The sequence below is a fragment of the Mercurialis annua genome, linkage group LG6 (genome assembly GCF_937616625.2).
Source record: "Mercurialis annua linkage group LG6, ddMerAnnu1.2, whole genome shotgun sequence".
In the NCBI taxonomy this organism is placed as follows: domain Eukaryota; kingdom Viridiplantae; phylum Streptophyta; class Magnoliopsida; order Malpighiales; family Euphorbiaceae; genus Mercurialis; species Mercurialis annua.
In genome coordinates this window covers 41,527,519-41,785,329 of record NC_065575.1, presented here as the reverse complement: position 1 = coordinate 41,785,329, position 257,811 = coordinate 41,527,519, and the positions used below count along the sequence as shown (strand labels likewise).

Genomic DNA, 257,811 nt, shown 5'->3' with positions numbered 1-257,811 from the left:
AAGATACTGAGGGGGAGGGACCCTCTATGAAAAGGCCCAAGAGGGATGTGATGGTGACTCAGGTCGACCTGCTCCTTCAAAAGTATGGGGCCGATGCTACTGTGCGTTGTCCGGCCGTTGCCCATGACATCTTCCGGGGTTCCTGCTGCCCTTCGGACGTTGACTACTATTTGAAGAGGCCGGACAACGTACTGATGGACGATTGTTTTTCCAACCTGGCAAAGGTGATTATTTTCTAACTTTATCATTTTGCCTTTTTCTTCCTGTTATGGTTATTTTCTAACTCAGTTTTATTTTATGTTTAGGTTGCCTATGCCATCCGTCAATACCGCTCCAACCGTCTTAACGACGATGAGATGCAGGTGAAGTTGAAGACGGAGTACAAGCTGCTGAAGGGAAAGTATGACTCCCTTCGCAGCGAACATGGCGGGTGCACTCAGAAGCTGGACTCTCTTCGTGCTGATGTGGATAGGTTATCCAGAGAGAGGGAGAGTGCTGTGAAGCAGCAGCGCGTGCTATCTGAGGAGGTCGCCCGCCTTAAGAAGGAAAATAAAAATCTGGCGGCAGAGGTGGTGTTGAAAAGTACTGATTATGACGATCTCAAGAAGGAGTTCGACACCACCGTCACGGCCCTTAACGATAAAGTCTCTATTGCTGAGAAGAGGCTTTATTTGAAGCGGGGCAGGCTGATTCGTGAGAAGGAGAGGCGTCGCCGTAACACCGCCCAGCTAGCCAATGATCTGACTGACTTCACTGAAGCCATCGTGGGTACCTACTTGGAGCGTCATCCTGATGGGGACGTTGAATTCTTGTATGGCTTTCCCGAGGGGGTTAACAGTGAGAGTGAGCCAGATTCTCCCCACGACTTGTTTGTCTCCATCAAGTCTGAAAATGGTGGAGGTGCTGCTGAGGTTGCCGAACAGCCTGTCCAAGGGGTCCAGGAACCTGCCAAGGCTGGCGAGAAGCCTCTTGTTCCCGGTTTGGGAGGTAGTCCTGAGGAGAAGGACTTCGGCTTGCTTATATCTTCGGAGCGACCTTTTGCTGCTCTGGACTTATTGGATCGGCCTTCTGATCTGGAGTCCATCCTTCCAGGATCCGATCCTCTTAGTCTCGCCGATGTCCCTTCTCCCACCCGTTCTGGCAACATTCATGTCGATGCTTCTTCTTCAGTCAGGCGGGGTTCGCAGGAGGGGCTATCTGCCCCAAATATTTTGGAGGGGAACAAAGAGGCTGCCCCGGAGAAGGTTGAGCCAGAGATCATCAAGCTTTAGATTCCTCTTTCTTCTTTTAGTTTTTGTATAGGAAGAATTTTCCTTTCTCTTATTTTTTTGTTATGTACTTTGTACATTTGTATATTTTCTTTTGTTAGGAATTTTACTTTCCTTTGTAAATTTTTTTTTTGTGGGGCCTTTGCCCTCTTCTTAATATATATCTTTTTTGCCTTCTTTATTTTTGAGATAGCTAGTTTCTATGTTCTCTTTATTTTAGGCGATATATATATTTTGACTGTGTATTTTCCTTTTTTGGGAATGAACTCGTCAGTTCTCCTCTTTGGAAATATTTTAAGTAATCAGTAATTATGGTAAAGAGACGATATCTGTGGAAATTCCTTGTCCGAGCAAGGGTAAATTAAAATACTTGCATAAATTCAAATACAGTAGCGTGATGAAATATCACTTGTAGAAATTGAAACACAATGCTGTGATTAAACATCACTTGGAGGAATTGAAATACAATATTGAAACTAAACATCGTTTGACTAGTTATGTTAATTCTTAAGGAATAACCAATCATGTCGGATGGTGATCCATTGTCACTAAATTTTCCTCAGGTTGTTGGCGTTCCATGTCCTTGGTATGATTCTTCCCATGGAGTTAGTGAGTTTAAATGTTCCTTCTTTAATGACCTCGCTGATGGTGTAAGGTCCTTCCCAGTTTGGCTGCAGTTTCCCGCTTCCTGCTTCTCCTTTTTTGACTTCGGTTTTTCGCATGACGAGGTCGCCTAATTTGAATTTTCTTTTCTTTACATGGCTGTTGAAATGTTTGGCCATCTTTTGTCTGTAGGCTTCCATCCTGATGTCTGATCTGTTGATTTTTTCAACCAGGAGATCCAGATTGTTCCTGAGCTCTTCTTCGTTTTCTTCTAGGTTTAGCTGGTTGTCTTCTGTCCTTGGTGTGGGTGCGCCGATCTCTACAGGAATTACAGCCTCCGTTCCATAGGCTAGGGCGAATGGAGTTTCGCCCGTTGATTCTCTAGGGGTGGTACGGTAGTTCCATAGGACGCTGTAGAGTTCTTCTACCCATCTTCCTTTGCACTCGTCTAGTCTTCTTTTTAGTCCGGCCAGTAGGATTCTGTTGGCCACTTTGGTTTGCCCATTTGATTGTGGATGGTAAACCGAAGTGAACCTTAGGTCGATCTGATACTCGGCACAAAACTTTCTAAACTTTGCTGAGTCGAACTGCTTTCCGTTGTCTGTGATCAGCACCTTCGGTATTCCAAACCTGCACAAGATAGATCTAAAGAAAAAGTTAGTTATGCGTTGTTGGGTGATTTTTGCCAGTGGTTCTGCCTCTATCCACTTGGTGAAGTGGTCGATTGCCACTACCAGGAACTTCCGTTGTCCTGTGGCCAAAGGGAGAGGTCCCAGGATGTCCATACCCCACTGGGCGAACGGCCATGCACTGCCGATGGGTTTCATTTCTGAAGCTTGCTTTCTCGGTACCAAGGCATGTTGCTGGCAAGGCCAGCATCCCCTTACTAGCGTTGTAGCTTGTTCCTTCATCGTGGGCCAATAATAGCCTTGTAGCAGTGCTTTCCTGACCAGTGTTGATGCTCCGTCATGTGCTCCGCAGGTCCCCTCATGTAATTCTTTCATGATGTACTCTCCTTCTTCTTTGTTCACACATCTTAGCCAGGGATGGGTGAATGACCGTTTGTACAGCTGGCCGTTGTATATTCCGAACTTTGATGATAGTACCACTATTCTTTTGGCTTCCTTCTTATCCTCGGGGAGTATTCCATTAGCCAGGTATGCTGTGAGGGGGGTCATCCAGGTTTCTTCCTCTTCTACCATCAGTACTTCGCCTTCTTCAATTTCTTCTCGAAAGCTAGGCTGTCGTTTGATTTCATGAGGGATGTTTCTCATTGAGTCGTAATTCTTTGTTGCTGCCCACTTTGCCAATTTGTCTGATCTTCCATTCATTGCTCTGGGTATTTGCTGTAACGACCAGGATCGCCCATTATCGGCAAAGAAGGTTTTGGCTTGCTTGGCGTATTTCTTCAATGTAACTTCCTTCACTTCGAAGTTCCCTGAGACTTGGTTCACGACCAGTTGCGAATCACTATAGATCTGGACTTCGGAGATATTGAGCTCTTCGCATAATTGCAACCCTGTTATCAGCGCCTCATATTCCGCAACATTGTTGGAAGCTGGAAATTCGAGTCTTGCTGAGTATTCCATTTGGATCCTTCCTGGTCCTTTGAGCACGACTCCGATCCCCGCTCCTTCTCCGCAAACTGCCCCATCGACGTGTATCTCCCAAGGAGTCGTTTTGTCCTCCATGGGTTCTTTGAATGTTAACTCTGCGAAGAAGTCGGCTAGTGCTTGAGCTTTCAGTGCTTTTCGAGCTTCATAGATAACGCCCAGGCTTCCTATTTTGACGGCCCATTCTGCTATGCGTCCACTTGTCTCTGCCTTCTGGAGGATTTTTCGTAATGGTTGGTCGGTTCGTACAATGACTTGGTGCCCTTCGAAGTAATGTCGGAGCTTGATGGTGGCGGTGTATACGCACAGTGCCAGCTTTTCCAACTTCGGGTATCTCAGCTCCGCATCTCTGAGTACTTTGCTGATGTAGTAGATCGGGTATTGTTCTCCTCCTTTTTCCGATACCAATACTCCTGCTATTGTTTCGTCAGAGCAAGAGATGTATAAATATAACACGTCGCCCGGATCTGGTCTCGCCAAAAGTGTGGGCGAGGATAGGAAGCTTTTCAATTCCTCAAACGCCTGCTGGCATTCCGCTGTCCATGTGAAGTTCTTGATCTGTTTCAGGGTTTTGAAGAAAGGTAGACATCGTTTTGCCGAGCAGGACATGAACCGACCTAGAGCCGTGATCCGGCCGTTGAGCTTCTGGACTTCATGTATGCTCCGTGGCGGCATCATTTTTAAGACCGCTTCGATTTTATCTGGGTTAGCCTCAATACCCCGCTGAGAGACCATGTATCCCAAGAACTTGCCCGCCGGTACTCCGAATACGCACTTTTCCGGATTGAGTTTTAGCTGGTACCTCTTTAGCGTCTCTAGGACTATTTTCACATCTGTTGGGTGGTCTTCAGCTCGGATGCTTTTGATGATCATGTCGTCCACATAAACTTCCATGTGTTTTCCGATCTGATCTCTGAATATTGAGTTCACCAGTCGCTGATATGTGGCTCCTGCGTTCTTCAGACCGAAGGGCATCATCTTGTAACAAAATAATCCCTGGTCCGTTATGAAGGCCGTCTTCTCCTGGTCTTCAGGTGCCATGGGTATCTGATGATATCCCGCCTTGGCATCTAGGAATGTATAGAGGGCGTGACCTGCTGTGGAGTCTACTAACTGATCAATGTGTGGGAGCGGGAAACTATCTTTGGGACATGCTTTATTTAGATCTGTGAAGTCCACACACATTCGGTAAGTGCCATTGGACTTTTTTACCATCACCACATTTGCTACCCACTTGGGGTAATAGGCGTCTTTGATCACGTTTGCTGCTTTTAACCGGGCGACCTCTTCTGCAATGGCGAGTTGTTTTTCGGGCGAGTGCCTTCTTTTCTTCTGTATCACTGCCTTCGCGTCGGTCGCTATGTTTAACCGATGACATATGACGTCCGGGTCTACTCCGATCAGTTCGTCTGTTGTCCAGGCAAAGGAGTCTCCAAGCGATCTGAGATTTTCTGTCAGAGATCGTTTGATTTCTTCTTCTAGCTCATCTCCCACTTCTATCTCCTTTCCTGGGGATAATTCGATTTTCGCGGTTCGCCTATAATGCTCCGCCCTTTCTTTCTTCTCTGGAGGTTCCATTGTTAGTACTGGCAAGGTTATATGTACTTTCCTGAGAGCTGTAAAGTATGCTTCTCTGGCTGACTTTTGGCATCCTCTGACTTCGGCGTCGCCTTCTCTGGTTGGGATTTTCATCAGTAGGTACCTCATGCAAATGGATGCGCACGTATCGTGCAAAAGTGGCCTTCCGAGAATTGCGTTGTATGCGAAGTCCATATTGACCACCATGAATTCTGCTCGGATCTCTTTGTAGATCTCTCCATCTCCCAGTTGGATGTTTATCTCCAGTGATCCTTCCACCTGTACAGATTTGCCTCCTAGTCCCACCAGTGGAGTAGAGACATGTGTCAAATTTTCTTTCTTGAGTCCAATTCTGCCGAACACCTCCATTGTGATCATGTTTACCGAACTTCCCGTGTCTACAAGCATCCGAGATACCTCGAAATTGTTGAGTCGCCCCTTGACAACTAGGGCGTCCTCATGGGGAACTGACAAGCCATGACTATCGCCCTCCGAAAAAGATACGCTTCTGAATTTCTTAGCATTTGGTGCACCTGGGCTAACTGAGTAGACTGTTCTTGCAGCTTTCTTTCTTGTAGTATTGCTGTCTCCTCCGGTCGATCCACCCATTATTACGTTAACCACGCCTGCTGGCTCTGGTCTGGGTCTTCTGGCGGTTTCTTCTTTCCGCTCTTTCTTTCTTTCCGACTCTGTCTCTCTGGCTTCGGTATCCCTTTTTATGAACTGGGAAAGGGATCCCCTTTCTATCAGCTTCTCTATCTCTTCCTTCAGGTGCCAGCATTCATCTGTGGTGTGGCCGTTGTCTCTGTGAAATTCACAGTATTTGCTGTTGTCTCTTTTGCTGGCTGATGCAGCGTTCATCTTCCTTGGCCATCTGACCTTTTCTCGGCTGTCTTTTACCCAAAACAGTAAGTTGGTTCTGGTTGTGTTCAGGGGTGTATATCGCCTATCTTCGTCTTTTTTCCTTTTGTTTCTGAAATGGTCGTTGCCTTTTTCTCCGAACCTCCTTCCTGTGGGCGATCTGTCCCCATTTCTTCTTTCTGCAAATGTTCGTTCTTCTACCCGTCCGAGGCGATTCTCTATCTCTCTCTGCCATCATCTACTCTGATCTGTGTATGTGCGATGGTCATCAGTGTGGTAAATGATTTTGGTGATTTAGCCAACAATTCCTTTCGTAGGTCGGAGTTGGTAGTTCCATTGAGTAATGCTGTGTAGGCGATCTCCTGGCTGAGGTCTTCTATCTGCATCGCCTCCTTATTGAATCTTTCTACATACTTCCTGAGTGTCTCTCCTTCCCATTGCATGATGGCCAGCAGGTCTGTGGACAGCTTCTTTTGAGGGATGCATGCTACGAATCTAGCCTGGAAAAGTCCTGAGAATTGTTTGAACGTCAGCACTGATCCTGGCTTTAAACTCTGGTACCATTCTTGCGCCAGACCTTTTAAGGTAGTAGGAAAAAGTTTGCATAGTACGTGATCTAAGTTTGTCTGAACATTGATCACTGCTTGGAATTTGTGAATATGGCTCTTGGGACAACCTGTTCCATCGTATGATTCCAAATTTGGAGGGTATCTGAACTTTGTAGGGAACTCGTGAGAGATGATGAAATCTGCAAGTGGTGAGTCACTTCGCAGAGAGATGTCTACGTCTTCACATCTTATTCCAAGCCTGCTCATGACTTGGCGGACTTTTTCCTCCAGATGCTCTTCTCCGCCTTTGAGGGTGTGTTGTTCATCCATCCAACGTTCTTCGTCTGGAATTACTATGGGGGCGTTTTGTTTCTTTGCGGAGTTTTCCGGGGCACCTTCCTCTCGCATCGGTTCTTTTCCTTTGTCCATAGTTGACGTTGACTTCTGTACTGGTGAATTTGCTGATCCCTGCTCCGGCGGCTTTAACGAGATACTCTGTTTGATGTCTTTGAGTAGACTGATGATTTCTAGGAAAGCCTTGAACATTGCTTGGTTGTTGATTGGCTCTTCCTCAGGTGCTATGGCTATCGGAGGTATCGTCTGTCTTATCGCCAGGGGGTCGCTGGTTTCTCCTTCTTCGCTGGTTGGGGGGAACAGATTTAGGGCCGGTGGTTCTGTTTCCCTGTCTTCTCTGTTGGTAGCTGGTAGAGTGTTATCTTGTAGGGGATCCATTCTTGAAAAAGCAAATTCTGAAAAAGTATCTAAAAGGAACGACGAAACTGATAAGTTCCACGTTCACCGCACCAAATGATACAGGTCGATCTTAGAGGGTCGCCCGTACTGTTTTTCCTGCACAAGTAACAAATATAAGCTCAAAGGACCTCAGGCTTGCTCAGCCTGAAAGCCACTCCGATGCTTAAGTCAGAGAGGGTTTTTTGGTAGGGAAATGAGTGTAAGAGTATTTAAGTCTGATTTGTGCTTACCCTTCTCAGCATTCGGTGGCTTCCTTTTATAATGAGTTTAAGGCGGTTGTTATCTGGTAAATCGTGGGTTTGTCCCACGATTACTGATAATGGTGAAGGCACGTTCCCGATTATCCCGGGTAGTGGGTCTCAGGGAACAGAGTGGATGAGGTCGCCTAGATGGCAGACCTGGATGAGTCCGCCCAAGACAGACATGGGCGATACTCGTACTGTCGCTGGGCGATGGGAGGTTTGGAGAGCCGTTGGGCGAGCATAGCATTCGTTAGGCGATGCTTGGAGTTCTGATATTATTAGGGCGGTATCACTTGTTTACCAATAGAATTAACAAAACAAACTCAAAATAAAATGAACTGCCCAGAAAACTAAAACAAAAAATGTTGTATTCATTTGAGTAAAAGAGCAGCTACTTACGAATATTAAATTAAGTAACAGCTGATTATTTCACATCACTCTCTAGAAAGTAAAATCGTAGCATTATCCTTAAGCTCACTGTTTGTGTGAATTTGTAGGTTTTGGATCCCTCAAGAAAACAGTGAGCTTAAAGGGAAAAATTACTTGCAAAAAGCATTACGGGTAGGCTACTGAAAATGCTGATCTAACTACCAACATAAGTCACAGAATTAAATAGTCAATATGCAGACAGAAATGGGGGATTTACCTTAAATTGAAACTTCAGGTCTCATCGTCTATCCTATCTCCGCAAATGCAATACCGATACATAGAGACTCTCATTTGAACTTCTGGGCTTGATCTTACTATAAACAGATTACTCATGCAGGTATGTAGGACTGTTAGGCCCAGTAGGACGACAAACTAAAGCCCACAAGCCCTTACAGCCAAAATTGCCTTCCATACTTTGCATTCAAACTATTGAAGATGCTATAACATTACCACTGCAACTGAATTAAATTTATTACTAGGATGATGATTTAAATTTAACTTAAAATATTAAATAATTGTACATTATTTTATGATCGTTAAATATATTTTTAAATTTTCAAAGTAGATTTTAATAATTTAACTCATTTTAAGTTAGTTAAATTTTTTAACTCAAGTTTTTCTATTAAGACATTTTTTAGAAGAAAAAAAAAGATACAATATGTTAGCCATTTTTATATTTTATTTTATTTAGTATTGCCAACCTTATATTTTATTTTACTTAGTAGTGGATATTAAGGGAAGTATAAGGATAATTTTAGGATCCCAACAAGTTTTATGAAAATTCGAGGACGAATTTTTATAAGAGGGGAAGAACGTAATACCCCAAAATGTTTAATTATCTAATTGGGCCACGTGTCCAGTTTGGATTCGCCCGAGTGGCGTTATCCGAAAGTTTTCTGATAAGATTAAGATAAATAAGTTTTAGCAGGTCGGTTTTGGAAAAGATTATTGCAGAGAATTTAATATTATATTTTCAATTCTAAAAATAGAATTGGAATTAAAAGGAAAAATGTCAAGAAAAGCCCAAAATAAAGTACAGGGACCAAAGTGGTAATTTAGCCACTATGTGTCGAAAATGGAAATTGTATTTGACGGGAAAGTATTAATATCGAGCTTCGTATTATTTATTAGTTATAAATAATACATATAAGTTATAATTTAAGAATTTATTGAGTTAGTTATGGACTAAATTGTACGACAGAAAAGTTCGAAAGATAAATTGTAATAAAGAAAGAAAAGAGGGACCAAAACGGACTTTTAGCCATTCAATATATGAAACTAAATTTGAAAGAAGAAGAATCAGAAGGAAAAAGAAGAAGCCAGAAGCTTCAGCCGATTACGATCGTTTCGCCGCCGTTTCTCCGTTCGACGTCCGATTCGAGCGATTTTCGCGGCGATCTCTTTAGAATCTCGTCCTCTATCGATCCTAAGCTTCGTTTTGAGGTAAAATTATTGCGATTTGGTGCTAAATTCGAAATAATGGGCTGTTTTGAGTTAGGATTGAGTTTGGATTGAAATTTGATGTTTTTGAAGTTATTTTAGCGTTTTAAGAAAAACCGAGACATGGGTTTTGAAGGTGAGAGCGTTCAGAGCACGTCGGGGTGGTTGGAGACCCCGGAAATCGAATTTCCGGGGCCGTGCACCCTGCTAGGTGCACCAACGTGCACTAGAGGTGCACGAACGTGCACTTGGTTGCACGATCGTGCACCCACCGAAGGGCACGCCCGTACACCCCGACTCGTACCTACGTGTATATGATGCATATTTGATTTAGAAATTCGGCGTTTTCAAGTAATTTGACTCTAAAGGATGAATTGTGGACTTTAAGAATTATAGTCTCGAGCTAAACTCGACGTTTTCGATAGTCAACAATAATGAAAAACGCTAAGTATGTTATACGATTCTCGAGAATGAGAAGCGGTATTCGCTAAGTCGTCGATACGACTAAAGTTATCAAATATGTAAATAAGAATAAAAACAAAACTAAACCCTAAAACTTAGAAGTATAATACGTGTAAAGGTACGAGTTTCACGTCTAACTATTAAACGATTTGTCAGACGTGTCAGCGAGTAGTGGGGTCAGTAGACGTGGACTAGCGAGGGCATACTATCAGATCGACCACATCATTACTTGGATAGCGGTCACAGTGAGTTGCACTTTACTTTCGTGTATTATATATTAAAGTTATTTTATATAGATTGTTATACTGTTTATACGCGTCGCATGTTATATGATTTGATTTATGTTATATATTTCTATCAAGTACATATACGAGAACTAGTATGCGATCCGAAGGAACTAGCTACCTATTGGGTGTCAATAGGCTGTGTGATCACCAGTATCGAGTCAGTCTAGTGTGTTGCATATGAGAAATGATTTGATATACACACGTATGATATGATACGACATGATATAAGCATGAATTTCGAAGTCGGATAATGAATTCGATACGAGCGAAAACTCGGTTACGGTGTAACCTGAGTCCCGTATCTAGTGAGTTGGACTCACACTTTGGGATTAAGAGATAGGTCGCGATCGACGAGGTAGAGTGTGAGCACTCCCGAGTCGGACTATCTGGATCAGCATGATTTGATTATTCGAAAGTTGTGTCGCATGCTAGGATATTAGTTTCGTACGGATCAAATACCTGTTTATATATTTTACTTTTATATTATTGTTTTCTTGAAATGCGATGCTGTGTTTTTATAATAATACCGTTAGTAAATGCAAACTCACTCAGTATTTTCCCAAATACTGACCCCTCACCTTGATGTCTTCAGGTACTTAGCATGTGGACTTAGCTAGAAGCCAATTTTGAAGTCCAGAAGTCAGTTGTGTATGTATAGTTTCTGACTTCTGTGAATGTTGCAGTAGTGGTCCCGCGTTGATAGAGTCGTAGCCTGGACAGCAGTACATTTTGATTGTACATATTACTTGCTGTTTTGTTTATACGTTTTGATAGGCTATGTGTTTTATGTTTTATTCACTGCCCCAGATGCCGGTGATATGTTGTGTTTCACTAACTGATGTATATAGTACCGCGAGGCCAGTTTGTACAGGGTACGGTAACTAGAGCCCGCGAGGTTTTTGAACAGTTAATGTGAATATTTGTTTATGTGTAATATATGTATATTTGCTTCCGTTGTGTTATGTTATTTGTTTATTATTTTAAAAAAAATTAAATAGTGATTTAAGGCTTCCTACGGGTTCCGGAGCTACCACTCCCGTTCCCTAGCGCCGGTTGCGACTCAATATTTTGGGTCGTGACAACAAGGCAACACCTCTAACCTTTCCAAACATGGTAGTCAGAGAATACTCCATTCCCTCCAATTTTACACTTGGATCAAACACATAAGCAAAAAAGATAAACTTGTTCATTTTGTCAGGGTCTCCCCAGTATTTATCAAACTTAACTTTCATTCTATCACCCAAATTTTTTATCTCTAAGTCATCACTTTCAATCATGTCACCCAAGACGACATTAAGATCACAGATTTCTTGAAAGTGCATATCAGAGGTAACATACAATGAACCAGAAATACGCAAAGTGACTGTGTAGAAGTGAGCAAGTGTCACGACCCAAAATTATTGAGCCGCAACCGGCGCTAGGGAACGGGAGTGGTAGCTCCGGAACCCGTAGCAAGCCTAAACTCACAATTTATTTTTCGCAAATATAATATAAACAAATAACAACAAACAACGGAAGCAAATATACATATATATAACATATAACCGAATATGTACACTAACTGTTTCAAAACCTCGCGGGCTCTAGTTACCGTACCCTGTACGAACTGGCCTCGCGGTACTATATACATCAGTTAGTGTTTCAAACATCTCACTGGCATCTGGGGCCGTGGATCATATACAACGTACGTAGCCTATCAAAAAGCATATAGACAAATACAGCAGTCGATATATACAATCAAAATAAACTGCTGACTAGGCTACTATTCTGTTGACACAGGACCACTACTGCAGCACTCACAGAAGTCATAAACTAACATATACAGCTGACTTCTGCACTCCAAAATTGGCCTCTAGCTAGGTCCACAAGCTAAGCACCTGGAAGACATCAAAGGTGAGGGGTCAGTATTTGGGGAAATACTGAGTGAGTTGACATTTACTAACAGTATTAATATAGAAACATAGCATCGCATCTCAAGAAAATGTTAATATAAAACATATAACCATGTATTTGATCCGTACGAAACTAATATCCTAGCATGCGACACATCTCTCGAATAATCATATATCATTCAACCCAATCGTAAATATCAATTGCGAGTCCAACTCGCTGGTGGCCCAGCCACTAGATACGGGGACTTCCAGGCTACACCGTAGCCGAGTTCACTCTGCGTATCTAAATCATAACCCAATCGTAAATTTCATATTCATCATTAGCTTCCAGCTGTGTCAAGTCGTTTCTCAATGCAAACATACTAGACTGACTCGATACTGGTGATCACACAGCCTATTGACACCCAATAGGTAGCTAGTTTCTTCGGATCGCATACTAGTTCTTATATACAGAAATTAAATAAACGTATAACATTCAATCAATTATATATAATGCGATGCGTGTAAACAGTATATATATATAAAATAGTTTTAATACATGAAAGTAAAAGTACAACTCACAGTGACCGCAATCCAAGAAATGATATGATCGATCTGATAATACGCTCTCGCTAGTCCGCCTCTATTGACTCCACTACTTGCTGACACGTCTGATAAATCGTTAATAGTTAGACGTGATTCTTGCATTCTTATACGTATAATACTTTTAGATTTTATGATTCAGTTTCATTTTATACTTGTTTACGTATTCAATATCTCTAGTCGTATAAACGACTTAGCGAATACTATTTCTTATAATTGAAAATCGCTTAACGTCCTTGACGTTTTCTATTATTATAATTTATCTAAAACGTCGAGCTAATCTCGAGATTAATGACTCTCAAAGTCTGAAACCCGTCCTTTAGAGTCAAATTACTCAAAACGTCGAATGCCTAGGTCAATTACAGTTTGCATACGTGTGGAGGCGAGTTGGGGTGCACGGGTGTGCGTTTTGGTGGGTGCACGATCGTGCAACTGACTACACGTTCGTGCACCTCAGGGGTACACGTTTGTGTACTCATTGTACACGTTCGTGTACCATGAGAAGTACACGTTCGTGTACTTCAGTACACGATCGTGTACCTCGCTAGGTGCACGTTCGTGTACATCAGTACACGTTCGTGCACCCGTGGTACACGGTCGTGTACCACGTGCACAGCCCCGGAAATCAGATTTTCCGGGGTTTCGCCACAATCCCAACGTGCTAAACATACCCACGCTCAATACCCATATCTCGGTTTCTTCAAAAACGTCATAATAAACTCAAAAACGTCAAATTCAAACCAAAATCATAATCTCATGAAAACAGCCCACAAAACCATCTTTTTCATGCCAAAACCCGACCTCTTACCTTAATTTGATGGTCGGAGGTGATAGAGCTTTCCGTTCTGTAGAAATCGCCGCTTGAATCGCTCGAATCGGACGTCGAACGGAGAAACGGCGGCGAAACGAAATCGATCGGAAGTTTTTCTCTCTTTCTGGAGCCTTCTTTTCCTTTCTTTCTGATTTCTTAATTCAAATGGTTTCCCCTTATATTGAGTGGTTAAGAGCTCACTTTGATCCTTGTTCTTTTTGTTTCCTATCATTTATCCTTTAAACTTTTAATCGTACGATTTAGTCCATAGCTAAATCGTTAACTTCTTTTATTATGACTTATACGTATTATTTATATCCTATAAATAATACAAAGCCCGATATTAACACTTTCCCGTCAAAATCCAATATTTCTATTTTCGACGTAAAGTGGCTAAATTACCACTTTGGTCCCTATACCTATTTTTGAACTTTTCTCGCCATTTTTCCATTTAATTCCAATTCTAACTTTAGAATTGAAATATAATATAAGTTTTCTCCATAATAACCTTTTCTAAAACTGACCTGCTAAAACTTATTTATCGGAAAACTTTCCAATTTCACCACTTCTGCGACTCAAAACTGGACACGTGGTCCAATTAGCTAATTAACTATTTTGGGGTATTACATTCTTCCCCCCTTATAAAAATTCGTCCTCGAATTTTCATAAAACTTGTTGGGACCTTACAATTATTCTTATACCTTCCTTGATATTCATTACTATACGTCAGTCATGTCCTTTCTCTTACTTAGCTCTTAGCTCTCCACTTATAGCTGTGACTTCGTACTCATCATTAATCGATTATCTATCTTGCTCATAGTAATCTCCTGTTGTAGCATAACTGAAAATATTCTTACTGTTACCTTTGTCTTATTGGTCATCTTTCTAAAATAGTGTGGCTCAAGGCGTATCACCGATATCGTAATCCTGACGTCTTGTACAACTGGTTGTGATCTTTCTTTTGTCCTTATTAGCGTCGATTAACCCTCACTCGGTATTCTTCATGTCTACTGTTTCATTTTCAGTCGTCCTCGGGTCGCTACTTGTCTCTCTTACACGTTAATAGTGACAACGTGCCGGCTATATCCTTAATGATGTATTTACCTCTTTCTACTAGTATCCGACACTTCGTTCTTTACCAATCAATCTTTTCTCAACTTGTATCTTGTCTATCATATTTATTATTTCTCAACGTAGTTGAGATTGATACTTCCTTTGCTTCCTTTAACTTTTCCTTGCTTTGCTTAAGCTATTGTGAATTTTATGTTGTTCTATTGATCGTGATCCTTCGTACATTCCCCATTGCTAAATGTACTTCTCTTTGTGTTGACTTTAACCGTGTAGCTTATACGATCGTCTTCGTTGACTGATACTATTCGTATCCTCACTCTCTTATCCCTTTCACCTTCTCTTTGGTTACTCTTATTGATTTATCAATCAGAACTGTCTCTTCTTTACTTCATGATTTCTTATTTATAATAACCCCATAAGAATTTCACCTGTTTCTTTTAAGTCTATCTGTTTCGAGAATCCTTCTCGTTGGCTAACCTTCATCTAACTTCTTTCTTATTCTATCTCTTGTCTTCTTTGAAGGGTTTTACGATTGATTCTAGTATTTGTACTCCATTTACTTTACAATTCCCAAAGTCAAGGAATAATTCCAACTCACCGTCGTCTTATACATTTTATGCTTCCTTAGCACTTATACCTTTATTTTAATTGTCTTCAAATATCTTGGTCTCTTTGTACTAGTATCAACTCTTGTCTTGTCTTTTACTTGTTATATTCGTTACGTCTTTCCTTCGTTTATAGCAGTTCTATTGCTGCTGCTCTATTCTGACAATCCTTTCGACGTATTTCTAGAACTTTCACTTCTCTAATCACCTTACTAAATTTTGAGGTATTTGCATTTTACCTTTACATTTTTCTTCATATCATCCACCATTCTTATAATTACTGACACGTACGTCTATACGTGTGTCTTTCTCCTTTCTGTTAACGCAACTTATAATTCTTGATACTGATATTAGTTACTTTACTTAATATCAGTCATATAGTACTACTATCTCTCTTGATCTATCTAATTTAAACTTTCATATCTTGTAAAATCGTATGTTTCGTCATTTCGTATCCTTTCTCTTTCTATTTCTGTATCCTTAAACACTGATATTGATAACGTTATATCTCCTTTAAATATCACTTGATATTCATCATTCGTATTACCATCTCTTTTGCCCTTCATACTTTTAATTTCTCCTTTTCAATTACAACTTACAATCGCTACTTCGTTTATCTCAATCATAAGAGTAATTATACATCATCCTTATGTATATATTACGTTTCTTTCGCTTTGCACGACTCCCTGTCATTTTATCCTTTGTTCAATCATAAGGATAAATATTGTATCCTTAAGTATTGCCAGTGCAGTGCAGCTTATCTGCGCATTTCCGGCGGTAATTTCTTATTCACATTCTTCTTTAGTTCTATTAGCCTTAGGGCAATGGTTATTAACATGGCTCTATTCTTTTATTGGAGTTTCTTTCACAATTTTTATTCTTATCTGTTAAGAATCTTTGATTATTTGTCGCAGGGCTTTACATCCGAGTTTACTTACTAAACAATACGATTTTAAAACTTCTTTTGGCTGCGCAGCTCTTTCTAAACCACTTTTCATAAATCATTTTAAATCGTTAGTACAATTGTTGCTCAGAGTGATGACATCTCTCATCACCAAGGAGTTGCTCAAAATTGCAGTTTCTTTTTCCATTACAAAGATATGATGCATGATCTAAAATTTTGAAAATCATTCTTTTATGCGTTTCTATCATGGTTATGCAATGTCACATGCGATGCCTGAGCACAATTGTACCTTGAAAATCATAAAAACTTTCAAAATCTTCATCAAATCGTAAGTCTTACTCTGGATTATACGCTCTGCGACTATTAACGGCTTTCTTTATACTTATTGAGTATAATTCAAATTTTTGTACTGCTGTCAAATTTTCGTATTGCTATTATTTTCTGTCATTTACAGACTGTTCGTCTGTCACATCACTTCTTTCTCCATATCTCCAATAACTCAATTAAATTCAAAATTTTCTATTGCTGTAATCATCATATCCATTTCTGCAACATTCTATTCTACGTCATATACAGACGCAGATACCGATGTTTCACATCGACTCCCGGTACACAATCTATTTCTTTCTTCAAATACTAAAACGTAATATAGGAATTACGTTTGCGATAATTATGTTGTGATGTTTATTGTATTATTGTTTTTGTGTGGTATGTTTATATGATCTCTTATTAAGCGCGTGTTTAACTACAACGCTCCCTATAGGTTCTCGCTTTCCGGGGTATTATCCTAAAGGCAAAACCTATTACTGACATTCTACTATGCAATGCAGCAAATATATAAACACAATAATGCAAACACATAAACACAATTACTCAAAGCATATAAATTACTAATACCTGGAGGTGCCTGACGCGGAACGTTAGGTTCCCTAATAACTATGCCTGTATGTCGGCCCCTAACTGTTCTACCTGAGTTTCGTCCACCTCTTTGCACGAAATAGGGGTTGGTTGTAGTTCTGGAGGACGTACTGACATAATCTGGGTGGTACTCACGTCTAAAGTAATAAGGTCGTATCGGATCACCCGACCATTCATGCTCTGTTTCAATCCTACGGGCCATTGTAGTAAGCGTGCTGAAATGTTCGTCCACGTGCTCATACAGCTCATCAAACTGAGGTCCTAAACCCCTGACATATCTACGATTAATGGTCCTATTGTCTTCGTTCAGATTAGGGACTCCCTCTGCCATCCGCAGAAAATCAGTAGAGTACGCTCCTACAGTTAACATCCCTCTAGAAAAAGAACGCATTTGCCTCCTAACCTGATTTAGGGCTATCTGCGCCTGACCATTAGCTATGTCCGCATCTTCCCTCAAATTGCGGTATCTCCGCACACTTGACCAGAAATAGTCACCTCTGTATTCCTCAACGTCTAACTCATCTAACTCTTCTTCTTCATACTCTTCATCCTGAGGATTTTCCTCTTCTGCTTCTTCTTCTAATTCTTCTTCTGGATCCTCTTCAGGATCCTCCTCAGGGTCTTCCTCAGGATCTTCTTCCGGATCTTCCTCCGGTTCCTCTTCCTCTTCTTCACTGTACTCTATCTCCGGTGAATGCACTCTAACTCGGTTTCTAGAAGAACTACCTATCTCCGATACAGACATATAGCCATTTTGATATATTTCTGGCGATGCTCCATGATTTGCGTGGAATCCATTCTGATGGACCCCAGATGGTTCGCCCACTTCATTATGAAACCCGTTTTGAAATATAGGAGGCGCTTCCTCCCGTTCTTCATCAGCATGCGACTGAGCTCCGTTTTGCCCAGACATGCTGAAAAGAAACAATTTCGAACATAAGCGACCATCTGAGCCCATTTCACACGCAATTCCAAAATCAGCTTATATAATGCTGTAAACATTTAGCATTTAATCCAGCTGCACGTAATTCGCAAGCAGATAATCACTTAACAATCGCAGCGCGAGTAGCAAATACTTAACCCTCTCAATTGCTCATAATTTGCAAACATGTAACTACCTTCTATATCTTAGCATAAGCAACACATACTTAATTGCCTTAGTCGTCCGTATAAACAGATACTATTCACTTACTAATGCACACATAACACAATTACAGACAACCACGGTCTGACTCTTGCTGCAGTAGTTCCTAGGTATACTTACTGACAAATACTCCCGGTCAAACAAGCAATCAGACAACTCTAGCAGTGGTAACTGGACCAAACTGCTCTCAAACAAGCATTGAAACAAACTTGCAGTGGTAACTGGACCAAACTGCTCTGATACCAACATTGTCACGACCCAAAATTATTGAGCCGCAACCGGCGCTAGGGAACGGGAGTGGTAGCTCCGGAACCCGTAGCAAGCCTAAACTCACAATTTATTTTTCGCAAATATAATATAAACAAATAACAACAAACAACGGAAGCAAATATACATATATATAACATATAACCGAATATGTACACTAACTGTTTCAAAACCTCGCGGGCTCTAGTTACCGTACCCTGTACGAACTGGCCTCGCGGTACTATATACATCAGTTAGTGTTTCAAACATCTCACTGGCATCTGGGGCCGTGGATCATATACAACGTACGTAGCCTATCAAAAAGCATATAGACAAATACAGCAGTCGATATATACAATCAAAATAAACTGCTGACTAGGCTACTATTCTGTTGACACAGGACCACTACTGCAGCACTCACAGAAGTCATAAACTAACATATACAGCTGACTTCTGCACTCTAAAATTGGCCTCTAGCTAGGTCCACAAGCTAAGCACCTGGAAGACATCAAAGGTGAGGGGTCAGTATTTGGGGAAATACTGAGTGAGTTGACATTTACTAACAGTATTAATATAGAAACATAGCATCGCATCTCAAGAAAATGTTAATATAAAATATATAACCATGTATTTGATCCGTACGAAACTAATATCCTAGCATGCGACACATCTCTCGAATAATCATATATCATTCAACCCAATCGTAAATATCAATTGCGAGTCCAACTCGCTGGTGGCCCAGCCACTAGATACGGGGACTTCCAGGCTACACCGTAGCCGAGTTCACTCTGCGTATCTAAATCATAACCCAATCGTAAATTTCATATTCATCATTAGCTTCCAGCTGTGTCAAGTCGTTTCTCAATGCAAACATACTAGACTGACTCGATACTGGTGATCACACAGCCTATTGACACCCAATAGGTAGCTAGTTTCTTCGGATCGCATACTAGTTCTTATATACAGAAATTAAATAAACGTATAACATTCAATCAATTATATATAATGCGATGCGTGTAAACAGTATATATATATATAAAATAGTTTTAATACATGAAAGTAAAAGTACAACTCACAGTGACCGCAATCCAAGAAATGATATGATCGATCTGATAATACGCTCTCGCTAGTCCGCCTCTATTGACTCCACTACTTGCTGACACGTCTGATAAATCGTTAATAGTTAGACGTGATTCTTGCATTCTTATACGTATAATACTTTTAGATTTTATGATTCAGTTTCATTTTATACTTGTTTACGTATTCAATATCTCTAGTCGTATAAACGACTTAGCGAATACTATTTCTTATAATTGAAAATCGCTTAACGTCCTTGACGTTTTCCATTATTATAATTTATCTAAAACGTCGAGCTAATCTCGAGATTAATGACTCTCAAAGTCCGAAACCCGTCCTTTAGAGTCAAATTACTCAAAACGTCGAATGCCTAGGTCAATTACAGTTTGCATACGTGTGGAGGCGAGTTGGGGTGTACGGGTGTGCGTTTTGGTGGGTGCACGATCGTGCAACTGAGTACACGTTCGTGCACCTCAGGGGTACACGTTCGTGTACTCATTGTACACGTTCGTGTACCATGAGAAGTACACGTTCGTGTACTTCAGTACACGATCGTGTACCTCGCTAGGTGCACGTTCGTGTACATCAGTACACGTTCGTGCACCCGTGGTACACGGTCGTGTACCACGTGCACAGCCCCGGAAATCAGATTTTCCGGGGTTTCGCCACAATCCCGACGTGCTAAACATACCCACGCTCAATACCCATATCTCGGTTTCTTCAAAAACGTCATAATAAACTCAAAAACGTCAAATTCATACCAAAATCATAATCTCATGAAAACAGCCCACAAAACCATCTTTTTCATGCCAAAACCCGACCTCTTACCTTAATTTGATGGTCGGAGGTGATAGAGCTTTCCGTTCTGTAGAAATCGCCGCTTGAATCGCTCGAATCGGACGTCGAACGGAGAAACGGCGGCGAAACGAAATCGATCGGAAGTTTTTCTCTCTTTCTGGAGCCTTCTTTTCCTTTCTTTCTGATTTCTTAATTCAAATGGTTTCCCCTTATATTGAGTGGTTAAGAGCTCACTTTGATCCTTGTTCTTTTTGTTTCCTATCATTTATCCTTTAAACTTTTAATCGTACGATTTAGTCCATAGCTAAATCGTTAACTTCTTTTATTATGACTTATACGTATTATTTATATCCTATAAATAATACAAAGCCCGATATTAACACTTTCCCGTCAAAATCCAATATTTCTATTTTCGACGTAAAGTGGCTAAATTACCACTTTGGTCCCTATACCTATTTTTGAACTTTTCTCGCCATTTTTCCATTTAATTCCAATTCTAACTTTAGAATTGAAATATAATATAAGTTTTCTCCATAATAACCTTTTCTAAAACCGACCTGCTAAAACTTATTTATCGGAAAACTTTCCAATTTCACCACTTCTGCGACTCAAAACTGGACACGTGGTCCAATTAACTAATTAACTATTTTGGGGTATGACAGCAAGACAATCAAAAAAATTTCTAACTACCTCCCAGTCATGCGAATCAGGTATATTACCATTCAAATCTGTCCTAAATGATGACTCATCCTCATCATATTTCTCAAATACTTTTTCATACAAAGCAGCAGTGTGAAGCATCAAGTAAGTAGAATTCCAGCGTGTTGGCACATCCAAACAAAGACATTTCTTAGACTCAACACCAACAAAATCAGCAGATTCTTTAAAAATTTTAACCTAGCTGGACTGTTTCTAATGTACCTGACTACATCCCTTACTTTTTTCACAGAGACATTAACATCTTTAAGACCATCACTGACTACCAAATTAATAATGTGAGCAATACAACGCATGTGCAAATATTTCCCTTTTGCAACCCCAGTTCCCCAAGAAATCAATTTCTTTCTAAGAACACCTACAGCTACATCATTGATACTGGCATTGTCTATGGTAATTGAAAACACATTTTTTACACCCCAATCAAGCACACAATTCTCCAAAGACTTGGCTATGTACTCACCCCTATGACCACTGACTGGAATAAAAGAAATAATAACTTTATGCAGCTTCCACAAATCATCAATCCAATGGCAAGTGACACACATATAATTAATCCTTTGAATGCTAGTCCATGTATCAGTAGTTATGCTAACCCTCTGACTATGGTCTTTTAAAAAGGATTTCAATTTCAATTTTTCACTTGCAAACAGATTGAAAATATCCCTATCTATGGTCCATCTAGAGGGAATTTTGAACCTAGGACATGCAGTGTTCATCAGTTTCCTAAACCCCATACCATCTACAAACCTCAATGGCAACTCATCAACAACAATCATGAAAGCTAAAGACTCTCTAACAGCTTCTTGACTAAACTTCCAGACCCCAACATTAACCATGTTCCCATCATTAACATGTTGAACATTAGGCATAGTTAATAAGGCCTGTCTAGTGTGTTTACTATTGGGATTTTTCAAACAAGCAAGCATATGTGCTCTAAGAGTTGATGTGCCATTATGTTTACTGTGACATTCATACACTCTAGCACAGTATAAACATTTAGCACTTACCACTCTGCCCATGTCATCATTCACACTTTCATAATGTTCCCAGACCACAAACCTTTTATGCATTGGCTTCCTCTTTCTGGCATTAGCTGCCTCAAGTTGAGGTTGAGGGCCTTGCACTTACTGCTGTGTTGGCCCATCAACAACCACATCTGGGTTAACAGGAGCATCAGGACATGGAGCAATATTGCCCGCAGTCCCAACTGCATCATCTGTTGGCAGCTTTAAATTGAACCAAGAAAAATGTCAGTTTACATTTGCATAGGAAAAACAGAAAGGATAAAACAAATAAACAAACAATGAAACAATAACAGAATGAACAGCAATAACGAACACTTACCCTTGCATCTGGTTCCATCTGATCTGATAATGAATGAATAGGGACTTTTAAGCTTCCACCAAATCACAGAATCACAGCACACAGAGAGTAGTGAACAGAGTCACAAACTCAGAGAGAGACCGACTAGCTTCCACCACTTCAAGCTCCTCACAAAACAAGCAAAGGGTTCGTCAAACTCAGTACTAAATCACAGAACATAATTTTAAAACTAAATCATAAAAAATGAAAAGGACTACAAATTTACCTTTTTTATTGTGATTCACAGTGAAGTCTTTGTCCAATGAACAGATCCATTCATTTTGAAGGACATATACAAGTGAAAAGAATAAAAATCAGTAAAAAGAATCAAGATTAAAAGACCACCGAAGAATCGGAAAGGCAAAGGGTTCCAAATAAATAAAATCAAAGTAAAAAGCCACATTTTAAGAACTCACCAATCACCGATTCACCATCATCAGTTCTCTTTGCTTGCCTCTAATCATTATTAACGAGTGGTTAACAAGATTTGCGTATATTAGAGACAGAGAGACTGAAAGGAAGAAAGAACAGAACCAGAACAAAACCAAACAACAACCGTATAGCTTAAATGAAGCATAAAATCAGAGCAACTATTGCATTAGAGAAGAGGAACAACCATTAATTTAGGGTTTATGCGAAGAAGAAAGGTGGTCTGAGAGTATAAGATGAGAGACTGAGAGAGGCGAGAGTTTGAGAGAATAGATTAGGGTTTCAGTTTGAGAGTAGAGAGTTGAGAGAATTTTAAGGTTTCAGTTTTAGAGAGAGGCGAGAGTTTGAGAGAATAGATTAGGATTTCTGAAAATTAGTTTATAAACCAACACAAAACGCTGCGTTTTGTGTATCTGAACTCACACATGCCCCAGCCTCTAGAAGCTTCCCACACGTGCGAATCTTGAGTAAAACGACGTCGTTTTACTTCATCGGTTATTTCGGTTAAATCGGTCAACCGAACCCAGAAACCGAACCATTTATCAAATATTAAATAATCCCCTAACCTAAACCCAAACTACACCGTTTTGCCGAATTGACCAAATCAAACCTTCAATTTCGGTTCGGTTCGGTCAATTCGGACAATTTGGTTTCTGCTCTCCCCTAGTTAAAAGAATGGTGATTGGTGGAATGTGCCTTCTAACACTAAATGTTTAGAAGGGTTTGACAGCCCACAGTTACCTTTTACTTCTTCATTTTTCATATACATCCCACCTCATTGGCGCCTATTTTAGTATGCTACTGTCTTTTCTTTCAAAAAAGTGATTTCATATTGTCCCCCAACAAATTACATTTCACTTTTCATGTGGTTTTAGTGAATAATTATACAACACCACGTCATATGTGCAACAAACTAATGAAGTGTTAGCTATGTGTTAATATTTAATAATAAAAAATAAATAATAATTAAAGATTCTCTATCGCAAACTGTTGTATAGGATAAACACTCGGTTTTAATATATTACATTTAATACGCTCACTATTTTAATATGTTTATTAATAGAGTTATATTAGTATTGATTTTTATAATTTAAGACAAAACATCCACTATTTTAATATGTACAATTTTGATTAAATGAACAATTAAAAGAACGGAGGGAGTAATATAATATTTTGTAAATTGAGTTATACAGTCATTTATTAAGAAGAGATAAATTTAGAAAATAACAGTTAAAGTTATTTTTAAATTCTAAATAGATAGATAATGTTTTTTTTCTACAATTAGATAATTATATACAAAATTCAATTGCATGTTTTAATTAGGTGTGGTTTACAAATGCGTCTACTATACATGACTTTTATCTCTTTTCTTAGCAATTACATTGTAAATGTGGCACTATGAGTTCTTTTGATTTCAAATTTTTCTCTTGATTCCCAATTTCTTGCTCTAGAAATTGTGTTTTAAGGCATAATGGGCGAGCAAAGCATAATATAGGGGTTATTGTTATTTCCATTATGTTTCAGTGATTGTTAAAGCAAGCAGTGGACCTCGGTATGTGCTTGTTGAGCAAAAAGCACAACTTGTAATAATCCGGAAGTCGGAATCAATCCCACGAGGAGTGAATCTAGAGCGATTGATGAAAATGAATTTTAGTTGCGATTCAATTCGTTTAGCGAAACTCGAATGGTGAAGTTCAAGTAAGATTAACACTAAATAGGCACTAAACAATTAAACTAACAATTCAAGTAACTAAAATAAGAACAAGTTTAATCAATAAGTAAAAGATGTCTAGGGGTTGAAATCATTCCTAGGTCATGCATACATGGTAATGGATAAATTGGTATATAGCAAGGGCCGAGTTGTTCCTAGCGCACCGTTCCCGCTCTCTCGAGCCTCTAAGAACGACAAAATCAATCATCAAGTAATCAATTAATGCCTAACTCACTCTCGTGATACTAAACAAAACCAATTACCCAACATCAATTAATCAACAAACTCAAGGTCACCTAAATCCTAATCCACTCTCGTGGTATTACAATCTAGGCTTATAATTCCAAAGTCTATTCACCTAACCATTTCTCAATGAGTCAAGCAAACACTAAATCATGCATTAGATAGCTAGGCTAACACAAGCATTAGGAACTAGAATTAGAACAAGCATTTAACCAATCACCATACCATTTATCATAACAAGAAGGAAATCATCTCAACCCCCAAACATGGGGGATTAGTTACACATTTCAAGAGCTAAATCAACAAAATGATAAATGGAAGACATGGGTAAAGAGTACTTACAATAAGATGAAAAACCCACAAATAATAATTGTAATAGAAAATAAAACTTGTTCATTCAATGAAGCTTCAAAGATCTCAACAATGGAGGAAATAAAAATCTGGAAATTCTATTGAAGAAGAAGACTAAAATTAGGAGAAGATTCAAAAGTACAATAATAGAATAAAGTCTAGCAAAATCTTCTATACCTAAAATAGAGATAAGGCCCCTTATATAGTACCAACAAAAGAAGGAAAAAGACAAACATTCATTTACACATGTGTTGGGCCCAAAATAGCAAATAAATAAAGCCTTGTTGCATCTTGAACTAAGATTTCCCCATTCCAGCAAGCCCAAGCTCGAATAGAACTCCTTGGGCTAAATGAGAAGCCCGATTCGAGCTGCCATTTTCTGCTCCAAATTTCGATCTTCAAACCTTCGTAACTCGGTGTAGAAATGTCCGATTAAGTCGATTCTTGAACCGTTGGAAAGCTTAGGACGTCTACTTTAACTTTCATGAAGATCACGAGTTCATTTGAGGCTTCTAGCTAGTCCGAATTGGTCAATTAGTGCCCAGGGGTCAGCTTTTCAGATTTGCAAACGAGCTTCCGCATCGCTTTTGTCGTCTTTTCCAACTTTTGCACCAAAATGCTTCCGCAATGCTCCAAAGTACCTGAAATACTAAAACACGCAATAAGGCATACAAAATACCATAAAACCGTGATAAAACGTTAATAAAGCATGCGGAAACGACGCTAAAGATAGGAGTAAAAATACTCCTATCAAACCTCCTCACACTAAATCTTTGCTTGTCCCCAAGCAAGAAATGAACTTAGGCAAATCAAACGGAAAATAACCATGGCGATCTTGAACAAGCATCAACAAATGAACTCCTATTCAACAATGGCTCAAATGATCTCGCCTAAAGTCAACAACCGCTAATGATGCACACAAGAGATGAATGCACTTTTAATGACAAAATGAGATGACAATTAGACTACACTTGCATTGGCTTAAGGTTTTTGTTGAACAATTCAAGTCATTAAGGTCATCTAAGGGACATGCATTACTTGGTCAAGTGATAAGAAGGCAATCAAGGCATAGCAAACATAGGCATCAATTTAAAAGCATATTAATTCTCACAAGATTCACTCTAACACACAAGTGTTTGGGGTGCACACAATTAAACTCAAGAAAAATGCTAATTCACCATAGGCTTGCTTTTAGTCCGATTCTCCCCTACTTAGTTCGGTAATCAATTGCTATCATATGGTCTTTTGAATGGGTTGTAACTTGACTAGGGGTTAGGGGGTAGGTAAAGAAGGATAATTTTGGCTACAAAAAATTTGACTTGACAACTAGATATTTATTCACGATTATTTGTCTAACTTGGAATTTTCTTGCACATTTGAACTTCAATTTGATTTTCATGCCTTTTACTCAACTTTTCTTCTTACTCTCTTTTTTTTTTTTTTTTTTTTTTTTATTTTATTTATTTTTCTTGATCTTTCTTTATTCTTTCTTTTCTTTAGGCACATAATTACTTCTTTGCTCATGCCTTTCCTATTCTTCAAGTTAGACAAACTTCTTAATAGTTAAAAGTCATTCAAGTCAATTTTTAGGGTATTTTCAAAGGGTAATTTGTTGAAGGGATGGTGTGTTAACATGTGTTGCAATTTGAAAGAAATGGCTTAAGGCTCAAAGGGGTGACCTAGTGGTAAGGGTAGGCTTTTTAAGTGGTCTTAAACAAAATGGTGATCCTAATGCCATAATCATTTAGCAATTAACACTCAACTATATAGTCTTAAATGGACACTAAGCAAGTTCTAGGAATATAGCTACACAACACACAAGAATTATAATCAAGGCTCAACATTTTTAGAAAAGAATGTGGTGTTATGCACTAATTTAATTCCTATGTTCTCATGCCAATCATGCCCAATTTTATTCACAAATGACCCAAAATTTTCAAAAATTTGCACATCATGCATCCATATCCCAAAACAACTATCATGCTCACAATTGTTTTCACCAAAGAACATTTTCACCCAATTTCCATCACAATTTTGTCACATAAAAGCATTTTCATCAATCAATCATCCTTGGAAGTTGCTCAAATTAGACAAAAACACATTCATGCCATTAAAGATCGGGAGATGTCATAAGTTGATAAATTTCCAAATTCCGCCACAATCACAACATACAAAACATTCAATATCATGCTTAGAGCAAAGATTTAGTGGAGGTGACTCAATAACTAGACTACTAACACAAACTAAAACAACAAAGTAAAATAAAACACAATAAAGCATAACACAAGATAAATTTCAACTAACGACATACAATTGACTAACCCTCCTCACACTATTTCGAACTTAGTCCCTAAGTAAGAAATATAAAGCAAAATTGTATGAGTTGAGTTAGAGAAATGCAAATCTCGTTTTAGTCGAATTCCGGTGGTTCGGGCGATGGAGTTGGAGATGGATAGGCCGGCCCTCCTTGGGCATTGAAATAGTCACGTAATTTCTCTTCGTGACGCCTTTGTCGATCATGAAGCCTCTTTTGGCGATATTCCATACGTGCCCACATCTTGCGTTGATCTTCCATGAATTGAATTTGGGTGGCTTCAAAAGCACTCCTTGCCGCTTCTCCTTCGGCGCTTGTTCCGGCCGTATGTTTGTCTTTCCTTCGCATCGGGTCTACTTCTTGTCTTGGCGAGGCGCACAATCTAGGCGGAATTGGCTCTCCGGGATGTGTATCCACCCAATTATCATACCTATATTTGCCCGCAACCTTTCCTTTGCGCACATATGCTCCAATATTCAAGTGATCCTCATTGATCATGCGTGGAGGTAGGATCTCGTACATGTCTTCATTGAAGTCCAGGTCTTGTCTTGCTAAGAACAATACCAACCATCCATACCCCACCTTCTTGTGAGCCTTAGGATGGTCTTGTAATAACTTCATCAAAAGATACCCCAAATGTATTTGCATTGCCTCCTCCGTTGGGCGTGACAAAGCTCTTAAAAGAAACAAATCCGTCCTCGCCACCTTATTATATTCATGACGTCCATAGAAGGTGTGGCCGTACCAGTTAAGCACGATGATCGTGGAAATATCCCTTACTTCTTTCAACTTGGCATAGTGTGAGTTATAAGACGGCTTGCCCGACGCTTCATTCCATACTAAATGCTCATCCAATTCGTCATCCGGCAACTCTCGCACTCCTAGATCCCTCAATTGCAAGTCTTCAATCAAATTCGTCACCGAGTACTCCCGCTCTTTGCCATCCAACCGAAATGTAATCGCATATTCGTTGTTTGGCGATTTAGCGATAGTGGTGAAGAATTCATAAGTGAGCGCCTCGCAATGCTCGTGTGACACCCTTGTCAAAGTGTCAAGTGCCAATTGGTGAAGATTTTCTTCCAACATCTCAATGACACCCAACTCTTGCATAGCCTCCCAACAAATTGCATAAGGAACGGAAAGACCACGTTTTTTAAGCTTCTCATAGCACTCACCCTCACTAACCGAGCGGATTTCAAAGGGTGCCTTGTATTTCCGTGAGAGAGGCCCGAAGGTGGTTGTCTTCGTTGAAGAACGGATAGGTTGTGGTGGTAGCTCCTCTTGAAATTCTTGCTCACTAGGAGGTATGGATTTTTTCTTGGAGGCTCGGCTTGCTCTTGTATTTCGAGACATTGAAGAATAGGGAAAAGGGTATGTGAAAGTGTGTTTAGTTTTGAATTTGGCTCTAGTATGGTGGAGATAGAGCTTGGAGAATATTTGCTAAAGGAAAGAGTATGGAGGTCTTGGCTATGGAGTTTTTGATAAATGTGGAAAAGAATGTGGAGAAGAAGAAGTGTTGGAGTTCTATTAATGGCTAAATTTGAAATAGATAAGAGGAAGGGTGGAGATCTTGCCATGGCATTAATCCTTGTAGAGTGTGTTTTTAGTTGAAGGGCCAAGATTGAAGCCACCTCATCAATCCAAGAGCTTGAAACCACAAAAAAAAAAATTTCCCCCCTTTCTTACATGGGTTCGATTCGAGACACCCTAGCCAAATGGGTGTCTCGAATCGAACCAGCAAATCTGGTTACCCAGATTTGCTGTCTCGAACCGAGACAGCTGTGTCTCGGTTCGAGACACCTCTTAAGGTGGGGGAGACAAATTTTTTTACTTTTTTTTTTTTTTTGGTTCCGGGGATCGAAAATTCGAACATCCTTCCGTAAGACCTATACAATCAAAAATCAAACACACCGGCGTTATCTCGAACAAAAAAAACAACAAAACAAATGAAAAAAATAAACAACCATTAACACACTAAATAATCTACCAACTAAAAACAAACAATAACAATAAAAACATGAATTCGAACCTCTTGGGAATGCCTCCCTAGTGCGCTTGTTTAGAGTCGAAAGCTCGACCGTCTCACGATGGACTCATGTAGGAGTTGTGAAAGATATCTCATCTTCCACCCGATTCGTCAAGGGTCCAAGATATGGTTTGCACCGGTGGCCATTAACCTTGAAAGTTTCACCCTTGGAATTCTCCAATTCCACCGCACCGTGATTCGCCACATTCCGGATTTTGAATGGGCCACTCCAACGAGATTTCAATTTTCCCGGAAACAACCGCAAGCGTGAATTGTAAAGAAGTACAAACGAACCAACCTCTAAGACCTTTGGGGAGATGTGAGCATCATGCCATTGCTTCGTTTTCTCTTTATAGAGCTTGACATTCTCATATGCCATGAATCGGAATTCATCTAACTCATTCAATTGAAGCAATCTCTTTTCCCCCGCCTTCTTGAAGTCAAAGTTCAACTTCTTAATAGCCCAATACGCTCTATGCTCAAGCTCTAGAGGAAGATGACACGCCTTCCCATAAACAATACGGAATGGTGACATACCAAGTGGAGTTTTGTAGGCCGTCCTATACGCCCACAATGCATCATCCAATTTCAAAGACCAATCTTTCCGGGATCCATTCACCGTCTTCTCGAGAATTCTTTTCAATTCACGGTTCGAAACCTCAACTTGGCCACTCGTTTGGGGGTGATAAGGTGTGGCGACCCGGTGATGCACATTATACTTCCTCATAAGAGCTTGAAATTGCCGATTGCAAAAATGCGAACCACCATCACTAATAACCACTCTAGGAGTCCCAAACCGATTCACTAGCCGCTTAAGAAAACTCAACACCACTTTAGCATCATTAGTGGGCAAAGCCTCCGCTTCTACCCATTTCGAAACATAATCCACACATACCAAAATGTATTGGTTTTTGAATGAAACCGGGAAAGGCCCCATGAAATCTATACCCCATACATCAAATATTTCCACTTCTTGAACCGAAGTCAAAGGCATCTCATCTCTTTTTGAGATGTTGCCTACACGTTGGCACCGATCACAATGGTCAACAAACTCTTTGGCATCACGAAACAAAGTTGGCCAAAAGAACCCGCTCTCAAGCACTCTAGCGGCGGTTCTAGCCGAACCATAATGTCCGGTCTCATGACATGAACTCAAAATGGGCATCATTTCTCCCAAGGACACACATCGTCTCAACATTCCATCACCACATATTTTAAACAAGAAAGGTTCGTCCCACAAGTACCTTTTAACATCGGATAAGAACTTCTTCCTTTTGTGGGATGTCAAGTCCGGAGGCATGACTCCCGATGAGAGGTAATTTGCAAAATCGGCATACCATGGTGTCTCCACTTCCCGAATCATCATAAGCGTTTCGTCCGGAAACCGCTCATTAATCTCCTCACCAATAGGAATTGGTTCCGGATTCTCAAATCTCGAAAGATGATCCGCCACCACATTCTCCGTACCCTTCTTATCTCGGATTTCTACATCGAACTCTTGCATGAGAAGAATCCACCGAATAAGCCTAGGCTTTGCATCTTGCTTAGTGAATAGATACCGTAAAGCGGCATGATCGGTGTATATGATGCATTTCGACCCAAGCAAGTATTGTCTAAACTTATCGAGAGCAAAGACAACCGCCAACATCTCCTTTTCGGTAGTGGTATAGTTGAGTTGTGCTCCCGCCATAGTTCTACTAGCGTAATAGATCACATGCACCCGCTTGTCCTTTCTTTGCCCCAACACGCAACCCAATGCTTGGTCACTAGCATCACACATTAGCTCAAAAGGCAAACTCCAATCCGGAGATGAAATAATGGGAGCGGTCACAAGTGCCGACTTTAGCTTCTCAAAAGCATCTTGACAATCCCTTGTGAAGTCAAACGACGCATCTTTTACTAGCAAACTTGTCAAAGGTCGAGCAATCGACGAAAAATCTTTAATAAAGCGCCGGTAAAAACCCGCGTGGCCCAAAAATGCCCGAACTCCTTTGACCGTAGTCGGAGCGACTAATTTTTCAATAACCGCCGTTTTTGCCCTATCCACTTCAATTCCCGCCTCCGATATCCTATGCCCGAGTACAATGCCTTCATCCACCATGAAGTGGCACTTTTCCCAATTTAGCACTAAATTTGTCTCCACACATCGTGCTAAAACCCGCCTTAGATTCGCTAAACAACCATCGAACGAATCGCCAAACACGGAGAAGTCATCCATGAACACCTCCATAATATCTTCAATCATATCGTTGAAGATTGAGGTCATACACCTTTGAAATGTGGCGGGTGCGTTGCATAGTCCGAAGGGCATTCGCCGGTATGCAAAGGTACCGTAGGGGCATGTGAAGGTCGTCTTCTCTTGATCTTCCGGGAGGATTAAGATTTGATTGTAACCCGAGTACCCATCAAGGAAACAATAAAACTTGTGTCCCGCTACCCTTTCTAACATTTGATCGATAAATGGTAGCGGAAAGTGATCTTTTCGGGTTACCTCATTGAGCTTCCGATAATCGATGCATACACGCCAACCGGTTACCGTCCTCGTGGAGATTTGCTCTCCTTTTTCACTCTCCACCATCGTCATACCGCCCTTTTTAGGAACACATTGAATGGGACTAACCCACTCACTATCCGAAATCGGGTAGATTATTCCGGCGTCGAGGAGCTTGACGATCTCTTTGTGCACTACCTCCTTCATATTCGGATTCAATCTTCGTTGCCTTTGAGCCGACTTCTTTGACTCGTCTTCGAGATTAATCTTATGCATCACAATTTGAGGACTTATTCCTCGAATGTCGGAGATTTGCCAACCCATTGCTAACATGTGCTCTTTCACCACTTGCACAACCTTCCTTTCTTGATCCTTAGAGAGCTTGTTCGAGATGATTATCGGCAAGGTTTCATTCTCCCCAACAAAAGTATACCGAAGGTGTGGCGGAAGCGGCTTCATTTCAACTTTCGGGGGCAACTCCGAAGATGGTGGAGTCACACCATTGCTCTTGTCTAAACTTTCCGGCTTCGGTTCATCCTCTCTAGTATATTCATCATCCCCCGACTCGGAATGAAACGAAACTTGAGAGATTTGTTGAGGACAAGTTTCTACCCTCTTTGCTTCGTTCAATAATTGCTCATTCTCCCGGAGTTGCTCTTCCACAATCTCATCAATCACATCAATTCTCATGCAATCCTCCTCCTCGATGGCATTCCGCATCACTCTCTTCATATCAAATTCCACACTTTCCTCGTCAATTCTCAAAGTGAGCTTACCGGCATGAACATCAATGAGAGCACGCCCGGTGTTCATAAAAGGGCGACCAAGAATCATAGGACATTCTTTATCTACCGCATAGTCTAGGATCACAAAATCCACCGGAAAGATGAATTTATCCACTTTAACGAGCACGTCTTCCACTATCCCATACGGCTTTTTGAGAGAGTGATCGGCAAGTTGCAATACCATCGAGGTGCGCTTTACCGGTTGATCACCAAACAAAGACCTAAAAAGAAACAATGGCATCAAGTTAATACTTGCCCCAAGATCACACAAGCAATTTATAGCATTCATATTTCCTATAGTGCAAGGTATAGAAAAACTCCCTGGATCCTTAAGCTTTATTGGTAAGTTGCTTTGGATTATGGAACTACAATGCTCCGTGAGCGGTATTGTCCCATCTTGCTCCCAACTACGCTTGTTCATAATTATGTCTTTCAAGAACTTTGCATATTGGGGCATCTCCCGAAGTGCATCCGCCAAGCTTAGATTGATTTGCAATTTCTTGAAAATCTCAAGGAACTTGTGAAATTTTTCGTTCCCTTGAGCTTTCCTTAACCGGCTTGGGAATGGAACCGGTGGCACAAACGGTGGCGGCGGCGGTGGCCTCACATAGGGCTCTTCAACCTCGATAACCGCTTCCTCACATTCCTTTGGTAGTTCTTGGCTTGAGCTTGCTACATCAACAACCACTTGAGGCTCATCCTCCTCAACAACATGCTTCTTCCCATTGGCTTTCTCAAGGTTTCTCCCGCTTCGGAGCTCTACCGCCTTAACTTGCTCTCTAGGGTTGTTTTCCGTAGTGGATGGCAACCCTCCTTGAGGTCTTCCTTGAAGCGAAATTGCCATTTGAGAAATTTGAGTTTCCAAATGATGGATAGTAGAAGCTTGATTCTTCTCCCTTTGCTCCATTTTTTCTAACTTCTCTAGCACTTTGGAAAGCACATTTCCCTCATCCGTATTCTTTTGTGGTTGGAATCCCGGAGGGTGTTGAGGTCTACCACCATAGTTGTTTCCTTGCCCTTGATGGTTATGATAAGGGCCTTGATAAGGACCTTGTTGTTGGGGCCTATTTCCTCCTTGGAAACTAGGACCCGCTTGTTGATTTGCTTGCACATTGCCTTGGCCCTCTTGATTCCTCCATCCAAAGTTAGGATGGTTTCTCCACCCCGGATTATAGGTATTCGAGTAAGGATCATTCCCTTGACGTTGACCTCCCACATAATTCACTTGTTCGCTCCAAGTTTGACCCATGGCATAGCACTCATTACTTCCATGATTGAAATCTCCACAATGCTCACAACCCACTTGGACATATGCAACCGGAGCATTCCGTGGACCCACTTGCTTCTTCAAGGCATCAACTTGACTTTGTAAAGAGGCATTCATGGCTTTCATCGCTTCAAACTCCTTGGATTGGTCAAGTGTCATTAATGCCTTTTGAGCCGGTGGTCTTCTCCTTTCCGAGGACCAAGTGCTACTTACCATAGCTAATTTTTCAATCAGCTCATTAGCCTCATCAAGCGTCTTTTGCATCAAAGAACCTCCCGCGGCCGAATCAATGGTAGATCTTGTGATCTCACCCAAACCATTATAGAATATTTGAAGCACATGTTCCCTTACAAGCCGATGATGAGGTACGTGCCTTTGGAGATCCTTGAACCTCTCCCAAGTTTCATAGAGAGATTCCCCCTCATATTGGTAATAATCAATGATGTCCTTTGTCAACTTTGCGGTTCTCCCCATTGGAAAGTACTTGTGAAGGAAAGCTTGAGCAAGATCCCGCCAATTGTGGATTGATGCATTAGGTAGTGATCGAAGCCACAAGCTAGCCTTGTCTCTTAGTGAGAACGGAAACATCCGAAGCTTGATTTGATCGGAGGTGACATTATGGAGCTTGAATGTGTCCAACACTCCCAAGAACTTGGCTATGTGTTCATTTGGATCCTCACTTGGTAACCCAAAGAATTGGCACCGATTTTCTAGGAGTTGAATCGTGCTAGGCTTGATCTCAAAAGTAGCCGCGGTGACCGGTCTTGCAAAGCACCCATAGGTAGCATTATCCACATCCGGGAGGAAGAAATCCCCCAAAGTTTGTCTTTGTGCTTGATGGCCTTGAACTTGAGGGTGATTGTCCCCTTGTTGCTCTTGCCGATTCCTCTCATCGAGTGGAGGAGGCGGATGTTGTCTCACTCCATCGTCTTGAGGGTGATAATGCTCCTCCTCATAGTTATCATCCCCACGTTCCATGATAACGGGTATACGATTCTCCCTTCTCACACTTCTTTCAAATCTCCCGAGGTTGTCTTGAAACGGTTCTAGTGGAAGATTGGCCCTTCGTGTATTGTGCATACACTATAGTTGATCTCCTACACAAACAACAACAAGCAAACCACGCGTAAATCCGGAAAGAAGCAAAAACAACAAAAGTGATAAAAACCGAAAATAAAGCTAACTCGACCGAACAATAACTAATTTCAATCAATCAATAAACACTCGTCACTCCCCGGCAACGGCGCCAAAAACTTGTTGAGCAAAAAGCACAACTTGTAATAATCCGGAAGTCGGAATCGATCCCACGAGGAGTGAATCTAGAGCGATTGATGAGAATGAATTTTAGTTGCGATTCAATTCGTTTAGCGAAACTCGAATGGTGAAGTTCAAGTAAGATTAACACTAAATAGGCACTAAACAATTAAACTAACAATTCAAGTAACTAAAATAAGAACAAGTTTAATCAATAAGTAAAAGATGTCTAGGGGTTGAAATCATTCCTAGGTCATGCATACATGGTAATGGATAAATTGGTATATAGCAAGGGCCGAGTTGTTCCTAGCGCACCGTTCCCGCTCTCTCGAGCCTCTAAGAACGACAAAATCAATCATCAAGTAATCAATTAATGCCTAACTCACTCTCGTGATACTAAACAAAATCAATTACCCAACATCAATTAATCAACAAACTCAAGGTCACCTAAATCCTAATCCACTCTCGTGGTATTACAATCTAGGCTTATAATTCCAAAGTCTATTCACCTAACCATTTCTCAATGAGTCAAGCAAACACTAAATCATGCATTAGATAGCTAGGCTAACACAAGCATTAGGAACTAGAATTAGAACAAGCATTTAACCAATCACCATACCATTTATCATAACAAGAAGGAAATCATCTCAACCCCCAAACATGGGGGATTAGTTACACATTTCAAGAGCTAAATCAACAAAATGATAAATGGAAGACATGGGTAAAGAGTACTTACAATAAGATGAAAAACCCACAAATAATAATTGTAATAGAAAATAAAACTTGTTCATTCAATGAAGCTTCAAAGATCTCAACAATGGAAGAAATAAAAATCTGGAAATTCTATTGAAGAAGAAGACTAAAATTAGGAGAAGATTCAAAAGTACAATAATAGAATAAAGTCTAGCAAAATCTTCTATACCTAAAATAGAGATAAGGCCCCTTATATAGTACCAACAAAAGAAGGAAAAAGACAAACATTCATTTACACATGTGTTGGGCCCAAAATAGCAAATAAATAAAGCCTTGTTGCATCTTGAACTAAGATTTCCCCATTCCAGCAAGCCCAAGCTCGAATAGAACTCCTTGGGCTAAATGAGAAGCCCGATTCGAGCTGCCATTTTCTGCTCCAAATTTCGATCTTCAAACCTTCGTAACTCGGTGTAGAAATGTCCGATTAAGTCGATTCTTGAACCGTTGGAAAGCTTAGGACGTCTACTTTAACTTTCATGAAGATCACGAGTTCATTTGAGGCTTCTAGCTAGTCCGAATTGGTCAATTAGTGCCCAGGGGTCAGCTTTTCAGATTTGCAAACGAGCTTCCGCATCGCTTTTGTCGTCTTTTCCAACTTTTGCACCAAAATGCTTCCGCAATGCTCCAAAGTACCTGAAATACTAAAACACGCAATAAGGCATACAAAATACCATAAAACCGTGATAAAACGTTAATAAAGCATGCGGAAACGACGCTAAAGATAGGAGTAAAAATACTCCTATCAGTTGTCGCAGCAAGGTGGATAAGGAAAAACTAGTTCAAGGAACTAGAGTCGTTCTTGATATGACAACACTTACAATTATGCGTGCTCTTCCACGCGAGGCGAGTTATTTGTTTTCAGGCTGCTGTCACTTATTTACAATTTTCTTTTTCTGTTTGAGCTTCATGCTGGTTATATAACTCACGACGTCTTATCTTTTTGTGCCATGGGCTTACAGGTAGATCCAGTTGTTTATAATATGCTGCATGAAGATCCTGGTAATGTCAGCTATTCAGCCGTGGGTGGTCTATCTGATCAAATTAGAGAATTGAGGGAATCTATTGAGCTACCTCTTATGAACCCTGAGCTTTTCATAAGAGTGGGGATTAAACCTCCCAAGGTGATTATTTGGTCATTCCATTTATTTTGTATTTCTTGTTCTCTTCTCCCTTGTCCAAAGTCAATGAAGTTACTTAATGTGCTCCTCACAACTGCATATGCTCTGTGTTTCAGGGTGTCCTTTTATATGGACCTCATGGTACTGGAAAGACATTATTGGCTAGGGCTAATGCGAGTAATATAGACGCTAACTTTTTGAAGGTAAATTATTATCTTACCAACTTATCCTTTATGTCTCCTGAATTCTGTTGACTGCAAGTGGTTCTCTAGTTTAACACATGCTTTTATTTTTGTGAAGGTTGTTTCAAGTGCCATTATTGATAAGTATATTGGAGAAAGTGCTAGGTTGATAAGGGAAATGTTTGGATATGCACGTGATCATCAGGTAAGAGTAATGGAACTTGGATTTGATTTTCTGTGGCATTCATACCTGATTCCACCAATAATGCTACTGATTGCTTCTGTTTGCCCAGCCCTGCATCATTTTCATGGATGAAATTGATGCCATTGGTGGACGCCGATTTAGTGAAGGAACAAGTGCTGATCGTGAAATTCAGAGAACACTAATGGAGTTACTTAACCAGCTCAATGGGGTTGATCAGCTTGGGAAGGTACTTTAGTCTATAAATTTAACCTTATCTAACATTGTTTACACTTGAAACATTTTCATTTGTGTAGTCTACTCTTTTAAAGTAGGTGCGTGTTTGTCTACTTTCCATCATATTGCTTATACTTGATGCAGCACATGGTATGTTTTTTCTGTTAAACTGAAGCCCAGTTATTTAGTAAAAGGCAAAAAAAAAAAACAAAGATTACCTTAATGAATTTTCTTCATTGGTAATTCATATTCCACAATACAATTCATTGTTCAGTATTTTGATGGGCAAGTTCAGAATGGTCTGGTTCTGAATACATTTGGCTATATATGCGATTAAATTTGCTTGTTTTTCATTTTCTAGTAATTGGAGTTCTGTAGCTTCAATAAACTGCATTCTCTTGGGCCTCCAGAAAAAGCATTTCTTCCTGCTAATAATTGTTTATTCATGACTATTGGTTAAGCTTTGCAGCTTCATAAAGTAGACTATTTAAGTACAATGAAGTGTTATTTTCTGCATGTCATGTGACCACTCTTCATGTAAACCCTCTTTTCCCCCCCTTTTGGCAACTTCCATATGGTAATCTTTATGATAAAATTTTATGTTTGTTTATGAATAATAGGTTAAAATGATAATGGCAACAAACCGACCTGACGTTCTTGATCCTGCACTTCTCCGTGATTATGTCATTCATGAAGACTTTATGAAGGTAATTCTATGATTTCTATTACCAAAATGGATCTCATCTCTCTCTATATGCTAATTTTTAAATGTGGTAATAAGAAATTAAGTTTAGTTTATGTGCTTTCTAAAGTTTAATAATTGCATCGTGTGACATTGAGATTGGTACAAACAAGAAACTAAGTTCAGATTACATGCTTTCTGCAATAAAGTTGCTGGATGTGCTTAAATACACATTTTCTTTTCAATTTTGCAGGATGTGAGGAAGCTGAATGAGGCAAAGAAACTTGAATCTAGCGCGCACTATAATTCTGCTAGATCCCTTCTTAGGCTCTCGTAAGCCTTTCTCGTTATTAGGTTTATTACGCTCCCTTCATCAATTAAGATCCTTTCAACATTCTAGTGTTCGATGATCATAGCCACTACCAGGGCCTCGTTGTGGGCTTCCGCTATTCTCCCGAAATCCTTCCCGTCGAAAGTCACCGGCGGTGGAATTGAGGATTCTACTGATTTCCTTTTTCTCCCTTGCGATATGTTCCTTGCTTTGTCTTTCAGGTTCATTTCTTCAGAAGTCATCTTCCTCAATGAAACTTTTTTTGAGTTCAGAAAAGCTCCTTCGAATTTGAAGTTAAGTTAAGCTTTTCCCACAGACGGCGCCAATTGATGGAGTCTGCTTTCTGAACCGGTGAATGAGACCTGCAAAATAGGGTAGAAGCTAACCGGACGGTGGTTGTCCGATTAATTCTCCGATGCCAAAGTCAGTTTAGAGCTTTGAGCAGCGTTTTGAGCATGTGAACGTAATTGTGTTTCTAGGCATACCTCATGCTCCTTTTATAGTAGATGAATGCATACCTTGTAGAGTTATAGTAGGTAAGTGAATCCTACTTTGTAGGGATTGAGCCTACTTTGTAGGGATTCACCCTGATTTGGCGTGATCTACCTTATTCAGACATGAGTCCTATTTAGGAACGTTTTCGTAAATAGTCTCGTCTTCTTAAGATAGAGCCGATCTTTCCAAGTTGGAGATTGTGTCCAAATGGGAAGATACTTCGAGACATCATAGTAGATTCGGCGATTTGTCTGAATCCTGGATTAACGCGCTTTGGGCGGATCTTAAGGGATTCGGTCTTCGTCTTATTGAATGATTCATCGGCGGATCCTATGGATTCAGTCGTCTTCCTTATATAATCAGGTCTTCCATTATGAGTCCGGTATCACCTGAGAATGGATCTCCTGTGACTCGGCTCCATTGTATTTAGTGTAGGATTCGGTATCCATCAATAATCTAAATGCAAAACAATCAATTGCACTTAATAATTTTTTTTTTGACGCTACTTAATAAAAATTAAAAAATTAATTTTTTAAAATTTGGACAGAAAAAATTAAAGTATTGATATATTCTTGAATTCTATATAATGTATAAAAAAGTTAGTGCAAACCCAGGTTTTTAAACTAATTCTACTGATATTTTTGTTAGAATAAGGGCTTAGTTGTACATATTTTAAAATTGTTAGGGTTAAATGGCATATAATTTAAGTACATAGACTTAAAAATATTTGAACTGAAATATAAGGGCATATCATATCTTGTATCAATATAAAAAGATCCCTGCCTTGCCCAACTTTAAAGCGTGTTTTTCTGTGAATCGTTAAGGCAATAAGAAAAAATCAAAAGTTCAAATTTATTTTAAAGCATGAGCAGCGAAGGAGATCGCCGGCGTATTTCCGTGACTGAACACCGGAAAAAATTGCTCCAACACAAGGAGATGGAGTCTAGAGTGCGAACCTGTTAGTCATTCGATCTATTAATTTTTTTTATCGTTTTGTAGTAGTCGTTGCATCTCTAATTTAACCCAATAGGTTAGATTTTATTAGTTATGATTTGCCATAAACTAGATTGAATTGCTTGATGCAGTTAATTTGACGAAATTTTGTAGAAAGGGTTTAATTTTTTGCGTGTTAATATTATACATTTGTTTTTAAATTTAAATAAAAACATTAACTGCTGTAGACTTGTAGCTAAAAGACTTCTTCTGCTTGGGTGTGTTAATATGCTTTCAATATCTGTTGTATAGTATGTGGTTATTGCATTGACGTTTGCTCATTATGCTAATAAATGTGGGTTTTTTGGTAGTGAGGGAGAACTTGAGGAATGCAAAGAAGGAGTTCAATAAGACAGAGGATGATTTGAAGTCTCTTCAAAGTGTTGGTCAGATTATAGGAGAAGTTCTCCGACCTCTCGACAATGAACGCTGTAAGTTCTCCCAATTTCCCTACATTTTTGCGCGTTGTTGATTCTGTGTACGTGCAATCTTTGCACTTTTGGTTGCTTCAAAATGTTGCAACTTGAGAATGGTTTAGTGACTGGAAATTTTCATGATTCTTGTGACCTAGGTTATGCTTACATTCATATGCCCTTTTTTCTTACAGTTTATCCATTTCATAGAGTACAATTAGCATAAATGTTGCCTCTTGCAGTCTTTGGTTCTGCATCTCATTTAATTATTTTCTCCTTTGTTTGGTTTCTATGCCTGTAGGACTTAGTTTATGGACACAGAGTAATGGTTTTTTTTTTTTTTATGTTTCAGTGATTGTTAAAGCAAGTAGTGGACCCCGTTATGTGGTTGGGTGCCGCAGCAAAGTGGACAAGGAAAAACTAATTGCAGGAACTAGGGTTGTTCTTGACATGACAACACTCACAATCATGCGAGCTCTTCCACGTGAAGTAAGTTATTTGGAAGAGTGACAGAGAGCTGGAAAACTGTTCTGGTTAATGGAATTTATTTCCCCCTAAGCAGCACAGTTGTATTTGAATTACTTATTTCTTATTATAGGATGCGTGATATCTAGCAATTTGTGGCTTTTGCTTACAGGTTGATCCAGTTGTTTATAATATGTTGCATGAAGATCCTGGCAACGTCAGCTACTCGGCTGTGGGTGGTTTATCTGACCAAATCAGAGATTTGAGGGAGTCCATTGAGCTACCTCTGATGAACCCTGAGCTTTTCCTCAGAGTTGGAATTAAACCTCCCAAGGTGATAATTGGTTCTTTGTGTTTTTTGCATTAGATAACTTTTTGGCATTCATGTCCATGAGGATAAAGTAGTTGATATTTCTCTGAAGCTCTTGTCCTCTCTGCTTTAGGGTGTTCTTCTTTATGGCCCTCCTGGTACAGGAAAGACGCTATTGGCCAGGGCTATCGCAAGTAACATAGATGCCAACTTCTTAAAGGTCAATGTTTTTTCCTTTAACAAGCATCCTTCCCTTATTTTTGGCTCCTGTTAACATGTACTTTACATCTGAATGAAGGTTGTTTCAAGTGCCATTATTGACAAATACATTGGCGAAAGTGCTAGGTTGATTCGAGAAATGTTTGGATATGCACGTGATCACCAAGTAAGTATCCTGGTTTTTTCTAATCTTGCTATTCCTGTGTGGTTCATGGCTCCACTGGATTTTTAAATTTATTTTCTTTTTCTTTTGTAGCCCTGCATCATTTTTATGGATGAGATTGATGCCATTGGTGGACGCCGTTTTAGTGAGGGTACAAGCGCAGATCGTGAAATTCAAAGAACTCTAATGGAGTTACTTAATCAACTTGACGGGTTTGATCAGCTTGGGAAGGTATTTTTTAGTTTACACATTATAACCCAGCCTGACATTTTTATTTCCTTCATAGTTTCACACATAAGCAATGGAGATTTTTCATTTTGGTTGGCTGTTCTTTCGGAAGTATATCCCTGTTTGTCTTCTTGTAATCATTTTGCATATACATCTGTTGTCCCTGTTAAAGCGAAATCCATTAGCAAAAGCAGAAAAGTTGAGCCAAATAATACCTGCATGAATTCACTTATATGGCTAATTTATATGCATTTGCAAATGAAACTTTTATTGCTGCAACAGTTTGATGGGGGTATTAAGAATGGTCTATCTGTGAATGTGAGTACATCTGGACATTTATGTCGATATAGAAGGCATGCTTCTGGACAATCCCTGATAATTCGAGTTCTTTAACGCCACTGAAATGTGTTCTGCTGGGCTCTATAAAATGGGGTCTCTTCTCATAAAATGTGTATCCATAGCTCGTTTTTAAGCTTTGGAGCTTCAAAAATTATAGGATTTGATTGTTTTAAGTGTAAACTTGTGTCTGTCATGTTCCGGTCAGCATGTACTACCTTTGGCAACTTCTATATAGTAATTTCTTAAGATAAAATAAATTTATGCTCGTCTATCTATAATAGGTTAAAATGATAATGGCAACAAACCGACCTGATGTGCTCGATCCTGCACTTCTTCGCCCGGGAAGATTAGACAGAAAAATAGAGATTCCGTTGCCAAATGAACAATCGAGAATGGAAATCCTGAAAATTCATGCTGCTAGCATTGCCAAGCATGGGGAGATTGACTATGAGGCTGTTGTGAAACTTGCGGAGGTAAGTAAAATGGCTTTGCATGTTGGATACGTTTACTGAGGCCTTATTGTTAATGTTTTTCTTATAACTATAACAGGGCTTTAATGGAGCTGATCTCCGCAATGTTTGCACAGAAGCTGGAATGTCAGCAATTCGTGCGGAACGTGATTATGTTATCCATGAAGATTTTATGAAGGTAATAAACTTTTTTACAACACAATGAATTTACCTCCATTTGGTGCCTATATTACATGGAAATGGAAACGCTGAAACAAGAAACTGGCAAACTGATGATTTTGTATAAGAATAGCTTGTCAACAAGTTCTGGCGTTTTTGGAAGTGGAAAAAAAAAAGCCAAAACGGAGGATTCAATACTTTCCGTACACCATAGTTTGGTACTCTATGACGAGATTGTTAACCACTTATTTATTTACTCAGATAATAATTTTGTGTTGTGGTGTTTTGGCGTTGTTACAGGCCGTAAGGAAGCTTAACGAGGCAAAAAAGCTTGAATCAAGTGCACATTATAATGCCGATTTTGGGAAGGAATAGAAGGCCATATTTAAGAGCCATGAGGGTGGTGCATTTGTTTTAATATATCTGTATCATTTCTTTATGTTTTTTAATTTTAGGCATGTATGAATATTTCAGAAACATGAATTCCACTCTTAAAATGTGTGTTGCACACCTTATAAGAAGATAGCCATTGGAAATTCTTTCTTAAGCATGCTAGTTATCACTAGCCATTGGAAATTCTTTCTTAAGCATGTCAGCTATCACAAGTTAGTTATAAATAAATATGTAAGATCAAAGAAGTAACATATAAATTCAAATTGAATATAGTTGTCCCATAGTTTTATCATTATTCACCAAGTGTATTAGTTATAACTAGGGCATTGTAATCTATTGGAAGTGAATTGAATTGAAGTTTTTTCATCGTGTTGAACTAAATTTAAGAGGAAATATAATATCCAAATTGAATTGAACTGAGTCAACAAGTTCAATATAATGCTCAAGTTAAACTGAATTTAAAAACTAATTTTGTTCATTTATTAATTAAGATTAAATTTTCAGTTCGATTTAATTTTTGTAAATCCTAATTATATAACCATAATATACTTGATTGGCAAAAAAAAATTCTTCTACTCATGTTTCTTCAAGTAATTACCCTAAAAGTTTTTAATGTGTATTCCCAATTTAATTCTGATACATAAGCAATTCACCTTTTTTTTATCACTTACTATGTTTTTTTTCCCTTTATTTTTTGGCTTAACCATCCAAAAGCATTCTATTTTTTTTTGTGTTTATGGTCTTCTTTTTTAAAATCTTCAACTTTAACCATTTTTTAATTTTCAGTTCTAATTGTAGTAATTTGTTTAAATTGGAGTAAATAAAAGTTTAAATATACTTATATTGTTTCACATTGTTTAAATTGGAGTAGAATAAAAGTTTATATATTTAATTATGATTATGATCGATAATCACAATACTGCGCGCTTTTTGTACCCTTTTTATGTTTATACTCAAATGGCTGGTTTTTGTAACTTGTTTTGCTCATCGGCTAAAACTGTGAGCTTTCAGACTCTTGAATTGTATGTAATTTTTTTTGTTCTGTTGTTTTGAAAAATTGGACATTTTTGTAGAAATTGGAGCTTTAATTTTGAGGTTATGTTGTTGCAGTGAGGGAAAATTTGAGATCTACAAAGAAAGAGTTTAACAAGACCGAGGATGATTTGAAATCTCTTCAAAGTGTTGGTCAGATCATTGGAGAAGTACTCCGATCTCTTGACAATGAACACTGTAAGTTTATCAGAATTCTTCTTTTGTTATTTCTTAGGGTTAATTTCTAAAAAAATCACGAACTTTACACGAAGTTTCATTTTAATCATGAACTTTAAAAGTTGTCATTTAAAGGCACGAACTTTCATTTTGTTTCAAATCTATCGCCAAAGTAAAATCCGGTATATTTTATCGAACCAAAAATTCCTAATTCTATATACTCTGACTAAAAGATAATAAGATTTAATGTCGATTTATAATTTGGGTCTTTCATTAATGGTTTATTGAAGAATTTAGTCAATAAAAATACACTGAAATGATAGATTTGAAACAAAATGAAAGTTCATGCCTTTAAATGGCAACTTTTAAAGTTCATGATTAAAATGAAACTTCGTGTAAAGTTCGTGATTTTTTTAGAAATTAATCCTATTTCTTATGAATTTTTACATGTATGTTTCAATTGCATGTTTTAATTAGGTGTGGTTTATAAATACGTCTACTATATATAACTTTTATCTCTTTTTTAGCAATTACATTGTAAATGTGGCACTAGGAGTTCTTTTGATTTCAAATTTTTCTCATGATTCTCAATTTCTTGCTCTAGAAATTGTGTTTTAAGGCATAATGGGCGAGCAAAGCATAATATAGGGGTTATTGTTATTTCCATTATGTTTCAGTGATTGTTAAAGGAAGCAGTGGACCTCGGTATGTGGTTGGTTGCCGCATCAAGGTGGATAAGGAAAAACTAGTTCAAGGAACTAGAGTCGTTCTTGATATGACAACACTTACAAATATGCGTGCTCTTCCACGCGAGACGAGTTATTTGTTTTCAGGCTGCTGTCACTTATTTACAATTTTCTTTTTCTGTTTGAGCTTCATGCTGGTTGTATAACTCACAACGTCTTATCTTTTTGTGCCATGGGCTTACAGGTAGATCCAATTGTTTATAATATGCTGCATGAAGATCCTGGTAATGTCAGCTATTCAGCCGTGTGTGGTCTATCTGATCAAATTAGAGAATTGAGGGAATCTATTGAGCTACCTCTTATGAACCCTGAGCTTTTTATAAGAGTGGGAATTAAACCTCCCAAGGTGATTATTTGGTCATTCCATTTATTTTGTATTTCTTGTTCTCTTCTCCCTTGTCCAAAGTCAATGAAGTTACTTAATGTGCTCCTCACGACTGCATATGCTCTGTGTTTCAGGGTGTCCTTTTATATGGACCTCCTGGTACTAGAAAGACATTATTGGCTAGGGCTATTGCGAGTAATATAGACGCTAACTTTTTGAAGATAAATTATTATCTTACCAACTTATCCTTTATGTATCCTGAATTCTGTTGACTGCAAGTGGTTCTCTAATTTAACACATGCTTTTATTTTTGTGATGGTTGTTTCAAGTGCCATTATTGATAAGTATATTGGAGAAAGTGCTAGGTTTATAAGGGAAATGTTTGGATATGCACGTGATCGTCAGGTAAGAGTAATGGAACATGGATTTGATTTTCTGTGGCATTCATACCTGATTCCACCAATAATGCTACTGATTGCTTCTGTTTGCCCAGCCCTGCATCATTTTCATGGATGAAATTGATGCCATTGGTGGACACCGATTTAGTGAAGGAACAAGTGCTGATCGTGAAATTCAGAGAACACTAATGGAGTTACTTAACCAGCTCGATGGGTTTGATCAGCTTGGGAAGGTATTTTAGTCTATAAATTTAACCTTATCTAACATTGTTTACACTTGAAACATTTTCATTCGTGTAGTCTACTCTTTCAAAGTTGGTGCATGTTTGTCTACTTTCCATCATATTTCTTATACTTGATGCAGCACATGGTCTGTTTTTTCTGTTAAACTGAAGCCCAGTTATTTAGTAAAAGGCAAAAAAAAAGATTACCTTAATGAATTTTTTTTATTGGTAATTCATATTCCACAATACAATTCATTGTTCAGTATTTTGATGGGCAAGTTAAGAATGGTCTGGTTCTGAATACATTCGGCTATATATCCGATTAAATTTGCTTGTTTTTCATTTTCTGATACTTGGAGTTCTGTAGCTTCAATAAACTGCATTCTCTTGGGCCTCCAGAAAAAGCATTTCTTTCTGTTTATTCATGACTATTGGTTAAGCTTTGCAGCTTCATAAAGTAGACTATTTAAGTACATTGAAGTGTTATTTTCTGCATGTCATGTGACCACTCTTCATGTAAACCCTCTTTTTTCCCCCTTTTGGCAACTTCCATATGGTAATCTTTATGATAAAATTTTATGTTTGTTTATGAATAATAGGTTAAAATGATAATGACAACAAACCGACCTAACGTTCTCGATCCTGCACTTCTCCGTCCTGGGAGATTAGACAGAAAAATAGAGATTCCATTACCAAATGAACAGTCGAGAATGGAAATTCTTAAGATTCATGATGCTGGAATCGCAAAGCATGGGGAGATCGACTATGAAGCTGTTGTGAAACTTGCAGAGGTAAGCCAAATAATTGTTTTGCATGTTTTATACATTTACTAATCCGTATTAGTTATTACTTATAATATTCTTACAACTATCACAGGGTTTTAATGGAGCCGATCTTCGCAATGTTTGCACGGAAGCTGGAATGTCAGCAATTCGAGCAAAACGTGATTATGTCATTCATGAAGACTTTATGAAGGTAATTCTATGATTTCTATTACCAAAATCGATCTCATCTCTCTCTATATGCTAATTATTAAATGTGGTAATAAGGAACTAAGTTTAGTTTATGTGCTTTCTAAAGTTTAATAATTGCATCGTGTGACATTGAGATTGGTACAAACAAGGAACTAAGTTCAGATTACATGCTTTCTGCAATAAAGTTGCTGGATGTGCTTAAATACACATTTTCTTTTCAATTTTGCAGGCTGTGAGGAAGCTGAATGAGGCAAAGAAAACTTGAATCTAGCGCGCACTATAATGCAGATTTTGGGAAGGAGTAGAAATGCTTTCTTTTGTTACCATGGAATGTGGGACAATGCGTTATATTTCTTTCAAATATTTATGATGCATTGTTTTCATTTTAATCATGTAGAACATATATCACAGTTTACAAACTTTTAAGCCATAGATTTTAACTCTTAAATTTTTAAAAATATTGTACCTCTCGAGTCTTTGAACATGAAGAAAATGAGTTCCATTTGTTTCTGAATAGCATGCCTAATTATCCACATTAATCTACCTGGAAATCTTGTCAATCTCCAGTTCCTCTAATTGTGATTTTGAAGTATGGCATATGAAATTTCCACTACGAGGTCATTGGGTCAACTCCGAGCTTGCTTTTGTAACTCAAAACTATTTTTATGATGAGACATATGTTGATCATGAAGAGAGATGAAACATTTCAGTTAGTGGGGATTTTTTTTTGCTATGTCCATAAAATGGTTTCACTTGAAATTATTTTAGGATTCTAGCTGGCTGTTGCGTCTTTAAATTTTGATAAAAATAAAGTTGAAAGTAACATTAAGAACAATACTGATATAAAATACTCCTATCCCATTTAGAAATTTTTATATTAATTTACATATGGTTTAAGATATAATTCATATTCTTTGTTCATGTTGCATTTCCACTAATTATGTACTTTTAATAATTAATTTTGATAGAGTATTTGGGTATTGAAAGATTTTACTATTATTTTTTGTTGATAAAGAATAATGGAGAATGCTAGAAAAATATGGTCATGGTCATCTATTAATAATTATTAAAACAAAATAAAGGGTTTAAATATAAATTTAAGCTTAAAAAATAAACTTTTTTCAGTTGAATATTATAAAATGACAATGGAAAATTCTAAATGGAATAATTAAAAAATTAAGTGGCAAATTTATAATTGGAGAAATGAAAGTGGAGAGATTGCTTATAAAATTTACTCTAATTTTCTCTCTAAGAAATGGAAAAGGATGGTCAAATCTGTACAATAAATTTCTTGCAGATCAATCGCAATGAACAATGTTCTAGCACACTTTCCACCTGAAATTTATCATCGGCTTAATTCAACTTTTGAGTAAGCAGAACTTTTTTGGATGCGGTTTTACTACTGACTAGCTTGTAATTCACGATCCTTATAATCTTGTAGAACCAGAAAGCACTCACCATTTGTAATCCAAATGACATTACCTAGTAAAAGGTGTCATTTTGGTGCATTAGTAAGGCCGCAAAATCACACTTCATTAATCACGCTATAAAAGTGATGTTTATGAATGAAGTACCTGAATAATTAGTGGATTATCAGCGGTCAGTGTGGCATAGGTGAGATAAGGACCAAATATCATTCGTCCAAATGTGAAAATCACGGCAAATGATATCTGTACAACATTGGAAGTTCAATTACTAAATCTGAATTAATTTAACATATTGTAATTAAGAGTAGATTAATTTAACTTACATCGGCTGCCAAATTAAGGTCAGTATTCCTGTAACCAAGTTCCTTGAGAAGCTCCCTTAGGTGCAGGAAAGGGCTTGAAATTTCTGTCAGCCACAGAACTGAAACTAGTTCTGTCCCACTCTAAATTGAACACAAATTTATAAATTCATTATCTTAATAAGGAGAGGTAAATTAGTCATATCTATGTATCTATTTCATTAGTTGTTTAAGTTATTCTAGTAAACAATAATACAATATAAAAGAGTCATTTTGGTCCCTTGACTTATGCATGTGAGTCTGTTAACTCACGCTTAACCATTTTAATCAATCAAAGATGATACTCTCTATTTTTAGATTTAATCAACTCATAAATTGTACAAAATGAACGAGTTCAAGAACCACAATAACCAATTTTGGGTGTTACTTGACATAAATTATAGATTATTATCCCTAATTGATCTAAAATAAAAAAATATTACTACATTTAATTGATTAAAATAGCTAAGTGCGAGTTAATTAACCTTGATACACAAGTTTGGAAACAACAATAACCCTTTGTTCAAAAATAAAAGGAATTTAAATTTCATAATTATAATATACAATAGAGCTAATTGTAAAATAAATCATAAATTTTAGCATTCATTAAAATTTTGATACGATTTTTCAATTATGACGATTTAAAATACAAATTATCGATTTTTATTAAAAGAATATTGTTCTGCCTGCAATTAATACAATATAGAATGTAATTTTAAGATTCATTGCCAGCAAATGCTTACGGCCATTCATAAATTATACAAATAGAACATATTGAGTTTTTTTTTGGAATGATTCAAAGGGTCAAATAATTGTATTCGACTCCATAAAAGTAATACTCCTACTTCTTTTCTTTTAGTAGTTCTTACTTCTTATAAAAAAGTGAATTTTTTTAATTTTGATAGATAGAGAACTTTGAATTTGAAATATTTGGCGTTCTCTATGTTTCATTCACTGAACATAATTCAACCATACTGCAACTTATTATTGGGGACAATAATTTAGTCTGATTTAAAAAAGAAAAATTAAAAGTTCATCCAAATTTCCATTAAAAAAAATACGAAAACAAGAGTGTTTATTCCACGTAATAGTTGTGCCACGTCACTTTACAACAAGTAATAAGCATTTGTGATATTAAAATAATTAATTATTGGAGTATCATTTTATCATTAAATATCCTAACATTACTATATCTCATTAGTCTGTTGCACAACTTGTATTGAATAATTGTTTCGAAAACAAACATCAATTGGCATTCAAGTTTGACCTACCAAAAGTAGAAAATTAGTTCATCTAACGTGTGCTGTACATATTTATTTCTCCATAAATCAGAGGCTCTTTTTATATTAGTTTTTTAGTATTAGGCTGTACTTATAAACAAACATCAATTACCTGACTGGGTGAACATTCTGAAGCCAAGGGAGTAATCGGACGCCTCCAATTATGAACAGAAAGAGAAGCTAACGTGACAGCGGATATAGCATGGATCGTAGAAACGAGACGATTTGCAGAAATCAAAAGAACGATTTGGTAAAATCTTTCGCATGAAGAGAAATAGCGTAGTCCATGAAATCACTCCTAAAATTAATATTTACCATACGTAGCTTTCCATGATTAAATAAAAAATAAGAGATATGGAAGAGAAGAAGAATTGGGTGAAAGTTTGTTGATAAAGTTTAGTGAAATGGAAAATTAAGGGTTTTTTGTTTGGCAGTGAAGTGTGCATTGGGATTTGATCGTTATCAGTTCATTTCCGATTATTCGCTGTTTATTGCGTGACCATACTTTTTTTAATTACATTTAAGTAGTAATCAATTTACTCATCATATCTTAATGGTTTGGTATAGCAGCTCATATCTATTTCGAAAAAGTAGTATTTTACATAATATGATAATACTATATGATAATGCTTATATGATAGTATTTTACCAAGATAAATACTATTCAACACGTATTTATTGTACACGAAATACACTATAAATAATTCACCCTTAATTTTCAAGCTTCTCAATCCTGATCTTGAGGAGTAGGAATCATTTTATAAATCCACTCTCTATTACTTCATTCACTGCACAATTTTTGTTAAGCAATATTTGCCTTTTCAAATTGTATCATTCTTTTTTTAGTTGATAGGCATGTTCAATAAGCAAAATCATTTTTGCCAAAATGATCGCAAATAGTAGTATGTGATTTGACGCTGACAAGTTGGAGATTACACGCCATTTCATTTTGGTTTACTGGCATAAGCCACGTCTTCCTGGATTACCCTATAAAAAAGGATCAGCCCAAATCCAATTGTTTAAATAAGCCCGGCCCATCTGTACCACGATATCGTCAACGTTAAATCTCCCGTTCGAGACACCGTCGACGTTAATTCAGATCAAACTTTTTCCGTTCAAACCAGCGATCGAGTCGATACTTCATCTGCAAGCGGCAAGCCTACTGTTTTGTGATGGAGATCTACCATCAATTACCGAAGACCTTTCCTGTTCGGGTAATACATCCTTCGCCGAGAAAGTCGTCGTCATTTTCCTTTACAGTTACCAATTCAAGATATAAAACTGAATCGGAGGATGGGAATCGAATGTTTATTCTGGGGACGGGGTATGTCGGTCAATTTTTTGCAAGAAACCTCAGAAACGAAGGCTGGTAACTATTTAACTCTTTCACTCGCGAAAACAAGATAAAATGTAACGCTGAAACAATGAGTAATGCGACGTTGTTTTATTGTTCTGTTGATCAACCATCAGGACTGATGTTGGAACGAGCACAAGCACAGCCAAAAAGGAGGCGCTTGAGGAGAGAGGATTTGATATTAGCCTTTTCCATACCAATGAGCCTCAGTGAGCGAGTCAGTTTCTGCTATTTCTACAATTATTCCAATGTCATATCAGAATGTATAATTTTATAAAATGCCCACCAGATTGAGCACATTGAAGAGCTATACACACTTGCTAGTGTCTATCCCTTCTGTGGTAGGCGTTGGCGATCCGGTGTGTTTTCCATTTATTTATCATCATTGTCAAATGCCTGGTAGTGTAATAGTTTAATTATTGTTGTCATTTTTTAGTTGCTTCAGCATGAAGAACTACTGAGAAGTACTAGAATGAATGGAAATCTTTAATGGCTCTACTATCTGTCGTCTACTACTATGTCTTTTGCTGTTCCTTTTACTGCACATATTTCTTTTTGTTATAAATGATGCTATTCATACTGGAATCGCATATGTAACAAATAAGGTTTTTGGTTCAGTATCAATAAGGACATGTTATGAAATAAACAGTGCATACGATTACTTTGAGCTGAATTTTGGCAGTTTTGATCGTGCAATACTGTGATTGTAACTCCGCTAGCCTGCATATTGTATTCCATTTTCGGTTCTCCAATATCTTCTTACCCTGTGATAGGGAAGTATCAAGTGCTAGTACACTGATTTCACATAAATCTAAACACTCTGCCACTCGTATGTTTGAAAACAATTGATTTCAGCTATGTGATTCTACTTCTTGTTGGTAGGTGTATATGGTGACTGTGGTGGTGCTTGGGTGGATGAAGAGTAAGCAACCATTTTGGATGTGAATTGCCGTTCGACTTTTGCAAATGCTACTAACTAGATGTGTTATGGCATGGTAGTTATCCAACAAGCCCTACAAGTGAGTCGGCTAAATCAAGGTTAGCTGCTGAGGCAGGATGGTTAAATCTGGGCGCTAGTCTTGGGATTTCAACGCAAGTATTTCGACTTGGTGGTATCTATGGTCCTGGTAGGAGGTTGTGGTTGTGCTCTCTGTTTTCTCGTATGCATGTCTTAATAGCAATGCCCTTTCTTGATTGACCGTTTATTTTATGATTTGTAAAAGTCTCCGAGTCTTGATGCATTGTGCTTTGGCTGTTAATCTTTTGCTTCTGGCTAATCAATATGATGTAACAAAGTTCGAGTTTGTGATAATTTATTGCAGTGCTGTTGACACAACAATTAAGCAGGAACCCTTTTCGAGAAGCCAGAAGATGAGGATATCCAAAAAGTACACATCCAGAGTTCATGTTGACGATATTTTTCAAGCACTGAAGGCTAGCATCCACAGACAACCCTTCTGGTAGGCTATCTCCCTGCCGTCTCTCGATATTACACATTTTATGTATATTTTCAAGTCGTGAGACAAAGACGACAGAATAATAATAGTTAGGGTTAATTACTATAACCCCCCGACCTAGGTCTTACATATTGAAAATCAATGTTATCCCCTAACATTTTAGTTTTGTTCAAATGAAATTCCGATTTTGCAAAACTAATGAACTCTAATGATAGTAAAACAAGGCAATGCTTGGTGGGAAGAAAAGGAAGCTCTACCATAACCATCAATAAATAGAATGGTCTTATGCATGTAAATATGGAGAATGGCCTTTTGGTGAATGTTTGATGATGTCGAGCATAGCTGTGGCTACATGTTTACAATTACTCATTCTCTTAATTTCGTTTCTGCAAAATGTTTCTTGTTTGTTGTGCTATGAATGATTATAAAATCCTAAAGTCTCCTCAATTATGCCAATGCAGGAGAATTTACAATATTGTGGACGACGACCCAGCTCCTCGTGACGAGGTGTTTGCCTATGCTAGAGAATTGGCTGAGAAGAAGTGGCCAAATTGGGTCAAGCATAATACATCTACTAAGAAAGCTATATCATAACCGAAGAGGCGAGAAGCGTGTTTCTAATGAACGAATTAAAAAAGAACTAGGAGTGAGGCTTCTCCATCCAAGTTACAGATCAGGCTTGCTAAATATTATAGATCAGATGGAATATACATCATCATCAGAGAAGTAGACTGTTTATATTGTAGATAAATTGGAAGTATACTGGTTTCTGCAACCAAAGAGTTGCCTTCATCTTTAGGAATGCATATTATTGATAAGTTGGAAATTTAAAATTTCATTCATGGTCATGGTCTATGCTCTAACATACATCAAGTTTATCTTGAAACTGAAACCCCCTCAAGTCTATACAAATTAACAGTCATAAAACTACAAGAATGGATTATTTTCAACATAAAGCCAGTTTTTTTTAATCTAAAAGTGGCTTAATGCCATTAATTTTTGATAAAAAGAAGTTGCTGATACAAAATACAAATTGAAAAGACAACACTAATCTCAATCTTTGCACTATTTGCATATTAATCATAAGGGATTTGGATGTAGGCTGCATCACAGGCAAAAGGTACATCAGCATACATACCAGCAAGAGCACATCTTATGCTTTCCAAGACGGTGAAGAGATAAGCAAACGCAATGGCTGTCCAAAAATGCATCCCTACTTTACCCCAGTAGATGGCAAGCGGCATCCACCGACTCACAGTTCCAATCACTTGAAGAGAAATCTCCAACAACATCCCCATCACCACATGAAACCTAAAGAAATGAGGCCATTCCTTTCTTCTTACAACTCCAAGATATGCAACAAAAAAATATGCCATCAAGAACCAGCTCGGCAACCTCCCGATGGCACCGAGAAATGGGTATGTAAGAAATTCAAAGTCTTCGAGGAATGGATGTAGATGATACGTTGTCTCGGCATACATCCAAGTCTCGTGAAGCGGCATCAAATATGGGAGACAAGCTAATGTCCTCCACCACCATTTTGGCTTCTCGGTCATTGGGGGGAAGCGATAACTGTATGGGACATCTTTTGATGCTCGAGGGCAAATATAAGATTTGCTTTGCCTGGGTAATAATGGAACAGTATGCCAAATTCTACCGCGATCCCCGCTTAAGAGCGTGGTTGATGCAGCAGAAAGATTTGGAAACAGCAACCCTATTGTATCGAAAATAAATTCAAGATTAGGATCATCACTGACATATATCATACAATGAATAACTATTGATTTATTGTACAAATAACATGACACAACAAATGCTTGAATAATGACTTTTCCACTATATATCAAAAGAACAGTAATGTTGATAGCTAATACCTCTAGATAGGCATGATTTGGACTCCGGAGTCCATGAATTCATGATATTTAAGAGGGCAGGCTTAGCACTAACGAGAGGAACATTTGCAGAAAGCAGACCGTTTGGCCTAGGCTTAGCCGCTATGGTGCGTCCATTAAGAATCATACTGAAATACTTGTTTACCAATAGAATTAACAAAACAAACTCAAAATAAAATGAACTGCCCTGAAAACTAAAACAAAAAATGTTGTATTCATTTGAGTAAAAGAGCAGCTACTTACGAATATCAAATTAAGTAACAGCTGATTATTTCACATCACTCTCTAGAAAGTAAAATCGTAGCATTATCCTTAAGCTCACTGTTTGTGTGAATTTGTAGGTTTTGGATCCCTCAAGAAAACAGTGAGCTTAAAGGGAAAAATTACTTGCAAAAAGCATTACGGGTAGGCTACTGAAAATGCTGATCTAACTACCAACATAAGTCACAGAATTAAATAGTCAATATGCAGACAGAAATGGGGGATTTACCTTAAATTGAAACTTCAGGTCTCATCGTCTATCCTATCTCCGCAAATGCAATACCGATACATAGAGACTCTCATTTGAACTTCTGGGCTTGATCTTACTATAAACCGATTACTCATGCAGGTATGTAGGACTGTTAAGCCCAGTAGGACGACAAACTAAAGCCCACAAGCCCTTACAGCCAAAATTGCCTTCCATACTTTGCATTCAAACTATTGAAGATGCTATAACATTACCACTGCAACTGAATTAAATTTATTACTAGGATGATGATTTAAATTTAACTTAAAATATTAAATAATTGTACATTATTTTATGATAGTTAAATATATTTTTAAATTTTCAAAGTAGATTTTAATAATTTAACTCATTTTAAGTTAGTTAAATTTTTTAACTCAAGTTTTTCTATTAAGACATTTTTTAGAAGAAAAAAAAAGGTACAATATGTTAGCCATTTTTATATTTTATTTTATTTAGTATTGCCAACCTTATATTTTATTTTACTTAGTAGTGGATATCAAGGGAAGTATAAGGATAATTTTAGGATCCCAACAAGTTTTATAAAAATTCGAGGACGAATTTTTATAAGAGGGGAAGAACGTAATACCCCAAAATGTTTAATTATCTAATTGGGCCACGTGTCCAGTTTGGATTCGCCCGAGTGGCGTTATCCGAAAGTTTTTCGATAAGATTAAGATAAATAAGTTTTACCAGGTCGGTTTTGGAAAAGATTATTGCGGAGAATTTAATATTATATTTTCAATTCTAAAAATAGAATTGGAATTAAAAGGAAAAATGTCAAGAAAAGCCCAAAATAAAGTACAGGGACCAAAGTGGTAATTTAGCCACTATGTGTCGAAAATAGAAATTGTATTTGACGGGAAAGTATTAATATCGAGCTTCGTATTATTTATTAGTTATAAATAATACATATAAGTTATAATTTAAGAATTTATTGATTTAGTTATGGACTAAATTGTACGAAAGAAAAGTTCGAAAGATAAATTGTAATAAAGAAAGAAAAGAGGGACCAAAACGAACTTTTAGCCATTCAATATATGAAACTAAATTTGAAAGAAGAATAATCAGAAGGAAAAAGAAGAAGCCAGAAGCTTCAACCGATTACGATCGTTTCGCCGCCGTTTCTCCGTTCGACGTCCGATTCGAGCGATTTTCGCGGCGATCTCTTCATAATCTCGTCCTCTATCGATCCTAAGCTTCCTTTTGAGGTACAATTATTGAGATTTGGTGCTAAATTCGAAATAATGGGCTGTTTTGAGTTAGGATTGAGTTTGGATTGAAATTTGATGTTTTTGAAGTTATTTTAGCGTTTTAAGAAAAACCGAGACATGGGTTTTGAAGGTGAGAGCGTTCGGAGCACGTCGGGGTGGTTGGAGACCCCGGAAATCGAATTTCCGGGGCCGTGCACCCTGCTAGGTGCACCAACGTGCACCACCATGGTGCACGAACGTGCACTTGGTTGCATGATCGTGCACCCACCGAAGGGCACGCCCGTACACCCCAACTCGTACCTACGTGTATATGACACATATTTGATTTAGAAATTCGGCGTAATCAAGTAATTTGACTCTAAAGGACGGATTTTGGACTTTAAGAATTATAGTCTCGAGCTAAACTCGACGTTTTCGATAGTCAACAATAATGAAAAACGCTAAGTATGTTATACGATTCTCGAGAATGAGAAGCGGTATTCGCTAAGTCGTCGATACGACTAAAGTTATCAAATATGTAAATAAGAATAAAAACGAAACTAAACCCTAAAACTTAGAAGTATAATACGTGTAAAGGTACGAGTTTCACGTCTAACTATTAAACGATTTGTCAGACGTGTCAGCGAGTAGTGGGGTCAATAGACGTGGACTAGCGAGGGCATACTATCAGATCGACCACATCATTACTTGGATAGCGGTCACAGTGAGTTGCACTTTACTTTCGTGTATTATATATTAAAGTTATTTTATATAGATAGTTATACTGTTTATACGCGTCGCATGTTATATGATTTGATTTATGTTATATATTTCTATCAAGTACATGTACGAGAACTAGTATGCGATCCGAAGAAACTAGCTACCTATTGGGTGTCAATAGGCTGTGTGATCACCAGTATCGAGTCAGTCTAGTGTGTTGCATATGAGAAATGATTTGATATACACACGTATGATATGATACGACATGATATAAGCATGAATTTCGAAGTCAGATAATGAATTTGATACGAGCGAGAACTCGGTTACGGTGTAACCTGAGTCCCGTATCTAGTGAGTTGGACTCACACTTTGGGATTAAGAGATAGGTCGCGATCGACGAGGTAGAGTGTGAGCACTCCCGAGTCGGACTATCTGGATCAGTATGATTTGATTATTCGAAAGTTGTGTCGCATGCTAGGATATTAGTTTCGTACGGATCAAATACCTGTTTATATATTTTACTTTTATATTATTGTTTCCTTGAAATGTGATGCTGTGTTTTTATAATAATACTGTTAGTAAATGCAAACTCACTCAGTATTTTCCCAAATACTGACCACTCACCTTGATGTCTTCAGGTACTTAGCATGTGGACTTAGCTAGAGGCCAATTTTCAAGTCCAGAAGTCAGTTGTGTATGTATAGTTTCTGACTTCTGTGAATGCTGCAGTAGTGGTCCCGCGTTGACAGAGTCGTAGCCTGGACAGCAGTACATTTTGATTGTACATATTACTTGCTGTCTTGTTTATACGTTTTGATAGGCTATGTGTTTTATGTTTTATTCACGGTCCCAGATGCCGGTGATATGTTGTGTTTCACTAACTGATGTATATAGTACCGCGAGGCCAGTTTGTACAGGGTACGGTAACTAGAGCCCGCGAGGTTTTTAAACAATTAATGTGAATATTTGTTTATGTGTTATATATGTATATTTGCTTCCGTTGTGTTATGTTATTTGTTTATTTTTTAAAAAAATTAATAGTGATTTAAGGCTTGCTACGGGTTCCGGAGCTACCACTCCCGTTCCCTAGTGCCGGTTGCGGCTCAATATTTTGGGTCGTGACAATATCCCTCATTTTCTTTCTTAATTTCTGCTGCTACAGGTGGATCTAAATTCACAGTTTGTTATATTATTAGTGGTGTGATGGAGTCATCGGAATCGGAATTGGAAATTGCAGCGGTTGTTGTAGATGATGCGGCGGGTGTTGTTGATGATTACAAAATAAAGAGAGCAAAAATTATCCGCCGCTGTTAGAGGCTGGTTGCATCGGCGGCGCATTAGCTTCACAGTCAGTCTTGATAGCAGTTTGGTTGAGTAACAGTGTTGTTAAAGAGTATAAAGTTTTAAATTTAATTTACTCACACCTGATCCTTTCTCTATTTGAATCCAATCAAGAGTTGGATTGATATTTCATGATGTAGGATTTCTATCCAACGGTTTCTTAGATAGAGGTAATAATTTTCTAAAAAAAAAACAATAGAGGTAATCAATTATTTTTAAAAATAGAGATAAACTTTAAACATAGAAATAAGTTGATAGTAATTTTAAAGTTAGAAGAAGGTTAAACTCAGTTATTGAAAAATCATGTATAAATTAGAAAGGGTTAATGTTATCATATAGCACAATCTTTCACTCTTGTTTTGATTTAAGCACATAATAGTATAAAACGTCTCAACTAATAGCACACCATTTCATTAAAATGACATATATAGTATAAATGTATACAACGAAACACAACAACGTCGTTCTCAACAAATCAAAATTATTGTTTGAAACCTATCATGAAACAAAATAAATTTGGAGAGGTATTGTTTTTGGAATTTTTGATGCGTTGATTTTTTTGAAAACAATAACTTTTATATAATTTCATAACTCCTCTTTCATTACTCTTATCGAAGGAGACATATTGTTACAACCTATTAAATCATATGGTATAAAATTTGAAAAGTTAATAAAAATTGCAAAATAAGACTTATGCGATGCTAATTATTTTATCTCTACATTCACGTGCGCACGTCGAGTGCACATCTATTGTCTTTGAAGTCGGTTGATTGATTTGTGAGCTTTTATACTCGCTAGCTTATAAATAAACAAATGAGCAATTCACTAAAGCAACTCAATAATATAAATATAATCAAGTTTTATTTTGTATTATTTGTGTAAATAATATTTTTTTAAGGGCTTTTTAGATAATATCAAAAAAGATAAAATATTTTTAAAAATACTACTTTAAAGTTTTTTTTGATAAATACAACATATATTTTTTTTTACAAAAATGGTTTTTGTTATTTTCAAAAATATTTTTTTTAATCTCAAAAATACGATTTTGGTTACTCAGCAGTATACTAACACCGTTGGTTAATCAACAAATAAAATTATTACAAATTCAAACCTTCATTTTTATTAAACTAGTTGAAAATTCTATTACAAATCCCTCCGCCTTCATCACCGTAAAAACAACCGTCAAATAAAACCTAAATCGTCTTTTTTAAAATCTAAAATTATTAATTAACCATTTGTTAACCAAACAAGGTACTAAAAACAAGGTCATTGGTGTACAATTAGTACACCATTGATTAACTAGCAACAAACATAATGTTCACAAACTGTTTACTAATAATTTTATTAATAATATATTCAAAATAAAAATTACAGGTTAGCTAATGGTTATCCAATGTTAATCATTGGTTATCCAACATCCAAAAATATTACAATTCTCACAAGTATTTCTTCAAACACCTAAAGTGCAACATGTTGTGCAACATAAAAAAATCGAACCACGAACATAAAATTCAGCAACTGTTCACTAATGATTTTATTAATGATATATTCAAAATAAAAATTACAGGTTACCTAACGGTTTAACCAATGTTAACTATTGATTGCACCCAAAAAATATTACAATTTTCACAAATATTTCTTCAAACACCTAGAGTGCAACATGCTGTGCAACACAAAAAAATCGAACCACCATTACATCAACACCATCGTTCACTAAAGAAAAATAAGAAATGGATTAAACAACACACAAAATATTAATTCGATTTTAGATCTGAAAAGGACTTGAAGTAGTCTATCTAATCTAAAAAGATGATTTGTCTTTAATTATTTCTTACAGCGGTTGTCGGCTAGTTAACACGTATACTTCACCCAATCAACGTTTTTTCTGTTTCGAAAACGTGTCAGACACTTGGCATTACGTATACAAAATTTTAATTTTTATAACATAGAAAATATTAAAATACTGTTTTACTACCGTGTTCAAGTATTCCATTTTTTCATATTTGTGTATGTGGTACCGTGGTAATTGGTGGCGATGGTGGTTAAGAATGTACATTAAAAATGGAAAAGTTTTTTTTAACTAGTTTATTTTTATTTTTAATTTATTTTCCTTTGTCACATATGTATTTTAATATACAACTGTACATTCAATTCAGCATCAATAATATTTTTCTTTTTCTTTTTAGTAAGATAGATCTATTATATGTTAGGGGGTGTTTGATAATCCAATTTATTACTTAAATTAATGTATTAAGCACTTAATTGTTTTAAGTTGGTTTGATAACTGAATAATGTTCGACTTAACTTATTCAGTTAAGTCAAAAACCACTTAAAATAATAAGTCAAAAATTTTGACTTATTTTTTTTACTGAACACATTAAATTATAAAGTATCAATTTTATTATTGAATAAACTTTATATTTTTATTATTCTCAATTATTATCCACCAATAAAAATATTTTATCTCACATATATTAATTTTTTTATTTTTTTAAATATCATAATGAGCTTATATACTTAGATCAACACTTAAAATTATAAAATATTATATTTTTAATTATAAATATTATATTTTTTATCTTTATTTTCCTTTTTAAAATCTATATGACATTTATTTAATATTTTTGTTCTTATAGTTGGACTTCCGTTTGTAACACACAACATTTATTATAAGTTTTAAATGACTTTTTGAAATTGCAAAAATTAATATTTTCATTCTAAGGACTAATTTTTAAGATGAAGGGGGATATTATTATAATCTTTAAGGACTAATTATCAACATATGCAAATAAAGTTTATGATTTATTTTTATGATATATGTAATATCCATAAATTTTTTTAATATTATTTATTTTTAAGAATTTAAATAACATATAATCTATACTTAATAATTTATTTTTAAAATAATAAATATTCAGAGATTTAATATGTAAATATAATAATTTTCAGTAATTACAGTTATCAAACAGACTTATTTAATTCAGCACTTAAAAAAATCAGTAATTATCATTTTCAGCATTTATAATTCAGCACTTAATTTTCAGCACTTAATTTTCAGTTTTATCAAACGCCACCTTAATCATTAACGAGGTTAGCGGGGTTTAATTATGTTTAAATGTCTGTTAATTTGGTGTTATGATCCTGAGTTACAAAAAAGTAAGGGTTGTTACTGAGTTTCTAAAAACATTAAGGTCATACCTGCACCTTTTCCCTGAATAATTCTCAATACGGTTTACCCTAACAGTCACAACTCACAAGCGCTGCCCCGCCCAAGTATTTACCCTTCTGAGCAAAACCAATTCTGTTCCGAACAGAAGCTACCAAAATCCAAAGCCCGAACCTCAAAATGTTGCGCCGCTCTGTTTTATCAAACCTTGCCACGGCGGCGGCACGCCGTTTCTCAACCATAGCTGCAGCGGAGAACGCCGCCGCAAGTGGCGGAGGTGGAGGAGATACGCTAGGAAGAAGACTGTTCAGCTTAGTGTACAAAAAACGCAGTGCTGTAATTGCAATACATCAGTGGAAAGAAGAGGGGCGTAAGGTGCAAAAATATCAGCTTAATCGAATCGTTCGAGAGCTTCGAAAATTAAAGCGTCACAAACACGCACTCGAGGTCAAAATTTTAATTTTTTAGAAAATTTAACTTCAATTTTTATTATTTCTCATAAATTGTTCATGTTTAGGTTTGTGAATGGATGAGACAAGAGCATGATTTAAAGCTATTACCAGGTGATTATGCTGTGCATTTAGATTTAATCGCTAAAGTTCGCGGTTTAATTAGTGCAGAGAAATTTTTTGAGGATCTGCCTGATGAAATGAGAAGCTGGCAAACTTGTTCAGCACTTTTACACTCTTATAGTAAGTCTCAAGATATTGATAAAGCCGAAGCTTTAATGGATAAAATGCGCGAATGTAGTTTCTTAAAGAACGCGTTGCCTTATAATCATATGATCACTCTTTATATTTCTAATGGAGATTTTGATAAGGTTAAAGTGGTAATTAAGGAGTTAATGAAAAATACGAAGCCGGATATTGTAACTTTTAACTTGTGGTTGCGTGCTTGTGCTTCGCTGAATGATGTGGAGGCTGCGAAGAAAGTGTTTTTGGAGTTGAAGAAGTCGGAAGTAGAGCCGGATTGGATAACTTTTAGTACGTTATGTAATTTATATGTGAAAAACAAACTGCTTGATGATGCAGGTTCTGCTTTAAAAGAAATGGAGAAACGGGCTTGGAGGAAAAATCGACTTGCTTATTCTTCGCTGATTAGTTTGTATACGAATATGGGGGATAAGGATGGGGTGAATAGAATTTGGAGTAAGATGAAGTCTTTGTTTCGTAAAATGAGTGATGCGGAATATACTTGTATGCTGGCTTCACTTGTGAAACTTGAAGAGATTGAGAAGGCTGAGAGTCTTTATACTGAGTGGGAGTCGGTTTCTGGAACTGGCGATCCTCAGGTTGCTAATATACTGCTTGCAGCTTATATTAACCGAGACCAGATAGAAGAAGCTGTAAAATTTCACAATCGCATGGTGGAAAAAGGTGTCCGTACGTGTTATACTACTTGGGAGCTTCTTACGTGGGGAAATTTGAAAACAAAGCAGAGCGAAAAAGTGTTAGATTACTTTAAAAAGGCGATTAGTTGTGTTAAAACATGGAATCCGGATAAAAAGTTGGTTAGAGAAGTGTTTAAGATTTTGGAAGAGGAAGGGAATGCAGAAGGAGCAGAAGAATTTCTGGACGTGCTTAGGAATGGCGGCTATGTGAGTACGGAAGTTTATAATTCGGTTGTAAGGACATATGCGAAAGCAGGTAAAATGCCCTTGATTGTTGCGGAACGAATGGAGAAAGATAATGTAGAGCTAGATGAAGAAACACATAGGCTAATTAAAACAACGAGCAACATGTGTGTGAGTGAAGTCTCTAAGTTTGTGGCTTGACCAAGCTGAAAAAGTTTACTGTCGGTGGATTGGAATACGAGGAATTGGAGATTGAGTTCCGACATTACTTTTATTCAGTTGGCTATTTCCGGTATGAGTAGAAAGTGATGAATGAAGTTAATATAAGACTTCAATTGAAGAGTTTTGTTGAATTCCATGCTCATTTGTGTGCCTGTCTTTCTGCGCAAAATAAGATAAAACTTCAATTGGAGATACAGTTCTGACTTTACACTTATTCAGTTGGCTATTCTGAAGCTATTGCTAATCGAGAGTGACCAAGTTTTTGTTGGTTGAATTCTGGCATAGTTGCAGCTCAGAAAGAATTCTGGCATGGTAATTTCAACATTCAACTAGATTATGCGCAGATTTGATAATTTTCGGACTGAATTCATATCAGATGTCAGCTTGAAATTTGATAAATTTATGATTTAGGTAACCATATCAACTAAAATTTGAAGTGTAGTGATCTTAAATAACAACATAATGATCATTCAATGATTTTAAGCACTCCTTTTGTTACATTAAAGGGGAGGAGTAATACTGACGATCCGCTTGATCTGCTGAAGCCTAATTATTGGATCAGCATCTTCGATGAGATTTTAAAAAATTAGATCTATAAACTTTCAAATTTCTTAGATTTACATGAACTTGAATATAAAGTCCCAATGAACATTAAAAATTCTTGAATGATATAAAAAAAGCTTAAGGTCTGGAAAACTACCGACCTTTCAATTTTTTTTCAATTGCATCATCACCTTGTAATTTCTTCAATAGCACCCTATTTCGTATTTTTTGCTTTCAATCATAAATCATCAAATTAAACTCATTTATCGAGGACTTATTTGAATTTTTTTTAAGTTAAAGGACTTGTTTAAAAGTGTACAAGTAGAAAAAAGTATGATTTCACTTTTAAATTTAGTTTTTTTTGAAAATTTTCATCCTTATAGTAATCAAATAATCTAATTTTTTTAATTTAGAGTGCTATTGAAAGCCAAAAATACTAAATAGGGTGCTATTGAAAAAATTAAAAGGTGAGGGTGCTATTGAAATTTTTTTGAAAGATCGATAGTTTTTCAGACCTTAAGCCTATAAAAAATTAAACTACAAAAGAAAAATAAGACCATACAAGTTTATTCATACATGATAAAAATTCAAATCGATAGATAAACTTTTTAACAAAGAGAGTTATAGAACTAAAGAATAAAAATTGACGGAGGGAAGATGGTTTTTCGATTAAAACCACAAAAAACTATCTTTTCCACTTTTTAAAATTTGAAGATGAAAGAGATTTTGTTTTTTCTATAAAGAAAGGAGTAAAAATTTTAGAGAGAAAAAGTGCAAGTAGTTAACCAATATCAGCACATATTTTAGTGCTAGATAAGATAAACTAGCTAATGACACATGTATGCTTCAATATCTATGTTACCTACCTTTCTAAACCAAAACAAAAAATTCTAAACAAATTTGATTATTGATGGAGTGGTTAAGAAGAACAAGTACAAGCTGCTTTAAGGTCATACCTATTTATATCCATTTTAGAGTAATCAAAGTAATTAAATACTAATAATCACTAATTATTCACCACCTATGACCGGTTCAACTGACTAAACTAACTAGGGAAAACATAGAAAAATTACACTTTTGTACTTACTAATTAAGAACAAGTTTTTATTTAATTTGTGATTATGGAGTAGAAGGCATTTCTTGAACAAGTGACTGCAACAACCCTAATACAGAAAGGGGTTTACCCAACCCAACCCACCTCTCCACCTATAATTTGTTTCAAATAATTTCATTAAAAAATAATTATCATACTCATTTTTTTATTGACTAAAATGTCCTTTACCCATATCTTGTGTATATTATTTTTTTATGATGCCCCATTTTTTAATTTTTATCATATTTCATTTATTCTAAAGAATGAATTATCTGAACTATTATTTTTGATGTTTACTGCATCTAAATTGCTAGAATGTATAATTTTTTTAAAGGCAATCACTAAAAAATATTTATTTTTTTAACTTTTTTCATCTATAGTTGAGCCTTTGAAAATGTTAATTTGGTCTTTTTTTAATAATTAAGCACATGTCTATTGTATCTAACTAGATGTGCTTATATAAAAAAGAGAGATTTTTAGGTAGATTAAGTCCACCACGTCATTTGTAGACTAACCTATCACATTATGACACGCCATTAAAATAGTGGCACTATCGTAAATTTGTTTATTACCTTTTTACACTTTTAAATAGTAATATTACGATAGTACCATTATTTTAATGACGTGTCGTAATGTGATAGGTTTAGTCTACAGATGACGTGGTAGACTGAGTCTATCTAAAAATTTCTCTATAAAAAAAATTTCTTTCTTGAATAAATACTTTTAATTGTGGTCAACCATACAAATATTTTTAAGAAAGAATTTTTTTTTATAGAGAAATTTTTCATAAATGGATGTTTCTAAAAAGTTAAATATAAAGAAAAAAAAATCATTTTTCATAAAATTAAACTGATTTTAGGATTGAAATTGGTTGACCAAACAATTTTTCATGCACTAAAGTTTGAAACTTAGCAAATCCTCTAGTAATTACTAATTAGACATGATTTTGACTTTTGAATTTGAACAAAATCTAAAAAAGTAATTGGCCAAAAATTGCTTCAAGGAAAATTCTTACGTAAGAACTTCCCTTGCTTCAAATAAAAAAAAATCTAACCAGATTTTAAGAACCTTTCTTTTTATGAAAAAGAAAATCACATTGTTTACACTCAAAAATCAAAATATCTCTCACATTTGACATATCCAATCCAATTAGATTTTGGAAGAAAAAAGTAATAGTACTGATTAATGGACCCATATTGCTTAGAATGGAAATTAAGAAAAAAAATTAAGTCAAATATCTGAGATTTTGAACTAAATATTAACAGAGAATTCAAAGTCATATACGTTCCCACCTGTTGAATTTTTTTTTCTTAATTTTAGGCAAAAATTTAGCAACACTAATTAGAGTGATGAATTTGGTAAACTACTAAATTAAGAAGTACTAATAAAGAAAACAAAATAAAAAAAAAGTAGCAGAAGAAAACGTTTCTCTGTGTAATTCCACGATAATTAAGGTTAATTAACATTAATTAAAAATTCGTCAATCACACTCTCAAACACGCCGCGTCACCAAACAAGGCATGTTAAACGACGTAGTTTTATGAGAAATAAAGGGAAGTGATGAACAAGCGCTGAAGAAGAAAGTAGAGTAAGAGAAGTGGGGGCCACAAGATATCATTAATCTCTCTGTGTAAAAATCCACGTAAGTAAATTAGTTAAGTTGCAGGTTAGAAGTTGGAGCTTAAAAAGCCTCTCTAATCCTAATCTTCTCTGTGTATTTCTTCAAAACAAATTAAGAAATTTAAAACAAAATAACTTTCTCTCTCTAGCTCTAACTTTCTCTCTCTAGCTCTTCAATGGCGGGCCGTGTTAATGAAGAAGACGGAGGAGAAGTTGAAGTTGGGTTTGAAGAAGGAATTTCATGGCTGCCTTCACATGTTCTTGATGATGAAGTTATATGGCAAACTAATCATAAGGTCTTTATATTAATAATTTTTATTACCATTTTACATGTTGATTTTGTGTTTTGTTTCGTTAACTTTAATTATGTTTGTTAATTAATCATAGAAATGTTATGATGTTAATAAGAAGAACCAACAACTTCATCGCCAACAGTTTATTAATCATCCTAAATTGCCTCTACAGCCTCAACAACAACAACTGGTATGTATTTCTCTACTTTTTTTTTTTATTTTAAATAAATGCTATTGTAATTTTTTTAATAATTATATTGCACGGAAAGAAAAATTAAAAAGTGCAAATTATATTTTTTACGAGAATAAATTATAAAGCGAGTGAGAAATCATAGTAAAATGGTAACTTCGCTCTTAACATGCACAGTTTGATTTTTGCCATGATGAATTTAAAAATTTGAGAGACTGTACATTATATTAACAACTAGGTCATATGGCCTAGTAAAAAAAAATGTATGTAAAATTTAAAATCTCATTAAGTGTTTTTAGAAAAATATATGGTGAATATAATACTCGATAAGCTTTCCAAGTAGTATTGACTCCTTTTAGCTTTGCAATAGTGATCCATGCCCATGCAATTGCTGACAAGCTGGCTGTATTGTAAGCCATACTTTTAAAGAAAAAAGATATCTATCTATACAGCCACTTTGCAAATAGTAAAATCAGTGAACTTGCTAACAGTTAATGTGGGGTTGGTAATTTTACTTGGATTAAATTCAAATTAAATCATTGAGCTTTAACACAATAATTATAACACAATTTGCATCTTGACAATTTCTAACATGAATTATATTAGTTTTTTTTATAATTCGAAACACCCTGCAATTTTCGATGAGAAAAACGATGTCATGAACACCAAAATATCCAACTACCACATCAAAAAAAATTATTGAAAATTTACTAGAAATTTTGAATTAGAAAAAAATAATACACTACCAAATTTTAAAATTTAATGTTGTAGTTACAAAGCACACTAATGTTTTTTTTTTAATTAACCCATTTTATTTTCATTGATACATAATAATTGCTTGTCTTTTAAGATTTACAGCGTTTTCAGAATGTTGAAATGTTGCTATTAGATATTTAAAATAATTTTTCTTCTGATGGCAAGGAAACATTAATGTAACAGTTTGTTTCTTAGACCATTTTTCACCTATATTTTTTTGTATGTTCTGTCATCAGCCGTCAAAATATAACCAAAAACCTCAATCAAGAAGACGAAACCCTAATAATTGGGTATCAGGAGGATCAGGAATGCAAGCTATTTTCCTCGACTCTGGTAAACAATCATGCGGTACCGGAGTTTTTCTTCCGAGAAGAGCCGGCACAAATTTGCCACCTGCCAAAAAGCCAGGTACAACTATATGTTTCTCTATGAAACGACAAATGAAATGAATTAATCATAAATCTACAGTACAAAAGAGGCGTAACAATTCAAGTTAATTGAATTTTATGTCTGCTGTAATTCTGCAGCTTGCTCTCCCGTTCTTCTACCAGCACGCGTTGTTCAAGCTCTTAACCTCAATGTTCACGAAATAGGCCTCCAAGTATCACGTCGACAAGGTTTCCTTTACGAATTCTTACATGAACTTCACTTTTAAAGTATCGTATTGCTTGGATTTATTTGTAACCAGCAATTGTTATTTTCAAATGCAGATTCTAAGAATAACTCAAAAACTGGAGACTGCAATTTAGGCAGAAACAAAAATGGCAGAGATGCATCAACACATTGTTGTGTTGTGGTTTCGCAGAATGAAATTTTTTCACCTGAGTTACTTCTCCCGAAAGAATGGACATACTAGCTTCCGACGTTGTTACCATAAAAAAGCTGATAAAAGCAAAAAGATCATGTCAAGTTGTGCTGTTATACACCAATTAGTCTATTTGTACATGTAATATAAAATAATGACAGCACAAGATCTTCTCACCATTCATTTTATTTGTATTATCTTTATATTCATAATATCTGCATAAAAATATAATTGGAGGTAGAGCATTGAGTTATGTAGTTAATTTTATTTAATTGTCAAGAATCTAATAAATTGAGAAAAATTTGTCTTGAGTATATTTAATCCAGAATCTAATAAGTTGCATGATAACTGTGGAGCAGTATCTAATCTTTAGTTAATGATTTGAGAATTTACTAGCTAAATCAGTAAAATACCAGTAAGTGCTTTAAACCTATCAAAACTGGAACAGACCAAAAAATGCAGCATCAGCAAAGGTGAGCAGGTAAACAGCTGTATACAATGGCAAGGACTTCTTTTTTACTCTTCTGTTTGAGTTGCGCATGCTATTCCCTTAACAACATGCCGACATTGAAACCTGCAATTGATCAGAAAGATTATTTCAAGCCACAAGCATCTGAGAGCCTATGATATAAGCAACAAATATTAATGGATTCGGACCATCTCAGCCATAGTTGTTAAAGGCGATAGGTGCCCCTAAAGAGCAAAGACCTCATATAGCCCGAGGCGCTAGGTGCAAAAGAAGTTTCACGTCCAAGTGAATCTAGCCGCATAAATATAAAATGTTAATTTACCTATAACAAATATTATTATTATTTGCTATTTATTGCGCTGAGGTGGTCTCCTGAGGTTTTTCTCAAGCACAACACCTTCGCCTGATCTAGGGAGGCATACTTTTAACAACTATGATCAACATCCCTCAAAAATTAAAGATAAACACGTTTTATGTATAATATGTAAAAAAATTGTAGTGCTACCAATAAGACCAACATTTACATTTCAATTATTGTTTAAGCTCTCGGATTCTGAAAATGCACCACCCAATTCACAAATAAACAGATAGGACGTCCTTTGGAAATAAAACCTAACACTTGCGTAAAGATAAGCCTGATATCTACTATATAAGCATGTGGCAAAGCATTTGCTATGTTTTTCTTTGGAAAATATAGAGCTGTAAAGAACATTTTGAAGGACTGCAACTTTCATTTGATTCTTACAAATAACTCAGCAATCAGTCTATATGTGCATCAAATAATACAAGGGATTTCCCCTGAATTAGCAATGCAAAACAGCCGCTTCTATGTCTCATCAGATCTATATAAATAGCAAAGAATTCTAGCTCAGATGGCTTGCCAGTCCTAAGAGTAAAAGATCCAAGATGCAATTCTAAATTAGCATTTTATAACGCAAGTAACACGGCAATATTAGGGGAAGACTGATAAGACAAGCAACCTTGGCATTAGATATACCGGTTTAATTTAATGAATTATTTTTTATATTTATTGCGGATTGTACTTTCCCATCAAATCTCATTATTCTCATCACCGAAGCCATTAAATCTAGTCTATCCATTGTATAATTTTGGTTTGCAAATCTTAGTACAGTTTTAGAGAATAGAGGATTGTAAATGAATGATGAATTGAAGAAATAATAATCACATACCAGATTAACTCTTCTGATAGAGAATCCCTAAGGCTGATGGAACTGCTGTTTTGACGAGCACAATCAGGAGCATCCATTTGCAAACCTCGACTTTTGCACTTAACTCGCAATCTAACAGGCACAATCTGTCTCAAGAAGAAGAGTACTTCTATTATTTACAATTTACAAATTATAGAAATATGTGCATTCCTAGACAAATCCATCAAGCTTCTAATGTAAGGAAAATAAAACAAAAGTTTCCTAGTTATCGAGCTCCCATTTTCATTTTAAGTGCTGCATTTCGAGTATATCAGAAATTGCAAGGTAGAGTTTTAATTGGAAAATCTAGATATGACAATGAATGCAAAAAGTTAAAATATGCTTGCATTAAACAAATCATAAAGAGAGCTTAGTGAATTGATAAATAGAACACTATTTGATGACATATAAATTTCTCTAAATTTAAAGTGCTTAAGTTATTTATTCTTGTAAGGTACCTCCAATATCAAATATACAATCTAATCAATTGTTAACGCAAATTAGATAATATAACAGAAATTGTACTTGATATTAAAGAAGGAACCATTTTTTACGTGGATATAAAGTCGAAGTTCATTACAACAGCCTATAAAATCTAAGGATGCAAATATAATTACATATGCAATTAAAGAAATTACCTTTTTGCTATATTTGAAGTCACGCTTTGGGAGAAAATGCAGGGGCAGATTAAAAGAGGATGGGGCTTTAACCAACAGAAACAGCTTACTAGGACCTAGATAAGGAAACAGAAACACCAAACCGAAGTAAGAAAAAATACGAAAAAGGAAATCTAATACGAATTCAATTGAACGCTTCTATTACAAATTCGTCCTGAAAATAATTAAAAATAAACAGAATGTACATGTATTTTAAATACCTGGGTAGGAACCCGAGCCAGCACCATTCGTAATCAGCGCTCGAACTGCCTAATAAACCCCAATTCCAAATCTTTTCAGTTGTTTTTAACTAATTAAACTTAATGTAAAAATTAACAAAAAAGATTAAAAAGAAACCTTTCTTGCAAGAGCTTCTGCTGCTTTATTTGTAGTGAAATCAGTTGAAGCAGATAAAACAGAGTTACTTCCATGTAAAAAGCTCAACTCATAAACATGTAACGGCCGTAACGGAGTAGCCCCAAGAATTAAAATAAAACTCTCAATCTTAGGATTTTCACTAATTATAAGCTTTAAAGCAGTTTCAATTCCGCTAATTGCATTCATCAATTTCTCAAATCGCTGAATCCCAAGTCTAACCTCTCTCCTTCTGCTAATCTGTTGTCTCCTAATCGACGCCTTAGCTTCAGTTTGTTCAGCAGCAGCCGTCGTCATCTCGTTATATTCCTGCTTTAAACTGTCGAATTCGAGGGTTAAATCCTGCAAAACGCTGCCGTATAAGAGGAATAAATAGTAGTTAGAAATGAATTGAAAACCTAATAAGTATTTTGATTGAAATTTGAAGAAGAATTTACGCAGGGATTTGCTGGTGCATGTAGAGGATGAAGCCGAGAATGTTTTTGATGACGTGAAAGATAATTGAATTGTCGAGAGAGTCTGTTGTGTTAGTCTCGATTGCTGTGTAGCATTCAGTCTCTGAGCTTCCTTCTCCTTCCATGGTCGTCGCTTTTTGCTTCTTTTGAAAAATACAGAGCGAGAGATTTTGATTTTTCTAATTAATTTGAATTGCAATTGGGCAGTCTGGCCGCCAAAAATAAACTCAGTTTGAAATAATTTTATTTTCTCCATATTTTATTTTATTAAAATTATATAAATAGTGTAATAAAATTAGAAGCTCAACAAATTCTTGAAATAGCAGAAAAGCTGAAGGTAGGAGATAAACAATTGAAGCAAATCTAGCTTGAATTCGAGTTGGAGTTTGAGTCTAAAAAATTATCACAGCTTGAATTTGAACTCTTAAATAAAATCCGAGTATTGTATTTTAGAGTGTTTTGACTCGACGCGAATCAATCACATCCCTAATAATTGTTTCGTGTTTGTGTGTTAGGGTGATCGTGTTTCATTGATATTGAGTCGAGCTTGACTTCGAGCTATTTGAATTAATTATCGAGTTGAATTCAAACATCAAAATAAGCTTGCAAACCTAATCGAACTTTAATTAATCGACTTTTTTTACTCTTTATAACTATATAAATTTACAATAATATTTTTGTTTTTATATTAAAATTCATTTTCTAAATATTCAAGTCAAATTGAACATGAGTTATAATTATTCTATCTGAGTTCAAACTTCTAAAATAAAATTTATTGAATTTGAATCGAATTTTGAATTTTAAATTTTAAAATCATGTGTAACCTGAACCAAAGAATATCTCGACCCAATTACCCTTAGAGATACCACCATCGAGGGATTTCATTAAAGCCCTCACACAACTATTTTTAATTTTTTTGATACATTTCAAAATTATTCAAAATCTATTTTTAAAATCACACTTCCAAAAATACCAATTTCTCAAAAAAATTATTGAAAAAAAACAAGTCATAATACGTATTAGAATTAACTGTACACTGAATGAAGAGTAGTTCTTGCCTAGTATAAATTGCAAACCAAGTAAATTTGTTCAAAAGAAAGGCGGCAGAGTTTAATGTACTGCAAAAGCAAAATGCTAGGGCTAATTTTAATTCCCACCAGCTATCTAGCCATCCAAAATTTTTACATCGCACAATTTCATCTTTACATCACTACGCAGTCAACTTAAATGAGTTCTGTATTTCCTGCCCTATTCCTTGCTAGACTATGCCCTTGAGCTGTTACCGGTTCATGACACGACAACGCCTGAAACATGACTACCCTTTCCTTTGTAAGACCTACAAGGCTACAAGCTTTAAGCTTTACACGAGGCTTCAGAATCTGCTCTGTTGCATCATTGGTCAACTGAATGCTAAGAAAACATCTAATTGTCAGCAACTGTTCCCACAAACAATACTACCGGCGTGTATAGCTAGAGAAGTTGCATCGACAGTCAATTAAATGAACATTAATTTTTCAATGAAAAGACAAATTCTTACATGGGAAGGAGGAATACGGCCTCATCAGATCTAATGTTATACACCGTATCGCTTTAGAGCTTTGCTTAAACTTGGCATGACATTATAAGCTTGATAAGATCTTCTTAGGTCAATAATGGAACCCACCTGGACGAATAAATGTAGAAGATTAGTAAAATGATACTGCAAGATAGTAAAACTGGCAGTTCTTCTGTGTCGTGAGCTTTGATTATAAAATAATTTAGACAAATTACTGAAGTTATGCATGTCTGTTACCATGTATACTTTCTAATGATATAACTATGTTTGCAATGACAGCAGCAACTATTTAGCACACTGCATTCCCAAGGAAAACACGTATGCATTGCATTCTGTTTCCTGTGATCCCACTTCTATGCAACTCTTACTCAATTGAGGTAAGTCGTTACTAAAAACTATCCTAAATTATGATGAAATAGAAGAGTAATGATACTTACAATAATCAAAACTGATGTAAACCCAATTGAAAATCCTTCATTGATTTGACGCAAGTTGTGGTCGAGTATGGTTGATGTAGTTGCCAAAATACTCAGCAATAAACCTCCTGCAAGATTACGCACATCCCCAAAAAAAGTTAGCTTAAAGCTGCAAATTGTATTTGGGCAAGTACATTCAGATGCATAACATACCCCAAAAACGTGTTGATGCCTGGATCTTCGTTAGGTACTCAATGGTAGCTTTCCCAGGTTTTACATTTGGTATCCTGGCACCCATCTTGTTCAAATAGTCTGCAATCTCCTTTGGCAAGTTGGCCTGGCCAGAAGCAGCAATTACACACACTTAGAGAGAAGAAGCAATTCAAACTACAACTGGAACTTATAAATAGTTCAGTCAAATTTCAGAGACTAGTACCATGACAATAACAGGTTTATATAATTACGTGAATAGTTTTCCCACATAGATGAACAGGTAACATTGAACTGCCAAGATCACTAATTACTAAAAGATTAGACAACAGTGTCAGAAACTAATGGATCAAAAATAGTCTGCTAATCCATTTTTCCTAAGAAAAGCTTCAGATCTATTATGGTGCATATACCCTACTATATATGAATGTGGTTCACACAGACATGGCTGAGGTACTAGGTCGGAAAGAGATTAAAGTTACTACAAGTGTTATTCAGAAGAAAAATTCCCTAAAAAGAGCCTAAAATACATGGTTCATATGGCTTCACATATATCTACTTTAAATTCCGTGACAGAAAATTTCTACAAAGTTTCTATCACATAATTTCAATTCAAAAAGAATCCAAACAAGGTTGATAAGGTACTTACTATGTCGAATATGTTGAACAAAAAGACAAAAAATCCATAGATTGAATAGTAGACCCACGGTGCCGCACCAAGAGATGTTTCAGGGTTCAATGCCTCTTTGACATGCTCCCAGAAAGGTGAACCAAGAATGCTGCCATCCATGATATGTCGTGTTAGAAAATTTCAAGAAGACTACTCATAACTCATAATTTGGGAGAGAACAGCTAGTAATTGATATTTATGTTGTAGTTGGCACTTGGCACCAAAATAGCATACAAATTTGAAGACCTTAAAAGCATTACAAGCTCTCAAAAACACAGAATTATACCAAGTGTATAGGAAAATATATTATATTGAAATTAGTGAATTACCCTGCAAGAATACTGGGAATTGCTAAGAGATAAGTCGTAGTGAGAACTGGCTGCATTCCTGATGGATTAATGTTGAAAGGGATATAGGGCTCCACTTCAGTCATAGGAGTATCATCCCTGATCAAAACAAAAAAAATAACTGGATGTGTTATTTACCCATATCATCAATTAAAGCATCAGTATAAGAGATTAAAATGTGAAGTAAAACAAAGTTTCATCCAGTGGTATCGGATTAGCACTTTGTCAAATTACTAGTCATGGTAAAGTTGCTAAAGCTAAAGCAAATATCATAAGATTATCCAGTTCCAGTATTCAAGGGGAAAAGAATAAATCGATCACAACAGTCTGGAAAAGAATTAATTTGCAGAGTGAGGATGACATTACCTTGCAGCTGAAGCAAGCTTAAAACCATAATACTGCAGCTTTATCTTCCTGCAACCTTCAGTCACAACAACTGCCCACATAGTGACCATAGTAAAAACACCCAAAACAGCCATGACATATGGTAACCAACTAACAGCACCTCCTACAAATATCAGAAAATCAAGTCACAAACATTTTGCCTAATACTTTCATTGACAAGATAATATCAAATTTCTCTCTCCAACACGAAAAAAAGGACAGCTTTTAGGAGTAGTAAGCAGTAATCACAATCAGCTGGCTGGAACAAAGACGCAATAGCGCTGCAAATTCTGCTCCATGTATGTGAGCTTAAGTGTGTTCTCCAAACTTAATAATATTATGCATAGTATACTTACTCTTGCCATGTAGTTGAGTTGAATTTCATAATGGGCTTAATAATCAAAGAATAAAAACTGAATGCTGCCTACTATCTCCGCAAAGAAGAATAATCAACAACCAATTTATGATTTGGACAATCTGTTTTCACATACCTGAGAGTTGGCACAACATCTTGTATAATGTATCTGTGTAGCCCGTCAGAATTCCCACACATATGATTAGAGATGAGCCTTGACCTAAGACATGCAAAAAGGAAGTTACAGTCATAAGTGAAAGAAGTGCCAATTCTTTTGGTATAAATTAAAATCACTGAAAATTTTGTTTTAAGTTTTAAGGTTCTCCTTGTCCTAAATAAGCGAACAAGTCAGACAACCAACAATTATACACCAGCAAGCCAAAAATAAGACGCAAATATGTCAACAGAAGGAAGAAAGGAATTACCAAATCCAGATTCTGATATTGTATCACAAATCCAAGTCACTGTCATAGCACCAGATACCAATAAGAGAGCTGTCACCATCACATGCTTGACCCTGCAAAAGGGTGACATATTGTATAAAGGAAACACACATCTTTTAAGCATTACCTTAATCCATTTTGAAGGTGCAGAATATAAGCAAACGGGATCAGAGCAGCAATACAAATTAAGCATAACATTAGTAAAACTAGCAGACACGACAAGAATCAAATGGAAAGATACAATTATGATACAGACATATAGAATGACAATTTCCAAACATGATCTATGAAAGAAAGAACAATAATTAGAAGAATGAGATTTATATAGACTGTGCATAGAGACTCTAATAATTCCTATTAAAGTTTATTTTATAGGAGGCACTGATGAAGAAAATAAGAGGAAAAAAAGATTCATGCTCAGACTCTTCTTTTACTACCTGTGAGTGGCTGCATAAATTGAATACGGAAGTGAATAACACGCAATTACCACAGCTTCTAACATTGCAAAGCCAAGAGAGAGCCACCATCTGCAATGAATTGAAACACAGTTTATATGTAAGCTTCAATATAGTTGGTTGATTGCAAATAATGATCAATGCAACAATCAGTAGCACAAGACTTGTCTCACTGCTTGAGATGAATAACAAGACACACATATAACTCTTAATCTTCTCATTGCCATCTAAGCCTTCTTTTCGCAGCTTTACCAGGGATGGAAGAACATGGCACAGCACCTGTGAATCCAGTTGAAAATCAGCCAAAATGTAAGAGAGAAAAAGAAAGGAAACATGAAAAAGAGAAATCAGTAGCCATATGAAATCTGCAAATAATATAGAGAAACTGAAGAAGGAAAAGCCTCAAACAGTTTTTAGCTGTATTTCAACAAAAAACACGAGCATTTAAGCAAGAATATAAAAGGTGAAAGAAAAAGCATCTCAAAAATTAAAAGTTCACATGGATAATCCAATAAAATCTTATAGACAAGCAAAGCTTCATCATGAAGCGGGTATTACCCTTATACCAAAATGTCTCAGTATATTTTCCATTATACACAAATTGGTCATATTTCATATACAAATATACAAATGACCAAATGAATAAAATATCAAGGCATACCAAATGAATAAAATATTAAGGCACATCATTTCGCAACTAAAGCCTATGTTACTTGGCTGAAGAGAGCAACAAACCTGCATAACTATAGATGCTAATATCTGAGGGCTAATTCCAAGCTGAAATAAGGACAGTTTAAGCTCTGCAGTTAAATCACCAAGTTCATCTGCCAGAACAGGGAGCATGGTTAGTCACAAGAACAGATAAAAAAAATCATTTACATTAGAAAAACAAAAAAACAGCAAAGTATTGTATAGTCACAGTTTTTTCCATCAAGCATAACTCACCAACAGAACCCGAGATAAAGCTAAGGTAATCCTGAGGTATCAATCTTCTATCAAATCCAGGCAAAGGAATATAATAACCAACACGACTGATTACAATCAGTACTGCCGTCACAAACAACCTCCGTCTAATCTCGCTCTTGAAAAACGATTCAGCAGCATTATTAAGAACCGAGCTTATCCGCACAAAATCCAGAAACCTATTTCGAAACATTTTAGGTCTCGACAGCAAATCACTACTCGTACTGTCACTATTTACACTAGCACCATTCAAACTGCGAAAATCACGAGCATTATTATTAGCACGAAGCGCTATAGCTTCTTCTGCAGACACCGGCTCCGCACTCGTACAATCACTCTGACGCTGATGATCAGGTGAAGAAGAACTGATGGAGAATTTCTTAATTGTTCTTAAAATAAAAGGTCGTCTTCCTCTTGTTGATTCTGTGTAGAAATTGATGTTCAGAGGCATACAAGCTTTCTTATACAGAGGACGGCACAGTTGCAAATTACGTTCATAGTAACAACTACCTGTAAAAAATTCAATTCTAATTAAAATCAAGAACATACACACACAAAAACCTAATTTGTTTTACCTCTAATTTTAGCCGGTCTGACCCCAAACAGTTGAGGATTGAACCGGAGCGTGGCTTCCATCGTCGGCGGCGAGTTCGGCGCTAAATCTTTTCACTTCAAATATCTCATATTATATCCAAATGCGCGCATTTTTATTGTATTTTCTGTTTCCTATAAATAAAAGGTACTCTCTCGATGCTGACGTGTCATACTTCAAAACCAGTAAAAGAACAGTAAAATTATAAAACCCTAATTTTACCATTTCTCAGCTCCGATCACCGTCGAGTGATCAACAATGAAGTTCCAAATCGAAGACGTGACGGTGTATTTCCCGTACGATAATATCTATCCGGAGCAATATTCTTACATGTTAGAGCTCAAGCGTGCCCTAGACGCTAAAGGTCACTGTCTTCTAGAAATGCCTACCGGAACCGGGAAAACTATAGCGTTACTCTCGTTAATCACTAGTTACTCCCTTTCCAAGCCGCAAACTGCAATGAAGTTAATTTACTGCACGCGTACTGTTCATGAGATGGAGAAAACCCTAGCTGAATTGAAATTGTTGCATAATTACCAGGTCAAGCATTTAGGACCTGCTGCGAGGATTTTAGCCATTGGATTGTCTTCGAGGAAGAATTTATGTGTGAATTCCAAGGTTTTGGCTGCGGAGAATCGAGATTCAGTTGATGCTGCTTGTAGAAAGCTGACAGCTAGCTGGATTAGATCCATGGCTGCTGAGAATCCTAATGTGCCGACCTGCGAGTTTTTTGAGAGCTATGAGCGGGCTGCGAATGCTGCTGTTTTGCCGCCCGGAGTTTACACGCTTCAGGTAATGAAATTTGATTTATATGTTATCAAATGTGGAATAGAGATGGTTTAGTTTTTATTAACTGTGTTGTTGTGTATGGTTGGGTGGTTTTTGTTAGGATTTGAGGGCGTATGGGAAGGATAAAGGGTGGTGTCCGTACTTTTTGGCGAGGCATATGGTGCAGTTTGCAAATGTTGTTGTTTATAGTTATCAGTATTTGCTTGATCCTAAAGTTGCAGGGATTATATCAAAGGAAATGCAGAAAGAATCTGTTGTTGTGTTTGATGAGGCGCATAATATTGATAATGTGTGTATTGAAGCACTTAGTGTTAGTGTGAGGAAGCAGACTCTTGATGGGGCTTCGAGAAATCTCTCGAAGATGAGTCATGAGATTGAAAGGTAAGTCTACCTCTAATATCGAAGGCCATATACAATCCCTTTTGATGATTTTGTTCAAGCATTCAAAATTTGAATTTGCTTGATTGGATTCCATAAAAACTAACTGAGATGAGCATAACTTGGTCAAAATCTGAGAAGCTGAATGATCAGTGTGAAGTGCATCACTTTTTGTGTTTCTCTTGAGATGTATGCCATGACTGTTGTGATAAAATATCTCAACTCCTTCTTGAGCGAGTTTTCTGGCTTCTATATTATTTTAAGTTAGATACTTATGCTAAACTTACTTTACATTTTTCTTTAATTTGTTTGACATGGTAGGAAGGTTCAAGGCCACTGATGCAGGTAGGCTGCGAGCTGAATACAACCGGCTTGTTGAGGGTCTAGCACAGCGAGGAAATCTTTCTGGTATGTGGAAGCTTGTAATCCTATAATTAGGGCTAATAATCACCCACGGCCCCTGACTTTAGGGGTACCTTACGACAAACCCCCTGATAAAAAAAAACGATCAGTAAACCCCCTAATCTTTGTGGCGGCGCTCGCTAAACCCCTTTTGGACGAAAATACCCCTGGCGCCGTCTTTTTTGGTCAACTGACTTTCAAAAAAAAAAAAAAATCTGACAGCGCCACGTCAGCTGACACGTCATCAAAAATTCATAAAAAATTAAAACACCTAAAATACCCCCATATTTAATTAAAAATTAAATAAAATAACTCAACTCAACTTTATCTAACCCAAACAATTCAATCAACCCAAACACAAACGACCCAACCACCGCCACCCGACCAACCCGCCACCCGACCACCGCCGGAAAATTTTCCGGTCATCTTCTCCGAGATGACCGGAAAATTTTCCGGTCATACTCAGATCTGTTCTTGGAACAGATCCACCATGGATCTGTTCCAAGAACAGATCCGGTGGATCTGTTCAAGAACAGATCCACCGTGGATCTGTTCTTGACAGATCCACACCATATGTCAATAACCAAAAGTCAGGAATACATCAACTCCCAAGTATTCAGCAGTTGAGGAAACTTGAAAGTTAGCAGTTGAGGAAACTTGAAAGTTAACATTTGTAATCCAATATACTTACAGCTTCCTTTGTCCAAGTCTTGCAAATGTTTCCTAAGAAAAGTGTATCACTGTCTTGACTTGGAGTTACACCACATTGTTTCCCATTAATCTGGATTTCAGTCATGAAAGAAGATATTTAATATGTAATGTAACTATACTTGATACCCCAAAAATGACATGGATTGGATAGAATATTACCACTGGGTTTTTTAACTCTGTAACAGCTTTTCTTGCTTGTTCAACAGTTGCAAATCGCAAAAAAGCAAATCCTTTATTTTTCTTGGTCTGAGGATTCATCATTAGCCTAACTTCAGTAACCTCACCAACTCGGCTGAACACCTTCCTAAGATCATCCTCCATAGCATCCTTGTCTAAACCTCCAACAAATACTTCAAACTCCTTACGCCTGCGAGGGATCTGTTCTTGAACAGATCCGTCGTGGATCTGTTCAAGAACAGATCCACGCCATGGATCTGTTCTTGAACAGATCCACCGGATCTGTTCTTGGAACAGATCCATGGTGGATCTGTTCCAAGAACAGATCTGAGTATGACCGGAAAATTTTCCGGTCATCTCGGAGAAGATGACCGGAAAATTTTCCGGCGGTGGTCGGGCGGTGGGTTGGTCGGGTGGCGGTGGTTGGGTCGGTTAATTAAATGGTTTAGATTGAGTTGATTTATTTTATTTTTGTCTTTTTCTAAATTAAATTAGGGGTATTTTGGGTGTTTAAAATTTTTATGGTATTTTGCTGACGTGGCAGCTGACGTGGCGCCGTCAGATTTTTTTTTTTTTTTTCAAAAAAATGACAGTTGACTGAAAAAAACAGCGCCAGGGGTATTTTCGTCATATTTGGGGTTTAGGGGGTTTAGCGAGCGCCGCCACAAAGATTAGGGGGTTTACTGATCGTTTTTTTTTATCAGGGGGTTTGTCGTAAGGTACCCCTAAAGTCAGGGGCCGTGGGTGATTATTAGCCTATAATTAGCCATGTCTTTGTTCTACATCATTCTCTGTATCCTTATGTCTTGCAACCCTTTTACTTTATGTGCAGCCTCGGATACCTGGCTTTCAAATCCTGCCTTGCCTGATGATATTCTGAAAGAGGCAGTTCCAGGTAACATTCGCCGAGCAGAGCATTTTCTTCATGTCTTGCGTAGGTTGGTTCAATACCTTGAAGGAAGGCTGGATACTGAGAATGTTGAGAAGGAAAGTCCTATTAGCTTTGTAGCCCATCTAAATACACATGCTGGAATTGATCAGAAAACACTGAAGTTTTGTTATGATCGCCTACACTCACTTATGTTGACACTAGAAATTACAGACACAGATGAGTTTTTACACGTCCAAACAATTTGCGACTTTGCCACGCTTTTGGGGACATATTCTCGTGGATTTTCCATCATTATTGAACCTTTTGATGAAAGAATGCCGCATATTCCTGACCCTGTATTGCAGGTTACTTTTTCTTCTATTTTGCTTTCATTTTTCTGTTGGTGTTGTTTTTCTTTATCTTCTGGAAAAATAATCAGCTGACAGAAATTTTGTTGTTCTGTGGGTGGTAGTGTTTGTAAAAATTAACAGAGGAAAGAGGGAAAAGAAAAGCCTAACTAATAAATGAATTTCAACATTGAAGTTCTTGCTTTTCTGTCTCTTTCTGCTAACATAAATATTCTATGGAATTCCTTCTACTGGTCTTCATCTTGTTTTACAAATTTTGCAATATATGCTTGCAGTAGTCACTCTGCTTATTCAGAATGCTCTTCGACTGTTATTATTTTATTTATATTTAGTATTTATTGGATTTGTTCATTCCAGCTAAGCTGTCATGATGCTTCCCTTGCCATAAAGCCAGTATTTGACCGGTTCCAGTCTGTTGTCATTACTTCTGGAACTCTAAGCCCTATTGATCTTTACCCGCGTCTTCTTAATTTCCATCCTGTTGTCAGTCGGAGCTTTACAATATCCTTGACAAGAGATTGCATTTGCCCAATGGTTCTTACTCGTGGAAGGTAAATAGTGAACTTTAATTTATTCATAGTCTCATTAGGTGAACAGTTTATTGATATTTAGAACTTTCAAGTAATTGAATTGGGGTAAATCTCATATCCAACAGTGACCAACTTCCAGTGAGTACCAAATTTGATATGAGGAGCGACCCAGGTGTTGCAAGAAACTATGGGAAGCTCTTGGTGGAGATGGTCTCTGTTGTTCCAGATGGAATTGTATGCTTTTTTGTCAGTTACTCATACATGGATGGGATTATCAACAGCTGGAATGAAACTGGAATCTTGAAGGTAACTATACTATTCATCTATTGACAGCTGTTCAAACTTTTGTTATTTTGATCTACTATGCTTTTATTGATTCATATCTTAGGGTCCCTATCTCATGGTATTGTTGTTGTAGGAAATAATGCAACATAAGCTTGTTTTTATCGAAACCCAAGATGTAGTAGAAACTACATTAGCGCTTGACAACTACCGTAAGGCTTGCGATTGTGGGAGAGGTGCAGTCTTTTTTTCTGTGGCTAGGTATAGACATGTATTAATAGCCTATCTTCTTTGTTACAATATTAATTTTTATGTAGATGTTCTGATTGGACAGAAAAAAGATGATGGTGCAACTGATACAGTTATATGCTTAATTTGATTACAAGATATTGATCTGCACATTGCAGGGGAAAGGTTGCTGAAGGAATAGATTTTGACCGTCACTATGGTAGACTAGTGATCATGTTCGGCATTCCTTTCCAGTACACCTTAAGCAAGTAAGCATCCTCATACTCATTTACTTACATATTGTGTATTAGGTATTTATATTGGAATTTATTCTGGCAATGGTCTTTTGCAGAATATTACTCGCACGGCTGGAGTATTTGCGGGACACATTTCAAATTAAAGAAGGCGATTTCCTAACATTTGATGCTTTGGTATGACTTTACAGCCATCTCTACATAGTATATAGGTCAATATCTGTGTTTGACTATGATTAATCTTTTTATCTGTTTTGAAATTATGACCTTATGAATGGGATTTTATTGAAACAGAGACAAGCTGCTCAATGCGTTGGCCGAGTTATCAGGTCAAAGGCTGATTATGGGATGATGATTTTTGCTGACAAAAGGTATAGATTAATTTTGACATACAAAAGATTGGACCTAACTCATTAGTTGCTGCCTGACTTTCCAAAGGTCAACTCAATCTCCTGACATTTGGTTCCGCTTACTGATTCTCCTTCCGTTTGTTTTTTCGTCCTTTAATGAAATTATAAAAATTGATATTTAAGTTGACCCTTAAATATATTTTTTCTTTCAAATAAGTCCATAATGAATTTTAATCCCTTAAAACTGATTAAATCAAATGAATTGATATTTGATTATATGTATTATTAAAATTTCACAAAGGATTCAGGTTAACATGTAAAGGGTAAAGAAATTATTAGCTCATTTGGGGGTATCATGCTGTGATATATTACACATCGTGCATAGTAAAATCTTTATAGTTTCTTCAAATCTCATTTGCTTGGCTTAATTATTATCTCTTGATTCTCTTCTTTACCTGTAATTCCATTATCATTAAACATTTGCAGATATAGCCGTCATGACAAGCGTTCAAAGTTGCCTGGTTGGATCCTGTCACATTTGCGTGATGCAAACCTGAATTTGAGCACTGACATGGCTCTGCATATAGCGCGTGAGGTTTGTCCTTGCAACACATTTCATTTTTGTTACTCTTACTTTCGGGGTACATACAAAAATGTGCATTAGACGCACATAATAATTTGTGTCTACAGGAGGGGGTATTACAGTTCTTTTTGAACTGGTCACGGATGTTTTTCACATAAATATGAAACTAGTGAGGCAGCTTCATATTCATAACAGTCAGGCTAGAGCTTGACTCTGATCCCTGAAATTGAAAGTTCGAAACTTAATTGAGCTTCATTTCTGGATCTTGAACTTGACAATAGAATAGCCGGGCTTTATTGAGCTCGACTCTGTCAATTGTGTGAAACTTTTTATGATTGCAAACCCAAAGTCGTCAGATCAAGATTAAAATTGACGAGACATGTTACCGATAAATACAAAGTGTAGCATAGTAATATAGTAAAAACTTCAGTTGTAATATAATTTCTTATAATTGCAGTTTCTTCGAAAAATGGCTCAACCTTACGACAAGACTGGTGCTGCGGGTAGGAAAACACTGTTGTCGCAGGAAGATTTGGAAAAAATGGCCGAAAGTGGAGTGCAGGGTATGTTGTGATAACAATAAACTTTTTGTCTCAACCCGATTTTTCTATAGTTATGCTGGCTACTACATAAACATTGCAAGTTTTGATGCAATGTGCGTAGTTAAGAGCTAACTTTACTAATTTAAAGGGTAGTTAATTGATTATTAGACATATTGCTCTTTTTACCTCCACAATGCTTACCCTCCTCCCAGTAACATTGTCTTTCACCTACAAATCAAAATCAACACGAGTCAACACCAAGTACCAATACTCTACTTAATTTCAATTAAACGACAATGATTATAATTACCTTTGCTCTTAGTTCAGCCATAAACATGTCATCAATGAACGATGATTGAATCGTTGTTGTTTCAATCCTCAAATCTCTCAGTGTCTGCATTATATCAAACAATAACCCTTCTCTGTATCTACATTGCAACTCTAACAAAGCATCACTCTCTATTATCGATACCTCAACGCTTATTTCTACATCAACTGGCTCTGCCTCTGCTACCGGTGATGATGATGTCTCCACTGTTTTTGGGTTTGCACAACCACTACTCCCTTCTACAATCCTCAACTTCTTCTTTTCACTTACCAAACTACAACTCCTAGTCACACTGGTCGCTCCACTCCTCTGGTCTATTGGCTCTGATGATGCTCTTAATCGTTGTTTCTCAATCTCCATTTGCCTATTACGCGCTTCCAAATCTTGATTTTTTTTACGTAGCTGTTTCACATACTCTATAGTGTCGCCTAATATCGATGCCTTATCCATTTTCGTCACGAATGGTACTAACGACCTTAATATTATAAATCTTTCATTGAGTTTCTCTCTACGACGTCGTTCTGCCAGCACATGATTAGCGCTGAGCTCATCTTGTGCTGCTACACCTTTGCTACGGATGTCTGCATCACGTGATTTGGGGAAATTCTCCTCACTGTATCTCTGGTGGAGATATGGCACGCTGAAGAGTACGTACTTAAGGAACCACTGTGACGTGCCTTCCATCGGTAAGTGGGGAACGTGATCGGACCACTTGGTGAATGTTGATTGGGTGGAGTAGGCTGCTGTTGAGGAGGAGGATTCAGTCCATCTTATTGGCTGGGATTGGAGGATTGTGGAGACTGTTTGTGAGTAATGCGTGCCTTCCTGTGGTGGCATCATGTCTTGGAGTGGAGGTGGTGGCCCTACAAGTTACAAGTACTATTAAGTTCTACGTTATTTGTTATTTATGCAAATTAAGTTTGCCCTAAAATAATAAGATTTAATATCTGAATTTTAATTATTCTTGAGTGGTATTTAGCATTTTAATTAACTAACTTGAGCGTAAGTTATTTGGTAATATTTAATTTAGAATCTAACTTTTAACAAAATCTTCAATTAACACCTAAGTTGAATTAATGAAAAAAACGTACCTGGAAGTGGTGGTTGAAAACTCATCAATGGACCATGTGATAAATTCCATCCTCTTGCATATTCTGCTCTAGTTTGATAATCTGGGTTGATTGACCCGATCAAATGGAAATCCGAGTCGAAGTTGTTAGACCCATCATCAGGTGAGCCAAGTCGAATATCCTCCGACATTCCTAGTTGCATAAGTTCATTTGGCTCTGTTGCACCTGCCATCGTTTCTGTCACTGGTGCTTGAATGTTTTGAGTTTCGTCACTACTTAGTCGTACAAAGAGATTATAATTTCGATCTGTTTCTGCTTCCGAGTCGGACCCTTCTTCGTCCTCGTCTTCCTCATCTTCCTCCTCTTGGTTCGGGTTAGTAGGTGGATGTTCTTTACCGCCGTACTCAGCAAGGATGGGAGAAGAGTGAAAAAGGAGATGGTCTGATGATGTTGCAGGGTTTGAAGTTGAGTGTTCAGAGAGAGCTGGTTTTGGCGGCGCAGGTGGGAGGCGGTGATGGTCAACGAAGAAATCCTTCATCCGTTGCACAAATCCAGGATCCTCTTGAACCTATATTATTTTCATACCCATAACTTTAAAATTAACTACTAAATCCCCACATATACATTCCACATTATACTGTTCTGAATATATTTAGCTATGTTCAAAAAGATGGACCAAACTGATTTTTTTTTAAGTATAATGTACTATAGTGAATATAATATAATTGTGGATAGTTAAATGTATTTTATTATAAAAAAAGTTGAGCAATAATTAAAGAGAGGGGAATAGGTAGCATTACCTTATCAGTTGTACCAAATTCAACAACACCGTCAAGAAGAGGAATGCATACTACAGTCTGCGATGATAGAATCAAATTAGAAGAAATAACAATCCAACACAAGTAAGAATATAAGAATTGAATCCACAGGTTAAATTTAAATTACCTGTATATAATTATCAAAAAAAAAAAGTTTACCTGTATATGAGCGCTCTGTTAATGTTGCATTAAAATGGCAGAGAGAAATTAAAACAGTTAGTAGCATTATGAATCATCAAATAATTAAATAAACTAATTAATAGAACATGTTTTGGTATAGGACATGCAAATTTACCTTGGCAAGGATAGCCCTACAAAAGGTTTTGCTGTCAACTTCATTAGCACCTATAAGCCATACATGATGCCCTTCAGCATAAGCCTTCCCCGGCAACCTACATTTCATAACAATATTTTGACTTCATCCAAATTTCGTCCTTTTTCTCGACAGATCCTATAACGCCGTTAGTGATTAACCGTCGATTAAAAAAAGACAGTATTAACGAGGGAGAATGAGGGAGTGAGAAAAACGATGACACTGGATAGATATGCTTGAATTAGCATGCGGAATTTAACAAATTTCCGGTGTAATGCAACTTCGAGTGGAAATCGATCACGCATAACTATATTATGATTAAAAATAATATATTTTCAAAGCAAGACTGATAGAGACAGAGCCGAATTTTTCATTTTGACCATTATCCTTTATTTTTTTAATGAAGAAAGGAAAAATAGACTAGATGAGATGAAAGATAATTTTGTCAAATTGAATTTTTTTTCTTTGTTCCTATCAATCATGCTCTGAAAATAGCAGCACGCTCTAAGTTGTAGAATCTGAAGAGATTTGGCATTGAGACTCTATTTCTATTTAGATAAAAGTTTATTATTTTTATAGTGAATTTAAAAAAATGAATTATTTTCTATTATTTAAGACATTCAATTAATAGAAACAAAAAAATTCTCATTACTGTCAATTATGTATCTTAAGTATTAATTCTAGGACATCACCAAAAATATTTATTACAGGTGATATTATAATATCACTATCATTTTAATGATGTGTTATAATGTGATAGACTTAGTTTACAGATGATGTAATAGACTGAGTCTACCTACGAAATTTTTCAAAGTGTATGCAAATCGTGCTCTAAAATCAGAAACAATATTCTGGCATGGCATTGGCAAGCACCAAGTTTTGGAAACATACTAAACACACCAAAATAAAAAGGAATTAACCTAGCTGGCTCTTATATCTAAAGTGTAAAGAATATTCATGGTGGTGCTCCATTGCTAAATAAGCAGTAAAAAACTTTCATACGAGATAAATTATTAAAATGGCAATAGACCCTAAAATTTGGTACTGAAACTAATGGAGAGGGAAAAAGAGTGAGAAATGAAAAATTGCCCTAATAATTGGTGTAGCACTACTTAGATTGTGTGTCTGATTTTAGCAGTAAATATGTGAATGGGGTCATTTGATATTTGGAATGTAACTTTTTCAGAAGGAAAAAGAATAAATAGCAACAAAACAGAAACTTATTTACTTAATTGGTAATCTCCAAATCCTTTTGAAATTTATGATTTTCAGATTATATTCTCTATTCTCAGTAAGTGGTTTTCATTTCTTGATTTTTTTTATATGAATATCAAAAAAATATAGATGCCCAATTCAGAGAGATTACATGACAAAACTCTCACCCATGGTGCTGTGAAATGGTAACAATATCAACATTCACCACTACATAACATTATTCATGGGTTAATTTTTTTTTTCGATTGTGAAATTTATGCCTTTTCTACAAAAACGGTTATGAGTTTTATTTATTATATTTATTGAATTCGAACTTTTTCAAAATATAAGGTTACTCAATCAATTTCGGTCGATAATTGTCTGCGGCCGACAAACTGTTGGATATCCAACTTTTCCCCAGAGGCAATTCGTCGCCACATAGGCAATGAGTCGGCCACAAATAAAAACCGAAATTAATTGTGTAACCTTCTATTGTTAGGAAAATAAAAACTCGGTTATCGAAATATAATAAATAAAACGTCATTAGCCATTATGTAAAAAATGTATAGTTAAATAACTTCAAAACATACATAACCTCATTACTCATCTTTCTTTGCAACAACAAATATCAAAAGCAATTCAGTAACCTTTTTTTAGTAGATGCACAAATTACAATACAAATGAGTAACATAAGTAAATCGATTCATTTAAAAAAGAGAGTAAATCGTTACTGAATGTTTAATGTATATTGTTGTTTAATTTTGATCTATTACAATAATTATAAATCTCCTACATTTGTTTCACTACCATTAAATTTTACTACTAGCGCATTAATTTTATAACATTTACAATGATTTAACTATATTTAATTAGTATTTATCATTTCTTTTACATGCTATTGTAATAATTTTGAATCTTTTACTAAAAATAAAATAAAAATTGAAACTGTTGTCATTATCAGATTTCATAGAAAATAGACTTAATGGCAAACAAACCAAAACTTTTACGTCTTGTTGCAATTTTATCCAATTTTTTTAATTTTTGCAATAATATCCAAATTACATTATTTTGTTGTAATAATAGCCAAATTACACTTTTTATGTGAATTTTTTTGAATTTTTTTTCCATTTCTTAAGACTTTTACTATATTATTATCCATCAAAAAATAATAATAGCCTAATATCTTAATTGAAAACAACAAGTTTAGCCATCAATCTGGCTATTATTGCTATAAAAAAATGCAATTTGAATATTACTGCAAAACTTAAAAGGTTTGGATAAAATTGCAAAAAGCCGTAAAGGTTTGGATTTTTTTTACCATTAGGCCTAAAAAATACTAAACTGTACTAGCAATTCTTATTTTATACTGTATAACTAAGTCGTGACTGTTTAAGTGATAAAAGATATCAAATTTACTCTTATATTTTTCCATTTTCATTCTCAGTTTTAGCAACTGAGCTTCACCAGAATAAGAAATTTACATTTAAGTAAATAAAAACAAATTGGCGAATAGAATCATACAAAATAAACTGGAAATAATAATAATGAAACCTTATAATTAATTAATCAAGAAAAATTATGAAAATTAATGAATTAATTAACTTACCCTACACCAGGAGGAAAAGAGAAGGAGACACACATCAAATAGAACCATTCCGACTCCGTTAAATCTTCCGGCGATAAGGCGGCACAAGGCCTTCTTGCCGGCTGCTGATTAGTTTCTCCGGCCGATAATAACGAGTCGTAAAGTTCTCGAAGCTGTTGGCTTCTTTGTAGAGACGCATCTTCATCACTAACCTCCATTGGTTGCACCATTTTTCGAGTCTTGATAGCTCCATTGTAATAACCATCACCCCATACTAAAATTCTGATAAATTTATCATCAACAAATCCAATATTAAAATTCATTTTCATTCATTATACATATATATAAATAATAATTAAAAAAGTACCCTTGCTGTGGACAAATTTTCCAGAACAAACTGTAAGTCCATTGAACCGATTGCACTGCAGCCTGCAACATATTTTGCAAGGGACGACTGGTACGGACAGACATTCTTGATGATGAATTTGAGGAGAGAATTTTTGTAAGAGTTTATTTATATTTTAGGTTATTTAAGAAATATGCAAAGCTATATGTAATTAATGATGATATTTTTATAAATTAATTTTAGCCTATAGTTGATGATTTTGTGGATAATACAGATTTTTGGAGTGAATGAAATAAGTTGAAGTAGTGAATTAGGGTTTGTTTGAGTTGGAAGAGAGAAGAAGAGGATGGAGTTTCAATTAGAAAATGAGGTTTTGACTGGTTGGTCTACCTGACATTTCAATTACACCAATTTGTCCTTTTCATTTTCCTATGTTAATTCTTTTTATTTTTAAGTCAAAATGGTTTTATACATTCATATTTTCTTATGAGAAAAAAATTTATAACAATTTCATCCACTAATTTTAAAATTACTATATATGGTCTTTCGTTTTAGTACTTTCGTTCAGTTTTGTTATTAGACAACTAGGTCAAGAAAATTAAAATTCAACTTAGTCTTTAAACTTATATTTTTAATACGAATAAAATGAGAAAATCACAAAAATACAACAAAAATAGTTGAACATTTCACACAATGTCACCTAACTCCCTTATTTATCATTCCTACAACAAAAGAAAAAAAGTTTACATCAAACACCATTCCATTAAACAGGTGACACATGGCAAGCATAACACCATCTTAATAAAAAAGAATAACAACAACTAGCACATGTGATTTTCGTGTCAGAACGCGTCAGCGCGCGTCATAACGCGTCAGCACGTCAGAGCGCGTCAGCGCATCAGCACTTATAGCAAGCAAGTATCAACAAATTATAGACACAGTTTTGTAATATCATATGATACATCTCCAATACATCTCTGAGACATCTTTGATACATTTTTCAAAAAAAATAAAATTGATAGTAATTTATTTATTTTTTAAAAATATATATTGATTATTTATAGTATTTTATTATTTCTGTATATTTACAAATATAAAAAAATCCACAAATTATTCAAAGTAATATTTAGAAAAATTAAAAAGCTAGTTTAATTAACTAGAATAAATAATTGTGTATCAATGATGTATCAAACAAATATATTATTGATACATATCGAACACGGGTCTGATGCATGAATAATATAATTTTTATGTATAAATTATTTATCGGAGATTTATCAAATATGTATTAAAAATAATTTTATTAATTATTTATCGAATATTGTTCATACATACCGAATACAGGTCTAATGCATGAATAATATACTTCTCATGTATAAGTTATGTATCGAATATGTATCAAATATATATTATCATATATATGTAATACATGTAATAAAAAATTTGATACGTCGCAAAATGTATCAAATATGTATAAAAAATAAATATAATAAAACTGTATCTATCATGTATCTATTTAAATATATATCGTGTATAAATTTAGTAAAAATATATCTATTATGTATATTTAAATATATTTAATAATATATCTATTGTGTATAAATTATGTATCAGCGATGTATCTATTAAGTACATTTAAAAAATTATCTATCATGTTTAATATTTTTTTTAATAAATATCACGTATAAATTATGTATCGAAAATGTATCACATATATATCCAAAATGCATCAAATATATATCGAATATGTATCAAATATTTATCGAATATTTTGCACTTATACTCGTTTTTTTCCTTTCTTCCACCTTGGTTTTCCAGTCAAATCATGAAAACAAACCGATTAAATAATATAAAAGAATAAATATAATAATGCTAATTATAAGCTTTTTTAAATTTAAAAACAAACCAATCGAATTAGTTAGTTCATTCAATTAATGTATCAAATATGTATCAATCGTGTATAAATTGTGTATCGAAGATGTATTAAAAATATATTCGAATTACAATTAACTATAGTCGATTAGAATTCAATAAAAAATATATCGGAGATGTATACATTTTTAAAAATATAATAACAAATCGATTAAATTAGTCAATTGATTTAATTAAATCGATAAAAAAAATAAAAAAATTGTCTGAACGATCTAAATTATATATCAGAGATGTATCAAATATGTATCGGTGATGTATGAAATATGTATCTAAATATGTATCGAAAATTTCACTACAGTTGTAAAAAAGTAAGAATAAAAAAAGTAACATCGCCATTCTCATATTCACTAGCAAATTAAAGGTTGTTTTCAACAAAAATATTGAATTTTAACTAAAATTGACTTAATAACTAAACACAAGAAAAAGTGTTTGAACGATCGAATATATATCAAACATGTGTCGAAGATGAATAAAATATGTATCGAAAATGAATCAAAGATGTATCAGATATGTATCGAAAATGTGTAAATATGTATCGGAGATGTATCGATTATATAAATAAAAAGAATTAGATTAAAATTAAAGTCCAAAAATAAAAAACATGGGCATTACTTGGCTGCTGAGATAATTATGGAAATATGGAGAAAAGTTTAAATTTTGGTATCATGGGTGTTTTTATTTTTAACTTCAAATATTTGAAGATGGACCAATTTATGATGTATCGGATATGTATCGTATATGTATCGGAGATGTATCGTATATGATCGGTGCTGCATTTGTATAAATTATATGTTGACTTTCTAACTATTTCCTCTTTCGTTCTTTTTTCTTTCTTTCTAATTTTGTTGTATTAGAGAAATCAAAACAAACAATTAAGAAAATAACTAAACACTCATCTTTTTCAATTTCTCTTGACTGGCTTTCAGTATCAGTTTCAGTTTTATATTTATTATAGAAGAATCAAAACTATGGTGGCCACATTTTTCGTTGCTTCTGTTCCTAATCAGTTGAAACTCTCTGCTTCCATCAATCATAAATTGTAAATATTAAATTCCTTTGTTTTTTCTTTTTTCTCATTTTGATTATTCGATCAAACAATGATCTTTCTTCTTATATGATCTTGCTAAAACATATACTCTTATTTTTATCGCGCATCATTCTCTTCCAAAATGCAATAACCACCTCTGATCTCCAGCGCTCTCATACCCAGATCTGTAATCGTCGATTACGAGCAACCGTCGTCGCCTCCTCTAAATCTGCCATTTTTTCTTCAACAACTGTTGTCGTTGTCTCCTCTTATAGTCTACCATTGAATCTGCTGTATGGTGGTGGTGCGATTTGTTGCTCCCGGTGATATTTGTTGTCTATGAGAACATTATTAAGGATTAGGCACAGGGTGGAGATGGTGCTTGGTTAATTAGGTAAAAGAAGGAAGCCACGTGTGGAGCTGAGGGTAGAGATGGTAAAAGAGGAATGAGGTAATATGTTAGTGCAGTTAAATAAATAAGGTGGAACACGTGTAAGATTAAGAGTAAGATGGTATGGGTGAAAACACATAGAGAATCTTGGTATTGATGTTAAAATAATTATACAAATGTAAAGTTTATAAGTTATTTTGTATTTGATGAAAAAGACGTGTGTTTTGTTGGTTTTTTTGTTATTTTCTCTAAAATAAAATTATATTATAATGAGGTTTGAAGATTTGATAACTTTAATTTAATTTTAAAAGACGTGTGTTTTGTTGGTTTTTTTGTTATTTTCTCTAAAATAAAATTATATTATAATGAGGTTTGAAGATTTGATAACTTTAATTTAATTTTAAATATTAATTTAAAAAATATTTTTTTAGTCTTAAAAAGTATATGAAATAATAAAAAAATGTAAGAAAGGTAAAACAAATTAAATTGATTTTATTAAACTATTAAATCTCATAAAAATGTTATTTTTATTTTTATTTGTGTCAAAAATAAATTTAAGGACTAAAATTTAATTTTTTTAATTAAGTTTTGTTTTGGCTTAGATGACTAAAATCAAAAATAAATATAGGGAATAAATGTTTACAAAAAATAAAATTGAGAGTTCATATGATCTGATTTTTAAAGAAGAGGGATAGAAGTATGAAATATAAATATGGGGAGGGCTTTAGAATAATCTATTATATGATATTCTAAATTGTAAATTTGACGAATCAATTTGCCATAATTCTTTTTAAGAATATTTAGATTATAAATAGAGAATGTACTTGTAATTTCTTGAGATTTCTGCAATTATTTTCAAGAAGAATTTTACATAGCCTTTTAGGCACAAATAATTAAAATTGCCTTTAGCAATTGTAAATTGTTGAATCTAAATGTAACTACAATTACTAATATATCGTTTATACTAAAAATAAACTCAAGTTACATGTTCAAAACAATTCTTACTTTGTTATGGGTGAGACTTTTATTATATGCGGGAATTCTTTAATTTAATGGTAGCGAATATGATAAATTAAGAATAAAATATTTTCAGATTCCATGTAATTTACACTGTTGTCATTTTTATCTCAAGATCAAATAAAATAATCTTTTATTTTTGTCCATTTATATTTTATTTTATCCCGCTCATTTTGGTGTTAGTCAATTAAATCAAATGACTTAACTAATATAATTATATTTAAAAATTTATTTTAACACAAATATAATTTAAAATTATATTTTTATGAGATTCAATGCCTTCGTAAATGTATTTTAATTCTTATATTACAATTTTTTATTTAATTTTTTTATTTTTGTATTTCATTTACTTTTTAAAATTAAAAAGTTAAAAAATATTCACAAAATTGAAATGTTATTTAATATTTAAAATTAAATTTAAGTCATTAAAATTAAATTTTATAATAATATAAATTTTATTTTTATACTAAAAATATAAGGTTGAGGATGAAATTGATTTTTTAATTAAGTCTTCTGACTTAGTAGATTAATACTGAGGCTAAAATATTAATAGAAATAAAAATAAAAGACCATATTATTTATTTTTAAATAAAAAAACAAAAATATAAATTATGGTACATATGGAAAATCTAAAGTAATAAATTCATAAGTTAATAGATGGTTTGATTTTCTCTGAAAAAAATAAATAGATGACCAAATCTAATTTAGAAGTGTTTGAATATACCAATGAGTTATAGTTCAAATAGTATAAACGTTACGCATAAATTCCACTAGGTCCTGGATCAAATGATTTCACGAATATTCTTCCTGCTTCAATTATCAGAAAAAAAAGTGTTTGAATATGAAAATACAATGAAGATTTTTCACAATTGTTCATGGAATTGACAAATAATGATTGATTTGCATTTGATTTGAGCACTTCATACTTTTTAAGCTGGGTGTGAATTCGAATTTATATCAAAGAAAATAAATTTAAATTGTTCTGGCATTTCTCACATATTATATAATTTATTTTTATATATATATCTTCTTTTTTTAAATCAAACAATATCATTTTTATTTTTATTTTTATTAATATTTAATTTTTCCATTCATTTTTGTTGTTATTTAAGTGAATTAGACTTAATTAATAAAACGAAGGCTTAATCACTCAAATATATCTCATCTTTTCGATTTTTATTTGTTTATGACCACATCTTTCAAAATTATCAATTTTAATCTATTTTTCAATTTTCACTTTGAATTGTAGCCAATTGTTCAAATTGAAGTGGAACAAAACTCAAATATATTGTTACTATTCATATTATTTCAATTTGTATTTCTATCATAATAAATTTTAAAAATAAAAGAATGTGAGAGGTTTATTTGAATTTTTTTCTGCTCCAATTTGGACAATTGACTACAATTGAAAGTGAATATTGAAAAATAGGTTAAAATTGAAGATTTTGAAAGATGTGGTCTTAAACGAAAAAATGGGGTATTTTTGAGTAATTAAGTCTAAAATTAAAATCTCAATTTAGTTATTAAATTTATTTTAAATATAAACATATAAAAATATTTTTTTAAGATTTAATCATTTAAATTTATTTATTATTATATTTTACATTTTTATACTTTTTAAAAAAAATTATTTTAAGTATTAAAAAATAATAAAATCAATAAAGAAGAAAAATAAAATTTAAAATTAATAAAAATAAGATTTCACTAATCATTAAATTTCATAAAAATATATAATTTTTATCAATACTTATTTTGAAAATAGATTAAAGGATTAAACTAAAATTTACTTTTATTTACTATGTCTTTTGACTTATTTGACTAGCATAAAAAATAAACGTAGAAATTTAAATATTAACAAATATATAATTTAACAATGATATTGTTCAATTATAAAATAAGAGAGATATAAATGTGAATTATAATATATTTCACGAATATCAAAAGGAGTTTGCTCAAAATATATAATGCAATATACTTTTTCTTTAAAAGAATTCATAATTGGGATTTGAACTCAAAGTTTTATTGTTCTCATAATTAAAATAGAGTTAATAATCAGGAATTGAATTACACTCAATTTACTCAATTGTTACCTATGATAATTTTAACATTGACTCTAACAATATTGGATTTTAATTATTTAATTTATGTTTGATATTTGGGTTTAGTTTGAAGAGTGAGCCTTTGGTACGGTTGAGCAAAATGTCTGTTTGACAGAATAGCCAATTAAATCGATTACTTTCGGTTGGTAATAAATTTAGATTCAGTTGGTTGTTTTAAAATTTTAATTTTTGATTATCAATTTGGTTTGAAATTTATTCAAATTAACTGAACCAACCGAATATCTATTATTTTTAATTTACTTAATCTTTTTTATATTTTTATCAATTTTAATAGAACCGGCTGATTTAATAATATTTTTGGTTCAGCTCGGTTTAAATTTTTTATTTTATCTTTTGCAGTTGGTTCAATTTTGGTTAATGTCCATTCAGTTTAGTGTTGAGCATTTTATCTCACCTGCTCATTAAATGATTCCCACCATAAAAGTAAGTTTACATATATGGACGTTCCGGCTTATAAGCGTGTATAAATAAGATATTTACTTGAAAAAATGCATAATTCTAGTAAAACTCATCTCCGCGATTAAATACTCATTTTACGGTATGTTATTTTACCTCTATATAAAGGACTTTAAATATGCATATTAATCAAGCCTATCTAAAAGATTAATTTAAATATCGGAATGCTCATCGGATGATGTGTTCATTGGACCATCATTTTCCGACGAGCAGTCTGATCGTTCTCTATCTTGCAAGTCTCTACCGGAAGTCATGTTCCATAAATTATCTTTACTCAAATCAATTAAGCATTGACTTAAGAACATCAAACTAACTTCAAGTGATCAGCACATTTCAAATGAATAAAACAAAGCGATATCAATTTTGATGATAAATTATGCTGTTTTAGATATATGTTTGCTTATCTGTTTAGAGATTTAGATGGGCTCCAACGATTAGCACCCTATCCTCTCCTAATGCAATGAAGAGGAGAGTCACTAAATTTTAATGGAGTTTTAGTCAGATCTGATAACATTTTGTATAATATATGATTCCTTAAATACTACTTTCTCTCAATTGAAAACGAGAACATTTATGATAAAAGTAATTAAAATATCTTAATTATATATAGTGTTTCTTTATTAAACTTCTTTTTAATGAATCAAACCTTTATTTACAGCCAAAAAATGGCAAAAACAACAAATAAGAAAAAACGCCACGAAGGATGCAAATTATAAAAGAAAAAACTAATAAAGAAAAATAATATCGGAATTTCTAAACAAGTGTACATCTGAATAAACAAAAGAAGGATGGTCACACTTATGATAAAAGCCTGCATTGATGAAGCAACAGAAGATAACGTCATTGGGAGATGAATTTTATTGTCAAATTTTTTTCTATTGTGACAATATTAATCTATTGATAGAAAAAATCGTCAAAAGTTGACGGTAAAACCCAAACCAAAACCTAACTTTTATAAATATATACACCAAATTTTTCTTGCAAAAACGCAATGCAAAAAAATGTGATCTAAAATTTCAACTTCTCCACAAAAGATATAACCAACATTGTCCTCCGTAATAATACCATAAAAAGTAAGGAAAGAACGAGACAAAATACTCTTATGTAAAGCCGTTCATAAGAAAAATTTGACCCTTGGTGGAGCGTCTGATTTCAAGCAAACGCTGAAAACTGCTGTCTTATTCACTATGGTAGAAGTTGCCCTCAGAATACCTGACATTGAAGCTGATGTGAAGCCCTTGTTTCCATATTTCCAGATGGTTTCATCCTCCTCCTCCGCCATGGAAAAGCTGTCAATCCCGCCTTGAAGCTCGCCAAGAAGAAGCTTCTATTCAAAGAGAGCTCGTCAAAGAGCAAATTCTCAGCAGTTCTAAGACGTCTTCACCAACACCAACCAGCTGTAAATACTGACTTCACCATAGCTTACTTCATGTTTGATAAATGGTATAAGCGAGGAAAGAGAGTAGTAGTTGTTCCATTACCCGACCAATTATCATGTCAAAAAGGTATGAATTTAAGATATTGATAGGAGTATTTTTACTCCTATCTTTAGCGTCGTTTCCGCATGCTTTATTAACGTTTTATCACGGTTTTATGGTATTTCGTATGCCTTATTACGTGTTTTAGTATTTCAGGTACTTAGGAGCATTGCGGAAGCATTTTGGTGCAAAAGTTGGAAAAGACGACAAAAGCGATGCGGAAGCTCATTTGCAAATCTGAAAAGCTGACCCCGGGGCACTAATTGACCAATTTGGACTAGCTAGAAGCCTCAAATGAACTCGTGATCTTCATGAAAGTTAAAGTAGACGTCCTGAGCTTTCCAACGGTTCAAGAATCGACTTAATCGGACAGTTCTACACCGAGTTACGAAGGTTTGAAGATCGAGATTTGGAGCAGAAAATGGCAGCTCGAATTGGGCTTCTCATTTAGCCCAAGGAGCTCTATTCAAGCTTGGGCTTGCTGGAATGGGGAAATCTTAAGTCAAGATGCATTAAGGCTTTATTAATTTGTTATTTTGGGCCCAACACATGTGTAATTGAATGTTTGTCTTTTTCCTTCTTTTGTAAGTACTATATATATGGGGTCTTATCTTTATTTTAGGTATAGAAGATTTTGCTAGACATTATTCTATTTTGTACTTTTGAATCTTCTCCTAATTTTAGAAATCCCCAAGTGTAGTCCTTACCTTCTTCAATAGAATTTCCAGATTTTCATATTTTCCTCCATTGTTGAATACTTAAGCTTTTTCTATTGAAGATTTATTCTCATTTTATTATTGAAGTATTATCTTATTGAATGTTATTGGCTTGGGTTTCTACAAAGGTAATTAGATCTATCTCTCAATGATTTATTATTCTATTTGCTTGATGTTTGTTGTTTTAGCCATGGTTGGCTAAACCCCATGTTTGGGGGTTAATTTGAATCTTAGTTGTGTATGATTGGGTTAGGGTTTTGGGGTTGTGTTGATTGTTCTAATTAAGGAACCTAAAGCTTGCTTAGATTAGCTACCTAAGTATTGTTCTTAAATTAATTCTCACCTTGAGAGAGGGTTTATTAGTTGGATTTGATTAATTAGAGACTTAATTAGTAACACCATGAGAGTGGGTTAGTAATTAGGTGGCCTATGAGTTGTGATTTATTTGTTAATTGCCTCTATTTGCGTTTGGTGCTACGAGAGTAGGTTAAGCTCGATTAGTTGCGGTTTTGTAGCTCCTTGAGGCTCGAGAGAGCGGGAGTTGCGGTCTAGAACACTCGGTCCTCGTTTAGAACCCTAAACCCGATACCCTTGATTGCATGACCTAGGAGGATTATTAGCTCCCAAACCTCTTTATCACTTGAATTTCGTTAATTATTATAGTGTTTACTCGTTTCTTTAAATTAGTAATTTGTTAATTCCTAGATAGCATAAGTTTTTAGTAGTTGGTTGATTGGTTCATTAAGAAAAACACTTATTCTCTTGCTAAACGAATTGAATCGCAACTAAGTTCATTCTCATCGATAATCACTCTTGAATTCACTCCTTGTGGGATCGATAACTCGGACTTAGGTCCACTCTATTACAAGTTGGGGTTTATTCTCAACAAGTTTTTGGCGCCGTTGCCGGGGAGTGACGAGTGTTTATTGATTGATTGAAATTAGTTATTGTTCGGTCGAGTTAGCTTTATTTTCTGTTTTTTTATCACTTTTGTTGTTTTTGCTTCTTTCCGGAGTTACGCGTGGTTTGCTTGTTGTTGTTTGTGTAGGGGATCAACTATAGTGTATGCACAATACACGAAGGGTCAATCTTCCGCTAGAACCGTTTCAAGACAACCTCGGGAGATTTGAAAGAAGTGTGAGAAGGGAGAATCGTAGACCCGTTATCATGGAACGAGGGGATGATAACTATGAGGAGGAGCATTATCACCCTCAAGTCGATGGAGTGAGGCAACATCCGCCTCCTCCACTCGATGAGAGGAATCGGCAAGAGCAACAAGGGGACAATCACCCTCAAGTTCAAGGCCATCAAGCACAAAGACAAACTTTGGGGGATTTCTTCCTCCCGGATGTGGATAATGCTACCTATGGGTGCTTTGCAAGACCGGTCACCGCGGCTACTTTTGAGATCAAGCCTATCACGATTCAACTCCTAGAGAATCGGTGCCAATTCTTTGGGTTACCAAGTGAGGATCCGAATGAACACATAGCCAAGTTCTTGGGAGTGTTGGACACATTCAAGCTCCATAATGTCACCTCCGATCAAATCAAGCTTCGAATGTTTCCGTTCTCACTAAGAGACAAGGCTAGCTTGTGGCTTCGATCACTTCCTAATGCATCTATCCACAATTGGCGGGATCTTGCTCAAGCTTTCCTTCACAAGTACTTTCCAATGGGGAGAACCGCGAAGTTGACAAAGGACATCATTGATTATTACCAATATGAGGGAGAATCTCTCTATGAAACTTGGGAGAGGTTCAAGGATCTCCAAAGGCACGTACCTCATCATCGGCTTGTAAGGGAACATGTGCTTCAAATATTTTATAATGGTTTGGGTGAAATCACAAGATCTACCATTGATTCGGCCGCGGGAGGTTCTTTGATGCAAAAGACGCTTGATGAGGCTAATGAGTTGATTGAAAAATTGGCTATGGTAAGTAGCACTTGGTCCTCGGAGAGGAGAAGACCACCGGCTCAAAAGGCATTGATGACACTTGACCAATCCAAGGGTTTGAAGCGATGAAAGCCATGAATGCCTCTTTACAAAGTCAAGTTGATGCCTTGAAGAAACAAGTGGGTCCACGGAATGCTCCGGTTGCATATGTCCAAGTAGGTTGTGAGCATTGCGAAGATTTCAATCATGGAAGTAATGAGTGCTATGCCATGGGTCAAACTTGGAACGAACAAGTGAATTATGTGGGAGGTCAACGCCAAGGGAATGATCCTTACTCGAATACCTATAATCCGGGGTGGAGAAACCACCCTAACTTCGGATGGAGGAATCAAGAGGGTCAAGGCAATGTGCAAGCAAATCAACAAGCGGGTCCTAGTTTCCAAGGAGGAAATAGGCCCCAACAACAAGGTCCTTATCAAGGCCCTTATCATAACCATCAAGGGCAAGGAAACAACTATGGTGGTAGACCTCAACACCCTCCGGGATTCCAACCACAAAAGAATACGGATGAGGGAAATGTGCTTTCCAAAGTGCTAGAGAAGTTAGAAAAAATGGAGCAAAGGGAGAAGAATCAAGCTTCTACTATCCATCATTTGGAAACTCAAATTTCTCAAATGGCAATTTCGCTTCAAGGAAGACCTCAAGGAGGGTTGCCATCCACTACGGAAAACAACCCTAGAGAGCAAGTTAAGGCGGTAGAGCTCCGAAGCGGGAGAAACCTTGAGAAAGCCAATGGGAAGAAGCATGTTGTTGAGGAGGATGAGCCTCAAGTGGTTGTTGATGTAGCAAGCTCAAGCCAAGAACTACCAAAGGAATGTGAGGAAGTGGTTATCGAGGTTGAAGAGCCCTATGTGAGGCCACCACCGCCGCCACCGTTTGTGCCACCGGTTCCATTCCCAAGCCGGTTAAGGAAAGCTCAAGGGAACGAAAAATTTCACAAGTTCCTTGAGATTTTCAAGAAATTGCAAATCAATCTAAGCTTGGCGGATGCACTTCGGGAGATGCCCCAATATGCAAAGTTCTTGAAAGACATAATTATGAACAAGCGTAGTTGGGAGCAAGATGGGACAATACCGCTCACGGAGCATTGTAGTTCCATAATCCAAAGCAACCTACCAATAAAGCTTAAGGATCCAGGGAGTTTTTCTATACCTTGCACTATAGGAAATATGAATGCTATAAATTGCTTGTGCGATCTTGGGGCAAGTATTAACTTGATGCCATTGTTTCTTTTTAGGTCTTTGTTTGGCGATCAACCGGTAAAGCGCACCTCGATGGTATTGCAACTTGCCGATCACTCTCTCAAAAAGCCATATGGGATAGTGGAAGACGTGCTCGTTAAAGTGGATAAATTCATCTTTCCGGTGGATTTTGTGATCCTAGACTATGCGGTAGATAAAGAATGTCCTATGATTCTTGGTCGCCCTTTTATGAACACCGGGCGTGCTCTCATTGATGTTCATGCCGGCAAGCTCACCTTGAGAATTGATGAGGAAAGTGTGGAATTTGATATGAAGAGAGTGATGCGGAATGCCATCGAGGAGGAGGATTGCATGAGAATTGATGTGATTGATGAGATTGTGGAAGAGCAACTCCGGGAGAATGTGCAATTGTTGAATGAAGCAAAGAGGGTAGAAATTTGTCCTCAACAAATCTCTCAAGTTTCGTTTCATTCCGAGTCGGGGGATGATGAGTATACTAGAGAGGATGAACCGAAGCCGGAAAGTTTAGATAAGAGCAATGGTGTGACTCCACCATCTTCGGAGTTGCCCCCGAAAGTTGAAATGAAGCCGCTTCCGCCACACCTTCGGTATACTTTTGTTGGGGAGAATGAAACCTTGCCGATAATCATCTCGAACAAGCTCTCTAAGGATCAAGAAAGGAAGGTTGTGCAAGTGGTGAAAGAGCACATGTTAGCAATGGGTTGGCAAATCTCAGACATTCGAGGAATAAGTCCTCAAATTGTGATGCATAAGATTAATCTCGAAGACGAGTCAAAGAAGTCGGCTCAAAGGCAACGAAGATTGAATCCAAATATGAAGGAGGTAGTGCACAAAGAGATCGTCAAGCTCCTCGACGCCGGAATAATCTACCCGATTTCGGATAGTGAGTGGGTTAGTCCCATTCAATGTGTTCCTAAAAAGGGCGGTATGACGATGGTGGAGAGTGAAAAAGGAGAGCAAATCTCCACGAGGACGGTAACCGGTTGGCGTGTATGCATCGATTATCGGAAGCTCAATGAGGTAACCCGAAAAGATCACTTTCCGCTACCATTTATCGATCAAATGTTAGAAAGGGTAGCGGGACACAAGTTTTATTGTTTCCTTGATGGGTACTCGGGTTACAATCAAATCTTAATCCTCCCGGAAGATCAAGAGAAGACGACCTTCACATGCCCCTACGGTACCTTTGCATACCGGCGAATGCCCTTCGGACTATGCAACGCACCCGCCACATTTCAAAGGTGTATGACCTCAATCTTCAACGATATGATTGAAGATATTATGGAGGTGTTCATGGATGACTTCTCCGTGTTTGGCGATTCGTTCGATGGTTGTTTAGCGAATCTAAGGCGGGTTTTAGCACGATGTGTGGAGACAAATTTAGTGCTAAATTGGGAAAAGTGCCACTTCATGGTGGATGAAGGCATTGTACTCGGGCATAGGATATCGGAGGCGGGAATTGAAGTGGATAGGGCAAAAACGGCGGTTATTGAAAAATTAGTCGCTCCAACTACGGTCAAAGGAGTTCGGGCATTTTTGGGCCACGCGGGTTTTTACCGGCGCTTCATTAAAGATTTTTCGTCGATTGCTCGACCTTTGACAAGTTTGCTAGTAAAAGATGCGTCGTTTGACTTCACAAGGGATTGTCAAGATGCTTTTGAGAAGCTAAAATCGGCACTTGTGACCGCTCCCATTATTTCATCTCCGGATTGGAGTTTGCCTTTTGAGCTAATGTGTGATGCTAGTGACCAAGCATTGGGTTGCGTGTTGGGGCAAAGAAAGGACAAGCGGGTGCATGTGATCTATTACGCTAGTAGAACTATGGCGGGAGCACAACTCAACTATACCACTACCGAAAAGGAGATGTTGGCGGTTGTCTTTGCTCTCGATAAGTTTAGACAATACTTGCTTGGGTCGAAATGCATCATATACACCGATCATGCCGCTTTACGGTATCTATTCACTAAGCAAGATGCAAAGCCTAGGCTTATTCGGTGGATTCTTCTCATGCAAGAGTTCGATGTAGAAATCCGAGATAAGAAGGGTACGGAGAATGTGGTGGCGGATCACCTTTCGAGATTCGAGAATCCGGAACCAATTCCTATTGGTGTGGAGATTAATGAGCGGTTTCCGGACGAAACGCTTATGATGATTCGGGAAGTGGAGACACCATGGTATGCCGATTTTGCAAATTACCTCTCATCGGGAGTCATGCCTCCGGACTTGACATCCCACAAAAGGAAGAAGTTCTTATCCGATGTTAAAAGGTACTTGTGGGACGAACCTTTCTTGTTTAAAATATGTGGTGATGGAATTTTGAGACGATGTGTGTCCTTGGGAGAAATGATGCCCATTTTGAGTTCATGTCATGAGACCGGACATTATGGTTCGGCTAGAACCGCCGCTAGAGTGCTTGAGAGCGGGTTCTTTTGGCCAACTTTGTTTCGTGATGCCAAAGAGTTTGTTGGCCATTGTGATCGGTGCCAACGTGTAGGCAACATCTCGAAAAGAGATGAGATGCCTTTGACTTCGGTTCAAGAAGTGGAAATATTTGATGTATGGGGTATAGATTTCATGGGGCCTTTCCCGGTTTCATTCGAAAACCAATACATTTTGGTATGTGTGGATTATGTTTCGAAATGGGTAGAAGCGGAGGCTTCGCCCACTAATGATGCTAAAGTGGTGTTGAGTTTTCTTAAGCGGCTAGTGAATCGGTTTGGGACTCCTAGAGTGGTCATTAGTGATGGTGGTTCGCATTTTTGCAATCGGCAATTTCAAGCTCTTATGAGGAAGTATAATGTGCATCACCGGGTCGCCACACCTTATCACCCCCAAACGAGTGGCCAAGTTGAGGTTTCGAACCGTGAATTGAAAAGAATTCTCGAGAAGACGGTGAATGGATCCCGGAAAGATTGGTCTTTGAAATTGGATGATGCATTGTGGGCGTATAGGACGGCCTACAAAACTCCACTTGGTATGTCACCATTCCGTATTGTTTATGGGAAGGCGTGTCATCTTCCTCTAGAGCTTGAGCATAGAGCGTATTGGGCTATTAAGAAGTTGAACTTTGACTTCAAGAAGGCGGGGGAAAAGAGATTGCTTCAATTGAATGAGTTAGATGAATTCCGATTCATGGCATATGAGAATGCCAAGCTCTATAAAGAGAAAACGAAGCAATGGCATGATGCTCACATCTCCCCAAAGGTCTTAGAGGTTGGTTCGTTTGTACTTCTTTACAATTCACGCTTGCGGTTGTTTCCCGGAAAATTGAAATCTCGTTGGAGTGGCCCATTCAAAATCCGGAATGTGGCGAATCACGGTGCGGTGGAATTGGAGAATTCCAAGGGTGAAACTTTCAAGGTTAATGGCCACCGGTGCAAACCATATCTTGGACCCTTGACGAATCGGGTAGAGGATGAGATATCCTTCACAAATCCTACATGAGTCCACCATGAGACGGTCGAGCTTTCGACTTTAAACAAGCGCACTTGGGAGGCATTCCCAAGAGGTTCGATTTAATGTTTTTGTTGTTGTTTTACCTTCTTTAGATTGTTTAGATATTGTTTTTTGTTAGTTTTATGTCTTTTTGTTCAAGATAACGCCGGTGTGTTTGGTTTTGGTGCGTAAGTGTGGCGAAAAATGAAAAAAAAAGAAGAAGAAGAGACCAAGAAACGAATCAAGTCTCCCCTTCTTAATAGGGAGCTCGAATCGAGCTCCCCATGAAAAAGGAGAGCTCGAATCGAGCTTCCCCTTGTAAAAGGGAAGCTCGATTCGAGCTAGGCAATCTGGGCAACCAGATTGCCAAGCTCGAATCGAGCTTGGCCTTTTAAAGGGGAAGCTCGAATCGAGCTTGGCTTTCAAAGAGGTGAGCTCGATACGAGCTCACCTCATTTAAGGGGGGGGGGTGATTTTTTTTTTTAAAATTGCTCCTATTGGTTGAATTTTTAGAATGTTCCTATTGGTTGGTGTTGAGGGGAGTTGGATTGATGAGGTGTTTTAATCTTGGCCTTCAAATTAGAAAAGCATTTCACAAAGATTCATGACATGGCAAGATCTCCACCCCTCTTCTCCTATTTTTCAAATCTTACCCCAAAAAGAACTCCAACACTTCTTCTTCTCCAAATTCTTTTCCCCATTTATCAAAAACTCCATAGCCAAGACCTCCATTCTCTTTCTTCTAGCAAAATTCTCCAAGCTCTATCTCCACCATTTTTAAGCCAAACTCAAAACTAAATACACTTTCAAACACCCTTTTCCTTCCTCTACAATGTCTCGGAATACAAGAGCAAGCCGAGCCTCCAAGAAAAAATCCATACCTCCTAATGAGCAAGAATTTCAAGAGGAGCTACCACCACAACCTATCCGTTCTTCAAGAAAGACAACCAATTTCGGGGCTCTTTCACAGAAATACAAGGCACCCTTCGAAATCCGCTCGGATAGTGAGGGTGAACGCTACGAGAAGCTTAAGAAATGGGGTATCACCGATGCTTATGCCATATGTTGGGAAACCATGAAGAAGTTGAAAGTTGATGACGCGCTAGAAGAAAGTCTTCACTTCCTCTACCTTGATAAAGTAACTAAGATACCACATGATCAATGTGAGGAACTCACATTTGAATTCTTCACCACTCTTGCGTCATCCGACAACACTTCTATTACATTTCGGTTAGATGGCAAAGAGCGGGAATACTCCATGGAAAGTTTGATCCAAGGCCTTGAATTGAATGAGTTCGGATTTAAAGAGTTGCCGGGTTTAGACGATATGGAGGCAAACGTGATTTGGAATAAAGCATCGGGGAAGCCGAGTTACAACTCACACATCGCCAAATTGAAAGAGGTTTGGGATTTTGTCACCATAATCTTGCTTAAGTGGTATGGTCACACTTTCCATGGTCGCCATGAGCATAACAAAGTATCAAAGTCGGATTTGTTCCTTTTGCGAGCTTTAGACCATCCAACGGAAAAAGAATTGCAATTAAGTATGGGGTATCGTTTGATGGCATTGCTCCGGGAGATTCCAAAAGTTCCAAAGAAGCTAGGATTCGGATGGTTAGTGTTGTTCTTGGCAAGACAAGACCCGGATTTTGATGAAAGCAAATATCGGATTCAATCACCACGAATGATTGATATGGATCATTTGGGTATAGGAGGATATGTGAGGAAAGAGAAAATAGTGGGGAAATACTTACACGATAATTGGGTGGAAACACATCCCGGCATGCCAATTCCGCGTGGTTTGCGCGCATCACCAAGACAAGAAGTAGAGCCGGTGCGACGGAAAGACAAATATGCGGCCGGAACAAGCGCCGAAGGAGGAGCAATACCGGAGGGCGTGCAATGGGAGCCTCCCGCTCCTAATGTGGATACAAGGAATGTGTTGGCTAAAGGTTACCCCTATTTTTGATGATGTCACAATCTTTAAAACCGTTTTGATCAAAAGAGAATCAAAAACATTTTCTAGAGCTTCAGAATTTTAATGACTTTATTTAGCCCATTTACCTTTACAGATAAATCTATAAACTCTTGAGGCCCATTGTACTTGATGATCCAGACTTGTTCATACTTTGTTCTTTCTTGATCTTTGACTGTTCTTCTGCTTCCAGAATTAGCTTGAGCCTGGTTCTGCATTTACTCAAGTTCCACTGAATACTCCACATTAGCCTTACTTCTTTAAAGTTTATGTTATATCAAAAATAGGGGTAACCTTTAGCCAACAATCTCCCCCTTTTTGATAATGACAAAACTTTGAACAAGTAGAATGATTTAAGAGACAAGGAGTAAATCACAGTATGAATGAATGAGATGCAGATTTTCGAAAACTAGTTTGATCTCTGCTCAAATTAGCTCCCCCTGAATTTGTGCCAAACTAATTTTCAAGAGTTTCTTTAACTTCTTTCTAAAAAACAACTGCACGAAGACTCTTAATCAAATTATCTTGATAGAAGCAAAAAGTGGATAAGATCAGTTAGAATACATAAGACTTATAGCAGAAACAGCCATACTGAAAAGATAATGTAGAAAATTCTGCAAGCAAATGGCATTCATATATATAAGAGCAAGAAAGAAAAAGCACAAGTATTTACTCCCCCTTTTTGTCAGACATCAAAAAGAGTAAGGGGAATAAACAAAATAGCATGGATAGGAAAATAAAATGAAGCATAAGCTATCTTAGCAAAACATAAAGAGCATAGTTTTAAGGGAAGATAAAAAGTGCTAAAAATCTAGAAGCAGCTAGATTAATCTTTTAACACAGCAGGTTTGTCCTTGGAACCTATTTCACCAGGTGAGATCTTTGCGGTTTCAAACTTGGTGGATGAACGGGTGGCTCTTTTAGAAACAGAAGGGGGAATGCTGGACTGAACAGCTTTTGAGATAGGAGAATCAATGTTCAAAGGCTCAGTAGTTTCTGGATCAGCTCCAGAGATACTTCTCACCACATCAGTACCTTTTGATTCCTTCTCAACTTGCTTTAATGGAGATAAGGCAGGGATAGGAGCAGTTGGAATCATCAAGTTCAGAAGCTCCTTTTTCATCTCAGTGAGCCATAAATCCAAGCTTTCCCTTGCAGCTCTATCAAACATCTGAAATTTGTCAGCTAGGAGAGCTCTAGCTTTAGCTTCAGATGTGTCCATATTAGCCTCAGTGGAAGCAGCTTCAACAGTCTTCTTAGTTTTGCTAGTCTCTCCTTTTGTGTTGTCCCCCAAAGTTGTCTGCTCAAAGTCCTTCTTTGTTTCAATGTCTGCTTCCTCTGTATTTTTCCCAGTTTCCATAATGGCATCAATGTTGTAACTTGGAAGCTCCTGTGAGGGAGTTTTTGAATCCTTCTTCCTGTGAGCAGTTTCTTTTGGAACACCATGCTTGGTTAACACAATTTTTCTTCGGATTGGAAGCTTTGGAATTCGAGTACTAGTTGCCTTGATCTGGATGGCTTGATAAAGCCTTGACCTATAACATCTGACTCCTTCAAAGCAGTAGAGACTGCCTTTGACAAGTTTACACCAATATGATCAAACAACACAGTTAACAACATAGCATAGGGCATACCTTTAGATTTTGAAGAGTTGGTGAGCAAGTTCATGATCAAGTAACAAAGGTTGAACTTCCTTTTCTTAACAATGTGCCACATCAAACACAGCTCAATACTACTCACATAATCAAGAGAGCCTGACTTTGGGGCAATGAAAGCAGTAATGAACTTGTGTAATACCCGAAAGTTTGTACTTAGAGATGCTGAAGAAACATCTAAAAGCCCAGCTCTTTTTCCTTCACAGATTTCCTTTTTGAATTGATCCTCCTGAAAGTCTGAAGCTTTCTTGATCTCACTCTTCTTGGCTATTTTAGCTCCTCTGTTTGGTATTCCAAAAGCTTCTGAAAGAACATCAAGAGTGATGGTAAAGCTTTTACCTTTGAGAGTCACCTTAAAGCTGTCTTCTTTTCCCACAGAGAGTGTAGAGAAGAATTCTTTCACCAACAGAACATACATCACCTCTTTGATCTTTAGAAAGCTTAACCATCCTTGAACTTCGAACCATTCTCTGAAAGGCATGTCCTTTTTCCCAAAAAATTTCCAATCTATAAACTTTGGCCGGATCAAAGTGTTGACAGCCATTCCTCCTTCTTCCTTCAACCCTTTGCTTTTGACTGAACTAGCTCCTTCAGTTTTTGCCTTTTTCGAAGTGGGAGTCTTTGAGGTAGACCCATCAGACTCAATGACAGCAGCCCTTTTCCTTCCTTTAATAACCATTGCAGTCGGTTGAGAGAAGATGCAAGAATCAAGTGAGACCGATGTGTTGAGGAGTAACTCTAAGGGATTTGAACTTTAGAAATAAATCAGTCAAGTGATTTTCTTTTTAAAGAAGAAACCAAAGGTGGTTCCTTTTTGAATTTTGAAGAGCTGATCCTGTGGAGATTGCGTGTTATCAAGGATATTCACAATAAAGGGAGATCTTTCCACGTGGCAGAGATAGGAGGCAAGGACATATTACCGTTTTAAAGAGAAGTCTAGAAGCTAAAGATCCGTTAGAAACAGTTTTATCCCTTTTTACCAGCATGCTTCGAAATTTGAAAAGATAACTTATGATAATTTATTTTTCAAATTTCTGCTATTTGAGCTCAAATGACAAAACTGATCTCTTTTAAAAAAATAGCTACACCTTTTTTTTTTTTTTTTAATATAATAACTATTAAAGATAAGATTATAAAGATGCAAAAAAAAATAATTCAGAAAAGAGAAGTAGCACAGATTGATTGCTAGAAGAAATCAAAAATAAACTGAAAAAGCATTTAAAACCCAAAAACAGGAAAGATATTATTTTGAGCAGAAAAAAATGCAGATGCATGACCAATCAACTTTCTAGGATCATAAGTCCTATCTCTCTACGAATCCTGCAAAAAGTTTCTTCATTTAAGGGTTTAGTGAAGATATCAGCAAGCTGTTTTTCAGTTGGAACAAAAATTAGCTCAATGTCATTAGCTTGAACATGATCACGAATGAAATGATGTCTGATTTCAATATGCTTAGTTCTAGAATGCATGACAGGATTTTTTGTCAAATTGATAGCACTGGTGTTATCACACATAATGGGAATCTTGGTGTACCTCAGGTTGTAATCTTCTAGCTCTTGTTTCATCCAGATTATTTGAGCAACACAGCTTCCAGCAGCTATATATTCAGCTTCAGCTGTGGATAAAGCCACAGAGGTTTGCTTTTTGCTGAACCAAGAAATTAGTGCATGACCTAGGAATTGACATGCTCCTGAAGTGCTTTTCCTGTCTGTTTTGCTTCCTGCAAAATCAGCATCACTATATCCCACAAGATCAAATGAGATATCTCTTGGATACCAAAGACCAAGTTCTTGAGTACCTAGAAGATATCTAAGAATTCTTTTTACAGCAATAATATGAGACTCTTTAGGATCAGCTTGAAATCTAGCACACACACAAACACTGAAATGAATATCAGGTCGACTGGCAGTTAAATAAAGTAATGAACCGATCATACCTCTATAGAGTTTGCAGTCAACTGATTTACCTTTTTCATCTTTCTCAACTTTGAAGGTGGCACTCATTGGAATTTTGGTAGCTTTAGCTTCGGTCATTTTGAACTTTTTGAGAAGTTCTTTGACATATTTAGACTGAGTAATGAAAGTACCATCCTTGCATTGCTTGATTTGCAGACCCAGAAAGAAGTTAAGTTCTCCCATCATGCTCATCTCAAACTCATTTTTCATCATGTCAGAGAATTCTTTGCACAAGCTATTTTTGGTGGATCCAAAAACTATGTCATCCACATAAATTTGTACAATGAGAATATCTCTGAGTTGCTTTTTGATGAATAATGTTTTATCAACTCTCCCTCTGGAAAAACCATTTTTAAGCATGAAGTTGCTTAATCTTTCATACCATGCTCTAGGAGCTTGTTTTAGCCCATACAGAGCCTTCTTTAGCTTGAACACATGATCAGGAAACTCATAGCTTTCAAAACCTTGAGGTTGTTCCACAAAAACCTCTTCATTCAGATAACCATTTAGGAAGGCACTTTTTACATCCATTTGCTGTAGTTTGAAATTCATGTAGCTGGCATATGCACAAAGCATTCTTATGGATTCAAGCCTTGCAACTGGAGCAAATGTTTCATCATAGTCAATGCCTTCAGCTTGATTATAACCTTTAGCCACAAGTCTTGCTTTGTTTCTGACAACATTGCCTTGATCATCAAGTTTGTTTCTGAACACCCATTTAGTTCCAATAATGGTTTTGTTCCTTGGTCGAGGCACAAGATTCCACACTTCATTTTTCTCAAACTGATTCAGCTCCTCTTGCATAGCTAGAAGCCAGTTTTCATCTTTCAGCCCTTCTTCTATTCCTTTTGGCTCTACTTTTGAGACATAGGCTATGTGAGCTACATTGGCAATCATCTTTTTTAGCTCACTCCTAGTCATCATTTTGTGAGAAGGACTAGTAAGAAGATTTTCTTGAGAGTGATACTTGTGATATCTCCATTCTCTTGGCAGATCCTCATTGCTGTTAGAAACAGCTTCGTTCTGAAAATTAGCTTGATCAGACTGCTCATTAGTCTGGTTCTCTGTTTCTTCAGTTTCAATTTGTTCCTGATTTACGTTCTGTTCATCCAGGATATTTTGCTGCTGATTCTCTTCTGAGTTGTTGCTGTTACCTGTAAAGAGTTCATCTCCAGACAAATCTCTACTGGGTAGAGGATTGTTAGTTTCTTTAAAGACTACATGCATGGATTCCTCAATAAGAAGAGATCGTTTATTAAAAACCCTATAAGCCTTGCTGTGCTCAGAGTAACCCATAAAAATAGCTTCATCAGATTTAGCATCAAATTTTGCAAGATGAGTTTTATTGTTATTATGAACATAACAAATGCAGCCAAAAATTCTGAAGTAACTTACATTGGGTTTTCTTCCTCTCCATAGCTCATACGGGGTCTTTTTCAGAGTAGACCTTACTAAGGCTCTGTTCTGAATGTAGCAGGCAGTACTCACAGCTTCAGCCCAGAAGTACTTTGGTAGATTAGCTTCACTAATCATTGTTCGAGCCATTTCTTGCAAAGACCTATTCTTTCTTTCAACCACTCCATTTTGCTGAGGAGTTCTGGGAGCAGAGTAGTTATGAGATATGCCTTGAGAGTTGCAGAAATCCTCAAATTTCTTATTTTCAAATTCCTTTCCATGATCACTTCTAATGGAGATGATTTTGAGTCCTTTTTGATTTTGGAGCTTTTTACACAGAACTTCGAATCTCTCAAAAACTTCATCTTTATGAGTTAGAAATAGTGTCCACGAGTACCTGGAGTGATCATCAACAACAACAAGGGCATAGAATTTTCCTCCTAAGCTAGAAGGGGTAATTGGTCCAAATAAATCAAGATGCAGCAGCTCTAAACAATTAGTAGTTGCAATATGACCAGAGGATTTAAAAGAAGATCTAGCATGTTTACCTTTTAAGCAAGCATCACAAACATCGTTTTTCTCATAGTTCAGTTTAGGCAAACCACGAACCAGTTCCTTTTTAGAGAGTTTAGAAATGAGATGCATACTAGCATGTCCTAATCTTTTATGCCAAAGCCAACTTTCATCCATAAGAGATGCAAGACAAATATCAGGGATAGGAGAGTCATTGAAATCAACCAGATACACATTTTCAAATCTCTTACCAAAGAAGAGAGTTTTATTATTGTGTAGATCCTGTACCTCACAGTGAGTTGGTTCAAAGATGACTCTGTTTTGCTTATCACAGAGCTGACTTACACTTAAAAGATTGTACTTCAGTCCATCCACTAAAGAGACACCTTCAATAGATGGATATTTGCCAATAGCTCCAATTCCGATAATTTTAGCTTTACTGTCATCACCGAAGCAAACTGTTCCTCTATCCTTTAGTTTGATACTGGTGAATTTTGACTTGTCACCAGTCATGTGCCTTGAGCAAGCACTATCCATATGCCAATTTTGATCATCCTTGCTCCTTAGGCAGACCTGTAACAAATCAAGCATGTTTAGGTACCCAAACTGATTTGGGTCCTTCTGGGTTAGTGACTTTCTCAGGTTTAGTTCCTTTGACAACCCAGATAAGTTTAGTCTGAGATATTTTCTGTTTAGCTTTACAAAACTTCGAAACATGACCTTTGATATTGCAGAAAAAACAGGTGGCATGTGACATGTAAGGAATGAAGGTCCTTTTGGTTATGGTTTTGATTTTTGTGGGAATATTTTTTAGGAATGATTCCATTTTCTTTGGTTTGGTAAAACCTTCAAAACCAATACCGCCAGTATCTCCATAGGGACGTTGATTTCCCAAAAGCATGTTCAGATTAGCTTTTCCCTTAGTGAATTTTGCGAGATCTTGAATGAGAAGATCAATCTTCTTTTGCATAGCATCATTCAGAAGAACAGTCAAAGATCAAGAAAGAACAAAGTATGAACAAGTCTGGATCATCAAGTACAATGGGCCTCAAGAGTTTATAGATTTATCTGTAAAGGTAAATGGGCTAAATAAAGTCATTAAAATTCTGAAGCTCTAGAAAATGTTTTTGATTCTCTTTTGATCAAAACGGTTTTAAAGATTGTGACATCATCAAAATGTCCTTTTCAGTCACATGCACACACAAAGAATAAAAACATTCTCTTGTTTTCTGGTGCAACGGTTTCTTCACAAGCAATCATTTTCTCTTTCCTATTGCTTCTAGAAACTGGATAGGTGGCAAATCTTTAAAGGAATCTTTGAAAATATCTGAGGGCTTTTTGGAGAAAAGGTTTTCTATAAATAGACCATCTTCCTCACCTTTCTCCTTAAGCAAGATTTCTGAGTAAACAATCTTTTCAAAGCTTTTCAATGGAGGTTTTAATGTTTTGCTAAAAGATGCTTTTTACTCTTTGGTTTTAAATCTGAGCTTCATTATTTAATGCTTTACTTAACTCGGTTTACTTAATAGGTTGATTTGTATTCAACGAGTTATTTTTGCATAAACAGTTTTGGTTAAAGGTTTTTGTAAACACCTAGGTGATAAGTTTACTGGGTTTAAGTTTTCTGGATCTTGGTAAAACCAGTGGTTGGGAAATCAGACTAGAACGGGTAGTGTTTAGCTCTGTATTTCAAGGCTGTTGTTTCTTGCCCGTAAAAGAAACTGGATAGTGGAATTCCCAAGAAGTATTGCTTGGGGAGTGGATGTATGCAGTTGCAGAACCACTATAAAAATTCAGTGTTCTTCGTTTACTGCTTATCTGTTTATTTCCAGTTTAGCTTTAATCATACTTGCATTAGCTTTCGAATATTTTTATAAGTTATTTTTATCAAAGTTTTTAATTCTCAATTCACCCCCCCCCCCTCTTGAGAAGCCATCTGGACCAACAGAATGACTTTGAAGCCGCCCAACTCCGATTCATGGAGGATCAACGCAAGATGTGGGCACGTATGGAATATCGCCAAAAGAGGCTTCATGATCGACAAAGGCGTCACGAAGAGAAATTACGTGACTATTTCAATGCCCAAGGAGGGCCGGCCTATCCATCTCCAACTCCATCGCCCGAACCACCGGAATTCGACTAAAACGAGATTTGCATTTCTCTAACTCAACTCATACAATTTTGCTTTATATTTCTTACTTAGGGACTAAGTTCGAAATAGTGTGAGGAGGGTTAGTCAATTGTATGTCGTTAGTTGAAATTTATCTTGTTTTATGCTTTATTGTGTTTTATTTTACTTTGTTGTTTTAGTTTGTGTTAGTAGTCTAGTTATTGAGTCACCTCCACTAAATCTTTGCTCTAAGCATGATATTGAATGCTTTGTACGTTGTGATTGTGGCGGAATTTGGAAATTTATCAACTTATGACATCTCCCGATCTTTAATGGCATGAATGTATTTTTGTCTAATTTGAGCAATTTCCAAGGATGATTGATTGATGAAAATACCTTTATGTGACAAAATTTTGATGGAAATTGGGTGAAAATGTTCTTTGGTGAAAACAATTGTGAGCATGATAGTTGTTTTGGGATATGGATGCATGATGTGCAAATTTTTGAAAATTTTGGGTCATTTGTGAATAAAATTGGGCATGATTGGCATGAGAACATAGGAATTAAATTAGTGCATAACACCACATTCTTTTCTAAAATGTTGAGCCTTGATTATAATTCTTGTGTGTTGTGTAGCTATATTCCTAGAACTTGCTTAGTGTCCATTTAAGACTATATAGTTGAGTGTCAATTGCTAAATGATTATGGCATTAGGATCACCATTTTGTTTAAAACCACTTAAAAAGCCTATCCTTACCACTAGGTCACCCCTTTGAGCCTTAAGCCATTTCTTTCAAATTGCAACACATGTTAACACACCATCCCTTCAACAAATTACCCTTTGAAAATACCCCAAAAAAAAAAATTGACTTGATTGACTTTTAACTATTAAGAAGTTTGTCTAACTTGAAGAATAGGAAAGGCATGAGCAAAGAAGTAATTATGTGCCTAAAGAAAAGAAAGAAAAGCAAAAGAAAGAAAGAATAAAGAAAGATTAAGATAAATAAAAAGAAAAAAAAAATGTATAAAAAAAAAAAAGAGAGAGTAAGAAGAAAAGTTGAATAAAAGGCATGAAAAATCAAATTGAAGTTCAAATGTGCAAGAAAATTCCAAGTTAGACAAATAAATGTGAATAAATATTTAGTTGTCAAGTCAAATTTTTGTAGCCAAATTATCCTTCTCTACCTACCCCCTAACCCCTAGCCAAGTTACAACCCATTCAAAAGACCATATGATAGCAATTGATTACCGAACTAAGTAGGGGAGAATCGGACTAAAAGCAAGCCTATGGTGAATTAGCATTTTTTTTGAGCTTAATTGTGTGCACCCCCAAACACTTGTGTGTTAGAGTGAATCTTGTGAGAATTAATATGCTTTTAAATTGATGCCTATGTTTGCTATGCCTTGATTGCCTTCTTATCACTTGACCAAGTAATGCATGTCCCTTAGATGACCTTAATGACTTGATTTGTTCAACAAAAACCTTAAGCCAATGCAAGTGTAGTCTAATTGTCATCTCATTTTGTCATTAAAAGTGCATTCATCTCTTGTGTGCATCATTAGCGGTTGTTGACTTTAGGCGAGATCATTTGAGCCATTGTTGAATAGGAGTTCATTTGTTGATGCTTGTTCAAGATCGCCATGGTTAGTTTCCGGTTGATTTGCCTAAGTTCATTTCTTGCTTGGGGACAAGCAAAGCTTTAGTGTGAGGAGGTTTGATAGGAGTATTTTTACTCCTATCTTTAGCGTCGTTTCCGCATGCTTTATTAACGTTTTATCACGGTTTTATGGTATTTCGTATGCCTTATTACGTGTTTTAGTATTTCAGGTACTTAGGAGCATTGCGGAAGCATTTTGGTGCAAAAGTTGGAAAAGACGACAAAAGCGATGCGGAAGCTCATTTGCAAATCTGAAAAGCTGACCCCGGGGCACTAATTGACAAATTTGGACTAGCTAGAAGCCTCAAATGAACTCGTTATCTTCATGAAAGTTAAAGTAGACGTCCTGAGCTTTCCAACGGTTCAAGAATCGACTTAATCGGACAGTTCTACACCGAGTTACGAAGGTTTGAAGATCGAGATTTGGAGCAGAAAATGGCAGCTCGAATTGGGCTTCTCATTTAGCCCAAGGAGCTCTATTCAAGCTTGGGCTTGCTGGAATGGGGAAATCTTAAGTCAAGATGCATTAAGGCTTTATTAATTTGTTATTTTGGGCCCAACACATGTGTAATTGAATGTTTGTCTTTTTCCTTCTTTTGTAAGTACTATATATATGGGGCCTTATCTTTATTTTAGGTATAGAAGATTTTGCTAGACATTATTCTATTTTGTACTTTTGAATCTTCTCCTAATTTTAGAAATCCCCAAGTGTAGTCCTTACCTTCTTCAATAGAATTTCCAGATTTTCATATTTTCCTCCATTGTTGAATACTTAAGCTTTTTCTATTGAAGATTTATTCTCATTTTATTATTGAAGTATTATCTTATTGAATGTTATTGGCTTGGGTTTCTACAAAGGTAATTAGATCTATCTCTCAATGATTTATTATTCTATTTGCTTGATGTTTGTTGTTTTAGCCATGGTTGGCTAAACCCCATGTTTGGGGGTTAATTTGAATCTTAGTTGTGTATGATTGGGTTAGGGTTTTGGGGTTGTGTTGATTGTTCTAATTAAGGAACCTAAAGCTTGCTTAGATTAGCTACCTAAGTATTGTTCTTAAATTAATTCTCACCTTGAGAGAGGGTTTATTAGTTGGATTTGATTAATTAGAGACTTAATTAGTAACACCATGAGAGTGGGTTAGTAATTAGGTGGCCTATGAGTTGTGATTTATTTGTTAATTGCCTCTATTTGCGTTTGGTGCTACGAGAGTAGGTTAAGCTCGATTAGTTGCGGTTTTGTAGCTCCTTGAGGCTCGAGAGAGCGGGAGTTGCGGTCTAGAACACTCGGTCCTCGTTTAGAACCCTAAACCCGATACCCTTGATTGCATGACCTAGGAGGATTATTAGCTCCCAAACCTCTTTATCACTTGAATTTCGTTAATTATTATAGTGTTTACTCGTTTCTTTAAATTAGTAATTTGTTAATTCCTAGATAGCATAAGTTTTTAGTAGTTGGTTGATTGGTTCATTAAGAAAAACACTTATTCTCTTGCTAAACGAATTGAATCGCAACTAAGTTCATTCTCATCGATAATCACTCTTGAATTCACTCCTTGTGGGATCGATAACTCGGACTTAGGTCCACTCTATTACAAGTTGGGGTTTATTCTCAACAGATATCCAAGCGAGATGATCTAAACAACAAAAACGTCTAATGTCTTTCCAAATGTACGATAGATGATTAACATTACCGTGTATATATGACATATGTCATTTATTAGGCTACGCTAGGTCGTATGATCATTTTGATGCTATTTATGCTATGTATATTTCGATAGTCGGGTTAGTACGTATGATATTACGGAAGTTGAATGCCCACTATTATCGTTTGTATTTGGCATCGACGGTGTGATTATATATAGTATTGTGTTTGCAAACGTGTCTTTCTTATTATATGTTTGTATAATTGTTGTGTACATGTTTCCGTGAAAAAGTTAGAGTGGTTCTAGACTTGCTACGGGGTTTCGGAGCTAACACTCATATCCCTAGTGCCGGTTGCGGCTCAATAATTTGGGTCGTGACATTTTATTTAAAATCTACTAATAAATTAATATTCATTAAAATATGCTAGAAAATAAGGATCAATAATTATGTTAAATAAAAGTATAGTTGAAAAGGGGTTAATGTCATAAAAATTCACCAAGTTTACACGTTTTCTCAATTTAATCATTCTTTAAAATTTCTCATAAACATACACCAACTTTTATTTTTTCCCAAATTCATACACGGTGCTAACGTGTCACTCATTAATTGGTTAAAAATGACTTACACCTCAGCAAATTGCACCAATGAATGATTGCCACCTCAGCACCGTGTATGAATTTGAAAAAAAAAATGAAAGTTGGTGTATATTTTTTAGAAGTTTTAAAGAACGTGATTAAATTGAGAAAACATGTAAAGTTGGTGAATTTTTATGACATTATTTCTTGAAAAAATAAAAAATAAATATGATTTATAATATTAGTTAATTTTTTTAAATTGCATGTGATATGGAAAAGTAAACAACTCTATTAAAACGGAAATTATTAGGCATGTGTATCTAAGGGTGTGCAAAAACCAAACCAAACCGACCAAAATTGCAACTATGGTTCGGTTGTTTGGTGAATACGGCCTGTTTCGGTTTGTAATTAGGTAAAAGTTTGGTGTTCCGTTTTCGGTTCGGTTCGAATATTTTGAAAACCAAAGAAATTGAAAAACCCAAAAACTGAAATCAAATAAAAAAAAATTATAAATTTATACTTTTTAGTTCTTAGTTTTTATTTTTTATTTTTTATCATAGATATATAAATTAATAAATATTATATAACATATACAATGCTAATAAATAAATAAAAGATTTATTAGATATTTATTATTTAATATTTGAATTAATTTCAAAATTAAAAATAACAAAGGTAAAAGTTTGATTTTTAAACTGAACCAACCGAACCAAATCAAATTTTTCGGTTCAGTTTGGTGTAATCCAACTTAATCCGGCTCAGTTTTGGACTTTTATTAAATTTTAGTGTTCGATTTGTTTGTTTGATGACCAAACTGACCGAATTAACCATTGCACAGCCTTACGTGCATCGGTAAAGTAAAACGAGCTTATAGAAAAGGAACGGGTTTTTTCCCATTAAATTGCCCCCAAAATATTTTATTCCCAAATGGTGCCCCCTTATTGAATCCGCAAGTATGACTTGCGGATTTTGCGGATTCAATGACCATCCCTTAATCACTTGATTAGGGGTGATTAAGGGATGGTTACCAATCATTGGGAGACAACTTTTGTCTCCCAATGATTGGTGTAATCATTAGGTTAATGATTGGGCATTTAATGCCCAATCATTAATCTAAATTATTAAAAAAAAATTAATTTCAATAAAAATTTATTTTAATATATACCTAATAATTGAAAATTAAAAAATATTAAAATCAAATATAAATTTTAATATTTGTAATAAATCAAAAAAAATATTATTTTAAAATTCAAAAATTTGTCAATTTTATCCTATTTTGTATTTTTATGTTTTAATTGTACCCTGAAATATTAAATTAACGTCTTTTTCATTTGAAAAAAATTTAAAAAAACATTCTCCACGTCTAGCATATATTAACTGTATGTTTTTAAAATTTATTTAAATTTAGTTAAATTAATTAAGAATTTAAATTAGTGTTAATTTGATTATGGTTTTTAGTTAGTTTTTAAAAATAAAGGATTTATTTGTACTTTTTTGAATAAAAAAGAATTTAATTTCATCTTTAGACTTAGTTAATTGACAACACTTTTCAACGTCGGGATGGGATTGAAATTTTTTTTAAAGGTGAGGGGTTTTTGAGTGATTAGGCCTTTTAAAATTGTTTACAAATTTGGTACAAAATAGAACAAAACTAATCACGAAATCGGACCGATTTTGAACCACCGTGATATTCTGCTCCTAAATTTAACTAATCTCTAACATTTTATTAAAATACAATTAAATTTTATAATTATACTAAATTCTTTAATTTATTACATTTTTCTAAATCATACTAGGTTTAAAAATCTTATCAGTAATTTTTATTTAATATCAATTTTAACAATCATAATACCCACCATTTTACCAACATTAAATAATAAATTAATATAATATAAAAATTAGTATTGGTAAAATTATTGATTTATTTCAAATTTTAAAATAATATTGTTTTTTTAATTTATTATAAATATTAAAATTTATATTTAATTTTAATATTTTTTTAATTTTTAATTATTAGGTAATATTAAAATAGATTTTTAATAAAATTAATTTTTTAAATAATTTAGGTTAATGATTGGGCATTAAATGCCCAATCATTAACCCAATGATTCACCAATCATTGGGAGACAAAACTTGTCTCCCAATGATTGGTAACCATCCCTTAATCACCCTTAATTGGGTGATTAAGGGATGGTCATTGAATCCGCAAGTATGACTTGCGAATTCATAATGAATCCGCAAGTCATACTTGCGGATTCAATAAGGGGGCACCATTTGGGAATATAATATTTAGGGGGCAATTTAATGGGAAAAAACCCGAAAAGGAACCACCCAATTAAGAATGTTGAGTTTGGCATTGGCAATAAAATTCTTGTTGAGTTGGCACAATTGAACATTAAAGAAATAAATGAGTGTGACCATGATAAAACATCTACACCAATCTGGTATGAGAAATAGAAGATATAGAGTGGAAAACAAGTTTAAGTGTCCATTGAAGAAATAGAAGAGTGAAGGAAACGGAGCTAGGGTTAGGTTGTCAGATCTGCACCAAGTAGTAATTTCACAGCTTAATTGTAATTAATCTGGATTTGGTATTACTAATACTAATGCACCACTAATCATATGTCAAACACTACTGCTGCTAGTAAATACAATAGCCCAGTTCAATTGCCTGCCATTTTCTAATTTGTGTGCAAGTCAAAACCATGAGACTTGTGAAGTGAATTCAAATACCAATTAAAGAGATTTACGTGTCTATAAATGAATTTTTTGCACACATAAGATAATATCTTTTTTATTATATTGTGTTTTTATAATCTAAATTTAACTATATACCATATTAATTGTTCATATTATATACTATTTTATAGTAAATAACTTAATATAATTAACTATAATATTTAAACTACATCAAATATAATATGTTTTAAATTACATCACATAAGATATATTTTTTTCAATAGCTTTTTTTTTAGTTTTTATTAGATTTGAGTCGAGGTCGAGTAACTCGTTTATCGTTTGTGTGAACTTGGAAATTTAAGCTCACTCAAACTCAAGCCTCAAACTTTATTTAGCACATGAGCTCGAGCACAAACATGAATATTTAGCTTATTCATATTCGAATTTCGAACTTATATAACCTATGAACTCGAGCTTAAACTTGACCTAAATCAGGCTCGACTTGACCCGTTTACGACCCTTAGCATAGAATAATTACTAGCACGGGAGCTGAGATGACATGAAAAGAGTGTAAAAGTAGCTTATTAGCTTACTAGTCAACCAACTACATAAAAAGAAGGTTTTTTCACACACTGACCTAACATCACCACTAAATTACTAATAAATTTAATCTTTTAGTCTCAAATATAAGTAAATATTGGGTGCTGCACTTTCATATGTACATATAGCAGACAAGATAAAATATGTGTAAGCACTTTTATAATAGAAACAAAATTAATGGGTTATGTTATATCATCAGATTAATTAAAAAATTAGTTTAATTATCCAATTAAGTGACGAGTCAAGCCTATCGGCATCATCATGCGATGACAAAATGCGACATTCCTGTGGTGTGGGACGAGCTTCAGGTGGATTTGGACTGTGCATCAGCCATTTCAACGGCTACTATTATTTTCATGCATTACGACAAACGGTGAATAATATTAATTAATTGTACGGATTGATTGTTTTCCGTGGCACGGATGATTTACATACAAATGGGCAGTTAGGTAAGCACACTCATCCTACACGGGATTCGTCATATATATACTAATTAATTAACAATATGAAAATATCTATATAAAAAATTAACAATATGAATAGTTATACATATGAGGTTTGGAGCAAACGGAACGGAAGAAAAACAGAGATAAAGGCGATCTTCGACTCAACCATCAGTTGCATGCTAACCTTCTCGACTAATTGTGATTCTCGTTTAGTCAATTTTTCCGATCGATATAATATTGTATAACAAATTCCTCGTGGCATTCAAGCTATCCTGACGTGAATTTTGTGGACCAAAATATCAAATTAAAATTATAAATTTTTAAAGATTTGATTAGAATAGCAAAAGTTTAAAAGAAATTGAATTTTCTAATTCATTAGGCCTTACCACCTCAGCATGATTTTTTGGCAGCTTGATGGACATGTGAATTGGCTACACGATATTAAATTGACTAGGGCGAATTCGTAAAATTGCGGGTTGAGATTGAGTTGAAATTTTTAATTTTTAGTTAAAATTTGAGGAAGTTGAAAAACTGAATTTTGTAATCCATTAAATTTACTTTTTACTCATTTCATCTCGTTTTCTATCTCTAGTCATTAATTGTTTCTTTTTTTCCTTGATTTCACTGTTAATTTTTTGATTTTGATTCGTTCATTGAATTTCACCTTGTAGTTGGTAAAATGTAAATTAGCCCATTCCTTCCTTTAGTTGGTTGTTAATGTTAGGTATGTTTTTCGAGTCCGATACATAGCTTTACAAGGGCAGATTTTTGTCAATATCAGCTGAGTGTATGATATAGTGAAAAGCACTAATTAATGATATAGTGTCACTTCCAAGTTAATTAATAAAATTATATAACCTCAAAACGTAAATGAATTGGTAAGGTGCTTTTAACTTAAATGAAGTTATGGATTCGAGTCACACACATGTATATAGCCGTTTAAAATTTGAGGTTAATGCTTTGCATCCCGCAAAAATCTATCTGACTCAAAGACAAATTAGTCTAATTGTAAAAGATCTAAAAGTGCCGTCTTTATAGTTAGAAACTGTTCAGAGATACTTCATGATAATAACAAAAAAAAACCTATATGACTTCTAATGCTTTAATCAAATTTTATTTTTTTCCTTTTCAATTCTCTTCTACTATTCTATTAAGGGGTGTGCATTATATATACAATTAAACCGAACTGTAATCAAACTAAATAATTATTCGATTTGGTCATTTTTTGGTTAATCGGGAAATCAAATTTCATTAAAATTAATTATTAAAGAATAAAAATAAAATTAGTTAATTAATCTTGGTATTGATTTATTATTATATATAAATTTAGGGTGCAAACTGATATCTAAATTCTAAAAAATTATAAAAATATCCTAATTTTTTAAAAAAAAAACTACATATAACATAATGTGTATATAATTCGATTAATTTGACTGGTTTGGTTAATTTAAAAATTTCATACCAAAAATCAAATAAACCAAATTAATTAATATTTTGAAAATATTAATTATAATCGAATCGAATTAATTAAAATTTAAATCAAATTAAAATTTCACTTTAATTTGATGGGTTAATTACTTAATTTAATTGTAGCCGAAATAGTATACACTCCTAATTATATTCTATCCAAAAACGCGTGAAGAAAAGGTACGATATTCGTACAATGAAAAAAAGGGATTATGAGCGAGACATTATCATTTGTATTTCGTAGCTTTTAGACTAGAACCCATAGTGCATTCCACCGGATGATCTTAATGCCTAATTTATAGGATTTAAATAGCAATTTATCCCTTCAACTTATAAGCAATATGCAATTAATACATAATTTAATTCTATTGGCAAATCATTACACGAACTTAGTGATTGTGGGAAATTAGTCCATTTTAGCAAATTAACTTACTAATTAAGGGGACAAATTGCCAATTTAACAGACAATTAACTTACAAATTGAGGAGGCAAATTTTCAAAGTGGAGCAAATTGCCTATAATCATTAAATTCGTATATTGATTTGCTCACAAAGTTAATTTATGTATTAATTGTCCATTACTTACAAGTTGAGAGGACATATTACCATTTAAGTCTAATTTATAGTATATACTAATATCTCTCAATGTCATTTTTCATGCCACAAATCAAACATTTAAGTCAATCCTGTTTTAAACTGTATATCACAGGCTTGATATTGGTCTGTTTTTATTTGGATTCTGCACCCATGCTATCGATACAATTGTCAATTAAAATGAGGGGGCGTGCATCCGATTCGAATCCAATTAAATTGAATTTTAATTTAAATTCTTTTTAAATCGAATTAAATCTATAAAGTTTTAAAATATTTTAATTTTTATGTTGCGATACCTCATGAAATATTCAATTTCTGGTCGCTTACATTTTTCAAGAAGGTTCTAAATACGGACTTAGAAATGGAGAACAACTTGAAGAAATGACTTTAAATCTTTATGTATTGATCTTGAATCAAATTGTTTGGGATTCTGAAGTGAAAGAAATCATTTCATCTAAAATTGAACCTAACAGAATCAACCGATATTTAATTTTCTCAGTCTAGTTTGCATCAAAAATAATTTAAAATATTGTTATTTCAAAAAATAAAAAATTATTTTTTTATAATATTAAATTAAACCAAATTTATCTATACAGTCTGAATCATTTTTCCATATTTGTATAGATGAGATAAGGAATAAATTGATTCTGTAGTTGTCGTATCTGATAACACATCTTGAAACAATTTTATCATAATAATCATTGTAATTTAAAGTTTCATTCCTTTTATTTTAAAATTGAATGATTTTTTACTTTTATTTTAAAATTGAATGATTTTTTACTTTTATTTTTGTTAACATTTTAATTCTTATGTTTATTTTTTATGTTATTCACAAGTCAAAAAACCCTGGCCGTTTCTCTATTTTGAAAAATCTCTCAAACCCTAGTAAATTTTCTTCTTTTTGTTCATTTGGCGGTGGTTTTTGGCCATTTTTGGCCAAAAATCACCTCACCAATCTCTCAAATTTAGTTTTTTTCATAGTTTTTATCTTTTTTTTTTTTGAATAAAGTTTTTTTCTTGGCCAATTTTGGTCTAGATCTAGAAATTATTATTTTTTTTTGGTGGAAAGCAACCAAAAAGGCTCAATTGAATAAACTCAAAAGAAAATACACCTAAACCTCCCTAAACAAGCTAAAGGGAGACTAAAACTAAGTTTAACAGACTAAGCTCAACCAAGAAGAGGAAAAAAACCCAGGCCTGTTACAAAAGCCTCAGGCCTGAACAGAAGAACAGAAACTACAAAAGCAAAAACAGGGGAAACAGGCCAACTGGAGATCACCCGCTACAAAAGCCTCAGGCTAGCCCCAGCAGCCACCCTAAAAGCACCAGTACCAGAAAAGAAATCTACGATTCGCCTGCTACAAAAGCCTCAGGCTAGCCACAGAACTCAACTAGCACAAACCAGACAAAAGCTGACTGAAAAGAGCAAACAAGAACTCTAAAACTATAAGTTCTGCATTACATAAATAACTTGATCTATGTTGTTATTTGATCTGACATTGCTGAACTTTGCCAAAATCACATTCCTGATCTTTTGAATTGTGTCAACTGCAGAACAATCTTCATTCATAAATATTTTCCTGTTTCTTGCACTCCAGATGAAGTAAACTGAAGAGGAGAGAACCAGTCTTCTAAATCTGGCCAGCATACCATTCCCACTGGCTTTCCTGCAAAACCAGCTAACTAATTGAGATTAGATCTAATTTAATCGAAATTAAGAGTAGTTTTTTTCATCTTTCGAGATGAAATTGTTTTTTGCGGTGCAAATGACTTGGATCTCTGAAACAATTATAGGCAGCATCTTACGACGATTTCATCAAGTACAGGTATGTTTTACGTCAATATCGATGTTGTTTTTAATCTTCAAGAGAGATGTATCACAGAAGATGTGATCAGGGGTACGTGCATTCGAAGTTAGACTTCCTTAGAACGTTCAATAAATTTAGATTTTATTATTAGATCTAGTTTTAGTCTACAAATTTTGGGTGACCCTTAGTGGTTAGTTTAGCCTAGTCGATGACTGTATTTTTACAGCTCTTATCATCTTTTCTAGAATAATTGACTCAGTATGTTGAGAAACCGTTCATCTAATTTTCGTTATTATTAATGAAAAGTTTAGCCTTTGTTAAAAAAAAGACTTAATTTGTAGAATTAAATCTCAGTTTAATATAAATCTTTTACTTTTTTTTAATTTGTTTTTCAGTTTTAAAAAGTAAGCGAATTAAGAAAATTACGAAAAATTAAGACATATTAAAATTTAAGATTAGCAAAGTAATTTAAATCACTAAGTTATTAGATTTCATTAAAATATAATTTTCATGTATATTTATAGCAAAGATAAGTTTAATGACAAAATAAAATTATTTTTCTTATTTAAGTTCTTTGACTTAATTAACTAACATAAATGAATGAAAGGACTAAAATGTTAATAAAAATAAAAGAGGAGAGCTATATTATTTTGTTTTTTGAATAAGAAAACCGAAATTGTAAATCATATCATAAATGAATAATATCACAGTCACAACAATTTGCTCTAAAAAATTATAGAAGTTAGTATTAGATTTGCTATAATTTATTGTATTCCTCAATATTCACCTCGTTATAGCATGTCTAAAATTTTGAGGTTGTATTTTGAATTTTTCTATAAGTAGAAAAATGGATAGACAGATTTTTTGTACATGGCCATTCTGACATGGGTGCTTATGTAGATTTAACCTGAATTTTTACTTTTTTTACTTTATTAAAAAACCACAAAAAAATGGTGTGTGTATTGCTCTAAACTTTCTTTTACCAAATTTTTCTGTAACTTTTTACTGTTTTTTACCTCTAAAACAACCATAAACCGTGAAAAAGATTAACTTTTGAATTTTCAATTTTTGTTAGATAAACATTTTTGTTTTTCAAACCAACAGTAATAAAAATAACTATTATGATCAATTAGCTTCATAATAAATAACTTATTTATTCTTCATAATATATAAATAAACATAAAAATTAACTTTTTTATTTTCGTGTCTCAACAACTTACAATATTATACTAAATATTGTTCGCTTATCATTTTATTAATTTTCGTTGAGCGAATGTATAATTAGATGATCCATTAACTGGCTAAAATATTTATTTATTATTTTTAATTAAGTTTACAAATTTATTGGATACTCTTTTTCTATATTAATGAACTTCAATTCCGGTAGAGCAGTTATGTAATTTTAATTTTATTTTGCAAGGCGATCTGCGAATTAAGGTTTACATCTTATTCCATGTCAGGTCATTGGAAACGGTTATACCCTTTTTAAATTTTTACACCTGTAACTGTTTATTATTATTAATGAAAGATTATTCGATTATAAAAAAAACTCCAATTCTATATTAAAAAAAGAACTATGACATACATATATTTCCATATTTTCTATATGTATAATTGAATGGTTAGTAGATATTGTAACAAACTCAGTACATGTTTGATCAAAAGAAGCTATAATTCCTTATGGGATGTGATCAATCAACATGAATGACTAAGTGGTTATCAGAATCAAATAGAAGATAACAATTAGGACATTTAAATGATTCATCATCATCTATATGGACAAAATTATATATATATATTTTATAGCAATAGTAATTTTATTTAAATATTTAATAAAATTAGAATAATTATTATTTATTGAATAAAAAATTAAATAAAAAACTTAATGTCAACATCTATTTGAAAGTTTTAACAATGATAAGAGAAAAAATAGATCAAACTAGCAAAATTTAAAAATTATGATAAATTTAGCAAACAAACTATAATTGTGGCTATATAAATATTTTGCAAAATTTTTATGTATTTTTATATTGAATCAATGCACTTTTATTTTTATTAAAAATAAATCTTTTAATCGGATTTTTTTAATTTGATTCGACTATCACAAAGTATAATTATAAATTTTATTTATTTGTTACTGCAACGACTACATACTAACTATATTTTGTATTTTTAAACCACAAAATGCTTGGTTTTCATTTCAGGTGTAGATATAAGTAATGTTAACATTTTTTTTTATCACCGAAATATCTAATATTAATAAAATAAAACATTAAAAAACTCAATATCTAAATATGAATTTTACCAATATTTAAATTAATTATTTTCAGTGAAGTTAAATAACTAAAATTTGGTCTCCAAACAGCAAAATCACATTGTTCTGAATTTAAGAATAGAATTACATAAAACAAACAAGATCACGTAACAAACAATAGAAGGTGGAGAAAATGGGACAAATGAAGTCCACTAAGGCTGGAAGTGCTATAATACTTTCTTCTATATCATCACCTCTCATATAATATTTTTAAATAATTTCTCTCTTATTATAGGATTATCTTCCACTTAGTTTCTTTTGAAACTTCTGTTGACCGTTTATATTAATAGTTAATAGTCCGATTAAGCAACGCAGTCTCTCAATTAATAAATTTAACATTTATTTAACAAAGCCCTCATTTTTGTTCCTTTTGACGGAGTTTGGTTAAGATCACTTCACTAAATGCTAATTACTTGTCATCTTTTTATTGACTTCTAAAATTAAAACAATGTTTGTGACAAAAACCACAAATAGAAATTGATCGACATGCGATTGATCAGCTAATTAATTAAATGCACATGTATATATGCATATAAATAAATTCTTATTTGTAATTTTACTCCTAAAAGAAATATAATCACCTCCTTATTGAATTTAATTATTTTTTATAGCTATTAGTCATTTTTTTTAGTCTTAATATCATATTACCATCCACAAATAGTGAAAGATATCAAGAACAAATTTATATTTTAGGCCTAATAATTCAAAAAAAAAAACTCAATATTTTTGATTTTTTATACATTTATTTGAATATTTTAAAGTTTGGAAATCTATTTTATTTGACAATTTTGCTTTAAATTTTTTCCAATCGATTTAAGTGTGTCAATCAGTTTTTTTAAAATCGGACCGGACTGGCCAGTCGAACCAGTTAAACCAAAATCGGCTGATGATCACGTCTAAAACGCTAAAAAATAGAATTTCTTAATGGTTAATTATAAATTCGTCAAATATTCACCAAAATGGTCTAAATAATTTTAATTACTTCATAAATGAACTATTTAGTATATATTTCACATTTTCAATCATACATTGCAAGACAAATTAAGTAGAGCACACAAGAAGATGGAATGGCTTTAAAGAAAATGATGTCAAACGTCTTTGAAACAGGAAATGACACGCACGAAATACTTGGAGCCATTTTGGTGAACATGACAAGAAAATTGAAATAGGCGAAGGCGTACATAAAATTGGTGATGCTATTTCTTGGCCACTTACCAATATGCATCCCTATAATTAATTTGTCTTCTATAATGGAATCATTCCAAACTTTATAAGACTACCCTAATCCTCATCCCATCATATAATTACTTTGTACTACATGCACTTCAAAATCTACATACTTTATGTACTCCTCAGCAATGTGTATCTATTATTTTCCACCGTTCATTTAATTTGAAAATATGCTTCATGTGTTATATATAGTCGATGTCATAAATAGGAATACAAATTTATCTTTTGTTTATAATCGTCTCAGATTTTTATTTTTAATTTTATAATTAAAGGGTCGGAGAGGGCTTGTGAGAGAAGTTGATCTCACGACCTTATAGATTACTGCCTAGCGTTTATACCGTCTGAATTCTATGAATATAATACTTTTTAATAGAATTTATTTTTTATAATTTTATTACATATAGCTTATCTACTATCTAATTTATCACGTATATCTATTGTATTATATTTTTTATTTGATTCGTAATAAGCTATTGAAGAAAAGTTCAATTAGAGTCTTAGTGAGGTTGACAATATTTCTTTTTTTTTTTTAAATTGTGTATTTGTCTCTTTGTTAGAAATGTTCTAAAAATGTATGCAATAGAATAAAGGCCTAATTATTTAAAAAAAACCATCTTATAATATTTTTTTGTTTATACCATGACCTTGAAAAAAGTTCATTTGTACCCTTTTTTTGATTTTTCATTTTCGTCTCTACCCTAAAGACCTAATTTGACCTCTTTTCATTTGGAAAAATATTCAAAATGATCCTTTATATTTAGCTTATATTCTAATTAAATATTGATATTATTAATCATTTATAATGTTTTCATCCTTTAATTAATTTAATTGTCAAAAATTTAAATTTTAGGGTAGAGATGAAAATGAAAAATCAAAAAAAAGGTACAAATGAACTTTTTCCTAGGTGAGAGTATAAACGAAAAATTTTATAAGATGGGGGTTTTTAAGTAATTAGGCCTAAAATAAATAGTTCTATGAATTACGATAGTCCAATGGATGGAATTGAAAATAGAAAGATTTGTATAAATTATATCTTCTGTTTTAATCTGAAAAATCTAAATTAGAAATGAACTTGTAACAACTCCGAATATAGTGAAAATCTCCTAATGGAGGAAAGTGGATGTAGATGAGAGTTTATACCAAATCGTATCTCAATTTTTTTTATTCTTCTTTAAATATAGTCTGCTAATCATTCCATAAAAGTTTTAATCAGCAATTATTCTACCCTAATTTAATTGTATATTGTATTGCACCATAAGCGTCTTGTTTTATATCAATTCTGTACAATTTTGTTTTACAATCAATGCCACGTTTTTTTTTTGATAAACCCATCTGGTTACAATGCTGCGGTTGTAAACTATAGTATAAATAAAAGGCTTATTCCTTTAAAATCCCCCTATCTTTTACCTCCAATTCGTTTGCACCCTCACATTGTAAAACCACCAAATATATCCAAATTATAACCTTTCACTTTCAATTGCACCTTCAAATATTAAATTGACCTCGTTTTATTCGAAAAAAATTCAAATTAATATTTTAAATTTTAGCATATATTTTAAAATAGGACTTAATATTTTATTTAAAACAAAAAGAAAGCTATTTTTTCAAGTGAAAAGAGATCAATTTAATGTTTGAAGGTGGAATTGAAAGTGAAAGGTCGTAATTTGAGTATATTTGGTGGTTTTACAATGTGAGGGTGCAAATGAATTGGGGGTAAAAGGTGAGGGTTTTTTTAAAAGGGATAAGCCTAAATAAAATTACTTTCAAAAGAAACAACATATGTTGCGAAAAGACCATTCGCCACGTTAGTTCGTATTGTGCAAGCGTGTTCCACTACAGTCACTAACAGTTCAAAAAAATAATATACGTAATGATTTTTGCATGTTCTTAATCTTCCATTTCTCTTTCTATAAATTAAAAATATACATCTACTCACTGATTTATCTGGTTTGAAGTGCGAATGGCCACTTTAGACAAACGTCCATCCTTCAAACTTCGATCTATATATCTATATAAATACACAAACACAAACATTAGTTCCTCTCAAATTCACTCATCAACTTAGTTAATTAGTATAATAGTAAGAACAAGTTAGTTATCACAGCAAAATGGGATCTACTGTGCATGTGGTGGATATTCCAGAAGGAGGAGGATCATTAGAGAGTGTTTGCATGGAAAAGAAAAAGAATGGTGATCGAGTTTCTGTGTTTTTGTTCTTGGTTTCTTCTGTTAAAGAAATGAAAAATGAAGTCGATGTGAGAAAATGTGTGCATAGTTTGAAAGTTGGAGTGGCTCTGGTTCTGGTTTCACTTCTGTATTTTCTTGATCCTCTTTACAAAGAAGTTGGTGATGATAATGCTATGTGGGCTATTATGACTGTTGTTGTCATCTTTGAGTTCTATGCAGGTTTGTTTCAATTATTATTAGACCAAATCAGTATACGCTTTACACTGTAGTGGCGGAACTAGATTTTTTTCCAATTTGAGCTTAATTTTTTATTAACCTGTAGTTTTTCCGCATTTCGATCTTAACCTCTTCTTTTAGCCTTAAATTTATTACAAACCTTTAAAAAGATTAACTCTATTTAAAAAAAAGACAAAAAAATTGGTCTTATGCAGGGCTGAAGCCTACCCTAATTTTAGAATCGTTCCACTTCTGGATGTAATTCGCAGTTTATCCTTCTTGAAAATCAAATAATATGATCTTTCGTTTTTTTTTAATTTTAAATTTAAACCGTTCGTTCATTTTTAATGTTATTCAGCTAAATTATAAATTTATTTAAAAATAAGTAGATTTTAACTTAGTTATTAAATTTATTTTAGTACAAAATATCAAATATAAATTAGTGTTTGAATTGTTGTGATAGGTGCTACACTTGGAAAGGGGCTGAATCGTGGAATGGGAACTATATTAGGAGGTGCATTAGGGTGCATGACGTCAACTTTAGGTCAACAAATTGGTGGAATCGGAAACTCCATTATTGTTGGAATTGCAGTACTATCTTTTGGTACGGTTTCAAATATTCCGTATACTACATTATGAACAGTTTTTTATTTTTTTTTGATGAATTATTATGAACAAAATATTAAACAAAAAAACACACTTATCTTTGGTGCTGGCTCCCAATTACAGGATTTCTTTTTATTGTACATATCCCAGCTTTCTATATATCTGTGTTCCAAACCATTTGGAAGTTTATTCTTTTTATAAATTATTATTTTTCTACATTAATTAGTGGGCAATTTGCATGTACATTCAGTGTGGCAGACAATACTAGAGTGGCTTATTAAATAAAATTCATATATATAACTACGGTTATCTGAAACATGTGAAGTATTGTGTTCAAATCAAAATATATGCCATACTTAACATATTATATTTCATTGTAAAAATAAACTAATATGTGTAATTACAGTAAAATTGATAAATATATCATGAATATCTTTTTATCAATTAGGTTCAGCAATTTTTAAATTTGTGTCAATTATATTTAAACACCAGATAAAAAAAGTCTGTTTTTTTTTTCTTAATTTATTTTAAGATTAGTTTATAATTAGAGAAAAACTCATAAAAATTAAGAAAATGTCCGTCAAAATTTATCAAAAAAAGTTTATGTTGTTTTTATGAATTTTATTGTTATTATGAAAAAATTATGAATTTATTCTCCAAAAATGGACTAATTTGTTATAAAAATAAGTTAAGATATTGAATTTATACTTTAATTTACAAATTAAATGCTTCATTTTTAATTTCCTACATGGATATATTTGATTTAAACTATAAAATAGATGGATCGGACTGTAATACTTTTTCATTCAATATACTTTAATCAATTTTATCATAATCGTGAATACATTAATTCATTTTACTTTTATTTTTATTTAATTTCGTACATGCAATAATTTTTCAATCATTATTCTATAAAAATGAAATTCAGGCGGAGCAGCGACATACTGCAGAATGAAACCGAGCATAAAAGTAAGATATGACTATGGAGCAATGATATTCATACTCACCTTCAGTCTCGTCGCCGTCTCCGGGCTGCGGTTCGAGAAGGTGATTGAATTAGCTCGTGAAAGGCTGTTGATGATTGCTTTAGGGTTTGTAATCTGCATTTTCATAAGCTTGTTCGTGTTTCCAACATGGGCTAGTGATGAGCTTCATCATTCTTTTGTCTCCAAATTCAATTCCCTTGCCTCCTCCATTGAAGGTACCATCTCTTTTCTTAATTATTCATCATGTAATTTTAAATATATAACAATTACATCTATTTTTCAAAAATAATTATTCATCAAAAAGAAATTATTATTTAGACAAAATAAATCAATGTATTCTCAATCATGATAAAATTATTGAATTTTATATATCCTGAATTAATAATTATGACATGTCGATCCAATGATTTTATGTCTTGTGTCAAACCATATTCAAGCGGTAAATAAAGGGTTTAATTGATAAAAATAATATACAAATTCAATATCTTTAGTTTTTTTAATGATAAATTAATTAATATTTGAAATAAAAAAATCACAATTTAATAAAATAATTCGCAAACTTTTGTAGTAATATACTAATATTTTTTGATAAAATTGAATAGATCATTTCTTAAAATTTTTGTTTAATATTTAATATTTGTCAATTATATTCTTTGTTTTTTTATTTGTTATTTGGATATAATGGACACAAATCATAAATATTAAACAAAGCAACATGATTTTTTATGCATAACATATATATCAATTTCATTGTGGTTTTGAATATATTAATTCATTTTGCCTATTTTGTATTTTTCTTCATCTTCACTTATTGTTAGTTTTGATGGTGAAAAACCAGAAAGGAGTGTAAAATTGTCATCATTAATTTGTAGGATGCCATGAGGAGTATTTCAAAGTACTCAAGAATGAAAAGGAAGACAAGCCAATTACCAACTTCAGTAAATGCAAATCAGTGCTCAACTCCAAGTCCAAGGATGAATCATTGGTACAATATATAATTTTATATTTAATAAAGGTTCATTTTACCCCCTAAATTTAGTACAAAAGATCAATTAAAATCAAGTTTATGGCTTTGGGAAAAATACACCCTAAACTTGACATTATAACTCATTTTATCCCTTCAGCTTTAAATTGTCTTACTAAGCTTCAGCTCCGATTTGTATATAATGCTACAATAATAATTTGTCACCTCATTTAAATGGGTAAAACGAGTCAAAATATCAAGTTAAGGATGTTTGTTTCTCAAAACCATGAATTTGGCCTTGATTGATTTTTTTTGCCTAATTTAGGAGGAAAATGAACTTTTGTTGCTTTTATATTATTAATTAATTTCTGATATTGGGACTTAAATGTGTTTTTCTTGTTTTAATTCTCAGGCAAATTTTGCAAAATGGGAACCATGGCATGGTAAATTTGGGATGTCGTACCCTTGGGATAAATACCTAAAGATTGGAGAAATTCTTAGAGAACTTGCTGCAACCATCTTTTCACTCCAAGCTTCTCTTCAGCCAGCTCCTACTGAGGTAAAAAAAAATATTAACGAAAAGAAAGATTCAGTCAAAAATATTACTCCATGATCCAAAATGACAAGTTGATGGTTTTTTGTTGTTGATGAATATGGTTTTTCTTTAAAGTCACCAACTTAAATTATTTTGATCTTTTGACTCAAGTTGGAGGGTCAAAATGAACCTTTATTTATTAACCATTGCATAATTGAGTAGCCTAATAATTAAGTGCATATGCACTCCAAGTTATTGTTTACAAATTTTTGAATTATACCAAAAAAAAAAAGTAGTAATCAGCCTAAAAATTTATTGATTTTATGCAGTCAATGCGAAATCTAAGACAATCAATTAAAGAACCATGCTTAGAAGTCGGATCCTCACTTGCATGGGCATTAAAGGAGCTTGGAGAAAGCTTAAAGAAAATGAAAAAATGCAAGGCACAAATTTTAATAGTGCCAAAGTTAAAATCAGCAAGGATGCAACTAACTGAGGTGGCATTAATCTGTCCTTCAAATGCAGCAGAAGGACTTGAAATAGCAAGCTTTGTTTTCTCATTAATGGAGATGCTACACAAATTGGAAATTTTGGCCAAAGAGGTTGATGAACTTGGAGAACTTGCTTGCTTCAAACAATGTGATCAGTAGCTTGTACCAATAACCAGTTAATATATATATATATATATATATATATATGGATATGCATATGTGCTCAAGAGGATGGAGAAGATAGCTATAACCAAGAAGAAATGGTTTTTTCTTGAGAGATTATATATTTAAATACTTATGATATTGGTGAGGGGATGCTTATACTGTAAAGTATACAAAAGCCATTGCAGTTAATGCACATATTCTATTTCCTCCATTTTTTTTTGTTTTAACAATAACAAAAAAGACTTAATAAGTTCAGCTATCGGTTGTGTTTATTATGAGCTTACGAATCTGTTTGTAGACGGATGACTTTATTTTTTAAAATATAAGTCTAAATCCGGAATCGAGCCTCATATATTTTATAATGTATACTGAAATTGCAAATAATCATACACATTTGTTACATGTAATCCAATTCCCTTCACAATTTCATTAGTGTATAGCAATGATTTGGAGATAAAAGATAAATAGATATGAAGAAGATAAAAATGTCAGCACTTCCAAAAGAAGACAAAATAAAGCCGGCAATGGTTGAGAAACCAATAAGAAACATTCATTAAAAGGTCAAACAAACAAAAAAATACCATTTTCCATCAAAATCCAATCCAAAACAAGCACAAAAATATGGCTATCCCTCCAAAAATGGCAGCAAAAATAATGATCTCAATCTTAGCTTTATTCATAACCAAAATTACAAGTGATCCCAACACAAAGGTGCTCAGTGTCCTCTGCAACTCAGGAGAATATTCAAAGGGCGATCCATTCGGAATAAGTTTAGCATTTGTTGTTGAAGAATTAGAGGACAGTACACCAAAATCCAAGAATTATAATTACTACAACATTTCTCCATATCCTAATGCTTTTGCATTCGGTCATGCTGCTTGTAACCAGAATCTAACGACCTCGGACTGCAGAACATGTCTTGCTGCTGCTAAAACTGCCATGTTTTCGTCTTGTCCGAACAGGATTGGATCTCGTTCTGTGCTCCAAGATTGTACTATTAGGTATGAGCAGTATCCGTTTGATGATTAATCATTTGGGATTCTAAAGATTTATGTAATATTTTTATCTCTTGTTCTATCTATAAGATGTTATATGCTGCAAAGAATGTGCTATTCTATCCTTACAAAATAAGTTTTCTTCACTAGTTCTAGTTTCTGTGTTCTTGAGTTACTATTTTATTGTACTACAATAAAATAACATTTCTGTAAGGATATACTTATTAGAAGCAAGAGTAACCCAGATAGCTGATAGCTGAAATGATAAATTACTTGACCAAGAACTAAACGGAATAACAAAAAAGTATCAGCATTTGCTCTACATGTACATTTCACAAAAATGACAAAATCAACAATTTACTCTCTTGCTGTCTTTTTCAATGAATTGAAATTTGTATAATTAAAATAAATACGCCTCTGTATATCTCCTGTTGATTATCAACCTTGCTTCATCTGCCTGTAATTTATGTACTTACAAATCAGTTGCCAAAATCTCCCTAACTGCCCCCTTTATAACCATGTCGGACTTCTCTGTTGACCGATCACGATACGTTCACACCAGAAGAAACAGTTCAACCCAATTATTCTCCACAAGTGTTAGTTCTGGAAACCTACGATTGGTCAAAATAAGCGAGCTTTGAGTAATGATGATGATTCTCTGATAGTTGGTCATTGGTGTAAAGAACTTGTGTTCTTCTGTACACTAGCTTCATCATGTTGGAAAATTCAGAAAGCCCTCAATATCCCAATCACAATGGAGCTTGACAAGATTCTGTTGAATTTCGAGCATTGACAGTCTCCCGCTTGAGAAGAAGTGCATACAGGAGCTCGTTCCAGGAATCAGGGACACCAGGCAAGCACCAATGACTGCAGTCTTGACGGTGGAGAGAAGCAGGACCGATTCCTGGCTCTAGATAGTACACAGATGCATGGCCATCCTTTCTTCGTGCTGCCATGTTTGTCACATTCAATAACTCCAAGTTCAATTGGGATTCATTCGATTGCTTTAACACATCAAAAAATATATCAAAACGGTAATCCGATGAACTCGGTATTGACCCTAAATCAGGAAGTTTTTCCAAGTGACAGCTACCACCAGTCTTCCAGTCACCCCCACTGTTACATCCAGCTGATTTATTAGCTCAGTCTTTCTTGATATTTTATATGGTGATATGTAGGCATTTAGAAAGAATATAGCAAATGAAATACTAAAAAAATAAGTGAATGTGTGTATCTTACTGAGAGAATTTAATTGTGTCATCATCTCAAAAACAAAAACCAAGCAAAAATTACTCGTAAAAAAGTTATGAGGATTAAAATTCTGATATCTTGAGCAGTAAGAAATGTACTAAATATTATTAGCAATACCTGAAGTGAACTGGAGCATAGGTTCGAAAAAAGACTTGGGTTTTGTTCAAGTCTACTTTTTTATGCATCCAATCAAGAAAAGTTTCAAGAGATCTTTGGTATGCAGTTTCAACAGTCATCTCCATCTTTATCTCCTCCCCCTCTTGAAAGTAACAACCCCTACCAAACAAGAAAAGTATAAGGACGAAAATCACAGATAGCACTCCAATATATAAAGTAAAAGCATATCAATCGATATTCTGCATTTTTAATCCAATTTTTCAGAATCTCAATATTGTAACCTCCTAAGAACTTTGACAAATATCTTACACGAATAAAAAAAGTTGTCCAAGAAAAGGAACACTCACACGCTAAATAAAATGCAAGATAACAGAGTTCTTAATTCATTTTCAAACTAGCGAGAATGGAACAAATGAAAAAAAAAACCCTTTTATCTTCTCCTTCTCAATTTCTTCTCTATTTGTGTAAATCTAACAGAATTGACCCATTTGTTAAATCATTATCTCAACAAACATTAAGCGTGTATGTTCAACGATATATGTCAAGCAAGCTTCGGCTTTAATGGTTCAAGGGTTAGCTGATTCTTAGTTCCCAATTCGAACAAGCAAAAAATGATGAAGACCCCACCCCAAGCACCCATCTATAATGTGTGAGCATAATTTTTGACACGTCAATCCTTGTAGAACAAGTAGATTCATATGCTATCCTAAACATCATAATCATCTCTTTGGAACCCTTTTTTGATACAGATTACATTCATTAGGCAACATTTATATATGAATGTACACACACAATTTAAACTCAAACAAACAACCTTAAGCTAACACTTCATATCAGAAAGATCAGAGTTACCCTCTTATGGTCTTCTCGTAATTCCACCAATGACCGGAATTAAATATCAGAACATCTGCATTCGTCCACTGCGGAGATGTCCAATCCAATTTATCCAGCCTTAAAGTCATCTTCACCTCTGCTGGAGCACCCGCTGGAGGCCGCCCCTGGTACAATAGATACGGAGCTCTATAGTATTCAACAGTGCAATTGTAATCCCTGAACTTGAATGCCAGAAAACCTTTATGCTTAGTGATTGGTCTCCCATTCACCTCATAGATTGAAGAATTATCAGGAACAGCAGTGGCAAGCATACAGAGAAGTGACTCCCATTGGTTCCTTCCAACGGAGTCGCCAACGAACACCAGCCGCCGGTTCCTCAATTTCTCCAACATCACCTTAGCATCAAACCTATGTTCAAGCAATAAATATCAAAACTCACTAATCTATACCAAACCAAATTCACAACAACAACTGACCCTAAAAATGCTTCATCTATCAGAATCAAACTATTAAAAAAACTGAACAGATAGACTAACGGGTACCTGGGCAAATTACAGTGACTGGGTTGCCACCGCCACTTAGTATAAAAACTATCAGGTCGTCCATTCTCCGAGCACCTGAACCCACTGTCCACAAAGGCGCAATCTTTGCTCTGATACAAAGGATACCCATCATCCCAAACCCAGTTCCCATCAAAAACATCACACCCATCCCCAAGTTTATCAAGAAATCCCGGCCGTCCAATACCACTATCCAACTCTGATGAAGATGAAGTAATCAATCCCATTCCCAGCCAAGAAAACCCATGGTAACGCATCCCATGAGTAGCAACAGACTGGTAATCCAAGTAAAAGAAATAACCAATGAACAAAACAGTAACTAAAAAGAACCCAAGAATGCCTAAAGACGGTTCAAGAGGGTTCAACCGTTTAAATTTCTTCAAGAAACTGAAATGGGTCGCTGTTTCTTGGTCTTGTGGAGATGTGTTCTTGGTCATTTTTTGTTTACAGAAGAAACAAAGATTCAAGAAAAGCAAAAACAAATGGTGAAAATTCGAATCTTTTTACATTTTGGGTTAGTGATTCAGAGAATACTGAGTACCCATTTAAAGAAGAGTACTAAAATAAAGCCAGTGATTGGTGGGTATTAAGTAAGTTGATAAAAATGTTTAAGAGCATTAATTAAAGAAAATATAAGTAGTTTCTCTCTCTAGTTCTTGGTTTGAATAAATTGTAGAGAGAGAAAGTGGATGGGAGTTTTAATGGCGGAGGTGGTGATAGTGTGAATGTGATCGTGGGGAAATTGGAATGGAAGTTGAAAACTTTTCCGACAATATAATATACTGGAATTGACAAATTTTGCAGATTGACGGAAATGTCCTTGCTCCACGTTTTGATTTTTGGTAATTAGTAGGGACGTGTTTGGACTTTCTGTTTTTGGGTGTGGTCCGTGTGGATGTTGGTGGCCCACGTTATGATTAGCATGGCCTCAACCCAAAATAAAGGAAATTATTATGGCAATTGAATAAATAAATAAATTCTCATAAATATAGTTTAATATTAAAAATACAGTAATCAAATTTATATTTCTCTCTTTATTATAATTACAAAGTAAATCATTGGATATAATGATTCTTTTTTTTTATTTGTCAAAATAGATAGTATATTAATAGAACAACCCGAATTTACAAAGAAGACAAGTACAATATTAATAGAACAACCCGAATTTACAAAGAAGACAGGTACAAACATTTAACTGAACAAGCTAAATCATGAGCCGTTGTATTAAAACGGCGACTAACATAAGTAAAAGAACAGTGACTAAAACAGGTACGGATATGACTAATATCTTGACAAATTCCCCAAGATCTGTAATCCGAAACAACGCCTGAATTCGTAGCCTGTGAAACCTGAAAAGCATCTCCCTCAAAAATGACATGATACCAGCAACATGAAAGTGCCCAGTTGATAGATTCACGTAAATTAAAATATGTACGGTTTATATTAATTTTAGACCTCATTTGATTTAGAATTATTTATTTATTTTAAAACTAGTCTTATCATAAATTTAATTACTCATAAAATAATTTTTTTATTTGGTCTATTTTTCATATTTCTATGAAGTTTATTTTTAATTTTAATTCTTTAAATGTTAACAACTATATAATTCTTATTAAATTTAAAAATATTAAGTTTAACTAGAAAAGTATAATTTACTTAAGTTTTACAATAATTTTTTTTAATTAAAGGAAAATTTAATTCTCAAATTTCAGAAAGTAAATGTATAAAACGAATCAAACTTTTAAAAAATCACTTTTTTAATCAACCTACCTTAACCAAGTGAAATCTTAATTAAAAAAAAAGTGAAACCTTAATTAAAAAAAATAACTCTTTTACCATCATCATCTATTACAACTGAAGAGGAAAATACTTTAATGCTTTTGAAAAAACAAATCAATTTTAAAGTTATGGGAAAGTCCTGCCCAGCACATATGCTGCTTAAGCTAAAGATCAGTGGCTAAAAAAATTAACTTTATCATTACAGTATGATTTGAAGACTTTACTTTAATTATAAAGTTTGCTCAATTAGTTCAATTGAACTTGATCTTGCTCACTTTTCATCTATTTAAGATTAATGACTATTACATGAATAAAATCAATTTAATTTATTTAACTCGAAAGTATAAGCTATAATATCCCAATCACCAGAGATTAGTATTAAAATTAAAGAAAGAAGAGTTGAAATTTGTTAATTTGCATTATGGTTGGTACATCTACAGTATCCCACTCATCAAACTTATATGATTATTATTCCATAAATCCAAATACATGTTCTCGTGGTGCTTAAATTACTTCATGTTTATTAAACACTTTTGGATTGGGATTACGATCCACAATGAACGGTGTAAATTAATTTAATTAAAATTGTATTTTTTTAATTTACATTGTTCATTTTGTAATGAACACCAATCCAACATGTTTAGAAGTGGTACAGAACACAAAGATCCAACTATCTAAACCAATGATTGCGTTTCCGTGGTTATAATATTGGTTCCCACTTCATGTCCATTATCTAATCATGCATGTCGTGCAAGTTGCGACCACGTTTTTAAGCCTATAGTTGACGAGAATATAGTCAGAAGAGTGTTTATCCCATGCAACCGTTGCGCCACGTCATTTTTACATCAAGCCAATGAGCATTTGCGATAGGGAATCTTTTAATTATTACTTATTTTTTTTATCATTCAATTTTCCACATGGCTAACGCACAATTGGTTTGTTGCACGAATGACATGGCGCAACGGTTGTGTGCAATAATTTTTCTAGTCAGAAACCCTGTAAAAATATGTAACCATTTCAATAACTTTTATTAGCTTAGGCAAAATTGTAGTATTTTACATGCTTATTGGTTTTGTTAGATTAGTTTCAGCTGATACACTTCAAAACAAAACTACAAAATATAATACCAGAATGTGAGAAAAGCAGCAATCCCACTTATGATACAAATTCTATCTATCCTGCTTTCATTTCTCATCTTCTCCTCTTTTAACTCGTTCTGCACTTTCGAGTATAAATGACATGACTCGAGAGCTTCGCTGTAGTTTTTGCTTCTGCGGCAACTCAGTGCTTCCTTGAGAATTACCAGACTGTTTCTTCCGTTTACATGAGCGCCTTCCATGTCTTCCAACTGCATGCTCAGCTCTGTTAGCTTGAGAGTTGTGGGAATGTCGTCTCCTTCTGTGTGAATTACTCTAAACTTCATTATGAGAATGCATTCTACTACTTGACATGGAAGAATGTCTTTCGCTGAGAGAACGGACCCATAACGGATCAAAAAATCCCTGTCTGTCGGCCAATGCCTTTGACCTCCGAGAGGGATCCAGCTAGCGAGATTAGCCGCTTGCTTGATTTTTTTGTTCACCACAATCCAACTAAGTCGAAGTCCATCTCTAAGCTCCCTCCACAGTTTTCCGTCCTTTCTTTCTTTCTCCATGGACAAAATTGGCGGCAGACCATCAGAAACTGAAAGGAGAACTTCGCCTTCACTGTCGTCATCCCTTGCTGCATATGTAAGGAGATCGATCCGAAATGGGCAATTGTAAAACCAACCGTTGAATCCATTAGCATTCGGAATGCCCCACAGGACTTTTGAGCATATTGTTTTATCTTTATACCTAATATCGACAATAGAAACAAAATCTGACGGCACAATACTCTCAAATTCATCTATGTCCCCGTAGTATTCAGCCTCCGTCCATTCTTCAGGGTACTCTAGATATTCGTTCCACTGATACTCGATAACTTCCTTGTTAACGATAAGTGGAAAACAGTCGGCATAAAACTTTCTGTATCCGCCTATTGATGATATTAAACTTTTCACGTCTTCTCTGTTTGTTGAAGGCCACATTGAAGAACAAACATTTTCCCATAACTTCTCTTCTTTCGAGATGGAGCAGAATGCAGCGCAAGCACACGCCGCGCTTGCCAATGTTGGGCCGTCAAGACGCCTCAATATGTCATAGAAGATATCGCTACTTAATGACGCCATACTCTCAACTGAAGCAACTGATAAAGCCATAGTCCCCTGATCAACAGATAACTAATAAATTTAGTGCAGCAAATAAGGATAATTGTTCAAAAGACAAGAGCAGAGAGATAATATGATCTTAAGGATCAGCCATTGTATCTTTTCTGACTTCAATGCAATAAATTCTCATTTAGCTTGAGTTGTTTTAACGCAGCATGCGAAGCATTAAAGTTTTATTTTATTAAAGTCTATACTTAGGTGGCTTAATTGGTTTAATATTTTGCTAATATAGTATTGCAAAATGTTTTCCTTTTAAGATTCCTAGTTTTAGTGGATAATTATAAAACACAACGGTTGTGCCATGTCAGAGCATTAGCCATGTTGGAATATTTAACAATAAAAACAAATTAAAGATTCCTTGTCGCAAATGCTCATTAGCTTGTTGTAAATATGACATAAGCACAACCGTTGCATGAAATAAACACTAAGTTCTAATAGTACTGGGATTTCTTCCGTCTTTATGAATACTTAATCTAGTCTTGGTTAATTTTCAGATTTGGAAAATTAATAAAAAAATTCAGTCTTCTACTACTTTAAATTGAGTTTTCACAACCCTAGATGTGATTGCCTTGGACCCTTTTTAGATGTGATTGTCCAAATCCCTCTAGGTGCGATTCTTAAAAGATTTCTCTTTCTTTTTCTTAATTTCCAGACCTGAAATTTTGAACTTAAGGTTGCTTCCGCTGTTTTGCTACTCAAACATACATGAAATAGATTTCTCAACACATTTGTAGGAGCACGTCAATATGTAAATTGTTCCCATAGAAAACAATCTTCATTAAAATACACAAAATCATCACATAAATCAATGCTCACTTCAGCTGTGCTTCTTTTAGGCGTATTAATATTTCTTACCAACCCCAAAAATTGTGAGAAATGCACAGAATACATGCCAACCAAACCAGAAAAACCATTATAAAGTGAGAATAATTGAATGAATCAAATCGGTTTCCACGCCTTGCGGTAAACGAGATGATTTCAGCAAAACATAATAGCGACTGGCAATATTAAAATGAAATATATAAAACAACAAACTGTCTGGAAATACATGCCATTTTGATGGGCTCTACTAAGACCATTCCAAGGATTGCACACAAGTCGCAAAATGGTTGATTGATGGCACTCACTTCATTGACAAGAGAAAGGCTTTACAGAAAAAGAACAGAAAAATGACAGAAGAAGAACTAGCAGAGAAGCAAGGAAACATATAACCGTTTAAACAATCTACCGAAGGATATAGCCAGTTTTAATCGGTTTGGATTATGGACCTATATCTCCACTAAGTTAAGCTGAAAACAAGGAACCAGACCCTACTGTTCAACTGCCAATGAAAGAAGAAGAACAATTTAAGCGGCACAGAAGACAAATTATTGTTTAAACTACTAATAAGAACTAGTCAGTTGAAATTAGTTGGAATTCGAGACTTGCATCTCTAATAATTTGTTCTGAAATCCAGAATGAACCCTATCCTACCGTTGCAAACGATTCTTAGGACACACTGCATTTCAAAAGGACATCTTTTCCAAGTCTAGATAAAGCCATAAAGAAGCACAGTTCACATTCAAATCTTTCTCAATTTGTGAAACTGAAAAACTGCAGACTTTTTAATTAAGTGGTTAATAGCTTTCAACTTCTTCTCATGCCAAGATTGAAAACCCAAACTCAAAAAGTTTAAGCCTACAAGCAGAGTAGTTCAGGGTGGCAATAAATTTTAGTGTTCATTCTTGATGTCTACAGGCAAAGCAAACACCATCTACCAACTCCAATTCTAACCCCAGAATAGAAAAATCATATGCATGCAAGCTCATGGCAGGCATTATACTAATTAAACAAAAGATAACTAAATTATAAATTCAATAATCTGAGAAAGAGATAAAATTGTCCATCTCTAACCTGCTTAAAAAAGACACTATATTCACATTTACTCAAATCAAACCTTAAACCGCTATATGATTCAATTCACAGAACAAACAACAAAGTTAACAGCTTTTCCATATAAAACCAATACCCAGATAATCAAAACCAGTATTAAACAACAAAAATGAGAGAAATCAGTGAACTGACCTAGTGGATTAAAGATCATGAGCCCAGCTGAAAATGCAGAACAAAAAGATCAAGAATAATATTTTTTTAGGATTATAAGAAAAACTGGACTGAAAGATCCTATATTTTCTTATAGTGGGGCAACAAAATAAGAGGGTTAAAGGTCATTTTCTGTAAGGCAATTTTTGGGTTTACAAATGAGAGGATTTTTCGTGGAGAATTCTGCTTTTTCTGGGTTTTTAGTGAACTTCAATGCACTTCTCTATCTAATCTCGCCACGTCATTCCAATCATGTTTGCCCCTATTCATCGGCAAACCAAACTTTAAGATCACAAAAACATTTGGAGTTATCAGCATATTTAACTTCATACACAAACCAAATCACCACATGCTTCTTGTCAAGTTGACGAAATTCTTTTAAAATCTGGATTTGATCTCTAGGAGTACATTTTAGACTATATTTACTTCATACAAATGGTACTTTACTTTGTATAGAATTATTATTTTTTATTTTGATTTATAGAATATATTCTATAAAATTCTTTCTTAAAATTTTACAGAATAAATACTCTGCTAAAACATCTCTTATTTCATACTATTTTATTTTATGCTATTTTATTTTATAAATTAAACACAAAATTGTCACAATTTGGGTTCATTTCTTATCGCCAACTTGATATAAAAAGTTGTAATTTTAAGTAAGAATACATGTAGTCTATTAATTTTTGATTATTTTATCTGTAGTCATCAATTAACTGATGTTCGATTATAGTGCACGTGCACACTAATCTAAAATAAATACATTGTAAATTGTGGTCTTTTATCAAAAATCGCGAATTTAAACTCTTTTAATTTTGTTAAAAAGATAAAATGAGCTTTTATGGATAATTTATGTTGTATATGTATATGTGAGTTAATTTTAGAGTTAATTGTAAGAAGAAAATTATTAATTTTAATGTATTTTATAATTATATAAATTTTAAGATTTTTCTTTCAACTTATGGAAAATCGAAACACCAACTTATTTTTTGCTGAATAATTTATATGATTACCAAAATAGCGTATATTTTGATGTCCACATCATTTGCCTTTTTTCGAAAAATAGCTCAGTAATATCATTTGTAAAAATATAAAAATTGATGATTGATTTTATCAAATTTAAAAATTTATATTGTAATTACACATCGTGCTAAAATTTATAATTACATTTGCACCTAACCCTTAATTTTATATCTATTCTTCAATTTCAATACTAATGACATGGCAATATTCATAGGCGGAACTCTGCTTGGAACGTGTAGGCTCCAACTCGGGCAGGGATCATTTATTTTAAATGAAAGTAATTTTTTTAAAATTAGAGGTAGATCTATAACAAATATAAAAGTGCATTCGCGGGGCGAACACTTCCATTTACGGACAAAAATACCCTTTACATATTTTGACATATAAGAATATTTGTGTTTAACAAATAGAAAGATGACATTCCTAATCCATAAAGTAAACATATTAAAAATAATTATCGCAGTAACTACCATTATATATTAAATTCCTAATCCTAAAAGAAATTGTGCAACAACTATCATTATGTGTTAAATTCCTAATTCTAATAGGAATAGCACGTAAATATCACTATATATAAAAGAATATGGCGAGTTTCATTAACATTAAATAATCATATTATAATATTTGTGTTAACACTTTGATATTTATTATATTTATTAGTTATATACAATGAAAAATAATATAAATTTGTTTCAATTATATTATCATCTTTTAATAACAGCAATATCAAAGATTAAATCTATTGCTTAATTCTAACTTTTTAACATTTCCAATAAAAAAAATTAAAATTTTATAAAATAATTAAACAAAACAAATTAAAATACAAGTTTAATAAAATTTAAATAATAATAATATATTATTAAAAAATATACAATTATAATATTAAATAACGGGTCATATAGATATCGTTAACGTGCGTAGCACGTGGCCAAAAACACTAGTTCATAGTAAATTAGGATTAAATAAAGGTTAGTAGAGTTGTTTGACAATCAAATGCTAATTAAAAATCAAATCCAAACTAAAAAATTAATTATACTACTAGCAATATTAGGTTTGTTCACGGTTCGAAAGAAAAATAATTGATGAATTTATGACAATATTGAAGTGATATTGTTTCCGCACTAAACTGATCTAATTTAATTAGATAGTAAATTTTAATGACTTAGTTTCAGCAAATCAGAGTATATCGAAACAGAAATTAGTAGAAAAGTTTAGAGCAATTTACTATAAAACTCCCCATATTTATCATAATTCATATTTTAATTTCTCATGTTTAAAAATTAAACAATATAATTCTTTTTTTTTATTTTTGTTAAAAGTTTAGTTCCTCTGTCCATTTTTGATATTAGTCAACGGAGTTAACATACTTATGGGTAAATTAATTTTCAAATATGAGGAAAGAAATTGTTGACAAAAAATAAAAATAAGGGACGAAATCGTTGACAGAGAAAAAAAAAAGGAGATCATGAAGTTCCATTGACTCAGTTGACTAACATCAAAAATTGACAGAAGGATTACATCATTGACATAAACAAAACGAGAAACCATATCGTTTAATTGTCAAATAGAAAAGACTAAAATGTGACTTATAATAAATATGATGGACCTTGTCATAATTTGCTCAATATTTTACATTGAAATCTTAAATTACACCAATATCTATTTTACACCTAGATAGAAAAATAAGCATTATATTTAAAATTTTCATTTTTGGAACATTCTACATTTATAGTCATCGTTTAATAAATTGAATCATATAAAAACAAAGTAGTCAAAAGTTCAGTCCATATAATTGATTGAATGAATTTATTTCGTATAGTTAATTTCATTTTGCTATGCAATGAACCGACAATAGAATATGTGAATGGAACCAAAATATTTAATTTGGTGTAAATAAGTCAAAAGCTTCTGCCACGTGGTTCCTCTATCATGTAAATCCCATGGTTATATATTTTCTATCGTTTTTCTTTTTTCCAAAAAAGATACTACAGTATCAATTTTTGAATCCCAACCCAACCCAGTAAAAAAAGATATAGTATTAAAAAATGTCAAGTAGCTGCAATTTTGTGATCCTATAAAATTAATGAGCTGTAATCTGGTGTCTACATTTTTTTTTAATAATCTGATGTATACATTTGAAGATTAGCAATGAAGAAAGCTTTAGGTGACCTAATTAAAGGCAACAAATGTTAATTTTAATTAGGCTATTCCATTTTGCATGGTTTCATATTGAATTGATACACCACCTACATGTGATTGATACCACACCTTGATCTGACTTTTGGCGGATTTAGGCACAATTTAACTAAATTTGACCCCAACTTAATTTATATTTTTTATAATTTAAAATAAAAGGTAAAATCGGAAATTTAAGTGAAGGAAGTAAAACTTTATACTACTTAATTGGTAAAATAATTTATAGTTATTAATGGGTAACTTTTTAAAATGGGTGAAATGATTTAATGAGAATAATCATGTAATTATAGAAACTTTTAATGAGAGAAATATAGATAAATAGCTAAAAATAATATTAGGTTAAATATATTTCTCATAATATAATTATTAATACAGTTTTATATAAAATAAGATACAAATTGGTAATAAAATGTCAAAATTAATAGGTAAAAAAAGAAGAAGTATTTCAAGCTATCAATGAATAAATGATAAGAGTAACTACTTAATTATATTGTCAGTTTGAAAAATAGAGATGAACAGTATAATTAAATTTCAATTAAATATAATTTTTATAATTTAATTATTTATATTTCATATGTAAAATAGCTAATAACTAATTTTCGGAAGAAATAACATGTCAACAAAAAAAGAAGAGAGAGAAAACAAAATGAAATAGCAGGTAGAGATAAATTGATTATAGGTCAGGGATGGTCCCTGTCCCACCCTTACTTTTGTTATTTATTGACTGACCTATGAACTAAATTTAGATTTAATTATTTAAAAATTATAAATAATATTTTTTATAATTTTAATGCAAATAATCAATTTTAGTTATATATATTATGAACTAATTTTTTTATAATTTGAAATATCAAACAATGTTCCGTTATAAAGTCATGATTTACACGTCAATATATATACTCTTTACTTGCCTACATTTGCAAGTTTTTGACAAAAAATTGTCTCATATTTTGAATTGTAAGAATCCAAAAATTGATTGTCCACATTGTAAAAATTAGATGTTTATGTTAAATTTATCAAGAACGGTAAAATTTATAACTTTTAAAACAAATAAACTTGAGATTTATATGAATTTGAACCAATTTTTGACAATATTTAAATGACCTAATCACTCAAAACCCGCCCACCTTTATCCCCTTTTGCAAATATACCCCGACGTAGAAATTTCTCCAATTTTACTCTAATTTGTCATTTTATATTTTAATTGCAACCTAAAGCATTAAATTGACATCTTTTCACTTGAAGAAAGTTTAAAATAATCCTCTATTTTTATTCTATATTTCAATTAGACCCTAATATTATTAATAATATAAAAAATAAAAGATAATTTTAAACTTTTTTATAAGTGAAAAGAGATTAATTTAATGTTGTTGGGTACAATTGAAACATAAAAGGCCAAATTAAGGTAAAATTAGAAAAATTTCTACGTCAGGATATATTTGCAAAAGGGGCTAAATGTAGGGGGTTTTGAGTGATTAAGCCCTATTAAAAAATTAATAGTAAAATTAAGGGCTTTTTACACAAACAACCTATATTGGCTAATTGTTTACTTTTATACATGTCATATTTTTCACTTACTAAACTACCATACACGGAGCTGATTATAACTTTTATACGGATCTTATATATTCAATCCTAATAGCACAATCATCATAATTTCATTTATTTTCTCTCTCCTCATCATTCAATTCTCTCTTCCTCTCAACTCATATTTCTCTCTCTTCCTCTCAGCTCATCTTCTTCTCTCTTCCTCTCCATCGTCTTCCGCTTCGCCGTCCTCTATTCCTCCGCTCCTCCGTCATCGTTCTCATCATCGTCTCCGTTGTCATCTTCGCCAACGCCATCACCTCCTCTGCTCGTCGTGTCATCTATTTGATTTCAGATCTACAATTTATTCATTCTTCTTCTTTTTCTTCTTTTTTATTTTCAGATCTACAATTGTTTTACTGTTTTTTCACCATTAAACATGTATATAGATTAGATTTCAAGAATATAATGTTAATTTCATGTTATGTAATATAAAATTATGGTTATATGGAATAATTTTTTGTTATTTCTGAATTTTATTTTTGTGTTTATTTATTCTGCAGCTCGATTTTTTGATGATGGTTGATTGTTGAATTATTATAATGTCACAGTGTTGTTGATTTTTTGTTGATTTTGTGTTGATAATCAATTGTATTTCCTTGATTTTAACATTGGAAAAATTTGTTTTTTTTTTAAAAAAAATTGGCAAATTAGATAACTTTGTCAGCGAAATAAACTAAATAAAATAAAATTTAACCGAGACTATATAATTATATGTTTGCATTATTATGTTGACATATTGTTGATTTCTTGTTGATATTTTATCGTTTGTCACAATTTTTCAAAAAATTATGTTTTATTTTATTCCTTATATTGATTCGTTGTTGATTTATTGTTGACATTATGTTGATATGTATTTCAACCTTTTTTGATTTTCAATTTTATGTTGACATGTTGTTGATATACTGTTGATAACATGTTGATTTTTCAATCATAGAAAGAAAAATAAAGTTAGTCTTAAATTGCTGTATTGATGACCTGTTGACATATTTTTGATAATATGTTGATTGTTTTTTGCTTAAATCAATCGATGTTCTCATTTTACAAACATCTTGACTAAATTAGCATTAATTGTTGATATCATGTTGACATTATGTTGATATTTGTTAGTATGATAGTAGTAATTCTACTAAAGAACAACAAAGGTATAAAATGTTTAAAATAAATGAATCAGATAAAGATATTAGCATAGTAAGTAATCAAAACAATATGAAAAAACAACAACAATAATTCAAATGAAAAAAATAAAATTATTCTTACATATAAAAATAAAAATATATTAAATATACACCAACACAACAGTTCACAAATTAAAAAAACCTATTTCAAAATATATTTTTTCCTCAATTCTCTTTGCAGCTACACAGTTTCTTCAAAATCACTTGTATAACTGTTTTGCGTTCCACCTCTTATACCTAACTAAATTTCGACAAAGACGGTTATGATACAGTTTCATTTCATCTAACGAAAGTTTATTTCACAGACAATATTATCTTATTTGTCAATGTTAAAAGAAAAAGAATCAGTAGATATCAACATAATATCAACATAAAATCAACAACACTGTAACATTATAATAATTCAACAATCAATCATCATCAACAAATCATTCTGCAGAATAAAAAAAACGCAGAAATACAACAAAACACAAAAAAAATGCAGAAATAACATAATTTTATTATATAAAATCACAAAATTATTCTATATAACATGAAATAAGTATTAGGTTCTTTAAAGATACTCTTTATACATGTTTAATGGTGAATCAACAGTAAAAGATAAACAAATTACAGATCTGAAAATAAAAAAAAGAACAAAAAATTTCAGATCTAAAATTAAAAAGATAAAAGAAAGATGACGCGGCGAGACAAAGGCGGAACGATGGAGGCGAATCGGCGGAGGCGGAACGGCGAAGGGAGGAGGCGGAACGGCGAAGACAGAATGGCGGAACGGAGGAGGCGGAACGACGGAAGCGAAAGAGCAGAAATCGTGAAAATTTTCTTTCACAGCTCAAAAGAAATCGTGGAGAAGAAGAATGATTGAGAGAAATAAGAAAAATCGTATAAAAGAAAAAAATTTGAAGTACAAGTTATTAAAGTAAGAAAATGAGGTAGGTAAAGTAAAGATTTAACTTGTACTGTATAAAAGTAAATGGACTGCCAAAATCAGTATTTTATATAAAAAGCCTAAAATTAAATCTTCAATTCCGATCTTCGAATGGAAATAGGCGGATTGGATCGGACCCATCCTATTGAAAAGATCAACACATAAGCAGCACAAAATTAGGTTGTGTTTAATTGGATATTTGGTAGTGGTTTGGGCAACTTGACCAAAGAAAATGACATATTGATACGTTGCACCGGCCACCATTAATCAACTCCAAAACTCTAAACCATGCATGATTGCATATTTGCATGTGCTAAATCGCCATTCTTGCTAATTAACCTTTCTCATCTCATCACATTCACAAGCCCAGGGCCCTAAACCCAATCAGCCTATCCAGAGACGGACCCAGCTAGGGGGCAGGGGGGCATTGAGCCCTTTAAAATTTAAAAATTCTTAGGTAGATTTAGTCTGTCACGTTATCTGTAAACTAGCCTATCATATTATAACATGTCGGCATCATCGTAATTTTGATTGTTATTTTTTATATTTTTTAATAGTATTATTACAATAACGTCATTATTTTAATGACATATTATGATATGATTGGTTTAATTCATAAATGACGTGATGGACTGGCCTATTTATTTCCTCAAATTTATATATAAAAAAAAAGCATGCTATATAGAGGAATTTAAATGTGGTTTCTCCATTTTGTGAACATCTTATGGGGTAAGCGTCTTTCGGGCAGGGTCACCGGTTTCTCCATCTTCACTGGTGTCACTCATGCAACAAAATATAACTCAAGAGAAATCATAACATTTTTAGTCTGTGATACTTAAAACATGATTGCATGTTATTTTTTTTGAAATTTACATTTGTAAAAATAAATTACTCTAATATCCAAAGATTAAGATATTAAAATCAATAAACTAAAATTCAAACGATATATATGTTTGACAGCGCAAAAGAATATTACTATTTTTTTTTTTTGAAAATCAAATCGGAGATATCATTAATAATTCAAAGCAGTTACAAATGTGAGAAATTCAGGAAAGTTGCTAAACCACTCCTGATGACCTGAAATGGAACGGGTATTTTGCGCCATAGCATGCGCAGCCTGATTCGCAGATCGCCTCACAAACAAAAATAAAACATTACTAAACTGTTTTGCTAAATTCGCACAATCCTCAACAATGATATCTTGATCAACAAGATCCGGGTTTCTAATTTCCGCCACAATCTCCAATGCGTCGGATTCAACAACCACTTTATCAAGCTCCTTAAGCCAACTCAAAGCTTTCCGGATCCCCATCGATTCAGCTACCCTAGGTGAAAAATTGCCAGCAAGCTTCACTTGCCTTGCTTGGATAACTCTCCCTTCCTCATTTCGGACCACTAGTCAAATTCCCAAAAAATAATACTATTTAGATTAGTAAATAATTCAAAACCTTTTTCCATATCTGATTAGGATTCCTATTGTGAGTATTATTATTTAGATTAGTAATTAATTCAAAACCTTTTTCCATATCCGATTAGGATTCCTATTGAAGGTTGAACAAGAGTTTTTTAATGCCTATAAATACTCGCATACCACCTTTCAAAACTCGCAAACACAAACACAAACACAAACACAAACACAAGCAAATTCTCTATTAGCTTTTTTCGATTACCATGGCGATCATCGAAGAATTCTCCGACGAAGGTCAAAACGACAATGTCGGAACAAACCAGGTCGAAACAAACAAGGCACAAGACGAGAAAAAACCAGAAAAGAATGTCGAGAAGGAGAAAAAAAACCTGCTTGTTCCCAACAATGGCAATGGTCTTGACATGGAAGACCATTCATGGACTCAAACACTCGAAGAACTCACACTGACCATTCCAGTTCCACCGGGAACAAAATCAAGAAACATCGTCTGTGAAATAAAGAAAAAATCTCTAAAAGTTGCATTAAAGGGTCAAGAAAATCCAATTCTTGACGGAGAGCTTTTTGCAACCGTTAAAGTTGACGATTGTTTCTGGAACTTGGAAGATAATAAAATTATCTCTGTGCTTATGACAAAGTTTGACAGGCAAAACTGGTGGAAATCACTGTTGGTTGGTGGACCTGAAATTGATACGCAAAAGGCTGAGCCGGAGCCGAGTCGCCTCGGTGACTTGGATGGTGAAACCAGGTCGGTTGTGGAGAAGATGATGTTTGATCAGAGACAGAAGCAGATGGGGCTGAAGACCAGTGATGAGATTGAAAAGGAGGGGATGTTAAAGAAATTTATGGCTCAGAATCCTAACATGGATTTTTCTAACATGAAGATGATGTAGATTGGATTGCATTGTTGAGTTTCAGTTTTAGATTATTTAGTTCGTTCATTGTTAATTAAGTTTTTTCCTGAGTTTTTTCTTTATATGTTTTTGTTTTTTTGAATTTTTGTCAGTCTTTAATTTGCTTAATGGAATTATTTATGATTGCTGATGATATATTCTTTCAATGCTTTACTTTTTCTCTTGGCAAAAATCTATTATGGGTCTGGATCCTTCGATTTCAATCTTATTTAGTTAAACCTGACTACTAATTATCTTGTTATAAGTTTAGTACATCTCTATTAAATAATGTAATCAAAAATCTATCTTTTAACTAAAAACTTTGGACTGGGATTCCCTCAAGTTCAAAATGAACTTGAGGAGGTCATGTTCACGATCTACACGTTCAATACAAAATGAACGGTGTAGATCAAAGAAGTAAAATTTTAATCAAATTAATTTACACTGTTCATTTTACAATGAACGGTGTAGATCGTGAACATGAGCTCCTTAAGTTCATTTGAACTTGAGAGAATTCCAATCCAAAAACTTTACATTCTTTTCTTTTTTCTGGTGAGGATTAGTCATCTTAATTTTATATGTTGTTTTAATTTCATACCATATAATAATGGTCAATTTTTTTTATTAATAAAATTTAGCAACGGAATACATATCAAATCCAATTTATTGTGAATTAAGAATAAAAAAATGTATTAAGATATTTCAACATAAATATGAAATCGCTTACATGCCATAATAATTTTTGCTTTTTTGAGTATGTTTTCTATTATCCGTCTTTCTTTATAAAAATAATTATTTTCTTCTTTATGAAAAAAAAATCATTTTCCTCTTTTTTATTAAAAATTATCTGATATTGTTTGTATCAGATGTCGTGATTGCCGTTTTTCATACTAGAAATCAATTTATAGGTGATAAAGAGGTTTTGATTGATGATTGTATTACGTAAACGAAATAGTATGCTTCTGTATAAATAGATTTGCGAATCCGGATGCACATGCGCTATCTTAAAAACATTTATTTCATGTTTTTCTTTTTAAAAATACATTTATTTCATGTTAGATTCTATATATGTAACTCTTTCAAATTCAATTTAATAAAATTTGATGGATTAACAAAATTAATTAAAATTTTAAATTAAACTATTGTATTTTTTAATAAAATATCTTTAACTTTAATAATTTCATTCAACTAAATTTTTTAATTTTTATTTTACACCATTTAATTTTCCATTTTTATTTTGCTTCATTTAATTTAAATTTTTTCTTTTTACATCATTTATTTTTATATGTATTTGAAATTTAGATATGTAGATTTATTTTATTTTTTTGAAAAATAATGTCATATATTATGCAAATATAACTATTTTTTATTTTAATTATTGAAATAAAAGTTGAATCAATTGAACTATGAATTGAGGGTCCTATCGGTTCGGATATTGATATGACAACCAATTTAATTTTTTAAAATTTTGATAATTAGTTGAGTTAAGTGGAATGTGAATTCAAAATTCATTCGAGCTCAAATTTGTATAGCACATTTGAGCTTAATCTCGACATAATTTGTTTTTTTTTTTTATACTTGTAGGTCAACATAAACCATATTGTCAAACATGAGAAAATCTTAAGCTAAACACATTTTAAAGTTTTTATAGTCATTTAACTATTAATTTAATATATATGTGATCCTTTTTGGCGAGAAACGTTGTCGTTCTATGTCAATCAATTTGTTATATGTATACGAAATAAATAGTTAAAAGACTCTATTTAAATGCAAATTATTTGTTAAGGACCGGAAAATATAAAGGTTTAATGGCAAGAAAAACTCAAACCTTTACGACTTGTTGCAATTATATCCAAACCTTTTAATTTTTGCAATAATATCCAAATTGCATTATTTTATTGCAATAATATCCAAACCTTTTAATTTTTGCAATAATATCCAAATTGCATTATTTTATTGTAATAATATCCAAATTACACTTTTTATGTGAATATTTTTTGAGTTTTTTTTTTTCATTTTTTGAGACTTTTACTATATTATTATACATCAAAACATAATAATAGCCTAATATATTAATTGAAAACAACAAGTTTAGCCATCAATTTGACTATTATTGCTATAAAAATGCAACTTAGATATTATTGCAATAAAAAAATGCAATTTGAATATTATTGCAAAAATTAAAAGGTTTGGATATAATTGCAACAAGTCGTAGGTTTGGTTTTTTTTTTTACCATGAGGCCAAATATAAAAGCTAAAAGTATAAGTACTTCATAATGGGTTTACCCAAAATTCTATATGGACTGTCACAGTTTGAAAATTTCCATCATCATCCATCCATGGATTAAGAACAAATTTCAGGATTTGATGTACAGAATTATAGTTTAATTAATAAAAGAGACAATCTTAATTCCATATCAACAACCCACAATGCTGCTAGAGTTTGCAATTCAATTGCAAATAAATCGTAGGCAGAAGAGAAAAACTTAATACTAAAAATAACATTCCACTCCAAAATTAACACCAAAAGTTTTAAACAAAACCCTAATAAGCTATCCATTATTCAATCTAGCGCGGTATTAGCTATTAATCACTGACCTATCATCAGACGGTTGCTGGCTTATCGTCTGAAACGACGGCAGCATCAGCATCAGCATCGGCATCAGAAAGTAAATCTTTGGCGGCGGCGGCTGCAGCATCGTCGGTGACATCATCAGGGTCGCGTTGAGGATCGGACTTGTCCATGGCGGCACGAATGCTATCGAGAAAAGGTTTGAAAGCCATCTCAATAGCAACCCATCCAAATGCAAGAGCACTAAAAACCACCATGGCTTGTTTTACTTGCTTCTTCTCCATCTTGATTTTTCTTTGTAACAAACAGATTACAGTTATACGCTGAGTCCTCTATTTTATAGATTGGGGAAATGAAATTCAAATTGAAAATAAATTCTATCGATTGGTCAGAAGAAATTCTATCCATTGTAAGTTGCTTCTTAGTTAAGACACGCGTCAACTGATGGTCAAATTTTTTGACTCCATCTCCAGCTAGGGTTAATGGGTTATGTCGAATCGCACGGTTTAACCGGCTCGATGTAAACGAATGGCAAGTCTGACTCGGTTCTTCGCAAAACCTGAAAAACAGTTCAACCGGATTGAACTGACCGATAAACCATTAATCAGGTGCCTTATCAGTTCTATCACTAGTCATACTTTTAAACCACTGGTTATATCTATCCTGGTCCGGATTAATCAAGAACTAGCTAGCTGTCCGATCGAATTAAATATCAAATTGATTAAAATCTTAATTAAACCGGTGAAACCAGTTGATAACTAAAACCGGACACCACCACTAACCCAAATCCATCCAATTATAATCATCTCTAAACACCAAAATAAATTTTTTTATTTTAAATGGTAAACCAGGGTAATATTGAAATGGGATCAAAATATATACTTCAAAAGCATTTGCATCGGGTGACCTCTATTGCAGGAAACATATAATCTTAATAAGGAGCAGGCTTAAAGCATTGAGACTGTATTTCTAACCATCTGAAACACATAATAAACACCATTACAGCGTAATTGAGGACAAGAATACTGACAAACTAAGTAAACTCATTGATTCCTAATTTTCTGCTAGCACGATGAGAGTGTAATCCAAGGATTAAAAAGCTCTAAATCCCCAAGTCAGCCTCTGAGACAAAGAAAGAGGAAAATAGCAAATAGCATTCTCTTCAGTTTCCCAAATTTACCAACAAATTCTCCTTACAACATAGGTGTTTACATAATAACCAGATGAAGCAAAAACATTTAGAGTGGGTTCAGCCCATCTAGCGGCCTCTTCCTCCACCTCCGCCTCCGCCTCCTCCTCCGCCACCACCTCCACGTCCACGACCGCGTCCTCGTCCCCGGCCACGTCCCATAGGCTTTCCTGGATTTCAAAACACATTGAAAGCATTAGTATTGCATAACACTAACACACGAGGTGGTGAATAGTCTAAAAGGTAACAAAACATAAATCAGGTTAAAGTTGATCGGAAGGTAGCCATACCTGCAGTTGGCTTCTTAGGTTTGACCCTAGGTGTCTCTTCAACCAGCAACGTCTCAAGATTTAAGCTGTCAGGAAGAATATAGTATCGGATATTGTTACCCCTCACACTGAGATGATCCAAAGTAACTGGGTTTTTCCCCCTCAGTGTTAGTTTCACTGTCTTAAGATGAGTATTCATACTAATGTCAACACCTACAATCAGCACAAAATCATCAGACTTAAAATGATTTTTAATCTATTTGCAAATTAGTATTTGAAGAATTATCAAGTTCATATAAAATAAAATTGTCAAGCCAGAGCAGTTAAATCATGCAGTGGAAAATGAAAACTATATCCTATCAAAACAACACATGATATGCTTTCTTGACAGAATAAAAAGGTATAAAAAGTAGAGGAAGCAATAGTAATGAAATGATATACTTGCCAATTTAAATCAGGGAACTATAGATTAACAGGAAACACCAAAACAGAATTCCACGTATAATCCTTTGGTTAGCACACGGTAACATGAAGCTCGCCTGTGTGATAATCCCGTCTAGAAACTTTGGATGACTCATTGGTTGACACCTAAAGAAACCAGCCTAGATGGAGTTATGACACACTAGTAGAAAAACAAGTTTTTTTATATTCAAAAGTTTCACATGTGCACTCTAATGCTCAACTCAACCAGAATGTGATACGATCAACCACATGGTCAATTCAGGCTGTCAAAACAATAGGGTCATCCCCAGGTCATAACATAAGCCCAAATTACAAAAACAAAACAGCTTCTAAAATCTGGAAATCTCAAAGGAGATTGATTATGCATCATGCTATATATTATGAACTATGAAAATCATTTGGGAGGAAAGAAACTACATGATGATGCATACAATTCATGGTCCAAAAGATAGTAGTTTTTACACTTTGAGAATCCAATAATCTCATTGTGTACAATATTTACTCCACAAATCATCAAAAAGGTTAACACTTACTCAAACGGAGTTGACCGCACTCTATGCTACTTTAGGTTCATGCTGATAAGAATCTACATTTGGGGAAGTGAAAATGTATAATTTGAAGAAAACTGATGTAAAAAAAACATTAGATATTTTCTAAGACCAAAACTGTCTATCTTCAATTTTCATGAACTAAGGAGCAGATGCATAATACATTCAAAGAAAAAATCCATTATTTAATACACATTAACATCAACAAAATAAAATACAGCATCCATATAATCTACATGCCAATGATGCGAAAAACGATACCTAATTTCCCAATCTCTAAAAAACATGTATTAGGGTTTAACTAAAACCCTAAACCAAAATGAAATGCTAAAATGACGCAGGAAATAAAGAAACCTGTGATGGTTCCATGAACAATAGTTCCGTTCTTGAGCTCAATTGAAACAGTCTCGTTGTTTAGCTTCATCAAAAACCTATAAAAACGAGAAGCGCAACAAAATAAAAAATCACATATTCACTAGCCAAAAAACAAGAAGAAGAGAAGAACATGGTTTTAGAAAAAGGAAATTACCTGACGAGTTTCATTGTGGAGTGAGATTAGACGAAATCTAGGGATTGAAGGAAACGCAGAGGAGAATGAAAAGAGCCAATTGAAAGGGGAAAGCGGGAGAGAAGAGAAAAGACTGTTTTGATTCAAGTCTATACACTCACGGGTTAGGGTTCGTTATGATGATGACCCGGTGTCCAGTATCACCTCTAGTCTAGTGTTCCAACCTATATATGTGGGTTCGATTTTCATAAAATTTAAAAGTTAAAAATACTAACTTAAAAAATGTAAAAGTTTAGACATTAAAGTAGAAATTTAGATAAATTCATATACTGTTAGTGTAATTTATCCAAACAAAAATGGGACTCAAATAGTATCTGGAAAAATATGAGGGACTTTATCAGGAACTACCCCTGTTGTTAAGTACTAAAATCGTTCGAACACAGTGAGTAACATTCCCAAATCGGGTAAAAACGAGTTTGACCCATTTCAGAATGATCTGACTCAACTCAAGCAAATTACAAAACTATTGCGCGTTAATTTTTTCGCCGGAGACCGCCGATGTATAATATTTCCCCAATTTATCGGTCCATTTTAGTCCTCATCAACTGGTAAAACCTATCAGTTTCATAGATTTTAATTCTCTCCCGTTTCAAATTTGTAGTATAAGCACACGATATGTTTAATCGATTGAATAGTGAATACAGGCGGCGCCGCTCTTTTCCTAATTGTAATTTGAGATTGATTTTAAACCTAATTTCACTTGTTTACAGAGCAAAGTAACAAATTCGGCGCCGTTTAGCTTCCGTTTTACCAGACAATTTTGTAACTAATGGATTTGAATACACAACCTGAAGAGTTTGAAGATAGAAGAAAGGGTATTTTGGGAAGTTTTTCAGGGCACGAGCTTGTACATAGAGAAGTATGTTATTTTTTATGAGTTTCTTTAACTTGCTTTATAAGCTACCTGCAGTTTTATTGCACAGTTTTGGTGTAGTTAAGTTGGAATTTTGTTACAATTTGGTACTTATATGACTGCAGACACTACAATATGCATTTTCGTAAGTTTGAACGTTCATTGATCTGTAATTTCAATCTTCATAATGTGTATAGGATAGTGATAGAAGACAACAATGGAGTTCGAAAAGGAAATTCCAAGGCGAAGAGGGTGGTCGTCAATTCCATTATCGCGGCCATCAATCTTCTAATAATAATCAACGGTTTGGTAACCGTGGAACTTATGATGAATATGCGCTTCCTCCTGGTAGTATTGCAAATTGACTGTTTATAGGCATGCTATTCGATGAATGCCCTGATGATTAGTATAATTGCTAATATTTTTTTTCTGTTGCAGGTTGGTTGGGTTGCCCTGCTTATGGTGAAGCTATAGGTCGTATAATTCCTTCGAAAGTTCCACTTAGTGAGTCCTTCAATAAAAACATTCCAGGCAAAAGATACACTCCACAACATGTGATAAATGAACAAAGACAACTTGGAAGAGAAGTGAGTAGATTTTTACTGTAATCTTTTTGGAAGACTGTGAATATAATAATGCAATTATGCTAATATTATTCATAGGAGACACATTAGATGAGTTGATTGGATTTATTTCTTGAACGTTGAGTACCTTTTGTATTCTAGTTTTATGTAGCACACAAGTGCCTCAGTGGTGTTTTTTTATTCTATAATACTAAATGATAATGTCCTTTTTTTTTCATTGTAGAAGCTCTCCCCTTCCCATAAAAAGGGAATGCACCAAGTAAATATTAAGCATGTTACTAGTTTTTCCACTAGTTTTACACTTGTTAATGAAACAAGAAGACCGTATGAAAAAGTACATATTTGTGGGGCAGAAGACAGAAACACAAATCACCGATTTGTTCTTTTTGAATGAAATTTGCACTGGATATAGTTTCTGCAATAAGTTAATATTTTGGTAATAGACAGCATTAAACATCTTGATTTTTTTCCCAGATTGGTTTGGTGATTGATTTAACAAATTCTGTTCGCTACTACCCCATATCAGCTTGGTCAGAGGAAGGGATTAGCCATATCAAGGTCTTCTTTCAATTATTCAGTTTTTATAAATGCTTTTAGTAATGTACCGGTTGAAACTTCTCCTTAGTACAAACTTAATTTTAATGTGCCAGATTAGATGCAAGGGCAGGGATTCTGTACCTGATGATGCATCTGTATATAAGTTTGTCGACGAGGTAAGCTTCTTTTATCATAGTATTACATGTTCTTTGTGGAAAAACTTTGCACGCCTTCCATTCTCTTGCTTATTGTGTTAGTTTATTTTCTACCTTGTTTTTTTTATGGTTTTCCAGGGACTATAGTATAATAAGCTTTCTTAGGGGCTCTTAGGGCTTTTTTCATTTCTCCATAAAGAGTTTGATTCACTATTATGGCAATCTTGTTAGGTTTCACAATTTTGCTCCCAGACAACAAATGGAGAGAAGTGTATTCTTGTCCATTGTACACATGGCCATAACCGCACAGGCTATATGATTGCTCATTTTCTCAAGCGGACGAGATCTATCTCTGTCACTGAGGTAGGCAATGTTGTTTGATTATTCCCAATTCTTCTACCCTAGTGTTTAACATTTTAAGTTGGAGTTGCCCACTTTCTACTTTTTGTTTGTGCAGGCAATAGGTATATTTGCTAAGGCACGCCCTCCTGGAATCTATAAAGATGACTATATTGATTCATTATACACCTTTTATAATGAAAATAGGCCTGATCAAGTTGTTTGTCCGCAAACTCCTGAGTGGAAAAAAATTGACGATGCTGAATTTAACAGTGCAGCTTTGCAAGATCATAAGAATGGATCTGCTCCTTTGCATGTATGTGATATCCGGATATGTGTTTCAGTTCCCAACTGCTACTGTTAGTTTGCATATCTGGTTAAGTTTTTGTCCTGAAAAAATGGGAATGCTTATTGGTCAAAAACATCCTCTTCTAAGTGTTTATTTGCTTGGTTTCTATCTTGATAAACATATTCATGCTATATGCTTTGATTGAAGCACTTTTTCTTTTGGCCCCTTGTTAAGTGCAAAAGATTAGGCTACTACAATCATGCTACTTGCAACACAGTAATAAATATTTTATCTGTTTTGGAGTTTATGTATGTTGGGGGATATGAAATTAGATTTCACCTTTATTGAATTTCACTATACGATGAATGATGCTGCTGTTTGTAGAAAGTTGGAACATTTATGAGATTAAGTACTTAGTTGCTACATTTTGAGTGGTGCTTTTTGGTAATGATTATGACTGACTTTTTATGGGAACATGTATCTAGTACTTTAAAATGCTATAAGGTGGAGGACAACTGCTTAGAACATGAAATAGTTATAATGCTTTACCAGTTTGTGATCTTTTAGATAATCTTTTTCAACTTGAATGCATTCAATGTTTACAGATGCTTGAGTGAATTTTGTGAAAGTTGTCTAGACATTGAAGATACCTTGTATCTCTTAGCATGGGTTGACTTGTCTTTCTTCTCTAGTTAAGAGTATTTTATGCTCGTAAATTTTTTATGTTCAGGGGAATGAATGCAACCATTGTTCTTCTAATGTAAAATCAGGGTTTACTTGTAATAATGAATCTAATACCATATAACACTTAAATGGTTACTTCTGTACAATATTTCCATATACATTGTTACAAGCTATACAAATTGAGCCCTAAATGAAATGTCGATTTGTTTGCATGGAACTTAATATATTTTAACTTAGAGCTTGTGGCTGTATTGCTTCTGGAATGCAATATCTACAAATATGTCTATTGACAATTGCAGAAACATGTTTCGTTTTCTTTTATATTAGGAGAACCGCATGGAAAATCATGTAATGACAATTGATGATGTGCTGGGAGATGCGGTGTCTTATGACAAACTACAAGAATTGCGACTAATCTGCTATGATATGCTTAAACTTGGAATTCCGGTAGGCAACGAAGCTTTCTCTCTTTAATATCTTTGCGCGTGTGTATGCATAGTTGTGAAATTAAATTTCAGCTTTATCATTTTCAACATCTTCTTTCATTTGAGAGAACTTACGATCATCATGGTATTTTGACGTAATGAGTTTACATCTCCACTTTTATTCCCTTGAATAATTATTTTAATATGCTAAGCTCTTTTTAAGATATGTTAGTAATTTCTAATCTTACTCCAAATAGAATTTTCACCTTGAAGCTATGGTTGCGTTTAATTTTGAAAAATCATGGTTTGACACGTAATGGCTCATCTTTTATCTTCTTAACAATTTCTTTGTCACATCTTGCTAGAGGCTTCATGTCGAAGTTGGCAGATGTATGGAGTTTTTCTTGTTGGACTGATCATCCAAAGCAATTCTAAATGCTTCTTTCTGCTTATTTTGTGGCATAAGATTTGTGTTTTGTTGCTCATCTCTTATCTTTTAAACATTTTTTTTTTTGCTTTTGTGCTTGATATAGTTGATTTAAAGTCCCTATTCAATAACATATTTTCTGGAATCCAGGCAAGAGGAAATCTACAATTTCCAGGGTCTCATCCAGTTTCTCTTAATGGGTAAGATACTAAGATGCTTTAGACTCAACAGTTTTACTCCAACAAACTATACTGTTGATATATCATATTGAGATGCCTTTCCTGTTGGCGGTGGTTTTATCTATATATGCATTCATGATTGGTTGGAAACATTTTGTTTTCAGTAGGGTTAAATCTAAAATTATTATTACATTTTATTAATAAATACTTGTTTCTTAATAAGATGGACTGATGCATTTTGATACTAGTAATATAAAGAATTGATGATTTAGCTATTCGTATTTACCCTTCCGTTACATTGGCTTGACAAAAAAGTTTTTGACTAAAGTTTTTCTATCGACTTTCTGAAGATGTAGTTATCTTTAGAGAATCCTGAGTTTCTAGTATAATCAAATATCTGATGTAACATGCAGGGATAATCTACAACTATTAAGACAGCGGTATTACTATGCCACATGGAAGGCCGATGGAACACGATATCTAATGTTAATAACTTGGGATGGATGTTACTTGATAGATAGGAATTTTACCTTTCGAAGAGTTGATATGCGGTTCCCTTGCAAACAAAAAGATAAGGTGTGTTCATGCTTGACATGAGAAGGCTATGATCTTGTGATGCAGCAATTACAGATTAAATGAAAATTTCTTATCTGCCACTCTTACACTTCTTTTTGGTTGTGGCTGATCAGGTTCACCATTACACGTTGCTTGATGGAGAGATGGTTATAGACACCGACTCTAATACACAAAAGAAAGAGAGAAGATATCTCATTTACGATGTCATGGCAATTAACGAAATATCTCTAGTGGAGGTTAGTGTAATTATAAAGTACTTTCATTCATGTATTTATTAGTGTAATGTGCTTCAAATTCCCAATTCCTTGTAGCACTATCACGGATACGAAAGTAATGGGAGAAATTAGTATGAATTGTCATTTTCTCTGAGTGGACCGGGAATTACTGCAGATTCCAGCTAAACTATGGCATCAGTAGTGCAGTGTCCTATCCGTTAAAGTGTAAATTTAATTAATCTGAAGGCTACTTTTGAAACATAAGGAAAAATCTAAGTGCTGGTAGACTTCATATGTTCTTCTGCAAATATAGAAAGTAGGCTTCTTTGGACATTTTGCTTATCTATGAATTTTAATTGCGTGATGAAACTTTCAGTTATATAAGAAGCTTCTATATTTATTATTTTCTGGATCTAAATAATGTTTTTCTTGCCTCACATTAATTTCATTATTTTTTATTACATGTTGGTCTTCTAATTAGATTGTGGTTGCAGATGCCCTTCCATGAGAGGTGGAAGAAGCTAAATAAAGAAGTGATTGAACCTCGAAATCAAGAGCGCGAGGTTCTTTCTAAGAGCCTAGCTCCATATTATAGATATGACCTGGAACCATTTAGTGTATGTATTGCTAATTGCCATAATAATTAGATCCCATCTATGTTGCTTAATAAAACTTGCAATTTCTGAAAAATTGATCCGTGATCTTAAATGTTTCATCAGGTGAGGAGGAAGGATTTTTGGTTGCTGTCTACTGTAGATAAGCTTCTAAAGAAATTTATCCCTAAACTTCCACATGAAGCGGATGGTCTCATATTGCAGGTGCTTAAATAGCAGTTTGAGGATAATGCAAATAGGGCAGTCAATTTAGATATTCGTGGTTAAGGGAACAGAAAGCGCAACTATTGAATTGAATTATAAAATTGCTATTTTGACAGGATCTGCCGAAGGTCAAATCTTTGATCCCTTTGTCTTCGTCTTTCTCCTCCTCCCATTTTCTTCCTTTTCTTCTTCTAAATGATCCTCTGTAAATATTTAATGTAAATTACACGAAAAGACAGTGGAGGATAAAAGCAGATTTCTTGTTAGTTTTTGTTTTCCCTACATTCAGAGCCCCATGCTAATGTTTGAGCAATTGTTGTTAAGACGCCTTTTTTGGTTATTATTGCACTAGTGTATTCTCTTGAGCGCTGCTGATTTAACCGCATAAAATGCTTGATACATTTGTGTAATACGTTTGTCTTGGGGAAGCTTTTGCAGGGATGGGATGATCCTTATGTGCCGCGCACACATGAAGGGCTTCTAAAGTGGAAATATGTTCATATGAACTCAGTTGATTTTCTTTTCGAGGTTCTTCCGCTAATTTTATTTGTTTAATTGGAATGAAGGCTGTGTTATGCCTCTATGATTCGCTCAACATAGTTGATGTTTGATATTTACAGTTGGGAGGTCATGATCGCCCACTTCTTTTTTTATATGAACGTGGGAGAAAGAAGCTCATGCATGGAAATAGTGTTGTATTTAATGGTTGGTCTCTTTTGAATCTATACTTGCCATGTATTGAGTTCTAACATTCTATCTGATACTTCATCTCATGTAATTACAGATGCAATAGATGCATCTTCATGTTCAGGAAAGATCATCGAGTGCTCGTGGGATCCCGAGAGGCAGTTATGGATATATATGCGGATTAGGACCGACAAATCAACACCAAATGAATTCAATACTTACAGAAAGGTTTACTTTTGCTCCTCTTTAATGTGTTAGTTTATTTTCTATTGTTTTTTTTATTATTATTCTATGAGGATTAAATGATTTGGTGACTCGAATTCAAGATCTCTCGTTCTTAGCCCATCTTGTCAAAACTGGAGTTTAATGTGTTAATTATCAAATGCATTTGAACAAATAAAAACAGTATTGATATATAATCAGGTAATGCGGAGCATAAGAGATAATATTACGGAGGAAGTTTTATTCAAAGAGATCGATGAGATCCTTCACTTGCCAATGTATGCCGATAGAATTCAGAATGATATAAAGGCTCATCAAAATACAGTTTCCGCACGGCGCAGGTGATACGGCGATTAAACAAGAATTTATGAGTAGCTATAATCATGCATTGCTGTTTAGTTTTCTTCCTCATAGGTTACGTATAATGAGTTATTGAGCAGTATCTTATAATTCGCATAGAGTTTTCTACGTTTTTAGCGGGCTGCCATATAACCAGCTTATGCTTAACCTTGTATTGTTAGCAATATAGTTAGTACTCTCATTCTTTGTTCTTGTTAGCAATAATATAGGCTCAATTTAGATGTTTGTGACATATTCAAGGATGCACTACTATTTGTTATTATGGAAGATGCATTAAAACATGAATCTTTTCTAAATTCTTACAGGTGCTAGAGAAAACTGTACCAACTACACAAAAATAAGAGAAAATTACGGAATAATTAGGAATGCGGCAATTATTTTCCCAAATACCAACACATTGGAATCTTTTCTCTTCTATCAAATGTGTTTTACATAAAATAGCTTATCTGGAAACATTATTACATTTTTACCCATTTCTTTCCAAGCTTCCATCTCCTCTCTCGCTCATACAATCCCACCTCAACACCACCTCCTGATTCCGATGAAACGTGGTAGCTGTTTAAACTTACCCTTTATAATTACTAACAACAGATGAAACGGCCATGCTTTCATATCTGATGAATTTTTTGTTGATGGATCGATTAAACCAGCAATAATCTTTCAAAATTGAGGAATGAAAACGAAAGAATTTGTGTTTGTTGGGTTGATTTTGCAAATGGGTGATTTGCTGGTGGGTAAGAAATTTAGGAGAGCAGCTTTAACGATGATTAGGGAAGAGTAACATTTTGACTCCCAAGTGGAATTGTGTTGTGGTGCCATTCTTTCCCAGTACTTCAACTATTGGGCTTGTGTTGATAAATGTGTTTGCGCTAAAGCTTTTCTCAAAATTCAAGTCAGGTTAAGACTCAATCTTTGTTAGCAATAATGGTTACTGCCATGATGAACTCGAACAACTAAATTATTTACAAAGTCACTAGCATATGTTGATTATTATCTTATATTATATCTTTAGATAGTGTATTGGTAATAAATTTCAGAAAAAATTACTATTTCACCTCTCATATTTGACATAATTTATAGTTCAGTTCTTCTTATTTGAAAATTGAACTATATAGCCTCTCACTTTTACTTTTGTCAACGATTTAATCCTTCCGTCCATTTTGGATGTTAGTAAACAAATTCAACGAAACTATATTATCACTTGTAATCAATAACACTCTAATTTGTTTTGTTATTAAAATTGTATGTAATATGTATTATTTATGTATCGGAAATATATCATGATTTAATATTATTTCATAGATGTATTAGTTGTGTATCATGTATACATTATGAGCTATTTATTTATATGATAATTTGTAGCTATTTTTAATTGTATAATTATTGAAGGTATTATATAGTTATTGATTTAGTTTATTATGTATAAACCATGTGTGTGTGTATATATATATATTGAATATATCAACGATACATTATATATACACCACTAATACATTGTGGATAAATCGTCGATACATCATAAAATACACCATTAATACATTGTAGATACATGTTCTTTTTTATTATTATTATTTCAACGAAATGAATTTCGTAGATATACCATTAATTACAATTTTTAGAATCTATCTCCAACTCAAAAGGATTATTTTTAACAAAATAAATTTCAAAATGACCGATACATGTGTGTACTAGTGATACATAGGTGATACATTTCCCATACATAAATGATACATGTTTAATTTTTTTAAATTATTTTAAGAAAATAAATTTTAGAATGACCGAAACATCATTGATACATCACAAATACACCATCGATACATCAAAAATATAGAGGTGAAAAAATAAAAATAAAATTTTAATACATTACCGATGTATCATCTATATCTTACAATACAATGTAAATATATGGCTGATACATCGTAAATACATTATAAATATAAACAATAAATTGAGCTAAAAAGCAAAAGCTCGTGTAACATGGAAAAATAAAAGGACAGAGCAAGCATCAAATATTTAATAAGAAGACACATTTTATAAATACATATATCGAATACATATCAGAAACAATATATATATATAATTTATATATGATAGATACATATATTTTTAATACATAATATACAATATATATATACTTTTTGTAACATAATTTATGCATTTTTAAAGCATGTAATACATATATTTTTGAATTTAAAATATATTATCATACACCTCAGATACACATAAATAGTACGTAAAATAATATGTGTGTGTATATATATACACACACATATTTATTTATTTGTTTGTTTTTGTTTTTAAAAATATGAGAAAATGAATTAGTGACACATTTCAGATACATAGCAGATACATATCAGATACATAGGTGGTACATTTTTTATTTTTTTTACATGCTGATACGCGCTGACGCGTGACTGACGCGCGTGTCAGACGCGTGGCAGACGCACGTCAGACGTGTTTCTGACGCGTTTTTGACTATTTTTAACACGTTTTGACTTTTTTTTCTTGGTTTTGAGTGTGCCATGTGTCTCCTATTTAGTGGTTGGGTAGAAAATGTAAAGTTTCTCCTTATTTTGTCATGAATGTAAATTTTTGATTTGGTGTGTATTTTTGTAAATTCTTATTTAAATAGTAATATTTTTGTGGTTTTCTCCAAAAATAATGATTGTGGACTCTTATGAAGCCCATTAGACCTAAATGGATAAACCTTAATGGGCTTGATCTTCAACTTCACCGCGGATGCTTAAAAATGGTTTTTTGGGTTAAACTTTTTTGGATTAAAAAAAGTAAATACAATAAATAGCATCTGTATTGTAAGAGTTACTGTTCTTCTTGATCTAATACAAAAGTTATGATTTCGATTTTGGACTTTAAAAAAGAAGCATCTGTGGCATGTTAAATTTTGCATTAATTAACATATGGCCTATCTCACCAGTGCAATGCTCAACATTTCTTCAAATTTAGAACTACAACAACAATGTCTCTGCTATTCATCATCTTCTTCTCCTTAATCTTCCACTACCCATTAGTTTCCCCCCAAAAAACACTCTACGCACCCATTCAAAAAGACCCAATCACCCTCCTCTACACCATAACACTTCATCTCAAAACCCCTCCTCAGCCCACAAAACTACACCTCGACATCGGAGCCTCCTTCACATGGCTGGACTGCACCAATTACACTTCGCCCAAATCTAAACGCATTTCTTGCTCTTCTCCGATCTGCGCTTCTTTTCACACCTATGCATGCGCTAACCACTCCTGCTCTCTTTACCCTGAAAATCCCATCACTCGTCAAGCCACTCTCGCCGCTGCTTTCACCGACACGCTTTCACTACCGGAAGCCGATAATGGATCGTCAGCTCCGGTTCAATTCGTACCCGTACCCGGTTTTGTTTTCTCATGTTCGAGAACCTTCCTTCTTAATGGACTGGCTAAAGACGTAGCTGGACTCGCCGCGCTCGGCCGGTCTAGTCATTCACTTCCGGCGCAGATTACCACCGCCGTCTCTTCTCCGCGGCGTTTTGCGCTTTGTCTGTCTAGCTCAACCGGCGTCGTTTTGTTTGGGAGTAGCGGCGGCGGCGGTTCTTATTCAAACTCACTAGTGTACACAAAACTCATCGTAAATCCAGTGGGGTCCACTGTCATATCATACGGTCAGCAACCGTCGGATGAGTATTTCATAAGTTTGACTTCCATCAAAGTCAACGGGAAACCGGTTAATTTCAACAGGTCGCAAATACAAATAGATGAGAACGGTTACGGCGGAACAAAAATCTCCACCGACACCCCGTACACTATTCTAGAAAGTTCCATTTACGAGGCGTTTGTGAAATTATTTGTGAATGAATCAGCTGGTTTGAATCTTACGGTAACGAATGCAGTCAAGCCGTTCGATGTGTGTTACAAAGCGAGTGATGTGATCGGAACGCGTGTGGGTCCGGGTGTTCCGACCGTTGATTTTGTGATGGAGAGTGATGATGTGTTTTGGAGGATTTTTGGGTCGAATTCAATGGTGAGGATTGAGAGAGATGATGTTGATGTGTGGTGCTTGGGGTTTGTTGATGGTGGGGTCAATATGAGGAGTGCTGTGGTGATTGGTGGGCATCAGATGGAGGATAATGTAATTGTGTTTGATTTAGATGAAAATAGATTTGGATTTAGTTCTTCCCTTTTGCTCAAAGGGACTAATTGTGCTAACTTCAAATATTAGTTCCACTTTTCATAAAAGAAGAAAAAAAATTGTTCCATATTCTAATAGATTATTGCTTAATTTCGAAGAAGTGATTTTTTAAGAAACATCTCATAATTATTTATACAATTGCCATTAGATGATTATTTTGTTATATTTATTGTTTTTATATAAATAATTATATAAAATTAGCTAGAATAAATTATCATCCAATAGCAGTTACATGAGTAAAATTTAGACTCAATTTGATTCAATTAGGAAAACTGTTCCAAAAAAAGCAAAAATATTCAACTTATTTTAATTCTAACCAATTTTTTTTTTAATTTGGTCAATTATAGCCAAACAATCAAATTTTGATAGATAACTTTCAATTTAAAAAGGTTAAGTTCAGTTAAAATTGAAATACTTCGAAAGGAATTAGCCCTTTGGATGAATATGATGTTAAATTAGTTAATTGGCTGCGACTGAAAACTACTTATTAAAAGTAGGCTTAATACTGTCAAAAAGTCAAACCTTTCAACTTTTTGAAAATATATCCAAATGTTTTAAAAGTTGTAAATATATCCAAATTTTATAAATTCGCTGTAAATCAATCCATTTGCTAAAATTGATTTAATTATGCCTATAATATCAATTGAATATGTAAAGTTTCTTAAAATTAGATATAAAAAAATTGTCAATTACGATGCCACATGATTTCGATAAATCAATTTTGAAAATTATTAAATCGATTTTAACAAATTGGATAAATTTCCAACGAATTATCCAAATTGGAACAAATTTACAACTTTTAAAAGGTTTGGATATATTTCCAAAAGTCAAAAAGGTTTGACTTTTTACACCATTAGCCCTTAAAATTAAAAACTTCGGTTAGGATTGAAAATAATCGAAAAGATTTAGCCTCATGAAAAAAAAAAAATAAGATAAAATTTAGAAGCCAGATTTTGAATATTATTTAAATTTTATGGATCCAACAAAAGATTTTTCTGCTCTAAAAGAGACAACAAACCTTTTTGAATAAGAGCAATGCTCAAAAATATTACACCAAAAGAGAGCCTTGCATAACAGTAACAGCTTTCCCCCGCAGCAACACTCTCTCATTCACCTCATCCAAATGAATGTCCAAAATTCCACTTCTTGGTGATGCCTAATCCCCCAAAAACAATAACACAGAGATTTAGTAAGTAATCTACAACAATGGAATTCTGCAGACTTGTGTATGTGTGAGATAGATGAGAAAATGTACCTGATAGGCCAAAAAATCACACTTCCCCAGCTTCTTTCCCCAATAAGGAGCTAAAGCACAATGTGCACTCCCACAAACTGGATCCTAAAACATTCAAACAAGTAATATAGAAACTTATATATGCGATTTCGATTCATTTTCATCCATTAGTTGTCGTGTCCGCTTCAACATTGTCACAAATACTAATGGAACTAGAAAATTAAGCGAGGAGACGACCTAAGAAATCATTACAATAATCAACACTAGATCCAGCAATATTACCTCATTAATGCCATATTTAGGACAGAAGAATCGACTGTAAAAGTCAAATTCAGATTCCGGTGGAGCAACTCCAGTAACAATTATTCCCCTTCCAGGACATTTTAGTATCTCGTCAAACTGTGGCTGTAATTCACTTACAGCTTTAGCAGATGGCAGCACTACCTACAAAAATTTGCCAACTTTCATATGCAGATCATGATACACAGTCAAGTAGAGATTCATGCAATTCATAATCAGAGGACATCAGATGTGAGATATCTAAAAGAGAAGAAGGGAGTGATTACAAAAATGTCGTCTGAAGTAGAAGTCCTTCTTATATCGATTATGGAATCACAATTTAAGGCTTTAGAAATTGGCGCAAGATCAACAGAGTTGAATTCAGCAGTTGAGGCAGTTGGGAAATTTAATTCAATGAGAAAGCAATGATTTGCTTCACCATTTTGAGCAGTTGGGACATTGTCTTTGCTGATTTCAGGAACCTTCTTAGCTGTAAGAATCCCAGATAGTGTCTCAAACTCAATAATGTCAGAATTTACCAAACCATTAGAAAATATGGTGTGTGAAGCTGCTAGGGTTGCATGACCACAAAGCTCAACCTGTCCAAACAGAAATAGAAAATTTAAAAATGAAAATAGCTCCAAAGGACGATAGAAGAAACAAGCAGCTTAACTCTACTCTCATTACTTTGGTGCCTAAAGTTGATAATCCATCTTCTGTAGGGGATTTTCATCCTAATTCTTACTGCAATGTCTTGTATAAAGTGATTAAGAAGACATACTTTATCTTTAGACTTAGAAGTGTCTTAAACTTTTTGTCAATCTGAACCAACCTGCTCTCAACCCTGGTTGCAGCATCTCCAATGATGAGCTTTTGGCTCTTGAATTAGGGTGAAGGTGTCATAGAAAAAGGCTAATTGTTGTGCCATTAAGATTGATAATCAAAAAGACTAATTGTTGTGCCATTAAGAATGATATTCAAAAAGCCTATTGTCTTGGAACTATTTAGTGGAGGTTCTAATGTGATATCCTAGGAAATTCATTCAGCTTGTGATGACTTGTGTAAGAATAAGTATGTTTTTAGTGTTGATTAATGGGCAAGTAGAGGGGCTATTTTTAACAAGGGTTGAGATAAGGAGCCCCTGTCTCTCCCCTTCAAAAGAGTTCTATTTTTTGCATCAAAAACAACAAATTCTCAATGGCTTACGGTATTCAGAAGGTAGTCTTCCTGTTAGGTATCTTGGTGTTTCTCCAATTTCTTCAAGACTTTCTAAAAATCATTGCAGCAGTCTTATTGCTCATATTACCGTAAGATTGAATTGTTGGGCAATGAGATCTTAGTATGCATTGCTTTTGGAGCTCTATTTTTCTCCTCCTTAAAGCTGAGATTAAACAAGTGGAGGCCATTTTTATGAAGTTTTCGAGGCAAAGGCAAATCTAGCTGCTTGGTAAAGTGGGCTGATGTGTATGTTGATAAAAGCTTAGGCGGTATAGGCATTAAACCTATCGAGAAGATGAACAACGCAGCGTAGATTAGGCATGTTAAGTTGATATATTGTTTGTGCTAAACTCACCCTGTGGACTCTAGATTGAAGGTAACTTAGTTTCTGGGGCATTACCGAGCAACTGGACTGTAGTTGGAGCTAGAGACAACTAATTAATTCAGTACTTCTCATATTGACCAATTTGCTATGATTAAGATGCTCAGTTTCTAAAGAAGTCTGGAGTAAATATTCCGATTGAAGTAGAGAATTAGATTACCTCAGCAACAGGAGTAAACCACCTAAGAGTAAACCTGGGATTAGAAGAATTTGTATGAGAACGAGTGAGGCGAGTCAAATAGCAGGTTTCGGAAATGTTGAACTCAGCTGCAACAGATTGCAACCATTCATCGTCTTTATCTTCTTCTAATAAACATACAGCTGCTGGGTTCCCTTTGAAAGCTGAATCCGTGAATGCATCCACCTTCACAATTTTCAAAACAGATTATTACAATACAGAATCTTTTAATCGTATGAGCAGAAACAAATTGCGCCTACCACAAAATATTTGACCAGTTGTTTCCCCATTTTCTACAGACAAAACAAAGTGAAACAGCAAGAAGGGAATAACCAATCACAAATTGTAGTGCTTAGTTAGGACCAGAGTCAATGGCTGCGGAGCAGAGTTTGTCCATATAATTTGTTAATTTAAAAAGAAGAAAACAAAAAGATAAATTTGGCCCTTTATCTTTAATGATTAGATTCTTTAGTCCTTTTAGTTTGGCATGTATCTAATAAACCCACTTTATCCGGCTTCACAGGCAAAGATAAACTGATAAACCATAAACAAACTTCAACTTGGATGAATGCTAACAATAAGATAGTTTAAAGAAAACACTAAACAGTAACTGGAAATTTATTGTACATTTACAGATGCTCCAGCTTCTGAAAAGTTGAGAGATCAATAAATTAATGATACAAATTGAAAGAAATGCAACATTCGGGGATCAATGTCAGATTTCAATTATGGAGTTCATCATCGATGATGATTACATTATATAGATTGTTTTATTTGTTGGATATCTTAAGAAAATGCGAGAAGGCGATAGCTCCTAGTAGTCTTCAATGATTCTGCATCATTGGCCTCCGACAGGGTGACCGAAGCCAACTCGTAAATCTGCAGAGTAACGGATTTAGTTAGTCCTCATGGTCATTGCTCAAAATATTCTAATGATCAAACAACAATAATATCTACTCACTTTATATTATTGCATAATACTAAGGCTTAAAAATCTTAAACCAAAATGGAGCCTTGCATAACAGTTACAGATTTTCCGTGCAGCAGAACTCTCTGATTCGGCTCATCCAAATGAATGTCCAATATTCCACTTCTTGATGAGGCCTAAATCCGAAAAGAGAAAATGTAGTAAACAATCTACAACAAGGGCATTTTGCAGACTCGTGTTTGAGACAGAGGAAAAATTGTACCTGATAGGCCATAAGATCACACTTCCCCAGCTTCTTTCCCCAATAAAGGGCTAAAACACAGTGTGCACTTCCACAAACTGGATCCTACAACATTCAAACATGTCATATAAGAAATTATACGCCATCTCGATTCATTTCCATTCATTAGTTGTAAAAGTCAAATTACAGCTTGATGATATACAAAAATGCCAACAAAATTACCTCATTAATTCCCAATTTAGGACAGAAGAATCGGCTGTAAAAGTCAAATTCAGACTCTGGTGGAGCAACTCCAGTAACAATTATTCCCCTTCCAGGACATTTTCGTATATCATCAAGCTGTGGCTGTACTTCAATTACAGCTTTAGCAGATGGCAGCACGACCTACATAAATTGGTCAGCTTTCATTTGTACTGCAGTCATGAAACACAGTCAAGTAGAGATTCATGCAAATTCATAATAAGAGGATATCGCTCGATAAAATTTGTTCGAGCTCATTTTTCATCAAAATTTAAGATCTTTAAAAGACAAAAGAAAGGGAATTCTTACAAGAAGGTCGTCAGCAGTAGTAGTCCTCCTGATATCGATTATGGAAGCACAATTCAAGGCTTTATAAATTAGCTCAAGATCGACAGAGTTGAATTCAGCAGTTGAGACAGTAGGGAAATTTAATTCGATGAGAAAGCCTTCATTTGCTTCACCATTTTGAGTAGTTTGGACATTGTCTTTGCTGATTTCAGAAACCTTCTTAGCTGTTAGAATCCCAGATAGTGTTTCAAACTCAATAATGTCAGAATTTACCAAACCATTAGAAAAGATGATGTGCGCAGCTGCTAGTGTTGCATGACCACAAAGCGGAACCTGTCAAAACAGAAATGGAAAATTAAAACCTTAAAACAGCTCCAATTAATAAATGATATATACAATATGAATGCAAACGACAACTGAAGAAACAACCAAATCAATTAGGCTTGTTATGAAGATGAAATTTAAAATCCAATTCTTGCAAAATCAAGTTATTTCTAGCAAGATTTCATATCTTTTCAAATATGTTCTGAAATGAAATCTCAAATCTATTCAATTCAGTCGGAACCTTGTATATTTTAGAAATTTTGAACACAATCTTTGAGACAGAGGCATAATGATCATCACTTATCACAAAAGAACCAACAAAAAAGAGGGGTAATGTCATAAAAATTCACCAACTTTACACGTTTTTCCAATTTAATCACGTTCTTTAAAACTTCTCATAAAAATACACCAACTTTCATTTTTTTCCCAAATTCATACACGGTGCTGACGTGACACTCAATTTTGGAAAAAATGAAAGTTGGTGTATTATTATGAGAAGTTTTAAAAAACGTGATTAAATTGAGAAAGTAAATTTGGTGAATTTTTATGATATTAACCCAAAAAAAAATCACTATCAATCAAGATGAAACCTGCTTAAAAAAAGGCAAAATTATGATTAAATCCAAACCATCCAATAAAATTGATCCTAAAAGTAATTCAGGCATTATGATGATAGGACATCAGCAACGAAGTCATACTCATTAAGGAAACTGGTTACATATAAATCCAAATAGAAAATTTCAGTACCTCAGCAATAGGAGTAAACCACCTAAGACGGAACCTGGGATTAGAAGAAATGGTGTCAGAATGAGTGATGCGACTCAAATAGCTGGTTTGAGAGATGTTGAACTCAGCAGCAACAGATTGCAACCATTTATCATCTTTATCTTCTTCTAATAAACATACAGCTGCTGGATTCCCTTTGAAAGCTGAATCCGTGAATGCATCCACCTTCATAATTTTCAAAACAGATTAGTACAATTCAGTAAATATAACCTTTTGATTGTATGTACGAAAAGAAATTGCGCCTACCACAAAATATTTGACGAGTTGTTTTCCCATTTTCCACAGGGGGCGATGAACCAGAAAGAAAAAGTTAAGTTGTTTAGAGAAGACAAAGTTAAAATGCATGGACACAACCAATCAGATATACTAATATTTATAACCTGAGTCAATGGCGGCTGAGCAGAACTTGTCCAACTAAATATATTTTTTAAAGCAGAAAAAAAGGAAGAAAAAAATGATTTTGCACTTTAACTTTCATGATTAGGTTCTTTTAAATTGGCATGTAGCAGATGAGTACACCCTCTTGATCCTGAAATTCTAATGCGTCATAATTTCATCATAACAAAATTTCTGTAAAAATTTCTCTGAGTAAATATCAAATTCATTATTGCATGAGAACTTAAGCTTACAAGCAAACTTCATCGTCCAGATTACAGAACCTACTATTAAGATCAATACATTTAGTTGATCGAAATACGTTTTACATTTAAAGATGCTCCAAGTTAATAAATTCATAATACAAATAGGATGAAAGGTGGGTTCATGAATACCCATAAAATGGAAAAAGAGACGACAAACGTTTCTGCATAACAGTAAGGCTCAAAAATCTTAGACCAGAATAGAGCCTTGCATAATAGTAACAGCTTTTCCCTGCAGCAGAACTCTCTGATTCAGCTCATCCAAATGAATGTCTAAAATCCCACTTCTTTGTGATGCCTAAACCCAATAAAAAACAAAGAGACAGAGAAAGCACTAAACAATATGCAGCAATGGGATTTTGTGGACTCGTGTATGAGAGAGACAGAGAGGAAAAAATGTACCTGATACGCCATAAAATCACACTTTCCGAGTTTCTTTCCCCAATAAGGGGCTAAAGCACAATGTGCACTCCCACAGACCGCATCCTGAAGCATCCAAAAATGTAACATAAGAAAATGATATGTGTCTTTCAATTTCTCATTCAGTAGTTGTTGTGACAACTTAAGCATGGTCACAACTCATAATGTCTGAACCAACAAGGATCCAGAATAAACTTCGGGTCACAATTAGTTAGACAGAAAAGCACCGGTTTACATATGTTGGATAACTCCTCCCAGAGGAATTTGAGGTTTAAATATATTTCTTTTATTATCCTATTTTATCAAAATGGCAGCCTTTACATTGCCTCGGAAGGCTTGCGACAAAATTAATAAGCATTTTGGAATTAAGAAATCCTTTACAATAACCAGCACTAGATGCCAACAAATTTACCTCATTCACTCCAAATTTGGGACAGAAGAATCGAGTGTAAAAGTCAAATTCAGACTCCGGTGGAGCAACTCCAGTAACGATTATTCCCCTTCCGGGACATTTTAGCACATCATCAAAATGTGGCTGCAATTCACTTACAGCTTTAGCAGATGGCAGCACAACCTACAAAGATTTGTCAACTTTCATTTGCAGATTATGTAACACAGCAAAGCAGACATTCATGCAGATCATAATTAGAGCATGTCACTCTACTAAATTTATTCAATGCTCATTCTGCATATAGATGTAAGATCCCCAAAAGAGAAAGGAAGGGTATTCTTACAAAAAGGTCGTCTGTAGTAGTAGTCCTCCTGATATCAATTATAGAAGCACAATTCAAATTCAAGGCTTTAGAAACTGGCGTAATATCATCAGAGTCGAACTCAGCAGTTGAGATAGCAGGAAAGTTCAATTCAATGAGAAAGCAATCATCTGGTCCATCATTTTGAGTGGTTGGGACATTGTCTTCGATAATTTTAGGAATCTTCTTAGCTGTTAAAATCCCAGATAGTGTCTCAAACTCAATGATGTCAGAATCTATCAAACCATTAGAAAAGATGGCGTGTGAAGCTGCTAATGTTGCATGACCACAAAGTGCAACCTGCCAAAACAAGAAAGGCATTTTAGAACTAAGGATAGTTCCAACTAACAAGAACGACCGAAGAAACAAGCAAATCAATTATAGCTTTGTTCTAAATAAATAAATAAGAACCAAAAACCAAGCAAATCAATTTAAAACTCTTTTTTTAACATGTTAAGAACCAAAAACCAACAGAGCTGACCAATTTAAGAGGAAAAGAAAACAAATTTACTTGATAGTACCTCAACAACAGTAGCAAACCACCTAAGACGAAACCTGGGAGTAGAAGAAATAGTGTCAGAACGAGTGATGCGAGTCAAGTAGCAGGTTACAGGCATGTTGAACTCAGCAGCAACAGACTGCAACCACTTGTCATCTTTCTCTTCTTCTAATAAACTTACAGCTGCAGGGTTCCCTTTAAAAGCTGAATCTGTGAACGCGTCCACCTTCACAATTTTCAAAACCAATTAGAACAATGCAACTAACTGAAATTTCTGATTATATCTGCAGAAAGAGAGAGCTTACCACAAAGTATTTGACCAGTTGTTTCCCCATTTACTACACACAGATGAACCAAGAAGTTTTTTTTTGGGATAGGGAAGGTTAAAAAGCATGAAGCACGGAACTAAACAAAATTTCAAGTTGTTAGAACAGCAGACAAGGGCTCCACTCCGTGAAAATTAATGTCAAAATGATTGTCCTTGAGATTAGATTTTGTCCTCAGGATTAGATTTTCTCATAGCTACTCTTAAGTCGGCATGCTGTAGATAAATCCAGTTTATCCTGTTTTACTGCTAAAGTTGAGATCAAATGAAGGCAAAAATAAAAAAGACCAGATGGATGCTAAACAAATTATGTGACATATCAAGTCATGTTTATGCTGAATAAATTAAGCATATAACAAGCTGAACACAAGCATAAGGCGAAAGAAGTGAAACTTAATACTCATTAAGTTGAAAGGAACTTCAATTTAGAAGTAAACAGACATTGTCAACACTAAGTAAACAAGCTACCTCTAGAATCAACACATTTAGTTGATTGAAAATAAATCCTACATTAAAAGGCCCTCCAGCTTCTGAGAAAGCTTAGAAGTCAATAAACTACATGGGATTGATGATACAAATAGATGAATGTTACATCCAGATAAAATGTTACATTCTGATTCTTCAGTTCAAGAATCGGTGATGGTATTGTTCTACTTATTCACAACTTTAAGTTCCTCCAGTAGTAAGATCACCAAATGCCTTCCTTGGACATCTTCAGAAAATGTGAGAGGGTGATAGTTGGGAGCTCAATCACAGCCAGTTTCTTCTTCTTTATCGTAGTTGTCTTCAATGATTCTGCATCAGTGGTCCCCGACACTGTTACTGATGCCAAATTGTAAAACTGTGGAGGGACATATATAAATAAGTCCACGTGATCAATGTTGAAAAAGAAACCATAGAGATTCGTTGTAATCAATTATCCAAATAGTGAGGGAAAGTTTTACTATTTATTCAGAGAAAATCTTTGAAAGGAGGAAATCATAAAAAAATTTAGACAAAGCAATCTATTGGTTACACAACAATAAGCTGTCCTCTTCGTTTTTTTTCAGAGTATATAAAAGAAGTTTTTTTTTATTCCAAAACGAATGGCAAATTACCTCACAAACACCATGAAGCAACAATCTCTGAAAAGGATCTTGAACTCGAAATGTCAGAACTTCTTCATCCTCAGTCTCCTGAATGAAGGAGCGGATACATGTCTGAAAATAAAAGGTCATTAGGCTTCTAAAAAGAACATTGTCTGAAAACAAAAGGTCATTAAGCTTTTAAAAGGAACATCAGCAGCTGGGAACACGCATAGAAGTTACAAGTATCAACTCAATCAACAAAATCATATACTTTCTCTACATATGATTATCTCAGTTTCAAAAACAAGCAAAAAATGATGTAGACCATTCGTTAAAGCTTGATGAGACTACATATTTGTCAATGATTAGAACCTCAATTCATTTGAGTACAGACTCCTTTCCTTTTTTTGTATTACATGCATTACAAATCCATCAAACAAGCTGAATTAGTGGATCAAACTTCAGCAAATAGGATATTGAGATAGGTTCCATATTACAGGTCGAGTCCACACAAAACATATACTACTTGCACACTTACAATATACTGGAAATAGAAACACTCCAGCACATTAAACTAGATCTTAATGGCAACACCAACGGATTAAATCATTTTAAACAAGCAAAACGCAAGTATGTACCTCATATCCCTCAATAAGATCCGTAAGAAAGCTACGACGAAGGGCCTCTCTCGTTCGGCAATCAATTCTGCGCCACGCATTAAGGACAGCCACCTTATCAGCATCAATACGACCCTTCCTTTTCGGTGGTGAGCTACTCAGACCATTAATGATATGGGCCTGCTTATCCATATCTATATTCCTAAATTTCTCCCACTCAGCCACATTAGTCATGGAAAATGCTGATGGTGGAGTAGCATCACCTGTAAAAATAACCAATAAATCAATGAATTACTGCTAATACGGCACAAGATTAAAGCAAAAAAGTAAAATTAAAATGAAATTACCCCAGGGAGGTGGAGCAAACAAGCCTTTAATTTCATCAGCATCTAAGCGAGGAACAAGTTCCATCAACAAACGGTCGTTAATCCATCTACGAGATCTCCTGTTGCTTACCTGAGTCAAATAATTAAAACAAAATTAGCAATAAAAAACGAGGTAATTAAGGATTAACTAAATCATAAAAATTAAAATTAAAAATTAAATTAAAAAAATTACTTTGCCAGCCAAGTTTTCAAGAAACTCGATTCTTTTCTCAATTGATAAAGCTCGTGAGTTTCCATTCTCAGCTACAAACAAAAATTGAACAAAATTAAAAAAAAAATCCTCTCTTCTTTATTAATCTTAAACGCAATAATAAAATAAGGAACTACCTTTAGGATGATCGTGAAAAGGAGAATATTCGTCAATACGATGCAGAACCTCAGGTGTCGCCATGATTGCTTGATAATCAAACGGATCCGTGTAAGTTTTGATGGATTTTAAAGATCAGAAAAAAAATTAGGGAAAAAACCGAGAGCTTTGATAAGGAAGATGCAGAAGAGAATATTAAAACGGAGGAATATACCCGCGTTTTGATGCGGTGATAATTTTGTACTAACAAGACGACAAAGCCCTTCCTATTTATACGAACAAAATGAAACGTACGGTACAGTCGTTTGGAAACAGGAGAGATTTGGTGGCCACGTATTAATTTTGTTTTTAAATCATTTTTTAAGGGGATTTTTGCGTGGAGTGAGAGCCACGAAACCCCTGGCACAGGAATAACATAGTACAAGACAAAATGAAAGGAACGATGTCGCTTTGTATGTTACTGTTTTTTACTCTAAATGTAAAAAAAAGAGCGGGTTGTGCATTCGAATAGTTCGGTCACTGAAACGAACAAATGGAACAATAAAATTTGATAAAATTTCAAATCGAACCGGAATAAAGTTTAATTTTGGCTTATTGAATCAAAAAGTTTGGGTTAGTTCAGTTAAAACCCACATTTTTTACTGTCTTTTTTTAATCTTTTTATTGTAATATTAATTCAAATATTAAATATAAATGTGAAATAAATTTTTTTATATATCTAATAGCATTGTATGAAATTTAACTTATATATTAACTATAATAAAAAGAATAAAAGGCACAGCTTGACTAAAACGGCATCGTTTATTTTCATTTCGAGAAAGAAAATGGCAATGTTGGTACTTGGTACTGTAATTAAATAACAAACATAAGGGTAGAAACGGACTTAAAAAACAATATTCTGGCAACAACAGCACCAGAGAGCATGCCACTGCCAGTGCAGTGGTGTGTGTTTTTACATTGGCGTACGTGATACGTACTACTAAAGTAATCGCCGGAAAAGCTAAAATAGTTACTCTTCAAAGCATACGGCGACGGCTCTGGAGTGCTTTCTTTGTTTTTCCGTTCTGCAGCTCACTGTCTTCTTCTCAAGCTCAAGTAATCTTCCATTTTTACACGCTCTTATATATGTATGAGTTGTTTTATTTAGTATAATTTCTAGTTTGTTATGTTTAATCTTTGATTCTTGAAGCTTTTATATTAATTTAGCATAAGAATGCAGTTTCTGTGTTGCATGCAAGTATAACGGTCCATTTGCGCTTTTGTGATTGCATTTTAACTCAGATTTTGCATTAGTTTCAAATTCCATTATGCTTATTGCTGATTTAACCCTAAGCTTCTATTCCTGTAGATTTCAATAAACAAACTCTAAGAAATTAATTGCATTGATTCTTAATATGATTTAGCTTGTGTTTAGTAGACTAGAAGATTAAGGGTTTATGGCTATCTTGCACGGAAACGAGAAACGGAAAATGGTGAAATGATATTCTTAACATAGAATATGTTAGAAATGTAAAGTTTTCTTAGTTTCAGGAACATTTCCGGAAATTGAAAACGACAACATAGGTTTATGGAAATGTGTCTTGTAATTTTGAGTTTATTGCTGGGATGTTTCAGATTTGGCAGTATGGATGGACAAAGTAGCTTCCGGAATTCTCTAGAGCTGATGTTGATGCACTTTGGAAGGAATGTTAATGATGTTGTTTATGTACCTGAAGCCGATCCTAATCAGCAAGTTGTTACATCAGATGGAAGTAGTGATCATACCCAGGCTAATGATCTGCCTTCATTACCTCATTCCTTTGAGGACCAGAGAACACCTCTTAATTATTATGAATTTTTAACGGAGCATTCATCTCTTATTGAGAAACCTCATACTCATGATAATGTGTTGGACCCAGCTTCTGTTACTGACTCACATCTTGTTCAATGCATAAGTGAAATCCAGCCAGAATTGCTTTATGGCTATCCGGGATTGGCTTCTGCTTCAAAGCTTGCTGTTTCTTCTCTTGATTTGGATTCATGGAAATTGAATCCCTATTCCTACATGTTTGACACTAGCCACCATGAACCTTCCCTCAATGTAAATTTGGGACTTCCCTGAACTGATTATATCCTCAGTGTATTTTTAGTTATTTTGTTCTTGTAGGTTCAATACTTTCACTGAGTAGCTTTGATCTGTTTTTGTTCTGCAGATAAAATGCAATGAGCAGGACCTAATGGTTGAATTGAAAAGTTTCCAAGATCAGAGCCAAGCCCAGGTTAAGTTTTCTTTGCATAGTCTATTTATAAACCATGGTATCAGTCTGTAATGCTTAGATGATAATTTTAATAGTGGAAAATCATGCTGCAGAGTCATATTCCATTGACACAAGGGCTCAGTGAAGAAGTCTGTATTGCTTCACAAAGTCGTCCAAGGGCAAAAGTTGTTCCATCTGTCTTTATGTCCAATCCAGGCTACAATGCATCAAGACGAAAAGCTACTTTAAATGATCGAGTAAGCAGAACGCTCTTTCAGTCAACTGGAAGTGTTAATGTCAATGTTTAAGCTGGAATATGACAATTTTTATGGTCATATATACTCTTTGATTATGGATTCTTGAGACTATTATTGCTTTTTTTTTGGATGAATAGTTTCTGCAATTGTTTGGTTATATATAGTAGCGTCAGATAGATACTTGTCTTTTTTTTTTGTCTGAAATTCTTTTACTTCATCCAGCAACGTAAGGAGCGAATATCTGAAAGACTGCAGGCACTGCAAGAACTGCTTCCACATTCTGTTCAGGTCTTTACTTTTGTTGCATCTCTTGTAAAGCAGAAACTTATGTGTATAATATATTGATGCACCCTTGTTTATGGATGCTATATTGCTCGTTATGGTATCATAGAGTCATGTATGATGCATAGTGCTTGATAACACACAAAGTACGCGAGCATGCAGCATTGTGTTATGCCTTATGCATAGTGTTGACATCTCTAATGTTCTAAGACCTCTCTGTCGTTACACGCATCATTACTTGTAACTTGTGTCTAAAGCTCATCCATCTCATTGGTTAGTTTAATTTTTCTGTAGGGAAGCCAAACAAGAGTGATGGATGCAATTATTGAACATGTCAAGTACCTGCAGTTCCAAATGAAGGTAAATTTCTCCTCGCAATTGATAAGTTATAACTCTACAATTGCACCTAAAGAAGAGCTCATGTTCCTTTATTTGGTAGCATCAGTCTTCATTATGACAATAAATTCATGATGTAAAACAAGGAATTGTGTTTTGTTCATGTGATCATCGGTCACAAATTTCAGTTTTATAGACTTGATTGTGTAGGCTTCTGGTTTGCATTTTTCATAAGAAGTTTCTCAGCTGAATTTTTAAATTTTTAAATTTTCCAAGTTTCTTGGGATCATCACTTTAATGAGGAGGAGACTGTAAATCTTTTAATTCAGACCATGACGTTATTAATTTGTGAATAATTTGCCAAGTACTTACCTAATTGAACAGATGCTAATCCTATGATAAGCTATTTGCAAAGCAGTAAACCGGCCCTTAACTAACAACTTGGGTAGCATAAAATGATTACCAAACAACTCAGGCTAGGATAGAATAAATGAAATGTACCTGCTATAGATGGCAGCAACTTCACTCGCTCATTAACTCATCGAAGACGGGCATCTCGACTTCCTGTCGTCAGGTGTAGACCTTAGTACATCCCTGACTGTAACTGATGCCTTGGCTAATTGCCTGAGGTGGTATCATTCTTGTTAAAGAATGAACATTTAAAACTCGTTTGTTATCATTACATTTCAAGAAATCCTGTCAAACTATTATAAATATGAATTCATAGGAAAAATTAACTGTGCAGGAATTAAGTCGGAGCAGATTGAGAGGTGACCTGCATTCTGGTCCTTCCATTTTCCTTGAGGTAAGAGTACTCATGTTTTTTAATGCTCCGTATGAACTCTACGGGAACTGATCCTGGATGAGTTTCTGTTTTCTCCTTTTGCTTTCGTTCTTTCTGATATGACTAAAAAATATTGAATGCATCCAGGGATATCAACACTATATTCTTCAGAAGCAGCTGATGAATGAACCTCTTGAAGACACAATGGAGAAGTTTCTGAAAGCAAATTCATCTGCTGCAACAAAGTTCTTGGAGAGCAAGGGTCTTTTGGTACTGCCAATGGCTTTGGCTGACAGATTAAAACAAGCCATATAGAAGTTCATCATGCTCGTCTACATTTTGATGATTGATCACAAACTAAATGGTGTATATATGTTTTGATCATTCAGTAAATCAGGATTTTGCACAAGTCTGCCAATACATTTTGATTAGATAGACGCGTTAAGTTAGTGTGTGACGATGATGAGCACATTGAACTATCTGTTCGACTTATTTGAATGCAAAACATTTTTGGCAAATTCTCATCAGCTTAACAAAAAAGCAGTGCATTTTTTATGTTTAATTATCACTAATCCTTTTTATATGTTAAACTCATTGTTACAAATTAAAGTTATTGGTAGCGCATTTGCGTCACATGCAAATCCTTAAATGTAAATAAAGACAATGAGATGTGTATGAATCTTTCTTTTTGGTGTTGATAATGTTATGAATTTTTAGCGATGCTGATTTGTAATTGTATCAAAGTTCTACATAAGTTGAGAATTTTCAACCAATTCATTGATAAAAAAAAACTTGCATTTTAACCATGCATTAAGATAAATTAAAAACATGAATAATTAATTAGGCCGCACCTTTCGTAAATATGCTTTGTAGAACCAAAAGATTTGCAATGCCATTGAATATGTGGTGTTCATAAATAAATATTTATATATACTGTGTCTACTATGTAATTCATTTGTGAACAAAGTTAATAATATTATAACATCACTAAAATAACATAAATTACATAATTTAATAATTACAATTTTCATTTTGTAGATTCTTTTCATGTTCTATCCACGAATAACACGATGAATGATGGATAAAGTCCGTACGATGAATGATGGATAAAGTCTATGTAAAAAATTCTCAATAGCCATAATACTATTAAGTTATTTAACAATTTGACATGATACCACTTATGCATCAAAGGCTAACTTTTGTGCGGGATGCCCAAAATTTATTATTTGTTAATTGGCTACTCAAAATAATTGTCATCTTCTCTTCTGCCTGCAATATATCACTAGGTCTTTCTTTATCTTGCACATCTCAATTCTGCAATAAAGTAAATTTTAAACCTATGAAAACTGAATTCCCTCTAAGTAAAAAGGGTTTTTGATATTTGGGTGCCTCAAAGGCACCCAAATTTCCAATTCAGTGCCTTTTTCGGAATTAATTCCGAAAGAGTGCCTGGTCCCACTCGTTCCGCATTCTAGGAATGCGGAACGGATGGGGTTCCGCATTCTTAGAATGCGGAACAAGGGCAGCAGCTGATTAACAAAGTTAATCAGCTGCTTAAGCACGTTCCGCATTCTAGGAATGCGGAACGTGCTTCCCCAATGATTGGGGAGACAGTTTTGTTTCCCCAATCATTGGGACTGCAATGATTGGGGATTTAGTGCCCAATCATTGCTGAACTTTATTAAAAAAAAACAAATTTTATTTAATCTTTTTAATAAACACTATAAATTAAATACAATGTTATCAAAAAATATATTAAAAATCGATTTAAATGCTTGTTTGATTTAACTACTAATTTTAACAAATTGAAAATATCTGGATACCGGAGCCAACTACCGCATGTAGTTCACTTAATTTGTATCTCTGAGCCTTGGTTTTGCATATATAACTTAGTCTCTAAAATAAACACACCTCACTCACTCTCATTACAGAACAACAAACTGATTTTGAGTTTCCGAATGGATTCTTGTCCTCTAAGAGACGACGGAAGGCCTATGTTCAAATCAAAAATACCCCGTTTTTTCAAGATTATTCTTGACGACGCCCTTCGTGATGGCAAGCTTGTAAGTCCTTTTATCTTTTTTTAATCAATTTTTTGATCTGCATAACTTATAAGAAGATAGACTTTCTAACTTCACCATGAACATATAAATTTCTATGTATATGCACAGTATATTCCAAGAAAATTTGCCAGACTCTACAGAAACAATCTGTCAAGTTCAGTAGTCCTCAAGGTTCCAAGTGGTGCAAAATGGAAACTAGATTTAGTGAAATCTGACGGTGAGATTTGGTTCGAGAAGGGTTGGCAAGAGTTTGTCAACTTTTACTCTATAGCTTATCGGTCATTTCTAGTCGACCACTTTCAGTGTTTTATTTTTTCTTTTATTTATTTAATGAAGGTTCAATAGAAAATCGTTTATTAATTTATATTGATTTCTAAAATTATATCATTTGTTAATTAATTTAAAATCGTTATTAATTTATATCGTTTATTAATATTATATTTGTTAAAATTATTTATTGGCCCAATCATTTGCATCTCCCCAATGATTGGGGAGACAAAAGTGCTCCCTAATCATTGGGGAGAAGCAACGTTCCGCATTGCTACAATGCGGAACGTTGCTAAGCAGCTGATTAAGCAATTAATCAGCTGCTTAAAGCGTTCCGCATTGTAGGAATGCGGAACGCCACGTGTTCCGCATTTCTACAATGCGGAACGCGTGGGACCAGACACCTTTTTGGAATTAAATTCCAAAGAGGCATACAACTGGAATTTTTATTGCCTATGAGGCACAGGAATATCAAAAACCCAAGTAAAAATGTAAAATTCTCCCTTAAAATATAATTTATAAGTAGAAATATTATGTCCAAATCCCAGAGTTTCATGTTTGATCTCCCCTCTACTATTATTATTAAAAAAAATGCTAATATTTCTTGTTAAGACATTTATGATAATATTTATAAATTTGGTAATAGGATTTATCAATTGAATCGATCATATAATTTATGTGCTTTTTATGTAAAATTGTCAAAATCAATGCATGAGGTGCACAACCATTTTGTTAGTTTGATGGTAATAATTACTTGATGTAAGAAAAATAGATTGACAGGATACCACCCAAACATTAAAAATTTAAAAAGCCATTAATGAAGGACAATTCTGTGATGTAATCTTATTTTATTTTATTTTATTTTTGGAATTATTGGTGCAATGTCAATCAATAAATGTAAAAGTAATTCATGTGTTGATAAAAATTGGCCCCCCTCTTCTGAATGTGAAGAGTATGCAAATCTATAAAGCCTAAGGAGAAATTCTTATGTGAACCTAGTTCGCCACGTAGGATTAATGGATAGATTTATAATCCCATGTGGCGAACTAGGTTCACACAAGTATTTTTCCTAAGGATGGTTCTAAATTAGAAGCCAAAACAAAGACAAGTGACTGACTAGTTCAAAGAAAAAGCTTCCTAGGATAGATTTATTCTTGTTTTCCTTTTGTCATCCTTTTTTAAGAATACAATTATTTTGATACTAAAAAACCCCACATAATCTTGAGTGGTTTTAAATTCAGTTTCAGTAAGTTTTAATATGATTACCATGATTTTAGTATTAATTGTGGTTTTAATAGGTTTTAACGTGTGAAATCGTGTCGATACCATAACCAAATTGTATTGGAAGTTGATCTCTATAATTCTTGTTTTAGCTTCACTGCGGGTAATTAATCTTGAAAATCACTGAACTTTTGAATTTTTTTCATTTCAGTCATTAAACTATTTTTTTTTCATTTTGATCACTGAACTTCTATTTTTTTTCATTTTGGTATTTTCCGGCCAAAAATGCTTAGGTGGCAGCCAGAAGTTGACATGTGACAACCGGATTTAACAAGTTCTACTTTGAAAATTGATCACATGTACATAATTTCACTTTGAAAATGACTTTTTGGATCAAATAATGCATATATGGCAAGTTTTCAGGTTAAAAAAAATTAATTCCGGCTGCCACCTAAGCTTTTTTTTGTCTGAAATACCAAAATGAAAAAAATGAAAGTTCATTGATTAAAATGAAAAAAAATAGTTTAGTGAGTGAAATGAAAAAATTCAAAAGTTCAGTGATCTTCGGGATCAATTACCCCTTCCCTGCTAATGCTTTTTATTATAATACCATCTAATGTCGGGAGTCATGGTTTTGATTAATTCGGATCAAACTGAATAATTTGTCAAGACAATAGAACTGTTTGATAATTTTTCTAACATTATTCCATGTTCAGGACTCCAATAAGAGACATATGGTTACGGAAGAAAGAGTCTTTGACACTACATTCAACTCCGAAATTGAACCAATGGGCTATAATTCAAATGGTTAAGCGTTGCGTAACAAACTGATAAGTCGTGGGTTTAAATCTCTCGCAAGTGCTCTCCTTCCCAGGTTTTAAAAAAAAATCCAGAATTGAATTTCTGGATTTTAATGGTCAGGAGGAGCAATATCCAAAAGGAGCCAATGGGTGATAGACAGACAATAGAGAGAGTTTGTCAAACCTTAACATCATCTGCTACTTTAAGAATTCAGAAAGCCTACTGTCAGATAGCACCATTTGGCGCTTATGTCTAATATGGTGGTCTACCTAAGAATTGAAACATCCAGTGATACAGAAACAATAAAAATCGGGAATGATGAGGTAGCGGTTTCTGAGCTAGGAGGCATCCAGTCACTGAACTTCCTCCTAAATGTATTTTTGCAGGCGGATAGTTACGAGTTCGAACCGTACTCATGTATTTATATATGTAGTTGTTTAAAATTTGGAGTAGTCTGCCTCCTGTAAAGGACCTACACTACTCGGGTGCGGATTAATTTGAATGATGAAGGCTAAAAGATGAGATCCGTTCAAAAAATCTCATGGAAATTATGTTTGAAACTAATTGTAAATAGAATAAAATGAATGATAGCAATTTGAAAATATACGAAAAGAGTTGGATGTAAAATCCTTTTTTTTCCTTTGTTTCTTCGGAAGACTTTGCAAGACAAAAAAGTACAGAGCAAGGGAAGAACAAGTTGCAGTACTGTGAAGGAGAAGGAGAAGGGATTAGAAGTCAAAGTTAGACTAAACTCTAAAGCATCATTTTGATTCTTATTTTGAATGTGGCGATAAGTAAATGCTATAATGTCACACTGTTTCTAAACATCAACATTTTTTTAAAATTTTAGTGGATGGTTCGATTTTTTAAAATTGTCATTTTTGTCCGTTTCGTCAATTTTCAGTTTCAATTGTAGCTCTTTGTTTAAATTTCAATAGAAAAGAATGTAAATATAGAATTCTTATGGTAAAAAGGAAAATTGAATAAAATAAAGTAATTTGAAGGATATATTTGATGTTTTTTTTTTAATTTGAACAAAAACGGCAACGATTGAAATTGAAAATTAAAAAATATGTTAAAATTGACGATTTTAAAACTTTGAGATATAAACAAAAAAAATACAAAAAATGAAGTATTTTTTAATGATTACGCTTGTATGTTTTTAAACTGAAACTTATGTGCTCAAGTGCTAAAAATGTACTATGATATCGTCTAATTTATATTAAAAAAATCATTCTTATATTTTGGTAAATTGAAAACCCAAAACCGAACCCACTTGGTTGAAGGAATCGGATGTTCATTATTTGATTTTTTTGGTGTATAGTAGAGTCCAACCAGGCTTAACATTCCCTGGTCGCTATAGGAATAATGTTCATCATAATTGTTTGTTTTTTCTTCAACTCCACTTTAAGGTTTATTCCAAATGTACAATTTTTCTTAAACTTTCTTGGTTTTGTGCCTTTTCTTTATTTACAATGTCCAAAGAAAAAAGACCTTGATAATTATAAAATTGAAAGAGCTATAGCCAACTATTACTAAAAAAACCTAAATTTTTAGTTTAATAAAATTGTAGTTTAATTTATTTATTATATAAATCAGTTTATGAGTGCGCTTTTCATTATATTCTAAATAGGTGATATATTTTCAAGTAAATGAACGAAAATGACCCTGTAAAAATCTTTATAAATTTAGATAAAATACAAATATCAGTCAGATCGTATCATTAAATATTTTTACAGTTATTCAACTACATTATATTAAAACGGTCGTCAATAATCAATTTATTATAGAGTATTACCAAAAAAACTCCATTTTGAAAATATTTGCCAAAAATACTCCAAGTTGAAAATATATTATTAAGTTGACCAATTATTTTTTAAGTTGGTTAACCGTGAAATTATAATTGAGATTAAATATTTTAAGAGCAAATATAATTGGTTAACTGTAAAATTATTTGATCTCACAGACAATGTAGATTCTGATTTGCCCAAATTGTTGATCAATCGATCAACCGTCCTTCCATGACCCTCAATAGTCCAAAATATTTTTTCTTTTCTTTGGCTTTTGAGCCAATAAAACAACCATTCTCATAATTCACAAATGCCTATAAATACCAATACACACAAAGACCCCTTTTTGCAATAGGCTGAACTAAATTGAGAGAACTAAATTTTTAAAAAATATTCTTCAAGTTTCAAATTCATTCTATTACTTGATCATCTCCTCTGTTTTTATTTTTCCCAAACTACCCTTTTGTTAAACAAGTTGATCAATTATGAGACTATCCATGCCTTTTTGCCCACAAACACTTCATCATCATCATCAACATCAGAACATTCTAGACATTTCTGTTAATCCAATATGGCAGAAACCAAAGGTTGTGATTCTGATGGGCGCCACCGGAACCGGCAAGTCTCGACTTTCGCTAGACTTGGCAACTCAATTCCCATCAGAAATCATAAATTCTGATAAAATGCAACTCTACAGAGGTCTTGATATTACTACAAATAAAATTACTGAAGAACAAAGATCGGGAATTCCTCACCACCTTTTAGGAATACTTGACCCTAGTTCAGATTTCACAGCTAAAGATTTCTGTAACATGGCTTCACTTGCTATTGGATCGATTTCGACTCGCGGGTTGCTTCCAATTATCGTTGGAGGCTCAAATTCTTACATTGAGGCCTTGGTTGATGATCCAGATTACAGGTTTAGGTCAAAATACGACTGTTATTTTCTCTGGATTGATGTTTCAGCTAATATACTACAGAGTTTCCTGTCGAAACGAGTCGACGAAATGGTTAGCAAAGGAATGGTTGATGAAGTGAGAAAAATGTTTGATCCTGACGCAGATTACTCCAAAGGTATCAGGAGATCGATCGGAGTTCCTGAGTTCGACGAGTACTTCAAATTATTATCTGAAACATATTCTGACGAAGGACACGGAGCCAGAGTACTTCAGGAAGCGATCAATGAAGTTAAACGTAATAATTGTAAGTTAGCTCGTCGTCAATTGGGAAAAATTCGGAGGCTGAAGAACGTAAAAGGATGGAATATTCATCGGATCGATGCGAATGAAGTGTTCCGGAAGCATGGAAAAGAAGCTGATGGTGCTTGGAAGAAGCTTGTAGAAAGACCGAGCATTGCCATGGTTAGGCAGTTTCTTTACAGTTCGAGTCCTGCTGATAGTTCTCAGGTTGCTGTTACTTCAGGAGCAACCAAAGATTACTTGGCAGAATGTTTTGTCACTTAAAAAGAAGAAGAAAAAAAAGACGAACAAATAATCATTCCGGTCTTCAAATTTATGCGCTATGTTCAATTAACTCAGACTTAATCATTTTAATCCAGGAATGACAATATTTTCTATTTTTAGGTCAACGAACTCTCAAATTGTATAAAATGAACGAGTTCTGAAACCGCAATGACCCAATTTGAAACTCAATTGACTTTAAAATAGAAAATATCATCCTTAATAGATTAAGTCAGATATTTTTGAAATAATTGATCCTGATAATAAATTTAGGGACCACGATAATCATTTGTTGGGAGAAACCTGTAATATGCTGTGTTTGACACATTTTGATCAATCAGTAACTACAGTAATTCCTCTCAGTTCGTGTGTCACTGTCCTGGTATGCCACTGATTAGGTAGTGTAAGGGTAAAACGGATGTTTAAACTAAATTCAGAATGTTCTGCGTACTATTACCCTTTTAGGAGAGTTTGCTTTTGGCAATTCTTGTTTTTTTGCATTAAAATGGTGCTTAAATCTATTGATAATTTTATTTCTGGTTAATATAATCTATATCAAACATAGAATTTACCATTTTTATATAGTTTGTTGTGGGTAATTCTTAGATTAGTGACCCGATTTAGATAAGCAATTTTTTAATCTTAAATATTACAATCTATATAAAATATCAACATTTTCTTACAAAAAGGTAAAGACATTACTAATTATTAACGACACAACACAATAACTATATAAGTAGACAAATGCATATATGACTGTTGACGCAAACATATATATTTGGATTTTTGTATTTATTCATGTTAATATTAATAAATAAAAGTAAAAGGATTTAATTTCAAAATCAGAACAAGTATAGGGACCAAAAAATGCCGTAAGCTAATAAAAAAGGGTTCATGTCCGTACAGTTGGGATGGCAACTTGCGGCAACGATCCACCGCACGCGTGCGCATATGTTCCGTACAAAGAATACATTGACTTGATATGCTATTATGGAAAAAGTACAAAAAGGTATCTTATGCCTTGACATTTTCACAGTTTTAGTCTTTAACATTTTACATAATATTAAAGATCTCTACAAATAATTATTGTTAATCAAAATTTGCTCAAGACTTAAATGAATTTAATATGGCAAGTGAGTGTTGGCCCGGTTGGCCACACTCGATGTGCATCTGTAGAGGGGTGTGGGTTCGACCCACCCCTCTGCCAGCCAGTGGGCTGAAAAAATAAATTTACTAAAAACCTTAACTCTAATAACTAACATCCTAACATAGTATAATTCTACCTCTGAGAAAAAAATGAATTTAATATGACCAAACATAAATGACTTTTTTTTATGATAATAAAAAAGTTTCATCTTAAATAACATAAGAAGATTATAAGATATTAATTAGAAAATAGACATTGAATCAGACTAATAAATATTTTGGCATATAAATAGCGGAAACTTTATTTTGCTCAGAATTCTATTGTCATTGTAGTAATACTATGATAGTATTTTCTCTGTCTCATTTTATTTATAATTATTTTTATTTTTACATATATTAAAAATATATCTTAACATTATAAAACGTGTTTTTATATAGCATAGATATATACATCGCTAATTTTATGTAATAATTTACACATTAAATTCATTAATATTTGTAAAGAAGAAAAACATATATTAATAATACAAAAGTAATATTTTTCAAAATATTAAAAAGTATAAATTTGTTATTCAATTTTTAAACAAAGAAGCTGTCACATCACATCTTTTTTCCTTATCTTAAATCAAGATTTTAATATCAAAACAGGTCTAAATCACATAGTGGTGCAGTCCAAATTCTAAATGAACCAATGTTTTGTTAGTTAATGATTTTTAAATTAAATTAAATTCAATGCAAAAACAAAAGGCTCTTATTCTTGTATCCATTAACTACAAAAAGGAAAAAAGAAAATCTTTAAGACTAAAATGATTCATCCACTTCAATTGACTCTCACACTTGAAAGTTTTTCTTTTATTATTATTTTGAGATATGATTCCAAAACCTCTTTATCATTTGATTAATGATTGTAAAAGGTTATAGTGTTCTACAATAATATATTTTATAAATATTTAGGAATTTTAGATTACGACTCTTATATGCTTATAAATTAGAATTTCTTTGAACTCTAAAAATATTGGTCAATTAACTTGAAACTCAATTGACATAAAACTAATTAACTAATGTTAAGAAGTAATCACCTATGTTCAGCGGCGAATTCAAAAATTTCTTATGATGAACAAAAATATAAAATAATATATATTTTATTATAATTTTATAAAGGTAACCAAATAATAAAATGTAAAAATTTATATCAATAGTGTATGAATTTTTTTAAAATATTTATTTTGGTATTTGGATTTTTTTTATATCAGTCTTTCAGTTTTTCTAAAATATACTATCAAATAAGTGTTTTAGTCGTTTTTCAAAAATCTATGTGCTAAAGGTAAAAATAAATTTATATGTCGTTTCAGTAAAAAAATAATGATTGTATGTACCACGATACACTTATATATATAAAATTAAAACGTCAAACCAAATCAGCAAATTTCAAAATTGTTTTTGACCTTGTTAGTAGTTTGATGATCGAAAAATAGCTAAAAACACTCCTTTAATACACATTTAACAAGTTAATTTACAACAAATAAAAGTTTAGTTATTCAAATAGCATATTTTTAAAAGTTCGAACACCGTTATTGTAATTTATCCAAATAAAAAATTAACACAAGTTAAACTTTGTTATTAAATTACATATTGAAATATTATTTAAAATTTAAATTAAGAAGATGAATATATACTTATGTATGCATCCGCTTATAGATTAATAATTTTGTTTAATCTAATACTCCAAAATTTCCGTATAAGTTGATTCATACCCTCCAAAATTTCATGATTGATTCCAGCTATATAATGTAGAAATGATATGATATGATATCAAGGAATAAATTAATTTGCATTTCAAGATCAAAAGAAGCCCCTTTCAGCATGGAATAGAATCTCACTACCATTTTTATTCAAAAATTTAGTTCTATTATTGGAGATAATTTATAGTATATAGTTTTGTTGTTGATGTGCATTTCTGGTCCAAAATTTTATTTGTTGTGTTAGTGATGGAGTATAAAGGATGTCCAACTGGAGTACCCACAACAACCAATGTCAACCTTTAACAAGTCAATACATATATGGCCAAGTGTAGGGTAGATTCTGTTTCAAATAATATGTAGACAAAAATAAAGTTAATAAAATGGCATAAAATAAAGTTCAGGTATCAATTTGATATATTAATAAAAATTAGGATACTATCCGTATAATTAGTCAAGGGTTAAAATTGAAGAAGTTACTAAGAAGAACTCGAACGTAAAACGCAATTACTTATTCTTTTTCAGACAAAGAAAGATCGATGTGGAGAGGAATTTTGAATTGAACTTTTTTTAAATCAATCACTGTTTTCAATTATCTGATACGTGGAGTGTTGATTTTGGCTTTTTTTGCCAAATATTCTTTTTTTTTTTAGAAATTCAATGTTCATAATTCACCTCAGAGACAAAAATAGAAGAAAATGCCCTAAAAAGTAACTCTACTTTTTTTTTATATAATTTGGGAAAGAAGGAGCGCTTATGGAAAAATTTGAACTCACGACCTAACAGTTTGCTAATGAGCGTTTATACCATTTGAGTTATATAGCTTAGTGGTAAAAATATTTCTACTTGAATGTGTTTAATGCCAAATTGCCAACTCCCCAAGGTAAAAAAATAGAGTTTGCATGCATAAGAGTATAGTTTAAATTGAGATTCTATTTATATGATACTGAATATTTTTGGAGTTTCATAGAAATGAAATGCTGAAATGCTTAATTCGGGCAAGTTTTCGAATGATATAGGTATGCTATGGCATTTTCTACAATTAATTTGTTTTTTTGTCTACTTAGTTAATTTCACCATTCATCTCATGGTAATAAATGGATTAAATAAGATTTACTTTTATAAAAAAACAAAGTAACCATAGAAGCATCCGCAATAGCAATAATATCTAGGAAAAATTATACAGATATACCAATTACGCTAATTTATTTTAAAAATGCTAAATTTCTTAATTATTTTCATTGACTGCTAATATGTCATTAACAACAAATGCTTAAAAACGGCAACTTATTACAATTAATACCTACTTAATCCTAACCCTACACGTTGCATCTGATTATTTGTTTTTTTCAAAATCATCGTTTATTTCTTCCATTAACTGTTGAAAACCCATGGCTCTTTCTCCTGTTCTATTTGTGGTGGCTGATTCTTGTTTTTATTTGATTCGTTTTTTAGGAGATGGTGATCGGCGGGTAAAGGACGTTAAAGGGGGGTGTTGGACTGTTGGTGATGGAAGTGTTGGGGTGTGATTGCTTCGGTGGTGTTTGTTTGTTTTTCTCTGAGATTTAAATTTGGAGATATGTGTGGTGGAGGTTGAAGAAGACCCATGATATGGATAAAAGACCAGTTTCATTCCAAAATGGTTGAATTCTTACTTTATCCACTCAAAATTGTATTTTATGTAAAACATACATTTTTAACCCATGAACCTTCATAAGAATACATTTTTAATTAAAAAAATATCTGATTAGCCTAAATAAATTAATAACTTTTTAAATCAATTTTTGTGTTTTAATATTATTAAATTGATTAAATATTAAAAAATGTATTAAAAAAGTAATAAAATAAAAATAAATCACGTCTTTTAAATTTTACTTTGTAAAAGTTAAACAAATCAACATCAGCTAAATTAACATGTTTTAAATTAAAGAATAACTAATATAAAATATAAAATACAAAGTTGTAAATGTTTATTTTTTTTATATAAACTTAAAGATTAACTTCAATTTCTGATAATATTTTAGGCTTAATACATAGTTTGACTCCTGAACTTGTACTTTTTTACCCATCTAACCCTTAAATTTAACGTCTCACCTATCGAACCTCTGAACTTGTTAAATAATCCGATTTGACCCTTGAACTTAATAAATACGTAAATATTGAACCCCTCTATGTCCACCTGCCACTTGAAACATTCTAAAAGAAATTGTGCACGAAGGGGTCTAATATTTACGTATTTATCAAGTTCATGGGTCAAATTGGGTTATTTAACAAGTTCAGAGGTTCGATAGGTGAGACGTTAAGTTTAGGGGTTAGATGGATAAATGGGTACAAGTTCAGGGATCAAACTATGTATTCAGCCATAAATTTTATGATGACATTATATTGTTATTGGTTCATCTTTTTTATTTATATATCATGTATATACATATTAGATAATTATACATTATAGATACATCACCTGATACGTCATAGATGTACCACCGGTACACTGTAGATACATTATTGATACATCATAAATACATCAATAACACATTACTGATACATCTTTGATACATCAAACGATTTTTAAACTAGTGAAGTAGCTCATACAAGTGATAATTATATGCTAACGCTAGTTCATCTTTGATCACAAAGTCAATTTACTTATTACGCTCGAGAGAGTGTTAGAAAATGAGACCATGAGTAAAGCATTCCCTCTTATGAACATTGCAGATAAATGTTTGATGTATAATTTGTACATTGTAATTTTTATATTAAAATATATGGATTATTAAAAGTATATTTAATATGTATTATTTATGTATCGTAGATGTATTATTAAAATTATATTTAATATATAGTATTTGTGTATTTTGATATACATTATGTATAAATAGTGTATAAAAAACGTATTATTTGTATATTTCATACGCATTACATGATATCTATTGAATTTTTTTCTGATTTTTTGCTCTATTTTTTTATATAATTGATGGCACAATAGTGTATTTAATATTTTAGATTACATTAGCAGAGAGAGATATTATTTTTGTATTTAATATGTATTTTTGGTGTATTTTAAGATGTACCATTAAAGTTGTATTTAATATGTATTATTTGTGTTTAAGATGTACCATTAAAAATTTAATATGAAAAGATTCTGAAGTAAATTGTGTTCGTTTGAATAGTTTTTGAGACACATAAATAATCCATATTAAAAATATAGTTTTGAGACACATAAATAATACATATAAATAATATAATTTTGAAATAAATAAATAATATATATATTTATTATTTTTTATCAATGGCGGTAGATTTGATGAAGGAGATAAATATTGTTATTAGTTTTTTTTATATATCACATGTATATAAAGATGTTATATTGCTATTATTTGATGCGTGAATTTTAATTAAAGCATGTGGTACATATATCTTTTAATTTAATATATATTATACATACTGCTTAGAGACACATAAATAATACATATTAATAATTTATTTATTTATTTATATTTTAAAAATATGAAAAAATAATAATTAAATATGGCCTCGATACATATCTGATACATAGCAGATACATATCTGATACATGTGTGAATAGTTTTGACAAACTGACGCGTGACTGACTCACGTGTAAGACGCGCGTCAGACGCGCTTCTGACAGCTGTATGACGCGTTTTGACAGCTATTTGGCACGTTTTTTTTTGCTTTTTTTTGCTATTTGAGTAAGACATGTGTCTCTTATTTATTGGTTAGGTATATAATGTAAACTTTTTAAAATTTTAGGTGCTAGTGTAATAAATGAGTATAGCTAACATTTTTGTGAACTTTATTAATTTTTTGTGTAGATTTGTAATCTTCTCTAATATCTAATGATGAGTCGGGTTTGATGGATTCGATCCCATTGGGCTTGATTTTTTGCATAGAAGCCCAAGCCAATACTTGATTCGGATCTAATATTTACTACCAAGTCCTGCCTATGAATTTAATTTAGAGGAAATTAGGCTCTACACCACCAAACACCTAAATATTCTCACTAATACAGACACGTACAATTTCTTGCAAAAATACCTTACCTTTCTTCTTTCTTTCTTCTTTACAATTTTATTTGATTTCTTTACTTTTTAAGTTTTTGGAAAATACCAAATAGAGAAAAGTATATATTCAATCGATTCATATGAGAAATCGTTTTCGCTGAGATCTCTTTGGCCATGATGCGTAACTAACATCAATTCCGGTAATTAAGAAATTTCTTCCTCGTTATGGCGGCGCTGCTTTTTATGCTGCCGGTTTGAATGTAAGGTGAGATTATTTATGTTGTCACAGCGATAAGTTTTTGTTCAGGCGGAGGGTGTGTGACGATTAGTTTTTTGGGAAGACGAACCGGTGGTGGTGATTTCCGGCAAGGGAGATAACCGACGAAGAAGATAAAGAGGATGAAGGAGCGTGAGGCTGAATTCGGAGGTGGTGGAGTTTCAGGAGATAATTGGCGACACTTGGCTATGTCAATTTTTAATCTCCTCAAAGTCAATCTCATTTACCCTGTAAAAAAAAAGGAAATAAAAGAATACCCAAATAAAATTTCACGAAGAAAACAAGAACCCACTACTTAATTTTAAAGAAGAGAATCCATAGAAAAACAGAATTGAGCAAAAATAAAAAAGTAATGAATTGAAAATAAAAAAGTTCTACTTGCAGAAGATGAGATAGTTAATTTTAAAATAATAATTTGAAAAGTAATTACATAGAAGTAGGTCACCGTGTATTCTTTAATTATTAAAATTTATTTTAATTTTGTTGTTGGTTAATGGTTTACTAATAGTAAACTAATAATTGTAATTTTAATAATACTGTTAGCAAACCCCAAGTTAATTGTTGGTAAATTTATAAATTATATTTTGATGATGCCATTGATTAATTATGTAAAAAAATTTTCACTTGTTTATCGGTAATGGTTTTGTTGTTGGTTAACTAATGGTTTACTACTGGTACACCAATAATATTAGTAGAAGTAACAATTTATTTTAATATTTTATAATTTAAAAATAAAAAATAGTAATTTAATTTTTAAGTAAACCAATAGTAGAGCATTAGTAAACTGTTAGTGAACTTACCGTAAACAGATGTTTAGTAAACCGTTAGTAAACCATTAGTAAACTGAAATCGTATTTTTGCAAATGAAAAAAGTATTTTTTAAAAAAAATTTGGTCAATCCGTAAATTTTAACTAATTTTAGTCAAAAGATATTTCTGAGAATAAATAGGTGTTTGATAGGTATTTGTCTAAAAATCCCATTAACTTATGAGCTATGCGTATTCGGTCCGAACTTTTTTTGAATATATATAGAATTTTAACTAAAAAGTAAAAGATCAAACTCATACGTGCCTATGCAGGTCAGAGTTAAAAAAAATTAATGTCCAAACTCGGCTCCAACAGACTGCGCCTGGGCGGATACCTGGTCCAATGAACAGTACCCAAATTTTCTTTTATCATGTGATGCTGAACTAACTAATAAAGATAGACTTTATTTTAATAGAGAAGTTACAAGTAAAGAAAGTAAACTAGAGAACACATCAAACTTAATAAGCTAATTTAATACTAACAGATCAATATCAAATACTAGCACCACCAGGAATTGAACAAAGTTAGAGGACCAATTTAAGTGAATAATGAAAAATCAAGGTCTCAAACGTCCAGAACAAGAATAGGTAACATTGCAGCTTGAACCAACAATCACAGTATACTGATGAATTGGCCTTGCAAGAAATGGTGGCAAGTGAACCAGCAGTTCACACACACATTCATCATCAAGATCATTCAGCCACCTGCAGCAGTCATTCGTCGGCAAATCCTCGTGGTGTCGATCATGTCTCCGACTGGCCATAACACCGAGTCTCTGATCATCATCAGGAAATACAATGTCGGACAATGGCGACTCAGCAAGATATTCTGAAGATGGTGTTATGGGCAGTCTTCCGCACGCATAGTTGGCCAGCGTAAGCTGCGAGACGCATAACGGGCGTTGAGGTTGAGGAAACGGAAGCGGAACAGCGTTCTTAATTTCAGACAGAGACAAAATCAATGCTGTTATTGCAAGAACATAAACCCTGTCCATGTTTGAGAGGTTATTATGTGTTTTTGTATATGATACAGCTTGTTAGTCCAATGTTTATTATATAGATACTAGAAATTGTGTCATACTGTTTTTGTTTCTAAGTTAGGTTTTTCATGCTTTAGGGGATAATTAAAAAGAATAGTAATTTGGTTAATGTATAGTTGACATAATTCAATTTCTTTTACAGTTACATTCATTTTATGTGATCAAATAGTTAGGTGACTTAAAATTATACTGCTGCCACACCAGTCTTGCTCCTACTTGTAAAAACTATATAGTATATGTTTACTCTACTCTATGCAACAAATATAATAAAAGTTCCCTTAATTGATTCATGTTCTTGTCCTAATTTGCTTATAATAATCAACTTTTGGGTCTGAGAAAATTTATTCTGTGTTTAGAGTTTAAAATCATGACCATTAATACTTCAGCTTCAACTTTTCGATGCAGCCTTGAATTACAAGAGTTAGGAACTCTAACTTGAAGAGCGGATGATACCGATCTCTTAAGAACAAAAAATTATCTAATATAACGGATTTGCCACGACAATATACAACGTAACAATTATAAGTACGTGAGCCTGTTTTTGACATTTGTTGAATGTTTAAATAAAAAAAATAAAACTTCTCAAGGTATGTTTGCATCTGTTGTATGAAATAATTACTCAGCTTTTTTATTTTGACAAATCAAAGACAAGCTAATATTGTATATACCAACAACTTGGACTTAAATGATTTACTAAATAAGTAAAAAAAAGAGAAGAAAACACATAATTACTCAAATATATTTTATACTAGTTAACAAGAAGCTGAACCAAATTAACAGAACGGGTTACACCAGATTATTGTAGTTTAATAGCACTACATTAGCTTTTCACAGTACGACTCAGGTAATAGTAGTAGTGGTCATATTCTGTTCTGGAATAATTAATCGTCCTTCGCATTTGTAAGTCACGTTGCACGAAGCGTCGAGATAGACTGTATAGGAATGAGAAAACCGGGAGACGAAGGGTGGCAAATGAGCCAGCACGCCGCAGACACAGTCATCGTCTAACTCGTTTAGCCACTTGCAGCAATCCTGTTGCCCGGGTGATTCGTGGTAGCCGTGACTCCTATGACCATGCTCATGCCTATGTCCGTGCCTATGTCCGTGGCTCTGCATTGGAAAATATTCCTCCTCGTGACCTCTATCGCGCCCATGGCTATGGTTGTGTCCATGTTCATGACCATGCCCATGACCGTGCACTGGAGGACTAACATGCCCATGCACATGCCCTCGTGCTGTAGCGTTACCATGACCATGACCATGACTATGCTCTATAGCAATACTATGGCTATGCCCATGTCCATGTACCGGACTGTGATTGTGACCGTTACCGTTACCATGACCGTGATTGTGACCGTTACCGCTACCATGACCGCGATTGTGACCGCTGCCGCGACCGTGATTGTGACCATTTCCGTGACCATGATTGCGACTGTTTCCGTGACCGTGACCGTGACCGTGACCATGACCATGATTGCGACCACGACCGCGGTGGTGATGTCTCTCATCATCGTCATCGCTAGGGCCAGGAGCTGGTGGAAGAGGAGGAGCAGGGGGAGATGGCGGCATGGGAGGTGGAGGATTTGGGAACGGGAAATATGGAAGCCCTGCACATGAATGAACCACTAGCGAAAACTGGGAGGCACATAAAGGACGATGAAATACTTGAGCCTCCATTTTAGGCAGAAATATTAAGAATACAGCAAAAAACATTAACAAATAAGACTTAACCATTTCCATTTGCATTTGCATATTCTGAAGCTATGTCTAAAAATATTGGTAAAAAGGAGTAGTTCAAAGAGAATACCAGTTCATCCTTTTATAGTTCAAAAATATGGTCATGAAGTTGTTGTTTCCACTAATTAGACTTACTTACAGTGCAAAAAAAGGAAGGTAAGAAAAGAATAACCAAGAGGATGAGCCTGCTTTCTTCGTACACTCAGCGAATCTTACTCCCTCATTCGTTCTGTATGATCAAAAGTTAGGTAAGATTGACAATTAAAATAGAAAAACAATTCAATTTCCAACAACAACAGCAATTCACGACAAATTAGGAATAATAAGAAATGAGGCAGCACAAAGATTTAGATAATTCATCTAACATATAAAAAAACTTCTTGCAATGACATGTCGATCTTTCATTAGTGGTTAAGAGCAATGCACAATGCCTTGCATCTGTAAACACAATGACTAACCTTAATGTGAAAGCCATTTCAGTTTTCTTTTCATTGTATTGAGGCAATGAGGCATCATGCACTTAATAAATCCCTTATGAGAAGAGCAATGATGCCAATTTAGGCTATTAATAAGCTCACAGATTCCATGCAGAACCAAGAAGATTATTAAGTTCTTTGCAACATTTTCTCAGAGTACGCGAAAGATTCAGACTAAAAGTTCAGAAAAACATGCTTCTGAAAGGCAAAAAGGTGACAGAACTTGAAGGATATAACCACAATTCACACTTGCAGGCTACATTTCTACCATAAGCAATGAGTTACAATCTTACAAGATGAATGACATAAGATTCCGCAACAATAGTTTGAAGGAACAAGAGGAAATTTGATAACTGTAGTTTGTCATTAAAATCAGAAACAACATATAACATCTATTATACAAAAGCAAAAGGCAAGTGAAGTCCAAGGCGTAAACATTTCGTATCAAACTTCATATGTAAAGTAGAAAAGGAAAATGATGAATCTGTGTTAATTTATAATCATTTCTTAATTAATCCATAGTTTGTTCTCACCCCTATATAAGCTATTTGATTCAGATTTAACAGTCATAAACAGAACTGGGAAACTAAATTCTTGCACCAGATGCAAAGATCAAGATTAATAATATAGCCAACCAAACACTAAGGTTATATGTCTAAATGTCATGAAATATACTAAATGCTCCAAAATTCATTAATCTAAAACAGGTTAAACTGCATTTTTTCAACATCTAATAATTTACAAAACCGCACAAACTTGAAAGCTCACATTTGTTGCTTAAACTTCAACCTTAATCCTCATTTACTTCCAGCATTTCACTCTGTTCCTTCAGCTGTCTCCATTCTGATTCCTCACTGCTCTCTTGTTCATCCAAATCCAGGTTTCTCATTGCCACCATTTCCATATCTTTCGGTACAACTTCCCGTCGCAACTTCATCTGTTCTTGTCTCTCTCGCCACCCTTCTTCCAACAACTCAACAAACTTATCTTTAATCTCATGCAACGGATCCTTATCAATCAGATCACCGTCCCTGTAAGCTTCTCTCAGCATTGCAGTTTTAATACCTCCTTTTAGTGACAAGTAAAACATCCCTGAATGTCTAGTAAACACACTCGGAAACGCATTGGAAAATCTATACTCATCGCAAAACTTACCCAGTATCGGAACAGGAATCCTCTTAAAGAGCGAAAGCGATAGCAGCTCATGAAAAACCCCAACAGTTCTCTTCTCCATTTCTGGTGAAGATTGATCCAAATGTGAAACATCCACATATGGTGAAATATAATCAAGTTCCAACCAATCCCTAACCCACTCTCTCATTTCTTTCTTTAAAAAAGACCCTGGTGGAAGCTTGTAAACGAAATTCGGTCGAATCCCGATTCCGGTTAACCTCGACTCGTCCTCAGCTCGTCGCTCGATCACCGATTTAGCAAACTCGGGATTCCAGTCGACCAACTCGAGAAACGACTTCCCCTCACCGGGCAGTCCGATCAACCGAAAATAATTCGGATACTTAGGAACTAAATTAACCATAAAATCATTAGGAAAACCGAATTCTCTCTTAACATTAACCAAAGTTTCAGCATTAACAGCTTTATTCTTAGCCATCATAAGCAACTTACATAATTTAGACACAATTAAACCCTCATTTTCAAATCGAATCCTCTTCTCTTCCTCAAGAAAACCCCTCAATTTATCACTAACACGCAAAAACTTCACATGATCAGATTTGGGTTTAATTCTATCGTAGTATGTATCAAATAGACCCGGATTTAGATTAATAAAAGTCTGAACCTTAACATTCAGGCGTAACCTTTCCCTCCGTTTCTCCAGGTATCGGAGCGGGATAACTTGACCCGGTTCGTTTAATACCTCTTTAACGACCCGTGAACAGACTTTATACCGCTTATCTTTCTCTATGGCTAAATCTAATTTTGGGTCTTTGCGCCACACGACTTTTAGAGAGGAAATTAATTTGATTTGGGTTGTGAAATTAGGGTTTATCAGAAAATTAAAAATGAGTCTCTTGAAAATCATAACTCTAGATTGTAGTAACCAGGCAGAAATTGAATTAGGGTTTAGCTAAGCTTTTTGAGAGAGGAAATGGACTTTAAGATGATCTCCGTGCAACTCCTCGGCTTATCAGAAGGACCTGATTGTAATAAAAACGAAAGTGTGAGAGCTGGATGTCTATAAATAAAAGTATAGGGATGAAATGTAAAACTAATTAAAATACATGGACCGAAAGTGAGTTATGCCATGAACAATAACGTAGAGTCGTAGAATAATTCGGCATGGGGTTGACTGATGTGTCGTTATTTCAAAAGACGTCGTCGTTTTCATGACACTCATCACCATTTTCACAAGCAAAAGCTCAACAACTTTCAACTCACTACACTGTCCGTTTCCGTTTCTGTCACAATCTCTCACTTTTCTGAAGAAACGCCAAGAAGGGGAAACCGGAGATGTTGCTGTTGAATGCCCTAACTCTGGCGAGAACGATGTTTTCTGTAAACGACATCGTTTTTGAAGCCGACGACATTGAATTCGGCACCGTTTGGTGGTTTGTTTTCGCCGGTGTTTCTTGCTTTCTTGTTCTGTTTGCTGGTATTATGTCTGGTCTTACTTTGGGATTAATGTCTCTTGGCCTTGTTGAGCTTGAAATTTTACAAAGAAGTGGCACTTCTACCGAGAAAAAACAAGCTGGTCTGTTCATAATTTCGTTTCATTTTTTCATTTTTAAATTGTTTTTAATTGATTCATTTCAATAATTTTAAACTTTGTTTTTGATTTATGGCAATTCAGCTGTTATTTTACCGGTGGTTCAAAAGCAACACCAGCTTCTTGTGACTTTGCTTTTATGTAATGCTTGTGCAATGGAGGTGATTATTTCATTTATTTTTTAATTTTATTTGATTTAAGGTTCATATTTAATCAGTGTGTAGCTAAACGGGTGTGTTATTATTGCAGGCACTTCCTATATATCTTGATAAAATTTTCCATCCGTTTGTTGCTGTGCTTTTGTCGGTTACTTTTGTTCTTGCGTTTGGGGAGGTATAATTACTACTACAACTATGATATGCCGAATATTTGTTATGTTTCTTTGTAATTGCGAAAACGGGTTTGGTAATGTGTCTTTTATCAGATCATTCCGCAATCTATATGTTCGAGATATGGACTTGCTGTTGGTGCAAATTTTGTGTGGCTAGTGCGGATCTTGATGGTCATTTGCTATCCCATTGCTTATCCGATTGGCAAGGTAAGAGTTAGATGATTTTAATGGTATGTTAGTGGTAGTCAAATGCAAATTTGTGGCATTGTAATGAGTATATTATACACTTCTTTACCCACTTTGTTGATCATATTGAATTGGCCTATGTTGTTCAGGTTTTGGATGTTTCACTAGGACACAGTGATGCTCTGTTTAGACGAGCTCAGCTTAAAGCACTTGTCTCCATCCACGGACAAGAGGTGATACCTAGTTGTTGTCTATTACTTCATAGAACTGCTTGCTTGCTTTTATCAAAAATGTGCTCAGTAATTTTATTTTTCTCGTTTTCATATGCAAACTTACTATTCAATCCATTTTAGGCTGGCAAGGGTGGCGAACTCACTCACGATGAAACGACAATTATCAGCGGAGCTTTAGATTTAACTCTGAAGGTAGCTACTGATATGAATTTCTATGACTCTGGATGTTGAAACCTGTTGCAATTTTAAAACAGTATCTTCTTATAGTTGTCTTGTTTTGTAGACAATGAATATCATGTGTGGACGTATAGAAGGAAGATATAGTGGCATCTGATTGATTAGGTGATCCAATGAACTTTTCCCTAGTGGTGACATGCAAAACAATAGCAAATCTCTGTTTTATGAAATAAACACTGCGTAAACAAATGGTAGATTCAACTAGTTCAATAAATAGTCAAAATATCAGTATAATAATTTGTGTGTTTGTATAGTACATTGTGCACGTGTAGATAGTTATAGTAGGTATATGTGTGCATGGCTGTTGCAATAATTTGATAATGCTGCCTGCTGGCGATTCATAATGTTTGTAGGATTATGCCAGGTATTTTTCATCTGGGCAATATAAAGCTCCATATAATTTTAATTTCTGATGTTTGGTTTGATACGCAGACTGCAGAGGAGGCTATGACACCAATTGAATCAACATTTTCTTTAGACGTCAATTCAAAATTGGACTGGTAAGTGTCTTTGCTTTAATCAGATTGTTATTTTGTATGTCTGCGCTATTTTCAAAAATTACAAACGTTGTGCCAGAAGTTACAGTTTGCCTTTTGTGGATATTTGTGGCAAATTATGGGAATTAGGCTTTAGATTGGCTAAGATTGAGGACTAATTAAAAATTTAACTGGAATTGCTCAACTGCGAGATTCTCGCTTATTATATCTTGAGCACGAGGCAATTTTGCGAGTGGAAGTGGAGGAAAACTTATGCAAGTAATTAATGGTTTTCAATAGCTTAAGTACTGCACTGCAGGGCTAAATTGTAGCTCTTCTATGCTGACTGCTTTCATGAATGAACACAGTGACTTGTGAAGATCATATCTCAACCTAATGAACATAAAAATAGGAGCATGGTTCTTTCTTCTTCATCTCCACTTCAAGGACGAGTTCATATCTTAAATTTGTATTCTATATATGTTTTTCATGTGTTGTTGTTGACCTACTGCTCCTACAGGGAAGCGATTGGTAAAATTCTTGCGCGTGGCCATAGTCGTGTCCCTGTCTATTCAGGAAGTGCAAAGAACATTATTGGGCTCCTTCTGGTAGGTGAAAAATAAAACTGAACATCTTATGTTGAACATTAGTCCTTGATAGTGACTTCCAGCTGATTCTGAAGTGTTCACTTCTTTTTGGGTATTACTTTTATTGGGATTCAGGTGAAAAGTATGCTGACAGTACGGGCAGAAACCGAGACTCCAGTTAGTGCAGTTTCCATCCGGAGAATTCCTAGGTGCGCACATGAAACCATTTGTTTCCCTTTCTTTTGTTGTTTTATTTAATGCATATACTCTTTCTCATACTTTAATTTCCCAGGGTTCCATCAGATATGCCCTTGTATGATATTCTTAATGAGTTTCAGAAGGGAAGCAGTCATATGGCAGCTGTAGTCAAGGTTCATGCAAAGAGCAAGAATTCTCAGCCTACCAGTGATGGAGAGAAATTGTACGAAAAAAATTTTGCCAATGGGGAATCTGAATTGCATGCACCTCTTCTCATCAAGCATGATGATAAATCAGAGTCTGTTATAATTGACTTTGAGAAAGCTGCAAGGCCTCCAGCAATCAAGCAAAAAAAAACACATGAGCAAAATGGTGCAGCAACAACCATGTCTCATCTATTCGAGGATGTCGAAGATGGTGAAGTCATTGGCATTATCACACTTGAGGATGTTTTCGAAGAACTTCTACAAGTAAGTTTCTTTTTACCACAATATGTTGAGTAAACATGAACTGTGGCTCAGCTGCTCATCTTAAAATTTGCTGCCTGCAGTTACTGTTTTGCTTCAAAACTTATAATTTAATCATTTGAATGTATCTTGCTAGTTCTGTAAGATGAATACACTACCAATATGAGATGTTTTTGTTGCTCAATTTTGATAATCCTTCTCCTATTGCAGGAGGAAATTGTGGATGAGACAGATGTGTACATTGATGTTCATAAAAGGTATTCTGCGATCTTTATCTCATGTGCTTATATTTTTTCCGTTCTGTTTATCTGGCTATGTGACTAATATAGTGTGCTAATTTTTCAGAATACGTGTGGCTGCTGCAGCAGCTGCTTCTTCTGTGGCACGAGCCCCATCCAATCGAAGGCTGCCTACCCAAAAGCCTGCAGTAAGTAAATGTTCTTTTGAATACGATGTTGATTTTCTGCTTAGGGTTAGAATGCAAACTAGAATCACATTATCTACTAGGATTAGCTAATTTAGGCAGACCACCTAGTAATTCCACCTTAAATGTCCAAAAAGACGCATCAAGTAAGAATTATGCTACCATAAGATTGACTACTTTTCATACAATATAATTGCAAGCATGATATAATAAATTGTAGTAGATTTTATCTTTCCAGAATCATGGGATTTTGGGAAAACATTAAAGGACACACTTTGTATTGATTTCTGTGAGCTATTGTTAGATGTGTACTTGTTGGCTTACTAAGTTGAACTATGGTTTTTGTTTGAATTTTATTTACTTTTTTCAGGGAGTTCAAGGTAAGCAGAGTCCAACCCTAAAGAAATCTGGAGGGTGATTTGCTTATGGTATCAAACAAGTGATCTACACAAAGATATCTTCCAAGCAAATAAGAGGTGACATGAGAATTCCTGTTAGGCAGTTAAATTGTAGATTTTAAAATTTTGTTTCTATGCCATTGTCAGCTTTTCTGTTCAATGTGAAATACCACTTGTATTTTCGAAACACACGGTTAGGTAGATAACAATGAAATATCAGGCCATAGTTTTTTTTTTCTTCTCTCAATTCTGTATATGAAAATTTCCGTAACGAACTATAGAAATTAGAAAATTTAATTTACATTGTTCCTCAGGACGTGTTGTGTGAAAATGTCATCATAATATTTTGTAAATTGGGTTTTTATATATGTTCCACTGGCACACCATGGAGGCTTTATACTGAAGATAATGAATCTGCACCTTCTTAGCAAAAATGGCATATATGCCATGTTTTGTCACTTAGCACAGCTTTTAAGGTTCCAAAGTTTTCTTTCAATTTGTTCAGAGGAGCAGAATAGTGTAGCTATATTGTATAATCAAGTTGGTATTTTTGTCCTATTAAAATGCAGCTGTTGCTTGTCATGATATTTTCATTATTATCAGCTACTTAATTAAATCTGCATTTTTAGCAATGTAGTCATTTTTGTTTTAATTATGTAAGACAATATGCGAAAGTTGCAGTGCACTCGTTAGCGCAGAAGGGAAGCATTATTGATTTGATAACTATCCAATGTTTCTTATGCGTGTAATTGCTTCCGACTTGGCTTAATTAGATGACAATTATTCATAAAGATAAATAAATTGAAGTTCTATATAATATGCTATGATTTGTGAAAGAATTTTCGTTTGAACTGTTCTTAATTTCTTATGTTACAAATTTAATAGACAAGTGTAGTCATTTTTTTTCCAATAATTTTTAGTGAAAGTAATCATATGACGTTTAAACATATTTATATTTTTGATTGATATCTCATATAGTTTACTTATATTATAATCAGATTTTTAAATTTTTAGATGCAAAATGGTCATATATTACTAAATTAAATTTTAAAAATCACATTGTATATAATTTTATATTATTTCACATTAACTAAAATTAAACTTTAGAAACTTTTTGTTTGCCCCTCATAGAGTGGATATGAGGATACTATTGTGGTATGTGTCTTCAGTGTCTTAAATGTTTTAACCTAAAAAATATAACTAAAGTTTAAATATTACGCAATTTATAAAAAATTTAAATATTTTAATAAGTGGCCAGCAATAGCAGATGCCATTTTTTACGAATTCAATAATAGTAGAAAAAATTGAAAAATTGATTGGAAGAAATTTCATGGAAACCACTCATCAAATAAAAACAAATACTACATAAATGAAATAAAAATAAAACCATTTTCCCATGCAAAACTCACACTCCCCCAAAATCCCTCACCCAAACAAATTCCAGAGCAATTTACGAGAAAATCCTCCGTCATATCTTTAAAATTACGATTTTATCCAATTTCTTAGCAGGCTCAGTGTTCAGGTTTCCAGTCACATCCTCGTAGCTGACTTCTTGATTCCCGAGAAAATAATTACACCATTAAATAAATTTCTCCATTAAACGTCTCAGTTTCCCTGTGTGAATCTTCAACGCTGCTGCTCGGTCAGTCTTTTTAATACAGTTAAATTGATTTTAGTTTTGTCAATTGTTAAATTGATTTTAGTTTCCAGTGAATGAGTATTGTAAAACGTATGTAAATTGAGAAGTGTGTTTTATTAGGGTTTCTTGACTATTAATCGAAATTCTGTTAGCAATCTATCTATGGTTTAATTTTTATTTGTTTTGCGGGATCTTGATCATTAAATTGTCTGTTATCTGTTACTTTTGTTTATTAATTTATGTTGATCATGCAGATTACACCGCTTAAAACTATGGGGTTTACTACAGTTTATCGAAGCTTATTGGAACTGTTTCCTCAGGTGATCTTTAAAGGTTTTATTTAGTTGCTTTTTTACCTTTTTGTACTTTATTGATTTGTTTTAGTGAAATCTAAATTGTTTAATTATTGTTTTGTTTGTGATTTTTAGTTTTATTTAATGTTTTCTTAAATGAAATTTATCTGTAATTTTCTTTTTCTTGCTGTGAATACTAGGTTGATGCGCGCATGCTAAAGGCGGTTGCTATTGAACACCCTAAGGATCCTGATCTTGCTGCTGAGATTGTTATTTCTGAAGTTCTTCCTTATCTTGCACGTCTGTCCATTGCTGGCCCTCCTATTATTGATGACTGTAACAAGGCTAGTGGTTTATCGGCCGGCAAAGGTAAACTAGAGGAATGTTTTCTCGTATGCACGAATACATTTTAAATTGGTTTTCTGTATTTATTTGGTTATGGTTTTGTGAATGATTGTGCAGCTAAATACGAGGGACACAGCAGTTCATCGAATGATCAATTTGGTTTGGGAAAAACTGCAGGCTGTTCTTTGGAATCAAGTTTGACATATAATGAGTCTACCAGTAAAACTGATTGTAATGATTCTGGCCAGCTTTCTGATTCAACTCATCAACCAAATGCATACAGTTCAACTGAAGCTGTGTCTTTGGATTCTAATATTGATGCTAATCAGTTGCAAGGAAATATCGATAGTGAGGAGTTAATATTGTTAAAGAGGCCTAGACGTCCAGACAATCTGCAGGCTGATACAGGTCATACTTCTGAATTTGTGTCCAATGCCTTGTCACCAGAGACAATTACCATCCAAATTGAGGTGCCAGCTTCACTGGGTAAATGTCAAGAAGATAATATCAGAGTTGCGGATCTGCCAACTCTTCAAGCCATGTCATCTAGTTTGATGCAGGAAAGGCATGAATTTGATGGCAGCTTGACTGGTATTCAGCGTGAGTGGAAGGATTTAGATTGCCCTTTGCTAAATGATTTTGATACTTGTGGGAAAAGGAAAATAGTTGAGCCATGCATAGATGGTAGGGAAACCCCTCAAGTCGAGCCATGCATAGATGCTGTGGAAAACCCTTCACATGAGCCATGTCTTGATAGTACTAATTTAGAGATGGAAAATTCTGCGGTTGAAAGGACTCCAAATACTGCTGAAGTTGATTTTCACCCAGAATTCTCTGGCACTCCCACTACCAGTTCTGAAAACTTGAAGTTTAACCAAGAGATCAAAATTGATTTTCTTGATGATATTGTTGAAGCTGCTAAAAACAATAAGGTAATGTTAGGCAGCTTTTAAATAGTTTAATTTGTATGAAAAGTTTATGAAATGTACTTTGTCAATCTGTGTCACTTTTTAATACACGACTACTTGTTTGGCAGTTTAAGCATCATATTAATGTGGGGTTTTCATGTTTTTAAATTAGCATTCACAGAACTGTTCTTCATTATATGATATGAGGCATAAATAAGAGAAACTTTTTTTTATTATAGTTGCTGACTATTATGAATTATTTTCTTGTATAATGCAGAAAACTTTGTTTTTAGCAGTGGATTCAATAATGAACATGATGAGACAGGTTGAACTTAAAGAGAAAGCTGTAGAGGAAGCCAAAGAGGAAGCATCATGTGCAGGTCTGGATATTCTAGCAAAGGTTGACGAACTAAAACAGATGCTTTCCCATGCTAAGGAGACAAATGATATGGTAATATTATTGTATTTGATAGATGGGTTAGATACAGTCACTTATTTGTTTTCTTATGATTCTTCTTTGAGAAGAATTGCTTATTTTATATATTGCTTTTGCAGCATGCCGGCGAAGTTTATGGTGAGAGAGCAATTCTAGCAACTGAAGTGAGGGAATTGCAGGCTAGGCTTCTCAACTTGGCAGATGAAAGAGACAAAGCTCTTGCAATTATTGATGAGGTATTTTACATCAAGTTATTCCTTTTGCAGCATAACCACACAAATAGTTTAAAAGGATTTACCCCTGAGAAAGCAGATAAATGGTTTTCACTTTATCTCAATATCAAAAAGCTATTTGAATTACTATCTTATAGCTCATCGGATTCTGATTGTATCGATTCTAGTGCACTATGATAACTATCCTTAACACCTTTAAAATGCTAATCTTTCTATCATATGGTATGAATTTGAAGAAGGCTGGAAAAGAATCCCTCGAATCCATTCATTCATTGCACTCAATTATAGTTGAGCGTTTACTTATCTGTTAGATATTATTTTGGCGCTTTTTGGGAATTTCCCAAGTATTTCTCTAGTAATATTTTTGGTTGTGATAGGATCAATTTCTCTTTTTATTTGTAACTACAATTAGTTTTCAGTAGTGCTTGCACAGTTACATGCTATAATCTGGTAGAGAAACTTATATACTCCCTTCGTCCTAAAAGATAAAAAATCTTTCTACTTTTGTTGTCCAAAAAGATAAAAAAAATATTGCTATTTTTAGTACTCCCTCCGTTCTTTTTTAGTTGTCCATTTAGCCAATATTACACATACCAAGATAGTGCTTCTTTTGTCTTAATTTATAAAGAAAAATACTAATATAGCCCTATTAGTTAATAAATACCTTTTAAATTAAAACATAAAGTCATTTATTAGGGATGGGTAAACTTGGAAGATAAGTAGCTAATATCATATGGGATTTCTAAATGGACAACTATTTGTAGACAAATAAAATTTAGTAAATGGACAATTAAAAAAGAACGGAGGGAGTATTAGTTAAATATAGAATTATCAAAATATCCTTATAAATGACCGGTATATAAGCATTGAATCTATATCTTGATTTTTTGAATATTCTAAATGACCGGTAAATAAATGCTAGTATTATGCTATATTTAATGTATTGTCTTTGTGGTTCTTGTAAATCAATCTCCATAAATTTGAAGTCATCTATTAATAAATGCATTTTGAAGTGAAACATTATGGAGATTGATTTATAAATCGGTCATTTTCACTTCAAAATGTTTCACTTCAAATTTATGCTGATAGTGTTTTTGTAAATATGATCTCACTAGTCTATAATATACAGAAATTCAATTGTTAGATGGAACAAATGAAAACATACAATTATGCATGGGTGAACTAGTTAAATTTATCATGTATGTGGATGAACAACACTCATTTATTATGCAAATGCAATTTCTCCCTAGATGGGTCGATCTCTTGAAGAACGACTAGCTGCAGCGGAGGAATCAAGGAAAGCTGCTGAAAAGCAGAAACTGGAACAGGAAGCTGCTGCACGGGTTGCTCTTGTTGAACAAGAAACCATCATGGACAAGGTGGTGCAGCAGTCCAAAATCTTACAGGAGGAGGCAGATGAGAATGCCAAGGTCACTACTAATTTCTAGTGCAATTTGTAACTTGAGGTGTCAACTAAGTTAAATATTTGTGCTGTAATTAATCTAATCCTTATATCTTACTGCAGCTGCGTGAGTTTCTTATGGACCGTGGTCGTGTTGTTGACACATTACAGTAAGTCTTCTCATAATTTCAGAATTAATACGTTTGCACGAAATTGTTAATTTGTTTTTCTTGCTTGTATTATGAACCTGTCTTTCATGATTATCTGGCTTGCACTACATGCCACTATTTTTTTCTGAATACTTGTACTCAAGTAATAATAGTTGCTGGCTTAACTTCTTTCTAATTTTGGTTGATTACGTCAGTTGCTTATGCAGCAGGTTGTGTATCTATTAGAATTTGAATTGGATGAAATGTAAATAGAATTAAAATATCTTATGGTCAATCTGCATGCATTTTCTATCTCTTAAATGTTCTTTTCACATTTCAAGGGTTTTCATACCCAGTATGTGCTCTAGCCTGTTGAGGTATATTGATCAAAATGCTGTCATTTTCAAGCCTCTAGATTTGAGTTGTGTTGTTTTTATATTGGCAGAGGGGAAATTTCTGTTATCTGTCAGGATGTGAGATTGCTGAAAGGGAAATTTGATGAGCGTGTTCCGTTAAGCATGTCTATTTCCTCGAGCCAAACGAGTTGCATCCTAGCCTCATCGGGGTCATCTCTTAAAAGCATTGCATCTGATCTGGTTTCTGATCCGAGAGAAGCTTCTAATAGTCCGAAAGAAAGAAGCCCAGCATCCTCTATATATGATCAGTCGCTAAAAAGCCTACAACAGATAAGCCCCTCATCCTCCAACCGCGGCTCTTCACCAAAAATCCCTGAATTGATGAGAAGCCCCACATCCTCCATGGATGGCCAGCCACCAAAGGGCGGAGTACAGGAGATGAAGATGTATCATGATTCCGATGATGACTGGGAATTCTTTGGGTGACTTCAGAAGTCTTGATAGTGAGGTATGTAAATGGTGGATATAGACAGAATAAGTTCTGAACCTGGAGATATTATTATAATCTTCTCTAGGTTAGGGTATAGATTTTGCATAATGGTTGAAACTCTGCAGCTTCTATATAGATAGCAGCTACTCTATAATTTTGGATTTTGTTTGTAAATGGGTTATTAAGTGAAAACATGAGAACCATTATGAATCAACTTTCTTGCGGAGTTTCTGTTATAAACAGCTGAAAAAAGAAACCAATATGTTTATGTTTAAAGGGTTATATTTTTACATATAAATTCACGAACAACATTTATTTTTGTAATGTAATCACGTTTTATAAGAGTTGATATATATATAAACCAATTATTGTTTTTTGGCAAATTGATATACCAATTGAAAATTTGGTCCAACATTATGTTAATAGGTCCTTTTATGGACGGAATCGTGTGGTTCAATTGCTGTTGAGTATTAACATTATGTCGGAAATGTCAAAAGGTCACTATACTTTCAATTTGTGTTTAATGGTCCCTTTTTGAGTTTTTTTATTCATTATGTTTGTATTTATAAATTTTTATTTATCTGGTCCTCTTAAAGTTCGATAATATGACACATTTTACCAACATGTAAAGCTGGTTTGACATTTAAATTTGATCTCAGCTTGCGTTTTTATGGTGAGAGTAATATACGCTCCTCCAAGAGTTAAACATTCAAAATAAACTAAGTAATTTTTTTAAAAAGTACAAGGACCTAAACATGGGTTTCGTCTAATTATAATCAGCCCATAAATTTAAATCCGAACTACTATTTCTCCATGAATTTTAGGAAATTATTATATTTTTCCTCACATTTACTACTTTACTTTAACTAAAACCTTCCTCTTATAAGAGGGTTTCAATATAGAAGTAAAACATTAAAGTCAGGAGATAATAGTGAATATTATTCTTTTTTTTTTAGTTGTCCATTTAGAAAAAAAATTACACATACCAAGACAATGCCCATTTTGTCTTAAATTACAAAGAAAAATAATAATATAACCCCACTAGTTAATAAATGCTTTTTAAAGTAAAATATAGAGTCATTTATTAGGCATGGGTAAATTTGGAAAATAAAGATTAAAATCATCTTGAATCTCTAAATGGACAACTATTGATGAAAAAATATATTTGTCTAAAGTGACAACTAAAAAAAATGGAGGGAGTAGTTTGAACTTTGAACATAAACTTATTGGTCATTAACCCAAATTATAATTGTCATGAAATCAAATTAGTGAAAGTTTGATCTTCATGCCCGTGGAAGACGATCAGGGTCTGAATTCATTGTGACAAACTGGTTCATCCAATTTGTCTGGAATCAGGTACCGTGGAATCATCTTCAACTTCTGAGTTTCTTTCAGCAAATAAATCAAACAGGAGCTTAAATCCTCGTCACCCTGTAGGTTGTCAACTATTTTTGCTCCTTTTATTCAGTCGCACGCAATCCGAATTGCCTTAATTATACTTAGGAATTAGGACAGTCTATCATACTTCTTTCAGAAGTTCTTAACTTCATGATTAAACACATTTCCACGTCAAAAACTTATCCAATCTCCTAACCATCTTATTTAATTTTTCTTCTTCCACGATCCCTATAAATACACCCATAGTTCCGCCACTTTAATCACAAACATAAGCTTAATTAACTCCTATCTAATCTTCCATTGAATCAGTCGAAAATGGCGGTTGATCTTTCTCCCAAGTCAGCCGAGAAGGTTTATGAAAGCAATGGTGGCTCCTACTCTAGATGGTCTGATCTTCCCATACTAATCAAAGAGAACATCGGCACCGCCAAGCTTTCTCTTCTCAAGGACGGTTTTGCTCTACCGAGCTACTCCGATTCCTCTAAAGTCGCTTATGTTCTTCAAGGTATCAATTTTCGTTGATTGGCTACTAATTATTTCTTCTCCAATTAATTTCAGTTTGATATGTTGTTCTGAAAGTTTTCTTGGTACATATGTTTATCATGTTTTTAGGTGGCGGTGTGGCAGGAATTGTCTTACCGGAATCAGAAGAAAAGGTAATTGCAATCAAGAAAGGCGATGCACTCGCATTACCATTCGGTGCAGTTACATGGTGGTACAACAAAGAAGACACAGAACTTGTAGTCCTTTTCCTCGGAGATACCTCAAAAGCCCATTTACCCGGCTTTTTTGCTGATTTTCACCTCATCGGCTCTAACGCCATATTCACCGGCTTCTCCTTGGAGTTTATCAGCCGAGCATGGGACCTAAAGGAGGACGAAGTCATAACCCTAGCCCGAAGCCAACCCGACCAAGGAATTATCAAGCTTGAAGACAATTTCAAAATGCCTGAAACCAATAATGAACACAGACAAAGTTTGGTATTGAACTGCGATGAAGCTCAACCTGATATTGATGTTTATTACGGAGGCAGAGTTGTGGTGTTAAACACCAGGAAATTTCCTTTACTAGGAAAAATCGGACTCGGTGCCAATTTCGTGACATTGGAGGGGAATGCAATGCGCTCTCCAGGATTTTCCTACGATTCTGCTCTTCAGGTTATGTACATTTGTTGAGTTATGGCTCATATTGTTCCTATTTGGATTAGGATATATTGTTCCTATTTAGATTAGGATACTTAATCCTTTGTTTAGCATTGTTTTCCTTTTAGGATTTATAGTCTAGTTCCTTATTGGATTAGGACTTAAATTGTGTCTTAAGGGTTCACTATAAATAGAGGTGATGACCCTATTGTAAACACACAACAAACATATAGAATAAATTCTCTCTCTGCCCGTGGAGTAGATCGCATTGATCGAACCACGTAAAAATCTTGTGTGATTCTTTTCTTTTCTCTTATTTATTTTCTGCTGCGCTAACAAGTGGTATCAGAGCCTAGATTTCAAATCTGAGATTCTAGGTATTTTGTTGATTGAAGATGTCGCTTCATAAATTCGATATTGAGAAATTCAATGGTTCGAATGACTTTACTTTGTGGAAAGTCAAGATGAAGGCTGTTTTGGTTCAACAAGGATGCGTAGCGGCGTTAGGAGGAGAAAGCAATTTACCGGAAGGTTTGTCTGTGGGAGAGAAGGCAGATATTATGTCAAAGGCACATAGTACGATTCTATTGAGTCTTTCTGATGAGGTGTTGAGAGAGGTTATCGGTGAAGGAACTGCTGATGCTTTATGGGGAGCGTTGGAGAGCAAGTTTCAGAAGAAATCTCTTACAAACCGGTTGTATCAGAAACAACGTTTGTATACATTGAGGATGACGGAAAATACTCAGGTAAGAGATCATGTTAATAACTTCAATCGAATTGTTATAGATTTACAAGGTGTTGGTGTTTCGATTGAAGAAGAGGATCAAGCCCTCATTCTTTTATGTTCTTTGCCCAGTTCATATGAAAACTTTGTTGATACAATGTTATATGGTAGAGATTCGATTTCTGTTAGTGATGTAAAGGATGCTTTGCAATCCAAAGAACTAAAGAAAAAGGTCTCTAACTCTAATGAGGAGGAATCGGTTTCTGGTCTTGTGGTGAGTCGGGGCAGGAGTCATGAGAGAGATGGTGGAAAAGGAAACATGTCGCGTTCCAAATCGAAGTCTAATGGACGATGATGCTATCACTGCAAGGAGAAGGGGCACTTTAGAAGAGATTGTCCGAAGCTGAAAAAGGGTGGCGAAAACAAGGAATCAAGCGGTAATGCTAATGCAGCTGTAGTACAGGAGAGTTCTGATGAGGAAGAAAGCGGTGATGTTTTGACTGTGAGTACATCAAGTTCCGATAGTACCTGGGTCCTAGATACTGGTGCATCTTATCATATGTCTTCTAGAAATGAATTGTTTAATTCTTTCAAGGAGTGGAATGGCACTGTAAAGGTGGTGAATGATAAGGAGCTTGCTGTCAAGGGTAGTGGTTCTGTTCAGATCAAGATGTATGATGGTATGGTTAGAACATTTGATGCTTGGTTTATTCCTGAACTGCGGAAGAACTTGATTTCTGTGGGTACACTTGACAAGCAAGGGTACAACCACTCAGGTGGAGATGGACAGATCAGAATTTCTAAAGGTGCATTGACTGTGATGAAGGGTGTGCTACAACACGGCATTTATATTCTCACAGGGAGTGCAGTAGTGGGAACTGTGGCGGTTGCTCGGTCCTTGAAGGTACATGATGGTAAAACCGAGTTGTGGCATCAGAGGTTAGGTCATATGAGTGAGAGGGGGCTATCCATATTGAGTAAACAAGGGTTGTTAGAAGGAGCGGAAACGGGAAAGCTGAAGTTCTGTGAAACTTGTATTCTTGGCAAGCAACGCAGGGTGAAATTCACTTCTGGAAGGCACACTTCTAAAGGCATCCTGGATTATATTCACTCGGATTTATGGGGTCCTGCTCGGGTTGAATCCCACAGGGGACTCAAATATTTTGTGACCTTTATCGATGACTACTCGAGAAAGGTGTGGTTGTATTTTCTGAAATCGAAGGATGAAGTGTTTGGGCGGTTCAAGGAGTGGAAGACCATGGTTGAAAAACATACTGGAAGACAGGTCAAGACACTCAGGACGGACAACGGGTTAGAGTTTTGCAATGCACCATTCGATGACTTCTGTAGAAAGGAAGGTATAGTGAGGCATCACACTGTACGGTACACACCACAGCAGAATGGGGTTGCAGAGCGGATGAACCAAACACTACTACAGCGTGCTCGGTGCATGCGGTTAAACGCGGGTCTTCCAAAGCGTTTATGGGCTGAAGCAGTTAACACTGCTTGTTATCTGGTGAATAGATCGCCATCTACTGCAATTGATTTGAAGACACCTCAAGAGGTATGGTATGGTAAACCCTCTGATTATTCTGGCTTGCGTGTTTTCGGTTGTGTTGCCTATGCTCATGTTAATGATGGTAAACTTGAGGCGAGGGCAATGAAATGCATATTTCTAGGGTATGCGACTGGAGTTAAAGGGTACATACTGTGGTGCACAGAGATGGATAGAACTCCAAAACTGATTATTAGTAGAGGCGTAACCTTTGATGAATCTACTATGTTTGGCCAGAAAGAGGAACTTGGTGATCTTGCAGGAAAAACTGATCTGGGTGCTAGCCAGAAGGTGGAGTTTGTAGCTCCAAATAGGATTACTACTGATCCTATAAACGAGCCTAATGAAGAAGTGGTAGAAAAGAGTATAGCAACAAGGAGAGGAAGAAGGCAAATCAGAACACCAATGAGATATGTGGATTGTGTTGATACGGTTGATACTAATCCTATGGCTTATGCTTTGGCAATAAGTGAGATCATTGATTCTGATGAGCCGCAGTCGTATAAAGAGGCAATGCAGAGTAGAGAAGCATCTGATTTGGTTAATGTACGCGTTGCATGAGGCTCTTAAGGGGCATGGATGGCGGAGAGAGAGTTGGTCTTGGTTAACTTTGACTTTGGAGTAATTTAAGTCAAGGTGGAGAGTTTATTCTGTGATGCAATTTGGTGTCCTTGTGATTTGCTGAAGAAGGTTTCAGGATTAATCTTGTTGGGTGTATTCGCCAAGGTGGAGATTGTTGAGTTATGGCTCATATTGTTCCTATTTGGATTAGGATATATTGTTCCTATTTAGATTAGGATACTTAATCCTTTGTTTAGCATTGTTTTCCTTTTAGGATTTATAGTCTAGTTCCTTATTGGATTAGGACTTAAATTGTGTCTTAAGGGTTCACTATAAATAGAGGTGATGACCCTATTGTAAACACACAACAAACATATAGAATAAATTCTCTCTCTGCCCGTGGAGTAGATCGCATTGATCGAACCACGTAAAAATCTTGTGTGATTCTTTTCTTTTCTCTTATTTATTTTCTGCTGCGCTAACAACATTGTTCGAGGCAGTGGTCGTGTTCAGGTTGCCGGAGCAACCTGGGAAAGAGTCCTGGAATTTGATTTGAGTGCAGGGTGTTTGTTCATCATTCCGAGGTTTCTCGTAGTTTCCATGATTGCTAATTCTGAAGGAATGGAATGGTTCTCTGTTATTACAACTCCTGATCCTGTTTTCACCTATCTGGCTGGAGAGACTTCAGTTTGGCAGGCTCTGTCTCCTCAAGTTTTTGAGGCATCATTTAATGTGGATTCTGACGTTGCACGGCGTGTCCGTGACAGGAAGACTTCTGGTGCAGTCTTCTTCCCTCGCCCATACTGAAGAAAGCTATACTTAGAATTTGTACCACGCCCTCTACTTTTACTAAAATCGGTCCACTCAATTCACCACAAAGAATTAGGAATTATCTTTTAATAATGTAGTAAGTGGTGTAATTTTCATACTGAATAAGGATGTTAATTGATTGATGCTGTCTTTATTGATTGGAGATATTAATATGTGCTTTCTACAATTACTTTATCTTTAAACAAAGTAAGTTCAATAATGATGTTTGATTTTTAATTATTTATTAATCTTACCGTTAAAATATTTATGTATGTTATTTTTTTTAATCATTTTAGAAGAGAGAGTGCTTGTAGGATTGCTGCTTAGTGTTTATACGTTTGAACTATAGTTAATTTATATATTTATATATGAAGAAAGGTCAATTCTCCTCTTGAATTTGGCACAAAATATCAAAAAGGTCATTCTCGCTGGTTTTGGTACAAATCAACCAAAATTTGGTCATTTGGCATCAAACCAGCCCCTCTGACTTAAAAAGAGAGTAAGATTGCTAATTACACTAATTTATTCTAATTAAAATTTTAATGAAACACAATTAAAACCTTAATCAAACTTAATTAACCTAATTATTCTAATTAAACACCTAAATCTAAACTGCCAAAAACCTCCGCCATAAACGGCTCCTCAGACGAGGAGCCACTACTCCTCACCTGAGGAGGAGCAGATTTCTAGCAGCTAAAAAAGAGCTCCTCATTTTAAAATAGTGGATCTGCTCCTCAGACGAGGAGCTGCTGCTCCTCGCCGAATGGAGGTAGCGGTGGATGGAGATGGAGTGGGGTGGAGTCTAGATGCGGCAGATAGTGGTCGGAAGGAAGAAAAAGAAGAAAGGAAAGATGAGAAGAAAAGAGAAGGGAAGAAGAAGAAGAAGAAGGTAAAAAAAGAAAAAAAAATCTTTATTTTTTATTGAAATATAAATTAATAATTGAATTTTTAAAAATTAAAAATTATCAAAATTAATTTAAAAAATTAATAAAATATTAATTAATTTAAAAGATAAATAAAATATAAAAAATTCTCAATCATTTAAATTATAAGTGTTTGCAGATTGAAAATAATAAATATGTATTTAAGTAATTACTTTAATAGAACTCTATGGTTTATTTTTTATTATTTTCTAATGGTTCAAAATAAATATTATTTTTCACTTTAAATAAAATTACTTCTTATATTTGAAACAATTCGAAGTAGAGCCTTAATTAAATTTCTACTATAAAATTTATTTTTATATGTTTATATTTATCACACTTCTAACAATATTTAGATTATAATTTGGTATTGAAAAAACATTATACTCTAAATTAGATTTAAAATTTGTCAATCAACTCTCAAATTAGTCCAAACAGTGGTCTAATTTGATTTAAAAATGTTATTACAAACTAAAGTTTATTTATTGATAGAATACATAATTTGTTATATTTGAGATAATGAATTGCTCATAATATTTCAACAATAAAATTTATCATTTAATACATTTGAAATAATTTTAATTTTTACTTGAATTTATAAAAGATGCAGGTACGTCGTTGAATAAAGGTGATGAATACGCCCTTAAACTTCCATGAAATAATTATATCTCTATATTTTATTTCGGTGCAACCTGGCCCCTAAATTTATAGAATCAATACAAATCATCCTCTCATACTAACTCTGTTTAATATTCCGTTAGGATAAAGGCTTATTTGCACCAATTTTTTTTAAATTTAAGAGCCGGATTGAACAGAGTTAGAATTTAAATAATACAAATATTTTTCCATCAAAAGTTGAACGGTTTATTTGTGCCTTAATTATTTTGTTGGGTGCAATCAAAAAGGTATTATTTTTACATTTTTTCTTTCTAAATTAAAGCAATTGCCTTTTCTTTTTTTATTCCGATTTCAATTTAATAATTGTAGTAGTCATCCCCTTTCTAATATATTTTTTTAATATATTTTCTTCAATTCAATTTATTTCTTATAATTTTATACATTGGTGCGTTATGATACTTTGTTAATTTCCCACAACTCGTGTCATGTAAAACTTCAAATATGAAATTTATAATCCTGCATTTGCCATATTTTTAACAGTGGATTCACACATCAAAACTGTGTGTTTTGAAAATTCGGTTTTTATATCATCAATTTTCATCAGATTTTCAATTGGTGTATTGATTTGTCAAAAAAACGGCAGTTATATAGATATTAATCAATTTTTATAAAACATGTCTCGATTAAAGTGTAATAACATGTATAGTTTTATAATTTACACGAGTTTAAAATTACTGCACTAAAACAGGCAATGGTTATGCTAATTATTCAAATGGTACTGTAAAGATTTTATTGGACATACCAAAGCTGCAAAAATTCTCATGTGAAATAATAATTGTCATATAATCAATTAGCCAAAGTTTAATAATCTTCATGCCTGTGGAAGATAATTTGGTTCGAATCAGAATTCGTTCTGATAAACCAGTTCTTCACCCAATTTGGTTCGAATCAGAAACCGTAGAATCATCGTTAATTTCTGAGTTTCTTTCAGCAGATAAATCCAACAGGAACTCAAATCCTTTTCCGACTTGGATTAAGTTGTCAACTATTTTTGTTCCTTCTCTTGAATCTTCAATCACACGTAATCCGTATTGCCTTAATTATACTTAGGAATTATGATAGTCTATCCTACTTCTTTCAGAAGTTGTTAATTTCATGATTAAACACATTTCCACGGCAAAAACTTATCCAATCTCCTAATCATCTAATTTAATTTTTCTTCTTCCACAACGCCTATAAATTAATACACTCATAGTCCCGCCACTTTAATCACAATCATTAGCTTAATTAACTTATAATATAACTTTCAAATTAATCCACAATGGAGGTTGATCTTTCTCCTAAGTTTGCTAAGAAGACTAATGGAGGCAATGGTGGATACTTCTCGACATGGTCACCGTCTGAGCTTCCGATGCTAGGCAAAGGAAACATCGCCGCCGTCAAGCTCTCTCTTCTCAACAATGGCTTTGTCCTACCTCATTATGCTGATTCCTCTAAAGTCGGTTATGTTCTTCAAGGTATCATTTTCATTTTCAAACTTTCCTTTCAGTTAATTATAAATACATCGATGACGTTTATATAAAATCATAATTCTACCACATTGTCGTAGGTTCAATTTCTCCCATAAGGCCATAACCACTCCCTCCTTCCCGATTATATAAAAAATTAAATGTATTATAATGTAATTTAAATGACATAGATTGTAATTCAGGTAAAAATAATGAATTTATTTGCAATTAGTCTAAAACAAAAAAATTTACAAAACTCATAAACAGACGGAGAGAGTATTTCATAGATGGATGTTGAGTTATTTCGCCACAGGATCACGTTTGATATATTGATTTGAAATTAATTTTTTTTTATTTGCTATAAATTATCTTCTTTTTTTCAATTAATATCAGTTTGATATATTGCTGTAAATGTTTTCTTGGTTTATTATGATTTCAGGCAGTGGTGTGGCCGGAATTATCTTACCGGAATCAGAAGAAAAGGTAATTGCAATCAAGAAAGGCGATGCACTCGCATTACCGTTCGGTACAGTTATATGGTTTTACAACAAAGAAGACACAGAACTTGAAGTCATTTTCCTCGGCGATACCTCTAAAGCCCATAAATCCGGCGAAATCACTGCTTTTAACCTCGCCGGCACTAACGCCATATTCACCGGCTTCTCCTCGGAGTTTCTCGCCCGAGCATTTGACCTGGATGAGGACTTTGTCACAGCCCTAATCCAAAATCAACCCGGCCATGAAATTATCAAGCTTGAAGAAAATTTCAAACTGCCTGAACCCAATAATGAACACAGACGAGGCATCGCATTGAGCTGCGACGAAGTTCCACTTTATGTTGATGTTAAAAACGGAGGCAGACTTGTTGTGTTAAACACCAAAAACTTTCCGATACTCGGCGAAATTGGACTTGGTGCCGATTTAGTGACATTGGAAGGTAATGCAATGTTCTCTCCAGGATTTTCCTGCGACTCTGCTCTTCGAGTTACGTACATTGTTCGAGGAAGCGGTCGTGTTCAGGTTGTCGGAGCTGACGGGCGTAAAGTCCTGGAAACTGATTTGAATGCAGGGTGTTTGTTCATCGTTCCGAGGTTTTTTATAGTTTCCAAGATTGCTAATCCTGAAGGAATGGAATGGCTCTCTGTTATTACAACTCCTGATCCTGTTTTCTCCCATCTTGCTGGAAGGACTTCGGTTCTGATGGCTCTGTCTCCACAGGTTCTGCAGGCATCATTTAATGTTGATTCTGATGTCATAAGACGTATCCGTTTCGGGACTTCTGATGCTATTTTCTTCCCTTCCCGAAACTGAAGCGATCCTGAGAATTTGTTGCACGCCCTCTACTTCTACTAATATTGCACAGCCGAGTTCACCACATAGAATTATAAATTATCTATTGATTATGTAATAAGTGGTGTAAATTTACTATTAAATAAAGAATATCGATTGATGCAGTTATTAATTCGAGATTTTAAAAAGGTGCACCTTTCTAAAAGAGATTTTCTTTTTCAGAAATAGCTTAGGCATAAGTTCATAATACCAATCAAATTTACTTTAATCTTGATTTAGTCATCTGCCTCTATATCTTCTTGATGCAGATATAATGCGAGAAATATTTTTACTTCACATATGATGAATTTGAGTATAAAGTTGAACAAATTGGATTGACAGTATATTGTATAGTTTGGTTGGTGAAACAGCTTTGTAGTACTCCATTTATGCAAAACATTACCAAGAATGTCATAAAATGCAACCTCGGCTTCACCCTAAATCAATTGGACTAACATGAAAACTTGGACAACATAAAAAAACTTAAGTTGAGACAAGTATTTATTATTCTAAGATCTAAAAAGCGGTTTAGAAACTCATTGTCAATTAAAATAGAAGTGCATGAATTAAATTTCAATTAAATTAAAGTATAAAAACAAATTTACTTTTATGACGGAGGAATTCGATGTTTACAATTAAAAATTAAGGACTCAACGTTGATAAATTAAAGTGCAGAAATCCAATGCGAGAACTAAATCTAATTAAACTTCGCGTAATAGACTAATAGTAAAAGTTCATAATCACATACTCATAAACTGAATTTATCTAATAATTTATGATAGTAAAATGATTGCAGTTGAGCATAAAGTTGATGGTTATATTATATAGTATCAAAAGGGTGTGATTACAAAGTGCAAAATCTTCAGTTTAAGTTACTATAATACATGTATTTCACACAAAAGCAGACCATAACTACTTCTAAATAACCTAAATTTGTGTGCTCCATTAATCTTGATTCACCTTCATTAATCTTAATCCATCTTCATTAATCTTGATTAACACTAATCATGCCAACACAAAAGCATAACAGTACATCTCCAAATAATATAAAGTCTTGTTCTTTGCTCTCTAATTTGCCTTGAACATCTCATCTTCATGCTCCTTGCTGAAAATACACTTGCTGATGATGCCATTTTTTTAAACTCTAAACTCAAATATTAAATTTTTTATTTTAGAATTTTGAGAAGTGTGGCTTCAAAATTTGCTTAGAAGGGTATTTATATGGGGAATCAGAAGATATGTTGAGAAAAAACTTGTGGTGGGTGGCAAATGTTGGCCATCTGATTGGGCCAGTGAGTGGGGCCAATGATTGTAAAAGATGACAAGGCAATGCTATAAGCTTGTCTCCTTGCCAAACCAATTTGATTATGACTAGTCATCAACTTTCTATATCTATTCATCTTGTAGGGTATTATATGCAATTTGTTTGTACCTTCATTCATTGCATTATGCATATTACAACACTCTCAATATTTGATTGAAAGGTTTTTTATTTTTTTCTAAATTGAAATGTATGTTTAGTTTGGGATCAACTAAAATATATTCCTTACCTAAATCATATCATACCATACCCACAAATCATGATCCTTTTGAACACTTTGGTGAGAGCCAAATTATAATAATTTGGAAAAATTAAATATAAAAGAATAGCACTTGATACCATTGAATAGAATTTCCAAATATTGGAAATTTTAAAATTACCGATTCCACATTAACTTTTTATAAAACAAAAGTTAAAAAGAAACTAGAACGCTATCGAATAAAAAAAGTTTGTCTACCGTGCTATTTAAACATTCGGGACAGTTCGGTATGGAAATGTATTGCACGAAAAATTTAAGACAAATAAGGATAAATTATGATAGATTAAATTAAAGAAAAATCAAAATACGAGTACTAACCAGTAACCAACTTTATAAAAATTCAAGTGATATGTAACCAAGTATATAAACTATATTATAAATCAAATGATACGGAAATTATGTAATAATAACAATTTGTATTAATTAATACATAGTTTATTATACTTTCAATTATATTATGGAGAAATTCTTAAGTAGACTCAGTCTACCACGTAATCCATAGACTAATCCTATAATATTATAACACGTCATTAAATTAGTGACATCATCGTAATATCACCATTAAAAGGTGTAAAAAATTAACAACTAAAATTACGATAAGAACAATGATAACATATTAAATTACATTAAATTTAAAAATTAGTTAAACTTAATAATATTTTTAGATTTAGATTTGCTAAATAGTACATGAGTCATATTTATTTTTTAAAGAATTAATACATTTACATTCAGAGAAAGTTAAATGTTAAACAATGAAAGTTATCATGATGCTCCTGCAACTTCTTATTATGGTAGTTCATGCATGTAGTTTAGTTGATGGGCATAACTATGTTTGAACTGGATTATTTAATTACTAGTATAAAATTGACCTTTATAATGAAAAATTAGCAGCACTTTTGAATAAATAAATAAATTTATGATTGGGTTAGTTATTATTTAAAAAATCATGGTTTAAGATGCAATTTTATATATAGTTAGTTAGCAAGGCATAACTTAACTATTTATTTTCTTGAGCATTCTTTGGCATATGAAAAATGCTAGCCAATGATAATTTAAATAAATGTTGCTATCAAATCCTTTGAACCATAATTAAATACAAAAATTAGGTAGCCCTAATCAACTGCTTAACATAACTAAACAAGGTTAGTTACAAATATTTCATTTAGAGGAAGGTTTATAAATTAAAAGAACATTTATTGATAATCATATTGTGTTGGAGCTTTGTTGACCTGAAAAATATTGTATTTGAACCTAATTTTATCAGAACATACATCAATTTCGAAATAAGTATGATAAGGAAACATCAACATCTTGCTACCTCATGATTCTGATTTTCACATCAATACTTAATCACACTGTTTCTTTTTGCTTCTTAACCAATTCATTAGCAAAATTTTATTTTATTTTAAATTAACCTGAACCAATAGTTAAGGATTTAAAAGTTTTTAAATTGAATTGAATCAAGCTAGTCTGTTTCGTTAGAGGACATCGGAATTTTGTGTCGATAATGTTAGGGGCGGATCCAGCCGACTGCTCCTCCAAATGTTCTTTTGTTAAAAAATTTACTCCTTCAACTTTTAATTTTTTTTTTTTAAAGAATGGTTATTAAAGTTTTTTTTCTTTGACAAATGACTATTAAAGTTTAATTTTATAAAATTAGCCTCCTAAAAAAATTATACAAACCAGCATCCGCATCCTAGAATTTCTAGTTTCACTCCTAATTAATGTTATCTTGCTTTGGATTCCAACATCTCAAACGAATTAAATTTATAATCTAAAAAAGTCCTGCACATCGCACAGATCACTAATGTACAATTCTTAGAAAATATACAAGTGTTGAAAGAATAAAGTATGGGGAGGAATGGGATCTCCAAAGCTATCCGCCCTCGTAAAAAAAATCGCAAGCAAGGGATATGCCGTTATTGGTATTACGAATTTCCTTTTTGATTGATCTGAGTAATCGTACTAAGATCGGGGATCCGACGTTTTTGAATTATTAGAATACTATTAATAGTAAGAAGTAGAAAAGAAAAAGAAGTTAGTATAATCACATGCAGAATATGTGTAGTCAATCCGACATGCCGGCCATTTATGATTGCCGGCCGTGACAAACCACTTCGATTGGAACTCATTTCTAATCTCCTTTTAGCTATTTGCGACCATTCGAAGTGTTACGTCCTTCTCAAGAAACAAACCCTTCATCGGCTCCCACTGTTAAGACACATGGGCTCCACACTTTGAGTGCTGACAAGGTTTACACGTGCTCTTTTCCTTGGGTCTTTTGTCCAATCATATTTCAGTTGTGAGCCCATGTCCACGTGCTTGTTGGGCTAAAGCTGGGCAACACTGAAGCTTCTTCCGCTCTTCACCTTATCTGAATTAAAGGATAAGGTCTGTCCTAATCCAAGTTTAGGAAACTTGTCAAAATCATGGCTTTATGGACCGAATCGGATTGGCCGGTTTAAATGGTTTGATCAAAAACCAAATATCAATTCGGTTTGGTTTTTTTTTTAAATGGAAAATATAATTCACTCTTTTCAAATAAAAAAATCCAAGGAAAAAAAGTGAATCAATTAAACAGCTATAAATAATGTCCGAATTTTTTAAAAAAATGAATATAATATCTATTAGTAATAATTAGTTTATTGAATTTTTTTTACATGTGCTTGAATTTAAATATATAAATGTATTAGTAATTTTTTAAATCAATTGAATCAATAATTGGACCGATTAAACTATAAATAAATGACAATTGGCACGGTTTCTAAATACTAGTCAAGATATGACTGTTTAAAGTTTAAACAAATGTCTCAAAAAAATTAAAAGTTTATATTTAGAAAAATCAAAATATTATCTATACTTCACAATCCAAAATATAATTGATTTTGAATTGTCATAAATTTGATTTTATAAATTGATATCAAATTTACATAAATTTGATTTTGAGTTGATGTCAAATTTTGAGGTATAAATATAAATTTTTATAAAAAAAATTATTCATAAATTCAAGGAAAAAATTATTCATAAATTCAAGTAACAACCCTTTTGAAATTATAGAAAAAAATAAAAAAGGAATTAAAAGAATGTCGGAGCTTGTAAAGTTTAAGAACAATGAATCAACATGTACCAACCAAAACCATTTCCATTTGGGAGAGAAAAGTTTGGACAAGATGGAGAAGATTAAGGAATGCACACGTGAGTTGGTATACATAACTCTAATTTGCGGACGACACAATGTTTCAACTCTGTCCCATTTTTCAATGATGGAGGAGATGAATTTTACAAGTTTGATTGCTCATATTAATCAAATATTTGCAATACACGTGTACCTTAAATTCAAGGAAAAAATAATTGGCCTTCAATTGAGGTATCTTAACAAGTTTGATTGTCTTGTTGGTTTTATTTCAGTAAAAATTGCCATAGATACATGCAATAATATCTAGGACAATATGTTTTATCCGATTCAAGGAACTTTGATGGCTCTAGGGTCGATTTCATGTGTAATATTAGAGTTCGTGTGGACATTAGAAGTCCTTTGAAGTGTCTGATGAAATTGAAACGAGGTGTAGTAATGTGGAGCCGGTTGACCTTTCAATACGAGCGACTACCAATGTTTTGTTTCTATTTGCGGTATTGTTGGTCGTCGAGAAATATTCTACAGGAAGTATTTTGATTAATGTTCGCCCTAGTTAGACATTGACGATTGTCAAAAGCTAATTTTTTACACGCAAGTTCAGAAACGTTAAACATATTAATATGTCAATTAATTGTTTGTATATATCAAAATCAGAAATATAAAGACATAGTCAAATAGCTTGTGGGACTCGTTCAACAAAGAGAAAATTAGAGTAGTTACGGGCTTTGACCATTTTAATTAAAATAATACGGTCTCAAAAATGAGAATTGAGATTTACGGGGCCCTTTTAATTTAGGCGAAATCTTCAAAAAATACCAAACCTTTGCGATTTTTGTCAGTTATGACCAAACCTTTCAAAATTTCCAAATATAACCCGCTTTGGCAAATTATGTTCCTTTTATAGCCATTTTTGAATCGGTTTGATTTTTTATTGTGATTAAACCTTTTATTATGACATAGTACGTAAAGATTTAGTATTTTATTGTGATTGAATATTTTTTAATCTTATATACATGGTTGTTATGTTGGCAAAAAATCGGTTTTGATTTGAATTTGGCTATAAAAGGAACATAATTTGGCAAAACGGGTTATATTTGCGAATTTTAAAAGGTTTGGCCATAACTGACAAAAATCACAAAGGTTTGGTATTTTTTGAGGGTTTAGCCTTTAATTTATTTGAATTTTAAGATTTTAGTTAGCAATTATAGGTTTTCAAATTAGAAAAAATTCATTATCATAAATGGTAACTTCCCTCTTCTACTTGTTGATTGCATGTTTACATTTGAAATAGATTCTTTCAAGAATATCTTCGAAAATTACTCCGTAAATAACTCCACAAACAATTCCCCAATCCCACTTTCCAAATCTTTCTCATTTTTTTGATTTTAGGTAGACACAAATTCTGGAATGGCGAAAACTAGGGCGTCTTCAACAAATAATTCTGATATGAAATCATCCTCATCAAAGACACCCGCAATGGCAAAATCGAAGAGGGTATCTAGCAAACGAAAAGTTGATTTTGATGATGCTCAAACTTCGAGTAAGAACCCTAGAGTTCTTAGTAATCAAGAAGATAGTGATAGTGATTTCGAGTTATTCACTCTCACTGATAATCAAAAGAAGAAAAAAAATTGTTCTTTCTCCTCATACTTCTGTTAAGGTAATTTTTATTAAAATTCTTTATTTTTTTACCTTTAATTGATTTTTGTATTTTGTTTCCTGTGATTCAATAATGTATTTTAGGGTGTGTAACTAAATGTTGTCTATTTGGTTGTTTTGTTTAGATGTGTTTAAATTATATATTTGTTTTCTTAATTTTTTTAATTTTTTTAATGCATATTAGATGTTTTTAATCTGTTTATGGTCAATATTTAGTTGTCTGTTGGTTATCTATGGGTGAACTGAGATTAGAATGTATTTATGTGTTTATGAACTCTGTATTGTGTTAGTTATGTTAGTTTTTTTTTTTTTTTATGCATTTTATTTGTTTGTTAATTGTGTAAGGGTTCTTATGGAGTTATCTTATGGAGTTATCTTATGGTTAACTATGGGTGAACTGAAAGCAGTCGTTGGAGTGGGACGAAGATAGGCGAACGATGAACGAAGGCGAGGTGGCTGGCAGCTGTTGTCTTTTTTATTGTAATTGGGATATTATCAATGATGTAAAAATAATGAAGGTTAACTATATATTTTTTAATGGTTAATTAATAGTTAATCAACTTTGTATGAATTTTTTATATAAAACATGAATATATATTGATAATTTTTTTTAATTACAGTTAATTATTATGTGACTAATAGTTAACTAACAGTTATTTTTATACGTACGATTATTTTTAAAATAATTGAAATTTGATGTTCAGTTGTTTTTTTGTTATATTTGAATAATTTTGAAAATAATTAGAGGGTAATTATATGTTTGGTAACAGTTAACTATTAATAACTATATTTGTGTTGGTTATCTAAAACATGAATACATGATGTTAATTATCTTTTTTTATTAGTTAAAGTTAACTAATAAGTGACTACTGGATAACTGACAGTTAACTAATTTGGTGTACTGTTAATTTTATGATATATTATTGTTAGATTTATCTAAAAATGATTTTATGATGTTAATAGTTTTTTTATTAAATATTAATGATTAACTATATGTAAACTGACAAGTATATCAGTTTTTTTTACAAATAAATGAATTTATATTGTGTATTCATATTTGTTGATTGTTTATGATGAGTTGATGAATTTCTCGTTTTGCTAGATTATTTTTGTTTTTCAAATGCTCGTTGTTTTCATTTTTTTAATCATTTTATTTTTTTGGTTTCCCTTTTGCCGTTTATGACATATAATTCAAATTATCAGTAACTATAATTAAGGATTATTAAAGATTCTTGAATATTAATTGCTATATATTTATGCTTTGAGATTTTGTAGGAGATTTTGATTCTTGTAACCACTCCTTCCTTTTTTATAGTTGACAGTAATTCTCAAATATAATAAAGTTATTTGTGCAATTTAAAAATTTAAAAAGTATGTCATCAACTTTTTTTTAGTTAACATTAAAAATCTAATTAATTATAGTCATGTAAGGCATTTGTCAATTTTTCTCTTCAACAAAATGAGATCCTATAACTTCTCTTTTCACAAAAGTTATCGTTTTTCATCAACATTTTGTTCATATAGCAAATTATACATATCTTCTCATTCATTATCTGATGAAAAAAAAAAGAGGAGCACTTGATTGCCTGTATCCTTTCAGGAAAAAATTCTTAGACAAAATACATGTTTGAAAGCTCGCACTATCACATTTTTTTATTTGGATCTCTCCGTTATAATTTATACATATCGAGTCCTTGCATTCCTAATTTAGCATTTATCTCTTTGCCAGAAAAATGTCAATGGCGTTAGGCCCGTCCGATATTTTAGTCGCACAAACGGCGCGTGGATTACACAAGAGCTTCAATTGATATTTTAATCGCACATGTTTTTCAAACCAACATCGAAGGTTAAAATGGAATGAACTTCAATTTAACCAATAAATTATGGTTTCAAAAAGAAACTACTAAATTATCAAAATATGATGAAGATAATCTTTTTGAAATTTCAATCAAGTTGAAGGGTGAATTTATCCTTTATCCACATGTGGCCTACCAAGATCTTACGGTCTCTTGGCGCCTGAACATATTAAAGTGTCATTGGCTGCAATTTTTTGCGAATTGACAGTAGAAATTTAACTGGCATTCACATGCACAAACATTTCAAAACAATTCTCAATTATTATTATTTTTTTCATTCAGGAGATAAAATAAAATGCAAATTCTTCTGATACATTCTATAAAACAAATCAGATTTAGATACCAACACATGAACATCTCAATCACACATACAACTGAATACTTCATCAGCACATCACATGATTTAACTTTCTATCTACACAAGCTGCTAGATATATATAATTTCTCAGATTTTCTATATTCTAATCTGAAAACTGAATACAAATGGGAAATAATGATCTACATAGCTTACAACTCCGCATCAGAGAAGATTAACCGTTCAAACACTGTACGTCTCTATCATCTTTTATTGATGATATTCGTTGATTACGTATTTCTCACTTCTGTCCCAGCAATTTCTTGATTTCATCCTGAGCCCAAGAACAAGAAAGATGAAAATATTAAGAGTTAAATCGTATATATACACAAACACATGCACATATTGATACACCCTAACTTGCCATACACACAAACAGAGTTAAAGAGAGAGAGAGAGAGAGAGAGAGAGAGAGAGAGAGAGAGGAACCTCAAGGGACAATGGAGTAGTAGTTGGTCCATAGCGGTTGACGACTTGTCCTTCCTTGTTGACCAAAAATTTCGTAAAATTCCACTTTATGCTAGAACCCATAAATCCAAATGTACTTGACTTCAGGAATTTGTAAACAGGTGCTGCAGTTGCCCCATTGACACGAACCTAAAGATAAAAAAATTGCGCAAATGGTAAGAGCAAATTTTACCGCAAACTGAAATTTAGATTCATCTAGTTGAATATGCAGTCTGTTTTAGAGGCACATGAAAATAATAACGAGACATCAATAGGAACAGCTATTTAGTATTTACAAGAAATCATATAAATGATGGAGTCTAACATCTTCATATACTTGGATCAATATATTTGATCACGAAAAGGATAAGAAGGAAAAGACTGAGAATAACAAAAGAGTTTTGTTTACCCTCTCTATGATTGTATATTCTGCACAGAGAGCTCATCTAGATAATTATAAAGAAGACTTGCAACTAAAACTGAATCATACTTGAAAAGGATAGATTTGAACCCAATTTAATTTTAAACTTTTCCTTGCTAATTATTGACTTCATGATTTAATACAAAGCTAAACTCTTCTTAAACCTGAATAATTTTAATCAGTGTGTTCAATTATTTTTCAATCGGGCTTGGATAATACAATTTCCTTTTTCCTACAATTATTAAAACATAACCAAACAGGTACAGCAGACAGATTCTATGGTCAACTAATATTGCAACTCAAACCGGACAAGGTTTTGATACACCCTTGACATCAGTGGTCGCGTTGAAAATGGAAGGGAGAGGCCAAGAAGACAACTAAAGTCTAAAACCTATCTCATCATCAGCATATGCCACAGGCATCCAGCTCCGAAGTTCTTCAATCAAGAAGAAGACTCTAGCCAGAATTTTCCATAAGGACATCACTGTCTAACAGAGCCAGAAGTTTAACATGATGTGCGTTTTTCACAAGCTCTAAATGCATAAGGCGGTAAGAAAATGGAAGATTAAACCCTTCCCAACTGCTAAAGCAATAACAATATTTCCTTTAACTTTTTCAAACTCACTTTTATTCAAATCCACATACATGGATACAACCAACGATAATGTCACGACCATAAGCTATAATATGGAACATAGTTACTAGGAACATGGAACGTTTGGGGTTGTGGTATGGGAACGGGTACACAATACATTAGTTATTTATTTTAGAACACGTTGAGGTAGAATTAGCTGATTTTACGGTACATCGAACCACTCTTAATGGGGTAATTATATACATTCTTCTTTCTTATTCAACTCAATTAAAATGAAATAAAAGGAAAAGTGCAAGCATGTGCTGTATTTTTCTCTTTCCAAACTCCATTTGATTTTAGAAGAAAGGTATATATCAAGAAACAGAAATTGGATGAACTGGTTTTGGTTCATAACTAAAGGCTTTATATGAAATGATACGTTTTGTTATGGCTTTATAACTTTCTCTAATCTTAATGTTCTAATAAAATTCCAAGTTCCTTAATAATTGTGTTTAGTGCCGTTACAAATTGATGACACCAAATCATTGGTAATCTAAAAGGAAGCTGAAACAGCAATAGTTATTTAAGATGACAGCAGATCATTGGGAATCAGAATTAATGTTCTAAATAGAATTCTAAGTTTAAATATAACGACAGCAAGGATAACTAGAAGTGGGCAAATGAAAACAATGTGGAACTCTTGATCTGGAGTACCAGTACGTTTTCCAAAGCGTCCCTGGTACTCCAGAGTACCGTGAATTGGTACGCACGTACCAATTTGTAGTACATCAACTAATTAGCATATTCATGTAACTAAGAGATGAACTTAAGGGCATCCAGTGAAAGATTAAGTATTACTAAAACTTAAAAGATAAAATTTATCAGACATGAACGATTTCTTGAAGCTACATATATCCACACTAGAAACAAGTACGTGCCCGTTTTTTCAACTCAGTTACACATTCCGGTAGTTACATTATGTGAATGAACAGTAAACCGCTGTGTATTAACAATCCTACAGGCTAAATTAATGGAGTTAGAATATAGCATCAAGTGGTTTAATTAAATTCTTAAAATCAGAAAATTTGATCGATCTGAAAAACTTTCATGGAAAACTTGAAAACCGTTATATATGTCTATAATGCACTGATCTGGCAAGAGCATACACAAGCTTTTTTATGACTCTTCTCCCACCCCTAACCCTCACCAACAACACAATCATTCATAGTTGACAAGTAAACAAATAGAAGAAACTCGAAAATAACTAACATAGACTAGTTAAACTTCGACGAAGACAACAGAAAGCTATAAAACTTATATTGGAAACAGTATCAAACAACTCCAATACCTTTTGAAAAATGGGATATTCAGCCTTGTATCTTGTACAAGCAAAATCTTGTGCATCTTCGCTTGTCCCAGGCTCTTGTTTCAGAAATTGGTTACACGGGAATGCTAAAACTTCAAAACCTGAAATTGGCCGATAACAAGAGTGCTCAATTAGCAAAGAAAAACAAACATTTACAGAAAGTACAGTAAACAATTATCATTTTACGATGGTGTTAGAAAAACTCGATCGAAGTTCATCACCACCCAACAGATTCTGCATCTTACAGGATCAAATCTGAAGAGCCCTACTTACAAGTTACAACATTTAGCAGGAATTCAAAATAATTTACAAATTAGAACATGCCAAACAACAAATGAAAGATAAATCACGTACCCTGGTCCTTGTACTTGTTATAAAGATCAGTCAACTGGGTATAATTCACATCAGTAAACCCACTGTTCAAAACAAAAACCATCCAACATTTCAGAATCTAGAAATCTCCACACAAAAATTAACAAAAAAGGCTAAACAAATTTACAAAAAAAAAGGCTAAACAAATTTATAAAAAAAAAGTACCATTTGGACGCAACATTAACGACAAGAAGAACCTTCCCGTTGTAGATACTAAGGTCTACATCTTGACCTCTGGCATCCTAAAACATTACAATAACAGAAAAAAAAACATGAATTCAGTATAAGCAATACATAAATATAAAACCATATAATATAATTTAAATAAATAAGAAAGAATGGACCGACCTTGACAGTGAATTGATGGATAGATTTCTCTGGAACTGATGGAGAAGCCCCCATCCCTCACCCAATACTACAAAAAAAACTGCAAAAAAATGGGAAAAAAAAATTCTATGATGATGATAACCCAGAAGGGAAAGTTACAGAAATGGCCTTATAATAAATTTGGGTTATGTTTATTTGTTGGTTTGAATATGATTGAACGTGTAAATTTTATTTATGATGACATTAGTCAACATTTGCGTCATCTCTATTTTTTCGCCGTAATTTTATATGGTTCTTGATTTACTTAGCTGGCAATTGTTTTGAAATAGTATATAATTAGGTATTTATCCGCTTAATTATTAGTTTGATTATGTCTTGTTTACCAACTATCCTTTCTTACTGGATTTGAATATTCAGTTGTGGAAGTAGTAATGTTACTGTTAAGTGGTTGTTCGGTTTAGCTTTTTAGGAATGTTAATGTGGAGTTGCTCGCAAATTGTTCGAGATTGGTTCAAAAAAATTCGGACCGAGCTCAGATTAGAGCTATTCGAATTTTATCTCGAGTGAATCTTAGTATCATTAAAGAGACTCATGAGGCTCGCGAGGTAAAATTACCTAAACGGGCCTCTTATACACATAAAATAATTATCTACTTTTTAATATATCTCTAATTTTAAGGATTGAATTTTATATTTTATATAAAAAAAATTAAATATATCAAATATGATATTTTAAAATAATTTGTTTTATTTTTAGTGAATTTTGAATCGAGTCCGAACTCGAATGTTATTATAGCTCGAAATGGAGTTTGAAAATTTAAATTCATTCGAGATCGAATAGATCGCATGTCATGTGAGCTCCAATTTGACCTTGAAAATTTAAACCAAATCAAGCTTGATCTCGAACTTAAACTTGAGTTTAGCATGATTTGAAGTTTGCTCGACTGGTTACACTTATAGGTCAGCTATTTGATGATCTTTTCATTTTAATTTTTGCGAATCAGTAACTATGTAGTACTTAATTAAGAGGAAACATAATACAAATTACTCAAAATAGAGGACAGAATGTTCAGTCCGAAATAATCGACATCAGACCATAAATTTAAATGTTTAATTATAACATGAGCGGTTATATTCGCCGATCTCTTGACAAAGTGGACGAAGGAGCTGAACTAATCACCTTAAGCCAATTACCTTGAGCTGATTTTTACAGTACCAGATTATGTGATGCTTGGTTGAGAACCTGGACAGCATATAAACATGAGCCCTTCCCCAACGAATCATTTCGGTTTTTCTATATAGTCCACAAAATCAAAATGACTTGGAGAAGATTGCTCACAGCGATGTTGGAGAGGCAGGCGCAGCATATGGGTTTGATTCATCCAAAAGCCACAGATCATTCAAACAGAAACCAAAGAACTGTCCCCGACACACCTTCGACAACCCCTTTTAATAACAGTTTGAGCAGCAAGTACGCTGCGCCAAGAGTAGCTCATGTCTGAGACAACTTGCACTTGTAAGAAATCTGGATTATCATCAAGACTGGCAATAAGAGAACCGCATCCAGTTAATGCCTCGATGATTACTGTCCCTATTATTCCATCAAAAGGAATTTAACATCCTATCAACAACAGCTAGCTAAATCAAACGAACCCCATAAATGCCTTCATGTTCAGTAAAAATTAAATTTTCTAGCCAGTGCACACATTTCTATATGCATGTTGAAGATAAAAATAGTGTCAACGAGTGTAGAAGAGAATATTATAGATTGCAATTGTTAAGAAGATGAAGTATCAAAGATATATGTAAATTTGGCAGAGCCACTAGTTTAGTAACAAAGTAAATTTTGGAGGACTCTAATGCAGTCATTTTTCAATTAAAATTTTAATTCTGAGATATGATCCAGCTGAGCCACGGAAATCTTCCACTATAGACTGAAGTAAAAATTGTTTACAGGCACCAAAAGGAGCAACTATTTTAAGCAACAGCTAACAAGTATGTAACAATTCGCCCTACCAACATTTAAATAGAATTCCTAAGAGACCTTCCAACCAATAATAATGTACTAAGATTAAGAACAAAAAAGAAAAATGAAAATTTTGATACATTAGACAGCCTTGAGTTAATGTTACAGCTCTTTCCCAAACTCCATCACAGCCCTTTGCATTTGCAAGGTTGATAAAATACATATATACAAAATCCAATGAACCAACATCTTCATCCTCAACGCCAAAGCCCTCTGTATCACTGAATCATCCTTACAAGACCGACCATTCCGTGCAGAGCATTATGAACTGATCCAGGTATACAGACTGGCCCTCTCGGATATAGAAGCGGGATAATATATGGATTCTAACAATTATCATGCAGTACGCAAAATCAGCAAGTGAAGAAATTAATAAATATTTCACGCTTCTCCCATCAGAGAAACGATCAATGCAAACAGTAGCAACAACTTACCGATTTCTAGCTATGCAGCAATATTTACTCATCTTGGCCGCCAAATGCTTCGAGCTGAAATACAAGACATGTGTGATATAAGTAAGGTTTAATTACTTAAAAACCACCCACCTTGTAACTTTTTTTCATTTATACCATGACCTAGGAAAATTTTCAATTGTACCCTATTTTTGATTTTTATGTTTCATCTCTACCCTAATGAGTTGAATTGACCTATTTATTTTTTAAAAAAAAGTTTAAATTAGTCCTTCATTTTTAACCTATATTCTAATAAAACGTTAATGTTAATCATTTATGTATTTTGTTTTTAATATTTTCATCTTTAAATTAATTAAATTATCAAAAACATTACTCTTGGGGTACAAACGAAACGTAAAAATCAAAAATAGGGTACAATTGAAAATTTTCCTAGGTCGTGGTATAAATGAAAAAAAATTACAAGGTGAGTGGTTTTTAAATAATTAGGCCTATAAGTAAAACAACTTATGTGCTAAAAACTAAAAAGTACCAGTGTTGGAACAGAAATCATGGAAAAGAATCCTTACAAAAAGGAAAAAACACTGACCTCTATTAGACACTGGAACTGCACTCTCAGGTGGTCTATAAGACATGAAATTCCTGTCATGCATTCCGTGGGGAGGATATGACCAATCTTGATGCGATGACCAATCTTGATGCGATGACCAATCTTGATGCGACATTCTTGATGGCTCTCGTGGAGGGCCACTATATGGAGCTGGTGGATAAGGTTTCTCGGGATATCTTGGACCTAGGGTTAGGGAAGACAAAATTAGCAATCGGCTATATCTATCAATACAATGATAAGACAATAAGATTTTTCCACAACCAAAATTGTCAATTTTTCACACTAAAATGTCCTTACCAGGATAGTGGGGCGGAGGATATCTCCAGCTCTCCTCATAGGGTGCTGGTCTCATTCTCTCGTGGTTATTATAAGAGTAACCTCCATCACCATTGTATCTGTTGTTGTAAGGAGGGGGGCTTGCTCTCCGAGACTTCACATGCTGACCAGCCTGACCGTAAGAGAACTGACTTGGAGGAGGATGAAGTGGCGGCCTAGGAGGATAAGCTTTATGATGAAAATTAGGACCCTCTGTCTGTTGGGTATGGATATTATTCACTGGGTAACTATTGAAAGAGCTGGTTGAATCGCAATGCTGCATCTGCGACTGATCCTTACATTCAGTAGCATGATAATGCATTCCACTGGACATTGATGAGGTGACCCCTGGTGCCACTGATTCTCTCAAGTCCTCTTGCAATTCCTGTAACTTTAGTTTTAGCTCAAAGAGAAGAAAATAGAAAGTCGAAAGTAAAATTGTAAAGGGAAAAAATGAGATTTAGTATAAACACTTACATGTGAATTTGCATAAAGCTTTGAATCAATTCCATTAACATAAGGATCGGGCATTCCACTTGAAGGGTGATTGCCAGGAGGCGGCGGCGGTAGCGGTGGCGGTGGTGGCGGTGGTGATGTTGGTAATGGTGGGGATGATGGTGGCACATCCTGAGGCAGAGGAGGGGCAAAAGGCAATGAAAAAGGCTGTTCTAATTGAGACTGCAAATTCTGTACATTATTGACTCCACAAACGCCGCCAGTAGAGCTTGCTTCAACTTCACAAGAGGGAGCCACATCCTCCATTTCAAGCTCGCCATCAACATCTTCAAGTATGTGTGTATGCTTTTCAATTGCAGAGACAATCTCATGTTCTTCTGGGGTTTCAGAATTATGTTCAGGAGTGACGGCCTCAAAACTCTCCCCATCAGAATCAGTTCCTTCATCTTCATCCTTGAGCATGCGGGGCATACAAAATCCCGGAAGCTGAAAACTTGAGTTGCTGATGCAACCAAGGAATATCTCAGAAAAAGATGATAAATTACTCTTCCAACTATTGTAAAAGTGAAATTTCAATAAAATCAAACCTGCCGTATTCGTCAACAAGCATACCCTCCATCTCTCTAACAGGATCATCCATAGGACGCTCTGTTCTTGCTGAACGGCGAGAATAGACACCTGCGGAAGATGAGCCACCTAGCGAATCAAGTTCCCGCATATGCTGGCGAATAACATACTCTGGAAGAATCCTTCTTTCTTGCCAGAGTCTTAAAACCTACAATAGGAACACAATGATGCGAAACATCACCTAATCAAGAAAACCAATGACAAAAGCCAAAACTAATCAACAAATTCCAAGTCATGCCTTCATACACTGCCTCCGATTTTCCTGTGCAAAACTTCCAGCAGGAGCAGCAGATGATAGTAGGCGCGGCAATACTGCTTGAATAGCTGAAGGGTATATGCCACCAACATCACCTGACAATTCAAGAAAAATATGAAAATCATATTATCCCCTGTGAAGAAATATTTTTATTACCCTGAAACAAGAGCAAATACTTTACCTTTCAAACCTCGAGAGCACTGAGCGATGGAATCCACAAGGAAGAAAAGATCCACCCTTCTATGCAAGCTTGACTCACTTTCCAGAGTACGGGCTAAAATCTCAACCACCTAAGTGTCCAAGAAGAATGCTGCATCATGAGATAATCTACAGCACGTGTATTTCATATGCAATTAAATCATCGTTTCAAATATAATGCAATTTAACTTCATGTACATCTCTTTTCCGTTCCCAATAAAACTTGAAAAAGTATGCAAATTATCACTTTCACTTTCAATGCATAATAAACAAGGTAGATATTCTGAACATATGCCTCCATCCCCAACCGATCCAGCTCCTGACAGATTATTATACTATTGAACAAAAGGAGGTATGGGAACACCAACAATTTGAAAACCGAATTATCCTACTGATCCCAAAAATGTTACATATATTCCAATTAAAATAAACTCCTGACTATTTAATAAGACCTTTCATGTCAATTGATATATAATATCAGCTGTTTTTTTTTTGGAGGGTGTGCGGAGTTGCCAGGGACAGAGCAAGAATTAACTGTAAAGAGTCAATGCTGAAAGTAAAGATTCAAAACTCTAGCAAGAAGTTTGTTTTTAATTTTAAGGCACAAGCAAATGGATGCTATTCCAAAATTAAAAAATTTAAGCTACACAAACAACAAATTCTCCCATGCTGCAGATCATATTATCAACGAATCCAGCTAACATAGAGAAGGTAAACAACAATTCAAAGTATCATCAACGTACCTTAGAAGAAACACCAAACTTTGCACAGTCAATGGCAATGCGAGTTGCTCGACCAATGCTCTCTTTTGTTCTCGTCAAAGATCCCAACAATCCTTCAAATGATGACAATGCAGCATGTGCTTCTGAGAAATTACCCCATTTTCCTACCGATTTAGGGTGTGCCACTGATTCAATTTTTTCTTCAGCAATGGATGTGCATGCAATTGTCTTCTGTTGCGAATGATTAGGACTAAAACATCCACTATTCTGAATAAAATTAGCACTTTCTGCCGTAGATACATGACAAACTGAAGTCGTAGGTGGAGAAACCTGTGCAGGAGACTCCAATCCATTAGGTGGAACTGAACTTGGCCGGACTATCAAGACATCGCCATTCAAATGATTATCCAAAGAAGAAGCAACACAAGATTCCCTTTGTCTTTGCTCATAATTAATGCCTTTTACTTCCTGGTACCTGAAACAGAACGGCAAAAGATTAAAAATTTCTGACATGAAGAAACCAGAATCAGAATAAATTAAAATAATTGCTAAGCACTCACACAAGTACAACCACCCAACAACTATATTCAAATTTGTTTTTAGGAAATCTGTATATTCAGATTTTACTAACATCCTATATTGGAGATAGTCATCTGCAGTTCCCAAACTATATTCAGATATTTATATAGACCTCTGTAGATTGTTAGAAGAAATGACAGGATAAGATTGCAAAGGAGAAAGTTATTAGGAAACAGGAAATAGTTGGTAAGTAAAAATTAGCAGAAGATTACAAAATAATAGTAGCAGAGCCCGAAATAGAAAGAAAAAACTTACATGCCGTTAACTTGGCTGTTGTCATCATTTTGAGACCTCAGCGTCTCAGCATTCCCACAGCCGGTGCTGTCAGCAGTGTACCGAAGCATGTCCAAACCATTTACAGAAGCACCTTTTGTAGTTTCATCAGCAAGTGAGGCAAGGCTTGAATTCAAGAGAGAATCCTTCGAAATATGGACATCTTTATTACAATTTTCAATCTGGACATCCCCCAACTCTTCAGTGTGACCTCCAAAACATGATACACTAAGATCTTGGACGTTGTCATGGCCCAATGTTTCTGTCAGGACATCTTCATTATGTCTTTGGACAGTAGCACTTTCGATTGGCTTATTGAGAATCTCTGGGTCTAATGGTGATGTGATGATAGATTCCTCCAAGACTCTGTTAGGGCTGGAAGAGAACGCAGAGGCCCTATGACCAACAGAATCTGTACTGGGCTCCCCACAACTATTGCTCTCTTTCCTTTCAATAACAATGTGGGAGGCGTCATCCATAGAAAAAGTGGAATCATCATTAATAGATACTACTTTCATGGTTGATGTCATCGTACATGGCTGACCTTCAGCAACGTTTGCTGACATGGCTTCTAGAGCACGATGAAGACGCTTGGTTGGGGGTAAAGCTGCTTCACCATCCGTAGAGCAGCCAAAAGACTGGTTGTCCTTTATTATCAATACATGTGGCCTATTTTCTGGTTCTTGTGCACAGGCCTTTGGAGGTGACGCACTAAATGAGTCTTCATTGGCTAAACAATCATTGGTAGTATTAGTTGAGGGGCCAATCTGCTCTAACATAGAAACTACAACTTCATCGGAGGTTCTTTCATCAACTTGACATGAGATGTTTACTTCACTTGCTGTAATGAAAACTTTATTGGAGGTTTTTTCTTCAGCTTGAAAAAAGCTGGCATGTTCATCCAAAGACGAAAGATTTTCCATTCTGACTCTAGCTCGTTTCACTAGTGGCAAGTGCTCATCTCCGTCTTCTTTATTTTGCCTTTCATTCAAATTTTGACGACTTTGTGAATTTTGGCAACTATTATTTACCCCAGCATTCAAAATCACATCAGCTTCCGATCTGGCAGGTGGTTCAGCTGCTTCATCAGTCGCATGCTTTCTGTTTGGTTTCCTCCTCTTCCTTGCGGTCTTTATTTGAAAATCAAGCCCCACGCTCAACCCAACATCTACCCGCAAACACTCAACTAAAGATTCAGAGAGCTCAGGTTTAGAAGCACTATCTATCGTGCTGCCTTCATTCATACTCATAGAATCAGAATCAACTGTTGCAATTTCAGAACCGTTATTTATCATGCTTCCATCTGAGACAAAAGCGGATGAATCCACATTGTTCCGTTGAGAGGCATCAGGAGATTTTCTGATTCTCCTGGTCCTTCGCAATGATCTGTCTACAATAACATCCGTTGATGCAACCACCCCAGTACTCTTATTACCTTCATTAGAAGACATCGTGGAGTTCTGGAATCTACAGGACTCAAGCTGTGACAAGCTTCCAGACTGTTGGACTTCTGAATCATTCTTCTGTGTAACACGCTTCCTAGACCGTAAACCTCCGGATCTTTTTCTTGAAGTGTAAGTAGTTATACTAGGCTTTGCTTTGGTGGCCACATTATCAGAAGGCGCCTCTAGCGAGCTATCTTTATCATGCAAGGAACCATTTTGGGGAAAATCTGAAACAATGCCACTTGCAAGGGTAGGATCATTTCTATCTGAAACAGTTGCTTCAGAAGTTTCTGTCTGATCCTTCAACTCAAATTGAGCTGATGACTCCGTTGAATTCCCACCATTTACAACAGTGACTTCTTCGCCAGAATTGCGCTCATCAACTTGGTCTGGTTTCTTCGACTTCTCATAGCTGTCAATTATCTCCTGCACTGCACGTACAAAATCCGCACCCCTGCCCTGACGCTTAACCAAAAGAGATTGTTTTTTTTCCTCCGTAAATGCTTCGACATCCGCCGGGTTACAGAATGCTCTGCATGCCAGCATTGACAGAGTAAAGCAAATTTAGCACGAATATCCCATCAAGATGACTATGAGACTAGAAGATACAAACTTCGCAAATTGACAAAGAAACCTCAAGCCTACATAACAGACTGATAAGACTGGGTTCAAGGATTCCATTTCTGTTAAGCAACACATTTTCTCTAACATCAATTTTCATGGCATAATCATCATGGGCCAAAATAAACTTTGACAGCATCAGGTGTTCATGAATGCACAAGCATATCAGCAAGCATGCTCAAAAGACCCAGCATGTTAACAGTTGACACATCTAGTATCTAACTTGGACAAGGATATAGGTTGAGTAAAACAGAAGAACTATGTAATAATTCTAATTTCTCATGAATTATAGCTATGTTATATTATTATTAATTCCAATAACTATCTCCCTACAATCAATGAGACGCGTTACATCTGTCATTTAGTTAACACAGGTATGTCGCGAATTAATTGGAATAGGAATTAGGGATAAGAATGAGAACACAACAGTCTCTAGTTTCTTTCCCGAGTATGGTCCCCACATGGTCATAGATAGAATTAGACGACTTGTGAACTTTTCCAGATTTCTCATTCCCAACAATCAAACAGGTCTGACAAATACTACAATTAAATAAACATCAACGTCTAGTGAATATAATCCTAACAAGCCTTGGCTGCATTTACAGACAAACAGTAACTGAGTACAAAATGTACCAGAAATGAAATGTAATGCAACAGGCAAGGAGATTTTATCACTGGAAACCTGCATAAGCAAACCGTAAATGCAGAAAGAAAAGATTAAAAATGATATGATTATGCACAATAGTTAGAATTTCCTACATCATAGCCCTCTAATATATATTTGCAGTTAGCTCAAAACCAATCTCAATCTTCCAAAAGAACAGTCCAGTTGTGACAGAAATCTGTCATGGGATGTTCACAAAATTATCTATAAAAAACTAAAAGTTCCAGTATGGCAGAAAAAATTCACAAAAACTACAAAAACCAGACTACAAAACTACAGAAACACATATTATTAAAAATAATAACAATGGTTAATTGCAAAAACAATCATCAATTTTAGCATGTTATGTGGAATTACAACAGGAGCTTTAATACTTGGCAAAACTAGTCATCAGCTTTCATGTTTTTGGTATCAGAAAGCCGGCCTATTTTCCGTTGGAAAAATGTTGATATGGCTGCAGGAACAGTATGTATTCTGGTATCCACATCAGCGTTTTTTTTCAACGGAAAATAGCTCGTTATCGAATTCACCAAAACATAAAAATGGTTACCGATTTTATCAAGTTTTAAAGTTCTCGTGTTTTATTTGCATATCACGCTAACGTTCGTGATTTGCATTTAATCCTAATAATAATAATAAACAGTTACAAAAGCATAAAACTTTATGCAAAAACATGGCCAGCCAAATCTTAAAAACCACAATCATATCTAAAACACAAGTTCCTCAACTGTTGATAATGAAATCAGCTACCAGACCATTGATATCCATACGAATAACCTGGTGATACATATCCCATGCATGATGCACATGACCTAAATAGAATGTAGATGTTAATAATGTGGTTCGCGCAAAAAGAAAAGTGCACTCACTATGCAAGGGCTTGCATTTATTCATTCACTTTTTCCTTACTCGACTTTATGAGCAATGGAAGCAATATCACTACCAAAATCCCCCCAAGGCATCTAGTCATCTCTTCTGAGCACCTCCATTCAATTATTCCACCTCTTCTATACAACAATTGTGGTTTATTCCACCAATCTTTTAAAAGTGCTATGCAATGACTAAATTCTGGATGAAAATACATGTTCCAACCACTCACCTCATGACACCTATTGAGGCTTATTGACTTCTAATTTCGACACGAGCATGCCTAATTGTTTTTGGTAACAGATGCTTTAGTTAAAAAAAATAACAATAAGAATTTTGAATTTAATTCATATAGTAAGACTACACTCCCGCTAGTGGTTGACAAAAGCTTTGAGAACAGTAATTGAACTCTATGTGATCTAATCTCCCGGTGTTCTTCAGTAATTGAATGACAGCCAATTCTTTTTAAAGAACGGTGCAATCAAAAGCAAGATTCTCTAAAAATTCAAGGTGGCATAATATATACCTTGTTGGAGATTTTATTTTTTTCAAAAAAAAAAAAAGAATAGATTGTAAATAATAAAAATAATAGTATACATTCAACTTGAAAACTATGTTCACTTGACTAATTTACCAAACAAAGGACATTATACAGAAAGCCAAAAACTAACTGCTGTTGGATGCTATGCATCTCATATAAGAGCTTAAATGATGAAGAAAAATTATTTAAAAATCTGAAAACTCTCTTTTTAAGCGAAATGAACTTAAAAGTTTGAACATCTCATACGTTTCATAACTTCCAAATGATAACGCCAAGTGAACTTATTAAGCCAATTTTGATTGCCGCCAAATACATGTAAAGATAAAACTCCCCTTCTCATGTAAAACATGCATTCTATACTAACATTTGAAATTCAAGTATAAATAGAAAGGCATAAGCATACAGGTAATTCATTTATTTCATGTAATACAGAAACAAAGAATTGAATAAATCAAAAAAAAAAATATTAAGAGAGCAAGGGGAAAATATGTATCAGGTGCAACTCAAGTTTCACACATTAAATTACTATATACTGCATGAAATTAAACCAGAAAAATCATTTCAGGAGAAGGTAATAATCCCTCCATCCCAAATTAAATGTCTCATTCTTAAAATCACACATATTAAGAATTATTATAGTTATAAAATTATAATTTTCCTATTACATCCCTAATTATTATTAACTAAGACTTCATAAAATAACTAAAAATATTAAATGATGATGGAAAATACAGGATTGTATTAATAATTGCAAGATCATTACCATTTTCATGGTTAAAAAAAATTAAAAAATGAATTTATCAAGTATCTCATTTAATGAAATGAGTTTTCCGAGTATTTCACTTACCAATATTTAAATAAAAAAATTGTCATAAATAAGGATAATATAGAAACAAAATAAACAAAACGCAATAAGGCTTATTAATTTGGGATAGATGAAAATGGCAAATGAGACTATTATTTTGGAACAGAGTAATAAACTTCAGAACTCAACTAGGCTAATAGTGGTGAAAATTTGCTGCCTCAGAGTTGAAATTAATCCACCGCCTTAGAGCAGAAATCAATTATCACATAGCATATTTCTCAATAAAATGCAAAATAATTAAAACAAGACCTGTTAACAGTCAACTAACTCTATAGTTCACCAATCAATTAAACAGCAATTTGCATCTTTGTCTATTACATTGAAATGCCTCCAAAAGGAAATTACAAAATCGATTTATTTAAGGTTTGGCAACCTACAGGTTCCCATAACTTGCAGAAAGTAAAATAATTTGCTTCCAAAGAGAACCTGGTGCGAGTAAATACATCAAGTAAATAATTTAATCAGAAGCCAAAAAGAGAAATGGGCATCACATCATATTTTTTTCCACCTTAACAGTTCTATTACCATCAATTATTTACATTTTCAGCTTCACTTCCTAAGTAAGGCAATTATGACAGCAGCATAAGATTAAAAAAAAGGTGCAATATACAGCACAGGTAGCCTGGAGCATTTAGTAAAAATAGTGAAGAAAAATAATGTAACAAAAGATAGTCTGGGACTAATAATCAAGAACATTATCTATAAATATGGATTTGTATAAACTAAAATGGACGACAATCAATATAATTAGTGCCAACTGCCAACTAAACTGGAACTGCGGTAAAATTGGCAAAGCTTAATAAAATAGAATCAGAATTCCAATTTAGGGAAGACTAAAAGAAACTTTTGAAGATTTTCTCTGAAAGAATATGAGCATACAAATTTAATACAGATTTTTGTATAAATTTGGGAAAGGAAGATACTGAAAAAGCGACATTCCGTAAATGTAGATGATTGTTTTCAAAAAAAAAAGCAAAATTCCAGCTTTTCCCAAATTTACATACTTGACTAGGAAAACTAGAAATCCTCAAATACAAGGATTTTTTTTCTTGTGTAGTTGAAGAATCTAAATTTATTTGAAATGGATATGCCTCACACACCCGAATATATAAAATTATTTTTCTTCAAGAAGACGGCCTTAGAAATTTATGCAAAAAGTATGAAATTTCTCTATAATGGAACCGAATATGCTCTCTTTACAGAGACCCACGAAACCATAACTTAAATGAAAGCTCCTTAGTAGCACTAAATGACATAAAGACATTTTTTGTATATTTCGTATTAAAAAACATAAGCTGCTAGATCGTTGAATAACTAGGTATCGCATGAACCTGTCATTAGATAAAGTAATTTGAAGCAACTAGCCTATCTAGCCATAATCTCATCAATACTCTGCTGCATGAAAATCCATTATTAACCTACTAGGCTACTAAGAATTTTTTTAGCATAGAAACTTATGCAAAGCAACTAGCCAAACAAACTCACATACATACGTTGCTAAAGAGATGGAGAGTTTATTCTTCATACGGTAAGTGAAGCTTAAGCCAGTAATGTTATTTAAAGCAAGCCGGATACTCAATAATATGCACATTGATTCATTAAATCAATAAATAACCAAACAAGCGAATAGAGGAAGAATTTAATAATTACCAAAAAAAAAATCAACTTACCCTAAACAATTCCATTCTGCCTCATAAGTAGAGCATTCAATAACCACCATGTCATGACAAAATAAAAGTCTCTTCAAGGTCAGTTATTGGGTAAGGCAAACCAACCACGTTTTAGGAAGGAAAATTTAATTCTAAACAAAACTAGTTTGTCCAATTTACAACTAAGATGGGGCATGTGAATTTTCTCTGCTAAAACCACAATAACTCCGTTTCCTTAATAACTAACATTACCAAGTTAAGTTATATTTCCATACTAGCTAATGAACCATTCATCTAAAGGATTATTATTTTCAACATCATAGCCACAACTATTCTAAAAATTCAACTTCCAAAACTAAATTGATAAAATGTAACAAACAAATAGAAAGTAAACAAAAACTACTGATTGTAACATTCACAACATATAATTTGAAGAAGATGCTAAACAAGAACGAAGACTCACATTTGCTGGGTTCCAAAGAAAAAAACAAGCACTTTTTTCCAATCAGGAGCATAGCCCCACTTCTCCGGCTCACTAACCTGGCATTAAAAACCAAAATCATAAACTGAATGAGCAACTAATACTGGAATTGCAATTAGCAACAACAAAAAACACCCACAAGAAAGAAAAAAGATATTGAATCTAGAACCCTTCAGATAATTTAATAAAAATTTGCAATCTTTCACAAGATTCCAAGATCTGCTTAAAGAAACCATTGCCATAAGTAACTTTAACATTCAAGAAAGACTTTTAAAGAGTTTCCTCTAAGATAATATCAGAACCACCTAAAATTCCCACAGTAAAGTCATAAAAGAACTTAAAACATTACAAATCGTACCCGCTCGCGAACAATTTACAAAACCCTAAACCCTAAAAGAACAATAACATGCAAACCAAGAATCCAAGTTTCATCACGACTACAAAACAACAATCAGCAACAAAAAATTATTTAAAACAAAGAATAAAAGAAGTAAAATCGTACCGTGGCAGGCCACGCGGGGAAGCCTTTAACTTTAGCAAGAACGAGATCGCCGACCTTCCATTGACGGCGGGCAGCAGCAGCAGCAGCAGCTTTACCGGCCCCACCTCTTCTCCGACTCGGCGCCATCCCACTTGCTTAACACAATCAAACTCTATAACGCGATTGCAATTTGAAGCGCCCCCAACACGGAGCAGTCCGGCACAGTCTAGGGTTTCCGCGGCACGATTTGACAGAACAATAAGCAGGCATTGAAACGCACAGACCAAATAAAAAACAATAAATAATCAGTTCTCACACTCTATAAAAACCCTAATTTCAAATTAAAGAGAGTTAAAAAAAAAGGAGTAATAATTTGGGAGTTTTTTTCTTTCTGTGTGTGTGCTTTGTGGAAGAGAGGGGGTGAGAATAAGGGGTTTTTTTTTATTTTTTGTAATAATTTTGGTGATGATGAGGCTAAATTGTACACAGGGGGCGTAGGTTAGAATGTATAGGGGAGATATGCTAAAGTGTGCTAGTTGTGGAGGAGAGTTGAAAGATGAGGTGGTGATGGTTTTGATTTTGTAATAACACGTGACCTACCAACTAAAGGCCATACCTTGGATTGGATTGGAATGGAATGGGCTTAAGTCTTGACATCTATTGAACTCGCCACACTTTTATGTCTGGTCTGAACTCTGACATTCTGGGAAAGTATACTTCGTGTTGGGTCTTTTGGGCCGTTACTGCATTTAATGTTGGGCTTTCTATAAAAACACCTCATTTGTTTAAGATACATTTGTTTTGTTTTTTCACTATGTTTTTCAACTTTTTTATAAAAACTAGTTTCGCATTACGTGCTATGCACGTGGCTCGTAACGTAACTTCTCAATGAACATATTACTAAATTTATTATAGTTATATCAATTTTTTTATTTATAATTAATATTAAATGAGTTAGGATTTTTTTTTAAAGTAAATACAATATATTCAGTTAAAATTTTTTATTTAATACTGAATTTATTCTTTTTTTGGTTTTATAATAACCATAATTAAATAATATTATCTTTAAAAATAATAAGATAAAAATTTAAATAATAATATATTAACCAAATACAGTATTTTAATTTTATAATTCAATCAAACTAAAAGATAGGTATTCATACTAATTTGGAGACAATTTAGTTTTGGAGATAACTTAGCTACCTATTCTAAATAGGACTTTAATTACAATAGTGATTAATTAAATAACTAATTAGTTAATGACTATAAAACCTTTATTTAATAGTAAACTGAAAAGGGTTATTCAGTAAATTTGCCTGTCCCCCCCTCCCATCTGTGCTTTTATATATAGTATAGATATGTTTTTAATAAATTATTCGTTTGTTCCAAAACAAAAATAGTAGATTTTTAAAATTTA

General features: G+C 34.2%; 34 protein-coding genes, 2 non-coding genes and 3 pseudogenes across 48 annotated transcripts; 19 read left to right on the top strand and 20 right to left on the bottom strand.

The window, feature by feature from the left end:
• Window positions 1-1,816: 1,816 nt before the first annotated feature.
• On the bottom strand, window positions 1,817-5,923 carry LOC126687891 (uncharacterized). The gene is made up of 2 exons (XM_050382444.1): window positions 2,570-5,923; window positions 1,817-2,458 (listed from the first exon to the last, which is right to left on the bottom strand). The coding sequence occupies exons 1-2, from the start codon at window positions 5,921-5,923 to the stop codon at window positions 1,817-1,819; spliced, it is 3,996 nt and encodes a 1,331-aa protein (XP_050238401.1).
• Window positions 5,924-34,183: 28,260 nt separating this feature from the next.
• LOC126654198 (small nucleolar RNA R71) lies at window positions 34,184-34,290 on the top strand. The gene has a single exon (XR_007632454.1). It is a non-coding gene; the product is annotated as a small nucleolar RNA R71 (small nucleolar RNA).
• A 2,304-nt stretch (window positions 34,291-36,594) lies between these two features.
• Window positions 36,595-39,380, top strand: LOC126687890 (26S proteasome regulatory subunit S10B homolog B-like). The gene is made up of 9 exons (XM_056106372.1): window positions 36,595-36,681; window positions 36,798-36,959; window positions 37,073-37,159; window positions 37,257-37,343; window positions 37,432-37,569; window positions 38,177-38,263; window positions 38,492-38,571; window positions 38,665-38,790; window positions 39,239-39,380. The coding sequence occupies exons 1-9, from the start codon at window positions 36,643-36,645 to the stop codon at window positions 39,378-39,380; spliced, it is 948 nt and encodes a 315-aa protein (XP_055962347.1). The 5' UTR covers window positions 36,595-36,642.
• Window positions 39,381-39,850: 470 nt separating this feature from the next.
• Window positions 39,851-43,375, top strand: LOC126686316 (26S proteasome regulatory subunit 10B homolog A-like). The gene is made up of 10 exons (XM_050380356.2): window positions 39,851-40,022; window positions 40,369-40,488; window positions 40,823-40,959; window positions 41,108-41,269; window positions 41,379-41,465; window positions 41,544-41,630; window positions 41,721-41,858; window positions 42,476-42,667; window positions 42,744-42,842; window positions 43,124-43,375. Exons 1-10 carry the CDS (start codon window positions 39,929-39,931, stop codon window positions 43,196-43,198), a joined length of 1,191 nt encoding a protein of 396 aa, XP_050236313.1. The 5' UTR covers window positions 39,851-39,928; the 3' UTR covers window positions 43,199-43,375.
• Window positions 43,376-44,173: 798 nt separating this feature from the next.
• Window positions 44,174-47,550, top strand: LOC126687889 (26S proteasome regulatory subunit S10B homolog B-like; annotated as a pseudogene).
• An 877-nt stretch (window positions 47,551-48,427) lies between these two features.
• On the bottom strand, window positions 48,428-50,442 carry LOC126687888 (uncharacterized; annotated as a pseudogene).
• Window positions 50,443-51,237: 795 nt separating this feature from the next.
• LOC126687887 (uncharacterized) lies at window positions 51,238-53,741 on the top strand (annotated as a pseudogene).
• Window positions 53,742-53,965: 224 nt separating this feature from the next.
• On the bottom strand, window positions 53,966-54,967 carry LOC126687886 (protein TIC 20-I, chloroplastic-like). The gene is made up of 2 exons (XM_050382441.2): window positions 54,823-54,967; window positions 53,966-54,725 (listed from the first exon to the last, which is right to left on the bottom strand). The coding sequence occupies exons 1-2, from the start codon at window positions 54,965-54,967 to the stop codon at window positions 54,025-54,027; spliced, it is 846 nt and encodes a 281-aa protein (XP_050238398.1). The 3' UTR covers window positions 53,966-54,024.
• A 6,846-nt stretch (window positions 54,968-61,813) lies between these two features.
• On the top strand, window positions 61,814-64,046 carry LOC126653800 (pentatricopeptide repeat-containing protein At4g02820, mitochondrial). Its single transcript, XM_050347736.2, has 2 exons — window positions 61,814-62,212; window positions 62,283-64,046. The coding sequence occupies exons 1-2, from the start codon at window positions 61,946-61,948 to the stop codon at window positions 63,537-63,539; spliced, it is 1,524 nt and encodes a 507-aa protein (XP_050203693.1). The 5' UTR covers window positions 61,814-61,945; the 3' UTR covers window positions 63,540-64,046.
• Window positions 64,047-66,898: 2,852 nt separating this feature from the next.
• LOC126654074 (uncharacterized) lies at window positions 66,899-69,174 on the top strand. Its single transcript, XM_050348120.2, has 5 exons — window positions 66,899-67,112; window positions 67,204-67,299; window positions 68,292-68,463; window positions 68,583-68,672; window positions 68,766-69,174. Exons 1-5 carry the CDS (start codon window positions 66,993-66,995, stop codon window positions 68,909-68,911), a joined length of 624 nt encoding a protein of 207 aa, XP_050204077.1. The 5' UTR covers window positions 66,899-66,992; the 3' UTR covers window positions 68,912-69,174.
• Window positions 68,477-72,265, bottom strand: LOC126654073 (uncharacterized). Of its 5 annotated transcripts, none has more exons than XM_050348114.2 (8): window positions 72,006-72,265; window positions 71,551-71,920; window positions 71,415-71,463; window positions 71,176-71,270; window positions 70,520-70,644; window positions 69,274-69,434; window positions 69,038-69,075; window positions 68,477-68,937 (listed from the first exon to the last, which is right to left on the bottom strand). In XM_050348114.2, the coding sequence occupies exons 1-6, from the start codon at window positions 72,146-72,148 to the stop codon at window positions 69,377-69,379; spliced, it is 840 nt and encodes a 279-aa protein (XP_050204071.1). In that variant the 5' UTR covers window positions 72,149-72,265; the 3' UTR covers window positions 68,477-68,937; window positions 69,038-69,075; window positions 69,274-69,376. The 5 variants fall into 5 exon arrangements, with proteins under 5 accessions (XP_050204071.1, XP_050204072.1, XP_050204075.1 ...); XM_050348115.2 differs by having other exon boundaries at window positions 69,311-69,434; XM_050348118.2 differs by having other exon boundaries at window positions 71,551-71,910; window positions 72,006-72,088.
• Window positions 72,266-73,060: 795 nt separating this feature from the next.
• On the bottom strand, window positions 73,061-78,543 carry LOC126686214 (preprotein translocase subunit SCY2, chloroplastic). Of its 3 annotated transcripts, none has more exons than XM_050380259.2 (14): window positions 78,397-78,543; window positions 77,804-78,331; window positions 77,594-77,682; window positions 77,058-77,137; window positions 76,841-76,930; window positions 76,386-76,477; window positions 76,097-76,180; window positions 75,588-75,729; window positions 75,204-75,320; window positions 74,854-74,983; window positions 74,208-74,331; window positions 74,016-74,122; window positions 73,561-73,686; window positions 73,061-73,433 (listed from the first exon to the last, which is right to left on the bottom strand). In XM_050380259.2, the coding sequence occupies exons 1-13, from the start codon at window positions 78,455-78,457 to the stop codon at window positions 73,597-73,599; spliced, it is 1,734 nt and encodes a 577-aa protein (XP_050236216.1). In that variant the 5' UTR covers window positions 78,458-78,543; the 3' UTR covers window positions 73,061-73,433; window positions 73,561-73,596. The 3 variants fall into 3 exon arrangements, with proteins under 3 accessions (XP_050236216.1, XP_050236217.1, XP_050236218.1); XM_050380260.2 differs by having other exon boundaries at window positions 73,061-73,426; XM_050380261.2 differs by having other exon boundaries at window positions 75,588-75,657.
• Window positions 78,544-78,570: 27 nt separating this feature from the next.
• LOC126686212 (general transcription and DNA repair factor IIH helicase subunit XPD) lies at window positions 78,571-85,045 on the top strand. Its single transcript, XM_050380257.2, has 12 exons — window positions 78,571-79,205; window positions 79,303-79,583; window positions 79,906-79,988; window positions 81,703-82,106; window positions 82,467-82,660; window positions 82,765-82,945; window positions 83,058-83,182; window positions 83,329-83,418; window positions 83,502-83,580; window positions 83,698-83,774; window positions 84,240-84,348; window positions 84,794-85,045. Exons 1-12 carry the CDS (start codon window positions 78,672-78,674, stop codon window positions 84,908-84,910), a joined length of 2,274 nt encoding a protein of 757 aa, XP_050236214.1. The 5' UTR covers window positions 78,571-78,671; the 3' UTR covers window positions 84,911-85,045.
• LOC126686213 (transcription factor BHLH42) lies at window positions 84,762-90,893 on the bottom strand. The gene is made up of 8 exons (XM_050380258.2): window positions 90,554-90,893; window positions 90,208-90,468; window positions 87,390-87,486; window positions 87,254-87,268; window positions 87,077-87,133; window positions 86,298-86,844; window positions 85,189-86,069; window positions 84,762-85,106 (listed from the first exon to the last, which is right to left on the bottom strand). The coding sequence occupies exons 1-8, from the start codon at window positions 90,655-90,657 to the stop codon at window positions 85,032-85,034; spliced, it is 2,037 nt and encodes a 678-aa protein (XP_050236215.1). The 5' UTR covers window positions 90,658-90,893; the 3' UTR covers window positions 84,762-85,031.
• Window positions 90,894-101,355: 10,462 nt separating this feature from the next.
• LOC126654197 (small nucleolar RNA R71) lies at window positions 101,356-101,462 on the bottom strand. The gene has a single exon (XR_007632453.1). It is a non-coding gene; the product is annotated as a small nucleolar RNA R71 (small nucleolar RNA).
• A 31,380-nt stretch (window positions 101,463-132,842) lies between these two features.
• LOC126686197 (aluminum-activated malate transporter 12-like) lies at window positions 132,843-137,457 on the top strand. The gene is made up of 6 exons (XM_050380247.2): window positions 132,843-133,306; window positions 133,767-133,907; window positions 134,838-135,110; window positions 135,768-135,880; window positions 136,272-136,418; window positions 136,724-137,457. Exons 1-6 carry the CDS (start codon window positions 133,009-133,011, stop codon window positions 137,042-137,044), a joined length of 1,293 nt encoding a protein of 430 aa, XP_050236204.1. The 5' UTR covers window positions 132,843-133,008; the 3' UTR covers window positions 137,045-137,457.
• Window positions 137,458-137,608: 151 nt separating this feature from the next.
• Window positions 137,609-138,200, top strand: LOC126688011 (antifungal protein ginkbilobin-like protein). The gene has a single exon (XM_050382570.2). It carries the CDS (start codon window positions 137,672-137,674, stop codon window positions 138,077-138,079), a length of 408 nt encoding a protein of 135 aa, XP_050238527.1. The 5' UTR covers window positions 137,609-137,671; the 3' UTR covers window positions 138,080-138,200.
• Window positions 138,201-138,295: 95 nt separating this feature from the next.
• On the bottom strand, window positions 138,296-141,562 carry LOC126688010 (protein trichome birefringence-like 10). The gene is made up of 4 exons (XM_050382569.2): window positions 140,790-141,562; window positions 140,266-140,655; window positions 139,414-139,572; window positions 138,296-139,161 (listed from the first exon to the last, which is right to left on the bottom strand). Exons 1-4 carry the CDS (start codon window positions 141,242-141,244, stop codon window positions 138,795-138,797), a joined length of 1,371 nt encoding a protein of 456 aa, XP_050238526.1. The 5' UTR covers window positions 141,245-141,562; the 3' UTR covers window positions 138,296-138,794.
• Window positions 141,563-143,591: 2,029 nt separating this feature from the next.
• LOC126653542 (F-box protein At2g27310-like) lies at window positions 143,592-147,309 on the bottom strand. The gene is made up of 2 exons (XM_050347448.2): window positions 146,899-147,309; window positions 143,592-144,831 (listed from the first exon to the last, which is right to left on the bottom strand). The coding sequence occupies exon 2, from the start codon at window positions 144,823-144,825 to the stop codon at window positions 143,698-143,700; it is 1,128 nt and encodes a 375-aa protein (XP_050203405.1). The 5' UTR covers window positions 144,826-144,831; window positions 146,899-147,309; the 3' UTR covers window positions 143,592-143,697.
• Window positions 147,310-153,125: 5,816 nt separating this feature from the next.
• LOC126653920 (outer envelope membrane protein 7) lies at window positions 153,126-159,111 on the bottom strand. Of its 2 annotated transcripts, none has more exons than XM_050347921.2 (2): window positions 158,746-159,111; window positions 153,126-153,141 (listed from the first exon to the last, which is right to left on the bottom strand). In XM_050347921.2, exon 1 carries the CDS (start codon window positions 159,001-159,003, stop codon window positions 158,752-158,754), a length of 252 nt encoding a protein of 83 aa, XP_050203878.1. In that variant the 5' UTR covers window positions 159,004-159,111; the 3' UTR covers window positions 153,126-153,141; window positions 158,746-158,751. The 2 variants fall into 2 exon arrangements, with proteins under 2 accessions (XP_050203878.1, XP_050203877.1); XM_050347920.2 differs by lacking the exon at window positions 153,126-153,141 and adding an exon at window positions 154,736-155,223.
• On the top strand, window positions 155,387-156,314 carry LOC126653919 (protein BOBBER 1-like). Its single transcript, XM_050347919.2, has one exon. The coding sequence runs from the start codon at window positions 155,500-155,502 to the stop codon at window positions 156,145-156,147; it is 648 nt and encodes a 215-aa protein (XP_050203876.1). The 5' UTR covers window positions 155,387-155,499; the 3' UTR covers window positions 156,148-156,314.
• Window positions 159,112-159,666: 555 nt separating the features above from the next.
• LOC126686797 (small nuclear ribonucleoprotein SmD1a) lies at window positions 159,667-161,905 on the bottom strand. The gene is made up of 4 exons (XM_050381035.2): window positions 161,717-161,905; window positions 161,542-161,618; window positions 160,199-160,390; window positions 159,667-160,078 (listed from the first exon to the last, which is right to left on the bottom strand). The coding sequence occupies exons 1-4, from the start codon at window positions 161,728-161,730 to the stop codon at window positions 159,978-159,980; spliced, it is 384 nt and encodes a 127-aa protein (XP_050236992.1). The 5' UTR covers window positions 161,731-161,905; the 3' UTR covers window positions 159,667-159,977.
• Window positions 161,906-162,127: 222 nt separating this feature from the next.
• LOC126686796 (uncharacterized) lies at window positions 162,128-169,386 on the top strand. Of its 2 annotated transcripts, XM_056106174.1 has the most exons (19): window positions 162,128-162,303; window positions 162,466-162,614; window positions 162,806-162,956; window positions 163,047-163,195; window positions 163,667-163,750; window positions 163,843-163,905; window positions 164,116-164,247; window positions 164,342-164,539; window positions 165,524-165,643; window positions 166,199-166,248; window positions 166,641-166,803; window positions 166,917-167,039; window positions 167,513-167,635; window positions 167,738-167,836; window positions 167,953-167,964; window positions 168,275-168,364; window positions 168,457-168,541; window positions 168,621-168,751; window positions 168,947-169,386. In XM_056106174.1, the coding sequence occupies exons 2-19, from the start codon at window positions 162,525-162,527 to the stop codon at window positions 169,088-169,090; spliced, it is 2,007 nt and encodes a 668-aa protein (XP_055962149.1). In that variant the 5' UTR covers window positions 162,128-162,303; window positions 162,466-162,524; the 3' UTR covers window positions 169,091-169,386. The 2 variants fall into 2 exon arrangements, with proteins under 2 accessions (XP_055962149.1, XP_050236991.1); XM_050381034.2 differs by lacking the exon at window positions 167,953-167,964.
• Window positions 169,387-171,929: 2,543 nt separating this feature from the next.
• On the top strand, window positions 171,930-173,363 carry LOC126685913 (probable aspartic proteinase GIP1). The gene has a single exon (XM_050379922.2). It carries the CDS (start codon window positions 172,083-172,085, stop codon window positions 173,316-173,318), a length of 1,236 nt encoding a protein of 411 aa, XP_050235879.1. The 5' UTR covers window positions 171,930-172,082; the 3' UTR covers window positions 173,319-173,363.
• Window positions 173,364-174,226: 863 nt separating this feature from the next.
• LOC126687439 (uncharacterized) lies at window positions 174,227-176,976 on the bottom strand. Its single transcript, XM_050382000.2, has 6 exons — window positions 176,840-176,976; window positions 176,562-176,765; window positions 175,089-175,400; window positions 174,805-174,966; window positions 174,544-174,627; window positions 174,227-174,444 (listed from the first exon to the last, which is right to left on the bottom strand). Exons 1-6 carry the CDS (start codon window positions 176,867-176,869, stop codon window positions 174,337-174,339), a joined length of 900 nt encoding a protein of 299 aa, XP_050237957.1. The 5' UTR covers window positions 176,870-176,976; the 3' UTR covers window positions 174,227-174,336.
• A 186-nt stretch (window positions 176,977-177,162) lies between these two features.
• Window positions 177,163-179,918, bottom strand: LOC126687438 (uncharacterized). The gene is made up of 7 exons (XM_050381998.2): window positions 179,633-179,918; window positions 179,348-179,551; window positions 178,298-178,609; window positions 177,971-178,132; window positions 177,770-177,853; window positions 177,541-177,683; window positions 177,163-177,458 (listed from the first exon to the last, which is right to left on the bottom strand). The coding sequence occupies exons 1-6, from the start codon at window positions 179,729-179,731 to the stop codon at window positions 177,576-177,578; spliced, it is 969 nt and encodes a 322-aa protein (XP_050237955.1). The 5' UTR covers window positions 179,732-179,918; the 3' UTR covers window positions 177,163-177,458; window positions 177,541-177,575.
• A 157-nt stretch (window positions 179,919-180,075) lies between these two features.
• Window positions 180,076-182,259, bottom strand: LOC126653545 (uncharacterized). The gene is made up of 6 exons (XM_050347456.2): window positions 182,001-182,259; window positions 181,718-181,921; window positions 181,179-181,496; window positions 180,857-181,018; window positions 180,427-180,510; window positions 180,076-180,322 (listed from the first exon to the last, which is right to left on the bottom strand). Exons 1-6 carry the CDS (start codon window positions 182,028-182,030, stop codon window positions 180,215-180,217), a joined length of 906 nt encoding a protein of 301 aa, XP_050203413.1. The 5' UTR covers window positions 182,031-182,259; the 3' UTR covers window positions 180,076-180,214.
• Window positions 182,260-182,395: 136 nt separating this feature from the next.
• Window positions 182,396-184,562, bottom strand: LOC126653546 (uncharacterized). Its single transcript, XM_050347457.2, has 6 exons — window positions 184,418-184,562; window positions 184,263-184,333; window positions 184,052-184,160; window positions 183,726-183,967; window positions 183,118-183,219; window positions 182,396-182,861 (listed from the first exon to the last, which is right to left on the bottom strand). The coding sequence occupies exons 1-6, from the start codon at window positions 184,479-184,481 to the stop codon at window positions 182,709-182,711; spliced, it is 741 nt and encodes a 246-aa protein (XP_050203414.1). The 5' UTR covers window positions 184,482-184,562; the 3' UTR covers window positions 182,396-182,708.
• Window positions 184,563-185,308: 746 nt separating this feature from the next.
• On the top strand, window positions 185,309-188,811 carry LOC126686104 (uncharacterized). The gene is made up of 8 exons (XM_050380134.2): window positions 185,309-185,492; window positions 186,012-186,477; window positions 186,590-186,655; window positions 186,748-186,891; window positions 187,114-187,179; window positions 187,468-187,533; window positions 188,255-188,314; window positions 188,441-188,811. Exons 2-8 carry the CDS (start codon window positions 186,022-186,024, stop codon window positions 188,606-188,608), a joined length of 1,026 nt encoding a protein of 341 aa, XP_050236091.1. The 5' UTR covers window positions 185,309-185,492; window positions 186,012-186,021; the 3' UTR covers window positions 188,609-188,811.
• Window positions 188,812-194,801: 5,990 nt separating this feature from the next.
• LOC126653415 (adenylate isopentenyltransferase 3, chloroplastic) lies at window positions 194,802-196,332 on the top strand. The gene has a single exon (XM_050347309.2). The coding sequence runs from the start codon at window positions 194,921-194,923 to the stop codon at window positions 195,896-195,898; it is 978 nt and encodes a 325-aa protein (XP_050203266.1). The 5' UTR covers window positions 194,802-194,920; the 3' UTR covers window positions 195,899-196,332.
• Window positions 196,333-204,270: 7,938 nt separating this feature from the next.
• On the bottom strand, window positions 204,271-204,923 carry LOC126688103 (uncharacterized). Its single transcript, XM_050382680.1, has one exon. The coding sequence runs from the start codon at window positions 204,878-204,880 to the stop codon at window positions 204,443-204,445; it is 438 nt and encodes a 145-aa protein (XP_050238637.1). The 5' UTR covers window positions 204,881-204,923; the 3' UTR covers window positions 204,271-204,442.
• A 730-nt stretch (window positions 204,924-205,653) lies between these two features.
• On the bottom strand, window positions 205,654-209,307 carry LOC126685970 (protein WHAT'S THIS FACTOR 1 homolog, chloroplastic). Of its 3 annotated transcripts, XM_050379975.2 has the most exons (3): window positions 208,294-209,304; window positions 207,907-208,206; window positions 205,654-206,891 (listed from the first exon to the last, which is right to left on the bottom strand). In XM_050379975.2, exons 1-2 carry the CDS (start codon window positions 209,174-209,176, stop codon window positions 207,929-207,931), a joined length of 1,161 nt encoding a protein of 386 aa, XP_050235932.1. In that variant the 5' UTR covers window positions 209,177-209,304; the 3' UTR covers window positions 205,654-206,891; window positions 207,907-207,928. The 3 variants fall into 3 exon arrangements, with proteins under 3 accessions (XP_050235932.1, XP_050235931.1, XP_050235930.1); XM_050379974.2 differs by having other exon boundaries at window positions 207,928-209,307; XM_050379973.2 differs by having other exon boundaries at window positions 207,907-209,297.
• Window positions 205,766-206,665, bottom strand: LOC126687884 (uncharacterized). The gene has a single exon (XM_050382440.1). The coding sequence runs from the start codon at window positions 206,663-206,665 to the stop codon at window positions 205,766-205,768; it is 900 nt and encodes a 299-aa protein (XP_050238397.1).
• A 118-nt stretch (window positions 209,308-209,425) lies between the features above and the next one.
• On the top strand, window positions 209,426-213,710 carry LOC126685968 (putative DUF21 domain-containing protein At1g03270). Of its 2 annotated transcripts, XM_050379971.1 has the most exons (13): window positions 209,429-209,845; window positions 209,945-210,021; window positions 210,110-210,193; window positions 210,285-210,398; window positions 210,527-210,610; window positions 210,731-210,802; window positions 211,280-211,347; window positions 211,844-211,931; window positions 212,046-212,119; window positions 212,203-212,578; window positions 212,786-212,832; window positions 212,921-213,002; window positions 213,370-213,710. In XM_050379971.1, exons 1-13 carry the CDS (start codon window positions 209,605-209,607, stop codon window positions 213,415-213,417), a joined length of 1,455 nt encoding a protein of 484 aa, XP_050235928.1. In that variant the 5' UTR covers window positions 209,429-209,604; the 3' UTR covers window positions 213,418-213,710. The 2 variants fall into 2 exon arrangements, with proteins under 2 accessions (XP_050235929.1, XP_050235928.1); XM_050379972.2 differs by lacking the exons at window positions 212,786-212,832; window positions 212,921-213,002; window positions 213,370-213,710 and having other exon boundaries at window positions 209,426-209,845; window positions 212,214-212,354.
• A 1,079-nt stretch (window positions 213,711-214,789) lies between these two features.
• LOC126687241 (uncharacterized) lies at window positions 214,790-219,924 on the top strand. 2 transcript variants are annotated; one of them, XM_050381721.2, is made up of 10 exons: window positions 214,790-215,039; window positions 215,291-215,356; window positions 215,530-215,698; window positions 215,792-216,239; window positions 216,333-216,606; window positions 216,860-217,033; window positions 217,138-217,254; window positions 218,502-218,681; window positions 218,777-218,823; window positions 219,248-219,924. In XM_050381721.2, the coding sequence occupies exons 2-10, from the start codon at window positions 215,309-215,311 to the stop codon at window positions 219,642-219,644; spliced, it is 1,854 nt and encodes a 617-aa protein (XP_050237678.1). In that variant the 5' UTR covers window positions 214,790-215,039; window positions 215,291-215,308; the 3' UTR covers window positions 219,645-219,924. The 2 variants fall into 2 exon arrangements, with proteins under 2 accessions (XP_050237678.1, XP_050237677.1); XM_050381720.2 differs by having other exon boundaries at window positions 215,792-216,606.
• Window positions 219,925-221,162: 1,238 nt separating this feature from the next.
• On the top strand, window positions 221,163-226,004 carry LOC126686144 (glutelin type-D 1-like). Its single transcript, XM_050380176.2, has 3 exons — window positions 221,163-221,551; window positions 221,659-222,212; window positions 225,515-226,004. Exons 1-3 carry the CDS (start codon window positions 221,362-221,364, stop codon window positions 225,833-225,835), a joined length of 1,065 nt encoding a protein of 354 aa, XP_050236133.1. The 5' UTR covers window positions 221,163-221,361; the 3' UTR covers window positions 225,836-226,004.
• A 2,661-nt stretch (window positions 226,005-228,665) lies between these two features.
• Window positions 228,666-230,364, top strand: LOC126653419 (glutelin type-D 1-like). The gene is made up of 2 exons (XM_050347313.2): window positions 228,666-228,896; window positions 229,327-230,364. The coding sequence occupies exons 1-2, from the start codon at window positions 228,701-228,703 to the stop codon at window positions 230,196-230,198; spliced, it is 1,068 nt and encodes a 355-aa protein (XP_050203270.1). The 5' UTR covers window positions 228,666-228,700; the 3' UTR covers window positions 230,199-230,364.
• Window positions 230,365-238,738: 8,374 nt separating this feature from the next.
• Window positions 238,739-242,550, bottom strand: LOC126653536 (probable glutathione peroxidase 5). The gene is made up of 6 exons (XM_050347439.2): window positions 242,331-242,550; window positions 242,148-242,224; window positions 241,965-242,026; window positions 241,593-241,711; window positions 239,232-239,399; window positions 238,739-239,076 (listed from the first exon to the last, which is right to left on the bottom strand). The coding sequence occupies exons 1-6, from the start codon at window positions 242,382-242,384 to the stop codon at window positions 239,044-239,046; spliced, it is 513 nt and encodes a 170-aa protein (XP_050203396.1). The 5' UTR covers window positions 242,385-242,550; the 3' UTR covers window positions 238,739-239,043.
• A 1,665-nt stretch (window positions 242,551-244,215) lies between these two features.
• On the bottom strand, window positions 244,216-256,841 carry LOC126653535 (protein HUA2-LIKE 2-like). The gene is made up of 12 exons (XM_050347438.2): window positions 256,416-256,841; window positions 255,896-255,972; window positions 248,763-250,757; window positions 247,950-248,403; window positions 247,190-247,298; window positions 246,991-247,103; window positions 246,713-246,900; window positions 246,147-246,627; window positions 245,652-246,054; window positions 245,334-245,537; window positions 244,769-244,822; window positions 244,216-244,660 (listed from the first exon to the last, which is right to left on the bottom strand). Exons 1-11 carry the CDS (start codon window positions 256,539-256,541, stop codon window positions 244,797-244,799), a joined length of 4,176 nt encoding a protein of 1,391 aa, XP_050203395.1. The 5' UTR covers window positions 256,542-256,841; the 3' UTR covers window positions 244,216-244,660; window positions 244,769-244,796.
• Window positions 256,842-257,811: the final 970 nt, after the last annotated feature.

What these genes read in the sequence shown, in the direction of transcription:
- LOC126687891 (XM_050382444.1), bottom strand. Translation starts at nt 5,923, where the DNA reads ATGAACGCTGCATCAGCCAGCAAAAGAGACAACAGCAAATACTGTGAA. An exon ending in ACTTCACCAAGTGGATAGAG is followed by an intron (nt 2,459 to 2,569) that starts GCAGAACCACTG and finishes AACGGAAAGCAG; the next exon opens with TTCGACTCAGCAAAGTTTAG.
- LOC126687890 (XM_056106372.1), top strand. Translation starts at nt 36,643, where the DNA reads ATGACAACACTTACAATTATGCGTGCTCTTCCACGCGAG. An exon ending in GGGTTGATCAGCTTGGGAAG is followed by an intron (nt 37,570 to 38,176) that starts GTACTTTAGTCT and finishes TATGAATAATAG; the next exon opens with GTTAAAATGATAATGGCAAC. An exon ending in AGATCCCTTCTTAGGCTCTC is followed by an intron (nt 38,572 to 38,664) that starts GTAAGCCTTTCT and finishes AGCCACTACCAG; the next exon opens with GGCCTCGTTGTGGGCTTCCG.
- LOC126686316 (XM_050380356.2), top strand. Translation starts at nt 39,929, where the DNA reads ATGAGCAGCGAAGGAGATCGCCGGCGTATTTCCGTGACTGAACACCGG. An exon ending in TTGGAATTAAACCTCCCAAG is followed by an intron (nt 41,270 to 41,378) that starts GTGATAATTGGT and finishes TCTCTGCTTTAG; the next exon opens with GGTGTTCTTCTTTATGGCCC. An exon ending in GATATGCACGTGATCACCAA is followed by an intron (nt 41,631 to 41,720) that starts GTAAGTATCCTG and finishes TTTCTTTTGTAG; the next exon opens with CCCTGCATCATTTTTATGGA.
- LOC126687886 (XM_050382441.2), bottom strand. Translation starts at nt 54,967, where the DNA reads ATGATTCTTAATGGACGCACCATAGCGGCTAAGCCTAGGCCAAACGGT. An exon ending in CAAATCATGCCTATCTAGAG is followed by an intron (nt 54,726 to 54,822) that starts GTATTAGCTATC and finishes ATAAATCAATAG; the next exon opens with TTATTCATTGTATGATATAT.
- LOC126653800 (XM_050347736.2), top strand. Translation starts at nt 61,946, where the DNA reads ATGTTGCGCCGCTCTGTTTTATCAAACCTTGCCACGGCGGCGGCACGC. An exon ending in GTCACAAACACGCACTCGAG is followed by an intron (nt 62,213 to 62,282) that starts GTCAAAATTTTA and finishes GTTCATGTTTAG; the next exon opens with GTTTGTGAATGGATGAGACA.
- LOC126654074 (XM_050348120.2), top strand. Translation starts at nt 66,993, where the DNA reads ATGGCGGGCCGTGTTAATGAAGAAGACGGAGGAGAAGTTGAAGTTGGG. An exon ending in AGCCTCAACAACAACAACTG is followed by an intron (nt 67,300 to 68,291) that starts GTATGTATTTCT and finishes TTCTGTCATCAG; the next exon opens with CCGTCAAAATATAACCAAAA. An exon ending in GCCACCTGCCAAAAAGCCAG is followed by an intron (nt 68,464 to 68,582) that starts GTACAACTATAT and finishes GTAATTCTGCAG; the next exon opens with CTTGCTCTCCCGTTCTTCTA.
- LOC126654073 (XM_050348114.2), bottom strand. Translation starts at nt 72,148, where the DNA reads ATGGAAGGAGAAGGAAGCTCAGAGACTGAATGCTACACAGCAATCGAG. An exon ending in CAGAAGCTCTTGCAAGAAAG is followed by an intron (nt 71,464 to 71,550) that starts GTTTCTTTTTAA and finishes GGGGTTTATTAG; the next exon opens with GCAGTTCGAGCGCTGATTAC. An exon ending in CTATCAGAAGAGTTAATCTG is followed by an intron (nt 69,435 to 70,519) that starts GTATGTGATTAT and finishes GATCAATTGCAG; the next exon opens with GTTTCAATGTCGGCATGTTG.
- LOC126686214 (XM_050380259.2), bottom strand. Translation starts at nt 78,457, where the DNA reads ATGGAAGCCACGCTCCGGTTCAATCCTCAACTGTTTGGGGTCAGACCG. An exon ending in CAGACCGGCTAAAATTAGAG is followed by an intron (nt 78,332 to 78,396) that starts GTAAAACAAATT and finishes AATTTTTTACAG; the next exon opens with GTAGTTGTTACTATGAACGT. An exon ending in ATTTATGCAGCCACTCACAG is followed by an intron (nt 76,478 to 76,840) that starts GTAGTAAAAGAA and finishes ACCCTTTTGCAG; the next exon opens with GGTCAAGCATGTGATGGTGA.
- LOC126686212 (XM_050380257.2), top strand. Translation starts at nt 78,672, where the DNA reads ATGAAGTTCCAAATCGAAGACGTGACGGTGTATTTCCCGTACGATAAT. An exon ending in ATGAAACTGGAATCTTGAAG is followed by an intron (nt 82,946 to 83,057) that starts GTAACTATACTA and finishes TTGTTGTTGTAG; the next exon opens with GAAATAATGCAACATAAGCT. An exon ending in ATGATTTTTGCTGACAAAAG is followed by an intron (nt 83,775 to 84,239) that starts GTATAGATTAAT and finishes AAACATTTGCAG; the next exon opens with ATATAGCCGTCATGACAAGC.
- LOC126686213 (XM_050380258.2), bottom strand. Translation starts at nt 90,657, where the DNA reads ATGTCTGTCCGTACCAGTCGTCCCTTGCAAAATATGTTGCAGGCTGCA. An exon ending in AAAATTTGTCCACAGCAAGG is followed by an intron (nt 90,469 to 90,553) that starts GTACTTTTTTAA and finishes TAAATTTATCAG; the next exon opens with AATTTTAGTATGGGGTGATG. An exon ending in TTTTCAACCACCACTTCCAG is followed by an intron (nt 86,070 to 86,297) that starts GTACGTTTTTTT and finishes TGTAACTTGTAG; the next exon opens with GGCCACCACCTCCACTCCAA.
- LOC126686197 (XM_050380247.2), top strand. Translation starts at nt 133,009, where the DNA reads ATGGGATCTACTGTGCATGTGGTGGATATTCCAGAAGGAGGAGGATCA. An exon ending in CATCTTTGAGTTCTATGCAG is followed by an intron (nt 133,307 to 133,766) that starts GTTTGTTTCAAT and finishes TTGTTGTGATAG; the next exon opens with GTGCTACACTTGGAAAGGGG. An exon ending in TTCAGCCAGCTCCTACTGAG is followed by an intron (nt 136,419 to 136,723) that starts GTAAAAAAAAAT and finishes GATTTTATGCAG; the next exon opens with TCAATGCGAAATCTAAGACA.
- LOC126688011 (XM_050382570.2), top strand. Translation starts at nt 137,672, where the DNA reads ATGGCTATCCCTCCAAAAATGGCAGCAAAAATAATGATCTCAATCTTA.
- LOC126688010 (XM_050382569.2), bottom strand. Translation starts at nt 141,244, where the DNA reads ATGACCAAGAACACATCTCCACAAGACCAAGAAACAGCGACCCATTTC. An exon ending in AGTCACTGTAATTTGCCCAG is followed by an intron (nt 140,656 to 140,789) that starts GTACCCGTTAGT and finishes GCTTGAACATAG; the next exon opens with GTTTGATGCTAAGGTGATGT. An exon ending in TATGCTCCAGTTCACTTCAG is followed by an intron (nt 139,162 to 139,413) that starts GTATTGCTAATA and finishes TGGATGTAACAG; the next exon opens with TGGGGGTGACTGGAAGACTG.
- LOC126653542 (XM_050347448.2), bottom strand. Translation starts at nt 144,825, where the DNA reads ATGGCTTTATCAGTTGCTTCAGTTGAGAGTATGGCGTCATTAAGTAGC.
- LOC126653919 (XM_050347919.2), top strand. Translation starts at nt 155,500, where the DNA reads ATGGCGATCATCGAAGAATTCTCCGACGAAGGTCAAAACGACAATGTC.
- LOC126653920 (XM_050347921.2), bottom strand. Translation starts at nt 159,003, where the DNA reads ATGGAGAAGAAGCAAGTAAAACAAGCCATGGTGGTTTTTAGTGCTCTT.
- LOC126686797 (XM_050381035.2), bottom strand. An exon ending in TGTTCATGGAACCATCACAG is followed by an intron (nt 160,391 to 161,541) that starts GTTTCTTTATTT and finishes TGCTGATTGTAG; the next exon opens with GTGTTGACATTAGTATGAAT. An exon ending in ACCTAAGAAGCCAACTGCAG is followed by an intron (nt 160,079 to 160,198) that starts GTATGGCTACCT and finishes TTTGAAATCCAG; the next exon opens with GAAAGCCTATGGGACGTGGC.
- LOC126686796 (XM_056106174.1), top strand. Translation starts at nt 162,525, where the DNA reads ATGGATTTGAATACACAACCTGAAGAGTTTGAAGATAGAAGAAAGGGT. An exon ending in AAAGACAACTTGGAAGAGAA is followed by an intron (nt 163,196 to 163,666) that starts GTGAGTAGATTT and finishes TTTTTTTCCCAG; the next exon opens with ATTGGTTTGGTGATTGATTT. An exon ending in AAGGGATTAGCCATATCAAG is followed by an intron (nt 163,751 to 163,842) that starts GTCTTCTTTCAA and finishes TTAATGTGCCAG; the next exon opens with ATTAGATGCAAGGGCAGGGA.
- LOC126685913 (XM_050379922.2), top strand. Translation starts at nt 172,083, where the DNA reads ATGTCTCTGCTATTCATCATCTTCTTCTCCTTAATCTTCCACTACCCA.
- LOC126687439 (XM_050382000.2), bottom strand. Translation starts at nt 176,869, where the DNA reads ATGGGGAAACAACTGGTCAAATATTTTGTG. An exon ending in AACTGGTCAAATATTTTGTG is followed by an intron (nt 176,766 to 176,839) that starts GTAGGCGCAATT and finishes AAAATTGTGAAG; the next exon opens with GTGGATGCATTCACGGATTC. An exon ending in GGTTTACTCCTGTTGCTGAG is followed by an intron (nt 175,401 to 176,561) that starts GTAATCTAATTC and finishes CTGTTTGGACAG; the next exon opens with GTTGAGCTTTGTGGTCATGC.
- LOC126687438 (XM_050381998.2), bottom strand. Translation starts at nt 179,731, where the DNA reads ATGCATTTTAACTTTGTCTTCTCTAAACAACTTAACTTTTTCTTTCTG. An exon ending in CTAAATTGGGAATTAATGAG is followed by an intron (nt 177,854 to 177,970) that starts GTAATTTTGTTG and finishes TGAATGTTGTAG; the next exon opens with GATCCAGTTTGTGGAAGTGC. An exon ending in GTGATCTTATGGCCTATCAG is followed by an intron (nt 177,684 to 177,769) that starts GTACAATTTTTC and finishes TTTCGGATTTAG; the next exon opens with GCCTCATCAAGAAGTGGAAT.
- LOC126653545 (XM_050347456.2), bottom strand. Translation starts at nt 182,030, where the DNA reads ATGGGGAAACAACTGGTCAAATACTTTGTG. An exon ending in CCAAATTTGGAGTGAATGAG is followed by an intron (nt 180,511 to 180,856) that starts GTAAATTTGTTG and finishes TGGATGCTTCAG; the next exon opens with GATGCGGTCTGTGGGAGTGC. An exon ending in GTGATTTTATGGCGTATCAG is followed by an intron (nt 180,323 to 180,426) that starts GTACATTTTTTC and finishes TATTGGGTTTAG; the next exon opens with GCATCACAAAGAAGTGGGAT.
- LOC126653546 (XM_050347457.2), bottom strand. Translation starts at nt 184,481, where the DNA reads ATGGCGACACCTGAGGTTCTGCATCGTATTGACGAATATTCTCCTTTT. An exon ending in TTGAAAACTTGGCTGGCAAA is followed by an intron (nt 184,161 to 184,262) that starts GTAATTTTTTTA and finishes TATTTGACTCAG; the next exon opens with GTAAGCAACAGGAGATCTCG. An exon ending in ATCTTATTGAGGGATATGAG is followed by an intron (nt 183,220 to 183,725) that starts GTACATACTTGC and finishes TTTTATTTTCAG; the next exon opens with ACATGTATCCGCTCCTTCAT.
- LOC126686104 (XM_050380134.2), top strand. Translation starts at nt 186,022, where the DNA reads ATGGATGGACAAAGTAGCTTCCGGAATTCTCTAGAGCTGATGTTGATG. An exon ending in AAGCTACTTTAAATGATCGA is followed by an intron (nt 186,892 to 187,113) that starts GTAAGCAGAACG and finishes TACTTCATCCAG; the next exon opens with CAACGTAAGGAGCGAATATC. An exon ending in ACCTGCAGTTCCAAATGAAG is followed by an intron (nt 187,534 to 188,254) that starts GTAAATTTCTCC and finishes TTAACTGTGCAG; the next exon opens with GAATTAAGTCGGAGCAGATT.
- LOC126653415 (XM_050347309.2), top strand. Translation starts at nt 194,921, where the DNA reads ATGAGACTATCCATGCCTTTTTGCCCACAAACACTTCATCATCATCAT.
- LOC126688103 (XM_050382680.1), bottom strand. Translation starts at nt 204,880, where the DNA reads ATGGACAGGGTTTATGTTCTTGCAATAACAGCATTGATTTTGTCTCTG.
- LOC126687884 (XM_050382440.1), bottom strand. Translation starts at nt 206,665, where the DNA reads ATGGAAATGGTTAAGTCTTATTTGTTAATGTTTTTTGCTGTATTCTTA.
- LOC126685970 (XM_050379974.2), bottom strand. Translation starts at nt 209,176, where the DNA reads ATGATTTTCAAGAGACTCATTTTTAATTTTCTGATAAACCCTAATTTC.
- LOC126685968 (XM_050379971.1), top strand. Translation starts at nt 209,605, where the DNA reads ATGTTGCTGTTGAATGCCCTAACTCTGGCGAGAACGATGTTTTCTGTA. An exon ending in GTCAATTCAAAATTGGACTG is followed by an intron (nt 211,348 to 211,843) that starts GTAAGTGTCTTT and finishes CTGCTCCTACAG; the next exon opens with GGAAGCGATTGGTAAAATTC. An exon ending in TGCCTACCCAAAAGCCTGCA is followed by an intron (nt 213,003 to 213,369) that starts GTAAGTAAATGT and finishes TACTTTTTTCAG; the next exon opens with GGAGTTCAAGGTAAGCAGAG.
- LOC126687241 (XM_050381720.2), top strand. Translation starts at nt 215,309, where the DNA reads ATGGGGTTTACTACAGTTTATCGAAGCTTATTGGAACTGTTTCCTCAG. An exon ending in TGGTTTATCGGCCGGCAAAG is followed by an intron (nt 215,699 to 215,791) that starts GTAAACTAGAGG and finishes ATGATTGTGCAG; the next exon opens with CTAAATACGAGGGACACAGC. An exon ending in CTCTTGCAATTATTGATGAG is followed by an intron (nt 217,255 to 218,501) that starts GTATTTTACATC and finishes ATTTCTCCCTAG; the next exon opens with ATGGGTCGATCTCTTGAAGA.
- LOC126686144 (XM_050380176.2), top strand. Translation starts at nt 221,362, where the DNA reads ATGGCGGTTGATCTTTCTCCCAAGTCAGCCGAGAAGGTTTATGAAAGC. An exon ending in AGTCGCTTATGTTCTTCAAG is followed by an intron (nt 221,552 to 221,658) that starts GTATCAATTTTC and finishes TCATGTTTTTAG; the next exon opens with GTGGCGGTGTGGCAGGAATT. An exon ending in CTGCTCTTCAGGTTATGTAC is followed by an intron (nt 222,213 to 225,514) that starts ATTTGTTGAGTT and finishes TGCGCTAACAAC; the next exon opens with ATTGTTCGAGGCAGTGGTCG.
- LOC126653419 (XM_050347313.2), top strand. Translation starts at nt 228,701, where the DNA reads ATGGAGGTTGATCTTTCTCCTAAGTTTGCTAAGAAGACTAATGGAGGC. An exon ending in AGTCGGTTATGTTCTTCAAG is followed by an intron (nt 228,897 to 229,326) that starts GTATCATTTTCA and finishes TTATGATTTCAG; the next exon opens with GCAGTGGTGTGGCCGGAATT.
- LOC126653536 (XM_050347439.2), bottom strand. Translation starts at nt 242,384, where the DNA reads ATGGGGGCTTCTCCATCAGTTCCAGAGAAATCTATCCATCAATTCACT. An exon ending in GTTAATGTTGCGTCCAAATG is followed by an intron (nt 242,027 to 242,147) that starts GTACTTTTTTTT and finishes TGTTTTGAACAG; the next exon opens with TGGGTTTACTGATGTGAATT. An exon ending in TAACAAGTACAAGGACCAGG is followed by an intron (nt 241,712 to 241,964) that starts GTACGTGATTTA and finishes GGCCAATTTCAG; the next exon opens with GTTTTGAAGTTTTAGCATTC.
- LOC126653535 (XM_050347438.2), bottom strand. Translation starts at nt 256,541, where the DNA reads ATGGCGCCGAGTCGGAGAAGAGGTGGGGCCGGTAAAGCTGCTGCTGCT. An exon ending in AGTTTGGTGTTTCTTCTAAG is followed by an intron (nt 247,299 to 247,949) that starts GTACGTTGATGA and finishes TTGGACACTTAG; the next exon opens with GTGGTTGAGATTTTAGCCCG. An exon ending in TCCTCCGCCCCACTATCCTG is followed by an intron (nt 245,538 to 245,651) that starts GTAAGGACATTT and finishes CCCTAACCCTAG; the next exon opens with GTCCAAGATATCCCGAGAAA.